Source organism: Zootoca vivipara, chromosome 7 (genome assembly GCF_965207765.1).
Source record: "Zootoca vivipara chromosome 7, rZooViv2.hap1.1, whole genome shotgun sequence".
Lineage (NCBI taxonomy): Eukaryota > Metazoa > Chordata > Lepidosauria > Squamata > Lacertidae > Zootoca > Zootoca vivipara.
Genome location: NC_142590.1, coordinates 33,834,708 through 34,123,065, shown reverse-complemented (window position 1 = coordinate 34,123,065; position 288,358 = coordinate 33,834,708). Strand labels below are relative to the sequence as shown.

General features: G+C 41.8%; 1 protein-coding gene across 4 annotated transcripts; it reads left to right on the top strand.

Moving 5' to 3' along the window:
• Positions 1-76,026: 76,026 nt before the first annotated feature.
• On the top strand, positions 76,027-265,970 carry PDE4B (phosphodiesterase 4B). 4 transcript variants are annotated; one of them, XM_035121992.3, is made up of 15 exons: positions 76,027-76,756; positions 209,038-209,232; positions 212,952-212,988; positions 213,590-213,660; positions 215,912-215,961; positions 241,204-241,316; positions 254,853-254,946; positions 255,757-255,932; positions 256,630-256,728; positions 256,853-257,017; positions 257,963-258,062; positions 258,283-258,437; positions 258,558-258,680; positions 262,125-262,307; positions 263,969-265,970. In XM_035121992.3, the coding sequence occupies exons 1-15, from the start codon at positions 76,521-76,523 to the stop codon at positions 264,332-264,334; spliced, it is 2,163 nt and encodes a 720-aa protein (XP_034977883.1). In that variant the 5' UTR covers positions 76,027-76,520; the 3' UTR covers positions 264,335-265,970. The 4 variants fall into 4 exon arrangements, with proteins under 4 accessions (XP_034977883.1, XP_088530058.1, XP_088530059.1 ...); XM_088673932.1 differs by lacking the exon at positions 76,027-76,756 and adding an exon at positions 164,637-164,698; XM_088673933.1 differs by lacking the exons at positions 76,027-76,756; positions 209,038-209,232; positions 212,952-212,988; positions 213,590-213,660; positions 215,912-215,961 and adding an exon at positions 221,940-222,121.
• Positions 265,971-288,358: the final 22,388 nt, after the last annotated feature.

The window sequence follows — 288,358 nt, the reverse complement described above, 5'->3', positions numbered from 1 at the left end:
CCTAATGCCTATTTACCAATATATAAGCACATTTCCCCCATAAACAACACTAATTGACACTAACCCAAATGAGCACAAAATGCTCTCTGTAGCATGACTTCCTGGATTGTAATGATGATTCAAGCTTGTTTGTTTATTCACTAATGTGCATAATCTGACAATCCACAGCAGGGTTCCTAATTAATATGGGAGAATTAGCAAGAGTCTGCTTTGTAGCTTCCAATTACACTTCTGCAGAGGCAGAATAGGTGTTTAGTTGCTTCTGTGGCATTGCCATCACCCTACCTGCTTTGTGTTTTTTTAATCTACGACAGTGCACATCAACATAATTGCTTCAGTCTTCATCAGAATATTTCATGTCACATTAATTGTGCATTTATTTATTTTTTAAATGAATGCAGGACCTGCTATTTTAATTATTTTTCAAGCATCAATGTCCTGGCCTGCCTACCATCTTCATTCCCCAATACTGAGCAGCACTTTCTTGTTGAGCATGCCCAGCCACCCAACCCTGGATGTAAATATTTTTTTAAAGAAAATAAGAGACCTTTTCCCACTGCCACCTGGTAAGCAGAGTGGGAGCAAAGTCACCAGTCTTGCAGTGGGGAAAGCAGCAGGAGGAACACAGCAGTATAGGGCAGGGGTGCAGAAGACACTTGGACCAGGGCTTGGTAGCATCATTTGTTGTTTTCAGAATGGTGTAGCCTGAGCAAACGTAGGATATGATGGATGTGCAAAAAGGATTGTAGCTTTTTGCTTTTGCTGGCAAGTGATTGCTCTGAGAGTATCCATAGGAGCGATGTTTTAAAATAATTTCCCAAAGAACATTTTATTTTCTTTATTCAGGATACTAGCAGCCTCAAACCCAGCTGTATTGTTTTAATTCTCGATTGGGAGCTGCCAAGAGTGACTGGGGAGACCCAGCCAAATGGGTGGGGTACAAATAATAATAATAATAATAATAATAATAATAATAATAACTCAGAATTCTAAGGTGGGAAAAATCAGTGGTTAAAGTCGGTGCAGTTTTTTAACGTTTCAGTCCAAATGGTGTCCAATTGTAACAAAACATAGACCAAACCCTGCTTCTTGACTTTAGGAATTGTTATGCATGATTTCATTATTAGGGGCTAAAAGAACTGTGCTCATAGTTCCTAGAAGCTTGACCATATATTGTAAAATAAATAGCAATTAATACTACTATGCTATAAAGTGCAAAACAACTTAAAGTGGCAAAAAAAATCCATAGCATGTTTCATAGCAGTTTGATTATATAAACTGCTAAAAACAACAACACCTCTTCATCAATCCTCGCTGGGAGGCACTCTTCTGTCAACAACAAACTGATGGCTTTGATCACCTTCGCTTAGGACTCTCACCACAGTTTCCCATTAAAGACATCAGATAATCCCCAATCCACCTCTCAGATGGAGAATTCTATATTTGTAATTATTCCTCTATATTCCATGGACAAGGCCCTTTAGGGTTATTTCTGTGAATATCACTTGAAAGTTGCAATCATATTGTCTTTCAGTGAAGTAGGTCCTTGTAGAATCCCGTGCCTTGCTTCACTGACATCACAGCATGCTCAGTCCACAGACCTAGCAACATCTTTTGCCACAGTGGTTTAACAATCAATCCCTCTTCCCAGGGAACCCTTGGAATTATAACTCTCTGAGAGGAATAGGGGTATCCAAACAACCCTCAGCACCCCTAACAAACAACAGTTCCTAGGAAGCCATGACTATTTAAAGTGAAATGGTACTGCTTCAAATGTATACTGAGGCTGGATTCTGAGACAATGGATGAGGAAGCTGACAAGCAGTTCCATTACCCGGACTTGCTGTAAGCCTGGAAGCTGGCTGAAGGTGGACTGAGGTTGGTAGGGCAGTACCCCTTTCCCCCCACTGAACCAGCCTGCTTACCCACCACTGTTGTTATCAGTGGCCACCAGCTCTTGCTCCCCCAGGCAGTGCTGCAGCCACAGAACTGCCAGTGATTTGCCCACTCACCCTGAATGGGCTTGCTTGATGGCACCAGAACTTTTGCGATGAGTGCCAAGGGCTCACTCAGCTCCAGTCTGCACCAGCCAGGTTTTGGGTGATATAACATGGCATATCCTGGCCTCCATCCTCAAAACACTACAAGGTACAAGGTAATCCCATCCAGGATGGGTTGAGTAACTGGCAACTGCAGCACTACTAAGGAGCAGAACTGGTGGTGGTAGTGTCTGATGGAGGCCCAGGTCAGCATGTGTGGTGGCCACCAGTTGCCGTATGCAGAGGGCCTGATCAAGCCTTGCCAGTTGTGCAAACAGCCCTCTTCCTCCCTTGCGGAAATGGTTTATAGAAGTAGCATTCTTGGAGGAGTGGAAGGAGATTGGACCTATCAGTTTTATGGTCAAATGCTACTTTGCCTTACCTCTTTTATTGCTAGCTGGAATACATGTTCATTCAGTTTCTGTCTCATATCAGTATAAATCCTGGGAACTGTAATCACACGAAGGGACAAAGAATATCCAGTTAAGAATTGTTGCATACTGTACAAAACTGCGGGGCTTCTGGGGCGAGCTAAGGAAATCAATCTGGTTTCAAACCTTTAGTGCAGGGGTGTCAGACTCAAATTCATCGGGGGCCACATCAGCAGTTTGGTCACCCTCAAAGGGCCCGTTGTGTCTGTAGGACTATGTGTCCACTCTTTATTATCATAAATTATTGTCACTGCATTCAATTATTACTGTTTTTTGTAATAATGTAAGCTCATTCCCGCCCCCACGCGGATCACATTCCTGCGTCGTGGCGCATGTGTGGGAGGGGATGTAAACGAGGGAAATTTGAACAAAAGGTGGGGATTGACGGCTTCGGGGGGGGGGCTCAACTAAACCTTCGGCAGGAAGGAGAAAGCCACTGCTGGGATTAAAAACCTGCAGATGGAAAGAGGGCTTCCCTCTCCCGCCCTGCGCACACCCAAACCCCGCTAGGCAGGATGCCACACGCTGCAACCCACCCCATGCTTTGGAGAGGGGCAGGAACATGCGGTGCAGCGCCAACTCCCTGCTTTGCTTTTGCATCCTCCCTCCTCAGTGCCAGAGTCCCTTCCCCTCGCGCTGAGGGAGGGCAGCGGATTTCCCGAGGAGGAAGGCGGCGGCAGCCCCAGCGGACGTGCATCTTCGCCTCAGAGCTGCTCTTCCCCCCACCCGCGCTGTTGTCGTCTTCGCCGCCGCCTCTCCCTACCGGGACTGCAGGCAGAGGAGGCTTGAAAACCTCCCCTCCCCCCCAAAAAATCCCCCTCCCACCTACTCAAACCGCGAGGCGACTCCATCTGGAGCCCTACATCACGAGGGGCTGAGAGGAGGCGGCGGCAGAGCGGGAAGAGCAGGAACCCGTGCCGTCGTCGTCGCCTCCCTCCCGGCCGCCCCCCCGGGGAGCAGCTCCGCCGGAACTGAGAAGCCAAAGGGCGGCTCGGGGGTGGGGGGCAGAGCAAAAGCCAGGCACCCTCCCGAGTGTCTATGAGGAGAAAACGGGGGAAGAGGGAAGAGAAACCTGGCTCCATCAAGAGAGCGGCTGTTGCGCTTCGCCTACTTCCCCCTCAGGCTCACTCCGTGTCCCTTTCGCCCGCTCGCTCGCCCACCTCCCAGATGCAGCTGAGGAGAGGAAGGGAAGCGGCGGGCGGCGGCTCCCCAGTGCCACCTCACTCGCTCTCGGAGACAACAGCAAAGCCCGCCAAAAAAAAATCCGGCGCTGCTCCGTCCCGGTACCAACTTTGCCGGCGGCGCCTGTAGGGCTTTCCTACCTCCTCGGTGGGCTTCCTCCTCCTCCTCCTCCTCCTGCATCTCACTTCCCCATCTGGCCGCTGTGCCACCGCCTCCCTCAGCCTCATTCCAAATTGAAATTCCCTGGCCAAGGCCGTCAGCGCGGCTCCAGTGCCCCAGCCTCCGCCTGCAGCCCTGCCCCCGGTTTTGACCCTCGGCCAATCGCAGGCTCCAGAACTACTGTCAGCGGGTATTGTCGGCGGCGGCTACGCGGGCCACATGACGAGGTCTGGCGGGCCGGATTAGGCCCCCGGGCCTTGTGTTTGACACCCGTGCTTTAGTGCATATGTGGATGTAAAACAATTTCTGTGTGGAAAGAAACGGCTGTGCAAATGTGTGCTATATAAAATACTACTGTACTGTACTATGTAAAGCAAATACAGGCTATTCCAGGTTTGGGCAAACAGAGAAACCTCCTCTCTTTCACAAGACCACCTCCTTGTAGGAAATTGCAGGTGGAAATGGGTAATGTTCAAATAATGACAGTGTGCAAATTTTATGAGAAAAACACAGGAATGCCATGTGCGGTGAGGTATCAGTTTGGGCAAATATGGCCACAGACAAGCACTTCTTATTTGAGAAACTTCTAAACAGCTTGTAAGGACGGGTATTGAAGTCTCACAAAGCGGTGCAGACTACATTGCGATATGCAACATAACATCCCGTGTAGGCCCCATTTTATAACTTCCCTTGCCTGCGGGCTAGTATGCCCCTTGCTCATTAAAAAAGGGGTGGAGGGTCATTTGTGCCCAGACGGATCTCTGAAGCTAATCTTTCAGCCTCCTGCCCGATATTTAATATTTCTCTCCCCCACCCCTTCCTACCAAAGCAACGCGAGCTCTCTGCCGTCCCCACTGACCAGGGCGCAACTGGTGTCTTCGTGTTTGGAGAGGGTCTGTCAGCGCCTGGAGCTGCCTGGGTGAGCAGAGCAGCATCGACAAGTGGTGTCCCGCCCTCTCCCCTCCTTCACACACACAACAACTGTGTTACGTTGCCGTTCAGCGCGCTGCTTTGGGCAGCCTGGCAGAGCTCTAAGGCAGCCTAGGTGCCGCTGTTGCCGCTGCTGCTCACGAAGAGGGGCCGAGGAGGAGAGACCGAGGCTGAGGCTGCTGCTGCTCGGCGCTGCTGGGGGAGCATCAGGTAGTCGGGAAGCGCAGAAAAGAAAGCGCTTTTTCACCTCTCCGGCGGAAGCAGCGAGGGAGCCTCGTTTCGGGGCGCGCGCGGGTCGGGCCAGGCGGAGAGGGAGCGCGCGCCGCCGCTGCTGCCGCCGCCTCCGCTAGGAAGGATAGCGGCAAAGGTAAGATACTCCGGGGTGGGGGGTGGGGGGAGGCGAGTAGCCAAGGGACGCCGAGGTGGTGCAGCAACGTTTTCGGCCCCTCAGCCCTTACAAAACAACAACCCGCGGGAACTGGCGTGGGTTGTTTACCTAGGCGAAGCGGGGTGCGGGGAGGTGCGGGGAGGAGCACACTCGCTTCCCCGGCAGAGGGGTACCAAAAGATGACTGGGGAGGCGGGCGGAGGAGGCATCAGGTTATTTTTTTAAAAAAATATATTTTTATTAAAGTGGTTGGCGAATTAGTTTAAACCACCCAAAGGGAGACCAAAACGCCTGCCTGCCGACGGTGTTCTGGCTTCTGGAACGTGCAGCACATATGCAAGGCTCTCTCTGGCTCGCGCTGGCGAGGACAAACTCCTCGCGCCTTTTCGCCAGAGCACGGGCAGGAACAACAGCGCCGGTGAACTTCGGGGTGCGAAGGTGGCTGTCGAGGAGACTTCTCGGGGGGGGGGGGGCGACAGGTGAAGACTAGCCTGCCTGTATCCTGTGTTGACAGTTGAGGCGGCGAAGCACCCGGCGGTTGGGGCGGGGGGGAGTGAACCTCTGAACTTGCACCAAACACTCTCTGGAACAAAAACTCTGCCCAAACCGTGAAGTGAGTGTGTGGTATCATAACTGAGGGTTAACTGTTCAGTGGGAAGCAGGGCAATTTGCACTGTTTTGCTTATAGCTGTGCTGTGATTATTTCCAATCCTTGCTTTTCTTTTTGACCTACTTTCTGGGGGGTGGCTGGGTGGGGGGGGATGGATAAATGGGTTGCAGAACTGTGGGAGATATTTGAACGGTTGTGACAACACTAGTTCATGCCTTCTAGTTACTGTTGTATCCCTTAGTCTGCTTTTGATCTTTAATATGATGCATCAAGGAGTATTGGTTTTACCTTAGCATACTTGTTCATTAGTGATATACATACCTTGGTGGATGTGTTCAGGTTACACTCGCATCTCTGGCCATAATTTTTACATATTATAATTAGGACTGCATCATTTCTGAATTTTACTGCAGCATTTATATAATATTGAGACATGTGAAAAAATGGGTATCCTCAATAGTAAGCAAAGTGTGTGTGTGTGCATGCTTCATCCATGCTTTTTCCTTTTGAAAAGTAATTTCAGTTATTAATCCTTAAGTTCTCAGCTCTTTCTAACCTGTTGCTATCGCATTCATAAGATTTGTAATGGAATGGCAGGACACTGGCCCACACATTTTGGTATTTTTGCCTTCTATCGTATTATGTTTAGAAAAACAAAATGAATCAGTCTAAGTTTATCTCTGTTCAAGGTTTTTTCATGTAATAACAATAATTGTGCGGTCCATTTTCTTTCCTTTATTTTACATCTTGTTAAAAAAGTTAATGTTTTCCTTTTATGTAGTGTGATGTGGAGGGACTTGTGGGTATAGGAAGACCTTGAGAACTGTCCCTCCATTTTTGATTTACATATTGTTTGGAAGACATATTTGTGTTTTTAGGTGGTTGGTTCATAGCGAGGGTAACAGGTGACATAGAATTGATGGAGCATTCTATGTATTTCCTGAAAAAGAAAAAGAGAGCAATCAATTCAGTTGCTGTGCAGGGACACCCATGGAGGTCCCATAAAGTAACTGCCTTGAAGATTAAGCATAAGATTTACAGAAAAAGCTAGTGAGTGCTGAATTAGAAGGTTGTATTATTTCACGTTCATTGTCAGCAGCTGTATACGGTATATTTCAAGGTGTCATTATCTACATGGAAGAAGAAAATCCTTTTACTGGAACTATACTATTTAGGAGCCAATATACCTAATATGTTGGTTGGATAACAGTGGTTTTTTAAATCATATACAGTATTAAGAAATCTTTTTTTAAAAAAAAAACAAAACACTTTTATTTTCCAAGATTTCCCCCCATTCATCTTAACATGAAATTCATCTTGTTTGACTTCCCGCCACCACACCCCACCATTTGCAATTTTTTTTCATTTCTTCCCCTTGCATATAATTACTTTTCCAATTAATTTTCGCTTCTTCATATTTAACTAAAATATCAAATTAGTTCATAAATGCTACACCAATCCTGCTAATACTTCGACATATTTAACATTGTTCTTTAACATAGTCTATAAATTTTTCCAATCTCTCTCGAATTTCTTCTCGTCTTGGTGTCTGATCTTCACGGTACGTTTTGCCATTTCGGCATAGTCCATCATCTAAATTATCCATTCTTCCTTCATTGGTACACCCTCCTCTTTCTACTTTTGGGAAAATAGCATTCCAGCAGCCGTTGTAGCATACATATATAGTCTCTTTACATTCTTTGTTATTTCTTCCCCCGTTATTCCAAGCAAAAGGGCTTCTGGTTTTTTTTATGAAAAGTTACTTTAAACATCTTTTTTAATTCATTATATATCATTTCCCAAAAGTCTTTTGCCTTCTTTACAGGTCCATCACATATGAAAGAAACGTACCTTCATTATCTTTACATTTCCAGCATATTTTAGAGGATTTTTTTTTACATTTTTGCAATCTTTACCGGGGTCACATATCTAAAGAAATCAATACTGTACTTCATATTTAAATAATGTTCTTAGTTTTGTCTTTAATTATACATGCAATTGAAAACAAAAATTATTTCCCTTCCTCCTTCATTTTGTTACCTGCAAGATTTGTGTTATGTATATTTAGTTTGAAAGGGTAGTTAAGTATGTAGAAGCAGAAAATTACCCATTCCATCTTAAGGCCAAATGTATTTGTTATTTCAAGAACATTAATAACTATACTTTGCTATTTACATCCAACTCCTGCAAACACACTCAAGAGTGGCGTCCAACAAAGGAAAGATAAACACAACCATCAGATAAAGTTAAAAATATTACAAATTAAAAAGTTATTGCAAGCCAGAACTTTTTTATCTGATGCCATATATTAATGTTTACTTTTGTGCACAATATATCTGCATTACAGACCAGGTACTGGGGACCAAGGTAATAATTCGAAGAACGCAAAGGAGAGAAAGAGTTCTTAGGGAGATCATGTTTTAGAAACAAAACAAAACACCATATACACTTGCCAAAGTTGTTCTTTAAATTAAGGCTATAGAATGTTAGGATGCTCTGACTTAAGGAGTTATGTCTTGCTTCTAGTGTGACCAGTGGGGTGTCATGACTGGATGATCTCTCCATTGGAAATACTTCTAAGTCTGAAAGGTAGTCTCTATCTACATTTAAAATGTTTTTCTATCAGTTATTCAGGTTCTTTTGTTGTGATGGCTGGCTTGCAATTTCTGAAATGGGTGCAAAATTATGTAGTCTTTCCAACACATTGCATGTGGCCTTCTATATAACATACAACGTTCTCTTGAATTTCTTGCCAGTCATTCTGCTTTTGAAAGCAACAATTTCTTCAAGATGAGCACAGGTATTTCAATGACTGGATTCACAGTGATATGACCCTGGGTTGATGGAAGACATTTGGAGACTTGTGGAATGAAAGAAGGCTTTCTGTTAGCTTTTTCAAGGTATTGTGAAGTGGCTAGCAAGGGGTTTACTTAGGAGATAGTAGATTAAAAGTATGCCGCCCAAGTCTTAGGGTGCTCCATCTTAGTATCTTCTTCATCTTTACAGTAGATTTATTGTTTGGATAGGCAGATGCTTTGTGGCTTTAATGGATAATGGCATATATAGAATAGCATCTTTTTAATATTTGTGAGCACTTGATTTGTTTTTGGATGGCAGGAATCCCAGTTTCAGCAGATATGAATATCAGTGTATACTTCCTCGGCTATCTTGTTTTGTTTGGTGAGGAGAACCCTGATGAAAGACATATGCGCATTTTTCAGTACAGTGGTACCTTGGTTTACAACCATAATCCGTTCCGGACGTCCGGTTGTAAACCAAAACAGGTTGTAAGCCAACGCATGCTTTCACCCATGGGGCCTCCCCCCCCAAAATTGGTTGTAATAAAAAAAATGGGTTGTAGTCCAAAAAAAAGGGACACGCACTTCCGGGTTTGACGTGGTTGTAATCCAAAACGGTTGCAAACCACTATTGCATAAAAAAATGATTCCTGTAGAATTGATACAGTTCCTGAATTGTCAAACACTTTCCACGCCACTGGTCCGTACTGCAAATATATACTTAGTGTATCATCATCGTTGGCAAGTTCTTTAAAGATGACTTGTTCCAGTTTGCCCATGGATGATATGGCGTTAAAAGGAAGCCAAGTGGGTAGCCTAGGTAGACCTTGTATGTCTAAGTGCTGCTTATCATTAAAAGTGAAGTTGTTGCTAAAGTGGTGACCCATTAGGAGGTTAATTAGAAGGTGTTCTGTTTAGAAGTGTACAATCATTTGTACACTTATGCATATTTTATTAAAATTTAAGTCAGATAATCTCAGGGTGAGCTCAGATATGTGTTTTTCATCCCTTTATTATTTGTATAATGTTAAACAGCCGTTTCAGGTCAAAGAACATGTGTTGAAGTTTCATATTTGCTGGTGTTACTTCAAACACAATACAGTACTCTTTCAATGAGACCATTCACATATTCACCTAACACACACTGAGTGATGATGAGTGATATATATTACTCAGATTTTTTAGCATGGTGAGGAAAAAAGCTATGATGGCTGTAGGTTGTCCTGTTCAAGAATATAATATGTTGGGTAAAATAAAACTTGTGCATAAAAATGGTAGCAGTCTGGCACACTGCTGCAATAATTGGTTATCTGGATGAAAATATTGTGGAAAATGCCTCTCAAAAGTCATTTCACTTGAAGATGAACTGAATTCTCAGGGTATATTGATTAGTACATTTTGTTATTTTAAATTTTTTTCTTAAGGATTATCCACTATACTGTGATCTAAAAAGCCCTTTACTTTTATTACTAGGGCTTTGAAGCAAACTCATATGAAGTTTTGGTGTGTTTTTTTTACAGAGGAAAAAAATTAATTCTGTTTTCCTCCTGATTTCTCCTTAGAAACTTGCGACTGAAAATAAAGCTGTTTTTTGATGTCAGGGGTACAAATTTTTGCAAGCAAATGGAGGCAAACATGGCACTGAAATGAAACAGTGTGCATTTATGCCCTTTTAAATTCCAGCCTAAGATTACAACCCATTTTTACTTGTCAATTAAAGCCCCGTTATTATAATGTTTATGAATGTGTATGCTTAGGGTTCAGGTAAAAGGCTTCATGGAAAGCTGCAATTAGCTGCAGTATATAATGCAGTCAGAACATCTAATTCTAAATCTCTTTACCTGAAAGAAATCCTCAGTGGAACATAGTATTATGTGTGTGTCCTCAAGGCTTCAACTTAGGAATTAATTCAGTCATTTGTATACCTTTTTACCCTTATTACACAGTCTTCTACCCAACTATCCCTCAAAATGTGTATGTGGGAAGCACTCATTGATAGCATCTTCAAGTCACCATCTCCCTGCATGTGAAAAAGTTGTTGCTGGCATACATCTGTCTCGAGAGACAATGGAATGTGCCTCTGGGGGTGAAGTCAAACCACTGCATTAGCAGCACTGAAATTACCTCCCCAAGGTGCAAACATGGGAAGTGTGTATGGAGATCCTGGGCTGCCCAGATGACAAGACCTCCGTCTCAGCTTTGCAGATATGGTCCAAAGGAAAGCAGAGCAATACTTTGGTACCAGCTGGGTGGCATGAGTTGCTGAAAGGAGGCGTACAAGGTGCCATCCAACTCTGGATTTGTGTAGGGTTTACTCCTTAGCCTTTTCTTTTCCTGTAGATATCCCGCAAGGCAGCAGAGGTTTTTTCCTCTCCTAGATGGATTATCTTTCTAGGTTGATGAGCCCCATCTGCCCCTCACATCCCTCTACAGCACCTGCAGAAACCATCTTTTTGACCATTGGACCCACTATTGGTCTCATCCCTCCATTCACCAGAGCTTGTCTTCACATGCCGGGGAAAGTCCCTAACAAACCAAGGGGTTGAGACCCATCAGCTATCCTCACCTGGCCAGTTGAAGCTGTTTCCCGGAATGTGACCACTGTCACATGCTGACAGCTTCTAGGAGCCACAGGTGAGAGCAGTAACGTCTTAAGGGTATCCAGCGCCGTGGTTCAAGAATCCTCCGGCGCCCTCCCCCACGGCAGCAGTAGCGCGTGGCTGAGGGTCAGAAACGGAGGATGGTGGAGCCTGGACGGCATGCACCACCTTGCAGGGGGCTGGCCTGGGCGCAGAGCTCACCTCCCGCAGAGGGGGCTGCTTGGCCTCCCACCCTGGACCGGCCCCTCCTTGGCACCTCCCTCCAGCAGCCGCTCCGGGACGCGGCGGTGGCGTGCAACCATTGAGCTTCCTCCATGAAGCAGAATCAGTGAGACCTGCCTAGAGTGGCAGCAGGCGCATGGTGCCACTCTAGGCAGGAGTCTTGCTGATTCTGCTTCATGGAGAAAGCTCAATTGCTGCGCGCTACTGCCGGCGTGGGGGGTGGGGCACCGGCAGCAGCTGCTCCCAGACACCAGCCGTTCGGTGCCCCTTCCCCGCCCCTGGTGGCCAGGCACCCTGGCGCCTTGCGCCACCCAGCCCGGGCCTAGAGACGGCCCTGGGTGAGAGCTGAGTGCAGGGTGGGGACTGAAGGTGGGCAAACTACCCCAAAAGGAGCATGACGTGTCCCCCCACCAGAGGTACTACCCTCACTTAACACCTGAGCAAAAAAGGCTCTGAGTTATGAAATCTTATGTATATTTAGGAAAGGAACTATTAGTACCTGTGCAACTGTTCTAAATCTGGCAATAGTCATGATGTGTAGGAGGGAGTGATATCATCCTACCATAGGGTCATTGTCGCCATATTTAGAACATCTACACAAGGCTGCTGCTTCCCCCCTGCCACTTCCTTTTTTGCAGTTAGACTGTCAGCACTGTTGCCCATTATCTATCTAATATTTGAAAAGTGTGCTTTGATTTTCATTCCAGCTTTTGCCATTAGTACCATAACACTTACACACCCTGTAACGTTTTAGCATTATAAATGCATAGTTCCAAAGTGGAATCAGTTCAGATGGGGCACAAGGCCAGCCCAAGGCATTCAGGTGCTTCAGCCACATTTCCATGTTCATAAGCTGATCAGACTGGTAGCTGAATCTCACTTCTACAGTAGCAGTGGAAAAGTGTTGAAGCTAGGGTTGAACACTAGCCATGCCCTTGAACACAGGGGGCTAGTTTATTGGTCAAAAGGCAGGTTGTGTGGCATACACAGCTCTGTCTTCCAATCTGTCCCTACCACTTTCTGCTCCCTGCATCTGCTACCTGAGATCAGTGGCAAAGCTGCATGCTCTGCTATTGGGGTCAGAGAGCAGGTGGGGGCGTGGCTGGTGCCCCCCGGGGCCATGGTATGCCGCTCGCGGGGACATGGCACACATCCTGGGGGGGGGGAGTGGTACGCTGCCCATGAGGGTATAGTGCGCTGCCTGCAGGGACGTGGCACATGTTCTGGGGGCGTGATGTGCCGACTGTAGGGGCATGGCGCCCGGTGCACGGAGGTGGGTGCAGCAGCTGTCCGGGGGGGGGCACGTTGATACCCTACCAGAATAGTGGTGCCGGGGGCCGTCTGCTCCCTCCGCACCCCCATTCCTCCGCCAGTGCCTGAGACGGCTGCTTCACCCTGCTGTTTCACTCTGTCTCTGATAGGGACAGCCCTGGGTATTGTTGAACAGGTCATTCGTTCCAGGTTCCACCACTACTGTGTCCCTGTACGTGTCTGTAGTATAGCCTGAAGCTGCAGTGTTGGGCTGCTATAGATCAGTTCATATATTTTGTGCTATATTTGGTGTTCAGTTCTGCGTTGAAGGACCTCCCAAGTGCTTTCTAGCTTCTGTTTTGTATTTAAAGCTTGAAATTACATTGTTTCTTATTTGCACAAACAAAATTAATGAGGCACTTTTCTCTGATGCCATCAGATCTGTGTGTTTTCAAGAGACTGTGTGTCTCTTTGAAGACAAGACGAATTTGACACGAGTTAAGCCATGCTATACTTTTCTGGCTAGAATACTGCAAACATCCAAATTAATTGGATATATCTCACAATTTGGATCCTATAGGTTCATGTAAGAAAATGAGCAAAAAAATAAATAAATCACTTTTCATGCAGTATAGACATGGACTTTTAGAGGCATAGAGCATTTTCCAGAAGCAATTCAGTTAACTTGATTCATATTGGAATGGATATTTTGATTTTGAAATTGGTCCTTTGCAGATAATGAACCAGTGGTAGCCAACATGCCTTCAAGTGTTTTTGGACTCCAACTTGTATCAGCTGTAGCCAGCATGGCCAATGGTAAAGGATAAAAGGAGTTGTAGTCCAGCAACATCTGAAGGAATGTTGACTATCTCTTTAATTAACAATACCGTCCGTAGAAAGACTAAGAATTGTTAGAAAACACAGGAGAGAGATGGATAACATATTTGTTTGCCTGTGTTGCAAATTTTTGCATGGTGATGAATACAGATAAATATGGCACCAAATGGGAGTGGATTTATAGTCTATTGTAAGGGCGCTTGTAGGCTTCTCACGAGTAAGAGGCTTCAAACTCCGTAGCTGGTTTTTACAGTCCATGACTTCTCTATTCCGAATCAGAATCCAGAAGTGGCGTGCATCTCGATTGGCGCCAACAGGAAAGGAACCTGGGAGCCTTCAGCTTCCGGCTTTGCTCCCTACATTTGCTCCCCCTCTCCCTGCGCTCCTGGGGTGAAGGGGCAGGAACGTAGCTTCCCCTCCCAGAACTGCTAAACTGTTGGGCAGGTTCTCTAGTTTCTGACACTTCTCCCTCTGTAGCGCTCACGTCTGACACTTCTGGTCTTCCCCACTGCTTCTGTGAACTGTCAGCATCCCCTGGGCTCTCCACCACTGTTGGAGCCTCTGCACCACCTTCCTGCCGATGCTCTGAGCCAGCAGCATCTCGAAGGCCCTCCACCGCTCCGTTGGGCTCCCTGCTGACCCCTGGTGGTCCCCTGACATCTATCCAGATCTTTCACTGCTGTTAAGCAAATATCTGATTCTGCTGCAGTAGCTAAAGTGACTTGCTTTCATAAGCAAGTCAAGAAAACTACACAACACAATGAAAGTAAGTTTGAAATAATGCACACTGGGGCAAAATAATTAAAAAGCCTAACGTTACAAATTCACTGATGGGACCTGAACTGATGGCGACTTACCTGGAAAGAGATCTTGGGTCTGTGGTGGAAAATTCAATGAAAATGTTGACCCAGCATACAACAGGTATGAAAAACTCAAATTCCATGCTGGGAATCATTAAGAAAGGCACAGAAAGGAAAAACTCTAAATACTGTAATTGTCAATGCCTTTATCTGTGGTGCAGTCACACATGGGATATTGCACACCATTCAGGCCTTCTTATCTCAAAAAGGATATTGTTGAGATCAAGAAGATGCAGAAAAGAACAGCCAACATGATCATTGGGCTGCAGCAACACCCATATGAGGAAACATCCCAACTTTGGGGACTTTATAGTTTGATGTCATGCCTCTGCTGGAGGAATCCTCTTTGCAGAGTGACCTGAATCTCTTAAAGACAAACATATTGGAGAAGCTGCCCATATCAAGGGACTGGTGCTCTCAAGGAACATGGCAGCTGAATCTTCTCCTCAAGGCATAGCCCCATCACAGTATCGGAGGTGGAAGCTGAGTGGACATGTGAGTCCTAGGGAGTGCAGGTTCCTGAAGGTGAAAGCTCAGTCAACCACTGGATGTTGGAGTGCCCACATAAGGAACAAGGACTCCTCAGAAGAAAATGAGATACTCATGAGTAAGGCAGTCCTCATGAGCAGACCAAATCCTCAGGTGACTCAGATGTCCTGCAGCTGTGCTCTGGGTGGAACTCTGAAGGCTCAGGCTTAAGAGCCTTAGGTTTCAAGCACAGAATGTAAGAATTACATGTGTGCAGCCCTGACAAGTGTTTGGGCCCCCATTTCTTGTGCTATCTCTGCTCTTTTGACTTTTGACTACCTTTGAACTTGGTTCTGGTACTGTTGACACTCATCTGCTCTTCCTGTGTGTCATCTGCAGCAGGACATTTAAGAAAAAGTGAGTAACAAGGTCATGGTAGATGTCCACAGAATTATTCATGGCAAAGTGAACTTTGACAGGAGGAGGTATTTGTCCCTTTCTCATAAAGACTAGAAATTGTTCAATGAAGCTGAAAGCTAGAAGATTCAGGGCATACTTCTCCACACAGTACAGAGTTAAACTGCGGACTTTAAAGGGGTTTGAATGATTTCATTAAGGATAAAACTATCAATGACTTTGTCATGAAGGCTATGTATTGCCACCAGAACAAGAGGCCACACGCCTTTGAATACTAGAAGAACAGCAGTAGAGGACTATTGCTCTTCCCTGCCTATGGGCTTCTCGTAGGCATCTACAGTAGTTGGAAACTTCAGGAAATGGGAAGCTGGGATTAGATAGGCTTTTGGTCTAATTCAGCAGGTCTCTTCTAAGTTTCTTGTAACTAACCCTATAAACAAGAAGGCAATGTCCTATTTTTATACCACCACCCCTGAAAATGCATGCACATAGAAACGAGGCTGAGGAAAAGCTGGGTAAGTCAGTTGCTTTAAGTGTTTTCGCATGGCCCTTTACTATCTGAATGTTCACTGTGGAACACACACAAGCACGGAGGAAGATGGTGATCAATAGTATTACTGCATATACAGTTAATGTATCCTATGACAGCAGAAAAGAAAATTATCTCCCCCTCACGTCAATTGAAAAGTAGAGCAAGAAGGTGAAGGCACATTTCTTGGTGTCACAATAATTGATGGTACATAGTAGTCCCTTTTTCCAGACATGAAATACATGCCTGTCTGAGGTTTGACCAGCAGCAGGTTTGGGTCCCTCTCTGGGGGGGAAATCTGCACATAAATTGTCTACAGCCTTAATGAGCAGTAGAACCATGCCTTTTTTTGTATTGTCATTTTAGTACAGTAATGAGAAAAGTTGTGTGGAAACAAGAACCTTTTTTATATCGGCTGAACTGGTAATAAGTTAAGGTTAAAGGTTAAAGTTCAAGTATTCAAAGGAGATGTCTCAAAAAGAACATCACAACATTTCCAAGTTTGTTTCCAAGCTGATTTAAAACAAATAAAAGTGATTAAATGAACTGTTAGGACTATATGGAGATGGGAGATGGAAAGGATCTGGTATAATAATGTACAGGAATTTGGAAAGAACTGTTATTGTTTAAGATAGCAAAATGTTTCTTCTTTTTTTAAAAAAGAAGAAAATCAGCTACTGAGAAAAATGCTAGAAGAAATAAAAAGTGAAATTGTGAAATTGCATGTTTGTCTTTGGTATGTGTGCATCTAAGGGCAGTGTCCCACAAGAATGTGTTGGGTGGTGAAATGAATGGATTTTAAACAGGTCACAACATTGTTGAATAATAAGCTACAGCTTGTGAAACCCAAGAAAAAACTTATTTTAAAATATTGCAATAACTAAATATTGCCAGTGATAGAGAGGAGCCATGACTGCCCTGCCATTTGATCCCAGAGGCCACCTTACTTCTGAGCTGTTCCAGATTAAGCTGTCCCAGTTTTTTGGTCAAAGGAGGGGGACCAGCTGGTCCACCTGTCACAGTACTTGTGCACCTGCCAGAGCGGGGCTTCTTTTTCTTGGCTTCCGCCCCCCCCCATCTCCAAACCAGAACTCAAAACACAGCAAGAACCCCAACATAGATCCTACAACGGCTCAATATAAACAATGAAAGAGGACAAGCCCTCAAATGATATTTGAGGAAAATGTCTCATCCCTAGTCAGAAAGATGGATTCGAAGGAAAGAACGAAAGGTGAATTTCATCAGACCAGTAAAGTTGTGGTTGTTCCTATGTAACTTCTCATTGTTGTTTGGACACCCATCACCACTAAGAAACTGCATTGGCAATTTCAGTATTTGATTTAAGTGAAGCTCTCTTCTTGGCCTTAGGATATCTTGCCCACATCCCTGGCGTACTCCCCATTGTCATGATCCTTGCTATGATCTCAAGACAAAGTCAAAGCTTCTGTATCTCAGTCATGCCCAATCACTTTTGAGTAAATCAATTGAGACTGAACCCAAGTCATTATTTCCCAAATTAATCACCAGTTACATAAGCAGGGGCTCAGGACTTCAACACACCCATCAACTTAGGGGACAAAGAAGCCATAGCATCTCTCAGGTTCTAAACCATTTGATACGAGTCATTCTGCTAAGGTTCCAAGATGTGCAGCAATATGCCTCGCTATCCAGTACAAGAAGCAGCTATGCTCAATGACCCACATCTTTTGGGGGAAGAAGGCTGCAAAAGAAGAGAGAAAGAAAAACCCAGACTTAGCAGCCAAAGCTACCTGCATTCCTAGCTTCCCAAGCCTCAGTCCAATATAGGACCAATATAGGACCAATATGTCCTTGAATGCCATCGCTACTAAGTCCTATTGATGCAGCCACCATGGCTGCCATTATGCAAAAAGAACAAAAAACATTACCACCACCACCACCAGCCTAGGAACAACCAAATAGCAATCACTATAATTGCATAGAAAAGTCATAGAAAGACTTAACCCTTCCACACTTCTTTTACCACTGAACATTTGAACTTGCTAGTTTTCTTAACGATGGTAAATAGCAGCTGTGAGTGGTGATTTTATTTTTTAAGAATGTGATAAGGGAAAGGATTATAAATATCTCCCAGTGTCATGGTGCCAATCCAGGCTGAGCTTTTCAGAAGGCTATTTGCTAAAACTGAAAGAGACAATCTATCTGATCATTGTTGCATTTAATTTGACCCCGTACTGATGTGGGGGGTGTCTTTCCAGTTGAAATATAGTTAATCGTTAGGCAGTTGATTAGTTTGGTCTGACTGCATTATAAATGTGCTTTATTGCTGTTTCGTCAGCATGGAAACCTCACATCTTAAAATGCATGGCATGCTACAAAAGAAACTGGAAGCAGCAGCATCCGTTCTCAACTGGATAACAATTTGCAAAGCACTTGTCAAGAATATAACAGACTGTACTGATAAAGAGCTATACGTGATGACCATGTTTCTAAGGGTCCCTATAAATAGCAAAGAGCTGTGGGATATAAGTGGCGAGGCTATCCATTTCTGAACAAAATGTTATAAGAGGCAATCTAACAAAGCAACTACGTAAAATGACACAGAAACCAAGCACAGGGTGCACTGTACCAAAGACAGGTAAAGTAATTTTGCCAATTGAGGCAGAAAATTCCACAAGTCTCTCCCTGCTTCAATCCTTGGCAATAAAAATATAACATTAAATTAAATACAATAACAGCTGATTGCTCTTTCTTGATACTCAAAATCAGCTGCATTACTCTGCCTTATTTATTTTTAAACCATTTCTAAATTGCCTACATTAAAAAAAAACTCTTTTAAGTGGTATACACTATGCATAATATAAAACAAAACAAAAGTGCAATTTAAAACAATATTTGACATCTATAAAAACGAGTAAAACAGATTTGGGGGATTCAGGCACATAGATTGGGGTCCAATCTTACGGCTCAGGGATAAATTGCTCAAAAAGATGAGCCTTTAGAAGATGATTGCTGTTTCACACATGGCAGAGGGAGGGACAGTGGACAACAGCAGAAAATTCCTGGTTTGGAGTCATTGACCTATGATATTCTGTGGGATGTGATGCCATGATTCGAAATGATCTTACAGGCCTATAGAGAGGCTGGCGTTCTTTTAGTTCTGATAGTAGGGCCAGTCTTCTAAAATCCAAATCAGTAAAGTGTTTCTATAACGCTTACTGTTAGATAATCCTTTAATCCTTTGGATGTCATCAACATGGCAAAAAGGCACAATTCAGGACAACCCCCCCCCCCCTGGTGAAGTCTCTGAGCATATCCCCCCCTCAATTCATTGTACCCTTAGGTGAGATGTAGTAAGGGTGGTTACCTCCCCCTACCCCCAATACTATTGAAGGAGGAATCTGGAAGAACAATGCTTTCTCTCATGACTTTATGTGCTTTTCAAAGCTCAGGTGGGCAGTCTGAGCTGTTGAACAGAAAGCAGTTGAAGGAAAGGGGAGCGATCTTGGGGGATGGGGAAGGGAAAAATGGGAGGGGAGAAAGTAAGGGGCTTCAGAGTCAGACGAGAGTGAGTGAAAGGAGAAGGCCCACCATCGACCATCAAGGTACGGGTCACATCTGTCTCCAGTGACCAAATCATAGAAATAATGGCTCTTGTGCAGGGGTCAGCAAACTTTTTCAGCAGGGGGCCAGTCCACTGCCCCTCAGACCTTGTGGGGTGCCGGACTATATTTCGAAAAATAATATGAACGAATTCCTATGCCCCACAAATAACCCAGAGATGCATTTTAAATAAAAGGACACATTCTACTCATGTAAAAACATGCTGATTCCTGGACTGTCCGTAGGCTGAATTTAGAAGGCGATTGGGCCGCATTCGGCCCTGGGGCCTTAGTTTGGGGTCCCTGCTTTTGTGCTTTCTCAGCAAAGATCCCCGTGCAAAAACAGGGATCTAAGGCACAGATCCTTATGGACCTTGATTTTGTTTGTTTGTTAAAGAGATCCCTGCAAAACCACCATCAAATCATAGGCCACCTGGATGTGCTCTATGATTTGTTGGTGGCTTTACTGACATCCTATGAAGATCTGTAAGGATCCATGCCTAGAAAAATGTGGGTTTTTTTACTGCACGGTCTACCAATGTGAATATTAATTGGATAGCTTTTTTAAAAAGCTGTGAAATTGTGCAAATTAAAGAGAATCAGTTTAAATCCTACTGGATCCATATTTGAGGCAGTGTCTAAACGTGCACACTCAGATGGTTTCTGCCTGAGGGAGAAGTGACGGGGGATTTCCATAACATCCTCTCAAAATTCCAAATGTGCTGATGGACCCAAATAGGTTGGTGACCCCTGCAGTTTATCCTATAGCTATATAAATATAATTATTTATGGGGTTTTTTTAAATCATGTGAACTGCCTTGGGGACCACTCCTATTCAGTTTGCATAACCGGAATATTTAAATTGTACTCTGCACAGTCTATGCTGGATTTGTTATTGAAAGCATCACTCAAAGTCTCTCTACATTTTCTCTCTCTTGCGGCTGTGAATGGCTCAATGGAAATGTCTTATGGCAGTTCTATATTTAAGAAAGTCTTTTAGATCATAGATGTGTGCTCACTTCTTTATAAACGACAGCATTTTCCCGTAAAATAAAAAGAAGGAAACAACCAATTCACAATAAACAGCAATCTAAATTCAACAGAGTAAAAACAGTGCTTTATGGCTCAGTGAATACTTAAGTATGTGATATTCTTCCTGTTTATGTCTACAGGAAAACAAATATGCAACTATGTAAATGCCTGATTTTTAAAGTATGGCCAAAAAAAGAAGCTTTTTAGATACCAAAGTGTAAGGATTTCATCCCCTTTATAGCAGGGATGGGGAACCTATGTTTTTATGGTGTTGGACCGTCCATAGCCCGAGATAGCACAATCAATGTTCAGGGATTATGAGAGTTGTTGTCAGGAGGGGTATAGGCTCCCCACCCCTTCTTTATCTTTTCCTTGAATTATAACTGATCTGTGGAGCACAATACTATACCGGTTGAAAACTTCATATAGCAGTGCACATGCTGAGAAGGGGAGACATCCTGCCAGGACTGAGAATCTGCCTCTTCTCTGGGGCCTTGCTAATACTTCACGGATTGCATGGCTCCTTCCCCGCCGTCTGTCTCACCATGTTACCTTTTCATTTCCGCAGCGATTGAGCTGCTGGGCGAGCATAGTGTTACATCACGGTTAGCTCTGGCACTGCATGTGCTGGAACAGGGGCACTGTATGGTTAGCCTGAGTTGTCAAACAGTAGGAATATATTATCTAAAGTTCATGGCAATTTATGTTAGTATCAGCTTGCAGCCATTAGAACTCTAAATGTGTTTGAAAGATTGTGAGACTGTATTCTTTAGAGGTTCCAAGAAAACAGTATGTGAGTTTGAAATTGAATGACTGACTAAAGACACCCCGCAGACAAATAATGCATTATGTTGATAGAAACTTGGGTATTTCAACTTTAAACCAACCTGGTTTACTAACCTAGTGGTTCTAAGGTATTAAAAACTGTTAGGTCAATCCCACCTCCTTGGAGCTTCTGAATATTTGCCTGCCATCAGGGAGGCCAGGCTAGGGGGGGAATGACCATCAGTTCTTGAAGTAATTCTCAATGGCCTGAAATAATTGTTGTAGCAACCCCATTGCTACCTTCCCTAAAGGGTAAAGGGACTCCTAACCGCTAGGTCCAGTCGCGGACGACTCTGGGGTTGCAGCGTTCATCTCGCTTTACTGGCCGAGGGAGCTGGCGTACAGCTTCCGGGTCATGTGGCCAGCATGACTAAGCTGCTTCTAGCGAACCAGAGCAGCACACGGAAACGCCGTTTACCTTCCCGCCAGAGCGGTACCTGTTTATCTACTTGCACTTTGATGTGCTTTCAAACTGCTAGGTTGGCAGGAGCAGGGACTGAGCAGCGGCAGCTCACCCCATGGCAGGGATTCGAACCGCCGACCTTCTGATCGGCAAGCCCTAGACTCTGTGGTTTAGACCACAGCGCCACCCATGTCCCTACCTTCCCTGGACCTACTTAAAAAAGGCTTGTGTGCCTCGACAGAAGGCAAAAGTGAGGCTAGGAACCTACTGCCATCCATTCCTGGTGGTTAAAATGTCATGTTCAAGTAGATGCTATCACCAGATCAACATGAAACTGAAAAGTAAAAGGAGGGTCCTGCAAGTATCTGTCCCCGACACTTGTCAACATTTTTATGAAAGCAGATAAACTGATGTTTGCTTCATTAAATATATTAATATCATGCTAATAATCAGGCTACATTGGACCAGGAGATGGTACAAGGTTGGTATCTGGAAAAGTCTTCATAGATACAGATTTCAATTTTGGAGGAAGTATTATCCATATGAAAAGGGAATAAATACACAAGTTTAAATGGGAAAATGATCAGAACCAAGAGAAAATTAATTCACATAAGATGGAAGTACTGTAGGCTGATGGTCCATCTGCATTGGGATAAGATGTGCAGCCCATTTCTGAATGGGGCTACCCTTCAATTGAAAGGTCAGGCTTATAGTGTATGGGTGCCGTTTCATTTGTTGCTACTTTTTGGAAGATCAGCAGATGGTAGTGACTACCTTTTAACATTCTATGCCCTTCCTAGAGAAGTCGGACGTGTCATGCTGTAGTCATATCAGTTGGTACAACATGAGACTCTTAATCTCAGGGTTGTGGGTTCTAGCCCCACGTTGGGCAAATGCAGGGGGTTGGACTAGATGACCCTTGTGGTCCCTTCCAACTCTACAAGTCTATGAGTTTGTGATTCTATCTCCAGGCTCAACCACTGCAACACACTGTAATGAAGCATATGGGCACTGGTACCATGCTACTGACATAATTAATTGGGGCATATCAGTACAATCGTTTTCAGTTTACTTGGGTCACCTGTTTTTCTCGAGTATCAATTTAAAGTGCTGGTTTTAATCTTAATATTGGAGGCCTTGTTCCAGGTGAGCAGCAGGGCATTTTCAGTTATGGTACCAACTTTGTGGAATACCCTCCTCAGAAAGGCCTACACCTACAGTATATGGTCACTAAACTGTTTCAGACATTCAGACAAATCCCAACTCTTTCAGAAAACCTCTGAGTTGAATTTTAAACTGTTTGATTGTTGTTGTTGTTTCAGTTCTGTTGGGTTGTTTGCTTGGATTATCATATATTGTTATTTGTGCTATTTTTTTAATTGCTGCTGTAGCTCTTGCTTTTCCTGTATATATTGTTTCCCTGTTGATTTATGTCTTTCATTGTTCCAGTGATTCTATAGTGTTAGCCGTTTTGGGTTGCCTTTTGACAAGATAAGGCAGGATATAATTTTTTGAAAAAAAAATAGTAAAGTGGCTAGGCTATTCAGAAGGACATGGAGATTTTAATGAAACACAAATTTATCACACGTCTTCAACGACTTGCTGTTGTATTAGGATAATTGTAGCCTAACAAAAAAATCGAAAACAATAATACAGATGTGCTTGCTTCTTTGGCAATAGGTCACGGTTTTTAATATACGGTAATTTTTAAAATTACTGAAAATGCAAGACATGTTGGAAGATGCTTGGAACACATTCTAAAGAAGAAAGTGTTATGGCAATGTGATTATGGGAGTTGAATAAGGAGGTAGGAGAACACATAATATTTGCTGCTGATGTTGAGATCAGAGGTGATGTGAAAGAGATACAAGCAAGGATACAATTCCTAACTTTTCAGGAACAAATTTTCTGGCAAACTGCAGAATTGGCTTCACTAGATATTTTGAAATGGAACTGGTTAAGAAACCACCTGAAATTATTTGGTAGCAGATCCTACCTCCTTTCTAGTACATTTAGTTTTTTCCTGCCCATTTTTTATTAAGTGCAGTTTATTGTTAAGTCCAAATCCAGACAAACCGTGGATAAGCTTAAGTATGATTTCGGGAAATGAGTCAGGCTTGAAAACCACAATTTTATGTTGCCTTGTTTCCTTAAACCAGGGATGAGAAACTTCCTTACCTTGACAGTTTTGTTGATCTCTAATTATCATCAGCGGTCATGGCCAGTGACCATGGGAGTTGTAGTACAACACTATCTGGAGGATCACAAGCTTTCTCATCCCTGCCTTATACCAGAGTTAACCAAAGTTGATTTAAAATGGAAGGGAAAGTCTCAGGTTTTCTCTTAGGGGCTGTGCCAGGGGAGATGCTAAATGTACAAAGGCACTTTGTACGAAGTCTTTAATATATTAAACTAAAGACCTATCTTCTATGCATCTGCACCTGGTACAAATATAGACCAGCTTGTTTTACATTCACTTTGGAATGCAAAAGAGTTACCAGTACTTTAAAATTCCTATGAAAGTGACGAGGCTGATTGCATAAGGCACAGCATGGTTAAGGTTTTCATGAGCTATCTAGCCTTGTTCACAAAAGTGTGCCTCCATCCTGCCTGCCTATGTTCCCCAGCTGTGCTTTCCAGAGCAGGGAATGGTGATGGTTATGCGATATTCTCACGGAGAATGTGGAGAATGTTCATTATGAAATATCTTACAATATATTATGAGGGTGCATCATTTATGAGCCACTTTTCACATCTGAACCTTTATCAGTAGAGATTAGTATACTAACATGTTACTTCTGGTAGAAAACAGACAGATTTATTGTAGTCACACACAGCAAAAATCCGCCCACAGGAATATGTGCATGAGTATGCAACATGCGTTAAAGGCCACATAGAGATTTCATTGAACATCTATTACTCATCCAAAATGAAATTCTTTTTTGATTGTGACTAATCTGTACTGCAGATGACAAGCGGAATTGAGGGAGATGCTAAATGTCCAAAAATGAAAAGAGTGCTTTATTTTATTTATTGCTGGTGATAAAACATGGGTTTGGGGCATAAAGAAAAATTACTGACTTAAAAAAAACTCCAACACCTCACTGAGTGGCCCTTTTGCACAACCTCCCAGTTGCACACTTTTCTCTAATACTGTACAGTAGGTCCACAACTTATGTGGGGGTTACGTTCTTTTACCTAATGCCAAAATTGTGTACAATCAAAACCCATTGGGTTCAATGTTGGATGGGACTCCCAAAGTCATTTCCCCTGGAACCCTGCTCTCTTTTTAAAAAAATTGTCGCATGTGCAAAAGCTTGTTGTTGTTTATTCGTTTAGTCATGTATAACACTTCGTGACCCCATGGACCAGAGCACGCCAGGTACTCCTGTCTTCCACTGCCTCCCGCAATTTGGCCAGACTCATGTTGGTAGCTTCGAGAACACTGTCCAACCATCTCATCCTCTGTCATCCTCTTCTCCTTCTGCCCTCAATCTTTTCCAACATCAGGGTATTTTCCAGGGAGTCTTCTCTTCTCATGAGGTGGCTAAAGTATTGGAGCCTCAGCTTCAGGATCTGTCCTTCCAGTGAGCACTCAGGGCTGATTTCCTTCAGAAAAGCTAAATGCAAAAGCTAAATGCACACAAATTGCAGGCTTACTGTACTAATAATTCAGACTTCCCTAACCTTCTGCCCTCCAGGTGTTTTGAACTACCATCATCCCCCAGGAAGTACAGCTGGTCCAATACATTTGGTGAGCACCAGGTTGGGTTGGGCTGTTATAATGTATTGGCTTACAAATCATGGTTATCTCTTTTTCTCAATGGTAATTTAGATATAATTTAAAATGATGTAAGCATATCATGGGCTCCTGCTGTGCAGAATATATATCTATTACACTTTTAACACATTCTTCCTCCAAATAGTGGTTATATATGCTCCCTAGTCAGTTGGTCATCATCCATGCAGCTTTCAGGATATGCTTAGTCTCATCCCTAGAAAAGTGTTGGCTTCCTTCAGACCATTTATTGGAAACAAGCAATTTGACATTTTTCCAGGATTAAAAATTGATAATGTGTTTCATGAACTCATGTTGTATATGAAGAGCAGAAGTAGTCAATAGCGTTTAAAAGAGAGTATCACTTAGAAGGTCAATATGCAGAACACTTAATTTGTGTGTTTCAGGATTGTGTCTCTAAGTAAGCAGAACTGCTATTTTTCTTGGAATGCTTCTGGCAGGAATACCTGGGCCAGCTTCTTCTGATGTGTGATTCCTTAATGAGTCCTACTGTGACTTATGGATTATTCAGCTGACACTGTTGCCTCACTGTAGGGTGCTGTGCATCTAAAGGTTTTTAATTCACCATAACAGAAATAATATGTAGTTTTAAAAAAGCTAACCTTTAAAATCCAGCAGTTTAAAGAAAATTGTTGTTCTGTTTGAGAAACAAAAGGTCTTGAGTTCCTATGTTTGTGTTGCAGCTATAATATAAGTTACTTTTAAATGTACTTTTCTTGTTTAAATGTATAACTGCATTCTGTAATATTTTTTAACAATTGCCTTGAAAGACTTCCAGAGGATATACAACCAAGGAATATCTGCAGTTCACACCAATATCTCAAAACATTTAAAATTAAAAAGCGGCTTCTATGTCTTAAAGCATTTTTGTTTTGTTTTGTTCCTAAGGACAGCTTAGTATGGCTGTCATTCAGCTTTGATTAAATTCTAAGTATTTTCCATACCATCTGGTCCATTGCTGTGATGTGAATAATGCATCTGATTTAACACAGGTTCTTAACAAAAGCAGTTTAGGAATATCCTAAACTGCCTCCATTATATCCTCATTGTGCTGTCTGGCAGAGTTTTTCAAGGTAGTGTGGAGCCTTTTATAGTTTGGCCCCAAGACTTACAAAGCCTTAATAGCTCAGGACCTCAAGGACTGTATTTACCCATATGAACCAACCCTGACCCTGCAATAATCACCTGAGGCCCTTCCTCATGTGCCTCCTATGGGAGAGTTCCAGGGTGTGGTGAACAGGCCTTTTCTGTGATGGCTCCCCGTTTGTGGAATGCTCTCCCCAGGAAGACTCACCTGGTGCCTTTATTGCATATCTTTAGGAGTCAGGCAAAACCATTTCTCTATAACCAAGCCTTTGGCCGTTTAAACATTCTAAGGCCTTTTAAATGTGTTTTTGTTTTATTATGTATTATGTACCCTTGTATTTTTATGTTGTGAGCTGCCCTGTAATCTTCGGACGAAGGGTATTATGCAAATTTAATAAACAGTAGAAATAATAAATATCCCTTGGCTCATTTTAATGAGGATTAACAATAGGGAAAGGTTATGCCAAACCTGGGTAGAGTGGAGCATAGCCATTTAGGTACAAGAGGGGGGAGGCGTAAGAGGAAGCACATTTATACTCACGTCTGGTTTCACTCTCTCTGTTCTGAGTAGCTTTATATTTTCACTGTGCTTTAGAGAATGGGATATAAATGGAGGTTCTTGATGATACAATACCAACCGATGCGATTTATTGTCTGAAAGGATTTTAATAAGAGTCTTTCATGATGTTACATTGAAAGTTCCTAGAATCCCAGTAGGAGTAGCTTACCTGGTCTGAATTATATAGCACACGTGACAGTCTTTATCCTGCCCTGCTATTCACATAACTTCATAGGGGAGATCAGAGAATTCTTTATTTCCCCTCCCACTCCCAGAGCTTAAGAAGCAAATAGGTTGGCAATGCAAGCTTGTCATATTTAATGCTGGTCCCTTTCTGAAGTATTTTGTGTGTTGGCTTGTGCACAATAGTTTCTGGATAACATTTCTTTACATCTGAAATATTCACTGAAGATTCTATACTGAGCTGCAATAGCTAGCTTTCTTGAGCAGTGTTTCATTCCTTGCAATTTGAAAAACAAGATAACATTGTATACCAATTGGTAGCAGGGGTAGAAAGAATGTATTCCTCCCTCCACCAAATAAGGAAACACCCTAGAGCAGGATTGGGAAATTCATGACGCTCTTGATCAGAGTTTCCCAAACTTGGGTCTCCAGTTGGTTTAGCATCATCTCTAACCCCTGGTCCTTCTAGCTAGGGATGATGGGAGTTGTAATCCAAAAACAGTTGGAGACCCAAGTTTGGGAAACCCTGCTCTAGATATGTTGAACTCCAACTCTATCCTGTCCCAGACATCTGGGATGATGGGAATTGCAGCCCAGCAACATCTGGAGGACCAGATGTTCCCCCATCACTGTTCTAGAGACCTCTAACATCCAGAGCACACATTCTCTCATAGTAATTTGAGCATGGCAAGCACACAGTTGGGGGCACAGGTGTTCTTATAACATTAAACTGCTTCTCAAGCCCTGCCTGCTACAAATGTAATTGCTGCTTAAAGTATTTATATGACAACTAAACATTTAAAAAGTTTTTAATGGGTTTGCAGATTATTTCTTTTTTTGCATGTATGTTACTGTATGCAGCTCCTCTCCTGTTGAAATCCATCAAAAACTCCTGTTGCTCTTTCTAGATGTTCAATAATAAGATCATGAGGGTCTGAATCTAGCTTTTGGGGAGATTGTTTACTATTTAGTTGTTGCCAATTAAAGAGTTGGGGATTTTTTGCAGGCTGTCAAGATGGTTTAGGGCTTATCTGAGATAAAAAGATGACCAAATTATAAGGTGAAAAAATATGCTATCTGGTACAGTGGCTAATTTTATAGTGGCTACATAATTACAGTATATATGGGGAATAGTTTATTGAAGTAGGACTTGGTGCATGCTATTGTACATGGAAGTGAAGGCAATTTGTTTGAAAAGGATTTTAGTAGAGAGTAAAATCCTCCACAACCTAAGTCTCAAAGTAATTCAAGGCTTGATCCTTGAGTGAGAGAAGATTATCTGCAAATACTAAAGAGTCTGTGATGGATTAATCTGGGACATAAACTAACTAACTTGTTGCCTGGAGCCCCTGTAAAATGTATTTGTTTATATATAGCACTTGTACACCATGCTATAAGTTCTCTGAGAGACTTAAAATCATAGCTGCCAAGTTATCCCTTTTTTAAAGGGATTTTCCCTTATGCTGAATAGGCTTCCTCGCGAGAAAAGGGAAAACTTGGCAGCTATGCTTAAAATAAGTAAAAAAAAACCCAATAATTTAATACAAAGTAAGACATAAAATCAATGCACATACAACAAAAACAAAACTCATGGCACCTCCTAAAGTCAAAACAAATATTTTTTTAAAAAGAAACTCAGACTACATAAATTGTTTAAAAGACCTGATTGAACCAGGTGCCAAAACCCCATAAAGATGGCATCGGTCGAGAATTCCTTTGAAGATTGTTCCATAACTGGGGTGCTACGACCAAAAAGGCCTTCTCTGTGATAGCTTACCCACCTGGAGTACGTCAAACTATTCTATTTTGTTTTTGAAAGTTGTAACCACACACGGGGTGTCCTTGTGCTTATTTGAATGATTGGTCTTTGGAAAATTATATTTTCTTTGCTTCCTTAAAAATGATATAAAGGTAGAGAAGGTTGAGAAATTTGCCTCTGCCATAAAAAAATGTCTTTATAGAGTAATTCAAATTCTTTTCATGCCTCCCTCCCTCTCTGTGTGTGTGTGTGTTGGTTTGAGGAGGGTATTCTACCACCTTGGCCCTCCCAGCCTCACATCTGTGGATCGATGCCAGTGTTGCCTCTCTCTCCTCTTGCCTGCGGAATGTGGGAGTGGATAGGACTGCCGGCCATGTGATTGCCACTGGAGGCAGTCACTGGGAAAACGCCAAATGGGACATTCCAACAATATGTTTGATTTGGCCCTGCTGCTTTCAAGTAACGACATCAGACTCAGTCAAGGCCCAGTCATTGCGTCAGCTTCAGGTTGGTGCAGCAGTCTGCCCCTCACCTTCTGCCTCATCACCATACACAACAGGCCTGTGGATGTGTTGGTGGCTCCATTCAGCCTCACTGCGAGGGGATCAGGGTTTCCCCACTCAAGTTCAGGAAAGGGCATTGTTATAATATTTTTGTTTTCTGTGGAGAAAGGCTTATAAGTCAGGTACTCTTAGTTAAGGGTGAGGGAAAGATGCTTAATGGCAGAGCACGCCGGAGTGTCGATGGAGATGTAGAGTAAGCACTGGAAAGGCAAAAGCCCTTATTTTTATCTGATGCTTCTAGAATTATTTGCCCAGTTCATTGTGTGCATATTCATCGGTGCACCCATTGCTGGACTTCCCATTCCTTGCTGCAGTGTGACCTTAAGTGTTTTCCTGTACAGCCCAATTCATATGCAAAGGTTTTTTTAAAAAAATTTAAGAATATTGAATGGAAGAATTGAAGCAGAGGTCTGCAAAAGCATATAAATAATACACCAACAAAAGAACAGTGTGAAGCAGCAAGACAAAACTGATAGTTTTGTAGACAAAGGTAACTTTAGAAATGTCCTATATTTATATCACTTAAGGATGTTGCTGATTATAAGCTACCATCTGGCTTGTTTCACACGGAGTACAAGAATAAAAGAGATGTCATGTCCAGAGTTTTATTGCTATGAAGGAGCATTTGTGAGAGATTGGGATGCTATTCCTGTGCCAAACCATTTTTGGGGGGAGGGGGAAAACGGTGTCCTTTGCAGATCAAACGCAATATACTGTATATCGTCTACGGATATGCATACAATTTTTGAAAACCAGAGAATTTTCAATTGCCCGCTCATAGACTGATCAGGACTGTTACACAAAATATTGCTCCCCGGGTGTTCTGAGAACATATGCCATGGGATGTTCTCAACATCTCCCTAATAAAATATTTTTTAAAATAGTGTTCACCCTTCTTTAAAAAACGAATATGAAGAAACCAGCTGTTCTGAACATGGTTTTAATATCTTCCGGTGAATATTGTGTATCTATCTAAGCAGATAGATAGATAGATAGATAGATAGATAGATAGATAGATAGATAGATAGATAGATAGATATGATTTCTGAATGCATTTTTATTTATTTTTTGGTAATAACATCATATTTATTTATTCTTTAATGAGCGTTTCTGAAGCCCGTATTGACAGTTTGATCTCTAAATAGTGCTTCACTGGCACAGTCCCCATTGGGGTTGCTTATGTGTGACCTTGGGTAAGTTCCTTAATCTCTTTCTGCCCTAATTCCCCTTATCTGTAAAATGTAGATCATTTGTGCTTTGAAATCCATTAGAAGCAATGTGAGATGGGGGTGCTTTTTTTTTTTTTTAATCTGCTTGTTAAATGCAACCAGGCGGCTTGTGTAACCAGTCTTTTGAACTGAGAGATCACACTGCAGCCGTACAAATACAAGAAGCTGTTTTATATTGATTCAAACCACTCATCCATCTAGTTAAGTGCTGTTTGTGGCTTTACAGGATATTGGGTTAAGGTCCTTCGTGGAGTCTACCTGAGATACTGGTTTTAGTGGAAATGCAAAAGATTGAACCTAGAACCTTCTGCTGCATGCAAAAAATATGCCCTGTTGGTGAGGTTCAGAGAGTGACAACATGACAACAGTTCTCATGACAACATGGGAACAGTGATCTCCTGCTTGTGGAATGCTCTCATCAAGGAGGCAACTTGATGCCATCTTTATCTAGTTTTAGGTCTGTCTCCCCTTCCGCCCCCTTTGCATGCTTTTGGTCTTCGGGTGCTAGATGAAAATGTTCACTTCGACCAGGCCTTTGAATCCGGTCGTCTTTTAAAGTTTGGGAAAGGGGATTATTGGTTTGTTCTTGTTCTTGTTTTTACTATGTATTTTGTGGTTTTTATATTGCAGTTTTATGTTCTGAACCACCCCGAGATCTATGGATTTAACAATTTAATAAACAGCAGCAGCAGCAGCAGCAACAACAATTAATAATAGTCAATACTTTCCCCTTCAGATTGCTACTGAGTGGAAAAAGAAGCAACAACTATGCCTGTCAACAATTGCAAAGGCTCCCAACTAAGTCCCATGACTTAAAGCTGCTACCGGTAATTGCTATATTTGGGAGAAGTTATATTTTGTAACGGTCACAGTTCATTTGCTGCCATCTTGTTTAAGTTGTGAACAGAAAGATGCAACTTGAGGCAGACCTACACAGTGAAGCTTTGCTGGAAAATGAGAGCTGCGTCCAGAGTGAGGCTTGAAGCTGTTCGCCAGGAAACAGCTCTCCCCACCCCTAGGAATATGGTGCCCTTTTCCATTCAATTAACGGTGTCACGCAGTCTGTAACTAGCCTGCCAAGACTCCCAGCAAGTCTATAGATCACTCGCAGGGAGGAATGGTGGGTTGTTGTTTTTTTTGCATAAGATACATCTGCAGGTTTTTATAGTTTTGTCATTCCCATCCATAGATTGCCACATGTTCTTTCTTTTCAGAAATAGCTTTGTAATTTGTTCTCATGAGTCACTTCAGTGCAGGAATATTTAGCGCTGAGGGATATCTGTATAAAAGAATAATTGACTTCCTCTTGGTGGATAGAAATAGCAGGTATGTGGTATGATGAATGGTAGCTATTTGCCACTGATTTTTTTTTGGGGGGGGTATTGCTTTATCTCTGTGATAGGCATTTTTTAAAAAGAGCTTCATCTTCGTTCCTGTCCTTCATGAAACCTGAAAGTTGGCATATGGGAGTCTACAATAACTCAATGCTATTTCAGCCATTTCCTTTACTTTGACAATTAAGTTACTCCTGCATCCTGAATTTAAAGATCCATGCCTCATGAAATTGCCAAGACACAGATATAGACACTATGAAGTTTTGCATAAAATATGCTCTGAAGCTCAACTTAAAAAAAACTAAGATCATGGCCACTGGTCCCATCACCTCCTGGCAAAAAGAAGGGGAAGAAATGAAGGCAGTGAGAGATTTTACTTTCTTGGGTTCCATGATCACTGCACAAGATAACAGCAGTCACAAAATTAAAAGACGCCTGCTTCTTGAGAGAAAAGCAATGGCAAACCTAGACAGCATCTTAAAAAGCAGGGGCATCACCTTGCCGACAAAGTTCTGTATAGTTAAAGCTATGGTTCTCCCAGTAGTGATGTATGGAAGTGAGAGCTGGACCATAAAGAAGGCTGATCACTGAATAATTTTTGCTTTTGAATTATGGTGCTGGAGGAGACTATTGAGAGTCCCATGGACTGCAAGAAGATCAAACCTATCCATTCTGAAGGAAATCAGCCCTGAGTGCTCACTGGAAGGACAGATCCTGAAGCTGAGGCTCCAATACTTTGGCCCACCTCCTGAGAAGAGAAGACCCCCTGGAAAAGACCCTGATGTTGGGAAAGATTGAGGGCACTAGGAGAAGGGGATGGCAGAGGACGAGATGGTTGGACAGTGTTCTTGAACCTACCAACATGAGTCTGACCAAACTGTGGGAAGCAGTGGAAGACAGGTGCGCCTGGCGTGCTCTGATCCATGCGGTCACGAAGAGTCGGACACGACTATCATATCTGTCGTATTTGGAACTGGGACAGAAATAGAAAACCTGAGAGTACCATGGTTTGATAAATAAGACAAAAAGTTGGTTGAGGAGACAGAGAGAAAACTAAGGGAACTTGAGTTGGCCAGGACTGGTAAGAAAAGTCATTGCAGCAAAGAGGGGGAGAGGAAACAGTAAACAGGCTTTACTTCCTCTCAGGAGAAGAGGGGGTGTGACCTAACTGGGCCTACTGTAGCACTTAAAACTCTGTGGTCCTTAATCCTTTCATATACTAACAAGCAAACATGATTTGTTATAAAAAAAATTCCTTCCAGTAGCACCTTAGAGAACAACTACGTTTGTCATTGGTATGAGCTTTCATGGGCATGCACACTTCTTCAGATAGCTTTCGTGCATGCCCACGAAAGCTCATATCAATGACAAACTTAGTTGGTCTCTAAGGTGCTACTGGAAGGAATTTTTTTCATTTTGTTTCGACTACATCAGACCAACACGGCTACCTACCTATGATTTGTTATGTTTTACTGTTGAAATCTCCCACAACGACATCCTATTTCCTCATGTGACGTTCAGTTAATTACACGGGCAGCACCCACAGCAGTGTACAATGAACCATCAGCTTGTTCTCAGCAAATTGCTTCTAGTCTTAGCATATTTGCTGCTGTCATTGGTGGGCAAACTGATGTAGGGAAGTGCCCTAAATAAACATTGGGAGGTGGGTGGGAGAAAAGCAACAAATCCTCCTAAAATAGATGCTATTTCATAATTTATCCTTATTGGCACAAATTGCTTTGTCTGTCATCATATCTGTAGCTACTAATAGGATTTGGTAACCAGAACATCTACATGCTCCTTCTGCAATTTATTAAATGGAGGCAGTGGAAGACAGGAGTGCCTGGTGTGCTCTGGTCCATGGGGTCACGAAGAGTCGGACACGACTAAACGACTAAACAACAACAACAAATGGCACTCCAGTTACTCTATACTCAACACCAGGCATCCCCAAACTTCGGCTCTCCAGATGTTTTGGACTACAATTCCCATCATCCCTGACCATTGGTCCTGTTAGCTAGGGATCATGGGAGTTGTAGGCCAAAACATCTGGAGGGCCGCAGTTTGGGGATGCCTGCTCAACACCCTCCACTGTAACTTGCATGTCAGAATGAGGAAAGGACATTCTGGAAATCGAAGGTGGTTTTTCTTATTTCTGTGTGATAATTGTAGAGATGTAAAATTTCCGAAAATTTTGAAGCTCGGAAAAAAAACCTGTTTTCCGGGTTTTTTTAGGGGGGAAACGAAAATTTTTGGAAAAATTGAAAAAAATGCTACATTCGCACTTCTTTTTTCTTTTCTTATGTTTCTTTAGAAACATAAAATATAACTATGGACAATTTTAATGGGCATAAAATTATCACAACTAGCATATTAAAAATATAGTGTATCCAAACAGGAACTGAAATTTAACTTGTCATTCATCACTGTTTGCTATGCAATATGCTTACTCCATCTCCCATGTTTTGCCCATGAGACCTTATGTATTTCCTCACACTGATGTGTGTGGTCTGTTAACCACTTTAGCTACTATTATATGCTTAAATTAGTTTATTTCACTTTTTAAAGACTGTTTTACAGCATTTAATGTTTAAAATATTTTCATTTCTTTTTTTCTTTCATAACACTTTTCTGATTGCCACAACAGCACATATACTTTCAGGCCCTTTTTGTTGCTCTTTATTTTCTTCCAGGGCTTTGAGGCCTATTGAAGAGTAACAGAAGCAATGCATAGCTACAGGGGTCAGCAACCTATTTCAGCCATGGGCCGGTCCACCGTCCCTCAGACCATGTGGTGGGCCAGACTTTTTTTTGGGGGGGGGAATATGAACAAATTCCTATGCCCCACAAATAACCCAGAGATGCATTTTAAATAAAAGCACACATTCTACCCATGTAAAAACACCAGGCAGGCCCCACAAATAACCCAGAGATGCATTTTACATAAAAGGACACAATCTAATCATGTAAAAACACGCTGATTCCTGGAGCATCCGCAGGCCGGATCGAGAAGGCGATTGGGCCGCATCCGGCCCCCGGGCCTTAGGTTGCCTACCCATGACATACCACATGCATGCAAAAACAAAACTGAAACCTTTTTCTTTTCTGGTGACAACAGCACCTCCTAAAGGAAGAAATGTATCTTGTTCTTGCATTGGAGAGTTCAGTTTGTAACCTAGGACTTGCTTGTCCTCACAGAAATTAGAATAGAATCGTAGAATCATAGAGTTGGAAGAGACCACAAGGGCCATCCAGTCCAACCCCCTGCCAAGCAGGAAACACCACCAAAGCATTCCTGACAGATGGCCATCAAGCCTCCGCTTAAAGACCTCCAGAGAAGGAGACTCCACCACACTCCTTGGCAGGAAATTTCACTGTCGAACAGCTCTTACTGTCAAGAAGTTCTTCCTAATGTTTAGGTGGAATCTTCTTTCTTGTAGCTTGAATCCATTGCTCCGTGTCCGCTTCTCTGGAGCAGCAGAAAACAACCTCTCTCCCTCCTCTATATGGCATCCTTTAATATATTTGAACATGGCTATCATATCACCCCTTAACCTTCTCTTCTCCAGGCTAATCTGATACCATACATATTTTTTTGAAATGATTTATAAAATATTTGAACCCCTTATCTTAAAATATTTTATTCATCATGATAAAATAAAACATCCCATAATCTATTTTTTATTTTTCCAATTTTTTGGGGAAAAAAACAAAAAAAGGCTTCAGGGGAAAAACGGTCCCCCCCCCCAATTTTTCTGGTTTTTTTCCAGGCCTTCACATCTCTAGATAATTGTGCAGTGTCCTGAAATGGTGCCTATTAATATGCATGCACTCATTGAGACTTACAGTCTTGGGGGCATGTCTGGGTATAGCAGGAAAAAGTAATGGTTTAAAAGCTGTGGAGAGGAAGCTCCAAATGTTTCATACCCAGCTTGATAGAAATTGCCAGTGCACCATGTTGGAATTTGCAATTCTTATTATTATAACCAGCAACTTTCCATTTACACATTCAGGTCCAAATGCATCAATGCTGCATTTCCCCTCCATTCCAAAGCTAGTTTCAGCAAACCATTCTTCCTTCCTTCCTATATACTGTACATGAAAATGTAAGGCTGTCATCATGCATCCCCACTGGAGGAATTATAGTCCTGCATCCCAGCCCTGGATTTGCATGAAATCAGGGCGAGGAGAAAAAGAGAAAGCAGGTTGCGCCACAGTAGAGGAAAACCGTGGTTCTAAACAACACAGAGGTTTGAATAAAGCAGAGATGGAACAAAACTGAGCAGAAAATGGGCAAGAATTTAGCAAATGAGAGAAATGCAAGAAGCAGAGGCTGTGGGGAAGGGGGGGGAGGGAAAGTTTTGACTTGACCGCCCAACAAAACAGCCTGCTGCATTGCGTCCAGTTTCAAAATGGCATATAATTTGGGGTTGGATTATTTTCCTAATTCAGATCATCTCATGAAATGGCACATTATAATTTACTGTTGAAAAGAAGTGAGGTGGGTGCTGATTGAGGTGAAGTCTGTGGATCAAGGCACATACGAGGAGCTTCTAATCCACAGTAATCAATGGGGTAAATGAGCCCTCAGTATCCCAACCTTCAAGAGTGGTTCTTTAAAGGCACCTTTTAAAGTCTTTTCCCTGCAGAATGAAAGAAAAAATACTCCCTTCATGGTTCTCTGGGTTGAAGCCACTGGCCTTTGGCATTCTTAGAATGGAGAGCATTTAAATCACTAATCATACACATTTCTAGTTCATAAATACCGGTAACACAATACTCAAAACCTACAAAGTTTGGGGGGAAATACCTTTTATCTCTTAGACATGCATTTTAACTCATTGACAAGTAAAATGTTTTTATTCCTTTAAAAAAATCTCATTGGTAGAGTTAGGTTTTCATTGTCAGAATACTTAAAGAATTACTTGCACTTTCAGTTTAGCTCTGCACAAAAATTTAAACCTTGTGTCAAGAAGCAATGTAACACGTTTAAATTAGTATAGATTTTCCCATCATGTTTGGAGAAAATGAAAACCAATGGCAGTATAATTGTACCTTCTCTGACAGATTGAAAGAGTTACTGGAATTTCTAAAGGAGACTAAATATGTTATACTCATTTTTAATGATTTGATGATAGCTGCCAAGTTTTCCCTTTTCTCGCGAGGAAGCCTATTCAGCATAAGGGAAAATCCCTTTAAAAAAGGGATAACTTGGCAGCTATGGATTTGATTCCAGCGGCAGGGGGGAGTTTTATCTTTACAATCCTCTAACCATTGTGACATCAAAGTAGGAGACTCCCTAATGAAAGCTGATTGTGTGTGTGTGAAAGAGAGAGAGAGAAGCCATATATATGAAGTTGTTGTTGTTGTTGTTGTTGTTACTGTTACTACTGTCCTTCATCCAAGGATCTCAGGGTGGTTTACAATCTAAAAACAAAAAATGCACAACATAGTAACAAACAAAAGCAATACCCCTCCCACTCCCACAGTTTAAAAGGCTATAGATGGTTTAATTAGCCAAAGGCCTGCAAGAAGAGGAACATTTTCACCTGACACTGGAGTAAGACCATTGTTTCCTGCGATAGCAATGCATAACATGACTTGCCTGCCATAAATGAAACGGGCCTGTCATACTATGTAGGCTTGTCAAAGGTGTAAGATCTTTGTTTCAAAATGTGTTGACCTGCCCTCTTAACAGTTGGGTCAGACTGAGGAAAATAAGCAAATCTGGGAGCTTTGTACCAAATTGCAACACCATATTGGTCGTCTAGCATAATGAAATTAGGATTATGTGCTGTTTTGAGACTGTGTCCTAACTGAAACTGCCTGCTATTGCCCCTCCACAATGAACAGCTACTATCCTGCAGGGAATCAATGTCTAATTCACAACCCTCCTTATTTGAGCTATTGAGCAAATTTATAATTGTTCAAACCTTTAAAACTATGAATAGGATTAAAGAAACAAGTGTTTGTTTATTTTAAAAAGTTTGAAATAACTCTGGACGTACTTTAGTTTTAAAATTTTCAGCAATTTTACATGAAGGACCAGTTTCTGAGAACCATTATGACTGCAGAACCTGCTTCTTCCATGTGTGCAAAGCAGGTGATTTTAGATCTTCAGTGAAAGTAAAACCTGGACTATACTACCCGTTTTCTTTGTTAAAATTTGCTAGCAGATCCTAAGGTGCTGCTGATCGCTAAGGAAATTGGATGGGTTCAGTGTGATCCCAGCTGACAAGTGATATAATTACATCTGTGTGACTGGATAATTTCTTTCATCCATTTGTTGCTTCCTAAAAGCTTTTTCCTCTTAATTCTTTTAGGACTCTGCTTTTTATCTCTGAATCATCTGTTTTGGTTTGTCTGTAAGAGTTTGTTGCAGTGTTCAGTATCATTTCCTTCTAAAAGCATATTTGTTTTTTCTCACCATTATTTATTTTTTAAAGTTGAATGCCCTCCAAAACCCCACAGAACTCTCTCTCTAACCTGTTGAATAGGCAGTAGTCTCTCTCCCCTCACCCCTGAAAAGATAGGAATCTTTATAGGATCAGAAATATAGTTTGGTCTCTGTAATTACAAACCTGTCGTCCGGTATCTGCTTCAAACAAAATCCAAACAAAACAATTATGGCTGCATTAAATTGGTCCTTCAGAACATGCTGCCCACAATTTATAGGTGATAATTATCTTACTTTAAAACTAGGTGTGGATAATAGTTTCTCTCTGTTGGAATTAATGAAATTTGGCATGTTGAAAAGGAGGTACAGTAGGTAACGAACATTGAGTCATCTTGTTCCAAGTACTGACCTCTAGCAACAGAAAACTATGATTATTTTCTTTTTTAACAAACACTAAAAATATAGTGTTGCACTCTTGTATTCATCAGCTGGTTATGTTGAGTTATCAAATTCCATAATTTCTGTTTTTAAGTGTAGACTGATCAGATTTTTTGATTTTTTTATAAAAAAAATAGTGCTGAAAGTAACTAATATGAACTGTCAAATATTTTGGAGTTTCTGGATAGCATGCAAGGACCCTTGTTTTATCTGAATGGCTTGAATACGTTTTCTTCAATAACTGATTTATATCCCTAAGTACACAAGATGTGGAGCATAAATTTGATGGTGATATCACATACCAAAGATGGTGCCTTAAACCTTGAGTGCTGCTCTCTATAAGTTGCTAGTAAGTAAGCCATGAAGAAATTATTTGGCATTCGATGTGGCTGCCAGACCTAAAAGTAGGTCAGTCTTGCAATGAGAGAAACGAAAAGGTTACTCTTGATCACATGATTAGGCAGCACAATAAGAATGGTCACTGCCCATGTGGGCCCAGTCATAGAAGTTGAATAATGTGATCAATTAAGCCAAATAGGCAAATATTACAGTTAAAATATCAGATAATTAATGGAATAATATGGAAGATTTGGAGAACTACTCATGCCATTAGAATATCTGGGCTTCATTGGTTCCTGGTGGAAACATAACGGTATGAACACAATCCCTTATGGTGACCCAGGTCCCTGACTTGATGTTCCAGGTTGCTCCAGCAGAAATAGAGACAGTACATCTCTCAAAAGCTAAATGGATCCAGAGTTGTCTTCATATGTGCTAACTTCCAGCTAATGGAGAAAAATGCCAAACTGCCGACGGTCAGTGTGTCCATTTGCCATTGATGAAGCTCACATCTTCATCAGTATTTCTAAGTTGTGATCTTAGATGTACTCAGGAATTTAAATGCTTCAAGCACAATCTTTGAGAAACTGGTGTGTAATGCAACTAGGGTTTTCTTTTGAAATTTATATTTCATAATCAAAGTCAAACTTGAACAGCCTCTAATCAACAAAAAGAGCACTCTTTACTTAGCTAGACCTCAAGGCTCCAAACGTTGGGTCATAGCCAACACTGTAGCTCCTTTGCTGTAAGGGAATTCTGTGTGCACAGAATTCAAATGTCCTCTTCCCCTCCAGCCCCCACATGCCCCCAGAGTCAGCTCCAGAGAGTTGGAACTCCACTGGTACAGCATTGGGTGCAACCCATAAATTCTAGTTCTCATCCACAGGAAAATGGCTGGACTATGAAAGAGACTGAAAATACAGGAAGTCACTTTCTTCTGTTAGTTAAAAGAACGGTCTCTTCTGGAGATGAAGTTTACTTGCATTTAATTGGATTGCTTCTGTTTTAATACATCGTTTAAAGTCAGGGTTTCATATGTGGGGGAAGAGCATGCGTGGCATTCTGCAGTATGCTGAGAAGTGACCGTTGTTTATTCTTTGACAAGAGGACTCGATGCAAGGCTATTGGTTGGTTGGTGTTCAAAATCTAATTTGTCACTGTGGTTTGTTGTTTAAAAAATTGCCCTGCAGCTTGGTTTTCCTCTTATTGTCTGTGGAGATTGAGGGTCAGTGTGTTTATCTTTTTTTGTTTTTGTTTACTGAACTCTGTGTCAGAGGTGTGTATGGGGGAATCCAAAGAATGTATATTCATATCTTGAAGGAATTATGTAAGCATTGAGCTACTCCATTGATTTGTTAGATCAAAGGGTCTCTGTGGAATGTTGCTGTTGGGCACTCATAGCCCACATTTGCCTCAGCACAGATATCCAATAATTGGATTCATATTCATTCCTTCAATCAGTTTTATATGTTATGTTTAGAGAGTCAAGAGGGACCACAGTGTTATATCACTGCACATTGCTTCTAGAATAAAGAGATGTTCTGCAGGGTATTTATGGAGAAATGTATGTTCCTGCTGCACTGGTTCTCATGAGAAATGGTGTTGCACACCACCACAATCTTCAAGTGGTATGATATTCTAGGAGTTCCAGCACTTGCCCAGGGTTCATGTTTTCTTTTGGGAATGAGGCACAGTGGAGACTGTGGTGTCACTGTGATATATGGTTTATTTACACATACATACAACCTGAGGCAATATTGCATAGGAACCTGGAATGTAAGAACCATGAATGGAGGTAAGCTGGATGTGGTCAAAAATGAGATGACAAGAATAAATATCGACATCCTGGGCATCAGTGAACTAAAATGGAAGGGAATGGGCGAATTCAGTTCGGATGACTATCATATCTACTACTGTGGGCAAGAATCCCGTAGTAGAAATGGAGTGGCCCTCATAGTCAACAAAAGAGTGGCAAAAGCTGTAATGGGATGCAATCTCAAAAATGACAGAATGATCTCGATACGAATCCAAGGCAGACCTTTTAACATCACAGTAATCCAAGTTTATGCACCAACTACCGGTGCTGAAGAAAGTGAAATTGACCAATTCTATGAAGACCTACAACACCTTCTAGAAATGACACCAAAGAAGGATGTTCTTCTCATTACAGGGGATTGGAATGCTAAAGTAGGGAATCAAGAGATAAAAGGAACAACTGGCAAGTTTGGCCTGGGAGTTCAAAATGAAGCAGGGCAAAGGCTAATAGAGTTCTGTCAAGAGAACAAGCTGGTTATCACAAACACTCTCTTCCAACAACACAAGAGACGACTCTACACATGGATATCACCAAATGGGCAGCATCGAAATCAGATTGATTATATTCTCTGCAGCCAAAGATGGAGAAGCACTATACAGTCAGCAAAAACAAGACCTGGAGCTGACTGTAACTCAGATCATCAGCTTCTTATAGCAAAATTCCAGCTTAAACTGAAGAAAGTAGGAAAAACCACTGGGCCAGTAAGATACAATCTGAATCAAATCCCTTATGAATACACAGTGGAAGTGAGGAACAGGTTTAAGGATTTAGATTTGGTGGACAGAGTGCCTGAAGAACTATGGATGGAGGCTCGTAACATTATACAGGAGGCAGCAACGAAAACCATCCCAAGGAAAAGGAAATGCAAGAAAGCAAAATGGCTGTCCAACGAGGCCTTACAAATAGCGGAGGAGAGGAGGCAAGCAAAATGCAAGGGAGATAGGGAAAGATACAGGAAACTGAATGCAGATTTCCAAAAAACAGCAAGGAGAGACAAGAGGGTCTTCTTAAATGAGCAATGCAAAGAAATAGAGGAAAACAATAGAATGGGGAAAACCAGAGATCTGTTCAAGAAAATTGGAGATATGAAAGGAACATTTCGTACAAAGATTACCATAATCAAGGACAAAAGTGGTAAGGACCTAACAGAAGCAGAAGACATCAAGAAGAGGTGGCAAGAATACACAGAGGAATTATACCAGAAAGATATGGAGGTCTCGTACACCCCAGGTAGTGTGGTTGCTGACCTTGAGCCAGCCATCTTGGAGAGTGAAGTCAAATGGGCCTTAGAAAGCACTGCTAATAACAAGGCCAGTGGAAGTGATGATATTCCAGCTGAACTATTTAAAATTTTAAAAGATGATGCTGTTAAGGTGCTACACCCAATATGCCAGCAAGTTTGGAAAACTCAGCAATGGCCAGAGGATTGGAGAAGATCAGTCTACATCCCAATTCCAAAGAAGGGCAGTGCCAAAGAATGCTCCAACTACCGCACAATTGCGCTCATTTCACACGCTAGCAAGGTTATGCTTAAAATTCTACAAGGCAGGCTTAGGCAGTATGTGGACCGAGAACTCCCAGAAGTGCAAGCTGGATTTCGAAAGGGCAGAGGAACCAGAGACCAAATAGCAAACATGCGCTGGATTATGGAGAAAGCTAGAGAGTTCCAGAAAAACGTCTACTTCTGCTTCATTGACTATGCAAAAGCCTTTGACTGTGTCGACCACAGCAAACTATGGCAAGTTCTTAAAGAAATGGGAGTGCCTGATCACCTCATCTGTCTCCTGAGAAATCTCTATGTGGGACAAGAAGCTACAGTTAGAACTGGATATGGAACAACTGAGTGGTTCAAAATTGGGAAAGGAGTACGACAAGGTTGTATATTGTCTCCCTGCTTATTTAACTTATATGCAGAATTCATCATGCGAAAGGCTGGACTAGATGAATCCCAAGCCGGAATTAAGATTGCCGGAAGAAATATCAACAACCTCAGATATGCAGATGACACAACCTTGATGGCAGAAAGCGAGGAGGAATTAAAGAACCTTTTAATGAGGGTGAAAGAGGAGAGCACAAAATATGGTCTGAAGCTCAACATCAAAAAAACCAAGATCATGGCCACTGGTCCCATCACCTCCTGGCAAATAGAAGGGGAAGAAATGGAGGCAGTGAGAGATTTTACTTTCTTGGGCTCCTTGATCACTGCAGATGGTGACAGCAGTCATGAAATTAAAAGACGCCTGCTTCTTGGGAGAAAAGCAATGACAAACCTAGACAGCATCTTAAAAAGCAGAGACATCACCTTGCCGACAAAGGTCCGTATAGTTAAAGCTATGGTTTTCCCAGTAGTGATGTATGGAAGTGAGAGCTGGACCATAAAGAAGGCTGATCGCCGAAGAATTGATGCTTTTGAATTATGGTGCTGGAGGAGACTCTTGAGAGTCCCATGGACTGCAAGAAGATCAAACCTATCCATTCTTAAGGAAATCAGCCCTGAGTGCTCCCTGGAAGGACAGATCGTGAAGCTGAGGCTCCAATACTTTGGCCACCTCATGAGAAGAGAAGAATCCTTGGAAAAGACCCTGATGTTGGGAAAGATTGAGGGCACTAGGAGAAGGGGACGACAGAGGACAAGATGGTTGGACAGTGTTCTCGAAGCTACAAACATGAGTTTGACCAAATTGCGGGAGGCAGTGCAAGACAGGAGTGCCTGGCGTGCTATGGTCCATGGGGTCACGAAGAGTCGGACACGACTAAACGACTAAACAACAACAACAACAACCTGAGGCTATGATGGAGGGGTTCACAGCATTAACACCCAAAGGGTATTGCTTCTTCCACAGCCACGGTCTTGGATTCAAACAGAAATCGAACATTGCTCTCAGATATTGCTCTGATTCTCTCTCCAGCTTGCTGCTTTACTTCTAGATCACATCACTGCCACTCAACTCTGATTCTGGCTTCGCCCTTTTAACTTAACATGTGCTGGGGCAGGGGACCCACTCATTTGCTGTCTCCCACAGAGCCCCTTTCCCTTGTTTTCCTTAATGGCCCATCACCCAGACAATCACTTCAACAGGAAGCTAGCCCAGCTTATATTTCAACACTTGCTGGATGCAGGGGACGGAGGGTTTCTGCCTACAGCCTACTTCCTCCCTGTCAAACTCATAACACTAGAAGGACTTGAGGTCTACAGATTTTCTATCTTTTAGAAAACTTTTTGACTTTCTGTTTCTTTGTACAGTTGCAAAATTCGGGAACACTCAAAATAGTCAACATTTTCAGTTACCAGTTTCCAAGTACTGTTGTTTCATAGTTCATCCCGTCGTGTGGATTCGAACTGCCGACCTTCCGATCAGCAAGCCCTTCTGCCTCCTTCGTGCCTGTCAGCTGTTGACCGGCTTCAGGCCGCTATCCCAAGGCGCGTGCGTGCCTCCGGAGAGCGGCCTGAAGCTGCTCAACAGCTGACAGGGGAGCGCGAGCCTGGGGCCACCTCGCCGCGCCTCTCAGCTGTTTTTTTCCTACTTTTTTTTCTATTTTCTATTTCCTATTTTTATTTATTTATTTTATTTTAATTCCACTTTTATTTTTTTCTAAAAAAGGTCAACAACTGTGGGAAATGGGGGGGGCAGAAGGTGATCTCGCCTAGGGCGCAAAAAACCCTAGCACCGGCCCTGTATGTATGAATGTACCTTCCCAAAACTGAAGTCAGTTATTATTTTGTGCGGTCAGGCAGATTCCCCCCAAACCCCAGGCAGCCCCCGAGCTGAATAACAACACCAGACAATTTTCTATGGGATTAAAATTTGCCACAACTTTATTAAGATTCAGATGTAGGGAGACCTTGGCTCAGGCATTGGGCGTTTATCCTTCCCAGTCCCCAGCTGGGGATCTGGGTAATTTCAGGGTTATCCAGCATATGTGGGGGTTGGACTAGCTCTGGAGAACATATGTTCAAGCAGATAGCCCACCCCCCTTTTTCGCCACCGCTGGAGGGGGAGGGCAGTGACGACCTCTGGGCGTATGGTCAATGCCTCCCCCCCATGACCCCTTTACGGGAACCCTGGTATTGCCGCCGCAATGGGGGAGGGGGTCACCTCCCCCACGCCCCCCCATTTTGGTAAATGACTAAAGGATTCCGCCCAGGGCCTGCAACTGCTAAAGTTGTGACGAATTGCTATGGGAAAGGCGAAACCTGCCAATGCAGGGAAATTCCTTTCCGGCCCTTCAACAGCGGCCTTGTTGTAGCAGCGCCTGCGTGCGTGTTCACCTGCGGAAGAAAAAAGGTTAACCTGCAATGTAAGCATTAATTTTTGGGAGTGGAGGGTGGGAAAGCTCTGGAGCCGTCGACTGCTTCCCAGGTATGTCTTGCCTTCTGCTGTGGGCAATGGACGGTTACCTCCTCCTACCTGGCCATTCCCCCTGGCAACACCTCCCCCAGCTAGATTGGACGGCTGGCTGTGTGGGCGGGATCCAGCACGGGAAGGTGGTGCCAGCCTCCGAACTGCTGTGTGTTGTCCTGGGAATCTCAGGGGGCTGTGCGCGACCACGCAAAATGTGCACCCCTTTTATATGGGGAACGGTCATTGCAAAATAATTAAATTTATGGAGTTCTACTGTGTCCAAGTATTTTGATGACAAATCCACATATGAAAGCAGAGTCAATTGTGGGAAAAATGTGTGATTGATCCTTCAGCACAGACCGATAATATGATTATCTTCTCTTTTGCTAGGTTTATCAGTCTGGCAGAAAAAAACACCACTGAGAAGAGCACTTGACATAATTGGGACAATTTTCGATCGCTATCATGAAGAAAAGCAGGAGTGTGATGACAGTCACCACAGATGGTGTAAGTGTGTGTTTTATATATGTACAGGGGGCTACCTTCACCTAGTTCATTCGCATTCCAGTTGGCACAGTTGTTTGTATATGCATACTTTATGGGTGGTGCTGTGGTATAAACCACAGAGCCTAAGGCTTGCCGATCAGAAGGTCGGCGGTTCAAATCCCCGCGCCGGGGTGAGCTCCCGTTGCTCGGTCCCAGCTCCTGCCCACTGCCCAGCAGTTTGAAAGCACGTCAGAGTGCAAGTAGATAAATAGGTACCGCTCTGGCGGGAAGGTAAACGGCATTTCCGTGCGCTGCTCTCGTTCGCCAGAAGCAGCTTAGTCATGCTGGCCACATGACCTGGAAGCTGTAAGCCGGCTCCCTCGGCCAGTAAAGCGAGATGAGCGCCGCAACCCCAGAGTCGTCCGTGACTGGACCTAACAGTCAGGTGTCCCTTTACCTTTACCTCATGCAGTATCTTTGGCCTCCATGCCCATTGCTGTGTTGGCACCTGTCCTGAGTCTCCTGTGCCAGGTGGCTTGTACCTACTGTTTTAATTTCCCCCAAAGCCTCTAAGGCAGGCATAGGCAAACTCAGCCCTCCAGATGTTTTGGGACTACAACTCCCATCATCCCTGACCACTGGTCCTGTTGGCTAGGGATGATGGGAGTTGTAGTCCCAAAACATCTGGAGGGCCGAGTTAGCCTATGCCTACTCCAAGGCTATCAATGGCTACTAGCCATGATAACTACATATTATATTCAGTATCACAGGGAGGGTGCCTATGAATACTAACTTATGGGAGACATGAGTGGAAGAGTACTACTGCACTCATGTTCCCTTTGTGGGTGTTGATCTGTTTCAGAAGTGTTGCTCCAGAGAAGTGTGGGAACTTCAAACCATATCTCAAAACTTTCTGGTGCTAATCGCGGTGCTGCTGCCACCACCAGAGGCTGGCAATGCCAGAGGGCCCCACCCAGGTCTCTTTGCTGAGTGCTGTCTTAAACCTCAAACATCGGGCATTTCATTACGAAAATAAGTTTTCCCTGGGAGCAAATGGGGGGTCACTGGAAGGTGAGATACCTCACCTTGCAAAAATCCTGTTTGAATCCCCTCCTTACATTTTTTAATGTTCAAAAGGTCCACTTGAATTTCTCATGCTCTGATGTACTCTTTTGTCCACATTTGTTCTGGACTAGTTTTAAAGTATGAGGGGGTGGAGAGAAAATTGTTTAACTAGGCTGCTAAATTCCCCTCTCCCCTGCTTTACTTTTGTGTAGATTGCAACCCTTTAAAAAAGGGAAGTAGCAAAGCTATATAAGGTTATTAGCTACAAGAATGTGCCATGTTAGTGACAAGAAGGAAGTTACTCCTCACTATCTTTAGTCTTAAATTGCTGCAGCAACTATTGACCTTTCCCCAATTGTTTAAACTATTGTGATGGAACTAAGACTGCTTTTAGAAACTCTTGTATTGCCATATTGGCCTGAATATAAGCCACAGGTTTCTTTTCCAAATTCTGACAGGGAAAAGTTCAAGTGCAGCTTATATTCGGGACCTTACGCCACCAGCAAAGTGGCATGGCTCCCCCCACCACCCTAGGAAGCATCCCAGGAGTGCAGGGCAACGACACGCAGCCCGCCTGCTGCTGCCAAGCCTCCATCTAGCCACCAGAAAGAAGGGGGTTTTGGGGAAGGCCACTGGCAAAGTGGAACTGCTCCTGCAGGAAGCAGCCCAGGGATTTTCTTTTTTTCCTCTCCCCCCCACCTTCAATTTTAAAGGTGCCACTTATTTGCAGGTGCAGGGACTCCACGCAAAACAAGTGCTTAAGTTATCTGTTTAGGCTGCTGGGTGAATTGCACCCAACACCATTTTGAACTGACTTTTTACTCATTTACAGCTACAGTGATACCTTGGGTTAAGTACTTAATTCATTCTGGAGATCCGTTCTTAACCTGAAACTGTTCTTAACCTGAGGTACCTCTTTAGCTAATGGGGCCTCCCGCTGCCGCTGCGGCACGATTTCTGTTCTCCATCCTGAAGCAAAGTTCTTAACCCGATGTACTATTTCTGGGTTAGCGGAGACTGTAACCTGAAGCGTCTGTAACCTGATGCGTCTGTAACCCGAGGTACCACTGTATTTTGTAATTTTACTGTTGTAGTCACCAGCTGGAAGCCAATCACACAGCTTGCCAAAATATATTAGTGCAGAATCGAATGTGTTTATTTATGTATATCTATACATGTTATCCACACACACACACACACACACACACACACACACACATAAATAAAATATCTATTATTATTATTATTATTATTATTATTATTATTATTATTATTATTATTATTACAGAATGTGAAAGATTACTTAGAATGCGGCCTGAGCAAGTCTTACAGCGCATCTAGTAACACCCTTGGCATAGATCTCTGGAGAGGAAGAAGATGCTGCTCTGGTAATTTGCAGTTGCCACCACTGTCCCAAAGGCAGAGTGAAAAAGCAAGAACACCAGATAACATTTCCAGACCCACAACTTTGCCCCTACTGAACCTTCCCAGCATTGCCATTACCACTTACCAGGATAGGTAAGTTTTTAGAAGAGAGATTACATCTGGGAAGTTTGATATGTATTATCTTGAGTTCTGGAGGCCATTCTTTTGTTAGAAAGACTGTTTCATAAAAAGAAATGCTTGTGTTTCAATGCAAAACTATCAGACAAAGAGCATTAAGGAAAATGTAATGAAAGTCTTTTCAAGTTTGTTTGTTTTTTCACTCAACTTGTCACCGGATTTCCATGGCATGTGCATTTTATAAAAACCATTAAGAGGTGAAGCAGTTTACCATGCACTCTTCTGGAATTTTAAACAAAGTTGCTATTTTATGAAACTTTATTCCTTGATCCTTTGACCATGTTAAGTGTACACCAAGAGCCATGGAATGCTGAAAAGATGAGGGAAAAGAGAATTGAAGAGTAAGGAGGGCTTGCTAGAACTTCTGACAGTTTACCTGTATCCCTGAACCGGAGCACTCCTGGGGGGTGGATATACTGCAATATTTTGCTGCAGGTCCTACTTGTTCAATTTCTAGTTCTGTTTTTATTGTGGCAAGGAGCAAGTTACATTCGTAAAATATTTTTCCAGTATAAATATGCAATATATGTGCTTGAAATTTCAATGCTAATTTAATTACTATATTACTGTATTTTGCCTTTTATAATATCTTCAAAAGTTTTTAAGTCCATATTCCCAAGGAAACTTTATCTGAAAACTTTCCAGAGACTATTGAGGGCATGAGCAGAATGTGTATCTTTCAGCAAGATCTACTTAATGAATTCTGCTGGGTGTTAGTGATGCCCTGTTCAGCAATAATTCATGGGGGGTGCGAAGTACTTTCTTTTCACAAATCCAAAATGAATAGCAAAGAAAAGGCATGTGTCATTTCTTAGGATACCTAATGGATTGTGTTTGAACAGCTTGTCTCCTTTTGCCTTTAATCTGTATAGCTTTCTATTACTTTAGAAAGATGAAACATTCTTTGATCTTATTGCCTTTGCATACATTTATTTAAAAAACTTAAAACTTTTCCAACCTCAATATGTTGCAAGATCTCAACACTATTAATGAACAAATTCAGTCTCCGTATGTTAGTTAAAGTCTTAAACAGCTCAGGAATTCAATACCTCAAGGACAGCCTCTCCCCATATGAACCAACCCAGACCCTGCGACAATCTTTTGAGGCCCTTATCCGTGTGCCTCCTTTATGAGAAGTTTGGAGGGTGGTGTCAGGGGGTTGTTGCAGCTACTCTTGAGTAAAGACGCGCCAGTCCGCTCTGTCTTTTAGAGCTTTATTGTGCATATTATTTACAGTGCAGAGATATCAGAAAACATGACTGCCTAGTCCGATTCAGAACCCAGCAATGGCTTCCGTCGTGCCTTGGACCAGCATAAAAGCCTGGGCACCCCAAAGCACCTCCCCCTAGCCCTGCGTGTGGGCGTGCACCTCAATTCGGGCGCCGGAAGGGGCTGCGTTCCTTCTCCCGTCCTTTGGCTGGAGCGTTGCAGAGGCTCTGACACTTTGCTGCGCTGTCCTTCCCCCTCTGGCCAGCTGAGTCGGTGCCGAGGCTCTGACACGTCTTGGAGCCCTCTGTCCACTCCGCTCCATTCCTCATTCCCTCCTCCTGACCCGCTGCTAGCGCTGTCACTAGGCAAAGTGCTGGTCAGGATGACTGGGGGTAGGTCCCTGTAGGGAGTCCCCCTGACAGGTGGCAACATAAGAATGGGCTTTTTCTGCCTTGGCTCTTTGCTTCTGGGATGTTCTTCCCAGGGAGGTTTGGCTGGCACCTTTAGATGCCAGGCAAAAAACACCTATCTTCTCCCAGGCCTTTGAATAATTAAACAACTTATAGCCTCACTTCATTCATGTGAGTAAGAAACATCCACCAGTTATCCTGTCACTCTGAACGATGATGTTATGGCTCTTCCTTGGGGGGAAAAAAGAGAGAGAGGTCTAGAGCTGGGTTTCCCCCATCAGCTATATGGTTCGCCAACAGACTGTGATCATTTCAACAGTTTGATAGTGCTGTCTACTCTCTTCCCAGCTGAAAAAACCTTTCCACAACCTCATATGTGCTAACAGACTCACACCCCGCCCACAAAAAAACACCTCTCACTTTTGAACAGTTGGTCATAAATATTCCATACAAACTGAGGAGCTGAGCCAAGGGTGTTTACTTCAGGTTTTTCCTTTGGTTGCATTTATTTGATTTGAAGGGAAAGTGTAGATTGGTAAGACCAATGTTGGTCTGCATATCTCGCTGATCTTTGCTTATATTTGATTTCTCATTCATCTCCTTACAATGATAGTAAAGGACTTTTAAATGATTATCCAAAGCTGGCTTTGGCAGCCTGAATAAGTGTATATAGATTGGCATGAATATATGTGGGATTGGGTGAAAGATAAAACGCAGGTGTTCCGCTCTTTCTGAATTTGTTACATGTTCTACTTAACTATTTCCATCCCTAAAATACCTATTTCCAGAAAGAGCAAGCCCCATACGGTTGTCCTTCTACACACTTATGATTATAGATTTGGCACAGTTTTAACACTTTCTCCTTTAAAAGATGTAATAAAGAACGTTCATGTGCATGTGTTTTAAAAACAGGTTCTCGTTTGGTTTAGCTAAATATAGCCAGAAATTACTGGTTCGTGATTAGTTTCTTTACAACACAAGAGGGCATTGCTGCACCTCTTTTCTGATACAGTATGCGTTTAATAAAATATCTTCAAACTGGTTACAGCCATCATGGATGAAATATCTCCTAATTTGTGTTTTAAAAGTATGATTGAATTAGCACTGGCTTGTTTTTTTTTGGGGGGGGGATTTTAAGTTTCTGATATGCGGCAGTATAGGTCACGTCTGATTTAATAGGCATTCTTCAGCAGAACCTTAAACCTAAGTGTCATTACAGAATGTCTGCTGTAGTGTCACAAATACCTTTCCCGGTAAAATACTGCACACCTTGGAGCCGTGACCCAAACCCTCTTCACTCTTCTCATTCCCAAGCATCAGCACCTATTTCTATGATGGGTGTTGGAGATGCAATGCTTTACCCCTTCATTTGACTGTGATTACATAAGTGCACACCCCAAGTGTTTTTTTAAGTTGTTTGTGCACTGGTTGGAATGACAGACTCCTGCAAAGGATGGATGTAGTGAAGGGAAACTGTGCACCTGAGGAAGAGTTTGGACATTTTGAGATATGTGTGAGATAACTTACACAATTTCTTTTCAACTCCCCTCGCAGATTCATAAACTCTATTTCTTGATGCCAATGCATTTTTAAAGGGAAGGCTCTTCTGCTTACCTATGCTTAATTCTGCTAAACAATGTGAAATAAAATAAAATTGGAATAGAGGCATGTGTGTACAGCTAGACAATTGTGGCGCCCTTTCCTCACAATAGACACCTCTTCATCCTGTGATGCAACCTACTTACTCCATAGCTAAAGTGAAAAATAAAATTGGACTGCCTATGCCTATCAAGACTCAAGTTGTTGTTGGCATCTGTCTGTCTGTCTCTCTTTTTTTAATTAAATTTTTATTCAATTTTCTTTTTCTATTGTTACATACATCACATATCCATAACATTCATATTACATTCCCTCTTCCCTCCCCTCCTGGGCTTCCCCCAACTTCCACTTCTGATTTATTTCCCCCTTATTTCATACTGCTGTTTCTAAAAGAAAATACACTATATCATTTATTTATCTTCTACATATTTTTGCTAATAAATGTGTGTGTTTATTTCAATCCTGCCATCAAGTCAATACTGTAGTCTTTCTTTGTTTCTGCAAATATACTATAAATGGTTCCCATTCTCTTTCAAAGTCACTGTTGTCTTTCCCCCCGAAGTCTGTCCATCAATTTTGCCAGTTCTGCATAGTTCATCAGTTTTTCTTGCCATTGTTCTCCAGTTGGTATTTCTCCAGTCTTCCAATTTTGTGCTATCAAAATTCTTGCCGCTGTAGTAGCATACATGAATAACGTCCTCTTCTCCTTCGGTATATCTTGGGCCTAAAATACCTAGCAAGAAAGCTTCTGGTTGTTTAACAAATGTTATTTTCAACATTTTCTTCGATTCATTATATATCATTTCCCAGTACAGTTTTACCTTTTTGCAATCCTACCACATGTGATAAAGCGTGCCTTTTGCCTCACATTTCCAACATTCTTTCTTTTCATTTTTATACATTTTTTCCAATTTGACTGGTGATATATACCATCTATACTATACACCATTTTCATGTAATTCTCTCTCAACAATATACAATCCGTAAATTTCAAATTAACTTTCCACAGTTTTATCCAATCTTCAAATTGTATATTGTGGCCTATATCTTGTGCTCATTTAATCATTACCGATTTTACTTCTTCATCTTTGGTTTCCCCACTCCAAAAGGATATTATATGCCTTTTAAAAATAATTTTGAGTTTTCTTCTATCACTTCCTTTTGGAATTTGGAAACCGAATATGAAAAACCTTTCTTAACATCTTCTTTGAATATATCCTTTAGCTGTCTTAAGGTGCAACCAACTTTGGAGATGTTCTTTTATTTCTTCATATTCTTTCAATTTTAGTTTCCCTTCTTGTTCAACCAGTAATTCTCTGTATGTTGGCCATTCTTCCCCTTTCCCCAATGTTTTAAGTGACAGTGCTGCAATAGGTGATACCCTGTTTCTCATATTTTAAGACATACCCATAAAATAAGCCATAGCAGGATTTTTAAGCATTCAAGGAATATAAGCCATACCCCAAAAATAAGACATAGTGATAGGCGCAGCAGCAATGCCGGCCGCGGCAGGAGGAGGAGGAGGAAAAAAATAAGACATCCCTTGAAAATAAGCCATAGTGTGTTTTTTTTGAGGAAAAAATAAATATAAGACGTGTCTTATAATATGAGAAACACGGTAACCACCAAGGTGTCTTAGGTTCTAGTAAGTCTTTATATTTCCCCCAAACTTTAAACAATGATTTCCTTATTATGTGATTGTGGAATCCTTTGTGGGCATCCATCTGTCTCAAGGGACAGTGGAGTGTTCCTCCAGGGGTGAAGCCAAACCGCTGGAGAATCACCGTACCTGCCGTGGCTGCAGAGACTGGTAACCCGTAGCTGCCGCCGCCTCTCACATTGTTTTTTGCTGTGTTAGCAGCACCAAAGTGACTTTTTCAGGGTACAAACCTGGGCAGTGTGTATGGAAGTCCTGGGCTGCCCAGATTAGAAGACTTCCTCTCTTGCCATGGTTGATGTGGTCCAAAGGAAAGCAGAGCAATACATTGGGCACTGGCTAAGCTGCAGGAGCTGCCAGAAGGAGGCAACTGTTTTAGGATTTGTGTAAGGTTTACACCTTAGCTTTTCCTTCTCCTGAATATGTCCCTCAAGGCAGTGGGTACAGATTTTTCCACAGGGCTTACTCCCAAAGCCTATCTCATGAAATGGGTATAGCCTCAAGGCAGCTTTTCTTCTCCTAGATGGGCTACCATCCCAGGTTGAAGAGCCCCATCTGCTCCTCATTTCCCTGTAATTATCTTCTTGACTGTTTGACCCATTGTTGGTCTGTTCCACTCAATCTGCCAGATGAGGGTTTGAGACCCATCGGCTACATTCACCTGGTTTAACAGGCTGGTAAAAGTCGTTTCCTGTGTGTGGCCGCTGTCACTTGCTGACAACTTCTAGGAGCCATAGGTGAGAGCTGACTATAGGGCGGGGGCCAATGTTGGATCAGCTACTCCAGAAGGAGCATGGCATGCCCCCCCCCCACAAGAGGTGCTACCCCTCCCTTAACACCCCCTCCCCAAATATTCAAGTATGTTGAAGGAAAGAAAGTGTGGAAAAGCTTTCTTGTGCATATTGTCTGCAACATTAGCATTTCTTGGAACTGGCATTCACATTTTATATTGATTGGGTTTTTAAAAAGTTACATCAAAGTGACTCATTAATCATTTACATCTTCAGAAAATCTCCTGGCAATTAGTCATGTTTTTAATCATTCTGGCAAGCTTTCTGGCATGTGACTTCTGATACTGCAGGTCAATTTTTATCCTGTTATGTATTGGTATTAAAATACCTTCTAGTCACTTGCATGAATTTATGTATTATCATTATCAAAACATTTTTTAAACAAATTGTGTGAAGCATATATACAGTACTTATTTCTCTCACGTAGACAAATTGGAGATAACAAAATATATTTCCCTATGCTTGAATTGGTAGTCTATGTACATTATATGCATTGGCTATGAAAGAAAACAGTGTGAAAGGAGCAACATCTCATTCTAGATGGTTAACTTAGTTGCAGTTACTTTAAATAAGAATGCATGCGCTGCTAGGTAACTGTCACTTTAGATGGTATATCAAACATAATACAGGGTCCCTGCCTCTTTAAGAAGATGCTGAAGTGAGCTTCGAAGTTTCTCACCTTAACAAAAGATAAGTCTATTACTCTATGAGGCTCCTCCCTCACTTTCACTCCCCCAGTTATCACTCATTAACTAGGCACCGTGGACCATACTTGCACTGCTCAATCCCATCCACAACCTCTTCCTTGTGGGTCTGTCAGCTTCTGCCAGAACCTCGGCTGCAGTTTCCCTCCCCACTGTTGTAGCAATGAAGGTTGCTTCAAAAGCTACCATGCTGAAACTTAACTACAACTCTCTTATCAACCATCAGATAGTCTCCAGTTGACCTACTGTATTTTCCCTCAAATGTAAAAGACAGTTTATATACAGTTTACCCTTTGCATTCAGCTTTGAATTCTGTTAACTTGTTGAAGGTGCTGGTGCTTACCTGTAAAGTCTTAAAGGGCTTGGGGCCCAATACCTGAAGGAGTACCTCTTCCTATACCAGCCTGGCAAGGTCTTAAGATCACCTGCAGAGGCCTGCTTTAGTTACCTCTTTTGTAGATGCACCATACATTGTTTTTTCATAATGGAGAGGGTTGTTTCACCACCACCACTCCGTGTTGAAGTCAAGACTTTGGGATTCCCTTTCCAAGGAGCACATCTGGCAATGACATCACAGGCTTTTAAACACAATGTGCTTAAAACATGTGCTTCCTGTTTGGAAGCTTAGATAAATTTTGGAATTCTGCCTTACTCTGCTGTCTGCTTGTTTCTTTCTGTTTTTCTTCTTCTTCTCTTACTGTATTAAGTTTATTTGGTGGCTTTAAATTGTCCTTCTATGCTGTGTGAATTAGTTTGATTCATAGTTTGGTACATCTCCCTGGAACCTTTTGATGAATGGCAGTAGGGTGTTTATTTATTTTTTAATATTTCTTACGTTATTAAAGAGTGAGATAATCTTCTATTGGGAAGTATGTAACTCTCTGCTAAAGGGAGTTTATAAGGGCCTAATCTGGGTCAATCCAAAATTGGATGAAGTTTGGTATTTGCAATATTTCTTTTAGCGTTGCTAAACCTAAAATATTTCATTTTTTAAAATGGCATTTGCATTTTTGTGGGTTCATTTATTGTCATACATTGTTGTTAGGCAATAATCTGCTTTTGTCATAATAAATAAGGACAAAGGACTAGGAGATAATTAATCCTGACTTTCAATAAAACAAGGAATCTGGTTTGGGTATATGGGGTTGCTTCAAAGAGAGGTCCAACAGGAATGAGTCCATGTGTAGGAGCTTCACCCATGCTGTTCAGTGGCCATACCTATCCTGTCTCCAGGACATTCAGACATGAATGATAGCATTTGGAGAGATGCTATGTGCCAGAACTCAAATGTTTTCTCCTAGTTTGTGTACTCATTCTTCATATTTTCAAGGGCCAATTATGACAGACCCAACAAGTATCAGGCTTCATAGACCCGCTGCTATGCAAAACTAACATCTAACACATGGTTGCCTGACATTGGCAGAGTGAACAGGGCCACACTTACCTGTATCTAGCATTATCTGAAGGAATCTCCAAGTTCCAAGGTCATTTTGTGTACTGTTTAGAATTGAAACTGATATGATTCCAGTAAAGAAGAGCTCACATATTTGGCTTTTTAAATTAACAGACGTGCAGTAGGGACCAAAAAGTATTGTGGTGGTAACCAATTAATTTAGTCACCCAGGGTGTAAAGGGTTAGGAGCCTCTCAGAGAGCCAGACAAAGGTTGTTTTGGCTTTCTAGAATTAGTTTGCAAGAAAGGTTACCTGTTGCTCCTGCCAGCAAGGTTCCTTGGTGGGCATTTTTTGTTAGGATTGAGCTTGTTATGATCCTTTCAGTTCAAGGATCTCTATTAAAGGTGCAGCAGTTGCCCATATGAAATCGAGGACTTCATGGGGCAGAAGTTGTTATTTTTATCCTTGCTTTTTTCTGATTAGCCTATGGAAGATGAGGGATGAGCAGCAACAAGCTTTGGTCAATTATCAAATGTGCAAGAATTGTAGTAAGCAAACACAAGAGTTCTGGATTTAAACAGTAGTTAGAGCTCCCTGCCTTACCCCAGTTCTTTGTAGAAATCTAAGAAGTTGGAACAGAATTCAGTGATGACAAAATGTTAGGGGTGGGTTAAAATGAGCAAAATGCTGGAGTATAAAGAACAAAATGGAGAGAGTATGTCAGCTGCCTACCAACATTTGAACTCCTAAGAAGGCTATTAGCATTATGCTATATAAGCCAGGGATGTTTGGATCTCATTTATATGCATGCCATATAAATATAGCATAGGTTTTTAAATACTGACAAATATTTTCCTAATATCAGTTCAGTGATATTGTCCATACAGATTATTTAATGTTTTAGTCTTGATCTATGCTTGTTTGGTAAGGTTTAGAGAAGCCTTCCACAACCCGGTGCCCTCCAGATGTTTGGGGCATATGGGGTGGGGAGAGCGCTGTTGTGCTCAGGTCCTACATTTGGGCTTCCCGTAGGCACCTGGTTTTGCTGGTGTGGGAACAGAATGCTGGATTAGATGAGCCACTCATCTGATCCAGCAAGCCCTTCTCATGTACATGCTAACAAGGGCTGATGGAAGTTATAGTACAAAATATCTGGAGGGAACCAGGTTAGAAAAGGCTGGTTTTGGATGACAGAGAAGCTTAGAAAGTTTCATTTTGTACACATCTGTGTGTGTGTGTGCGGACACACACACACCATTTTGTCCTTCAGTGCCTGCCATGTTTTTCTTTAGAACAAGGTGACATTTCTTAAAAAGGGGAAAAATAGATCATGTGCTGTTTGTAACATCTAATGTACTCTATAGGAAAATGGTTTTTAATTACAAGCTACTGTTTCTGGACAATATAAATGATAGTTTAGTTTGGAAAAGAGAATTACTATGATTATCACAAGTTTCCTTGACAACCAAGTAGATATCGTGAATGTTGAATTGTTTTAGAGCTGGATATAGACTTGAAGGCTTCATCTAGGAAAAAATATTTCGGTGTGCTTCTCTTAAAATGGAGATTCCCATGAAGCCTTGCCCAAAATGGTTAGGAATCTAATTGGTTTCAGCATAGACCTTGAGAGGTGTTGAACACAATTATTCTCTCTTGTCAATTATGCCTTCTTCTTTTTTAAAAAAAACTCAAAGGCATGTCCACTGAACTATGGAAATATGCCAACGAAATGGGAAAGTATTCCTTGCATATTGAAGTGAAAGGTTATATGCCTTTTGGTCATGTTTACTGCTATTTAGCTTGGCATAGTTCACCGTAATAACATATTTCTATTCTATGAAAGTTTTCAGAATAAATATATGTGATAAATTTCTTGCCATGACTGTGCTTTTTGTAAAGCCAACAGACCACAACAGGAATTATTTTCTTGGACGAGAGAGAACATGAATTTAATAATGCCAGGCAGGAAATAAATGAGTTAGATCTAGCATCTGTGGCTCAGCCAAATATTAGGACAGGCTATTGGACATAGTGCCTAGTGCTTGCTTGTAATATAAGTTTTATTCACATTATCCATGTTGTTTTCTCACAACTGTTGGTCTTTAACTGTGAGTACCCATGCAAAGTATGATCAAGAAAATTCAAAACCTTAAGCCAGCATTTGTGCCAAGGTAAGTTAAAACAAAGGTGGGAAGGTGGGAAATAAAGCTGAAAGGATGTAAAAGTCCTGCCCACAGTTGAGAGCCAATATGGTTAGTTTTCATCTGCACATTTTTGAGCACATTGCAGGTTGAAGTGGAAAAATCTGCCTGTCCACTCAGACTAGTGTCTTATTAAGTGTGATTCAAAACAATATAGAAGCTTTTATTATATCTATGATACATTTCATAGATATATCATAAACTGAATTTTGGATAGCCCATTTCTAAATTGTAAGGTTCAATAAAGTGTAGAGATGGGTGAAAAATTCAGTTCAGTTTGCACTTCAATGCAAAACTTTCTGACTTGCACTCCTGAATGAATATGTGCACCAAAGTGCAGTTATCCTTTAAAATTCTCATATTTCAAAATTTCCAGTGCAGTTCTCCAACCACATCATATGTAGCAAGATGTGCATAATAGGCGAAGGTATTCATAAAAATGCATATACTAGTGAAAATAACATACAAAACTCATTATGTTAGGGAAATTTGCTTGCGAAGATACGTATATCGAGAGCAATTCGCACAATGCTGATGAATTTTTCTGAAAATGTTTTTTAAAAAGTGCCGACTTTGTGGAGAACTAAGGATGGAACTGTGGAGAACTAAGGGTGGAATTAAGGGACCCAGGTGGCGCTGTGGGTTAAACCACTGAGCCTAGGGCTTGCTGATCAGAAGGTCGGTGGTTCGAATCCCTGTGACGGGGTGAGCTCCCGTTGCTTGGTCCCAGATCCTGCCAACCTAGCAGTTCGAAAGCACGTCAAAATGCAAGTAGATAAATAGGAACCGCTACAGTGGGAAGGTAAACGGCGTTTCCATGTGCTGCTCTGGTTTGCCAGAAGTGGCTTTCTCATGCTCGCCACATGACCTGGAAGCTATACGCCGGCTCCCTCGGCCAATAATGCGAGATGAGCGCGCAACCCCAGAGTCGATCACGACTGGACCTAATGGTCAGGGGTCCCTTTACCTTTAAGGATGGAAAAATGAGAAATTGAGAGAAACCAAAAGATCACAAGAGTATTTTAATGGCAATCAGAAGCAACTAAAGATCCAGGGAATGCTGTCCTTTACATGGTTCCATACCTAAGTCACATTGACTTAAGTGTTGGTTTTCAGCCATAGGAATTTCTTAGCTGTGCTTAAATCTAGTGCATGTTGCAGGTACTGTAGAGACAAGAGACAAATTGCCAAAGAGTTAATTTGTGCTGTCTGTGGCTATCAGTAAAGTAATTTTAACTGAAAATATACAGAGAAGTGTTTTGGCTGTCTATATTTAGCTTTCATCTGTTGCTATCACAGATGAATATCTTGGATCTTTCAGCTCAGCAGGAATATTCTCTGTTTAGGGTAGCTGCATGAGTATGGTATGATTATTATGGTTTAGTGTGACGGTAACCCCCTTATACAATCACATGAAAAACTTTTGGGATTATTTACTACAGGTTGTGGTTTAAAATGTGAATAGATGATTCTGCTTGTTTGGACAAAGGCAGCTATGTCTCCTTTGGCAATGAAATTTATTGTTTGGGTACGCATTAGGCTCGTTATTGCTGCAGAAAATCGTTCTAAGATGCAGTGCAGGTAACTGAAACTACAGAAAGCTCTGGATGCAGGTAGCTGCACAAGCAGAGGAAGAGAATATGTTTTAATGATTCTATTACAGTTATGTACTCTCAGCAAAAGTAAAGTGGGACAGCTCGAAGTGTATCTAAAACTGGGAGAGCTGTATCAGCAGGACCAATTAGCAAAAGAATTGGGCTGCTGTAAAAAAAAAAATCAGTGCTTAGATGCAGCCCACAAAATCCTAAAATAGTAATAACTATATTTAGGGGGGAATGCTTTAAAAAGAGAGAGAAAAGAATATGATAGAAATGAAATTTCTTGAGCTGAAATGAGGACAGTGGAAACATTTTATAACATTGCAAGTTTGAATCATGGGATAGTTTTCTAGGGAACGAACTGTTGCGAGCCTAGAACATCTGGTGCATATAACAATTTACAGAGAAGTCACTGACATGTATTTATTAACTTGTAGCCTCATCCAAAAACTGGTTGAAGTGGAACATTTAAATCAAGCCATTATAGTCAAATGCAAGAAAATAGGGTTATATCTGTGTGAACTAACATACTGTGGCTTGTTTGGGTTGGTCTTGTGTATTAGCCACTTTCATTGGCCTATACCATCAATTTGCAACGTGTCCATGAGAAACGATATTCTACATAATCATACCAAAGTGTATGTGGGAAATTATCTTTTATCTTGTCATAGCTACATGACAATCTTACGTTAATGATGAGAAACAACATTGATTCCCACTATTTTAGAATTGGATGCTAAATTGTATGAATATGCAGTAATGGTCATGTTAGCAAAATTACTATAAGTTTTATCACAATTGGAAAACTTTTTTTGTTTTGTTTTGTTTATTTTGTTTTGCAGAATAAGGCTAACACTCCTGAAATGTAAATAATTAGTGGTTGTGACTCAAAATATGTTTACATAGATATGAGATAGGCACACACTGTACCTTTTCTAATTTTAAGTTCTTAAAACAAAATTACACAGATACAGGGGTGTTGCTAGCCGCTTTGTCACCTGGGGCGTCAAATGCGGAGGCACCCCCTGGGGGCGGGGCGCTGCTCCGCAGCATCGTGACGTCACGACGCATCCGTCATGATGTCATTATGCACGGGTGTGACGCCCCTCGCTGGCCCGCCCCTTTGCTTCCGCTGTGGCTCCAAGGGAGAAGAAAAGTGTGCACTGGCCAAGAGGGAGCAAGCCGGTCCTTGCTAGGTGCTGCAGGGCTTGCTCAGCCAACGCACGCTCTCCCTTCCTGCTGCGGTGTGCGCTCTCCCTGGGTCTCAACTCCACCCAGGGAGAGCACACACCGCAGCAGGAAGGGCGGACCGACCCCCTGTAGCTACGCCCCTGCACAAATACAAAATACACATCAGTAGTTATCTACTCTTGAGATGTTCTGTTCCGTGGGTCCAAGTACAGACTGGGGAGAAGGATTGACTGATGCCCCTAAGAACCTAGTTGCAGGGATTCCAAAGAAAGATGCACAAAATTCTAGAGTGTTTAGTTCTAGAGCTTTATTATAGAGATCCATCAAGAGAATTACACATACAATGCAATGCAGGATTCCTGGCCACTACCTCAGGACAGGCACTGAAGCAGCAAGCACTATGACTTTGTGAGGGGCTAGTCATGTATGGGTTACTTATACAAAAGGCTGAAATGATAGCCCAATTAACCACTCCTGGTTTAGAGGCTTGTTGCCCACTGCCATTCCCTCTCCCAGCTTGCTAAACCAAAAGCTAAGGCTTGAAAACAAACAGATAAGCATATAGGATCTCCTTTTACAGCTTGCACCAATTATTCCCGAGGTTATCCTGACTATCAAGATGGTGTTTATAGGCCTTCCTGGACATTTGAACCATTTGGTTCTACTAATAAGGTCGCAAACATGTGGACAATCCTAGCATTCTGGGAGAAGTCAATTAATACTTAAAAAAACCAACAAACACCTTTTACACCTCATTTAAGATGTAATTATCTTCCGAGTCTAATTATAACCTCTGTTTGGCAATTTTTCATAATTAACCAATTACAAACATCTCCATTTAATTCTTGTAATAATACCTTATTTATATAAAAATTACTTATACCACATAACAAATTTCTTGTTGCTCTAATTATTCCCTTTAGCCTCTTAATTATTCACTAAAATTATTCTAACTTATACAATTAACATTCTAACATCTCACTTAACCACTGTTCTAAAATCCCCCCTCCTCCGCCCGGTGACCAGCCCCTGGAAATCCCAAACCAACTCCTGTATACAGTCCAGTTCCAAACTGTTTTATCGATCCCTTATTTGCACTACGTCTCAACCCACTCCATCTCTCACCCACTCCAGCCCAACTTCTTCCATCCAGCACCACCTCTGCCAACCCCCCTCTAGTTTCTTCTTTTTCTTATCCCCCCCATTTCACAAGTCCTTCGCCTGGATCTCGCCTCCCTTCTCTCACTAAGGAGGTTCGAATCCAGGCCACTTCTTTATTCTTTGACACAGCTCGGTTGTTGTTACCGGGAACCCGCTCTCCCTCTCTCACTGAGAGAAGCAGCTCCAGGAAATCTAAGTCCAACGCAGCTCTTTTATTATGGCACAGGTCCCGTGCAGCCTCTCCCACCGGTTACACTTTGTTCAAAATATAGAGCTCCTCTTGATCCTCTTCTTCTAATAAGTTTGAGTTTTGGTCCTCTAAGATTTCATGCTGTGTCTCAAAGCTGTCAGTTGGAGAGAGTTGGTGCTGGGGTTCAATCAGTAACTTTGTAAGTCTTTGGTATTCCTTTACTCCCATCCAAACTTCTTGAACTTTTTCCCAGACACTTTGTATCTCATTTTCACACATCTTGTCAAATTGTTTTGTCTATCTATATCCTTTGTCTTCTCAGGTTGCAATATGGCGAATAGGCTGTTGTGTCAGAGACGGGGTCCAAGCTAAGCTGGCCAGTGCCTCCAGGAGAGCTCGTTAATGGTCAATTCCAAATTTTGCAGAAATCCACACAATAAATCCTTCACCTCCCCTTGGTTCCGCTACCCCGGGGAGGGATTCAGTTTTTTTCTTTTAGCAAAGTTCAGAGTCCCGTTCCAGCACAATGGCTGCAGGCTCGGCAATTGCATGTTGGTTTCTCGGTAAGGGGGGGGGGAACGACCTCCGTTATCTTTAAATTCCCCTCCCAAGTCCAAATTCTTTTCCAAATTGTTGAAACGTCTTACTTGATAATCCAGATCGTTTCTTTTGAAGGTATCTAGCGCGTGGTGTCGCCGGCACGGAGCTTTGCACCTCAGAGTTAGTGAATGTCCCACGGCTCCGTCCCGCTCTGCCTGCGCACATCACCCCTAAAAAAAAGGGTTAATGGGCAGCGAATGGGGCTCAAAGGAGCACTGCTGGGTAGCCACGTCCCCGAAAAGCGCAATTCGGGGGGTTGTTTAGTCGTGTCCAACTCTTCATGACCCCATGGACCATAGCACGCCAGGCACTCCTGTCTTCCACTGCCTCCCACAGTTTGGTCAGACTCATGTTGGTGGCTTCGAGAACACTGTCCAACCATCTCGTCCTCTGTCGTCCCCTTCTCCTTGGGTCCTCAATCTTTCCCAACATCAGGGTCTTTTCCAGGGAGTCTTCTCTTCTCATGAGGTGGCCAAAGTAAAGTATTGGAGCCTCAGCTTCAGGATCTGTCCTTGCAGTGAGCATTCAGGGGTGATTTCCTTCAGAATTGATAGGTTTGATCTTCTTGCAGCCCATGGGACTCTCAAGAGTCTCCTCCAGCACCATAATTCAAAAGCATCAATTCTTCGGTGATCAGCCTTCTTTATGGTCCAGCTCTCACTTCCATACATCACTTCTGGGAAAACCATAGCTTTAACTATACGGAGCTTTGTCGGCAAGGTGATGTCTCTGCTTTTTCTGTCATTACAAGTTTGTAATTCTAGTTTGACACTTTATTTGAACCTTCTTACTGCAAACAGTCTCCAAGTGTCCCCATTCAGCAAGTCTATTTATGGTTCTAACATAATTTAAGGCTTGCAGAATTTAGGGATGTAAGGCTACGGAGATGGTGATGCCTAAAAGCACTGCTGCATTGCACTACTTATGCATTTGAACTATATATAGCAGAATTTGAACAGAAAATGAAGGAACCCTGATGTGCTTCTCTTTCCAGTACATTAGGAATAGAATACTTTTGAAACAGACAGATTTCCTAGCAGCCGTATTTGGCACAAACATTAGCCTTTCTTTCTACTTTTTAGCCCATTTCCCCAAATGAATCTGTAGGGTGCTTCTATGCCTTTGTGACATGTCTTATGTAATAGATGCCCGGAGGTACATAGCAGTTCTGTACTTCATCTGCTCTTCCTATAATCTGGAATTGTACAGCTGAAGATAATGCTAGACAACACTCTGTTGTACATGAAGAAGAGTGCTGCATAACTTGAGCTGCTATACCAGTAATATTTGGTCTCTCTCTCTCACTCACTCACTCACACACACACACACATATTGCAGTAGGTGCCCTTTCCTCATCTGTCTGCCTTACCTGAGCTGTCGGTAAAGACCCAAGTAACGTTTCTAAAAGCCCACTGCTGAACATTTATCCCAACAAATGCAACTATATTACAATAGACTGTATTGGGTATTTGTGGTTCAGCTTTTTCTAGGATGTTAGTTGAAACACACATTTGGTCATAGTGATCAAAAGCCACTAGCACTTGAGAGCTGTTTAGTGGCAGGAACTATTGCACTTTAGATACGTAATGGATATGTATCTGCCAAAGTTGCTGTTTCATTTGTTTCTCATTACTGGATGACAATCACAGGAGAGTTGCTTGGAATGGTCAAGTTAATGGATGGAAACAGCAGTCAAAATTGACACATCAATGTATGCAAACCTCTTTCTGCTTGCTCCCCAGTGAGCTGTATCAGAATATCCAATTATTGAAGTGTGTCTGCATGTATATATTTTTCTCTGTGGAAAGCTTGCTTGGATTTTGAATTCATTAGTAAAAAATACATCTGTGCACTTCAGAAGAGAATCCCCAAAGCAGCCCACATCACATCCTGCCAACTGTGATTACCCATTATGAATAATAGAGCAGACGGTTAAATATTCTTTGATAAATATTCTAAACCAACTAGATTCAAACTTGTTGAGGAAGCTCTCATTGAGAGAAAACCAGCTACAATTACATTAACTCCTGCCTGCTTTATACTTCAAATAGTAATTTACATACACACACAACACCACCACATGCATATACTTTTGCCATACAGAAGAATGTTCTTGGTGCAATAATAGCATTTAGAATTAGTTTCTGTTCCATGGCCCCAGGTTGCTTGTTGGGTGTGTTTGTGCATGTGTACTTTGTGGCACACCATGTCAGCATGCCAGACATATTTAAGCCCATTATCTTCTCCTCCCGTTTTTTTTAGGAAGTAAAATGAGAGGAAACCAGGGAGAAGCCTGGACTTCTTGAAATCACTAAGGAACCCCTCAAAGTGCAAGTGATGGGCAAGAACTACAGTGGTACCTCTACTTACGAATGTTTCTACTTACGAATGGAGCTCCGTCCACCATCTTGGATGCGGTTTAGATAAGATTTTTTCTACTTACGAATTTTTAGATAGGATTTTTTCTACTTGCGAATTTTTTCTCCCAATGCATTCCTATGGGATTCGACTTACAAATTTTTTCTACTTACAAATGTGCGTTCGGAACGCATTAAATTCGTAAGTAGAGGTACCACTGTACTGTGGATCCCTTTGGGTAGCTACCCAGAATTTATATATCACTTGATGAGATGTGTCTGGTTGTGACAATGGCTGGCATACACAACCATAGAAGTAAAGCTAGCTGTCTGAGATAACTGAGCAAGGAATATGAAACCATGTGAGAAGACTGACCGCAGGAACTAGGCCAGAGGAGGAAGGATCCAGTGTCCTTTGCTCAAGGTTTCCTGCAAGAGTTGCAAACTCCCCTCCTCTATTCTAAGGTTCCAAAGGGGGGGAAAGGATACCATCCTGGGTGCACTGATTGACTTCGGATCATTCCACAAATAGTGATCCACACATGAATAATTTTTATGTCAAACTAGCTGGCCTGGCCACGTGTTGCTGTGGATCATCCCTGTGATTCCCCCCACCCTGTCCCGATCCATGACGTATCCCACCCCTCCTCCCTCCAACCCCCTGGCTCATCCCTGTGTTTCGATAGGATACCCTTCCCTCTGTTTTCCCCGGGGAGTGTTGTCGCCTCCCCCCTGTATCTCCATACATTGGCCCCTGCGCATGCATCGTGAACATTTTTATATATTTAGATTTAAAAATTTTGAAATAAGAACATGAGAAGCAGAAGTTATTATTGTTTAATTTTATTTTTGGGGTTGTCATTTATTTTGGTGGGTATTGTATGATTTGGGCGTTGTGTGTTTCGGGGGTTTTTGTGTTTTTTTTTTTTTGTTATTTGGATTTTCTAATTTTTGAGTAGGTGACCCAGAGAACCCAGAGAACTACTTTAATAATGTCAACTGGGGTGGGGTGGGGGCAAATAGTGAAGACCCATAGCCCCGTAGCAACAGAAGGTGAGTTCTAAAGTGCCCAAGCTGTTCGGTTCCATAAAAAACCCAGGAAGTGGCAATGGGAAGGTAGGAGATTGTAAATGGGGGGGGGGGTTGGCCACTGCAAATATCTGAGTACTTAAACTGGGGGGAGACAGTGCATGGTTGTTGTTGTTTTTTAAAGATGCAGAGGCTGGCAATCAGTCATGGTATAAAGCCTAAGTTGAAAGGGGCACGACTGCCCTTACTTAAAATGGTCGCCGGAGCCTCGCATGTGACACAACGCCCGCTAAATTTTAAAGTAAAAACTCCTTGCCGTGCCCCCAAGTGTGTTGCTGTGGGTTATCCCCCCCCCCGGGCCTAGTGGGGGTCTGGCAGGGGCCTACATAAAACAAAGGCTGTGCTGCGGCCTGCGATCCGTGTGCTCGCCCTCTCCCCCCTGGGCCTAGTGGGGGCCTGGCAGCCTGGCAGGGACCTAGGGGCCTACATAAAACAAAGGCCATGCTGCGGCCTGTGATCCGGGTACTCCCCCCCCCCCCAGGTCTAGTTGGGGCCTAGCAGCCTGGCAGGGGCCTAGGGGCCTGGTAATGGCCGCCTTGGTGGTTTCAGTTGCTTGGTTGATGATGTCATTATTTGGCGCCACCCTTCAGAGCTTTTGCTGGTGACGGCATGCAATCTGCCTTTCTATTGGATGCTGCTGGAGTCTTCAGAGCTTTTGCTGGTGATGTCTAATTTGTGCACCACTTTTTTGCATTTAATCACTATTTAATGTATGAAAGCTGTGCTTTTTTGGAAAAATTCTTATGCCAGATCCCTCACTGATAGGCAAGGTATGCTTTGTCCTAATTTGATGCAATTTGGTTCAGCGGTTACGGAGAAAGGCTGTGACCTCTGCGCGCGCAATGCCTACATTTATAGATAGATAGATAGATAGATAGATAGATAGATAGATAGATAGATAACCATCTTAAATTGAACACAGTGAGCATAATTCACTGCAAACCTCTACCCTTCCCTGTTTTAACCAATGGAAATTATAGTACATGATCAAACTTCCATTCAAGTCAGAATGGGAGAAGTTCTGGTGGATGGTGGAAATTCAGATGAATTTTCTCCAGTTATCAGAAATGGCTGGGGTCAAGAAACAAGGTCTGTGTGCTGCTGCCCATATAGAATGGATCCTTTAGCGCAGTTGAGGCATTACTCTTCTGCAGCCATTTGGAAGTGTAGTTATAACTTGGTTCCATACAGCACTTAATATGCTGTCATTTTTACCATTACAGTCAATAAATTACATTCATATGTGCTGTTTAGCTATTTATTATTTGTACTTATAACCATGGGTTGGTTTTTTAAAAAATTAAAACCCCAAACAACTAATGCAAAATAACAAAACAGAAGCTCAGATCCATGCTTGTCAACAATGGGAATGATTGAAGCCATTTTTACTGAGTGAATCCCGACTTCCTAGAAAGTATATTTGGAACGATTTCCTTTATTCACCAATTGTCTCCCTGATGGTAGGAGTTTAACACTCCTTATATAACTAAAATTGCCTTTCCTTTCCTTTTTCTGAACTGGCTTTCTTTCAGCCCCTGCTCTCAGTTGTTTAAGGATTGTCAATCCCCACCATTTTTTCATCCTCATTTATTTATTTGCATACTTTTGTAAAACCAAGTAATAAAAATTATTGCCCTCCCACAGTTTGCTCACTACTGCCTCGAAGAAACTGGATCTAACATCTCCAACACATTGAGGCAAAAAACTGGCAAATGTGCCTTCCAGGGATGCAAGTCATGTGACCTGTGCAAGATTGTGGCCCTGAAAGACATGTTTTTTGGGCGGAGGAGGGCAAGATGGTGGTGACCAAAAGGTGTGTCGTCTCTTGTGCGACAAAACGGGATGCCCCTGTTAGCAGGACGGTTGAGGGGTATGGAACAGGCTGGAAGTGAGTAGGTGGGGTGAAATGACCTGATATGTAACACACTGAACTGTCCAAAAGTACTCCACTCTCCATTGTCCTTGCTTGTCCTTCCCAACATAAATTGCAGGGGGGGAATCTGTAGTTGTGGCACACACCCAGGCACAGAGTCTCTAGCCATTGTGCTCTGCTGTGCCCTTCCTCGGTAGCAGCAAATTTTAGCGGTTAAGGGGAGAAGGTGCCGACACTATTCATGCTTCTGGATGGCATGGTTCAGCCCCTAAGGATTCCCAGTTTTCCTCACGTGGAACCTTGTGTATAAATGAAACTGAACATTTTGGTTTCCTCCAGCAGCTAGCTGCGCAGTCCCTTTCTCTTCTACCCCTTCTTGCCCTGCTCTAAGCAATGGTATGTATGTCTGTCATTTTACCTGTCCACAGTGTACAGGCTGGTTTTGCAGTTGTCAGTTGTGTTGTAGATTCCAAAAAGTCAGCACAAAGTATTTGACAGTAATGTGGCCTGGGTATTCTGTAGAAAGAGAATCGATAAAGGATGGCAATTCCACAGAAAACAAAAGGGTAAATTAAATCCAGGATTGCGGGTCAGATGGTTTCTTGGGATGTGATGTGATATGTTTTTATGTCTTGGTCATTTTGTTCCCCCTGGCCTGGAAGGACTATCAAGCTTTCCAGGTCAAGCTTTACCACTCAGCTGTATCTGACTTGCTTCAAAACTTAATTTTTGACTTCAGTTTCCTGACTCTTCATACAGCAGCTGCCTAAGGGGCAGAGCACTGATCATTCTCATGATTCATGAAATCTAAAAGACTCATGCTTTAATTAAAAGTAACTTCAGTTTATCATAAGAAGGGAGTGGATAGAACAAATGGATTTTCTGGTTAACTACCTGATTTTGGCATGTATCTTTTCTGTAACAGCCTGTACTTAGAAGATGTCCACTAAAAGAGTGATGCATCTTCATGGTTGTTAAAATACACCTGAAGTTTTGTCCAGCTATCAGAGACACTTCAAAGACTTGAGTGGGATTAGTTTCGTGGGCTGTGTAATTTAATCAACTTGAAATCCCAGTTCTGTGGTGGGCTAATGTTTGCTGTGGGGAATAATAATTGGCGTTCTTATGGATTGATAATTTCTCCCTTTTGAGCAATCAAACCTTGTTTTCACTGAATCATACAGTTTATAACTATTCATGTACTGCAGTTTTTGGTTAGCCCACCATCTTGGAAATGTCAAGCAAAAAATAAGGAAGGTCCTCAAAATATGTTGCCTGTTTTTAAAAGAGCTTTTCAGAGGCTGGCTTCTGGAAGCATTCAGCTGTGAAGTAGCAGATGTTGCAAACAAGCTGTGGGATGAGGAGAGTGGGAGAATTCTTTCTCACAAAATACAAGAAAATGGGTTCTGCTTGTTCTACAAATAGTCCTCCTTCACCCAAAATCTATTTGCATTAGGATAATATTGCTCACAGTTCCTCAGCACCAACCCCTTTTTCTTACTCTGAATTAAACATTCTACAGGAAATATTTCAGGTGCACCCAAAATATTTTGTTGTACAACTTTTTGTCTAATTAACAAGGCTCTCTTAGTTATTTCTATCTTCCCTGGACCCAGAGCATTGTAGCAGAGCAGGGTTAACATCCTGCACATTTTAGAAAAGGGTCGATCATCATGTTTATGTGAGGTACTCATATATGACAGCGCAGACACTTACAAAGCTTTGTGAAATAATGTTCTGCCGATTACACTCTGCTGATTACAAAGAAATGAATGAGCTGCCAGCCACATGCTTCTGTGAAGGTTGTCTCCAAAGTGTGCAGTAAGCCTTTATAACCACAGAAGCATTTGTAGCTGCCTTACTCCTTATTCTCCTCCTGGAATTAGTACTGTTTCACTTCTGTAGTGTCAGCACACACAGTTCTGAAATTTAACTACGGCATATTTCTTTTCCTCTTGATTGCACATAATGATGCTCCAAGCTGAGAAAACCGTGTTTTTCTTCATTCACATGGTAAATATTTTTTATATGTCCTCAATGCCAAGCAAGCCATACCACAGTTCTAGATTGGTAATTTCCATCTACTAATACTGTATTCCCTCTGATTGATACTGGCATCCTATAAGGAATAATATTGTAGCTGATGGATACAGAGATTTCTTTGCATTTTCTTTGTTTTAAGTTTGCATTATCAGGTTTCCCCCCCCCCCCCAACTGCTAGATTGTCACAGGTATCTGCTTATCTTCCTTTTCATCAGAAATAATAAAAAACCTTCTATATATAATTGTCTACCATGGTACCCAAGACACTCCAGTTGTCATCCCAGTGTTTGAACAAGAAACTGATTGAAGTGCAGGGCAATTTTTTATGCTGCCTTAGAAGGGAGAGAATCTGATTCACTTAACCTTAATTGCAGTGGCTCTGCTGGGCTAGTGAAAGTAAACAGCAGCTAAATGTAATTTTGGCTATCTCCACAGGCAGATATTATTCCACATATACCCAGAAGAAATCTACTGAGCAGAGAGATGCTGTCGGTGGGTTCCTCCTGCCCACACAGATAGGTAGGTTCTCCACCTATAAACATAATTATAGGTAGCACCTATTCAGAACAGATAGTGTACAGTATAAGATGGCAGTAATGATAATCATAACTGCAAACTGCCTCGCAGTCTTTCTCATCTTCACCATAGACCTTTGAGAAGTGGAACAGCACTGGGTGTGAGCTGACTTGCTGAAGATACTGGACCCAATCCGTGCAAGTTGAATTCCAGCCATATTTTCTCTCAGCATTCATTGCAAGCAATTGCTTGTACTAAAAGCTGGCATTGCTTTGCAAAATAGAAACATCATTTGAATGGAATTTTCCAAAGTTTCCTTTTGGGTTTTGGGTAGGGTGGAGGAGCTAGTGTTATCTTATCTATAATTTGTTTGAAATCACCCCTTTTTTTAGTTGACAGGGTTAGCATTATCTTTTGGCTTTTAGATAACATTGTGCTATGAAGATTCCTAGCAGCTGTTCTATGAAGTTTTCCTTTCTTTTGGTTTGACTCATTGTTGCTAATCCCTTTTAGATGGTACAATGACCTAAGTGACAGAAAGAGGAGCCTTGTAACTAATTTTATCCAAATAATGTGCTTTCATGGAATGTACCTTCTGGGAGAAGCACCCAATTACTCTGCCATCAGTATTGTAAAGAGTCAATGAAACCTCCCATCTTTCCCCAGCAAGGCATGCAAAATGCTTCAATGTTGTGCTCTGCCACACCAATATAGCATGATACTTTTGACTTATAACTATGCAGATAGTGAGAGAGCTTTTAATGTTGAGAATCTTAAGTAGAATTCATAGTTGTTGTTGATAATTCTATGGAGATAATAACCAAAATATGAAACCAAAATAATAATAATCCTTCCAGTAGCACCTTAGAGACCAACTAAGTTTGTCATTGGTATGAGCTTTCGAGAAGTGTGCATGCACACAAAAGCTCATACCAATGACAAGCTATCCTTGTCGGAAAAAACCCACTGCAGTCATACTTCTGATATTTCACAGGATTCGCATCTTCAAAAGCAACCAGCAAATTTCGCAATAAAATTTGATCCAATTAGATTTTCATAGTTTGAGTTGCAGGTAGGTAGCCGTGTTGGTCTGACGTAGTTGAAACAACAACAACAACAAAAATCCTCCCAGTAGCACCTAAGAGACCAACTAAGTTTGTCATAGGTATGAGCTTTCATGTGCATGCACACTTCTTCAGATATCTGAGGTGCTACTCTAAGGTGCTATCTCTAAGGTGCTACTGGAAGGAATTTTTTTATTTTTTGGTGGTTTTAAATTGCTGATACCTGCACCATTTGGAGAAGTGGATAAGCCAGTCCTGATCCACCCTTTAATTTCGATCTATGTGTCCATGCTATTTATAAAGGAATTTGAGACTATCATATTCCTGAAACATCTCCAAAGAGGGTACCATTTTCCTGCCTCCATTATCTGAGTACTATTTAAAAACAAGTTTCTGAGCAAGAAGAAGCTATTCTGCTTTCATTGTGAAAAAAATGTCTTATGAGCTAGTTACTTGTTTTCTTTTCCTTATGAATTCTTTCATCAGTAAAATTAGGAGGTGGCATTATTAAGGCCTTGCCATGGAGCCTTTCTGGTGAATAGCATTAACAGTTGTAAACCTAATTAATTTGTTCCTTTTCAAGGCATGGCAATGCTTTCCTTATCTGCAAAACAGATAAGCCACCAACTCACAAATTATGACATAGGTGTTTGTTTTTTCTCTCAATACAAGCTTTAATGCCCATTTCTGAAAAAGTAACAAGCTGGGAATATAATAGCTTTTTCAACATGATCTGAACGACTGAGAGAACTAAAAACCGTGACAGCCACCACTATATAGAGAAGCTCCAGAAAGATATGCAAAATTAGGTGTTTGCTTATAAATTGAAACACAGCCCCGAAATGAGATTACAGAGTTAAATGGATAGATCAGAAACCTGGTGGGAATGGTATCCCTTCCTATCCTAGGACTCACTGCATGATCAATCTGCAGCCTTGGCGAATGATTTTTTTATTTTTTGAATTTAAGAAAGGGCTGGAAGGCGAGCAATGAGCATCTCTTGTGACTAAAAGATGGCTTCATTGTAGTGGCTGAAGAAGGTCTCGTTGTCACTTTCTCTGATTTCAAATACCACTAGTTGTGATTAGTGGTGGCATCTTTGCAAAATCCCCCATTGGAGGCAGCAGTGAGGAATTTGGGACACTGTTCCTTTGTGTCTAGACTGACCATAGGGCAGTCATACACAATTTGGCCACGCCTTAAGAATTTTATAGTACAGGATTTTGCCTTGGTTTGAAAATGCTATTCTTCTGTCAAATGTGTATTATGTGTAAAATGTTAGTATTACTCTCTCTAAGTGTAACATTGCAAAATATATTCAATATCCCCCCCCCCCCGCACTTTGTTCAAATTCAGTGCATTTGTCCTTCATTGGATTTCAGTGGGGGCAGAAGGAAGAGAATAATGTAAACGGTTGTCTATTGATCCATATATTGCATTTTCAACAAGCTAAAAAGCTACACATTTTCCATTGGTGTAAAAATGCATTGATAATGCAAAAGATACTCCCTGTCAGAAACCTTTTGCTGGTGTAAAGACGGAACAACAATAGTGGCAGCTCAGGAATGTTTATTCTGAATGTTTTCTGCTGCCTCCATATTTTTTCTTCTTCATTGAAGTCAAATTTAAATTATCTTCTGAAAAAAAGTTGATTTTTATTTTAAATTTTTTGTGGTTACTCCTTGACATGTAGCATTAATATAATATAATATAATATAATATAATATAATATAATATAATATACCGGTAATATAGGGTGAGAGGTATGGATCTCTCATTACAAAGTATGTCATAGCCTTTCACAGTGTAATGTTTGGGGAGGGGAACTAAATTAGATACAGATACAGAAAAAGATGGTGATACTCATCTTTGTCTTGGGTTGTCCCTTGTAGGAGGTATTTGGGAATAGAGGAGTAAAGAACCTGTAGCCATCCATCTGTGCTTAGACTCCAACTCTCATCAGCCCAAACCAACATGGCCAATGGGCAGGGTTGATGGGAATTGTAATGTGGGAGGCTAATCCTTTCATAGAGACCAACAGCAAGAGGAAAAGTTGCTGACACCATCGAACCGACCTCCAGTGACTGACTATGAGAGCTGCTCTATATTCTGCCAGGCTTATGGGTAGGCAGACTAAGGCCCGGGGGCCGGATCCAGCACAATCGCCTTCTAAATCCGGCCTGCAGACGGTCCGGGAATCAGCATGTTTTTACATGGGTAGAATGTGTCCTTTTATTTAAAATGCATCTCTGGGTTATTTGTGGGGCATAGGAATTCGTTCTTTTTTCCGCCCCAAAATATACTCCAGCCCCCCACAAGATCTGAGGGACAGTAGACTGGCCCCCTTCTGAAAAAGTTTGCTGACCCCTGCTCTAACTGTTGTAGCATCATTTGCAGCACTGCCTAGTTTGTTTTTATTGGGCTGTGCTTCAGGAATGAGTGAAGTCTGTATGAAGCAGTGTGAAGTTTGAGCAAAAGCTTCATACAGTTTTTGCTAGTAGCTGGCAACTACCAACACCTGGATGGCATGTTTGAAAGATAGGGTGTGTGTGTGTGTGTGTGTGTGTGTGTGTGTGTGTGTGTGTGTGTGTGTATTCCAGGCCTTTACAGATATGGTAATGTTCAGTAACATGTCTTGTTTCACAGTGTAGGGGGAGGGAAAACTTCCTGCAGTGTGATTAGAACACTGATTGTAATGTTGTTTTAATTAAAAAGAAGGTATACATCAGCCAAGGAAAGCATTTGATGGCAAGAACACAAACTGCATAGAAAGTACAAAACAATGAAATAACCTGTGTGAACAGCAACATCCTGCCAAACACTGTCTGCGCCCTACGGTGCTTCTTTTGCAAGAAAACATTGTGCTCGCTAATAGAATCAAAGGTACAATAAAAGGTAAATGGACCCCTGACCATTAGGTCCAGTCGTGACCGACTCTGGGGTTGTGGTGCTCATCTCGCGTTATTGGCCGAGGGAGCCGGCTTACAGCTTCCAGGTGTAATAGAATCAAAGGTACAATAGAATGGGCATAGATAAGGGTGTAAAGGGTCTAAAGAAGAGAATGAGGTTGACCAGGACCAGCTGCAGAATCAGCTGGGCACTCACCTTTCCATCACCTGTCTGAAGTTCTCCTTTAATAATTTTTAAAGCTATGTAGCCTTTTCAACTTACCTCTGCCAGATTTTATTTCGTTCTGTATTGCTGCATGCTTCCCCAATGTTTTATGAGAGGGCAGTATTTAAATACTTCTATAAATAGATAATTTAAGAAGCAGTGGCATTAGCGCCTTCTTCCTAAACAGTTCATAGTAACTATTTAACTCTCATTTTTGTTTGAGGGCTCAGGTGCGATTTCACCATAAAGCAACAATGAGTGTGATCTTACCTTGTTCTTCTTGCTTTCCACAATAGCAGTGAGTGCCACTTTCCAGAAGGCTCTTAAACTTTTATAGAAAATAAGATTGAGAAAAACCCTACCTATTTAGTTGCTTTTGCTTCCCCCACCCCCACCCCATTGCGGGTTTAAAAAATGTTTTTAATTTGCTGTCTATTGACTGCCGTCTATTGACTGCCTTTGGATGAAGGTCTTTATTTTTACAGTCTGCTAATAATATGGTTAGTTCTAGCCTTGCCTTTGTTTAGAAATCATGAACTGGAGGCTCTTGGCGTGTGTGCACAAGATCTCTTCTGAAGCAGTCCGACTGATAAAGTGCCATGGCACCCTTTATATATAGAATAAGGAAGGGCAAACCTGCGTCCACTTGTCAAAATAAGTTGAACCAATAAGCATATTGTAGGTGGAGCAACTGCCGTGTGGGCTGTGAGCAAATAATTCTGAATGAAAACCCTTTAAAATAAAACATGCTGGATTTCAAACAGCCACCCTGTAACAAACAGGAAAATAAACTGTGTCATTTTTCAGAAATGGGGGGAGGGAAGCAAAGTTTGTGTTGATCAGGTATTTTAAACCTAAGATAATGTGGGAAGGGACTGATGGGGAGTCCTTATGCATTTTTCATGAGCTGGTATATGCAGCTGAATGAATTCAGCGAGTGTCACACCATGCAGCTTGCAGACAAACCACATCCACAAGGAGGCTACTGACACAGAAAGCACTCTGGCGCATTTTCAGAGGGAAAGCCAGGACTGATCAAGCTCCTTTCTGAAGGGATTGACTTATCTGTTCTTCGATTATGCTGCTGTTGCTTTAGGCAGCCTTTTCATTCAGACCTCAGCTGGCTGAATGACTGGCACAGAGGTTCTCGATTTATCAGCATTTGAATCTGCAGCAATGTCTCTGGGCTGTGCTATTGTTGTGTTTTCTGAATGGTGAAAGCTAACACAACATCCAAGCTATGACAGCAAAAGATTCTTCTAAGGAACTTGCTGCTCCAGAGACGGAGATTTACATAAAGACTTTCAAAGAACAAATGCATTTGGAACTCGAGCTTCCCAGAGTGCCGGGGAACAGACCCACCTCTCCAAAAATCTCCCCCCGCAGCTCTCCAAGGAACTCTCCATGCTTTTTCAGAAAGTTGCTGGTGAATAAAAGCATCCGTCAACGGCGACGTTTTACAGTGGCACATACGTGGTAAGGCTACCTTGATATTAATATCTATTCAAAAGAGTGTTTGTGGCTTTGCTTTCTACACTTCTTCTTTTTTTAAAGAAAGCCTGTTATCTGTTTACAGTACCTGCTGCAATAGTCAATTTATGTATATTCACATTATTTCTGCAACTGTCCTTCACATCATGTTTTTTCAAAGTAAATAATACTGTATGTTGCTCATGATGATTCTAGTTAAGCTTTGCTAAATGTGACTTTCAAAATATATCTTTTCTAAGCAGTCTGCCCCAGTGTTGAGAATCTTACCCTGCAATGGATTGTTTTTTGGAACCCTATGCTCCAGTGTAAAAGACGGTGATGTGCTAGAATTTTGACATGACTGTCATTTGACTGTAGGGCAAAAAGCTCCCTCTCACAAAGCATCTTCAAGAAAGGTCTAGCTGGCAGCCAGGTTTCTTAAACTGACAGTTTTTCGTTTTGCAGCCTTTTGTGTGTTGATGTAGCTGACGCTCTGAGCTGGAATTTGTTATCACAGAAAATAAGTAGGAAATTGTTCTGTTGATCATGGTATAGAAAATAATAAAGGATTAGAAACCTGATTAGATTTGATTAATCTGTGCTGTGGCTTTTCTCTTCTCTTCCTGACATGAACTCTGGATATGTTTCATGGATATGCACCTAGTTCCCGCATTTTTAGGTATACGTCTGATTAACATTCCCAAGTATGTTGTAACTTGATTGTGTGATTTATTTATTTTTAAACCCTTTCTCATGTTTATAAACATATTTGTTGATATCTAATTTATAAATTAAGGCGGGATGAGGGCTAGGTGGTAACTAAAAATTGTATGTACTATGTAAGTATGTATACATCTATGAAATACCGGTAGACCTTTCCCCTTTGATAATTTCATCTACTTACAATGCAGGAAAAATCATTTAAAATATTTTAGTTTATATTTGTGTTAGGAAAATACTTACTGATACATTAAACCAATAACTTTCTAAAAAGAGCTTTCCTTCTCTTTTTTTGTATTTGTTTATAGCAAATGAACAGCTGTAGCAGCTGTTCTGAATATTGACCAATACAAGTACATTGGGAGAAGGAAGCCTAATGTCACATGACCACAGATTGAAGCCAAATATTCATAATAGAATATATCATAGGGAAAAGCAATGGGAGTACATTTCAGGCAGCATGTTATTATAAATCAAATTATTTTGGAATGTATCCTTCTATGGGGCTTACCATACCCAAAAGAAATGTCATAGAATTCAATTTTCTCATGGTTCGAAGTTAACCGCACAAGTCAGTTCTGTATATTTCACTGTCCTAATATCTTAGCTATCCGTTTGCCAGTGCTGCAACTGGAGTATGGTTTGTTTCACTTGGTCTGAAGACACTATCCGGCTTAGACACAGTACAAATGGGTTATTGGAAGGATGATGAGAAAGAGGTCAGTCAAATACATCAGCAGATATATGGGCAGCTGGGCATTTAATAGCACTGTAGATAGATTCTGGGGAAAGATTTCCACTTGTTTTCTCTTCAGATTGTTAAACAGCAACAGAGTGATAAAAATAAAGATGGTACACTCTTCATCTCTCTGTATCTGGCAGAAGTAGCAGAGCACCTGGGAGTGTTCCTTATTTTCATTACATCCGATATATTGGCCACAAAGAGGGCACAGTTGCATTGTAATGACAATGAGAAACAACGCTGCTTGACCAGTCTTGTTGTTGGAACCCCAGGTGACAGCTGTGCCAAGAGCACTTTCCATTGGTTCTGGTTGATTCACTGGCTATGCCTGGTGCTGGAAAATAGAGACCAGGCTGCTGTCATTAAAGTTTTGGTGGTTTCTAGGTGAGACAGTGGTAAGACGGTAGTAACCTACTTTATGTGAAAATGCCCTTGAAGACAGTTCTGAAACTTTAGCTAGTGCAAGATGTGCCGACACAGCTCTTGTATCCAGTATAGACCAAGACTCACAGCGCATAATTCATAGTGCTAGTCCTTAACTTTGAAGCCCTAAAGGCTCTAAAGTCTTGACTACCTCATGAGAGGTTTCCTTCCATATGAGCCCACGCAGCAGTTACTCTCTGACACAACTCTTTTGAGGATTTCATCTCATGAGGAATCAAAATGACCTTCCTTCAGGGAGTATGACCTGTTTTGCGGTAAGCAGCCCTACAGAACTCTATGCAGCCCTATGGCAGTTGTGGACCTCTCTCGTCTGAAGGATGTTTGTAAAGCCCCTGTCCTGCTGGCTTTGTACGAACAAATGCAAAGTGGGTTGCATTTTGCATTGGTCTTTTGCATTACTTATACTTGCATTGGTCTTTTGCATTACTTATACCTATGAACCAATCTTCATTTGCTATGGGAGGTTGTCATGATTAGGTTGTTGGGCGCTGGCAACTGCTGTGTTGTTGCTGTGTTGTTGCAAGACCTATGAAGCCATTTCAGGTTCCTCTCCAGTTTCTGTGGTGCAGCCTCCTAAGCAGAAGAACCTCAATAAAGGTGGAATACTTGCCTCTCTGCTGTTGCTGTGATCCCCCATGTGCAACCCTTTTTCTGTCCATATTCTTTGTGGGGTCCAAGCAGAGCAGCTTATGTATGCAGGCTAACAGAAGGCAAACATCTGGATGCTTTCCGGGTATGGCATGCCTTCTATGGAGTTCTGTGACTGGGGCAGCCATGGTATAGTTCAAGAGACTTGGTGCAGGTACAGGCTCCCACATACCAAGCCTCAGGTCTGGTTGTGTGCAGTGAGGCTTATGTGCACTGCCTTTTACACATGGGCCAGGGTAGGAAGCTGTGTTGAACCTAATATTTAATGATATGAGTTACTTTTCTTGCTCTTAAAATGTGGTCCTAAACTACTGGATGAATAGATTTGTTAATAAACTTATTTCTTATTCTGGACTGCCCAACTGTTTCCTGCTGCTTCTTTTGGCTACTTAAAGGGCTTTGGTTATAGTTGATGACATATTTTAATGTTGCATAAGCTGTAGCGCTGCAATAGCTTTCACAGAAACATTTCCATTAACCTCCTGATAATTACTCAGGAGTGTGCTTATGCAGGTTTGTAGCTGCTTTATAAAGAGATGGCAGTAACTTTAAACACTTAAATGCCTTTTTTGTTTTACATGTGTTTATATTGTGAGAGGAGAATGTAAACATGTGTAAATTGTGTACTTGCAAATTACATTATCCTTGTCCCTGCTTTCAGAGGCAGACATTCAGAACATAACATAATACCTTTTAAAATGGACAAATGCTTTGTTTTTGTCTTTCATTTTGGATGGGTCTGAGTGTCTTGCTTGATGGTTAATTAGTACGGTTGCTGTATTTTGATAGTATGAGCATTCATTGCAAGCCTAGTGAACACTGAATTTGTATGTACACAAATGATGACATTTATTAATCTGCCAAACAATCTGTAGTACTACTTGTATTGCAAATAAGAGAATTCTATCTACTCACCCACTAGAACAAATGGTTTGGAAGTTGTTTTGTGAAGCATGTAGAATCACAAGAATCCAGATTTTTGCATTAAATTACAGCCTCATGGCTGCATCAGCCTCTAACATGGCTTTCAGTGTTTTATTTTTACAATGTCTTTCAGCTCTAATGATCCGAGGACTGTACTGTATAAGAGCAGAAAAGTTTTAATATAAAGTATTGAAACAATAAATTCAAGTAATCACAACAATAGTAGCAGAAACAGTGGAAGCAAAACATTAAAAATTATAGCAGTAAAATAAAACAAAGCCAGATTCAGGTCCCCGAGGTTTTAAAAGTTCTGGCAAAATAAGGTTTTAAAATACATGAGGTGAGCTTCCCTGAGGAAGACATCCAACAGATGGGTTACCACAGTCAAGAAGAGCCTTTGCTTTATAGCCATTGTGAGCTTAAAGTATCTCATTTGAAGGGAACCTTAAAATATAGCAGGTTCGTTTGGGAGAAACTAAGTGATACATACTGATGTTGCCAAAGTTCGTCATTCCCTGGCTTAGACTACAGATTTGCCCAATCCATAATGCTTGAACGTATTACAAAACAAACCACTTTCCTGAGAAGTTTTTCTTTGCACAGAACTAGGATCTCCACACTAACTAAAGGGAAGCCAAGTGAAGGTGTGAATATTGTGAGCCAGCTTCCACTTCCACTCTCAGAAACAGCCCATACTGCCAATAGTAAAGGTAAAGGGACCCCTGACAGTTAGATCCAGTCGTGGACGACTCTAGGGTTCTGGCGCTCATCTAGCTTTACTGGCCGGCGGAGCCGACGTACAGTTTCCGGGTCATGTGGCCAGCATGACTAAGCCGCTTCTGGCGAACCAGAGCAGCGCACGGAAACGCCGTTTAGCTTCCTGCCAGAGTGGTACCTATTTATCTACTTGCACTTTGACGTGCTTTTGAACTGCTAGGTGGGCAGGAGCAGGGACCGAACAATGGGAACTCACCCCATCGTGGGGATTCGAACTGCTGACCTTCTGATAGGCAAGCCCTAGGCTCTGTGGTTTAACCCACAGCACCAACCATGTCCCATGACTGCCAATAGTACATTCAACTAAAAAGCAATAGATAATACTGAGTCATCTCAGGCTTTGTTATGTAACACGGCAAGAGATAGAAGAACATCAGATGAAATGATCTGCCTACAGTTGCTTGTCATTTATTGGAATGTTGGTTGCCTTTAACAGAATAACTGTCTCCCCCCTCCAAGGTTCCCCCGTGTTCCATTTTTTATTAACAATGTAAATAATTACTTATATTGAAATGCAGTGGACTCATGGCAATGCATTTATTATTTGAACCCCCTTTTTCTTTTTCTCTTTTTTGAAATCTGGAGAAATATGTCAGGACGTTAGTAGTAATGGGGTATGGTTGATGTGCCAATCATATATGTGCATATACCCATTAAAATATATCAATATACTGTATCAGTGTTGGGACAGCTGTGAGAATACGGTGCGAGGGGGATGAATATCTCTGTAGATCTGTATACCTATTCCACAAAGCATCAAAATCCTTTAAGCTAGGCTGTGTTCCTTCGGCTGCTCAAATTTATATCCAGGTGTGCTGCAACAATAATTGCTTTGCTTTGCTTTGCTTTACTTTATTGCTTGCTGTCATGAGGTTTATAGCAAGACAAAGTGGTCATTTTGTGTGGGTCGAAAACCCCCAAAAATCAAACTACTAGTGCTGCTAGAATGATAAGAAATTCATTGGAAAACAAAAAGAAGCAACTCCTGGCAGTGCTTGATTTATAACATAGAACACAACTACTTTATAATACGATCGGGGGACATCCAGAAAGTATGAAACGATGCAGATACATAAGAGCAGGAATCATTCCCAAAATATAGTGATAAATTAGCCTCTTCCATATGTACCTTAAATATGTATACAAGCTCAATGAGCAGTGTGAGCTTTTGCTGGGTAATCTCATATATATTAGGTCTAATTTGAGAAAAACAAACTCTCCTCTCATCTCATCTACACAAATAAGTCTTTCATTTTCTGAACTTTCATATTTGTAAGAGTTGACAGTGTTGCTTGGGCCTGTTGCTGGTCTCAAATTGAATAGTGTTCTCCAGCATTCTGAATAGTGTTCTCCAGCGTTTTCTGGATTGCAACTAGGGCTGTCCTCAGTATCACATGAAGCTCTTGCTCTCATCTTGAAAATTTATCTATCCAAATTCTGCAAATAATCATAATCATAATCATAAAATTGACACGACACTACACTACACTACACTACACTACACTACACTACACTGAGATGTTTAAATGTTTCTTTGATTACCTTGAATATTTCCACCACACTTGCTATCCTCTCCTGTCACACAAGTGTGGCACATCACACCCTTTGGAAACCATTGTGCTAGAAGTTAGATCAAACATTTCACTAGTAGCGCTTAAATCATTTGTGGACCTGGTTTGACCAGAGACCATGAATGCGTTCAGAGTGGGCAATGACAATTCCACTTCTCTGAAACTGATCATCTATGCAAAGCTGCTAAGAAAAGAGACTTCCAGACTGGTTGTTTTATCTTTATTCCTTACCCACCCCAGTAAAGTACAGTCTTCATTCAAAACTTCATGCTGCTTTGTTCTGAAGAGCAATTGTTGTTGTTTAGTCATTTAGTCGTGTCCGACTCTTCATGACCCCATGGACCAGAGCACTCCAGGCACTCCTCTCTTCCACTGCCTCCCGCAGTTTGGTCAGACTCATGTTGGTGGCTTCGAGAACACTGTCCAACCATCTCGTCCTCTGTCATCCCCTTCTCCTTGTGCCCTCAATCTTTCCCAACATCAGGGTCTTTTCCAGGGAGTCTTCTCTTCTCATGAGGTGGCCAAAGTAAAGTATTGGAGCCTCAGCTTCAGGATCTGTCCTTCCAGTGAGCACTCAGGGCTGATTTCCTTCAGAATGGATAGGTTTGATCTTCTTGCAGTCCATGGGACTCTCAAGAGTCTCCTCCAGCACCATAATTCAAAAGCATCAATTCTTTGGCGATCAGCTTTCTTTATGGTCCAGCTCTCACTTCCATACATCTCTACTGGGAAAACCATAGCTTCAACTATACGGACCTTTGTTGGCAACGTAATGTCTCTGCTTTTTAAGATGCTGTCTAGGTTTGTCATTGCTTTTCTCCCAAGAAGCAGGCGTCTTTTAATTTTGTGACTGCTGTCACCATCTGCAGTGATCATGGAACCCAAGAAAGAGCAATAGTCTAAGTCAAATTACAAACAGCCTATATGCTTTCATTAGTTGCTTATGCTCAAAGTATTTAAGAAATTACTAGGTTTAATGAAATATGGTTAGTCTTACGTTTTTCATTAGTTTTTCATTCAGCATATGACTCCCACTCAAATCTATTTCATTCAGCATATGACTCCCACTCAAATCTATTATTTTTCATGCCTGACCTCTCTTGAGACTTAAGACTTGAGACTGGGTCAGCTCTCTATACCTCAATGGGACTTAATGCTTGGTATCGATGTGCTTAGGATTGCAGCCTAAGGCAGAATTAAGTTGGATCTCCTGCTCGGATACCAGATCCTGTTGACATAAAGCCTATAAGGATAGTTTCTTTGCAAAGGGACATGTGCAAGGATAGCAGTATCCTGTTGGTTTTGGAAGCTGTGCTATACGATTTGTTTGCCTGCCTGTGACAGTTATTCCAGTTAAAACGTCTAAAGGAAGAGTTTTCTCCACTGTTCTGCTGTCACTGAGTATGAATGGAGCTGGACACTGGAAATACGAGCATTTTTCTGAACATTATGCCTTCCTGCTTAAAAGTGTTGCACAAAAAGTGAAGCACAAAAATAGAAGCTAGTTTTGATTTAAGAACTTAGGAGCAATCTCATGTTGTCAAAGCAAGGTCTGAAGGAGAGGGGCTCCTCATCTCTGGTGCCCCAGTCATGGAAGTCCATTCCCAAACAGCCTCACCTGTGCTTGCTCTGTTACCCTTTAGGTATCTGTCAGGTTAAGATATTTTCGTTCTCCCGGCCATTTTAATGGTTTTGTATTTTAAGTATTGGAAGTATGCTGTATTTTAAAGACCGGAAATGAAGTTTCCACTCCACTGCTTTAATGGACGTTTAATTGTGTTTGTCGATTTTAATTATTTTGTTTCGTATACCTTGCTGTTTGCTGCTGTTCTGCACTATGAAGGGTCCTGGGAGAAATATTAGTGAAGGGTTGTCTATAAATGCCTAAAATAAATAAATAATTCAAGCACCCTGTTTCCAACAGCTGAAAGGCAGAAGGGGCAGGGAACTATCCAAACAGGGAGTGGAGGTAATAACCCTGTTTGTATTGTTTGTATTCAGTGTTTGACATTCAGAGACTCATGCCTCCAAACATGGGTGCTCATAAACATGGATGCTTTCAATTTTCCTATTGCGGCTGAATTTTGCATAGCTGCGTATTTCTATAACTTGTCTATTGAAAGCTGTTGTATCACAGAGTAATTGTAGATGCAATTAAAGGTAAGCTTAGGGCTTCAGTAAAAAGGAATCAGTTTGAAAAGTAGGTGAAGGATGTTCAGGAATAAATAGAATGTGATAGTGCTTGTCTTGAAGAGGTCTTCAACACCTTTTCATTCAAGTATCCTTAGAATGCTGTTACCGTATAATATTCATTTCCTAAATTTCAAAATAAATGCTGCTAAAGTGCTGCTGATACAAAATCCATTTAATTCATCTCTAAATTAGTCGCTATTTATAAAAGAAATTCTTTGAAATTTAATGCTTGGATCAGTACTGTCTACAGAATGTGAATTTATAGACCATTTAGACAAGTCTCAAGCCTCCTTGACATGAGCCCTGTTCAGGCATTGTCCAGATGTAGAACCTATGCATGGAGAAGAAGGGAGAAGAACCATGCTGACAGTCCTGCCTTCAGCCTCTTGTGTGTGCCCTGCAAGAAGTCGGGAGAAAATCAACTGGCACAGTCCCAGTGTTTCCTTTTGCAGCTGTATGTTCTATGTATGGAAAATGCCTGAATAGGATTACTGTTATGAGATTCATTTTCTAACTGTGGATCTTTATCCAGCCAAAACGGAGCCATTTACGCACACACACGCAGTGCCGTCTTAACCATATCTGGCGCCCTGGTGCCAAGATCCCTTTGGCGCCCCACGTGAGTGAGGCGGGCAGGAGGGGCGCACGGGGAGCTGAGAGGCGCGGAGGAGGCAGCCCCAGGCTCGCGCTCCCTGCGTGCCTCCGGAGAGTGGCCTGAAGCCGCTCAAAAACTGAGAGGCGCAGAGGAGGAGGCCCCAGGATCCCGCTCCTTGTGCGAAGCTCCGGAGGCGTGCGGGGAGCGCGCGCCGTGCCTCCCAGCTGTTCAGAGGAGGTGGCCCCAGCCTCCCGCTCCCCGTGCGAAGCTCCGGAGCCACGTGGGGAGCGCGAACCTGGGGCCGTCGCGCTGCACCTCTCAGCTGTTCAGGCGGCTCCAGGCCAGCGCTCCCCACGCGCCTCTGGAGAGTGGCCTGAAGCCGCTCAACAGCTGAGACAGAGGCACGGCAGAGGCGGCCCCAGGGTCGCGCTCCCCGCATGCCTCCGGAGAGGTGCGCGGAGGCAGACACCAGCGTTCGGCGCCCCTTCTGCGCCCCTGATGGCCAGGCGCCCTTGCACCACCCAGCCCGGGCCTGGGGACGGCCCTGCACACACGAGGGAGATATCAGCAGTCTCGGAGTCCCAAGAAATTGTCAGGAGTATGGGCAGGAGTCAGGCTCTGGGGCCTGTAGTGCTTTGCAGGACTGGGGCATGCCTCAACTTGTGCTGGAGAAGCAAGGCGTGGCCACACAGGTGAAGTCCTCAGCTTGTGCTGGAGAGGCAAGGAGTAATCACCCAGGTGAGGCCACTTGAGATCTCACTGCACCTGGTGGCAGGAGCTGGGAGGGATAAAAGCCCAGCATTTCCCACAGCAACGCTATCCCTGCCTGGTTGCATCTGGCCTCCTGTTCCTTGGACCCTTGCCTTGTTGCTGCCGTGCTTCTTGGTCCCCTGCTTCGCCTTGCTCTTGCCCCGTGGACCTTCGCCTTGCTTCTTGTTCCTGGACCCTCGCTTTGCCTTCGCCTTGCTTCGTGCCCCGTGGACCTTCGCCTCTGCCTTCGACCCTGCTTCTTCACCACCATCTTGCCTCTGGTCCTGACGCCCGCCGACCGGACCGTGACAGAAATACATTTTTACAAAAACAAGATACACTGAACTCCAAACAACCTTATCTTGTTTGGTGGGCATAAGATGCTGTTTATTCGAGTGGGAGAAAAGTATGGAAATGGTCAATGAATGGAATAGCCTGAAAAGGAGCATGCCTTTCTGGAACCCTGAACAGGAGTGATCCACACTGCAACATTTTATTGCATACCCCACTTGTACTCCTTTTTATATCAACTGTGCACAATTGACAGCGAACAGACAGATGAATCAGAAAATCATTCTGATTCCAAAGCAAGACAATAAAGTGACAAAATAGGACATACCACCCCTGATCTCAGGATTCCAGAACTTACAGCTGTCAGTTCTGAGGGTAGGCAGGCAAGGACCCATAGCCCAGGTGGGGCTCGTTAGCTTGGAGAGGGTGTGTGTGATTCCTCAGCTGGAGAAAGCTCAGGACAGGTGAAGCTCACATGCCTCGTCAACCCCAGAAGGTATAATAGACCTGCATCCTGGCCAGGCCATAGCTCTCCTGATAGATTTGGTCTGGAGCCACAGTGTGGAAATTACGGATGAGATACCAAGCAATCTACTGTTCAGATTAGGCTCCAGTGTTTTCCTTACTCAATTATTGAGTGCAGTACAGAGTTCAGTTTGCTGTCACAGGAGCTAGCATGGAATCAGGAAGCCTTGATGGCTGTTCACTTTGCAGTGAAACCCTGCTGGATGAGTTGGCAAGAATGGACCCACCCAGTTCCCTGGAGGCGTTGATGCAACACCCTTATCCAAGAGACTGGGTTTTATTGAAATACAAAAGGACGGTAAGAAACTTATCCTTGTCTTTATACTTTCCTGGGCAACCAGCTGGGAGCTGCTGACAGCATCCTGACAAAGATCTATGCTGGGAACCAAAAGACTGTGTGCAGTCTATCATGGTTGCCTGAATGCATTTCAGTTCCTGCTTTCTACTGCCATCATCCTGATGTCCCTGAAAAGCTACTCACTAATGTTGAGGGACTCTTCAGACTGGCATTCTACGACGCCATGAAAATGCCACTGGAGGGGAAAACAATTAAATCCCAATGCATGCACAAAACCACAAATCATAGCATACAATTTTTAACACATTTAAAACAAAGAAAAGTACTATTTGAAAATGTGTTCCTAATAACCCTTGCATATTGCTACCCATTAATCTTAACTCCTTGAAATGAACTTTACATTGCCTTAGATTCGAAGATGGATGGGGAACATTTTTAAGCCTAAAGGCCATATTCCTTTTTTGGGCAGCCTTGGGGGGGGGGCAGTGATGGGTGGGATCAGAGGCAAAAGTGGGCAGAGAAATGAATGTAAATTTGACCTTTGTACTGTTGAGCGCGCAACCCCAGAGTCGGTCGCGACTGGACCTAATGGTCAGGGGTCCCTTTACCTTTACTGTAAAGTAGCTTCTACACAAACCCTTCCATATCCCCCATCCAGACAAGCAAGAGACATTATTAAGAGTTCAAGAGGCACATTCCATCTAGGCAAAAAACAAAAAGAAACACACCACAAAAGGAGGTTGTGAAGCAAGGCCAGGGAAGGTTGTGGGTGAGTCCCGTGGGACAGAGAGGCCTGAGGTTCCCCACCTCTGTTTTAGATTATGTATAAACTCTGATTTTGGAAAATTATGAGAGGAAGACTGTTCAGGGACGCAGGCCTTTCCTTTACATGCCCTTGTTCTCAAAACTGTTATACAGATTGTGTCCTTAAGAATAGAATATATTTGTTCAGTAAGTCGTTCAGTAAGCTAATAAATTCTGTGGAAGGTGTGCCATTGTGCTTCGGTTGAAAACCCTCCCATTGGTAGTTTGTTGGTAGTACCAAAGCTTCACAGAGTGCGGAAAAAATGAGCAAATTGTGACCTCTTAAAATTCAGTACAAGTTAAGTGTCAGATCCTTATTTAGGCATGTGGATAAATGGGTCAGACTTACATGCTGAGTACTAGACAGCACCTAGGGATACTTTGCTGGATAATAGTCAAAGCATCTTTATCAAACCATGCCTTGCATTCAGCTTTTCACTACAGCGTCTAAGCTCTGATGCTCATTAGTGCAGATATTTAATTGCTGTAGGTGGCTCTAAAATAGAGAATTTTGCTTGATATATTTTCAAAATTCAATCTTACAATTACTACATGACGGAAACCAATATTGCAAGAATAACCGCATAGTGGTAATTAACTTAAAAAATGTTTCTTGAGAAGGAATGCAGATTTGTGTGTGTGTTAACTCTAAGTCTTCTGTGATGTAAACTGATTTCCTTGTAATTGTAATCCATAAACAAGTGGTGGTGGATAATCCTCATGAACAAATTAAAATCTCGCTTTAGTCATCTTCCTGGACTTTGCTGATAGTGATGCAAAGTTAAAATGGCATTTCTGGCAGCAAATAATACACTGCATATATTATTTTTTATTTTGCAGAGATAATAAGCTTAGATATGTTCAGGATTTCAATAATGCTGTTCCTTCACATAGACATTCAATCTGAAATCCTCTGGAAGCTTTCTGAAAACAGGAAAAAACCTGTATACAGGTAACTCATAACTTACAAGCATTTAACTTACGTGCATTCAGCTTTATACGCTTGGCAATAATACGGTAATAAAAAAGCCCTGTTCAGGAGGTCCTTCAACCTTCTGGCGTAGACTTTGAGAGGATACACAGGCATATCCTCCAACATTTATCCGATGAATCTAGGGATGTCCTATTCCATAATGATGATTTTACTATTTATACCCCACACATCTTACTGGGTTGCCCCAACCATTCTGGGCAGCTTCCAACATATATAGAAACATAATAAAACATTAAACATTAAAAAAAACCTTCCCTATACAGGAGTACCTTCAGACACTGCACAGGAATCGGATAACTCCATACCCTTCAACATTTCTCCAATGAAAATTGGGACATCCTACCACACCCTCCAACATTTCTCCAATGAAAATAGGGACATTCTAAGGAAAAATGGGACATTCCGGGATCAAATCAGAAACCTGGAAAATAGGGACACTTGGAGGGGCTGCACAGGGAGAGGAGAGGGAAGGGAAGTTACCTCTGGGGAATCCTCGCTCTAAGAGAACTTCTTTGGAGACTGTTATTCTTAGGTGCCGGCATTGCTTTGTCTTGAGTCTCTTTGGGTTGTAAAACTGTGGCATTTTAGCCTAAAGCGGAGCTATGATCATATGAACCCAGGAAGAAGTACTAGACTTCTCTGTAGACATTTTTCAGGAGCAAATGTTCAGGAGTATGTTCCCATAAGAACTGTGCATAAACCTGGTTCAGAGGAAGATCAAACACTGTTTTGATATGCTCTTCCTACACACTGTGGGGAAATCTATGCAATGAGATAAGGCCAGTGTTTGTTTGTTTAAAAAATACAAACCTGAGATCTCTTAAAAGATTCTGAATTGTGTCTTATTATGAATCTCTGAATTTGTTAGGACTAGGAACACTAAGTTTAGCAAAATGTTCCCAAGATGTATCACTGGAGAATTGCACATTGCAATTCAGCTAAGTTTATTTTATTTAAAACATTAAGAACCCACTTAATCCTTTTTTTAAAAAAAACCTTTTATGCTGTTTTTGATAAGTAGTATATTTTCACTGTAGTATTTCCTCTGTAGTTTGTTTAAGCTGAAAAGACTAATGAATTGCAAATCTACTCTTACTTCACATTTTTATTAACACAGAACATTATAAAATATTGAATGAAGTGCTTGCTCCTTACACAGTTGCATCATGATTGTACCATAATTAAAACCATTCCACAGTTATGCTGGCATACAAAAGAGACCCATCAAAATTCCCTAAAGGTCAGTCACCACACTTAATCATGCAAGAAGATAATAAATGAGAATAGGAGTGACTAAGCTGAAAGAGAGTAACTGAGAATAAAACCACAGTTGTTTAGTAACTGAGGGTGATAAAATACATTTGATGTATGCTGCATGAGGGAGGGTTGTGATGTGGCACAGAACAGCCTCCCCCAACCTGGTGTTTTAGACTACAACTCCCATCAGCCTCTGCCAGTGGAAATGGTAGTCCAAAAGATCAGGGGGCAGAAGGCTGGAGGGTGAAGGAAAAGGGGACAGTATTGTCTTCCCTGGTTCTATCCCCCAGCCCAGCCTCTCACACTATGGCTGATTGGTTATCTCTGCCATGGCCCAACTATACAGTCATACCTCGGTTTAAGTACGCTTCGGTTTGAGTACTTTCAGTTTAAGTACTCCGCGGACTCATCTGGAATGGATTAATCCACTTTCCATTACTTTGAATGGGAAAGTTTGCTTCAGGTTAAGTACGCTTCAGGTTAAGTACAGACTTCCGGAACCAATTGTGTACTTAAACCGAGGTACCACTGTAAATGTTTCTAAGATCAGGCCTAGATATTTGCCTGGGTAACAGTGGTAGATGGAAGAATCTGTCCTTTTCCGTTCTCTCCATTTTTCATTGTTCCGATCTTAGATTCAGTTATACACACTTTGCAGCAATTTGCAATATATTTATTTATTTTCAAAAATCCTGGTGAGGAAACACATTTTAATATGCAGCTTTGACTAATGTGTACATTTCTGCAAGAAAATTTTCCCTGATAGAATGCATCTTTGTATGTTATTTGGATATGTGTGAATTTTGAATGGTTGCATCTTGGTTCACATTGTTTTGAAAAGTGTGAATTTGATAGAGTCGGCTTTAAATTTGTCTCTCACCCCTTCCCCTTTTTAGAAATGAATCTTTTCCCCCCTCATCCAACTCTAATAACAACTAGATTGTGTCCTTGGTGGTTCTGTTTTCTGGATCTTTGATTTCTTAGTCCAAGGATTTTTTATTTGTTTTTTTTTTTTTTTTTGCTTTCTGCTCCCCTCTCCCCTTTGGATTTTTATCTGGGCCTGGGATGGACTTGCTTCCTTTGGATTTACTCTTCTATGATAGTTCTACTGATAGTTACAGGAAGGTAGCTGTGTTGGTCTGCCATAGTCGAAACAAAACTAAAAAATTCCTTCCAGGAGCACCTTAGAGACCAACTAAGTTTGTCATTGGTATGAACTTTCGTGTGCATGCACACTTCTTCAGATACACTGAAACACGAAATGCACACGAAAGCTCATACCAATGACAAACTTAGTTGGTCTCTAAGGCGCTCCTGGAAGGAATTTTTTTATTTTGTTTCTTCTGTGATAAGTTCAGGTATTCTCACTTCCAGAATTCTGCCTAGGTGTCTTTGGGATCTGCCTCAGTATTCCATGGTTCTCAGGTCCCAACCCATGCTTCCAACTGCTTACAAGGAGCACTAACAGATAATGTAAACTGCATTTTTCTGTTAAAATATTGCAAATTGCTAATCTTGTTTTCAACTGCACATTATATACTGTACATTATTATTGCATGTTGATTTTGCCTGAAACCTCAGTTTTGCATGATTCAAAGCTGGCTCCCCCCCCCCCCCAATATAAGCAAGGTTGTTAGATCATGAGACTCTTAATCTCAGGGTCGTGGGTTTGAGCCCCACGTTGGACTAGATGACTCTCGTAGTCCCAACTCTACAGCTCTACAATTCTATGCATGTATAAGTTTCACATACCTCCCAAGATTTTTCATCTTGTTTTCCTTTATTATTGGCACATGTTTCCCTCCCTCCTTGAAAATATCTAATTAACCTTTTTGTATTTCTTGCAAGCTTGGTTTTTTTTTTTTAAAAAAACCCCATTATTTCAGGTAATCCTTTGCTAAACTGCTAGAACTGAGCTGGGCGGATGGATTTGCCATGTTTGGGCTCTGTGCTGCTATTCTCATAATCACTTTTTGTATACAGAGAGAGATAATCCCCTGGACATCACTGACTTTACCTCTTCTGAGGTTATACTAATGCAAGTTTTCTTGGCTGAATTTTGACTCTTTTCCACTATGTGTCTCTAAACACAATATCTCTAAACACAATATCCAAGTAGCTGGCTTTGGATTCCCTATTCTATTTTTTATTATTATTTCACAGTAGCCATTTGTGAGACTGTGCAAGAAAGAGGGTATCAAAAGTTGAATAAAACATCTCTCCCTGTCTGTCCAGGCTGCCATAGTTCCCCGTTCAACTTGACAGGTTTCTTACTTGTAGCCCAAGGTCATTGTTATGATGTTTGTGTCAGCCTTCTGCTTCAAGAAACCAGCACTGCAGGCAAGCAGCATTATTCACAGGAAACTCACACATGGGCTGTGCCTTAACTTGTATATATGAGCCCCATTCTATGCTAAGCTCCCATGGAGGAATGGTAAAACAGGCAGGGGGAGAGAGAGCATGGCATGGAATGGAATGAAAAGACGTGGCTGGCTGGAACACTAGGCAGGACCCATTCCTACGCTGCAATATTTTGTTCCAGGCCCCACTTTCTTAAAATCCTTGGCAAGTTTCAATTGTATACTTTAACTGTAGATACTATTTATGCCAATATTCACTGTGAATTCCTCTGTTTATTTTGTTCTGAGTTGATGGGAACAGATGTTCTTCATGACTTGAGAACCAACAGGCTGCTGGTTTTGGTTGGCTTTAGCTCTGGATTTCCCAAGTTTCTTAAGTTTTATTGGGGGGGGGTGAGGGACACCAAAGCATAATTATAGCAATATCATACCAGTATATCTGATGATAATATATAGGTAGCATATAACAGCACTAAAACTAAATATTACTTCTTGATAGAGTAAAGAGAAAGATGGGGAAGGAAGAGATGAATAATACTACTTTAAATAATTATATATGCACTAAACCATCTGTAATGAAAAAAGATGCTTCTAGTATGGCAAGGGATTTATTGCACCAAGAATGAAATAAGTCTAAATTTAAAAATAAATCTATTGCTTTCAATGTTATCTGACTTTTAATGTATATGTTAACTGACAGAGATAACTGGTGGGGTTCAGGGGTAATGACCGTCCAGTGCCGGCTTGTGCTGACCTGAGTGGGGTGGAGAAAACAATATTGTTTGTATTTTTTTTGCCAGGTAGCTTTCCTTTTTTCTAAAATCCCCCTCAATACTAGTAGGCTGGAATTGACTAACACAGGTACAAGCTTGCCATAGTTGGAAACTTGCTTTTGGTATTCCTGAGAAGAATGTAGGAGCTTTGGATTAAAGGTAAGTAGATTGCTATCAGACAGCTTTTTCTCACACACACACACACACACACACACACACACACACACACACACACCAGCAAGGGGTGTGTGTGTCATGATTTCCTTTTGGCAGCAACCTCACAAACCACATGGGATTCTACTTCGAAGCATTTGAGGGTACTGGGAAGGCTGTTTCTTTTTTTAAAAAAAATCCATGTAGAAACAGAATACCATGCTTGATAACTCAAAATTCAGCCATTATTATATCTTTAAGCCTTTTCCCACACTAAACATTTCTCAGTTTTCCTGTCCTTCACACACTGATTTGCTGTGAGACAAACTGAGATAGAATCCTACTAAAAAATCCTGCTGCATATTATTCACCTGTTATCTTCAATGCAATGCAAGCTATATATTTGTTAGATTTCACTCCTTTAGTGAAAGGCATTGAGGCATTATTTTTCCCCCTTTAAACTATTATCTTCATAGAAAAAGAAACAAATGCTAATTATATTAATTGTAAGATTTCTAATGCTTCTGAATGTGCCCAGAGGTGGGGAAACAAAAGCCACAGGTATCGTCAGTTAATCCCATAAAATCTGGGGAAAGCTTTCATTCATAAATAAATGCTATCTTTTCTATTCTAGCCAAAGAAATGCCTACTAACAGATCACAGACTAAAGATCTGGATAGATTTGGAAATTAATTATGTAGCATCTGGTTCTAATAAAATAAAGGATGTGGCTATGATAATTAGGGATAATTGTTACTTAGTTATAGAGGGGGAAACTGATAGAGAAGGAAGATTAATTTTTAACTGAGCATATGGTGTGAAGCCACAAGAGTGTACATAAAGGAAAAAATTGTTCTATTGAACAAAGAAATGCCAGAGGTCCATTTCAGAAGCAATTATTTTCAATTCCTCTCCTAAATGTATCTAATATGTTTGGATGTCAGAATTACATCTACTGGGTAGGATTGAGACAGGATAGATATAGAAAACCTTCCAAATGCCAGGTGTTTCATGGAAGGCCTGAAGAAAATCTATATAATATTTGCAAAATCCTGACCTTCTCAGTATGCTAATAAAACTTTGTTTTGGCCATTTTCTGATAAAGCTTTTAACATGCTTAACAATGTATATTTACATAGTCCTAGCATCCATTGGTGTTTGAGGCTCTATGTCAGGAGTGGCCAACTCCCAAGAGACTGCGATCTACTCACAGAATTAAAAACTGGCAGTGATCTACCCCCATTTTGGGGGTTCAGGTCAAAGTTATTGAGCTTTTTAGGGAGGAGGAGAGCCCCGTTTTTTGGGGGGGGTTCAGGTAGAAGTTGAAAGTTGTTAAGCTTCTTTGGGGGAGCCAGTGATCTACCTGTGATCTACCCCAGACATCCAGTGATCTACCTATAGATCACGATCTACCTGTTGGACATGCCTGCTCTATGTGATCAGGTCATGCTACATGATGAGGCCACAGCTATACTGGCAACAAACAAGAGCACCATACAGTTTTCACAACTTAGCACCTATATCATATTCCAAAGTAGAGCTGAGTTGATTACTGGTATCTACTTATGAATGGAGCTTTTAAAGAGTACAAACAAAATGGATCTGCATACCTGCTTTTGAAGTTTCCTATTAAATAGAAATCTCAGTCCAGATTTGCCTAGGTATGGTAAAGTAGAAGTTTGATAAAATGTCCAGGTGCTTCTGATACTGCCTAGAGATGGGAAAGCCTGGAAAAAACCAGAAAAATGGGGGGCAGTCCCCCCATTTTTCCCCCAAAGCTGTTTCCCCCCAGAAAAATGTGACAAAAAATAGTTTGCTATAGTTTGAATATTCCACATACTTCCCCCCCCCCAATTGTGGGTGGGTAGGCTTGCTGTTGGTCCTCAGTTTTACTGCTGGTAGGAGGTTCTTGACCAGATTATGCCAAAACATACATGGCATTTCACCTTGGCTCCGGTATTTGAATTTGGAATTAACTGCGTCAGGGAGTAGCTGCCTGCTTGAGGTGAGGGTTTCTCTTTGCTCCCTTTATACTACTCTTAGAATAAAATCAAATAACACAGATCAAGGTATGTGAAGAATCCCAACAGAACCAAGTTTCTTAGTTTACAGCAGGTTGTCAACAAATTCTGGAGTTTGGGCAAGGCAGAATTCACACTAAATATGAAGTGATTTACTGGAACTCACTATGACCTTCTTTTTCTCTCTCACCTTTATCAAAGTCTTAAAGAGATTAATACGTGCCCCCCAAATTATGCCCACAATGTGCCTGTCTAATGAGGTGGGTGAGCCTGCTAATCTCAATAATTCATACTATTTTGTTTCTAGCATGAAAAAAAGCATGCCCAAAGCAAGTCAGTAAACAAGGGTTCTTTTTTGTTTGCACATTCCTTCTGTAGATAAGTCTTGAATTCTTCTTCTTTGGCGATCACTTGTAGTCAAGTAAGATTGTCTTCCATAAACACAGTTTTAACAATGAGTCCGTCAGTGACTGTGGAGGCCAATTCTGGATCCACACGTCCTTCCACAGTGGGGACATTGGTTTCCGGGAGGCAGTTGATCACGATGTGGATTTGCCAAAAGGGCCTTCCTCTTAGCACGTTTCCCCCTTGTGTCCTGAGTTCAAGTGTCTTCAAAGCCCATGGCACCTTTGGTAAAGGTTGTTCTCCAGTTGGAGCGCTCGCAGGCAAGTGTTTCCCAATTGTTGGTGTTTATACTACATTTTTTAAGATTTGTCTTGAGAGAGTCTTTAAACCTCTTTTTTTGACCACCAGCATTAGGCTTTAAGTTCAGAATAGAGTAGTTGCTTTGGCAGATGATAATCAGGCATCTGAACAAGTCCAACAAAGTTGATGTTGAAGAATCATTGCTTTGACACTGGTACACCGGTATTAGTTTGCCTGTCTTCCCAAGTGATGTGTAAAAAAAAATAGAGACAACTATGGAATATTTCAAGGAGTTGGAGATGGCATTCATAAGCATACAGTAAGGTTGGTAGTACAATAGCTTTGTAAACAAGCATTTTGGTTTCCCTGCAAATGTCCTGGTCCTCAAACACTCTGCACTTCAATCGGGAGAAAGTCGCACTCACAGAGCTCAGGCGGTGCTGGATTTCGGCATCGATGTCAGCCCTTGTAGAAAGATAACTGCCCAGGTAGAAGAAGTGATCGACATTTTTCAACGTTACACCGTTGAGTTGGATTTGTGGCACTGCAGAGGGGTTATTTTGTAGTTGTCGGTGCAGCATTTTGCTTTTTTGGATGTTGAGCAATAGAACAAGCTTTTCATAAGCTTCTGCGAAGATTTTTAGGATGGTTTGGAGGTCATCCCATGAGTGTGTGCACACTATGTTGTCATCAGCATACTGAAGCCCTATGATGGAAGTTACGGTAACCTTACTCTTTGCTTTCAGCCTGCTCAGATTGAAGAGCTTTCCATCTGTTCGATATATGATTTCTACTCCAGTGGGAAGTTTCCCTTCGACAAAGTGTAGGATCATGGCAATGAAAAAATGAATAGAGTTGGGACAATAACACAAAGTCTTGAATTATGAAATGCTTATTCATATATCATACAAAGTAAATGTGTTCCAGGGTCATGTGGTAAAATATTTATATATCATATCTGCCCTATTCAGTGACGACATCATCAAATAAGCTGAAATTGGGGAGGAAGTGACTATAATGAGGTGAGCTTTCTATATGCAATTACTTGTAGGTCTGCTGTGTTCAAACATCATTGTACCTTTGCCCATTTCGCTAATCAACAGCCAGGAAAAGCGATAACCCATCTTTTTGTGTGTGTGCTAATGGGGTAATAAGTCAGTATGAAGTCTGGCTCCCTCTGCTTAAAATGGACTTATCAGTTGGTTGGTAATGGGCCTATGTTTTTGTTGGCTTATTAGAGGGTCTTTTTGCAATGTTCACAGTGAAAGATGGCTGTTGTTGTCGTTATACTCTAACAGGTTGTATAATGTACAGGATATCTTCCTTTCTTTTTCTTGGCCACTGACAAGGAATATATAAACATTAACAGATGTAGTCTTCATTGTAACATAGACTAGAAGTTCTACAAGCCGAGTCGCATAATTGACTTATTACTCAATTAAAGTTCTTAGAGATATTGCTTTCTTTTGAAGAGCCCAGCTGCTCAAACGATTCACTCTTGCTTTCAGTGTTAGCTGTGATAGTACTGAATGGATGATTGCAGTAACATGCATTAATTCTGAAACTTGTTTATATGAAACAATAATGCATAATACGAAATGTAATTAATCAATAGACTTTTACTCCCTCTCGAAATTCAGTGAAACTCTAAACCATTAACAAACATCATTGGAATCTTCTACATCTCAGTTTTGTGTATTGATATTAGCGTTTAGAGACAGAGCACTTCAGTAAAGAACAGATTTTGATGCAAGAGTTAGTTGCTTTAGTATTGAATTATTGATGTCCAACAGAATAGAGTGGATGCTTTTTGCCTGCAGCCCTGCTGGCATTTCTGTGTGTATGTTTACGCATCATTGTCCTCTCTCTTTTTAGGAGAATAGTTGATTGGCAATCTCATTCCCAGAAGCAGGTAGATTCTTGTCAGCAGTTAGATCCACTTTGAGGAAGTGGTGGCCATTGGCCCAGGTGATGTGGGCCTTGCATAGGCTCTCCTTTCTTTATCCTTCCTATTCCTTCTTCTAGGAGGGTGGGGCCTGGGGGAGTAAACTCATTGCCTAGCAATTTAATCCGTGGGCAGAATTTTGCCCCATAAAGGAGCCTAGAGCAAAAAGGAGCAGGTTGACAGCCATAATAGACAATGTACACTTTAGTGGCTGGAAATGCAGCAAGGTTGCACCCACTCCCCCCACCCCGGCTGTGTTTCAAGTTGCGTTTATATGTTTCTGTTCACACCAGGGGGGCGGGGTAGGGGTGTCTTCACCTAGTGTCCATTACCTGATTTGGTTCCTTGCACTGAACTCTAGTGCGCTGAAATGTGCACACCTGATTGCAGCTTCCATTTTCAAACGGAATGGAAGCTGTTTTGAGGGAAGGACAATCGAACAGGAGTATTACTCAAGAAGCGACAGGATACTTATCCCAACTGGAGAATTCAAACTTGTTTCTTTGTGTGTTCTGGTATCGTCATTTAAGGCACCTATCCCTTCCTTGGAATGAGCTGTTCCTGCCACTGATCATACTCCCAGGGGCTGTGTCCCAAATTCCTCCCAGTAACAAAGGGAGCCCTAGCAGACAAGCGGCTGGCAGCCATTCTTGAGGTGGTTCACTTGCGCAAGCCTCCCTAGCACTTCTTTTCTCCACATTGGCATTCCAGCTCTTCTCTTGTCTGCCTTACCAGCCTGCCTCACCTTTTAGAGGCTGTGACATGCAAGCGTGATAAGCTATTCTGGCCTTTCCAGCAGCAATATCTTCGCATGACAGCTTGCATCCTGCCAAGTTCCCTGAACTGATATTCCTGTTCCCTTATTCTTCTTCACCTCCATCCCGACCCACCACAACTGTCACTAAGCTCCCATCTACTGAGATAAAAGCTCCCTAGCTTTCATTCCACTCCTTTTATGGGAACATTGACAGAGTTGCACTTCCAGGCCTAAGGTCTGATTCATTGCATCATATTTGCTGATTCTCATCACTTTAATTAAATCTGTACTAGATGATGACCCTTGCTTCAGAGCATCCAGTTGAAGATTGCATTTAGAAGAAGCCCTATAAGAATCTGAACCTGAACCCTAACCCAATCAAATCTTGGGTTGTCTGTAGTTCCTGACTCAGTGCAGCTACACTTCTATGCTGCTACCTGGTGCTCAGTGCTTGAGTTGATATTATTTGCCCTAATTCATTTATGTATCCTTCTCATGAACTCCAGCTGTTCCTTTGAAATGGAAAGACAGTATAGGAAACTAAAGGTTGTCATCTCGTGTGAATTTCCTATCAAGTGACAATTTTCTGCCCTAATAACATCAAGATGAAGCCCATTATTACCAATAAAGATGGCTAGAAATCTTTCAGACTTACAAATTGTGTTAGAACAATTTTGTTTGCAGTATGGCTTTGTTGAATTTTTGGTTCCACTGAGTTCATAATCAAACACCAGTTTATGGAAATATATCAACAACCTTATCACTTACATGATTTTTTTTATCCGTCTGTATATTTGTAAAGGTATTTAATGGAATTCATATGAAAATGTATTAAGGCTAAACTATGCTTAAATAGTCACTGACTCATTCCCAAGCATGCTGGGATGTCCAGTTCTGTATGTTATACAATCTTTGTTGTAATTATTATTCCATTACAGCAAATGTAATTATCTAGTCAGGCTTTTAAGTCCCTGTGATGAGCCACTGGGACTTGAAGTCCTTTGCTAGCACCTTGTCCTTAAGTAGGCTCCAATCCCTATCACCAAATAACAACCAGGTAATGACTTCTGAGGAGACTAAATCTGGCCATTGCCTGGAGGTCCACATGTGCTAGGAGGAGCAGGGTGGGGTGCTCCTCATCTACCTGATGGAATGAAAGGAATACAGATGCATCAGCCAGAATGACAGGTGGGGAAACTTGGAGGCAGTAAAAAGCCCCACAGAAGGGGAAGCAGAGTAGTTGACATCCAGAGAATAGGCTAGATGAGAGCTCCCCACACAAAGTTGAGAGGCTTGGCCCTTACTCCTCCGGCAGGGTCCATTATTTAGGCACCTGAAATAAAGCCACCCTTGCAGTCCTGAAATAAAGCCACCCTTGCAGTCCTGAAATAAAGCCATCCTTGCAGCAAACCAGTTATCAAACTGGATTGTCTAAAGTGTTTCAAAAAAGTGGGGGGGGGAGGTTTGGGGGAAGTAAGCTAGTCTTGCAATGTATCATCCAGTAAAGGTAAAGGGACCCCTGACCATTAGGTCCAGTCGCGGACGACTCTGGGGTTGCGGCGCTCATCTCGCTTTACTAGCCGAGGGAGCCCGCATGACTAAGCCGCTTCTGGCGAACCAGAGCAGCGCACGGAAACACTGTTTACCTTCCCGCCAGAGCGGTACCTATTTATCTACTTGCACTTTGACGTGCTTTCAAACTGCTAGGTTGGCAGGAGCAGGGACCGAGCAACGGGAGCTCACCCCGTCGCAGGGATTTGAACCGCCGACCTTCTGATTGGCAAGCCCTAGGCTCTGTGGTTTAGACCACAGTGCCACCCGCGTCCCCTGCTGTATCATGCAGTAGGCCCCTTCAAGTACCTCAGTTGATGTGGGGAATTGTAGTCTTAATGCCTGTGAGGTTTTGAGTTTGAACCTTGAGACATTAGTTGAGCTATGAACTCACTGGATGACCCTAGGAAAGTCGCTGTCTTCCAGTCTCAGTTCTCAACTTACGTTTTCCAGCTTTACGGGAACATTGGCAAAATTAAACTTACCCCCTGCTAAACTGGCCTATCACATCCCCATTACATTATTTTACTATTGCTTTAGCCTAATGTGGGCTGCAAGCACTTCAGCTCTTTACTGCTGCATGCATCACATGATGGGACACCTGGGTCCACTCAGGACGGGGATGAGGCCACGCTGTAGCCCTTCCTAAATTAAACAAATTTTCAAGAGTTGATAGTGGTATACGAAAGAGGCACAACGTGGGCTCCTCATGCATTGGTATAAGACATCTGATGCTACACCAATGGTGTGAGGAGTAGCATTGCAATGGCTTTTTATTTTAAAACTGAGGCCCAGGAAAGTTGCTTAAAACTGCAATGGTATATCACTGTTACTTTAAAGTGGTCCAATGTGGCTGTCAAAATACATTTTTAGTACAATATACCAAGGTTTGGAAAATAAAGATAATCCCAACAGAACTGGAATTGCTGGAGAGATGTTGTGATGTGAATGGACCTAATAAAGACAACTTGTTTTCTTTTTGTGGCAATGTTTTCATGCATCCATAGATTGTGGTTTCAAATGTTTATCAAAATAGAAAGAGTTTTGTTACGTTCCTTTTGTAAGTAGTGTTGGCTTGTAGTTTCAGAAGCTTTCAGGAGCTCTCCATTACACTGACTTATATTTAAAAAAATGAATGCTGTATGTATTATATATGTGAATTTCTCTTTTTGAAAAAACATGTGTCGATCTGCCATCTGCAAGTGTATTCATTTATTTTGCTTTTCTTATGTTTCAAATTGCTAATTGTGGCTACAGGACTGTAACCATCAGGCTACATGAAATTCGTAAAAAAAACAATTCTTATGTTTGGCAGTGGATATTCCCTAAAAATGACACAGGCTATGGAAAAAGTAACTTTGCTAATCAGATACAGATAGAATATATTCGCAGGTGCATTGATTTAGACTGAATCCCTGTTTATGTAGAGCAGTAACAATAAGGCAAGAACTGGAACATGTTTCCTTAGCCTTCTTCATGGGAGAATATCAAATCCTGTATTCCTGCAAGGGAGGAATTAGCCTTATTTTACAGATTTGGAGAGGGAATCTGCAAACAGCTCTGCTCTTTGAAATGATCCATTATATCAGTGGCAAGAAGCATGACCAACGCTTTATGCAGCAATGTTGTAACCATGACACTAATGACGTCATTCAAACCATTTGTGAAACAAAGCTAGAGCTGCTCTATTCTCTGTGCAAGGGCCCGTTGCTAAATGGCTGCTGCAGGGAAACGTATACTTTTTAGATTTACATGGATTGCAAGCAGTTTTCTTGCCTTGGTCTTTCGTAGCTGTTTTGAATGAACTGGACGTTTTTTAGACTGCATTTTAAAAACCTTCCAAAATCCCAATGGTTGTTTTATTTTGGGAGAAAAGAGTTCCTTTTTAGAGAAAGAGGGTGAGATTTGGCAGAATGGGCATGGGGAGGTGTTTTTTGTTTGTTTTTTAATCGTTGCCATCTGGTTGTACGGTTGTCTTCAGCTAAGGCTCAAGTGCAGGAGGTTGGAAATAAAGAATCTTTCTTTTCAGCAGGTTTTCCTGAGAGGCAACTCTGCTGACTCATTCAGTTTTATTTATTCCTGACTCTTTAACTGCAGGTGGGGGGGGGGAGAGACCTAATGAAAAAATGGAGCTGACTGTGGTATAACATAACAGTAGTTAATGCATTAGAGAAGCCATTAAAGTGGTTTCCATTGTCACTGTAGCAGAAAGATGGAGAAGTTGTATATAAACATAGAGGAGGAGGAAGTGACAGCCACCATAAAGCAGGCAAAAGGATGAAGTGTTGGGTAAAAGTATATGCTGTTTAAAAGTCAATGAAGACGCATATATGATGGAAAGGGCTGAAGTAGGGAAGTCTGAAAAATAACTGGAGTCTTGACGGCCGCAGAGTCTATGTCGTAGATTTGTTCCACTATTCTTTACCTTCATGTTTCTAATCTTGCCCTTTTTAGATTGGATTCTCTCGTGCAGATCTTCCCTTAGTGTAGACAAAGTAATTTCAGCCAGCTTGCCAGGTGAGGTGTCCATTGTTGGTTTAAAGATAAGAAAGAGATCATGCTTTGATCTAATTCTCATTACTCATCAGCCTCATGCAGACCTCAAAATCTGGAGTTCTGTTATTTGCATTTGTATGAACCTCCATCATTTGGGGCTTATCGTGCTTACATGGGAACCATGTTGGCCATCTGATCCACGTGTTTCCTATAGACAGATGAATATATATCTGTCACCATCTGTGTGCATGGTGCTTTGCAAAGCAGAGGTATGACAGGTCCCTACCTCATTGCATTTGCATATACAGTCATACCTCGGTTTAAGTACGCCTCGGTTTGAGTATTTTCAGTTTAAGTACTCCGTGGACCTTTCTGGAACGGATTAATCCACTTCCCATTACTTTCAATAGGAAAGTTCGCTTCAGGTTAAGTACGCTTCAGTTTAAGTACTCCACAGACCGTCTGGAACAGATTAATCCATTTTTCATTACTTTTAATGGGAAAGTTCGCTTCAGGTTAAGTACAGACTTCCGGAACCAATTGTGTTTGTAAACCAAGGTTCTACTGTAAAATAGACAGCAGGGAAGGAGGAAAATTGATTATGGATAGGCTGGCAACAACATGCTATTTCAATTATACATACTTTGACTTAGTTACAACAAGGTATCGGGATTGGGGAAATGATACAAAGGCTTCTTGGAAAATGTGAGTTTTGAGGAGTGAATGTAAGGAAATAAGAGAACAATCTTGCCCCTACCTTGTATTGATTTGAGGGGGTTGGGGCATTAGGTTTGTGTATAGAAGAGCTGCCAGTTGGGGGTTCTCACCATATTGGAGGCTCCAGTTTTCCCCAGATCGATGGAAAGCTACTGCTAGCAGTTCTCACAAAAGCAGCGGCAAACAAAATGCCCTGACACAGGCCAACTCTGGAGGGGGACCACAGGCCATTCAAAACCATATCTAGCCCAAGGCACACGCATCAGTCACATTTGTTCTAGCAAGAACCTCCTGTGTAAGCACCTGTAGAGTAAAAAGGTAAAGGTAAAGGGACCCCTGACCATTAGGTTGAGTCGTGGACGACTCTGGGGTTGCGGTGCTCATCTTGCTTTATTGGCCGAGGGAGCCGATGTACAGCTTCCGGGTCATGTGGCCAGTATCACTAAGCCACTTTTGGTGAATCAGAGCAGTGCACGGAATCGCCGTTTATCTTCCCACTGGAGCGGTACCTATTTATCTACTTGCACTTTGACGTGCTTTCGAACTGCTAGGTTGGCAGGAGCTGGGACTGAGCAACGGGAGCTCACCCTGTTGCTGTAGAGTACTGGAAAGCTAATAGAAAGTTCATAGAATTGTAGAATTGGAAGGGATCCCACATGTCATCTAGTCCAACGCCTTGCAATCTCAACTGAAGCATCCAGGACAGGTCCATGTGATCTGTCTAGCCACGTGGTTGTGTTCTTTCTCATGCAGCCAGCAGAAGTTGCCAGGGGGACGGGGGCAGTGAGGCTTCCCTGGCTTCCCAATGCTCAGGTTGCTGCTGATAATTGGCTCTGCTGCTGCATCTTACCTTACAGGAAAATGGTTTTCTGTGTTTGGATGAATCTGAGCAGTTTTTGAAGTAAAAGTTTAAGGTGCTTCAGCTGACTCAGAGTGGTCAATCACAAAACAGGTTGGCAGTGAGTGCTAAGATTTGTTCAAGCCCCCAACTGAGTATTCAGCAATGTTGTGTTTTCTCTCTAGTCAACAACTATTTGCTATGCAAAAGAAAGGGAAATGTCCTATTCATTTCCTGCTTTAACTTCAGGAGATTGGCTGACATGGCGCTGTGTTTAGAAAGGGGTTCCAGAGACTGTAATTCCAGCTGTCATCTGAGTCAAATGCTGCTGCAGCTTGGCACAGAAAGCCCATTCCTTTCTTTCGAATTTGTTTGCTGTTTTTATTTAAAATGACAATGTTAACCCTGCAATTTGCTTCAAAATCTTCAAAATAGTATAATAAAGTAAGGATTAAAGCAGAATGCTGATAATACTTGCTATGCAAGCAAAATAAACACTTCTTTATTTGCAATAAAGTTTGGGATAGGAGGTCATGGGCAACAGAGCATGAAAATAGTAATGTAAATAGTATGCTATAAGTAAGGCTTTTGTATACTCTGACTTGACATGATGTCTCTTGGGATTTGCAAAAGGCTGTGTAACTCTCCTCTGCTGGGTATATATATATTTTCCTAGAGGGATATACAAATGCTAGAGATAATTATGAAATGGATGAACAGGGAGATTATTTGCTCTTTTGGACTTTTAAACTCCTGTTTAGAATAACAGTTTAAATTCATGGAAAATATTCATAGAAATGTTTCCTGTCTTTAATAAGATGTCAAATGGTGAAACGGATGTTAAGCATCTTTGTTTTTGATCTGCGTAAAATGAGACACAAATCTGGCTTCTGGAATACCATTCAGAAGGCGGGGAGGGGGTCGTTCCATGTACATCTTACAGATAAATGTGTACTGTATACAGTGGTACCTCGGGTTACAGGCGCTTCAGGTTACAGACCCTTCAGGTTACAGACTTCGCTAACCCAGAAATAGTACCTCGGGTTAAGAACTTTGCTTCAGGATGAGAACAGAAATTGCGTGGCGGTGGCAGCGCAGCGACCGCAGGAGGCCCCATTAGCTAAAGTGGTACCTCAAGTTAAGAACAGTTTCAGGTTAAGTTATTAACCCGAGGTATCACTGTATTTGGATTTTTAATTTATATCTTGCCCTTCATATGTGTTCTCAGGGTGGATCACAACCTTTTAAAGCACAATACAAAATGAAAACTGTGATTTAGTGTGTAATCTGTGATTGTAATAAAGATCGGATAACTTTAAAATGCAGCCATATTTTACAATAAAATTAGAAGACCTAAGGCATTTTTAAAAGGTGTTGAGCTTAAGGGACAATTTGGTGGTGGTTGGTTTTTAAAAAATAATAATATGAAAAGTATTGTAGCTGGGGAGAAATTAAGTATGGTACAGTTAATATTTTTCAGTTTTGACAGCAAGCAGTAGGAAGATGACGCAGAAGCCTAAATTGCATTAAGAACCTGGAAGTTGAGGACATGGAGCATGACGTATTGACTCAAATACACTTGGAGCACTGAAGCGCATGGGCTTATCAAAACTATGCCTCTTGTTCAACAGAAATAGGTTCCTATATGGCAGAATCTAGAAAAAGTAGATATTCTGATTGATATATACTGTTTATGTCACATGGCTAGCATTTTGTTGAGGGGTGAATATCCACAAAGGAAGGAAGAACAAGAGGAGAAACAGATCAATTTATGTACAGTATCACAACTATTACCTGTTATACAATGCTGCTATAATGTATTCATAACAGTAAAATCTCAATGCATTTAATATTGCAGCACAGTTCTTTCCCCTTTAGCAAAGCATGAGTCACCGACCTCTCCCTTCCCTTAAATCAACTTGTGCATTCTGTTTATTCATTCATGAAATCTGCTTGACTGCTTTTCTGAAATTTTATACTGTAAAGAATTTAAACCCATGATGCAGGTGTATTTTTACCTTTGACTGTTGTGATTTAGTATTGATTTAATATTTGAACTAGCTGACGTTGCAGTGTAAATGAAAACACAGATACCAAACTTGGGATTAGGGGCAACAGCTTTATTGAGGAACATGGGAACTCAAACTCAGTTTATGGAGGCGAGTTCTTTTGACACAGATCTTACAGGTCAACATGGGAGTTTTTGAGTTGAAACATTATAGGATGTAACTATAACAATAAATATTGTAATTCTGGGTCTGCTGAGGTGCCCTCTCTGTTTCATCCTACTTGTACAAAGACTTTCTTCTTTTTATATTCTCTTTACTCATTTACCCATTATGTTATAGGTCTGCACACTGGACATTTGTGTAGAAAGTTGGGACAATGAAGCAATGCCCAACTTGAGCACTACAATGCTAATAATATAACATCCAAACAGCCACATCAAGCTGAATAATCAGCCTTTTTGACCCTAGGCCACTGTAGGGAAAGTGGCCTGGCCTAAGCAATTAATATGTCAAAACTTCTTTCTATATCTTGTGATGGGCAGTCAGCAGTGTGTTGTGTAATATATGAAGATCAGTCACACTTGCCCAGCCAAAGCAGAGCCAGTCCTACCATTAGCCTAATTGATTCTGTACATTATGTGATTCTGTTTTCACACATCTTTTAAAATCATCCTTACTTGAATGTTGTACAGTCGTACTTCAGGTCTCGAACGCCTTGAGAGTTGAATGTTCCGCCTTCCGAACGATCGACAACTGGAAGTGATTGTTCTGGTTTTCGAATGTTCTTTTGGAAGCCAAATGTCCGACGGGTTTTCCAAATGGCTCCAGGAGCTTCCTGCAGCCAATCAGAAGCCGTGCTTTGAAAGTTGAATGGACTTCCGGAACGGATTCTGTTCAACTTCCGAGGTACAACTGTAATTTGAACCCTATGGTAGTACTAACTGATTCATTTTGTTCTCTCAGCAAAGTTTGTTGTCAATCTATAATTATTTAAATCTTATGGGTAAATTTATGCATCTTGTCTTTTGTAAAATGTCAGTTCCATAAACTACTTTCAAAAATTATACTCATCTGCTAGAATTAAATATAGTATGGTACCACATTTACAGAAAACTTTTCTTTGCCTGTATTTACTTCTAATTGAAAATCACAAAGTTAGATGTAAAATAAGTGTATTTTTTAAATTTTATCATTTTAGTAGATTCATCCACTATTGCTGTACTAATTCAGTTTTACTATTGAAAATAACAAAGTTTTGCAAGTTATAGTGCTTGACACATTTTTTGGAGGGGAGGGTGTGTGTGCTCTTTTTAACAGCAAGTTGAATAACCACTAACTTAATTGGTAAAATTGTGTGTTTCTCCCCCTTTATGGTGCGGGAATGGAACTTTTTTCTTTTTTTGTAGAAGCGTTTGGAAGGATTAATGATTGAACAGCTTAGTTAGCCACTATAGGCTGAAGGATCTATTCTATTCTATTTGACAGTTTCTTGCCATTAGAAATTATGTTTTAACTTTGTCTTAGACAAGGTAAAAAGTTATTAAATAAAAATGAGTGTTTTTATGTATCATAAGGTTCCCCTATATATATATATATATATATATATATATATATATATATATATATATATATATATATATATAAAACTTTTCTCCCTTTGGCTGCACTTACTCATGGGTTTTCTTCCTCTGGATCAAGATTTGTTAAGGAAGAAATGACAGAATCATGCAGCCAATATCAGGGTGGGTCTAAAACAAAAGGCTAGTTGAAGGATTGAGCGGGGGGCGGGGAGAGATTTGTAGTGGGAAAAGGTTCAACCTCCCCACCTCTGCCCTACTCTTGCATACCTGTGTTTGGTGAAGGTATCCTGGGGTCTTAAACCATAGTTTCCTGTGAAGTTCAAACCAACTTCCACTAAAGTCTGGATGAATATTCCCCTAACTAAAACATGGTAAGTTTTCTACTATTAAGTCTGTTTCACAGATCAGAACTTAATAATTCAATATATTCCAGGTGCAATGAAGCTCACCGTATACTGCTGTCCCTTTAATATTGGAAGTAGGAAAGCACATTGGGGTCCATATATAACAAAAACTAAAACTTACAATTCAACCTCTGACTTCCCAATTTTCCATGATAGATACCTTTCGATATCTTTTCTAAGCTTGACAATAGATGGCCACATACTGTCCATCAGGTCAAATCCAAGCCCTAAACTAACATAACATGGCTTCCGTGGTCATGCCAAATTTGAGTCTAGGTTGTACTGCTCTCTCTAGAAAGGGAAAAGGACTGACATGAATAGTTTTCTTGAATCCACAATTGATAAGCTCATGCCATTCAAATGCACATTCTTCAGACATGGGAAGCCCTTACTGCTGATACCAACTTTTCTACTTGTCTGTATGAGGCATGGAGGGGGCCAAAATGTTTAGCAACTGAGTTACTGTGTGTAGAAAAGGGTGGCCTCCAAGAATTTAGAGCAGAGCTTTCTGAAATTTCCATATTAGTGACAGCAGGGCTTTTTTTCAGCCAGAACTTGCCAGAACTCAGTTCCGGCACCTCTCAGGTGGGCTCCATTGCATTTATAAGAGAACAAGGGAGGCATTCATGGTGAGTTCCGGCACCTCTTTTTCTAGAAAAATAGCACTGGGTGACACACTTCTTAGACATGCATCATTTTGCGATACAGTGATTCAGCTTTACTAGCAAACCAGAGGTTAAACTAACCCCTTTCCAGCCCTGAGAGGAGTGCGGAGAGTGTTTGCGTGACACACCTACACACTGCAGTGACACACAGTTTGGAAAGTTCTGATTTAGAGCAGTGGTCCTCAACCTTGGGCCTCCAGATGTTTTTGGCCTACAACTCCCATGATCCCTAGCTAGCAGGACCAGTGGTCAGGGATGATGGGAATTGTAGTCTCAAAACATCTGGAGGCCCAAGGTTGAGGACCACTGATTTAGAGGATACTCCTAACATAGATGGTAATCCCATTCATAAAGTCTCCTCTTAGCAAATTTTCAAGCAGGTTTGTATCTTTTCTTTTCTTAACTGGAAAGGTACAGGTTATTTTCTGTTCTACCTACCTTCTTCTTTCATAGAATTGATTGCTTTTGTCTTCCTCTTGCTGCTCAGCTTTTGATTTGAGGTTTACCATATTGCAGCATGAACCCTATTAGGCTCCATTTTTCATTTGACACAACCTTTTAAGCTGTGCCAAAGCAGTGCATTAAACGTATGTTCAATCAAACTTCGTAGTTAACAATAATAAAGTTTAGCATGATTTATTACAAAATTAAAAATAAGAGCGTTATAATTAATTTCCGTTTAATTTTGTAGAAGTACGTTGCGTGAAGGATTTAAACGCTGTCTAGTATCAAGTTAATCACTAACATCTCCCACACATTAGTTCTTTCTTTTATTATAATCATTTATTAATGGATTATTATGATAACATGAGTTTGGACGAAATTATGAGAATTCTACATTCAAAGTAGACAATGGGAGAAGTAAATTGAATTAAATGTTTAACATAACAACCCCCCCCAAAAAAAAACCAGAGAAGTATGTGATACAGTGGTACAATGGTTAAGTACTTAATTGGTTCCGGAAGTCCATTCTTAACCTGAAGCGCACTTTCCCACTGGAAGTAATGGAAAGTGGATTGATCCAACCCCCCCCCCCCAAAACAGCAATTTAACATGGATTTTACTGTCTAACAAGACCATTGATCCTTAAAATGAAGCCAGAAATCAATGTACTGTACTATAAAATAAATAAGACAGTATTTTAGATGAAAAAAAATAACATTTATTTTTTTCCCTTCGTGCACTGATGATAGTCAGTTTGTATGTGGGGCTTTTATCCATCATTTCTGCAGTCACACAATCAACCAGTAGCCAAACTGGGTTCCACACGATCCCCAAAACAATGGCGGAAGGCAGAGTCCCCCAGAAGTCCCCCAAACGAAGGAGCAAAGCAGAAACAAAGGCACAGGGCAGACTCACATAAACAAATCCCAAAATCCCTTGCAGAATCCCAAAATTTTCCACTCCCCCCCACACAGGGTAGGTGGGCTTACCTGGCTAGCTGCCACCCATCTTGCTACAACTGGGGGTGGGGCAAGGGTTGGTAAAGGGCTTTTTGGCTCAGGCTCATCTTTGTTAACAGCTTCACTGCTCTTTGTCTTTGCTAGGTAAGTGTTCCTTACCTAACTTTGGTGCTGGGATGCGACCTCCTGGGGCATCCTGTGGTTGTCAAGGCTTGGCTCGGGGTAGTTGCAGAGGCCTCAGAGAGCTCCCACGGCTGGAGGCCGATTGTGGAGCCTCCGCAGGCCCTGCGGATGTCGGGGCTTGGCTGTGGGCAGCGGCGAGGTGTCCGAGAGCTCGGAAAACTCACTTCCGGGTTAAAATTGTTCGTAACCCAAAAAAAGACGCCTGCTTCTTGGGAGAAAAGCAATGACAAACCTAGACAGCATCTTAAAAAGCAGAGACATCACCTTGCCGACAAAGGTCCGTATAGTTAAAGCTATGGTTTTCCCAGTAGTGATGTATGGAAGTGAGAGCTGGACCATAAAGAAGGCTGATCGCCGAAGAATTGATGCTTTTGAATTATGGTGCTGGAGGAGACTCTTGAGAGTCCCATGGACTGCAGAAGATCAAACCTATCCATTCTTAAGGAAATCAGCCCTGAGTGCTCCCTGGAAGGACAGATCGTGAAGCTGAGGCTCAAATACTTTGGCCACCTCATGAGAAGAGAAGAATCCTTGGAAAAGACCCTGATGTTGGGAAAGATTGAGGGCACTAGGAGAAGGGGACGACAGAGGACAAGATGGTTGGACAGTGTTCTCGAAGCTACGAACATGAGTTTAACCAAACTGCGGGAGGCAGTGCAAGACAGGAGTGCCTGGCGTGCTATGGTCCATGGGGTCACGAAGAGTCGGACACGACTAAATGACTAAACGACGACGACGAACCCAAAAAAACATAAATTGAACCATTCGTAACTAGAGGTACCATTGTATATGGAACAGAGTGAAACTAGGCCTCAAAAGTTGCACTTATTAGCTATGTGATATTCCACCACTTACCTTCAGAAATGTTCAGTAATTGAGAATAAATGGCTCAGCACAGATTAACCTGGATGTTAAGAACACAGGAAGCTACCCTATAGTGAGTAAGGCCATTGATCTGTGGTCTAACTCAATATTGTTTTACACTAGGTATCCCCAGACTTCAGCCCTCCAGATGTTTTGGACTACAATTCCCATCTTCCCCGACCACTGGTCCTGTTAGCTAGGGATCATGGGAGTTGTAGGCCAAAACATCTGGAGGGCTGCAGTTTGGGGGTGCCTGTTTTACACCATTAGGCAGCAGGTCTCCAATCTTTCAAACGGGTGACATTCCTATCTCTACCTGAAGATGTGAAATATAGAGATCAGACTGGCTTCTATACCTATGTATTTAGTGGTTACTATTTTTGTCACTCAAGCTTGGATTCTACTGGTTCGCATTTCATAGCATTTGCATGGCCTTGGCCCAGTATGGCAAGTTGCGCAATTGTGATTGATTCCAACTCTCCTGTCCCAAATCTGCCTACTCAGAAGTAAGTTCCATTTAATTCAACACAGTTTATCCTTCAAGCATTTGTTAAAACAAACAGGTGTATTACTTTCACCATAGAGCTATCCAGAACCTTTAAAGCAGCCAGTTGATGGAAAAGGAGGGAAAGGTGATATTTTAAAAAGGATTTCTTTTCATTTCTGGGAACAAAAAAACATCCTCTGGGTTCAAGAGCAGTCAGAGGGGATTTATGTGTGAAAAAAAGTTTTTAAAAATCTGTACCAATTATGAGCTCACACAGGAGAAATGGCAGATTGCATTCACAACCCAGTGAACTGCAGTTCTTGCTCATTTCTTTATCAGCTTCGTTCCCACCCGTAGTCAAGAATTGAACTAATATATTCTGCATACAAAGCAGATGCTCTATCTCTGAACTGCAACCCAGCTTAACCTTGCTTCAGAATATTCCTGCCTGTTATCTGCTTCTCCTCCATTTCCCTTCTGTTTCTGCACCTTTAGAATTTATTGCTTGGTTTTCATTCCTGATATTGTTTACATATTTTTGACCTTGACATATATTTATCATCATCCAACTATTGGATTTTCTGAGTCTTTCCCTTGAAACTACTGGCTTGCTTCTGATTCTATCAGAGCTAGTACATACATAAGTTCTGCCAAGTCTTGCAAAATCTGATCCACGTTGGTTATTGCGCAGATGTCTTCTAGCATACAGGACTACTGCTTAGCAGCGAAGTTCCCGCTGACCTCTGTATGTTAAATTTTCACTCACCATATTTGATCCTTTGTTATTATATTTGACCTAGTGAAATCGTTACATCATTTGTTGCAATTTGTAATATTTTTGTATAGTTAGAACCTTATTTTGCAAGTTCATAAAATGAAATTATGTTGCAGAGAGCTGGTATTTTGCTGGATGCCACGAGACTGACTTTTTCCAAAAAGATAGCCCTCTGTTTTGATTGTCCCATGTTTCTGTTTGCCTTTCTTTGGGCCTATCTATCAAAAATTTAGTTACAGGTAGGTAGCCGTGTTGGTCTGCCATAGTCAAAACAAAACTAAAAAATTCCAGTAGCACCTGAGAGACCAACTAAGTTTGTCATTGGTATGAGCTTTTGTGTGCATGCACACTTCTTTTGTATCAAAAAGTTTGTATCAAAAATTTGAATGGGGATATATGGAAACAGATACTTTCTGTGATATATGCCAACTCAAGTGTTCCATATTTAGTATACATTTGCACCATTATTATTGGTGGCAGATGTAGTTGCTTCGTAGTTGTTGTTTATGTATATAGCCCCATTGATGTGCATGGTGCTTTACAGAATGACGACGAACACCCAGAGTCTCTGGCTGAGGAGCTTACTATCTGGAATTCACCACAGGGGACACAGGAAATAGAGGGAGGGGAGATAAATAGAGGCAAAGTAAACAGTAGGTGAATATGCTCACATACAGTTTGCCGGTACTTAGACGTGATTTTTGAGGAAGAATGTTAAGAATTAAGAGGTGACATCATGCAGATGTTATGGGACAGTTACAGGCATAGCATAATTCAATGATAAGGATTTGAGGTGGGGTGTCATGCATGGTTGAAAGTGGCACAGCTGGAGGAGTGGTTATATTGGGATGTAAGGGTAAAGGGAAAAGTGGGGAATGCCATGCTTTGAATGTTTGTGCTAAGCCTATAGTTGGACAGGAAACCACTGTAAGGATTTCTGGAGGGACATCATATCATCCAAGTATGAATGATTTGATGAGTTTGGAGGTTTTGTTTGTTTATATATTTGCACACCATACAATAATGCCCAATGAAGGCAGGGCAGGGACATTGTACAGATTTTCTAGATTGATACAAAGTCAGAACTAAGAGAAATATGAAATACTAGTGTCATTTCAGCCCGTTAAAAACGGGCGCTAGAACATATGTGGACGGCCTCTTGGTGGCGGCGGCGATGGGGCAGGCCCAGGTGGAGGTGCTACTCTTGCCGCCGCCGCCCGAAGAGCAGCCAGCGCAGCAGGCTGAGGGAAGTGGCCCCAGCAGCAGCTACACTCTATGGGGCGCGCTGCTGGGCAGGCCCGGCCTGGTGTCAGAGCCGGAGCACGGGGAGAAGCGGCCCCAGGAAGAGGGCGAGGAGAAGGTGGCAGCCTCGTCCTGGTGTGCGGCGGCCTCACGACAGGGCAGGCACTCGGTGTAGAGGGGCAGGCACTCGGCGGCAGCCACCACCGCCGGCAGCAAACCAGACTCCTACACTGGCATACGGTAAGTCACCTGAGGAAACTGGCTCAGCTCCCGGTACAGAGCGCGTCTCGGCAGCAGCAGCGGCAAGGCCAGATCGCAACCCCGGCGCTCGGCTATAGGAGAAGCCGGGGCCGCGGCGCCGCTTCCCCCGTCACGGAGCAAAGGAACTAAAGAGAGGCGCCTGGCGGGGCTCCGCCCCCACAAAGAGGCGCGGCGGCGGCAGCAACGGCCGCCCGAGCCCTCAGCCCAGGGGAAAGGCGGTAGAGATAAAGGGGCATGAGCGCCTCCCTCCACGTGCCCTCTCCCTCTCACACACAGGCACAAACCTCCCCCCATTCACCTCCTCCACCCTCGCTTCCCCAACGCGCCCTGCCTCCCTCAGCCGGCGCCGAGGGGGAGTGTAGGGGGGGGGAAGCAGCCTCCTCCTCCTCATGCTTTAACGCAAGTGCAGTGAGGCGCTGTCTGGAGAGCGGCGGTTGGAGGAGGCAGGGGGGTGGGGGGGAGAGAGCGCCCGTGTGTGTCCAGTCTCTGCTGTCCAATCCCTGTGTCCCTGGGGGACATGCGCAGTGACCCAGGGACACACGGGACAGCTTGGACGCAGGGACAACTTGGACATTATTATATAGGATTCACAAACCCCTAAGGGAGCCGTGTTTCACACTGTGGTAAAACCGTAGGCTATTTACTTCTAACCAACATTCCTGTACAGGTGGGCACTCCCAACATAAATGGAGGAACATTTATGTGCTCCATAGCCTCTCCAACAATTCTGATGGCAGAATTATTGATAAAGGTGAGAGAGCTAAAATGTGTGAATGGAAAGCCAGGGAGGAGGAAGTTACAGATAATTAAAGTGTGGATCATTTTGTCCAAAGACTATGGAAGAAGGGTCTTATTTATTGCAACATCATACAGGGAGAATTGCTATGATCAGGAGTACCGATGTGAGGAAGGATAAAGTCAAGTTTTCGTGATTAACAGGTGGTGTTGGTGAGTACAGAGAATATACAAGGAGAGAGAGAGAGATGGAAAGTCAAGTGACCCTTGAAGAATGTTAACTGGGCAGAGGAATGCAGATGAAGAACTTTCTTGTTTGGAAACAGTAAGACAAGTAAGATGAATTAGCTGAGGATATTCATGGAATATGCCCTAGTGCATGAAGGGGATTTGCACTGGAGAGGTTAAGGAGATTAGGACAGAGTCGACACCTGTTGATTTGGCAGTGGGGAGATCCATGGTTAGGTGATAAATACTTTGCAAAAGTCTGACGTATTGCAGAAATTTCCCCAGTGGATCAAGCATTGAGCTAAAGAATATTGATTTTTCAGATTCAATCTAATAATGCATCTCATAGTCAAGGTTATTAGTTTCAGCTAACATAATTTTACATTTATAATATAATGTTACATTTCTAACTTGCTTTCAAGGTTTGTTGTTTATTAATGCACAGACACTGCTTTTAGATATTATATTTTGCCAGTGTGCATTCTTATAAAATAGAGTAGACATTTTCACTGGAAACAATTACCATAAAGTATTGATTGAGCAGAATAGATTAGTAAACACAGAAGGATAGAGCTTGTTGCCATGGAAACATAGATATTTAGAGAAATGCAGTTTAAGAGAATGTCTGTTGTTTCTTTTCCTCTAGTTACACAACTCAAAATAACTTCATTCCTTTCACTTGTCTGAGGGTGTGTGTGTGTGTGTGTGTGTGTGTGTGTGTGTGTGTGTCACACTACAGAGAATTAGCTAATGCAATTCTTTCTTTACTGTTTTCAGAAAATATGGTTATCTTCAAAATTAATATGGAAATTATTTCAAAGTAACGATTTTGGTAGCAAAAGGGAAAAATGTGCCTATTTTTCAAATGGGTTTGCCTCAGAAATAGTGCAGCCTTGTAAATAATATGAAGATTGGCTATAGCCACCATACCAGAGTCCCATGTGTGCTGTGACAAGCACAGGGAGTTATTTCAAGCTCCCTCATTCATTTCAATGGTGGGCCTGGGGAGTTTAGGAATGTAAAATGATGTGTGCTCTGGCCTGCTCCCTCCATGGAGAGTACTGGGCATACCTTTGTGGGTTAGCAAAATTCAGTGAACCCACCAGGCAAGGAACTAATTTAGCCACACCCAGAAGTATGTTTACCTTCCCTTCTGTCCTCCATCTTTGAACATGAAATCCCCATGTTATGTCACAATATATCAGTTTTATATCAGGTAGGTAGCCGTGTTGGTCTGGATCGAAGTAAAATAAAAAAATTCCTTCAGTAGCACCTTAAAGACCAACTAAGTTTTTATTTTGGTATGAGCTTTCGTGTGCATGCACACTTCTTCAGGTATCTGAAGAAGTGTGCATGCACACGAAAGCTCATACCAAAATAAAAACTTAGTTGGTCTTTAAGGTGCTACTGAAGGAATTTTTTTATTTTAGTTTTATATCATGCGGCAACAGGATTGCTCTGTATACCACAGGCCCATCATACTACTTGAACACACCTGTTGCGCCTTCAGGTGCACTGTAGGATTCTATTCCATTGCCAGATTAAGATTCATCTCCCAGTTCAGTCAGCTTTTGTTGGCTGGAATGGCGCCATCTTGTCTTTTGCCCAGGTAGGAAAATGAGGTGTTCCTGTGTGGCATTAGAGGACGTGCTTTTTCAGAAAAGTAAGTCCAACGCTCCTTTTAGTGGATGAAATTCCTCATGCAGCTGTTTGGGCCCAGGTGGCAATCATGCATCTGGATCATACAGGATAGGGAAGCAAGTAGGTGATAATGAGCATGAGTTGCTGACAAGAAAAGGTTTCAGAACCTCTCAAAACTGCCCGCTCTTGAAATTGTCACCCCTCTTTCTTTCTTTCTTTCTTTCTTTTCTTTTCTTTTCTTTTCTTTTCTTTTCTTTTCTTTTCTTTTCTTTTCTTTTCTTCTTTCTTTCTTTCCTTCTTTCTTTCTTAAAAAGGCTGCTGGACCTTTGTTTTAATCATTTAGATGTAGCATATAGTCTGCTTCTAAGAAAAAGCTAAATGAAGGGGAAAGGGAGAGAGACCTTGTGCTCAGCACATAAATATTAAAAAACTGTTTACTTCGTAACTTCCCCAGCATTAAATATTAGGAGTATTCCGTGTTTCTGTCAAACTGTCTCTATCTTGAAATGAGAGATGTGCAAAACTACTCTGAGAAACGTTGTTAACCTGGCTCAAATTCTTTTTATTTTCCTCAGTGGTTATAAAGAAATTTTGCCTCAATCTTTCTCTTCACAACATGCACTCATTTTTCACCCACATTCACTTCAAATTGTTTTAGGTGACATTTGGAGGCAAGCCTAAAGTTGGTGAACACCAGCTTGAAAGGGAATATACTCTCTAACCCATTTCCTCCCATGAATCTAACCAGAACTGCAAAGATTTTAATAGCATGAGAGGAAAGGGTAAAACTTTCTTAAGGAAAATTGGCTGTTCCATAGATCTAGTTTATTTCCCTGCTCCATTAAATGCTACTCAACTTCCTGCTAAAATTGTCTCTAAATGTATTTTTAAACCTGTGGTGTTAGGTAATCCCAATTTTCTCAATGTATATTGCTTTTGTCTTTTAAAATAATTTTTATTTATATGTTATACAAAGATGAAAACAAATCAGAGCATGACTGACAAGATAAATAATCTATTATTTAATTGCAAGTTGCTGAATTAATCTTGAAATAAATTCTCTTGAGGTAGCCATTTGTGGGCCATTTGCAAGCCCAAGCACAGCAGTTTGGTGACCCGGGTGGGGTGATATGTAATAGTAGAAATGATGACAAGACAATAATCTGGGATAAAAATTGACCACAATTTTATTGAATACAGATGTGGTAGGTTTTGGTCTAGAAACTGGGTATGTCCTAAACCAACCCCTTCAGGGTCAATTCTGGGTTTAGAGATTTGCCCATGAAAAAGTTCAAAATGTGGTGATCCTGCCAGGATGCCATTAGGTGTTCTATGGCCCAATGGCTTCTGTCTGGACCATCGGACAGAGTCTTCCCCCTGGACCCCTTTACTGCCCTGAATTTGATCCTGATTAGGGGGGTATGGGTGACACCACTCCAGAACATACCGTGTTTCCCCCTTTTTAAGACACCGTCTTATAACTTTTTTTCCTCAAAAAAACACACGGTGTCTTATTTTCAGGGGATGTCTTATTGTTATTATGTTTTTATTATGTTCTTATTGTTATTATGTTTCTGTGGTTCCGGGCGGTGGGGCGGCAGGCCTCCTCGGCCGGGCCATGAAGACAGGCCACCCACGCGCCTTCCGAGCTTGGCCAGCCGGGGAATGTGGGGCCCGGGCAAGGCGGCACTGAGAGCCCCCACGGCCGCGCAGCCATCGCCCTCGTTGCCGCGTCCCTTTCAAGCCTCTCGCTCAAGCTTGGAAGGAGCCGCGCACCCACGGCTCATGCAGCAAGGGCCCTCCCGACTCCTTCCCAGGCGCCCCTTTCCCCTCCTTGCCGGTTCTGGGCAGCAGGCGGCAGGCAGGAAGAGGCCAGGTCGCTGGCTCGGCGCTCTGCCTGATCGGCGCTGCGGAGCGCTCCGAGGGATCGGCGCTGCGGAGCGCTCCAAGCGATCGGCGTTGCGGAGCGATCGGTGCTGTGGAGCGCTCCGCTCTGCCGCCGCCGGTTCTGGGCACCGGGGCGGCAGGCCTCCTCGCCGGGTGCTCTGGCGGCGCAGAAGGGGCCAGCAGCGCTCCCGCCGTGTGTTGCCCCGGTGGTGCGGAAGGGCCGTCACTCCAGCGGTGCGGAAGCGCCCGTGGGCCTCCCGCCGTCGCTCAGCCTTGGGCCATGCAGCCCTCCTAGGGATCGGCGCTGCGGAGCGCTCCGAGGGATCGGCGCTGTGGAGCGCTCCGAGCGATCGGGGCTGCAGAGCGATCAGCGCTGTGGAGTGCTCCGCTCTGCCGCCGCCGGTTCTGGGCACCGGGGCGGCAGGCCTCCTCGCCGGGTGCTCTGGCGGCGCAGAAGGGGCCAGCAGCGCTCCCGCCGTGTGTTGCCCCGGTGGTGCGGAAGGGCCGTCACTCCAGCGGTGCGGAAGCGGTGCGGAAGCGCCCGTGGGCCTCCCGCCGCCGCTCAGCCTTGGGCCATGCAGCCCTCCGAGGGATCGGCGCTGCGGAGCGCTCCGAGGGATCGGCGCTGCGGAGCGCTCCGAGGGATCGGCGCTGTGGAGCGCTCCGAGCGATCGGGGCTGCGGAGCGATCAGCGCTGTGGAGCGCTCCGCTCTGCCGCCGTCGGTTCTGGGCGCCGGGGTGGCAGGCCTCCTCGCCGGGCGCTCTGGCGGCGCAGAAGGGGCCAGCAGTGCTCCCGCCGTGTGTTGCCCCGGTGGTGCGGAAGGGCCTGCGGGCCTCCCGTCACCACTCTTCCTTGGGCCATGCAGCCCACGACACTCCGGCGTCGTGGAAGGGGCCAGCAGCGCTCCCGCTGCCGCCCGTCACTCCAGTGGTGCGGAAGCGCCCGCGGGCCTCCCGCCGCCGCTCAGCCTTAGGCCTTGGGCCATGCAGCCCCCAGGGGTTGCTACGACCACATAACACCCAGCAGCAGCAGCAGCAACAGCAGCAGCGGGAGGACAAGGACGGCGCTGCTGCTGGGTCCCGCTGCCTCGAGGCGAGCGGCGCTGCTGCTGGGAGGTATGGCTTATTTTCAGGGGGTGTTTAATATTGCACAAATGCTTTAAAAGCCTGCTATGGCTTACTTTCTGACTACGTATTAAAAAGGGGGAAACACGGTAGACTATGGATGCAACTCAATTCATTTTTCTGCTGGGTAGTCTGGTTGCTGACTGCACTGCCTGCTCAAACATAGCTAGCATTTAAACTGGCTTTGTCCCTAGACCCCCCCCCCAACCCCACACCCACCATGATTGGCCATTTTGAGCAGGGCATCCTGTGAGCCCCCTATGGCCAACTGGGGCCACTGGTGGCTGTGTGGATGATGGGCCCCCTTACTTTGCCCTCTCCCTGAGGCTATGCTGAGCCGCAGCTGCTGCTGTCCCCACAAAGGTAAGCTGAATTTATATTTTACAAGGTTGTACTGTAAGGACTGTTTCGCTTTTAGGTAACTGTGATCTTGTGTTGCTGGACTTCAAGGATAGAACATTTCCCATACCCCTCTGCAAAGACAGTGTTATGAGTTTGTGGGCGCTGTAAGTGTAAGACTGTAATTGTTAGAATTTAATCAAGACTCAGGGTGTTAAATCTCTGGGTGCAAGGTTCGTGTGTATTAAGTTGTGTGTATTAGGTTCCTTGAAGTGGAAATGTATATTTAACCTCACAGGACTTGCAAATGTTATTTCTTAATTTTCATTTCTGTTAATTTCTCCTGTCTTAACACACAAGCATAAGTCAGTTATTCATTATCTGAGCCACAAAATATCTCTGTATGCTTGTAATTATTCTGTAATTAGTATTCTTAGTTTATTTTACTGCATTTGACCCTCATGGGTACTTAAGCATATGTCTGAAAAAGTTTTCTATAGAAGCATAAGAATAATAAAATTGAGAAACAACATCAAGGTCCCCTGGAGCATAGAGTAGGGAGCCAAAATTCAAACAGTTATCCCAACATGGGATTTATATTATTAACTCATAAAACAGTATGACACCCTTGCTATTGTTTCGTGATTCTACATAAAAATATGTCTTAAAATGCTATTGCACATAAGGTCTTGGAATATAAAGAGCGAGGAAGAGGGATGCAGAAAGTGGGATAAAGCAGCCGTACCGTGTAATAAAATTTAAGATAAAAAGGCCTTGAAACTGAGACCTGAAAGTGAACGTATCTACTTTTGAATACCTACACCATTTTTGTGGTTGGGGTTTGGGCTGGTAATTATTTTTCTTTCTTTCTGGTTAATGTCTATCTTTTCTCCCAGGTCTCAATACTTTGATGATTCTTTGTGGCTGGATCTCTGTCCAACCCTTGAATGGTTAGGAAATAGTTATGCAAATGTCGTTATTATGCTGGTTGGAGATTTAACGCTTGAACAGAGATGAGGACCAGTTAATTGCTTCTATTCTGGGCCTTCACATGAATGACTACATTTTTTTCTCTTTAAAACATCCTAAGGATGTTTCTGCAGGAAAACAGCTGAAAACAGCTTTTGCATAACTTCGTTAAATTGTAAAAGGTAGGGGCCACCTGGATTAGAAAATAGGATTTTACCTGATTTTCAATTCCTTGTTCCAGTGTAGGTTCTGATAGTTACATGCAGTCATAGATGAAGATGTTGAAGGCCTTTCATACAAATCATGGCCAAGGTTAATACTTAAATGGTGAACACTAAGCTTCTAAATGATATTCCACCTATGCTACTTAATTATAATTATGATATTTATAATTGGGAATTGATAATAATTATTATTATGATTACATTACAGTCAGAACCTTTAGTAAGCAGAATATTTTTAAAAAATAATAATATAATATCCCCTCATATTGTATTGTCTGATTAGTTAATTGACAGTTTAATAAACTCTTGTAGTGACGTCTGCATTACCTACAATTAAACCTAAAATGGCATCCTGTTTTGAACACAAATGTTATGAAGCCAGAAATTGTCGATCAAGCTGTTAGAAAAATCAAAATAGAAGATTCACATTTGGCTATTAAATCTGGAGGTGGTTGGCAGATGGATGGCGGCTAACAGATTGAGGTTGAATCCTGACAAGTCAGTTCTCGGGGGACAGGGGGCGGGCTTCTGAATGGGGTAACCATACCCCTGAAAGACCAGGTGCACAGCCTGGGAGTCATTTTGGACTCACAGCTGTCCATGGAGGCACAGGTCAATTCTGTGACCAGGGCAGCTGTTTACCAGCTCCATCTGGTATGCAGGCTGAGACCCTACCTGCCTGCAGACTGTCTCACCATGCTCTGGTTATCTCCCACTTGGAGTACTACTATGTGCTCTACATGGGGCTACTTTTGAAGGTGACCCGGAAACTACAATTATTCCAGAATGTGGCAGCTAGACTGGTGACTGGGAGTGGCTGCCAGGGCCGTATAACACAGGTCCTAAAGGATCTTCACTGGCTCCCAGTACGTTTCTGACCTTTAAAGCCCTAAACGACCTTGGCCCAGAATACCTGAAGGAGTGCTACCACCCTCATCGCTCAGCCCAGACACTGATGTTCTCCTCTGAGGGTCTTCTGCTGGTTCCCTCACTGTGAGAGGTGAAGTAACAGGGAACAAGGCAGAGGGGATTTTCAGTAGTGGCGCTCTTCTTGTGGAATGCCCTCCCTTCAGATGTCAAGGAAATAAACAACTATCTGACTTTTAGAAGACATATGAAGGCAGCCCTGTTTAGAGAAAGTTTTTAAGGACTTATATTTTTATTATGTTTTTAGATACATCGTAAGCTTCCCAGAATGGCAGGAAACATAGCCAGATGGGCGGAGTATAAATGAGAAAATTATTACTGTTCTTATTAAAAGAAAAGGGATTCTAGAACACAAATAAAGGGGAAAAAGTTATATACACAAATACCTTTTTGATCCTGTTCAAACATTTCTGTTCAATACATCCCTTTCTTGTAGATGTTGGCAACAATTGCTAGGTTTGGAGCTGGTTGTTTCATATTAATATCTCAAATATGGCTTAGAAACAACATCTGTTTGCTTTTTTTGCTGCTATATTAAAGTTGCCCAAGGTTTAGAAATTTGCTGGACCAGTACTGATTATTTGTAAGTCTAATAGCTGTTTTAGAGGCAGATAAATTAATTGCTTATCTTTCCAGCCATCAGGTATCAAAGGAAAACAAGATTCCCAATGAGATGTAAAAAACAAACAAACAAACAAACAAACAAACACTGGCCTTGTGAGTGGCTGTCATTTGTAAGCTCTTTGATTTCATGAATTAATTTCATTACTTCATTTGGGCTGGAATTTGAGCTTGGTAGTATCTCATTTACTCATAACATTATACAGGAGGCAGTAACGAAAACCATCCTAATGAAAAGGAAATCCAAGAAAGCAAAGTGGCTATCTAATGAGGCCTTACAAATAGCAGGGGAGAGAAGGCAAGCAAAATGTGAGGGAGATAGTGAAAGATACAGGAAATGGAATGCAGATTTCCAAAAAATAGCAAGGAGAGACAAGAGGGCCTTCTTAAATGAGCAATGCAAAGAAATAGAAGATAAAAACAGAATGGGAGAAACCAGAGATTTGTTCAAGAAAATAGGAGATATGAAAGGAACAATTCATACAAAGATTACCATAATAAAGGACAAAAGTGGAAAGGACCTAACAGAAGCAGAAGACATCAAGAAGAGGTGGCAAGAATACACAGAGGAATTATACCAGAAATATATGGAGGTATCATACACCCCAGGTAGTGTGGTTGCTGACCTTGAGCCAGACATCCTGGAGAGTGAAGTCAAATGGGCCTTAGAAAGCACTGCAAATAACAAGGCCAGTGGAAGTGATGATATTTCAGCTGAACTATTTAAAATTCTAAAAGATGATGCTGTCAAGGTGCTACACTCAATATGCATAGCTGCCAAGTTTTCCCTTTTCTCGCGAGGAAGCCTATTCAGCATAAGGGAAAATCCCTTTAAAAAAGGGATAACTTGGCAGCTATGAATATGCCAACAAGTTTGGAAAACTCAGCAGTGGCCAGAGGATTGGAGATCAGTCCACATCCCAATCCTAAAGAAGGGTAGTGCAAAGGAATGCTCCAACTACAGCAAAATTGCTCTCATTTCACACATTAGCAAGGTTATGCTTAAAATTCTACAAGGCAGGCTTAAGCAATATGTGGAGCGAGAACTCCCAGAAGAGCAAGCTGGATTTCGAAGGGGCAGAGGAACCAGAGACCAAATTGCAAACATGTGCTGGATTATGGAGAAAGCTAGAGAGTTTCAGAAAAACATCTACTACTGCTTCATTGACTACGCAAAAGCATTTGACTGTGTTGACCACAGCAAACTATGGCAAGTTCTTAAAGAAATGGGAGAGCCTGATCACCTCATCTGTCTCCTGAGAAATCTATGTGGGACAAGAAGGTACAGTTAGAACTGGATATGGTACAACTGATTGGTTCAAAATTGGGAAAGGTGAATGACAAGGCTGTATATTGTCTCCCTGCTTATTTAACTTATATGCAGAATTCATCATGCGAAAGGCTGGACTGGATGAACCCCAAGCCGGAATTAAGATTGCCAGAAGAAATATCAACAACCTCAGATATGCTGATGACACAACCTTGACGGCAGAAAGTGAGGAGGATTTAAAGAACCTTTTAATGAGGGTGAAAGAGGAGAGCGCAAAATATGGTCTTAAGCTCAACATCAAAAAAAACCAAGATCATGGCCACTGGTCTCGTCACCTCCTGGCAAATAGAAGGGGAAGAAATGGAGGCAGTGAGAGATTTTACTTTCTTGGGGTCCATGATCACTGCAGATGGTGACAGCAGTCACGAAATTAAAAGACTCCTGCTTCTTGGGAGAAAAGCAATGACAAACCTAGACAGCATCTTAAAAAGCAGAGACATCACCTTGCCAACAAAGGTCCACATAGTTGAAGCTATGGTTTTCCCAGTAGAGATGTATGGAAGTGAGAGCTGGACCATAAAGAAGGCTGATCGCCGAAGAATTGATGCTTTTGAATTATGGTGCTAGAGGAGACTCTTGAGAGTCCCATGGACTGCAAGAAGATCAAACCTATCCATTCTGAAGGAAATCAGCCCTGAGTGCTCACTGGAAGGACAGATCGTGAAGCTGAGGCTCCAATACTTTGGCCACCTCATGAGAACTCCCTGGAAAAGATGCTGGGAAAGATTGAGGGCAGAAGGAGAAGGGGACGACAGAAGGACGAGATGGTTGGACAGTGTTCTTGAAGTTTGACCAAACTGCGGGAGGCAGGCAGTGGAAGACAGGAGTGCCTGGCGTGCTCTGGTCCATGGGGTCACGAAGAGTCGGACACGACTAAATGATTAAACAACAACAACAGTATCTCATTTATTTTTTTTAAAAAAGGAGATTGCTTCCCACCAATCACTTCCCTTTACATTTAGTTGACATGGTTTACAAGTTATTACCTATTATTACCTTCTTAAAGAATGTAATGGGCTGCTGTGGGCAGATTTCATCACTGGATACTGAACCACTGACAGTAAGTTTTGTCTTCTTCCTTGTTGTTTTCAAATATGTGACTGTTTATAAGGAATCTCTTTTTGCTGTCATGCTGTCATCATCAATCTAAATGCCACTTTAGCCCAGTGCAACTTCTTTTCAGTGATGTCAACCACTGAAAAAGGTCTGCTTTGAACTAATTACTGAACACCAGTTTGATTGCCATCTGTTGTTTTTACTAAAAAGTCTATTACACATTTACATCTTCCCCCAAATAACCTTTAACAAAGAACTTCAGCACAAAACAAGGTTGTATCCTGGTCCCATTTTCATTCAATTATTTGAAAACCAGAGCTATGATGGGAAAGCTTAGGGGCAAGAGCTAATTTAGAAATAGAGGGGCAATAACATTTTTCAACATAGAGCTCATTGTCCACATAGGTATAGGTTTGCATGCAGGAAATGTTTGACAAAATAATTTTAAATCAATTATTTTTTTCCTTTCACTAATTTTAAGCTTTTCCTTTATTTGTAAAAATAAAAATAGATTGATAGTAGAAATGGAGAATAATTTTGATTAAGATTTTGATTGCAGAAACTTAGTTTTGAGGGGAGGGAAGATATATTGTCCATTTGGGAAATATAAAACAGTTGGAAAGAACAGAGGCGTTTTGTAATTAATTTATGTTCTTATTGTTACAGTCTTGGGCCTCTGCAGAGGTAATGGAAAATCTAATCTTGCGTGTTCAGTCAAATAAATGGGAGAATAAGATGGGAGGATAAATGGGAAAATAAAAGCGAAATGAGAGGTGGGAACGAAGAGATGGGGTACTTTTTGTTTGTTAGCTGGGCAGAGAGAACAGTTGCTCTTTTGGTAAACTTGTTGTAATCAAAGCACTCAAACGAAAGGCATGAATTATGGTGAGGTGTAAGGAGAACAAAGAAAAGGGCTCTGTGGGAGGTGGCAAATGGATGGGGACCTTCCCTCAATTTGTAGATAGTGAGAACGACAAAAGCCAGAGTTGAGAACAGAGAATTTAGCAGTGATATGACTGAGAAGCAGAGCAGCAAGCAGAGAGGGAGATGGCGCCATGCTGCATCTCTGCTTGAATCCAAGGCTGCAGCTGTGGGAAAAACAAGATCCTTTGGGTGAGTTAATTCTGTGAACACCTCCATGGAATGCTCAGGTTTTATATATGTGTAAAGAAGAATTGATGCTTTTGAATTATGGTGCTGGAGGACACTCTTGAGAGCTCCACGGACTGCAAGAAGATCAAACCTATCCAATCTTAAGGAAATCAGCCCTGAGTGCTCACTGGAAGGACAGATCCTGAAGCTGAGGCTCCAATACTTTGGCCACCTCATGAGAAGAGAAGACTCCCTAGAAAGGACCGTGATGTTGGGAAAGATTGAGGGCACAAGGAGAAGGGGACGACAGAGGATGAGATGGTTGGACAGTGTTCTTGATGCTACCAACACAAGTCTGACCAAACTGTGGGAGGCAGTGGAAGACAGGAGTGCCTGGCATGCTTTGGTCCATGGGGTCACGAAGAGTCAGACACGACTAAACGACTAAACAACAACAAAAGAAGCCATATATCATAAAGACACCACAGTCTCTGCTGTGCCTCATTCCCAAAAGAAAACATGAACCCCTGGATAAGGACCTGGAACACCTGGAATCTCACGCCACTCAGAGATTGGAGTGGCGTGCAACAATGCCACGTGGAGAGTAGGGTTTTTTAACCTGTAAAACTGACCACTTAGATTCAACATGCTGCCTTAGTTGCTATCTATTACTAAAGATAAAACTGAAGTGGATATGCCCATAAACCAACTTTTTGGTCTTGAGAATCCTACAAGTGGCACTGCTTCTATAGCGACATGTTTCATGACAGAGGAGGAGAAAATGAAAAAAATGTTCTATGACGCCTCTCTGGAGCCTTCTTCCACTCTTTTGTATAGCATTTGAGGGCTGTGGTGCATGACTGGATGTTAGACCCAAACCTGAACATTGTATAGCTATATAATGCTGGGAAAGGGTGTATAGAGAGTGGAACCATCTTGTAGAGTTCAGGGAGGACCTCACAACTCAAGTTCCCCCAAGCCTAATTTATCCTTCCACGATATTTATATTTATATATGAAATGCATCGATTTATTTTTTTTCTGTTTACATATCACAGTAGACAGTGTATATTTGTAGTAATACAGTAAGGTTAAATGAAACAATAAGGATAAAATCAGTTAAAATGAACCATAAAATTGGACAACTTTCTTAAACTGCCTCCTGAAATAAAGAGGTTTTTACTAGTCATTGGAAGTTTGACATGGGGTGGTGATGGAGGCACAGTAGTAAATGTGTGGCTTCCCAAAGACCTCAGTGGCTAGGCAGCAATTAAAGGAATCAGGTGGTACTTAAGGTACCCTGAACCAACGTTGTTGAGGGCATTGTAAAGCAAACACCATGTGAAAGGGAGGGGGTGTACCATGTGTTGGGATGACTTCCTAGCGCTGAATGTTAGAATAAAATATCTGAGGGATAAGAGAAGGAATAAGAAGTTGGTACCGTAAGAATAACATAAAGACTTACCGAACAGAGTATTTTCACACAGGAAATGGAGGCAGAATGACAAATTTAAAACTACAGTACTTAACTGATCTAGATTACTTTAGCAGCAGATTTTGTTTGTATGCTTTTCATGTTGGACAGTAGTTGTACATCAGCATGTGAAAGCCGAACATATTGCAACATTACAGTAAACCTCACCAAATGCTTTTTAAAGGGGTTGTTTGGTCGTGGTGAAATGAATAGCAACAGAATGTCCTGGTTTTCTAATTAATTTCACTCAGAAAAGATGTAGTCATGATTTTAATCAAGTATGAGACAATACTGAGACATTGATGAAATAAGGAAAGAAGGTCAAAAAATACCTTTCTTTGGATAGATTAGCTAATAGTCGGGATCATGTTTTAGTCCTGGGGTTAGAAAGCAATATAAATCCTACGGATAGTTTGTCATGGAGCTGTAATTACCTCAGCCCCCATGTCTGCTTCCTAGTTTATCTAGTTGTCTTCTCAGCATAAAAGATGCCGGTACCAGAAGAAAGAGCAGAAGAGCAGTCAGACAATTGCAGTTCACCATAAAAGGAAACCTCTGTATACAACTGTATGTAACCTATAACTGAGTGCCCTCTAAAATAGTCCCTCTCCACTTAGGACACTTGAAGTTCAGTGGTCTCTGTGCCATGAGTGACTTTAGGGGCGTAGGAAGATAGGGGCGGTGGGGGCGGTGCGCCCCGAGTGATGTGATCCCAGGGGCACCATCGCCACTGCCCGCCCCGCCCCCAAAACGCGTGCCCCGCCCCTATGTGCGGCGCGTCCCACCCCAAAACACACATCACGTCACTGTGCATGGCGCGCCCCACCCCAAAATGTGCCCCGCCCCCAGAACACGCATCACGTCACTGGGGGCATCGCGCCTGCTCTCCGCCCCCAGTGGCGGAGCATGAAGCTCTGCCGCTGAGTGACTTAAATATCCTTTTATTCTTAAATATCCATTCTGACACATGTCTCCAGTGGCTTACTTTCAAAGAGTGTAGGATCATCTTTGTGATATGCTCAGTCCCTAAAGTGAAAGTGCAAATGGGAGAATTTCATGAGAACTAATGTGCTTCTGTAACTAATGACTACGCTGGTCTTTTTGCATGGCGAGGCCCTGAGCACCACCCATTTCTTAGATAATGAAACACACGGACACCAATATTTTGGGATAATGGGATAAATAAGGCCACAACTTTATTGGTTACAGATGTAAGTGGTATTGGCTTAGGCATTGCAACTGAACCAACTATATCTGACTCCTGCCCATCAGGCAGGTAGTCTCATAAGGGTCAACCACCAGTAGGGGGAGCCCTGTTGATGTACAACAGGCATGTCAAACCTGCGGTCCTCCAGATGTTTTGGACTACAATTCCCATCTTCCCCAACCACTGGTCCTGCTAGCTAGGGATCATGGGAGTTGTAGGCCAAAACATCTGGAGGGCCGCAGGTTTGACATGCCTGATGTACATCAACTGCGAGCTTCCCCAGGGTCTCATAATCTGAGGTCCATAACCCATACAGTGGAACCTCGGTTTATGAACACCTCGGTTTACGAATTTTCGGTTTACGAATGCCGCGGACCCACCTGGAACAGATTAATTCACTTTCCATTACTTTCAATTGGAAAGTTCGCTTCAGTTTATGAACGCTTCAGTTTATGAACAGACTTCCGGAACCAATTGTGTTCATAAACCGAGGTACCACTGTACTTTGTGCATAAATCTGGCACTGAGAACACCATGTTTTTTTCATGCATTCCTGACCTTTTATTCTCCCTCCTTCTGCTTCCTTCTTTGTGCCTAGGGCTTCACAACCTGTCCCCCCTGCTCACCAATTCATGCAGCTGTTTCTTCCTAGCTACTTGCTAGACTTGATATTGTTCCCATTCACAAATTAGTGACCATAATTGCCGTCCCTGAAGATGGCTTGCATATGATTGGGTCAGCTTTGTCTTGTAATAAATAGAGTGCCTTTTCTTCTTCTTACAGCTCTATGTAAAAATCACCCTTAAATCATAATTATGGTTTATACATCTATAGAGTTTTCTGTTCAGTTTGGTAAGATTTTTAAGAACAGAGTGTGTCCACTGTTTCAAGGCAAGTTCAAGCCCCACTTTTCTATAGTCAGCCATGGATATCAAGTGTGACGGTGGGGTTGGGAGAGGAAAAGCATGCAGACAGTTCCAGGTTCAGTCGCTGGCATCTCCTGTTAGGGCTGGCAAATACCTATGTCTGAAACCCTGGAAAGCCACTGCCATTCAATGTAGGCTGTACTGATCTAAATGGACCAGTACTTGGGACTCAGCATAAGGCAGCTTCTTCTTTTCCCCTTGACTTCTTATCCAGGCAGGCAAACAACCATTGTAATTTAGTTTTTTCCTTCACAGGAAATGTTGAATATGTCTGCCCGTTGCAAGTGCAAGCCTCTACAGAGAGCAATTCACAGGTGCCTGGAGTTCTTACTTGATTTGTGCTATGCTCCCCATGGTCAGGATCCTGACTTAGGATGTGTGCTATTTGTTTATGCTAATTTAATTCCACTATTTCTGTACACAGAACCATCAGGTTTCAGGTTTTTGTAATTTTGTTGAAACAAAAGTATTGGCCATAACCTGCATATGTCTGCAACAAACAAGGAATCAAATGCACAAATGAAATGCATCAATCAGGTAGAAGAGATTGTTTAATTCTTTCTCTGCCTACCACTTGTCTGCTTCTGATCATGCTCTCAAAGTGGCTCTTCCATTAGCTGCCTTTTTGCAAGGGCAAACGTGTATTTGAAATTCTGTGGCATAAAAGCAACAGCTGAAGGGGTGCAATTTGGAGTCATTAAATTGCAGGAGAGGATTCCGTGCCCCTCCTCCATAGTAGCTTTTCAGTGGGGTGAGGACTGTTGAGTTTCCATTACATAAGTTAGTATATAACTGTAGTGTTGCTCTCAGTGGGTCAAAATAAAGTTCTGCTTCCATGATGTAAAGTTTCTGATGAACGATTTCTGTTTCCTGTTGCAGACTAAACTGTATTTTGCAAAACAATAAGCAACTTTCTTATAATTCTAAAGGAGTGCAAACCTTCTGCCACTTGAGTGGAGAATGTTATGATATAAAACTGTCGAAAGAAACCAGATGAAACACATAGAAAAACTGATCGTTTAGACCCATTAATGTATGTTCAATAACCTGTATGCACAATTAATGCCAATCCCTTAATAGCAAAAGTAAGTATTTTTTGTAGTTCCACCAGATTTCTGGGGATTTGAGCAGGAAGCACCCACTCACATTTGGTGCCACATACACGAATGCATGTATAATGAACACATGATGAGGCAGGAAGTGAACAACCTGCCTCGCTTCCAGACGTTCAGACATTGAACAGATATGGGCACTTATTCTAGGGTTGCCATATTTCAAAAAGTGAAAATCTGGACAGAAAATTTGAGCTTTTTTGGGGGGGGGCAAAGTTGTTTAGGTTGGTTTCCCCCCCCCCGCCTGCCACTGGAATAAAAACTGCATATTTCTGATGTATGCATGTTGGACATATACCGTGTTTTTCCGTGTATAAGATGCCCCCATGTATAAGACAACTCCTATTTTTTAACCAAAAATTAAGAAATTAAGTTGTTTAACATTTGGGGGGGGCACTTCCACCAATCTCTCACCCGCCTGCCCACCACTGCCGATTGTTTTCCACAGTCACTGCCGATCACACATCTTGCCGCAGCCACCAATTGTCTGCCCACTTGCCATCAGCAACAGCCCACCCGCCCACTTCCCACACAGCCACCAATTGCCTCCCCGCCTCGTCACAGCCACCAATCACCCGCCCAATCATCGCTGCCATTCTTCTGCTTGCTGCTGCCATTAATCGCACATCCCCCCTCTGCATTTACTGTCCGTGTATAAGACAACACCCAATTTTTGCCTTTTTTTTATAGCAAAAAGCATTGTCTTATACACGGAAAAATATGGTATATATCATATTTATGTAGAATTTCACTAAGTGGAGGTGAGAGACATCAGCAGAACATATACTGCATAGGAGAGGCTATCACATACCATAGGATGTTGATTATCAGTAAGAGGCTAACTAGCTTGCAATATACTGTGTGCTGGTCCAGCAACAGCAGGAAGATACAGTTAAGAGTATTTAACTCAACTTGGAACAGCTCTTAGCAGGTGTCTGCTTTAATGCTTTAAGTCAGGTAGCTGTGTGGAGGTTATGACCTTCTATTAAGCATTCAGAAAACGTTTTCTACTTCACATTTTGTGGCTTTTCTTACGGTCTTGGAACTCTCTGCAGCTGTTTGCCTCTCTAAACGCACTCTGGAATTCAGCTCTTTTAAACTCAGTTGAGACTTTCCTTTCAATCTCCATGTTTGCTGAAATAACTGGAACTGGATTGATTATTTATTTCTCTTCCATTGTGTGGCGTTGAGCAACTCATGCTGGGCCATTACTCTAGAAAAATAGACCTCCATTGCTTATGAGTAGGTTTCTTCTAAAGAGCTGACTCATTACATTACTAGCACAGACCATGAATAGATGTGAGAATCATTCATGATTCTGGTTTCCCATTTGCAATAAAATCTGAGATGATTTGATTTACAGTTGGATCAGTACACTGAAAAGCGCTCTAGAGGATATGGGTCCTTCCCAAACTGTCATGCTTAGGGTACGTTTAGTCTCCTAAACCCATGTATTGAAATGAAGTGACCCTACTCCCACTTCCAATGTTTGCAATGTACTTGGTGAAGACTGGTCCATTAGGGCAAAAACAGCAGTGTCCCATCAACCTCAGTCTACCCTCAGCCTGCCCATACCTTCCGGTTTTCTTACGTACAGTCCAGGGGGTGATGACACTGCTTCTTGGCTTCCTCATCTTAACTCTCTGTGTTGCCGTTCTACAACTCAGTGGGGGGGGGGGAGGATAGAACTAGTGGACTCCACCTGCCATTGACTTTGGCTCTGCCTACTGTTGCGTTCCCTATCTTCTGCCCTACCTCTCCCATGAGCAACAGCTACTGGCACCAGCCAAATAGTTGCCTAAGCCTGCTATAAATATTAGAACTCAATCCAAAGTCATCTAATCTTGATGACTGCATTCATTTTAATGGATTTATGATTGATCCGTTGGTTTCTTATGGGATACCGTAAGTTTACACTTGTAGTTGAGCAAACTCAAAAAAATGAGCAAGGATTTCACATCCCATTTTCCTAAGTTTTCAAGAATCCTATTTAGTTCAGTTTTATCATTGTTGCCAAAAGTATACTTTCCAACTTTAATGGGTGGCATCATCTGAATTGGGGGGGGGGGATATATGCATGTGGTTTTATCTGAGAAATGTTTTTAATACAGATCTGGAAGTCGCTGCTGTGGAGTCTATTTTTGTCTCTTAAGTCCATAACTCTTGAAGGCAATAGGGTGCAATTCACATGTCATTTTGAAAATGGAGTCCCACAGAACTTCTCATATCTCTGCCTGCCAAAAAATTCGTACCTCAGCGGTGTGCCTTTTATCTGTTTAAGGAACTCTTTAGGAAACTTTTTATTTATCCATTATGATCCAAGGATAGAAGCCGTTTTAATCCAAAGGGATGGCTCATTCTGTCTTTTATAGCAAAATCAACAGGGTTCCATGTTGTCAGATGTATGGATTTGTGCCCTAAGTTGACAGTGGAGGGGAAATGGTACAAGCAGTGGCCCTGTGTAATGCAAACAACAGCAGTAGACCCATCACATTTCGATGTAGCTCCAACTATATACAAAAATGTATTTCTCACTCCACCACGGTTTTCAAACTTGTTTCTCTTCATCCCAATGAGTAAACATGCCTGCCAACTGACAAAATGAGCTCTAGTCCACAAAAGGTTATGACGAAATGAATGTGTTAGGCTTCAATGCGCCATGGGAATTTTTGTTGTTTAAGCCATTCTTTGTTACCTGGTGAATACTGCACACATTTGTACTTCTTGTATTGGCATATTATTTGCTCCATGGGTTGCAATGACCCAATTGCAGCCACTTGTCTCTTTTTAGAAAATATGTGATTAATTTTAAGTCACACTGGTAGTAAGTGAAAGAGAGGCTTGCTGTGCAATATCACATTTAATGTTACATTACTATTTATCATGGTTTTAATAACAGTAATGCTTAAACTAAAATATAGCCTTTGTGTTTCTGCTTTAGTTTTCACATGACAAGCTCTGAGCCTTCAAAAAAAACGCTGCATAAAATAATTCTCTGGTTCACTGGCTTGCATGGTTTCTATTTTCTATGGACATGTACATCCATAAGATTGTCATTATTCTTGGTATTGTGATATATTGTAGATGCTTAATGAAAGGGCAACTAATTGGATGGTCCTTTCAGGTCTTGTTCAGGTGACTGGGGTTATTTCAGAGACAACAAATGTATGGCTATCAACAAATGTAGGTCTTTTATGCTGAAGTAATGATCCCTGACTTAGGTGGCAAGAGCGGATCCCCCATAGGACAAATAGCACATGACCTTAGTGTCAATACTGAGAAGGAATTTAGCAGCTATCTGCTGGCTTCCCTGCCAGTCACAGAGTGGTATTTATTGCAGTCCTTTCCCCTTTCTTGGCAAGCTCTGGTGCTTGCCCTAAAACTCCTACCGAATTGTTTTACTGAGGATAGAGGAGAGGACAACAAACAAGGGACAGCACGAAGCTCTAGGGTTTAACTACAGAGCTGCTGTACTTCTGGTGGGACAATTTGGATACTTCGAGAGGGCAAATAAATTTGAAATCCTGTGGCACTGGGACCACTGGAATCTCCGTGATTAGGAATTGGGAAATAGTGAGAAAAGAAGAAGCTGAATGTTAGATCTCTTCTGCCCCTTACAAAGTGGCTGTGTCACATACAGTTTGACCTAAGGAGTTAAAAGGCTTTTTGTGGTGGCTTCCTGTAGTAGATTAATACAGATACTCTCTTGTTAGTTATATTATTTGCTTAAAACATTGTTGTTTCGTTCTTAAACCAAAAAAGACTCCCAGGGCAGCTTACAAAAATCAGTACTAGCCCAACTCTTAAAGTTAACATTCTTACCACAACCACATGGGATGGGAATATTTCAAGCAGCCTTATGCAATGGCTGCTTTTAGGTGACTGTTGAGGGATGACCAAAGACAACGGGTCTCTCAGAAGAGGCAATGAAATTCTATAGTACACCATAGAGTTGGTAACACAATGCAAAATAATATTTGGAATATGCCTTTCCCCTGCAAATGGGAATAAATGAAGGGGTGGATACAGGAAATTCTGTCATCTAGAAGTTGCTTCCCGTGTAATTGAGCCGATGTTCATAACAAATACCAATTGTGCTGGGGTATTTATTGTTGCTTTTACATTGTAGTTGGTATTGGAGTGTGTGTTTTCATCTAAAAAATTTTTTCTAAAAAAATCTGATGCAATTCTGATTTTGTCTGAGAGATTGTCTCAGTCACTGCTAGCATCCCCATTTCAGCCTTTTTCGGGTGCAGTATCTGGACTTGAACAGGTTGCTGAAGCAATTGTATTGCTAATTGCTTGCATAAACTGTGGTTGAACTCCAGGTTGTGGGGGGAAAGGGAAGGAGAACAATAATAAAAAGTGGATAACTAGGAAATAGGGTTTAACAATTTTATTTTCATTCAAAACTCAAATGGGTTGTTGTATACTGAAGGTCGCAGCACTGCCAGGAAATATTTCAAGCCCATCTTTTGCATTACTCTTTGGCTATGACTGAGGCTGAACAGCAGCAGTGCAAAGGTGATTTCAAGATAGGCTTGTTCGCTTCTTGATCCTGTGCCATCTAGCTTGATGCACGCACAAATGTAGCCAGAGGCTGCATACCAGCTTTGTTCTGCTGTTACTTTATTTAGCGAGATTACAAGAGGTGGAAAGTGTGTGAGTCATTGTTTTTCTTTTTTCTCCTTGAAAACCCACTGTCTCTGTAAAATTGTTTGAAGCATTATTTTTTTAACACTTGCCATAGAAAAGTGGCATATTTAACTAAAAACAACAAATAGCCTTGTGGCACCTTAAAGATTTGCACATGTATTATGGATGTAGTCCACTTCATCAGATATATGAAGTTTTATCCTGAATTTTAGGTGTATACACACACACACACACACACACACACACTCTTTGTGGGCTGTGTGTGTGTGTGAAAAATGAGTTTGTAAATAATAGAAATGCAGAAAAAGACAGACAGACTGTGATAATAATTTCATTAACAGTAAACATCTCCCGGCATTGACATGTGATTCAGTCCACAAGTGACAGCACTGTATTCCCTTGATGATTTCATCAGCTTCATTTTGCAGACTCCCTTTGAAGTTCTTTGTCCCAGTGTATAGCCACCTTAAGGTCACTTGCAGAGTGTGTTGGGAGGCTGAAATGTTTCCCCACTGTGTTATTGATATTGCCATTTCTGATGGAAGATTTGTGTCCCTTCTTTTGTATATACAGAATGGCCTGCTTGCCCTGTGTAGAATGCAGAAGGGCATTGCTGGCAGATGATGGCTTGTTGTCACATTGGGGGGTGAGCAGGTGAATGGACCCTAATGTTGTGGATGGCCTTATTAAGTCCTATAATTGCACTTGCAAAGTAAACTTGGGGACAGAATCGGCACCTGTGTCTGCCACAGGTCCCTGTGCTTTTATATGGCCTCTTTTTGCTGGTGAGTAGTTAACAAAAGAGCCTCTTCAGAACCTTACCAGCATTGTGCCACTGAATGTTCAACTTAAGTGCACTGTTTTGCTTTGTTTTTTTCAAATGTGGCATTAACTATAGTCAAGAAAAACAGGAATGACAGCAAGAAAATCAGGTCTGAATATTAAATCTTCCCCACTTTAGCATGCGGCTCTATCCTGATATGCAGCAAGGTGGGGGCGGGACACATCATAGAAGTTTGCTTACACTGTCAAGAAGTCATGAATATTCTATTCACTTCCAGTGACACAGTCAAGATGGCATGAGATGCTGCCAGATTTTTCCATGAATTATTTTAAACCAAGAAGCACTGTTTCTCAGCCACTAGTGTTGTGCCTGAATTTCCCCAGTGCATTTATCATAACTTGATTTTCTAGCTCTGATAGCAGAAGGTGAATGTTTTTCTTACAGCGCATATTCTAAAGCTGCGCTGACTTTCTTTCGGTCGTTTTATTTTCTCCCAGAAACTAATTCAAACTGGAAAATTCTGAAATAATTAATTTAGTGGTTATTTCCTCAGCAATGCCCTTATTTGTGTTTTATGTTTTCAGCAATTTAAATTCTGTTCTGCCCCTAGTTTCTGTAAGCCTTGGGTGCCTAACAAATGTTCATTAGCTATAGGCAGTGTGACTTCCAAGGGAGTATCTGTACAGTATCAATAAATATCACTTTGGGAATGGCTATACCAAACTAATAGTTGGGACCTTAATCTTTTTGGAAGCTCCAACTCTCTCTTGTAAGCAAAATGTCTCATAACAGCAACAGCACAGCATGTGTCAGAATGTCGTTTGTTCTTAGACTAAATAGGCCCAGGGCTGCAGCTTTAGATACCAATCCTCAAAACACTTTATTGGTGGAGGCTTGGAAGGATAAGCTCTATTTATTTCAGTGATGGTTGTACCAAAGAAGCAGTATAAAAGCCTCAGCAGCTTCTCTATGACGAGTAGAGGTTAGTAACACAGAAGCAGTAACAACAAATAAAATAATAATAATAATAATAATAATAATAACAACAACAATAACAATAATGATAATGATGATAATGATAATGATAATGATAATAATTCCCAATCAGGGAAAGCTTCCAGACTGTCACTGTTTTGCAGGCATGATTCTTCAGCATATTTAGGTTGCTCAGTTGAAGTGGATTAGGTGTTCTTATGCAACAAACCCACTTCCGAAACAAGCAAACAAAAAGCCAGACAAACAAATCAGGGTGAATGCTCAATGTGCAGGTCATCTGGAAGAGCGGAATCAGACTGAACTTACGACATGATCTTGAAAATTAGCTCACAGAGTGCACAGTGAGTGGTGTCCCCTGCACCTAAAATTTTCAGCCTAAGGACCTTATCGACCAGAATTTATCTCAAACATGCAGGGTGTGTGTGTGTGGGTGTGTGTGTGTGTGTAAACTTAATGTGACAAAAAATATCCATATTAAGCTTTATAGAACCCGAGGGGATCCAGTGTTAGTGACTGATAAAGGTAAGGCTGCAGCTATCTGGTCTCAAATTCAAAACCTCAGAAGGGCCACTGGTAACAGGGTTGAGTTAGACCTCTAGCCACACAACCCAGGCAGCACAACGTCAGGCAGAAGAAAGGAGAGGAATCAACTCTAGGTCAGGGGTGTGGAACTTCAGGCCCAGGTGCTGAATGTGGCCCTTCAGGCCTCACTATCTTGCCCATGGGGCAACACCCACCTCCTCAGCCCTGTTCTGCACGTTCCTCAAGTGTTTCTGCCTCGTTGGAATGTGTCTTTGAATTCTAATAATGCCTCTTGCTTGCTTGGATAGAGAACAAAGGGGGGCCCTCAGCCAGAAAAGAATCCTCATCTCTGCTTCAGGTGCTACAAAACAGCATAGCTGCCAAGTTCTCCCTTTTTTTAAGGGAAATTCCCTTATGCTGAATAGGCTTCCTCGTGAGAAAAGGGAAAACTTGGCAGCTATGCAAAACAGTACTGTAGAACCTGAAGAGTCTTCCTCTTTTTGCCTGTGAGAGACCTCCGCCTGATTCCCTCGACTCATGTCTCACCCTGTTTTGACAAATAATGTGGTTGATGGTCCACTGGAACCTCATTTCTCATATCTGATTGTCCCATTCACTGCTTCTACCTACAGCCACACATACTTGAATTAGAAGACAAAAGTTACAGCCATGATTATATGTTTTCATTATACAGAGGTATGCATAACTCCTCTCTCTGCCAGTAATTGTCTACACCACCCTTCGTCCCCTAATTATTTTGTCATCGCCCCTGTTTAAATCTGTGGGCAGCAGTAGATACTTAATGCTTCCATGTAGCCTGCTGCAGCTAATTTAAAATGCAAGGCAACAAATTGTTCATTTTGTCACTTACTTGAAGGTAAACAGCATTGTTTTGCAGCAGTGGAAAAGTAACGGTTACAAAAATAGATTCTAAACAAGGAAGGCTGCATGGGTTTTTTTTTACTTCTCTTCTGCTGTGATATTTCATATTTGTGTGTTGTGGGAATATTGAGAAATTGGAAACAAAAATTGCCATAGTAAATGTAAACAGTGCGAAGTACAGTAGACACTTTCTTAAAATACAGTCTTCTGCTCAGCAAATAAGGTTCGGCTCTGCTCTGCTCTAAATTGACGTGCAATTGTATGTTAATTGTGAAACACTTTATAAGCTCTTAAGTCTTTGAAGAAGTTTCTAAGAGATCAGTGATCACTTATAGGAAAGTTTCCTAGGTAGCTTATGTCAGTTTCCTAGGTAGTTTATTTCTGTTATTTTTCTTCCTTCCAGTCTCTTTCTCTGTTAATTCTTATTTTCTGTTCCCTCTTCCATGTTTTTGGGGGGTTACAAGAAGTTTGGGGGTGGGCAATGTGCTTGGCTGCTTGTGCAGTAGGGCAGGGGGAGTTTAGAATATAGCTTGCCCTGAACAGTGAGCTTCTAGTTTTCCTGCAATTGGGATCCCGTTTGAATAATAATTTATGCATTGGCCTGGCTTGAGTTCACTGCTCCCTTAAAAACACTTCCAAGATGTATGAAGAACTGGGGAACAGAGAATAAAAGGAAGGAACTTGCTGACTGGGGAGGAAAAAAACAAAGTCAGCCATTATGGAGCTTCAAGTGGAATTGTCAAGGGTTGGGAACAGAGGGCTTGAAGAGACTGTTTAGCAATTCTGAGCTGGTTTCTTTGCAAAATCTCAGCTCTCTATTTCTGGAAACTGACTATCTTGGGAAACCACCCACAGGTTGCTTTCCTCTATTGATCATGTTGCTGGCTGGGTGGTCTCCATCTCTGCAGTGGTTGCAAGCCTCTTATAGAGAGCCTGTAAGATTATCATAGCTGTCAAGTTCTCCCCCCCTTTTTTTAAGGGAAATTCCCTTATGCTGAATAGGCTTCCTTGCGAGAAAAGGGAAAAATTGACAGCTATGAAGATTATTATAAATTGAAAAGGGAGAAACAATGAAGCTCATCACAGGGTAATGCTTAGCAGGTAGGCAGCCACCTAGTTTGCAGTGTTTGCAAAGTGATTTAAGAGGGGCCTAATTTCAAGTAATTGGGCTTAGGTATTTTTGGAGCATTGCAACACAATCCTATTCGAAGTTAAACATGCCAGAATCCTTGCTAATTTAAATGATTAGGCTCTGAATAGAATTGGGTTGATATAGTTAAGGTGCTACACCCAATATGCCAGCAAGTTTGGAAAACTCAGCAATGGCCAGAGGATTGGAGAAGATCAGTCTACGTCCCAATTCCAAAGAAGGGCAGTGCCAAAGAATGCTCCAACTACCGCACAATTGCGCTCATTTCACACGCTAGCAAGGTTATGCTTAAAATTCTACAAGGCAGGCTTAGGCAGTATGTGGACCGAGAACTCCCAGAAGTGCAAGCTGGATTTCGAAAGGGCAGAGGAACCAGAGACCAAATAGCAAACATGCGCTGGATTATGGAGAAAGCTAGAGAGTTCCAGAAAAACGTCTACTTCTGCTTCATTGACTATGCAAAAGCCTTTGACTGTGTCGACCACAGCAAACTATGGCAAGTTCTTAAAGAAATGGGAGTGCCTGATCACCTCATCTGTCTCCTGAGAAATCTCTATGTGGGACAAGAAGCTACAGTTAGAACTGGATATGGAACAACTGATTGGTTCAAAATTGGGAAAGGAGTACGACAAGGTTGTATATTGTCTCCCTGCTTATTTAACTTATATGCAGAATTCATCATGCGAAAGGCTGGACTAGATGAATCCCAAGCAGGAATTAAGATTGCCGGAAGAAATATCAACAACCTCAGATATGCAGATGACACAACCTTGATGGCAGAAAGTGAGGAGGAATTAAAGAACCTTTTAATGAGGGTGAAAGAGGAGAGCGCAAAATATGGTCTGAAGCTCAACATCAAAAAAACCAAGATCATGGCCACTGGTCCCATCACCTCCTGGCAAATAGAAGGGGAAGAAATGGAGGCAGTGAGAGATTTTACTTTCTTGGGCTCCTTGATCACTGCAGATGGTGACAGCAGTCACGAAATTAAAAGACGCCTGCTTCCTGGGAGAAAAGCAATGACAAACCTAGACAGCATCTTAAAAAGCAGAGACATCACCTTGCCGACAAAGGTCCGTATAGTTAAAGCTATGGTTTTCCCAGTAGTGATGTATGGAAGTGAGAGCTGGACCATAAAGAAGGCTGATCGCCGAAGAATTGATGCTTTTGAATTATGGTGCTGGAGGAGACTCTTGAGAGTCCCATGGACTGCTAGAAGATGAAACCTATCAATTCTTAAGGAAATCAGCCCTGAGTGCTCCCTGGAAGGACAGATCGTGAAGCTGAGGCTCCAATACTTTGGCCACCTCATGAGAAGAGAAGAATCCTTGGAAAAGACCCTGATGTTGGGAAAGATTGAGGGCACTAGGAGAAGGGGACGACAGAGGACAAGATGGTCGGACAGTGTTCTCGAAGCTACGAACATGAGTTTGACCAAACTACGGGAGGCAGTGCAAGACAGGAGTGCCTGGCGTGCTATGGTCCATGGGGTCACGAAGAGTCGGACACGACTAAACGACTAAACAACAACAACAGTTAAAATGAAAACAGACAAACCCTGTAAGGTATTTCTCCCAAATTCTCAGCTACAAAGGTTGTTGCTCAGACCTCTTTCCTTTTGCTCTCCATGATATTCCCACATTCTGGAACTTCCAGTGCCTCAGCCACTGGTATATGTTGAAGATATGTTGTGTACATACAGTTAAATTGCCTTGCTACAAAGAGACAGACTCCTCTGCAAGTTTGAACACTGGGGAAAGGAGGACTCCCAGGGTCCCAGATCATATAGTTCACTCCTCTGCAGGTTGCAAATGAAAATTGGAGCAAGCAAGAGTAAATCACTTGCATTAAGTAATCTTGGATATCAACCTTAGGGCTGAAGAGGGATTATAACAAGCAGGATTGACTTGCAGAATATGGACACTGGAGGTGTTTGGATTATTTAATGTGGGATACAAGGGTGTGTTCTTGTCTGTGTTATTACACTGTATAATTTGCTGCCGTCTTAAGATCAGCTGTATTGAGTTAATTTTTTCTAAAGGCATCTACAGCCATACCTTGGAAGTCAAATGGAATCCGTTCTGGAAATCCGTTCGACTTCCAAAATGTTCGGAAACCAAAGTGTGGCTTATGATTGGCTTCAGGAAGCCTTGTCGGATGTTTGGCTTCCAAAAATAGTTCGCAAACCAGAACAGTCACTTCCAGGTTTGCGGCGTTCAGGAGCCAAAACGTTCAAGAACTAAGCTGTTCGAAAACCAAGGTACACTACTCTTTTATTCTTACCATCAGCATAGTAACAGTGAGCTTTGATAGCTTGTGAAGTTTTAGTTTGCTTAATCTAATCCAATGTTAGAGCTAGTATCTTTCCTTTACTCCCCATATCATTCTCACTAGCCGGTTAAAGGATGCCTGTGTGATAAGGTTTTAGCAATGTATAAATCTAGCTTCTACTTTTTTTGCTGTACGCAGGCCATATATTTAAAGCACATGTCTTCCCCCCCCCCCCAAGAATCCTGGGAAGTGTAGCTTTCCCCCCACAGAGCTACAGTTCCTAGCACCCTTAACAAACTAAACTTTCCATAATTTGTATGCAGCCTTTAGTGTGAAACCATTCGTGTTAAAATGTAGTGAAATACTTGCAGTTAATAGTATTGGATTTCTCCCACCAACAGTGAGCCCATTTCTATATTATTTATTTATTTATTTATTTATTAGGGTTATGTTTGTAACTATAAGCCTAGTAAGAACTTGTAAAATGTTATCTGAGGTGCATTATATTTTTGTGGTTTGTTACTTATACTTGCATGCAAAATTCTAAGCACGAAGTGGTAGTGTAACAGTTAAGTCTGTAGCTGTTTCATTTTATCTGCAATTTTACAGCTCAGCTAAGTAGTGAATATGTAGTGGATAGCTGTATAGAATGTCTCTGGACACTGTATTTAGTAGGTAATAGTCTGATACAGAAAAGTATTCATCTGGAATGAAGCTGCTTTTTGAAGTGCATATAAATCTGCCCTAGCTATTACTGTAATGATCACTTTAGGAAATATATTATTCCACACTATTACCAAATTGTTATTTCCTTAAGTTTGGCAGTCTACTAGCTTTTCAAAGATGAACTATATATTTGGCCTCCTTGTGGCTGGCATTGCTTATTGAAGAGTACAAGATAGAGGGAGTTAAAGGTGCCCGTGACATTTAAGTTATAAGACTATTATTAATCTTTAAGTCGAAGTTAAAAGTTGGCACAGGGATCAGGAACTGCTACTGAAAGCCAGAAGAAATCATTTTGAGCCAGTACCACAGGAATGGCAGAAAAAAACAAGGCTATCGAGAGGATGAGACCAGAGGTTCCTTTTGTTTTAGAAGGGTTTATTGTTCCAGAAAACAATATCTTCATGTAGAGTGTCCTGCTTTTCTCTCTCCCTATTTTTTACCCTGCTTACTTGCTTTTCTTTTCCTTACCCAAGCAACTATGTGTTTTGAAGACACTAGTAAAATCTAGCATGTTTATCTGCTCCTCTTCCTATCCTGGAGCTTCAGCATGCACCTGTATGTCAGTCATTTGTGGCAAAGGGAGTGTTTGACTCGTGTGCCTCACTATGAGCAGAAGCACCAGGGATCTGATGAATCCTTTTCTGAAGATTAACCCCTTTAACAGGTTCAAACTCTTTAAAACTATCTTAAGCCTAGGTTTGGAAGTCCTTTCACAGAAACGTCAAAAGAATGTACAGTAATTTAATTATAGAGTTTATGTGCAGGCAGTGTTTGGAATACTCCATACGTGTTTTTTTTTTCCTGATTACCTGTCACATCAGGACATCTTGACATCTGTGGTTCGCTTGTCACCTCCAGCAGTGAAGGTTGTGTCTCTTGTGTACTGTACTGCCTTAGGCACTTCATTAGCATTCATCAACAGACGTAGTTCAGTTCTGAAGATACAACTAACCAGCATGGTTGCCCAAAATTTAAAATAAATTGATGCACTTCACATGACAGGCAGCTCTCCTTCATTCATTCGTCTAAGAGCAAGCAAGGCATTGGTATATTCCCTTCTATTTGAAATTATTTCATTTGTTAAACATTGCTGTTACATGGTGCATTAATACACATAAATATTTACGTGTAGATTCCCAAAAATATATTTTTATGGAAAATATTGACAACAAACTACTGAAAGAGTTAAAGTAAACAAACAAAAATTCATTTGTTTTAAATCTGCAAATTTAACAGGGAAAATGAAAAAGAGAAGGGGGAAATAAAATTAAAGTGGAGAAAACAAAAGAGAAAAAATATACAGATAAAAACAGTAAACCACTATAAGTTTACATCTCAAATACATAGGTACATAGTGTACAGAAATATAATATAAATCATAAAGTAGTGTTGAGACATAAAAGCCAACAAGAATTAAAAACTTCAGAAATAAAATAGACTAATGTGGGATGGCTTGGGAGAGAATAAAAGTTTTCCACAAACTTAAAAAACACTGCAAAATTGGGGCTGTGTTATTTTAAAAAATATGTATATTTTGTTCTATTGCATAAAATTTGCAAATTCTACTTTATATGTATGTTTGCAGATTTAGACTTTAAATGTCCCAGGGGGCAAACCAACTAATTTCCCGTCCAAGCCATCCCAGATAATTACCTCAATTAATTGGTACTCCACTCCAGATCATCCCAAATTAGTTCCCATTTAATTCATTTTTTTCAACAAATCTTGCTCCAAATCAGTTATATTCTCTTTAATTACCCCTGATTAAATTGCCCTCAATAATATCTACATAGTTATCTTAAATTAATTGATTCTCTCAGATTAATATTCTACAAAATAAGCAATATCGCCTCCCTTCAGTTCAATTTCCCCTGAATTCATTACCCACTCAGAAAAACTCAAGACCTGCTGCAGAAAGGATCCCTAGCAACACACATGGGTACTGAAAGTCTTGGAAGCAGCACAAACTACAAACCTGTCTGTTTCTGCTAAGCTCTTCAGTGCATAGATTTGAGTGACACATTGGCAGTACTAGAATTAAAGGCACAACAGGTGAAATGCAAGGCTAAGCAGGATCTGAGACATTGATCCAACAACCTGCATTCTCTGTGCCTTCTTGGTTTGAAGAGTGGGCAGGCGCAAGCCTGAATGCGGCAAATGCTCTGGTAAGGCAAATGGGCACTTCTGTGAGTGGCATGGAACGTGTGAGTTTTATTCATGCTGGTGCTGGAATTCTCATGCTCTTGGCAGTGGACTCAGTATCCAACTTGCTCTCAGACAACTCCCCTGGGGGAGGCTCCTTAACAGACATGAGTGACCGGATGGACTGGGGATGGCCTGACTAAGGGTGTCTGAAATCACAGGGGTGGAACAGCTCTCTGACAACCCACTTGATCCCTCCCTGGGATCCAGTTCCTGCTCCCTCCTCCATCCGCCAGCACTGGCATTTCCTGAGGCACCAATACCACCTCCCTCATCCTACTCAGGCTCTCCTCCAGGTCATTTAGCTCCAATTAATTATCTTTGCCTCCACCTCTTCAGGATCCTCACTCTCTGATGATAGCTCCACAGGGTTCATAGAATAATTCACTTTCCCCACAGCTAAATATGACCTCTGTTATTAGTGAAGATTAGGGGGGGGGGACACCAAGGTGTTTAATCATGATTGAATGTGTATCCCACTGCTCTATCATTTCACCGTGTGTATTTCAACAGAACACTAAAATGCAAATAAACTATAGTCATTCAGACAAATAATATATTTGTGCTTAATTTAATGGTTTAATTTCTTTAGATTATGTGAATATTTTGTTCATTCGATCAGCTGGGTTAAGTGACCCTTTTGAAGTTCTAATGATAAAAATACAGCTTTGTGTTATCATTTTTCTGGCTTAAAATAACTAAACCTTGGCCCTCATTAACGAGTTCTTTGGGTTAAGGTTCTGTGGAGGAAGGTGAAAGGCTTTGTTTCCAAGGAAACAAATATACTTCAGTTTTCATTGCGGAAAATGCTGTAACAGTGTTCTAAAGCAAGGCTTGAAAAAAGTTAATGAGATTTTTCAAACATTTTCTAAGTATAATTAATTTTGTATTTTCATAAAATAAGGAGTGTTTCTTAAAAAGAGCCACTTGAACATTTTAAAGCATGTTTCATCATACAAAATATAGTCCTTGTTGAAATACAGAGAGGTTTTTTTGTATAAAAACCTGCTGTTCAATATTCTTTAGCTCTGTTAAAATTTGTCTTCGTTAATCCGTAAAAAAACAAAATCCTATATGAAAATCAGTTTGGTTATTGTGAAATAGAGAAAAGAAGTGACACTATATTATTGACAAAAATACTAAATATTTCCTAAGACTTGCCGGGCTAGATATAGAGCTCTTTGGGACACCTGAGGGGCACATGGAACTAACAGGTAAAGCTCTTCAGTTTGCTTAACTGTTAAACACACAGAGATCTTCCTGACAGTGAAGTAAATCTCTTGAAGACTTGCTAAGGTCCAAGTGTTTGTCGAAAACTGTGGATGTGCAGTTATATGGATGCTTAGGATGAAAGGTGTTGGAGTCGGACTCTCCTTCCTTGGAGGTTTTTAAGCAGAGATTGGATGGCCACCTGTCATGTATGATCTAGCTGAGATTCCTGAATTGCTGGGGGTTGAACTTGATGACCCTCAGGATCCCCTTTCAGTTCTATGAGTTTATGAAATCAGACTTTTGAAACTGGGGATTAAGTGTTTGAGAACAAGCTAAGTTTATTATTTAAGGGTCCTAGCGCTTAGATGGATAGGATAGTTTTAATGTTCCCTACACTCATACATTTTGTTTCTAATCTGCCTGTTTTTTCCCTTTCTTCTCATGCAATTCTTCCTCTACTTGCTTTTTGTTTTCCTATTTCATTTTTATCTTCTGTGTATCATAATACCGTGTTTCCCCCTTTTTAATACGTAGTCATAAAGTAAGCCAGGGCAGCAATTTTAAGCATTTGCGAAAGATAAGCCATACCCCGAAAATAAGACATAGTGTATCTCCATGCCTGCAGCAGCGCGGGCGGAGAGCTGAGCCAGCGGCCGGGCCTCTGTTGCTTCTAGCCCAGTTTCTAGTTTCTAGCCCAGCAGCTTGGAGCACCCAGGAGCACCGGAGCCAGCGGCCCTGCCTCTGCCTGGCCGAGGAGGCCTGCTGTTCCGCCGCCCGGAACCGGCTGCTGGAGCGCGCGGAGCGCCCAGCAGCCCCGGAGCCGAGCGCCAGAGCAAGCGGCCTCAGCTCCATCCAGCCGCCGCCGTCCCGCCGCGCGGAAACGGCTGCTGGAGCGCACGGAGCGCCCAGCAGCCCCGGAGCCGAGCGCCAGAGCAAGCGGCCTCAGCTCCATCCAGCCGCCGCCGTCCCGCCGCGCGGAAACGGCTGCTGGAGCGCACGGAGCGCCCAGCAGCCCCGGAGCCGAGCGCCAGAGCAAGCGGCCTCAGCTCCATCCAGCCGCCGCCGTCCCGCCGCCCGGAAATGGCTGCTGGAGCGCGCGGAGCGCCCAGCAGCCCCGGAGCTGAGGGCCAGAGCCAGCGGCCTCGCCTCCACCCGGCCGCCGCCGCTCCGCCGCCCCGCCGCCCGGAAACGGCTGCTGGAGCGCGCGGAGCGCCGAGCAGCCCCGGAGCTCAGCGCCAGAGCCAGCGGCCTCGCCGTCGCCGTCCCGCCGCCTGGAAACGGCTGCTGGAGTGCGCGGAGCGCCCAGCTGCTCAAAGCGCCCAGCAGCGCTCAGACAGCCCAGCAGCATGGCGCGCAGTGCCCAGCAGTGCCCCGAGCCAGCAGCCTGGCCCGGCCAAGAAGACCTTAAGGTGCTGTAAAAACTGTAATAACGTAAAAAAAATTAGACATGCCACCAAAAATAAGCCACCCTGTGGTTTTTTGAGGGAAAAAAGCAATAAGACGGTGTCTTAAAATGTGGGAAACACGGTAATAGCCTGTATCTCCATAGGGAGGCCCACTCACACTTGGAGAGCCATGACCCTAGGATGCTAGGATGAATTGTAGGCAATGCACAGCCAAAGCTCTGAATGAAAGTGATTCAAAGAACCAGTGGAAGCAGCCATGTGGGATTTATATGTTTCTGTTTAGCAGTATAATTGAAGTTGAACACTAACTTCTAAGCTGTTTTCCTTGCTGAATGTTGTCAGGGACCAAAATTACCTGGCCTGTTATGATTATGCCATAGATTGATTTACCATTCTGCTTCCTATATTACATATAACATGTTACGGCGGCTGATAATTTATATCCCTTTATGCTGCGTGCAATACAGATTTAATTCGGGTACATTCCTATTGGGGCAAATTATGCAAGATACATGACATCTAGCAAACGAGACATACCGATCTGTACAGCAAATTGTGTTGTTTTGACTGATACATTTCCAGATAGGATGCCACAATTATTAATATGCTACAAGACTGCTTTAAAAGTCACCATTTATGAGTATAAGCAGTCAATCCTGGACAGTTTTATTTTTCTCATGGCCTCCTCGTTTCAGTTAATGTGACTGAGAGGAGGAAAAGAAAGCAGGGGCAAAAAGTTCTGATTTTGTATGTGTAGATATGTCTGAAGTCAACATAAATTAAAAGTCAAATGGGATAGAGAAAAGAAGCAATGTGGTACCCATATATGTTTACTTTCCCTTATGGCTTCTCAGTAAATTGCTCCTTAAATAAGCATTCAGAATAACTGCCTTCTCTTGCTGTTAGTTCAAACAGCCAGTGCTGTGGTCAGATAGATGTAAAAGCTGAATCTCCTGGGGACGTTAAATTCAAAATGTGCATGGGTACGCTGTTCATGAATGACTGGATTCTCTACTTCATTCTCCATCATTTTAGCATCATAAGACCCATCACTCCATCTAACAGCAAACTCAGCTGGTGAATGCTGACAGGACTGGAACTAAAATGGGAGAACTGAGAAACAGCAGGGGTGACCTGCTTGCTAAGGAGAAACTCGAGATTTGCAAAGCACAAATGCAGTTGTATCTTTAAAAACAACCACCACCACCCTCGCCACCAAGGGGGCAAAGCACAATCCAGCGTGGACCGAGTATGCTCAGTAGCAATGGAGTGTTGTGTGTCAGAAAATAAAAATGCAGACAAAGGTGGGGATGGAATAGTCTCCTGGAGGGAGGGCATGGCTGGCTGGAATCTTGGAGTATGCTTATTGGGATGTTGAGAATGCTGTGCAATATTTTTTATGGGTCCCACTTGTAAAATCTGACGTTAAGCTTCCAGGATTCACCCAAACCTTGCCTGTTTTAACAGTGCTGTTTTCTAATTGATTCTTTTAAAAAGTCATAGATGAGATGAACTGGTTATTCTTGCATGTATTTTAATTCTCAGAAATGCAAGATCTCTGATAAAAAAAAATCCTTCCAGCAGCACCTTAGAGACCAACTAAGTTTGTCATTGGTATGAGCTTTCGTGTGCATGCACACTTCTTCAGATACTGTACACTGAAACAGAAGTCACCAGATGCTTATATATAGTGAGAGGGTGGGGTGAGGAGAGGTTTTACTCCCTTCTTGTGGTGGGAGTTGGTGATTGACTGACTGATAGCTGTTGACAACTGTTGATCTCTGGTGTTATTGTGCACACTAGAGACTTGTCCTTCCTTCCTTCCTTCCTTCCTTCCTTCCTTCCTTCCTTCCTTCCTTCCTTCCTTTCCTTCCTTCCTTCCTTCCAGGAATCTTGCTCGCCATTTGGCCCATCAGGCTCTGCTGTTAGTGAATGTTGCAGCTTTTCCAGGGAAGGGCACTGGTGAGCCTCACAACACTTAGCATGTACAAACACGTAATGTTGCCATGGAGGAGCACCTAGTACTGGACTGCTTTAAGCCCCTCTGCCGCCTTCTCTGGCACTATCTACTGTCTCTCCACCACCACCCCCTCCCGCTCCAAATATCCTTTGGGTTGGATGCCTGTAAAAATAGGTTGATTTGGTCACATTTTGCTGGGTATGTGCGGGAATTCAACAGGTAGGATAGGGTTTGGTGAGCATCCTAAGGCACCTTTTTGAAATGGGCTAATGGAATGGACAGTGTCTCCTTTTTTCACATTGCAGGTTGGGTTTGCCTGATTGGTTATCACTTAGCACCCTGCAGATCTTTTTGTAGGTTTGTTCAATAAATGTGTTCCAGGTTTAACCAATTTAATTTCACCCTGCATCATGCCTCCTTATTTCCTGGTTGCAGTTGCAAACAATTGAACCTGTAGTTCTGTTACAGAACTTTAGAGGATTCTGTAGGGGGAATCCAGCGGGTTTTGAACTCTGAGAATTCTTATGTTCCAATAAGCTGTTGCTTGCTATTTTGAGACACAAACGATGGCTCTGCTGCTGCTGCTGCTTTGTCTTTTGTCCATTGTTACTTACAAGCCACTTTTCAGCAAAAGTCTCCAGAGAGATATCTGCTTGCCAGCGTTCGAAACTCCCGTTGCTCTAGGCGTGTTTTGCGATAAGGAATTTCATAAGCACGAGTGGTTTCTGGGCTCTGGGCGCAGTACTGTGCCTTAAAATTTCAGATTAAAACTGCAGAGTGAAAGGAAAGGAGGACCTTTTTCTGCCTCCCCACTTCCAGCCACTCTCTGAAGACTGGAGAAGAGACCCTCTTGAGAATATTAGGGGGGCAGGCAGGGGGAAGCATGGCTTTGTTTTTTGCAATCTTCAGATGAGGACTAGACCATGTTAAAACGAATATAAGATTTTATCTGCAGTTCATTCATTTTCAGCTTTGTATTCTTGTTACCTGCATCCATAACCCAGGTTTAAGGTGCCATTCAGCTCCTAGCTTTCATCTTTCAGTTTCTAACACTGCTTCTTGTTGCCTGTTGTGGGATGAAGGGGGCAACTACAGTACAGTGCACGTGGAATAACACTGCTAGGCAGTATCCATAGGTCAGAAAAATAGTGGCAATGTTTTGCAGCCAGGAAAGGCCATTATAGTTTGGCATCGACTTATTCTGAAGTAGGACGTATAATGTATGCACGGGAAAGTTCACTACTGGATATTATTTGTAGTATATCATAATAATTGTTTTCCATTAATAACTAATCTCCAAATAGCCCTGAAATGGAAGTATACGAATGCTAGATTTATTTTAAATTAGAATTGGAAGAAAATCATTTGCCATCATTTCTTGGTAAATGTTAAAGGCAACCAGTTCTTTTCATACAGACATGTATGCAGGGTTGATAAATGTCATTTCATGTAGAAGGCATATGTGGTGTGTGTGTGTGTGTGTGTGTGTGTGTGTGCGTGTGCATGTTTTCCTTTTGATTACATTTACTCATAATTTTAGTCTCTTTAAGGTATATCTCTTGAGTTACAGATCTCTGGTGGAACATCTTATATATAAACTGTTGTGAATTTTTTTAAAAGCTTCAGATGTATACAAAGGGAAATAAGTAATGAACTCTCCCTCAAGGTATTTTTTTAAAATACAAAATGTAATCCGGATGGAGATGTGTTTTAATGTGCATTTATCAGAACACATTATTGCATTCGGTTTTTAAAAAATTGTATTTTTTCTGACATATAGCTGTATATATAATGGAGATGTGTAAAAGATAAATGCCATTTTGTAATATACCTGCCATTCAATGATTATTTGTGATTCATTATTTAGGGTTTTATTATTAAAAACTGCTCAATATTATTCAGTTAGAGAATACAGCTTCAGCTAGAACGTTCCCATGATAGTTTAATACAGCACCAAGTGTGGTTTGGTGTTTTACTCTTTGCCTCTTTCCAATACTTTAAAAGCAGGCGTGGCTAGTGGCTATTGGGACTTTTGTGACGGGAGGCGGGAAAGCCAACAGGTGAGGGAGCCAGAGCCAGAAACAACTATTTCTACCTTTGTAGTCCTCGTTCACCCTGCTGAGTTCTGCAAGGTGAAAACAATGACCGAGGTTACATGCACACCATACAGTGAATCTTGGGGACGATGGTTTGTTAAGGTGCTGGGAATTGTTGCACTGTGAGGGGTAAACTACAGTTCCCCGGATTTCTTTGCCGGGGGAGGGGCTCTTTTAAAAGTATGGCATTTAAGCAGCCAAAGGAAGAGGAAGAAGCAGACAGTGAGGGCCACCCCTGCATTTGATATAAGTAAAAAGGTGGGCAGGTTGGCTTGGAGGAATGAAGATTGCGGTGGGTGAGGCATGCCCCATTTGCCCCAACCTCCACCGTTTAACAGTGTTGTTCCAATATGCCACATTAAATGCATTCCACTTGTTCAGACATGTAGCACTGGGGATTTCCCTAGATAAATTTTGCTTCTGATTTCTATTTCATCTTGCTTTTCCTGGTTAGGTGAGAGCATAAATGACTTTCTGACACATTAATTGGCATCATGACATCTGTAACAGCAACCCAACGACTTCCTACAACTGGATAATTTCTCGGTGTTTTTAAAAATTAGTACCAAAAAAAATGCTGCGATCAACGATCTGCCTTACATGTATTTTTTCAACCAGGGACTTTCCAGATGCTTGCTGCGGATTTTGTAGTCCAAAACATAAAGAGAGCACCAGGTTGGGGAAAGGTGCCCTACAGTATCTTGCATGCCATTTTTAACTCCTCTCATCCTTTGAAATGATATTCTGTATAAAACAATGCTCTTAGTTTCAGAAGTGGTTTCTTATGCAGCATTTATGGGGTGGGGGGTAGGAAGACTGCATGAGAAACAAAAGCCCAAAGCAACCTTGGGCACACAGAACTACTTGAGACTAATATATTCTGTTCCACGTACAGCAATCTCTTAACACCAGTTCTTTGCGATAGGGATGTGATGAGCATTTGGGCTGGCCCTCGTGTAAATGAGCAGCCCTGATCAAACACTTGCAAGCAGAATTGAGGCAGGCCACAGCTCTGCTTGCCACACTATGCTGGTCTTGATCTGCGATATTTTTTTGCATGTTCCCCATGTTCCAAGGACCAGAAACTCAACTGCGGGCAGGGAAAGATGGGTAGAAGCAGTGGCAGTAGATACTTCGTGGGAGCTGAGCATTTACTTTCCCCATCTAGAACGAGGACTTCAAGCCCCATAACCCCCAGTGTGAAACAGCCATTGCACATATTATTATTAGCATTGATATATTTCTAGGACGTAATCGCAGGCCGTGGTGGGAAAAGAAGCTTCACCTGGGGCCCTCGTAGAACCCCCACACACCACCACTGTAATTCTCTGCCATGGGGCAGGTTTGTGGGTCTTGGCAATGAAGAAATGGAAGGTGGCAGAGGTGGATGCTCAAGTCTTTGTATTTTGCATTGAAAACTCTTAAAGCCCTTGATTATCCCCCCCCCAAAAAAAACCCCACACAACAACTTTTGAATGGAATGCTTGCAAAAGCTCGGTCTCCTATGTATCAAGCAGTGGGGTATTTCTGCATTCCTGATCAGCATGTTTAGACTGTGTGTAGCAGTTCTGACACTGACAACATATCACATTATAATGAAATGTAGAACAATATACTTATAGAACTAGCGCTAGCCACAAAGATTAAACATTTGGCTCTTTGAGTTCATTTTCTCCAGTAAACTTTACTTTTATTTACTACTACTTGCACGGGGATTTGCTTAACAGGGCAGCGTGTCATCCCAGTTTACCACTTTACAGGGTGCAGATCACACTTACAGACAAGCTATCTGTTAAAGACATAGAAATTTGAATTGCAAATTAGAGTTTCTGCAGTATTAAGCAGTATAGTCAGTAATAATGACTGAGTTGAATGGATTTGGTCTAGCTGAGTAATTTGTTGGAAGCCACAAGCAATTTCATCCTTTTAAAAATCAATCAGCGCTATTTTGCTGCATAAATTAGCGTCTGAGGGTTTGTAAATAAAAAAAGTTAAAATGAAACTTCTGAAGAGGGGGAGATATTTTTTTCAAGGGTGAATTCCCCCCCCCCCCAAAAGCATAGGCATAACATTGTGTAAATCTCCTCACCATATAGTGACAAGGAAAAGGACTGAGGCTGAGAAAGAGTAGAGCTTGCATAAAACCACGTGGCAATTTCATGGCAGTTGTGAGATTCAAACTGGGTACTTTCTGATTCCCTTCTCAGCTCTGCCTCTGAGCCACTGTGCTAAATCAGATTACTTTTTGGTATATATGAACAACTCTAGAGTGTGTACACACCTAATGATAATGTGCATTCACTGCCTGATGCCTGGGGGCGCTGTACACAGAGAATCATCCCCATGTCATCCCTGTCGCATCTAAAGCATGTTCTGCTGGGGTGGGCTGCCATGCGCACAAAGAGAAGATTTTCTTAAGTCACCACCTATTGGGGTGGACCTAGAAAAGCACCTTCTAGCTGTGCTACTGATTTTGCCTTTCTTCTTTTGCTGTCCAACTTGAATTCAAACCAAAATAGCATATCTAAGCCAATACTTGTGGGCTTCAGTTAAACTAGGACACTTAGGTGTTGGGAGCTATGGGTTATATACCACAGGCTGCTTTGTTTTTGGGAAATTGTGAATTTCCGCATTCTTTGGCATTCCTGCGTATCTTTGGGCAGCAGACAAACTTGGTTGCCGAACTGAATTTGCGTGGTAAAAGTTTTATCACAGGAGGTGCCTGCCAGCCAGCCATGCATTGCTTCCAAAGCTGTTCTTTCCTATTCCAATTTGGTTATGATGATCATGCCAGTAAATTGGTGCCTGTGGCATCTCAGAATGAAACAAAGAAGTGGACATGTTTTTTTAAAATACCTATGAGAAGTCACTTTTTTGTGGGGAAGGATACTAGAACTATTTTCAGTGAATTAAACATGCCCCCGAAACTTCCTGTTCCCATGGGACAGCTGTCAGTCTATTCTCATTAACAAGAGCATACCTGGGGAAAGGGGAGACATATGTTATGTCACCCAAGGCATAATAGTTACCCGATTCAGCATACAAATTCTACCCCACATATTGCTTGGATATATTTCCATAAAAACTTCTCTGGCTGTCAGAGACTAGACTGAGGAGGAATGGTGGGGACCACCACCCCCTCTTCCTGAACCTTCCTGAGAAGAGGAGGACGGTATAGATTTAGAACAGAAGGTCATAGTTCAGAGGCTGCAGGGAGGAGAAGTTGGGAAATATTGGGAGAGCAGCAGGGAAAAACAGCACCAGGGGAGAGACAGCTGACAGACTTAGTGCAGGGGTTCCCAACAAAATTTTCTCGAGGACCCCTCATCGAGCCGCTATTGTGACAAGGACCCCCATTAATTCCTAATCCTAAAATTAAAAAGTGGTTTTATTTATTTTTCAGTTGTTTTCCTCTTTTCTTTATCCTTCTTGGGGGGGCGTTGGTGTGGTGGTGGCTGTGGTGGCGGCGGTGTGATGGCCGTCTGGGGGTCGGGGGGTTTCCCTTTGGAGGGGGGGAGGTTTCTACCCTTTCACCTGGGTTGAGGGTGGTGGTGGTGCCCTCTCTTCCCTGTCGTCCCCTCTTCTTTTCTCCTCCTCTGGGGGTGGCTGTATTTGTGGCGGTAGCAGCGCCAGCAGGTTCGGTGCAGCCTTTGTTCTTCAGGTCCCCACGAGGCTCCCCGTGTGGCGCGCAGGAGCTGCGGGATCGGGGGCCTTCGCTTGGGGGGGCTCCTTCCCCCTCTTGGGCAGCTAGGGGTGATGGCGACTGCAGTTGCGAGGCAGGCCCCCCAGGATTGTTGCGCGGTGGGAGGTCTCGGGCTACGGAGCTCCGCTCGGCCGTCGGCCTGCGGGGGGCCTCAGCAGCTCCTCGCTTGCTCCGCCGGACGTTTCCGACGCCCACGCGGTCGCCGCGGGGTCCGTGGCCTGGAAGCCGGTTTCAGGCCTCTAGGCCCAGGGGTTCCGCCGAGTCTCCGGCCGGGCGCACTCAGCCTCGGTCTGGGGCGGTCGCCGGGGGGCCTTCAGCGGCTCCCCGGTTGATCCACTGGGCTCACTTGGCGCCCGCGCACCGGCGGCGGCAGTTCCGCCGGTTCCGGTGGGCCAGAGGCTTGGCATCTAATAGCATCTTGAGGACCCCTCTGGCATAGCTCGCGGACCCCTGGGGGTCCCCGGACCACCTGTTGGGAACCACTGACTTAGTGTATTTGGAAAACATTCCTAACCCTCCCTCTCCCAGCATTGAGAGTACAGTCGTACCTTGGAAGTTGAAAAGAATCTGTTCCAGAAGTCCAATCAACTTCCAAAACATTTGGAAATCAAAGCGTAGCTTCTAATTGGCTGCAGGAAGCTCCTGCAGCCATTCGGAAGCCACAGAAGCCCCGTCAGACATTCGGCTTCCAAAAATAGTTCGCAAACCAGAATAGTCACTGGCGACGTTCAGGAGCCAAAACGTTCAAGAACTAAGCGGTTTGAAAACCAAGGTATGACTGTAGTAGAACAGAAAGCTCAAAGGCAGAAAGCACAGACCAGCCAGCACAGGGATGATGTAGAGTAGGAGAAACGGAGCAACGCCATTATCTGACATTCAGCACCATCCATCTCTCTGTGAATAGTGAATAGTGAATAAAATACCATGGTATTACCATGGCATGGTAAGAACTTCTTGTTTTCCCATTTCTGGCTGCCAGCCGTGAGGGAGGGGGACCGGATTCCTTGAAGCCTGACACTGGCTCACAGTGTAAAATGAAGTTCTGCACATTAGCTTCTAGGTGGGCACCCGTGCAAGTGCTCTTCACTAAGCTTACTCTCAGTGAAACTCTCCTCAGTTTCTGTGAACTAGCTGACCAGACCATTCAGTCAAGCAAGTTTTTGTTTGGTGTGCCCTCTCTCTTCAGGTCAATTATCTTGATTTTGTAAACATTTTAAGCAGTGATGTTCCCATCTAGCTCTAAAACATTTCCTAGTTTTTAGGGTGTGTTTGTTTTCACAGGGTTATGTGCATTTAAGTTCCACACACTTTTTTTTTTAACCTTTTCCAGGGCCATTACAATAGGCACATACACAGAAGAGCATCAGCATTCATTACAAGCTAGGAGAGAACTTGCCAACATAGATGAGCTGTTTTTGGAATGCTTTCAGAGATAGCTCATAAATATTGAGCTGATTTTGAATGAAGCCAAGTATGTTTACTGAACATTGTGTGCAATAGGAAGTTAATTTAATGGGCAGAACCATTCGGTGGCCTGCCTTTCTATTAACAGGTTCTTTCACCTAAAGGACTTGCCGGTTTTATAGTTTAGTGTTTCAATATTTGTTATTAAATTAGATTGTAATGTTTTGATTGTAGTCCTACAGCTATCACTGACTGGGGGCAGGCAGCCTTTCAAAAGTTGGGCTCCCGTACCTTTCACAGTTAATTAGAAAGGACCACGAGGGCCATCTAGTCCAACCCCCTGCAATTCAGGCATCTTTTGCCCAGCGTGGGGCTCGAACACACAGCCCTGAGTTTAAGAGTCTCATGTTCAAATAACTGAGCTATCAGAGGCAGTAGACTTGTCAGTGTGTATTACATAGCAGGGATGGGAAACGTGGCCCTGCAGGTTTCGTGGCACACCAGCCCCCAACTGTTTTAGCTGTTATATCCTCCTGTGAAGAGGCTAGGCTTCCAAAAATGTTCCACTTTACTCTGCCTCATCCAGGTGATAATCCTGGAATAGAAGAGACTCCATGGAGAAAATTCTGTCTTTTGCTAAAGTTGTACAATTCTGTGTTCATCTGATTTAGAGCCCCTGTTCGCTTCCTACCTGCCCTTTTACTTTTGAAAACCAACCTTTATTAATACTTACCAGTCTATGGCTTGCTTAGAGCCACTCAGCATCTGTATGCTGAAGAAGCTTTCCCAGATAATAATAATAATAATAATAATAATTTTATTATTATTATTATTGAGTTTCTATAACCTTTTGGCTTTTCCTTACTTTTTTAAACATGTAGCAAGCTCTATTAATAGTCTTACAATACATTACATATGTATAGTACATCTCTTAAAGGAAGTTGAAATTTCAATCATGTACCCAAAAAATGAAAAAACCCATATACTTATCTTTTCTTACATAATTATGAACCTTAAGCTTCAGCTGTATTTATGCTACGTTTTATGTGATTATTAACAAAAATTATTAGCAAAGATTATTAACAAAAAATATCATAAAGACTTTGGACTTCCTGTCAATTCCCGTTGTATGATTTTATTCTAATAGTGAATGTACCTACCATTATTAATCTATTCTTTATATATTCTCTAATACATTCTTACAGCAATTTGTACCGTTGCTCTTATTTCTCATATATTTCTTTATCCAAGGTCAATCAAATGCTGCCATAGACAAAAAACCACTGGTATATTTTTGTACATATTTCTTATATTTATCCCATTTTTGTGCAAATTCTTGTCTTGAACTGCCCCTTAGGCTGTTGGTCAATTGTGCAATTTCCACATATTCTTGTAACTTACTCTTTTGAAAACCCACCTCTATTAATACTTACCAGTCTATGGCTTGCTTACAGCCACTCAGCTTATGTACTGTATGCTGAAGAAGCATTCCCAGACAATCATTAAGTGATCTTTGATGTTGACTCAGATGTGTCCCAGGTCACTTCAAGCAAGTCAAATATCCATTACATCTGTAATTCAGATTCATTTGGAAATTAATAAAGCTTTGTTTAATGCAGGGCTCATTTTTAAAAAATTGGAACTATTAATATATTCTTAGTTTTGTGTAGTTTAACAGGAAGGCTAAGGGCTAATTTTGGTTGTGCCATCCAGATGGTTTGCCCAGTTGATTAGTTGCATCATCGAAAAATCTTTGGTGTGAGATCTTTTGTCCTCTGTGACATACTATAATTTAGGTGGTATGGTTAGGGGGTGAATGGTCGCTGAATTTCATGTACGCAGTGGGGCATGATATTATACATGGGTTCCTTTCAGTCCTGTGATTCTACAGTTATCCTCATTGTCAGTATTTTATTGGATTAATAAATTAGCTGCCATGTCCATAAATATGTATTATGTATCAGGAGGAAATAGCAAATAATAATAATAATAATAATAATAATAATAATAATAATAATAATGTACCCAGTATCTAGCTGGGGTGTATGGGAGTTTCTTTCTCATGCACCTTTTTCAGACTTCTTCTTATCTGACAGATTGCTTGAGCATAAAATATACATGCAATTTCTGGACAACAGTTATGTGTCAATACAAAGCGTATTAATATGGTCCTTTTATGCTGTGGGCTAACAGCCTCTGTAATTCTTAGAGCATGAAAATGGGCCAAAACTCCATTTCACTTCTAGTAGAAAAAGTAATTGAATTTTGAAAGTGATAAATTGCATCCAGAATTCTGCTGCTGTTGCATGTGTGTGGGTGCATAGATTGTATCCAACATTGTTTATCATTCACTTCCTCTATGCATCCTCAAAAACTTCTCAAGGAAGTCAGGGAGCTACTGAACACCAAGGACTCTGTCTTATGATGTTGTACTCCGGGGGACATCACGTAAAAAATGGGAACCTTGCATGAGCAGTGCACAATTCATATGTTATGACCATCATAACAAAAAAGCACGGTGAATAACCATAGAACTCTGCAGTCAGCTAATACAGCCCCTGGTAAGCTGCCTGTCACCACGTGCATTGAGGAGATATCAGAAACAAAAGAAATCATGAGATAGGGCTCCAAGCTCTTTGTCCATAGGCAGAGAGATCTCTATAGCTCTCCAAATAAGTCCTCTGCCCATGAACAGAAACAGCTCAGCTGAAGACAAGAGTAAGCAGGAACTTTAGACAAGCAAAAGGCCACAACAAAAGAAATCCACTAACATCCTCTTCATTGAAATAGCTACACCTATAAGTGAACAGCCATTTGAGGAGTGGATCAAATGAGCACATTGTGGAGAAGGGATGAGAAGAGTATATGGGCTAGAGCAGTGGTCCTCAACCCCCGGGCCACGGACCGGTACCGGTCTGTGGATCAATTGGTACTGGGCCGCCCAAGGAACATTTAAATACAATTTAATTAAAATTATTAATTCAAAACAATCTAAATAAAATATAAACAATCAATGTACCCCCTCAGCGGGCCGCGGTAAAATGATCAAACGTTGACTGGTCCGCAGCGATAAAAAGGTTGGGGAGCACTGGGCTAGAGGACAAGAGAGGGAAACAAGCACACCACATAGATGGTCCTACTGAGAGGCCGCATGCACAGGGACTATCCATTCCAACTGAAACCAGCAGAAGCCACCATTAACATGCTCTATTTCTATCTTTCCAAGTTCCAGGATGCACTTCAGCCCATCTTCCTGGAGCCAAGTAGACAGTTTAGGTTTGCTGTAGGAACACTGGGCTGAGTATCAAAGAGCATCAGAAGATCCTGTGTGATGCTGAACAACAACTCAGTCTTTTTTTTATAACTTTTGATAAAAGCTTTAGCTGATGCCGTTGGTGCTATCCATAGTGACTGGAAATTCAAGAAACACCAATTCATCCATGCTGCTGTATTTACAGAGTTCTCTTTTGATCTGCTCACAACTCATTGGTATAAGCGGATCGCAGTGCTCTGTAGCTTAAGCTCCTAGTACTGTAGCATTGACATAGGCAAACCCACTGAGGAGGGACAAGCAGGCTTCAATAGGCATGTTGGTGGAAACCTATACAGTGTGCGAGAGAATGGGGTATATAAAAAGGGAATGGGTACACAGAAGATATTAGAAATACAAAGCGCGACCACAACTTTCTGTTGTTGTTGTTGTTTAGTCGTTTAGTCGTGTCCGACTCTTTGGGACCCCATGGACCATAGCACGCCAGGCACTCCTGTCTTGCACTGCCTCCCACAGTTTGGTCAAACTCATGTTCGTAGCTTCGAGAACACTGTCCAACCATCTTGTCCTCTGTCGTCCCCTTCTCCTAGTGCCCTCAATCTTTCCCAACATCAGGGTCTTTTCCAAGGATTCTTCTCTTCTCATGAGGTGGCCAAAGTATTGGAGCCTCAGCTTCACGATCTGTCCTTTCTACGAGTCCTCTTATATGAGCACTAATTATACCATCAGTACCGTCACATGGGTAAAGTGGTTAATTTTAAATGTCAGTCAGGGCAATGAAATAAAGCTTTCTACTTCTTCCTAGGGTGAGAAGTCCACTGTAAAGGGCACGTGATGTTTCTGGCCAGCATTTTATTTTCTTTGATCCATTGAAACTTGTTTTAGTGTTTCGTATGCAGCAGTGTTTCCTTTTTAAAATGAGGTTTAAACTTTCTAGCTGAAAACCACAATTAAGAAAATGGCTTATTTTTCTTTATGCCCATCACTTGAATGCACTGGCATTATTGTCCAACACTGGTTTCAGAAGCCAGGCCAATAATAATATTCTTCCAGCAGTAATGTGTGACTCATTGTTAAATGCTGCTGGCAGCTAGCGGCTAGCTGTTCAGCTGATAGCTGAGGTTGTTTCAGTGGCATTCATGCTGTTAGCCTGCTGCTAGGCTGCCTACGTTTCTTTTGTATGGTGTGATAACACATCTTTTAGAATTACCTTTGAATCTGATGAAAGCCTCCTTGTAATCAGGGGCTCCCTGCAAAAATTGTGCTTCTTTGTACCACCTCCCCCCCCCCTACTATTTTTAAAAACAATTAAGTACACGGAAATCCTGTACCCATTTGTATGGGGCTTTCCCCGAAAACAGCCTTTTAAAAAATGCTATACTGTATATATATTCAGTAATTAGCAAAGCTGTCAGTGGTGTGTGACTCCTTTCACACCTTTTATGTGTGCTTTTTCCCACCTAGTTTCTTAACGTGCACTGACACACTCCACTTATCCACATGTGCCACCAGCCTGGTGCTTGCTGTTTAGCACTTTAAAAGGACCTGGATATTCCCTGCATGAACCTGGCAACCAGCTGCAGACATCAGGACATGCCCTGTTATATGCCACTTCACTCACATGAGGTTTGGAGAACTAGGACAGAAGATTCAGCCACCTTTTCAATGCGGGTGGCAAATTGGTATAAACCACTGAGCCTCTTGGCCTTGCCAACCAGAAGGTCGGCGATTTGAATCCCCACAGCGGAGTGAGCTCCTGTTGCTCTGTCCCAGCTCCTGCCAACCTAGCAGTTCGGAAGCACACCAATGCAAGTAGATAAATAGGTACCGCTGTGGTGGGAAGGTAAACGGCATTTCCAAGCACTCTGGCTTACATCACAGTGTTCTGTTGTGTCAGAAGCGGTTTAGTCAGGCTGGCCACATAACCTGGAAAGCTGTCTGGACAAACACCGGCTCCCTCGGCCTGAAAGCGAGATGCCCGCTGCACCCCATAGTCGCCTTTGACTGGACATAACTGCCCAGGGGTCCTTTACCTTTACTTTATTACATATATGCCACTTCACTCACTCGAGGTTTGGAGAACAAGGACAGAAGATTCAGCCACCTTTTTGTCAGCATCTGTAGTATGGAATCCAGAAAGTGCCCCAGAAGAGTTTTCACCAACCTGGTATCCTTCATTTGTTTCAGACAATAATCCCTGTAGCCTTGGTTGGGCTGATGAGACTTGTAGTTCAAGCCAGGTTGCAGAAAGCTGACTCAGGCAATGCACCTACTCAACTCAATGGGTGTATTGAGACATCAAGTCAAAATATGCACTTTATGGCACTATCTGCTGTTTTTGATGTATTTTTCTGTTGGTTTTGTGCTGATGTGGGATTGTTTGTTAATTTACCTTTTGATACTGTATTTTTATTTTATTTTTACTGTTTTATGCCATGAGGCATCCTATTTGGATGGAAGATACAGGATACAAATGTTATCTATAAGTAATTAAAAATAACACCCTGAAGTATTGACTAACTTGGCCCACAGCACTCAATTTAATTATTCTCTTCTAGTAATTCCAGACCATAACTTACATTTTCAGAAGCCCTGGGAACCAGCACACCCCCACCCCCACCCCATCTTAAATTGCAACAGCTTCCCAATATGAAACATGGGATTGTTTTCCATATAGCTGCATTTTTTGAAAGGCTTGCAACAATAACAAAAAGTGAACCATGGCAGGAAAACTGCTTGCTGCATGGAGGCAGCTACCATGGAAACAGGCCCGTCCTAGCCATAGAGGCTAGTGGTGCGGAGAACCACGACGCCGGGCGCTGGAAGGGCGCCAAGTGAGCGCAGGGTTCCGGCGATCTGGCCAGGACTGCGCTCAATGAGATGAGAGGCTGTGCCGCGTCTCTCTCCTTCTCCGAGGACTCCATGCTGCGCCTCCTTCTCGTTTCCCCAGCGCTGGGTTCTGCTCAGTCGAGCTTCGCCACCAGCGCACACACAGCACCCAAGCAGCTCTTGCTGGTCCCGCGGTGCGTGCGCTGGTGGCGAAGCTTGACTGAGCGGAACCCAGCGCTGGGGAAATGAGAAGGAGGCGCAGCGTGGAGTCCTTGGAGGTGGCCTCCCGCTGCTGCTGCGGTCCGCTTGGCACTCCCGGGTCCTTGGAGGGGCTCTGGAGGGGGGCGCTGGGGGAACCTTAGCGCCAAGGCGCTGGATGGGCTTAAGACGGCCCTGCATGGAAAGCTGTTAAAAGTAGACTCTTCTTGCTTGGCTATTACTGACTGGACTGTTGATTTGAAAGTTAACAAGTTAATAGACAAAATTCATTGTGCCTCTGTTTGCGCATGTGCACACACACACACAGAGGCTACAGACTTTAAAATCTTGTAAAATTGTCACTTAGTATCTTTAGCTGTAAGTGCTGATGCTGTAATTAGCACTTTCTTTTTTACTTTCCTTGTAATGGCTAAGGATGAGAAATATATTTTCTAAACAATTTCACCCTTTGTTGCTTTACCAGTGTATTATGCCACTGACGAAATTCAGTCTTCTGTGTTAGGACTGCTTCCAGCACGCTCAGAAATGCTAAGCAGTGGTGAGCTAGTCAAATGAGAGGTACTGCAGCTGCAGGAGTAATGTGAAGTTCAAGAACTTGATGACGAGTAAGTGAAGTTTAAAAACATATTCACAAATGTTGGATTTCACTGTGGACTTCACTTTGAAGCTGAGGGTTAGACAGTGAATAAACTTCCTGCTTATCCTTCTCATTTTTGGATTTCGTTATCGTTGGGGGAGGATTATATAAATGAAAACAGGAAACTGCAGTCAAGATATTTTTTGCCAAGAATAGATGTTTCTCTCTGATATAAGCAGGGAACTATGGAAGGCCACGGAAGATGTTCTGATTGCACCCTTGAATTTTGAATGGCAAATCATTTGCATTCATACATATATATATATGTATATGTATGACATCCAAACTGAAATGCAAGCTGATCCTCAATTACAAAGTATAAAAAACCTTTTGGAGCGCTCTATGTGCAAGTTAAGCAAATTATGGAGAAATTAGAAAACCAGCTTCTGATTAAATTTAAGAACGCAACAAAAATTGGAAGATGTTAAATATTAATAATTTCTGTAGTCGCCGTCATTCATGGATATGGTAAGTTTGTTTTACCAATGAATTTACTTATGTTTGTGAAAGATAGCTATAAATATACTGAACCTACAATTGTGTTATATAAACATGCCTTAGAATATACAGCAGGACAAGAAGATAAGAAAATTTTGTGATTATGTTCATTGTTACTGGTGTTTTGTGGTTCATTGCATCAGCAGTCCTCAATTTTTGTACAATACTCTCTTTGTGGTGTAATAGCAAAATTTGCCTTAAATGTTGTTGACAGGATTGCACGTCATGGCTGTAAATAGACATGAGCTACCAATCCTATGGATAAAGTTCTAGTTGAGTGGAAGTGTCTTGTTTACAAGGACTGCACAACAAATGAAACAACTTGAGTTGATGATATAGATTGTGAACGTGTTGTAGCTTTTAGTTTCAGTTTAACATTTTAAGTGTTGCATTTTCAACACAGTTTTATTAATACAGTTTCCTTTGCCAATTTTAAAATACAAATTGCTTTTGTTGATGCAGCTGTTTATTAATGCTGTTTGAATTCAGCCATTGCAATGTGATTGGAGGTAGAATGGTATTTCCAAAAAGTATATCCTCTTAGATATAATACATTTGTGAATTCTTGAATTAAAGGGTGGGTTTTTTAAAAAATAAATGTTGATATAGAGATAGCAGTCTTCTTCTTCTTCTTCTTCTTCTTCTTCTTCTTCTTCTTCTTCTTCTTCTTCTTCTTCTTCTTCTTGTTTAGTTGTTTAGTCGTGTCCGACTCTTCGTGACCCCATGGACCAGAGCACGCCAGGCACTCCTGTCTTCCATTGCCTCCTGCAGTTTGGTCAGACTCATGTTTGTAGCTTCGAGAACACTGTCCAACCATCTTGTCCTCTGTCATCCCCTTCTCCTAGTGCCCTCAATCTTTCCCGACATCAGGGTCTTTCCCAGGGAGTCTTCTCTTCTCATGAGGTGGCCAAAGTATTGGAGCCTCAGCTTCAGGATCTGTCCTTCCAGTGAGCACTCAGGGCTGATTTCCCTAAGAATGGATAGGTTTGATCTTCTTGCAGTCCATGGGACTCTCAAGAGTCTCCTCCAGCACCATATTTCAAAAGCATCAATTCTTCGGCGATCAGCCTTCTTTATGGTCCAGCTCTCACTTCCATACATCACTTCTGGGAAAAACCATAGCTTTAACTATACGGACTTTTGTTGGCAAGGTGATGTCTCTGCTTTTTAAGATGCTGTCCAGGTTTGTCATTGCTTTTCTCCCAAGAAGGGTTTTTCCCAGGGAGTCTTCTCTTCTCATGAGGTGGCCAAAGTATTGGAGCCTCAGCTTCAGGATCTGTCCTTCCAGTGAGCACTCAGGGCTGATTTCCCTAAGAATGGATAGGTTTGATCTTCTTGCAGTCCATGGGACTCTCAAGAGTCTCCTCCAGCACCATATTTCAAAAGCATCAATTCTTCGGCGATCAGCCTTCTTTATGGTCCAGCTCTCACTTCCATACATCACTTCTGGGAAAACCATAGCTTTAACTATACGGACTTTTGTTGGCAAGGTGATGTCTCTGCTTTTTAAGATGCTGTCCAGGTTTGTCATTGCTTTTCTCCCAAGAAGGGTCTTTCTCAGGGAGTCTGTTCTTCTCATGAGGTGGCCAAAGTATTGGAGCCTCAGCTTCAGGATTTGTCCTTCCAGTGAGCACTCGGGACTGATTTCCTTCAGAATGGATAGGTTTGATCTTCTTACAGTCCATGGGACTCTCAAGAGTCTCCTCCAGCACCATAATTCAAAAGCATCAATTGTCATTGCTTTTCTCCCAAGAAGCAGGCGTCTTTTAATTTCGTGACTGCTGTCACCATCTGCAGTGATCGTAGAACCCAAGAAAGTAAAATCTCTCACTGCCTCCATTTCTTCCCCTTCTATTTGCCAGGAGGTGATGGGACCAGTGGCCATGATCTTAGTTTTTTTGATGTTGAGCTTCAGACCATATTTTGCGCTGTCCTCTTTCATCCTCATTAAAAGGTTATTTAATTCCTCCCCACTTTCTGCCATCCAGGTTGTGTCATCAGCATATCTGAGGTTGTTGATATTTCTTCCGGTTTGGGATTCATCCAGTCCAGCCTTTCGCATGACGAATTCTGCATATACTGTAAGTTAAATAAGCAGAGAAACAATATACAGCCTTGTCGTACTCCTTTCCCAATTTTGAACCAATTAATTGTTTCATATCCAGTTCTAACTGTACCTTCTTGTCCCACATAGAGATTTCTCAGGAGACAGATGAGGGTGATCAGGCACTCTCATTTCTTTAAGAACTTGCCATAGTTTGCTGTGGTTGACACAGTCAAAGGCTTTTGCATAGTCAATGAAGCAGATGTTTTTCTGGAACTCACTAGCTTTCTCCATAATCCAGCGCATGTTTGCAAATTGGTCTTTGGTTCCTTTGCCCCTTCGAAATGCAGCTTGCACTTCTGGGAGTTCTCGGTCCACATACTGCTTAAGGCTGTCTTGTAGAATTTTAAGTATAACCTTGCTAGGGTGTGAAATGAGCACAATTGTGCGGTAGTTGGAGCATTCTTTGGTACTGCCCTTCTTTGGGTTCGGGATGTAGACTGATCTTCTCCAATCCTCTGACCACTGCTGAGTTTTCCAAACTTGCTGGCATATTGAGTGTAGCACCTTAACAGCATCATCTTTTAAAATTTTAAATAGTTCAGCTGGAATATCATCACTTCCACTGGCCTTGTAATTAGCAGTGCTTTCCAAGGCCCATTTGACTTCACTCTCCAGGATGTCTGGCTCAAGGTCAGCAACCACACTACCTGGGCTGTACGAGACCTCCATATCTTTCTGGTATAATTCCTCTGTGTATTCTTGCCACCTAATTTTGTTTATTGGGCTGCTCCGTAGGTTGTATCTATTGCTAGTCCTACTCAGAATAGACCCAGTGAAATCAGTGGACCTAATTTTGTTATGTCCATTAATTTCAATGGGTCTACTCTGACAAAGATGAGCATTGGATACAGCCCTGTCCTTTCCTAAAATAGGATATTGGTGAATTGAGAGACAACATGCGAACATACGCATGAGAGGATTACAGGAGATGTTGTAGATTCCTTTGACTTTTCACACAGTGCAAACACATTGGGGTTAAGTTAAAAGGTTTGCTTTAGATTGCTCAGAATGAATCCTCTTGAGCCATAGAAGCTTAAATGTTCAGGAAATGCTCCAGCCTACTTTAGCATAAAGGAGGCACTGGGCAGTGGGAGCATTTGCACACAATAGTGTTTATCTAATTCTTTACTACAGAGTACCCTGGTAATATTTACAACAGTTTATAAGGCAGTGTGGTGTGATTATTACATATCTCCTCACTCACATGCTGCTTCCAGATTATTCAAAGACTGTATCTACGATAGAAGTAACACATATCACACACCACAGAGGCTGCTAAATTGCAAATTTCACCTAATTCTGTCAAATTAAAAAAGTTATATTTATTTCTTGATTTCTCCATAATAGTTAATGAGTAGATGCAAAGCTTCAGACTTTCAGATTTTGATCCAAATCAGGCAGTCTCTTGTAGTCAGTACTCACCCCAATAGTTTTAACTTTGTGTCCAACAATATAATCAGTCTACTATGAGTGTAACTGGAAGACCAGCAGGTTTCAGACCCTGAAATTGCAATATATAATCACATACAGTATTATAGTTTACTAGCTGGCCCGGCCACACGTTGCTGTGACTCAGTCTGTTAAATGGACCCTCAGAGTCCCCCTTCAGACTCCCCTCACCTTCAGAGTCCCCCTTCATTTTGTTGAAATGTTTTACGCGTGTTCTGTTTACACAGGCTCATCCCTGTGACTCCCCCCACCCTGCCCCGACCCATGAGCTATCCCATTCCCTCTTCCCCCACCCCCGGCTCATCCCTATGCTTGTCCCCACTCTGTCCCGACCCATGAACTATGCCGCCCCTCCCCCCACCCCTGGCTTATCCCTGTGGCTGGGCATACCCTGTCCTGACCCATTACCTATCCCGCCCCCTCCTCCCCCCACCCAGGCGAGCCCCCACCTCCACTCGGCCCAGTCTGTAAAGCCAAGCTGAGATGCTATGGAGAGGGAAGTAGGTGCAGTACCAGTGTAGCCGTCGCTAGAGGGCACTGTTTTGCAACCTCTCCTGTGTTCCCAGCATGCACTTTCATCTGAGTTGTGAGTTCTGGAACTTGTGGTTTTTGGGGTTTTACATGGCCCAGGTGTGACATCTGTCTAAGCAAACAGTATGGGGTCACTCGCATATTTGCTTAGGATGTTGTGTCAAAATTTGAACGCAATCGGTCAAGCCATTTCAGAGAAAAGTGGAGACACACCCACATGGCCAGTTTACATTTTTATATATATAGATGTTGCGTTTGAGCAGAAGGAATGCCACTACATAAAGCCCTATGCTTTTTTCCTGCTTGAGACATGTGCACATGTGCACTTTTTAAATTAGGCTCAAAATATTTCAACCATCAGTTTCTGAAATGATTGGATGTTTTAAATATTTCCAAAAGCTGTCATTTTCTCTTGAAAGTTTATTAAGCTCTTGTTGTTGTTGTTGTTTAAATAACTGAAACACTGTCTTTTGGATTTATGAACTTTTAAATAGGAATTTTACTTTAAGTGTTAATGTTATGTTTTGTCTTGTTAGATTCTGCAAATCATATGAATAATTGGCCCCTAAACTAAATCTGGGTTTAGATAGCTAAAATTTAATCTGGATTCAAATTAGTAATGGGGTGAACCCTCCCCTTGCCCCCAAGATAAACTTTTTAATTGGGCTTTGAAAACCAAACAGAAAATACAGCTCACGCAGCACAATTCTTACAATTTCTATTCAAGAAGGCTGATATAGTGAATTTTGGCAATATCACAAGTTCAAATTCCATTCATCAGCTATCCACTCATCAAGCGGCCCTGAGTAAACTGATGGGTCTTTGTTCAGTTCCCAATGTGCAATATGGAAATAATGCAAACCAGGAATTGTTTTGAGGATTAATTAAATGTGGATATGCTGTTGTCAGTTGCTTTGAACTTTCAAGACAGCGTAGGTGTAAAGGTAATAAATAATATTAATGGAATACCTATGCAGGCAAAGTTGAAGGCTTAATCTATTTCCTCCTCCACCCTAAATCATAGCTGGTTCTTAAAACTTCAGGCTGTGCTACTGATGCCGGGAAGCAGCCATATTAATTGCTTTGAATAACTTCCAATCTGTTACGTATTACAGTGAGGCTGTTGGCCAGAATGCATGTCCAAGTAGCAGTGCTTTTCTTTTCTTTTTTTAAGCAATCATTCAAGAACTGTGCCTTTATGGAACCAAATGCAAAGAACCTCATAAAGTGACATTTTATATTTTCCCAGAAGAGGTGAAGTATGGTCCAAATGTTTGTGTACTTGAAAAAATTAGGGAGGAGCCTCCTCTACCTAGTTATTCAACCTAGCCTGAGTACTAGTATGGCTTTACAAAGTCCTGTATTTGAAAAGCTGTCAGAGGGCAGTTCTCTATTTGAACATGGCCTTGATTTCAAGGGCTGTCCAGTCCAAGTGTGGTTTCAAGCTAAAGAACCAGAAGAACATAAAAATAGGGGTCTTGAAGTTCCCCACCAGCAGTTAGCACCTGAATCAGGAGGCTGCATACATGCTACCTGGTCAGTATTCTCCCCTGTGGTGAGACTGATTGTATTTCTATTTAAATTATAATTACTATTTCTGTATTCGCATTTATACATCTAAATTAACATGCTATGCTGTGCCCTCTTTAGATGATGCATGCCCTCTTCATTAATGGTACGCTACTTAGTACAGCCATCCAGAACAAGATGGTGACATGGCCCCCATCCACATACACAGTAGAAGGTGACCAGACTAGCATTTGAATCTTAATTTAACATTGGTGATGGGACTTGTTCTCTGCTACACCCGCACCTGGAGGCAGGAAGCTACCTTAAGGAGCATAGGGCAGGTAAGGTTTCCACCTTTGGCTGGGCAAAATAAAGGACAGGTCAGGGGAGAATTGGGGGCCTGAAAATTACTTTACCTGGTGCAGAAATGACTTCAAAGCTCTCCACCAAACAGGAGGGAACCGGAATCCCCTCTCTCCGGCTCACCTGCCTCTGCCTGTGCAAAAACTCTTATTTCCCAGTTCCTGCCTCCATTCTCCACTAGGTCTATGAAAACCCTCATTCTCTGACTCCAAGTTTCTGTCTCTGACCCACCTCTGCCCCCACAAAAACTCCCCCTCCCCATCTCCATCAGGGCCCTCTTCCCCACAGTTCTATTTCTAAACCTCTGTCTTCCTAACAGATAACCAGTACTTTTTGCACAACCTTCAAGCTCCCAGCACTTTGCACCGTTGACTCATAGCTGTAATTACATGAGGGGAGGAGAAGGAGGAGAAATGAAGGTAATGATGGAGCTGAGTCTAGCCAGAGCTACGGTATGCTGTGGATGTCCTAAAACTGGGTAGCTCTCAGTTGCATTATCTCACTATAAATTTCCGATCTGCGCAAACACTATCACTTTGCCCTGCCTGCCCACAAGCTTTGTTTATGTGATTTGTTTGCAGAGGAGCTTTTGTGTGTTCATATATTCTGATATGGTTTCTGTGGTTGACTAATTTTTAAAAGGAAGCATATTTTGAACTGCACTGAGAGGCTAAGTAAAGACAAATGCAGTATGCAGAACATTTCCAAAAAATAATGTTAAACTAATTGCCCTGTATCAGCAATACATAATGCAACTCTGTTTATTTTGTTTTCTGTTGTTGTGTTTTTGGAAATAATACTTAAAAAACCTGAACACAGACTGAAGGGGCAGTAGCACTGGCACAGCCCACTTTCTCGCAGGCAAATAGCCCCTTCCTCATCAGTGTAAAATGCAACGCAGCCTCTCTAATAATTCCTTTCTCATGCTCTTAGGTATTTTTCTCTAGTCTTGGCTGGTAAGGGCGAGGGTATGAGCATAGCTGTTCAGGTTCATAAAGGAGAACTCCATCAAGCCTATGTTTTTTTGGACTGGGGGAGTATGGATTAAAGAGCCATTTGCTTGTATCTTGGGGTGAGTGGCTGAGGAGTGTACAGATTGTATTACATCCAATATATGTGGATGGGTAATAAATAGAAGGTTGTGCCAACAACCTGCCAGTGTTCGCACTGGATGGTTAGATTGCTTTGCCTGTGTCTTCAGTTCCACAGGAGTAAGGTCTGCAGTGAAGACTGAGCCTCTTGTGATGCTAGAAACCTGCCCCTAGCATATTCAGTGGATGGGATGTTTCAGCAGGCGTAAAAAGAATTTCAGTAACTCCAATCTCTTTCCCATTAATGAACATTACAAATCCAAAGGATACTACAGGCAAAAATGGATGGTCACATTAGCTTTATTGTATATACCCATATCAGGAAGTGAAGTGGGGGTGTTTGGCAATGGAAGCTGTGGTTTAATAGGAAATTTGTGGCAGACCAGGAGCAGGAGATCTCAGGGTCCCTAATGCAGACTTCCACATTGCAGTCATTCTGACTTCTCATTAATAAAATTCAGCTATTAACGCTGGAGTTAAATCAGATTTTTAAAAGCATAATACAGTACTCCATCTCCGAATGTGCTGGAACCAGCACATTATTAATTCTTAAAAGTAGGCATTAAAGGAAGCTATAATTGGTCTCCTACTCTCTCAAATTTCCTATTTAGGAGAGAGATAGCAGGAGACTGTAAGCACAATGGAAAATGGAAAAGACAAATATGTTCACATACTCAAGAAACTGCAGTCAAATAAAGACAAAGAATGCATTGTTTAAACATAGTTTTGATTAAGAAAATTCCATGAAATGAAGCAATTGGGGGGGGGGGGTTGTGGTAATAAAGCATTGTACCTCAGTGCTTCTTCCTCCTGCTCACAGAACTCTTTTTAAATATAGGGATTGTTATATATTTTTTACCATCCTAATAAGATATTGGCTACATTACCCTTTCTATTGTCTTCATAGAATCATAGAATTGTGAAGTTGGAAGGGACCCCGAGGGTCATCTAGTTTAACCCCCTGCAATGCAGGAACTCAACTGAAGCATCCATGACGATGGTAGAAAGAATATTAAAGGTAAAGGTAAAGGGACCCCTGACCATTAGGTCCAGTCGTGACCGACTCTGGGGTTGCGCGCTCATCTCGCATTATTGGCCAAGGGAGCCGGCGTATAGCTTCTAGGTCATGTGGCCAGCATGACAAAGCCGCTTCTGGCAAACCAGAGCAGCACATGGAAACGCCGTTTACCTTCCCGCTGTAGCGGTTCCTATTTATCTACTTGCATTTTGACGTGCTTTTGAACTGCTAGGTTGGCAGGAAGAAAGAATATTGGTTTGTTTTAAAACTAGACATTTTGGGAATGCAGTATACGTGAAGCGTTGGATCATGAGGTTTATCCTATATATACAATTATTGCTTCCATTTTGATTAATTCTGCAGATTTCATTAACATGCTTCTATTTTTATCCCACTCATCACTGCTAAAAAAGTCTGACATTGAGACATTAGTGTGTGCCCCCCCCCCCAATCTTGTAAGTTTTCCTTTTTTTATCTAACACATTTTAAATTTCTGGTCCATCTCATGGTATATTCATTGATGTCACATTTTCCTAGTTAAATAATGTCTTATATGGGACTGTATTAAATATGGACCTTGTTTGCAAATGTGCGAGATTTAGAACATAAATACAGGCATGTTTATATTCAAATAATTGTGAATGTGTGTGTATTCTATATATAATCGATTCAGGAATCTGTTTACAAAAAAAGGTTATTTGGCAAACGTCACTTGATTACTTGTCTCTTCCTCTTTTGTATCCCAGTATTCCTTCAGCAGAAATTCCTACTGATTTCTAATGAGTGCTGGGTTTAATGAGTTAAGAATGGGACTTACGATGCCTGGCTTTGTGCTATAATGATTGTGAAGCCTATTTCACTGTGACTGAACTGGAAAACACATCAGATCACCACAGCTTTACTGCTAGCACAGTAACCTTCAGCAGTCTTTCCCTGTGGCCATCAATAGCTTATATGCAATTACTCACTGTGAACTGTAGGATCAGCTTCCAGCTGCAAGCTTAACAGAACATAGCCCACAAGCAGCAGATGAAATATGGATTGATAATTTAATCCATAAAGAAAATCTGAGTATGTGTGCACATGCTTGAATCTAAAAGCATACTTCACGGGGCGTTCCTGATGTGATGTGGTTTAAAGTCTTCATGATCATGAGTCCCATGTGCCAGATTCCTGAAAGTATATATAAAACTGCATCTGTGATGTTAGCAACTATACCCTCTGATTACTAGGAAGAGGCAATTGAAGGCAATGTCTTAAACAGCAGTCCATCTGCTTCCACCTATGATCAGCACTTTAAAATTTCGTAAAACTATCAGCCACTTAAGGGCTGGATTTAGGTTTGATGAGGCCCTAAGCTACTCAAGGTAATGGGGCCCTTTATATGTCCAGCTGTCCTTTGTCAACAACAAAATGTCTCCGTTTTTTGTATTGACTATATGCTATATGGTAATTTATGGACCTAATAGGGCTCTAAGGCCATTTCCACATATTGCCATGCAACCAGTCCATGCAGAATGTAGGCACCCTATATATCACGGGTGTCAAACACAAGGCCCGGGGGCCTAATCCGGCCCGCCAGACCTCTTCATGTGGCCCGCGTAGCCGCCGCCGCCATTAACCGCTGACAGTAGTTCTGGAGCCTGCGATTGGCCGAGGGTCAAAACCGGGGGCGGGGCTGCAGGCGGAGGCCGGGGCGCTGGAGCCGCGCTGACGGCCTTGGCCAGGGAATTTAAATTTCGAATGAGGCTGAGGGAGGCGGTGGCACAGCGGCCAGATGCGGAAGTAAGATGCAGGAGGAGGAGGAGGAAGCCCGCCGAGGAGGTAGGAAAGCCCTACAGGCGCCGCCGACAAAGTTGGTGCCGGGACGGAGCAGCGCTGGATTTTTTTTGGGCGGGCTTTGCTGTTGTCTCCGGGAGCGAGTGAGGCGGCACTGGGGAGCCGCCGCCCGCCGCTTCCCTTCCTCTCCTCGGCTGCATCCGGGAGGTGGGCAAGCGAGCGGGCGAAAGGGACGCGGAGTAAGCCTGAGGGGGAAGTAGGTGAAGCGCAACAGCGGCTCTCTTGATGGAGCCGGGTTTCTCTTCCCTCTTCCCCCGTTTTCTCCTCATAGACACTTGGGAGGGTGCCTGGCTTTTGCTCTGCCCCCCACCCCTGAGCCGCCCTTTGGCTTCTCAGTTCCGGCGGAGCAAAGCAGGGAGTCGGCGCTGCACCGCATGTTCCTGCCGCTCTCCAAAGCATGGGGTGGGTTGCAGCGTGTGGCATCCTGCCTAGCGGGGTTTGGGTGTGCGCAGGGCGGGAGAGGGAAGCCCTCTTTCCATCTGCAGGTTTTTAATCCCAGCAGTGGCTTTCTCTTTCCTGCCGAAGGTTTAGTTGACCCCCCCCCCCCCGGAAGCCGCCGATCCCAACCTTTTGTTCAAATTTCCCTCGTTTACATCCCCTCCCACACACACGCGCCACGACGCAGGAATGTGATCCGCGTGGGGGCGGGAATGAGCTTACATTATTACAAAAAACAGTAATAATTGAATGCAGTGACAATAATTTATGATAATAAAGAGTGGACACATAGTCCTACAGACACAACCGGCCCTTTGAGGGTGACCAAACTGCTGATGCGGCCCCCGATGAATTTGAGTTTGACACCCCTGCTATATATAGAAATGAGCAGACCATTGATATTTTAGGAAGCAGGCGGGGCCCATTACTTAAATCATACTGTTGCTGTATCTAGGTTTTATTTCATTTGTTTTTTATCTTATATTTTGGAAATGTACATCCAGGTGTTTTTTTCCTTTAATTTTTTTGGGGCCCCCCATAAGAGGGGCCCAAAGCTATAGCTTGTTTAGCTTAAACATAAATTTGGCACTGAGCCACTGGCAAATGCCAAGTCTGCCCATAGACCTGTTGGAAGCTTTGTTCAATAGTTCCACTTCCTGGAGGCCAGGCATCCCCAAACTGCGGCCCTCCAGTTGTTTTGGCCTACAACTCCCATGATCCTTAGCTAACAGGACCAGTGGTCGGGGAAGATGGGAATTGTAGTCCAAAACATCTGGAGGGCCGAAGTTTGGGGATGCCTGCTGGAGGCCGTACTTCTGTATTTCTAGCATTTGTGATTATCAAAACTGAGCACAGTTCCGTGGCATGCATAATGCTCTATCTGCAAAACTCTCCTTTCTGTCCTGCCTTTCTGCAACTGGCACACAAAGCACAATGCAGATTAAATGAAGAGTGCCTGACCCAAAGCTGATTAGATGACTCTTTATCAGCTGTCTCCACGCTCATTTCCTTAGTTTAGGAAAGCGGTAGAATTAGGAAGGTAGGTGAACGTTCTCATCATAGTTGCTCCTCACAGATTATCTTTGTAACTCATCACATGTGGCCACAATTGTAAGATGTGCAAGAGAGAACATATATTTTCCCCTAGTACCAAATCCAATCTGCAGTTGAAAGGTTTTGGAGTAGAAAATGAACCTGGGGTGAGGTTCAGGGACAAACAGCATGTTACACTTACCTATATGTACCTTTTATCTTAGCTTTTTTTTTTCTTTTTGTCACCACACTTTGAAGCTGGCATTTTCTGCAAACAAACTCAGGAGGGGAGGGGGGGTGCAATTTAACACTTTGCCTGCTGGCCATTTTTTTTCTTTCAACTGAAAAGAGATACAGATGGCCATATTTTTCCCTCCATACAAAAAGCCTGGTTGGGAAGAATTATGGTAAGAACTGGCCAACAGGGAAGAGGTTTAAACATACTCTTCCATGCCACTTTGCCTTGAAATTTAAAGCCTAATGTAATCCTAATAAGTTACTGTTTATCACTCCCTTTTTAATGCACTTTTCCTGCTTCTGTCTCATTTTCTAGTTCTTGAAAACTCTAGGTTTCCCTTCCCTATTTTCATCTTTCATGTGGTGGGTAGGGCTGAAATCCGGTACCTAGATGGTATTTTCTGCAACACATTAGGTGCAGAGAGGGAATCCCATTCCCTCAATTGGCAAGTGTGCAAACTTTGCAAATAGGCATGTCTCTTGCTGTGCAGGAGCTAAATACCAAGCATCCATTAATAATTCACTGTATAGTTAACTTAAGGCAAACAGTATAAATTAAGTCAGAATTAAGTCTCTTTGTTTTTAATGGGTCTTACTCCCAGTAAGTTGGTACAGCCTAGGCTTTGGTTTAGAGTTGGTGTGGGGGACATAGCTGCCAAGTTATCCCTTATTTTAAGGGATTTTCCCTTATGCTGAATAGGCTTCCTCACGAGAAAAGGGAAAACTTGGCAGCTATGGTGGGGGACAGCCAAGTTTTTTGTGCCTTTAACAGCTGTGTCAAAGGCAAAAATTCAACAGGTTAAGCCTTTTCTAGTATGAAAATGCAATTATGCGGGAAATTTCATCTGTTCCTATTCTGTCTCTCGTGCTTTTTAATATGGGGTTTATTTTTACGTTCTCCACTCAACTGGCAAAAGGGAACACACATTTTACAAATGATACAAAGCATATGCAAATTGCTTTTTTTGTGAGGGCCCAGTCTACATAGTGTCAACACCTCTGCCAAGCGATTGCCAAGGTGCCTTCTAGGCACCCTGGAGAGAGGACCAGAAAAGGAATGGTGCCCAAATGACCATTTATTCTTTCCCCATAATGGCATGCCTAGTCTTCACTACCATGCATGCCTGTGTCCATTACAGTCTGAATGGAAGTGCCCTACCCAGTTCTAGCCTTTTATGCCTTTCAGAAACATACTTGGCCAGCCTACTTAACCCAGAACCAATAATAAGAAAACAAGAAGAGCGTGCAAATTAATAATAAACAAACCACAATCCGGGAAGGGTTATACACTGAAAATGTGTACAGGTATACATGTATTTAACTGTAGCATCAGAACAAGAACAGAAAAGGACAAAACATGGCTTACACTTACTACAGTTCCAGTGAATGAGATAACCTGCTCTGCAACCATCGAACCACCTATGGCTGCCCTCTCACTGTAGGCTCACCAGGGCTGTCTTACCCATAGGTGCTAGGGGTGCGAGGCACCCGGGCGCTGGGCTCTCAGGGGCGTCAGGCTGAGAGTCCGGGGCCCGAGCGTTGAGTCTGGGGAAGAGGCCGTCTGTCAGTCGGAGCGCCATGACGGGCTCTTCTACTGTGGGCGGCTCTGCGCCGTGAGTTCGGGGGCTACTGAGCCAGTGAGACACTGAAGTGGCCAGCCGGCTCCACCCTCCTGTGCACCTGGGACTGGGCAACCAGGGGGGCACCGGGCGGATCTGTGCACCCCGGTGCCGCATATGCTTCCCTCCAAAGGGAACCCCCCTACGCCCCTGACCAGGGGCAATCCGAGGCGGGAGGTGGGAAGCTTGGCACTCTCAGAGCACTCCAAAAAGAGCAAACACAAAGGAATAATCCCTTTTCTCTTTGGAGGTGGCCTACCACTGTGGGGCACCTTGGGGGTTAAATTCCTTCTACCCTGTCAATGGCTGTAGACAGGTGTCAATTTCCCCACTGAAACACGAGGTTTTCCTCACCAAGGCAGCGAAGGTCTCCACGCCTCCATTGCTGACTCTTTTTAGGCAGTGCAGCATTTGTTGGAAAGAAAATTGTACTAAAGCTGAGAATATTGTAAAATCAATATAAGTTAGAGTAGGCCATAAAGAAATAACCGAAGCGTTCTGGAGGGGAAAATATTTGTCTCTATATATAGGTCTATTGGTTATATTGAATAGTTAGGGGAGACTAGAATAATTGCTATGTATTACTGAACCAGAGAGGGGGGGGGGAGAGAAATCAGGTTACTTTAGATTATGAAAGAGGTGTTACTGCTTCATCTGCTGTGCTGGTTTTATAATTCCTCACTGCAGAAAAGAGAAAACTTTCAAGGGAAGTAAATTAAAACCTTTTTATGTGATTTCCAAGTTTTTGCTACTGGGATTTCCCCCCTTAAAGGATGTTACAGATCAGTAAGCAGATTTCATACTTAATGGCGCTGCAGTTATATATGAAACCTTATGTTTTATTTGGATTATTAATAATCATGCTGGGCAATAATATTTCTAAGATGTTCTGTGCTATTCTAATTGCTGCAATTGCAAGGTTCAGAATGCTGAAACACTGCTGCTTTGGTGTTGAGCCAGGAGCGCCTGATTGATAATATCTGTCTCGGGTGTCACCATGAGAGAAAAGAATAAAGTCTCAGTAGATTCAGTGCAGTGCAGCTGTCTAGCTTAGCTCTAATTTCTCTGGCCCATTGACGTCATTGGGAGGTTTCAAACCAGTCCAAGACGCCTAGTAAACTTGCACATAAATGGAACAAAAATGCACTGATTCCATAATCCACTGCTCAGGAAAACTTAGGGATTGTCTCTTCTCATTCTAGCTTGTTTCATTTCCCACATTAATTCTTTTCACTTTTAAAAACAAAACATTTAGTTAGCTGGGATGTGGAGAAATGCCTTTTGAAAAGGCAAGTGCAGAATGCAGATGTAGAAAGATGTGAAATGACAGAGCTTTGCTTATCTGCATCTTTCAGCCTTGAAAGATGATGAATTTGTGGATGTGTATAAGGATTTAAACAAGTAAGATGCTTCAATTGTAGGAGGGTTTTAAAAAAATGAAAATGCCACCTTTGCCTCCCAAGGACCCATTGTGTTCAGTATTGATCTGCTTATGTCATATTTATAGTTTTTTTGGGGGGGGGTTAAAAACAAGAAAGAATAATCTAGTTTAACTGTAATTAATTCATTTAAAGCTGCAGAAGTTTTTTTTAAAAAAAGAATGAGTATAATAAGCACCTGAAATAGATGCTTTTGTTTGCTAATATACATACTGTACTAGGGAATTTTCTCTACATGAAAAGGATTTTGTTGTTGTTAGCATTATTTGCACTACACTAATATCTTTACAGATTAGATGTAGCTTTTTACTGATTTAAAGTACTGAAATTACCTGCATTAATTAGTAATGATACAAAAGGCATTAGTGTGTTAGGAGTGTGCATTATTAAAATGGAGCAACGTTCCCCAAATAAACCATTTAGAGCTTTGCAGGCAGCTGAATGTCTGCATTGAAAGGGGGGAAAGTAACGCAAACCTTAATTCCTCTTATATTTCTTAAAGTTTGCAGTTTGTACAGCAGACCTTCCAAGTGTCCCTATTTTCCAGGGACAGTCCCAGATTTACAAAAGCCATCCCAGTTTCTGTTTAGATCCCAGAATGTACCACTTTTCCTGAGGACACCCCAATTTCCATTGAATAAATATTGGAGGGTATGGTAGGATGTCCCTATTTTCATCAGACAAATTTTGGAAGGTATGGAGTTATCCAGCCTCCAAGCCAACTGAAGGCAGCCCTGTATAGGGAAGTTTTTTTAATGTTTAATGTTTTATTGTGTCAGAAGCCACCCAGAGTGGCTGGGGCAACCCAGTCAGAAGGGCGGTGTATAAATAATAAAAAACATTATTATTATTATTATTATTATTATTATTATTATTATTTTATGGAATAGGACATCTTTTTTCATCGGAGAAATGTTGCAGGGCATGTGTACATTATGATGAAAAACAACAACAACAACAACAACAACAACAACAACAACAACAACAACAACAACGTATTGGTTATAGCATAATTTGATTCTATGAGAATCATCACAGTCTGCACGGGTATGGTATTATGCCTTAAGGTATCGAATTCTTCCCCTGTACATTTTTGCCTCCTGCCCTTGTTCCTGTTTTGTGAAGGTTAAGAGAGGCGCTGTAACACCAAGTAAAACTCCTGTGTTGCGCTTCAGAAGGTGTGGACCTTGCTCTGCTCCTCACTTTTGAGTCACTGGAGCACTTTCCGTGGTACCAGCACATACTCATGTCTTGCAAATGCATGTAGCTCTTCTGTTCCCTCACACTGCCGTGCCCTTCAGAGGCTTTCTTTTTCCTTCCCATCATTCATGCTCCCAGAATACAGAAACAGAGGCAGGACAAACAGCCACTATGGATGCTGCACTGTGTCTCCACAAAGGTGCCCATTTCTGTTAGGATTGCCATATTTCAAAAAGTAAAAACCAGGACACCCCAAAATTTGTTGAGCTTTTTTTTGGGGGGGGGGGACACACCACAAAATGGAGCTTCTTTTGAGGAGACCACCAAAACTGAGCCAAGAACTGTGATTTTTCAATTTACTTGCCTAAGATCCAGGACAAAACTCTGCCTTTCAGAATTTCCCCTGGGACATAAATTCTGCATTTAAAATCCCAGACATTACTGGGGAAATTAAATAGACCTGCCTGCTAGAGGACCCTGTAAAGGGGCTTTCTCCTTCAAGTTCTTAACTTTAGTTTTCAAATATGAAAAAGGCCAGTCTTACAGCATTTTGTATGAGGCTTGCCCAATCTTGAGGCTTCATTTGGCCTGCCAGTTGCATGGGCTGATGTTACACATCCTTATCTTGATTCATTGCAATTTTTCTACAAAAATAGGAGTTGGAACTCATCATGAACGCCTCCCTCTTTCTCTTAGAATGGCAATGGCACCTGCCTGAGAGGTGCCGGAACTCAACTGAGGGGTTCCAGACCCATCTGAGAGGTGCTAGAACTGAGTCAGTTCCCCCTGAAAAAAAGCCCTGCCTGTTTTGCTCATGCACATTCCATACAGTAGTCTATGTTGGCAGCTCACTGGACTAAGTTCCACTCTCTGACCCTGAGATTCTGTTGAAAAGTGGATATACAGTGGGACCTCGACTTACGAATTTAATCCGTTCCGAATGCACACTCGTAGGTCAAAAACTTCATTAAGTCGAGTTTCCCATAGGAAAAGCAGTTTCCCATAGGAATGCATTGGAAACGGAAAAATTTGTAAGTCGAGGAAACCGCATCTAAAAACTCGTAAGTCGAGGAAACCGCATCTAGCCGCGAACGGGTTTTCCGTTCGGATGTCGAGAAAATCGTAAGTGCGTCACCACTTTTTCCGCTCGTAACTCAAAAACGTCAGATGTCAAGGAGCTCGTAAGTCAGGGTCCCACTGTATCACATTTAAACTGATACCAATAATATGTAGTTCTCATCCCATTTGCTATCTAAATCCCTGTCTCTCACATAAAGATGGGTCACAGTGTTGTATCCATACAGAATACCTGGTACACAACCTTAATGTTCCTCTTGTGATGATATGTCACAGGAAGTCTTTGTTGCCAGGACTGCTGCAGCACAGCGGGAAAATCACTGGCGTTTGGATTGTGGTTTGTGCAGGTGCAAAGGAAACAAGTGCTCTTATTCTGCTGATAGGACATGTCTGTGTTGGTGCAGAAATCCTGTGGGATCAAGAGGTTTATTGGCTTCCAGAGCCAATAAGTCTCACATGGATTACTACTCTAGACAAGAAACGCTTAATTTTTCACTGAGCAAATATACTTGCAAATACAGATAAAAGCACTCTCTGAAGAAAGCTGAACCATTTTGCAACAAACCTCATAGATTATCAAGCAGAGAATGTGAGATGGCCTTCCTGAAGAAATAAAGATGCCTGTGTACCCTAAACTGGAATTTCTGCAGAAATACTTTGTGCATGTTAATTTCACATCTCTCTTTTAAAAATATGATGTAGTTGACATCAGCCACATAAAGTAGCTCTTTAGGAGTACTGGGCAAAGGAAATAAGCCTGGGGCCCAATGTCAGTTTGATTGTGCTGTCTGGTGGATCTCTGAGCAAAGGTCTATGGCAGCAGGGAAACTCATATTTTTCCAGCAGTTCAAAGGCAATTATCTTCACCTTCAAGGCTACCAACAGTGCATTTTTTAGATAACTTAATTGTATGTAGATTCTTTTATTATTTTCAAACATATCCTAACTTTCTAACAACCACAACAACAACAGTACTGAAGTTGGCCCAAAAATACATTTGGAACAACAACAAACCCATTATAAAATGCAGTATTGTCTATGATTTACTTAGTCACATTGTATAATTTTAAATGATAGGTTAAAAGATCAAGAATCACAAGCAATACATTTAAAAGCCTGCTTAATAAGAAAAGGCTGGGCTGCTTGCCATCAGTGGCTGGGCAAACATCCTTTGGCTGCATGTGCCAGTCTCTTGGCACCGGTAGAGGAAAGGACCCTGCCTCTCATGGGCGAAACGTGGAGTAGAAGCAAAGCAAATGGGATTAGGCACACAGGTAAAGTCAGCTCTTGAAACATTCTGGGTTGTTTCCATTAATTTCAGTTGGTTTACTCTAAGTTGAATAAAATTTGCATGTGTTAATCTTGTAAGTCAGATGTGTGGGAATTTGGGGATATTCCTGAATGCCTTTCAGCAGAGGGGTGGAATCAGGCTTGTTAGAAGGTCACTAAAGCTCATCATGAAGGATCTACTGTCATATCAGATTTATTGTCAATCTTATACTCATGCCATGGTCTACAGAGGTGGACTGTATCATAAGTTCAGATTCACACACACCTTTCCACACTCTGGGCTTCCAATACGTCAAGCAATCTCCTAACTACTGGTTTCCTGCTGCCACAATATATAGATATAGATATGCCGTATTTTTCAGTGTATAAGACTAGGGTTTTTTAAACAAAAAATTAGGTTTAAAGATGGGGCTCGTCTTATACACGGGTAGTACTGAGGGGTGTTTTCTTAATTTGGAGTCCCCGAAAATAGGGGGCATCTTATATATGGGGGCGTCTTATACACAGAAAAATATGGTAGATATAGATATAGACGATATATGGAACAACTGATTGGTTCAAAATTGGGAAAGGAGTACGACAATGCTGTATATTGTCTCCCTGCTTATTTAACTTATATGCAGAATTCATGAGAAAGGCTGGACTGGATGAATCCCAAGCCGGAATTAAGATTGCCGGAAGAAATATATCAACAACCTCAGATATGTTGATGACACAACCTTGATGGCAGAAAGTGAGGAGGAATTAAAGAACCTTTTAATGAGGGTAAAAGAGGAGAGCGCAAAATATGGTCTGAAGCTCAGCATAAAAAAACCTAAGGTCATGGCCACTGGTCCCTTCACCTCCTGGCAAATAGAAGGGGAATGGAGGCAGTGAGAGATTTTACTTTCTTGGGTTCTACGATCACTGCAGATGGTGACAGCAGCCACAAAATTAAAAGACGCCTGCTTCTTGGGAGAAAAGCAATGAAAAACCTAGACAGCATCTTAAAAAGCAGAGACATCACCTTGCCGACAAAGATCCTTATAGTTAAAGCTATGGTTTTCCCAGAAGTGATGTATGGAAGTGAGAGCTGGACCATAAAGAAGGCTGATCGTCGAAGAATTGATGCTTTTGAAATATGGTGCTGGAGGAGACTCTTGAGAGTCCAATGGACTGCAAGAAGATCAAACCTATTCATTCTTAGGGAAATCAGCCCTGAGTGCTCACTGGAAGGACAGATCGTGAAGCTGAGGCTCCAATACTTTGGCCACCTCATGAGAAGAGAAGACTCCCTGGAAAAGACGCTGATGTTGGGAAAGATTGAGGGCACAAGGAGAAGGGGATGACAGAGGACGAGGTGGTTGGACAGTGTTCTCGAAGCTACCACTGCGGGAGGCAGTGGAAAACAGGAGTGTCTGGCGTGCTCTGGTCCATGGGGTCACAAAGAGTCAGACACGACTAAACAAAGAGTCAGACACAACAACTAAACAACAACAAACAACCATTTCTGGCTGACTTTTTCACAGCCTTGATAGCTTGGCCAAATATGAGACGTAGTTTGAATGAACGAGTCTTTATTATTGTAGCAACAGCTGAATATAGCATGTGCTTATACAGTTTGTTTTCAATAACTGTGCTTGGGTACAGTGTTTGTGCTTCGTAACTAACATGCGGTTACAACTCTATTCCTAATGTAAGTCCTAACCCTACCCTATTCCCCTATTCTTCAGCAGCCACACCAGCCACCCTTCTCCTTCTCGCTCTGGAATCCAACTCCCTCCTTCCCTCACGTGCACGCCACACCCTCAGCCAATCAGCATGGCACACCCCAACTACAACGCCTCCCTCCCTCCCTCTCCTTACCTCTGTAAGACACATAACATTTTACCAAATATCTCTTAATATACAAACTTGTACAAGTTGGATACATTGACAAGCACCACTGGAGCACCCTAAATTGGGAACCTGACTTTTAAAGGATGTGCAGGCCTGTCAACGGGCCGAATATTTCCTGGAATGGAACAACTCTCAATTAATAGTACCTCTGCCTCGTCTAGAGCAAGGCTTCCAGCGGTTCATATTCCAAAAGTGGCTCCCGGCACCACTTCAAAACTTCCACAGCTTCTCTGAGTGAGATCGTTATTGTCTGAGCCTCAGACAATTCTTTGTTGGCAAATTTGCTATAATTGCTCTCCACTGACTGTAGCTTTCCAATCGAGAGGAAAATTTGTTTGGGTAAAATTTTGCTTCCAAGTTTTACTTAGCGTGCATATAAAAATTGTCCAGGAAGAAACAAATGGAAATATATCAGATGTTCTACTGAAATTCTGAAGATGTGTGGGTTGATTAAAGTAGTTTTCCTGTTTGCTTTAATTTAGCTTGTTTATTAATGATGTGAACGATGAGGAGAAGCAGCCTGTTAATTAATACAATAGATGATGCTAATTTGGGAAGTGTTGAAAAAGGCAATGAGGATGGAGAATTAACATGTGGGCAGCTCCTCTCCAAATAGATTATTAGCGGTGGGAGAAGAAAGAACAGGAATATATCCCTTTTCCAAAGCTGCTTCGTGACAGGCAGTAATGTTGAAAAACAATAGAGTAAAAAGTGTTAGATTTAATTTCACATACCAGTATTTTAGAATGATAAGGTCCATTTTTATCTGTAAATACAGACCTTCTAAATATACTTTATGTTGTAACTAGTCTATGGAAAACATCAATTTCCCATTGGTTGCAATTGCCCACTATAAAGATTCATAAATTTGCTCTTGAGTAGGAAGAAGGCAAGTAAAGCAGCCAGAGTTTATGGTGGTTTGTTTTGTTTTTTTAAAATAAATTTTTATTAGTTTTGTATAACAACACAAAAAGACAAGACATAAAGAAAAACATTTCTGCCCACCTCCCACCTCCCCCCACAAGTCCCCATCTGCCACAAGTGGATCCTGCGGGTGTTGAGAGTCGAAGGTGGGTTTGTCCTCACCCCCCTCTCCCCAGCTCCTGAGCCCCCCCTGCCACCAGGAGGCCCCGAGACATAAGGAGAGATTGGGATAGGGAACCCCCCAACCATTTATATCTTCCAGCATAATAGACAAACAAACAATTATAAATTTCAAATTCTTACTTTGTTAAACATTGTATTTGTGACTTCCTCAGATCTCTTCTTCCTGATTTTCATAATTCTTAGTATAGTTATGGCGGGTTTCTTATTCTTAATTCCCATTCTAATTCTTAAAAATCAACATTATTTCCCTCCTTCTTCGTGCCGCCTCCCCACAGGCCCCACAAGAGGCACCCATGAGGTGTGACCATCCAAGGGAGGTCTAATTTGTAATTGGGTTTCCTTCCACCCCTCCCTCCCCCTCCCAAAGCCCCCCCCCCCGCCACCAGAGGCTTCAGGTCGATAGGGAGGGAAATAGGTGGCTATCCACCCAACTACCTGTCTAAACATAGCATTGCTACTCCACAAATCTAAAATTTCTTCCCCCAGCCCTTCCTCCACCCCCCACAAGAAATGTCAATTATTATATATTGTTAATATCTCTAACCAAACACCTTAACATTATTCTCTTAAACACCCCCCCCCCCGAGTCTTCCCCCATTTGGTCCAGCATTTCCTTCATCCAGCCAAGATTTCAGAACTGTTTTTCAGCCAACCTAATTACCAATTTACCAGTTTTTTCATCCCACACCAAGTCTTTCCCAGATCAAAATTCCAGTCTCTGTCCTCCCCTCCCTCTGCTTTTCCCACCCCTCAATCTCACTTCTCTCTTTTCCATTTTCTCCAGTCTCCCCATTTTCAAAGATCATTATCCATTGGGGGTGATGCTTCTCCACAAGGATTGCTTTCTCACTTAAGTTCCAAGAACTGCTAGTGTTGGTACTCTTCTCTTCATCTTCTTCTTTTTCCACCTTTTGTTGAGCATCATCCTCTTCTTGATTTTTGAGATCTCTTTCCTTTTCCGAAATGTCATCTTGGTCCTGACCATAATTCACTGTACTCGTCAACGGTGAACTAAATTGTTCCTGTCCCTTTAATAGATCTCTCATTTCTCCGAGAATTCCCAAGTAGTATAATACAGTCTGCCGGAAGGCTGCTGAATAGGGTGTTGACATTCTTTCTTAACCACAAGCAGAGTGAAGATTAGAAGACAGTAAACACTGGAAATTTCCTTCCTTAGAAACGGTAACCTCCATCTTGGCTATCCATTTTTCAAAGTCTTTTACATCTTCTTATATCAAATAACGTCCTTAACGAAAATTTCTCCTTCTTTCCCTTTTTGACAGCTGTCAAATTTATTCCTTAATAACCTTGCTGAGCCTCGTGGGGTGCCAGCTCCAGGGCCAAGAAGGGGTTAAAAAAGGCTTCTTTCTTTGGAGTTATAAGGCAGTCAATTTCCCTTTCGGCTTTGGGATATTTTCGCGCCTCTAAAATCCACAGTAGGAAGAGATCAACTTCCGATTTTTTGGAATCTCTTCCTAGAGTTCCAATTGGATTTCCAAAGTTCGAATTAAAGATTTCACTTACTTTGTCCAAATCTTTTGTTTCTTGGGAAGGATCTGCCGCTTGCTGGTAGAAGACTCGGGGCTTCGCTTCTTGGAGGTGACGGTGGTGCCCAAAATGGCTCCTGCGATTCCACTCCACTGGCTCTCGGCTGACTCTACTGAGTCTCCCGGGCAGCGGAGGAATCGCTGATTAGAGCTCCGCTGGGCTCTAAGCCCCCAGGACACTCTTCCCGGGGGTTTTGTGGGGAATCCGCGTGCCCTGCGGATTCCCCCCCCCCCCACGATGCCAGAGACCTCGGAGCTCGAGGTCTCTGCGTCCTCTTGCCAGCGCGGCAGACCGGAAGTCCTATGGTGGTTTGTGTATGAAGTGTAGAGGGACTATGCTGTATCTAAGAGCCAGGGAGAGACAAGGCAGAAACATGGGGGAATAAGACCCAGGCAGAGGGCCTTCTCGGTAGTGGCGCCCATCCTGTGGAATGCTCTCTCAGCAGGTGCCAAGGAAATAAACAACTCTCAGACTTTTAGAAGTTATCTGAAGGCAGCCCTGTTTAGGGAAGTTTTTAATGTTTGATGTTTCATTGTGTTTTAATATTCTGTTGGGAGCCACCCAGAGTGGCTGGGGAAACCCAGCCAGATAGGCAGGGTATAAATACTATCTATCGATCATCTATCTATCTATCGATCCATCTGATCATGTCTGTGTATACTTCTTCCCAGTTTAAGTTTTAGCATTGCTTGCTTCTAGATGTTTGGTTTTTTAAAACTTTATTAGTACTTTATTAGTACAAATATTGTTTGTACTATCAATCTGCCTTGGTAGGCAATGGAGTACCCCTCCAGAGGTGAAGTCAAACTGCTCTAGAATCACAGTGCCTGCTGTGGCTGCAGAGACTGGGAACTGCTGTCTATTGTATTAGCAGCACTGAAGTGACCTCTCCAGGGCGCAAGTCTGGGCAGCATGTATGGAGTTCCTGGGCTGTCCAGACGACAATATCCTCCCTCCACCTCACTGATGTGGTCCAAAGTAAAGCAGGGCAATATGTTTGGCACCAAGAGTTGCTGGAATGAGGTGTACAAGGCACCATCCAACCATCTTAGGGGGGCTGCACTCTGGATTTGTGAAGAGTTTACTCCTTAGATTTATCTTCTCTCAAAAATGTCCCTTAAGGCAGTGGGTACAGCTTGTTCATCGGGGTTTACTTCCAAAGCCTTTCTAATGAATGAGTCTAGCCGCAAGGCAGAAGAGGGATAGGATCAGAGCTCTTTCCCCCCCTCCTAGATGGGCAACTTCACAGGTTGACGAGCCCCACCTGCCCCTCACTTCCCTTTACAGCATATGCAGAAACCGCGTTCTTTAGGGTTGCCATATTCTGAAGAGCAAAAAAGAGAACACATTTGCCGACTTCTACTTTTAACTATGGGATGTGGGTGGTGCTGTGGGTTAAACCACAGAGCCTAGGGCTTGCCGATCAGAAGGTCAGCAGTTTGAATCCCTGTGATGGGTTGAGCTCCCGTTGCTCGGTCCCAGCTCCTGCCAACCTAGCAGTTCAAAAGCATGTCAAAGTGCAAGTAGATAAATAGGTACAGTGGGAAGGTATCAAAGTGCAAGTAGATAAATAGGTACCGCTACAGCGGGAAGGTTAACGGCGTTTCCGTGTGCTGCTCTGGTTCAACAGAAGTGGCTTTGTCATGCTGGCCACATGACCTGGAAGCTGTATGCCGGCTCCCTCAGCCAATAACACGAGATGAGTGCTGCAACCCCAGAGTCGGTCACGACTGGACCTAATGGTCAGGGGTCCCTTTACCTTTACTTTTAACTATGGATTGTTATGACTACTATCATTTTACATATGCATGAAAAAGAGAGCGTATCCTGGAAAAAGAGGACATGTGGCAACCCAACAATTGGACCTACTATTGGTCTTGTTCACTAAAATCCACTGGAGGCTGTCTTAATATGCAGGGGAAGTCCCTAACTCACCAAGGGTTTGAGACCCATCAGCTATCCTAACCTGGTTTAGCTGGCCAGTCAAAGCTGGGATGTGGGTGCTGCTGCATGCGGACAGCTTCTAGGAGCCACAGGTGGGAGCTGAGTGCAGGATTGGGACCAAAGGTAGACAAGCTGTCCCAGAAGGAACACAAGGTGTCCCCCACCAGAGGTACTACCCCTCCCCTCACGCTCCATACACTCTAGTAGAAATATACATACATAATTATATATATATGCATCATGCTGAATAGTCTGTCCAGCACTCAAGTTGCATTGTCCATTTGTTCTCCATCTTCTTCAGTGGTTTCCTACCAAACTGAAAAGCATATTGTTTCTGTGGATGATGTGCCTCATATGAAAATCTGTTCCCATGGAGCTGGCAGGCAATTTTTCTCCGCTAAGAAGTGATGATGATATAGAAATGTAATGAAAGCTACTGCTATAGTCCAACTCTGTGGTAAAATGCTTTATGGAGCTGTGGAAAGAAAACTGTGTTCAAAGCGTCCTCTCCATCCAATATAGAATTGTGTAGCTCAGGAAATGTGATTTTCCCAACACCAATCCTTAATATAAGACATGGCATTTTTCGAGAAGTTGGGTGTTCCTTCTGAAGATTTACTGCTAATGTCTACAAAAGTTGGTGAAAATTTTTAGTCTGACAAAAATTTCTGGGCAGTATCTGTCACCTAGCTGTTTCTGGACTCGATGTATTCCCTGTGCTGTGACAGAATCATTTCCACACAAACACACACACAAAGATTAATACATATCCAGGTAAGACATTTTTAGATAAAATATTTCTTTTGACAGTTGTATGACAAGTCCCTGTGGAGCCTGCTTTCTCAGATAATAGACAAGAGAACACAAATACTGTATAGGAAATGGCCCTCAAATGATAAAACATAGCTAGGTCTATGTTGGCTTTAAAAATATTAATCTATACTCATGAAGAAAAAATACTAAAGCTTGAACTACACATTTTTTGTTGTTGTTTAGTCATGTCCAACTCTTCGTGACCCCATGGACCATAGCACGCCAGGCACTCCTGTCTTGCACTGCTTCCCGCAGTTTGGTCAAACTCATGTTCGTAGCACATTTTAGTTGGGTACAATTTAAGGGGGAGAATCAGTGAGTTAGAAGGAAGCATCTGCAAGGGTAAATCCTATCTCACCAACTGTTTATAGAGTTTTCTGAGAGCATCAGGAAGCATACTGGCTGAAGACTCTTGCATAAGCTTAGCAATCATGGAATAAGAAGTGAGGTCCTCTTGTAGATCAGTAATGATTAAGAAACAGGAAGCAGAGTAGGAAAAAATGGATAGTTCTGCCATTGGAGAGATATGGGAACTGGAGCCACACAAGTATCAGAAAGGAGAGTTGTAGTATTTTTTATAAATGATCTATAATTAGGGATGAGCAGTAAAGTAGCTAGGTTTGCTTTTGATGTCAAATTATTAAGGGTGGATTGCAAAGAGGTCCCAAGAGGCCTCTCCAAACTGAGTGAATGGGCAGTAAAATGGGAAATCCAATTCAGCTTAAGGAAGTATAAAGTGATGCACATGGGGGGGGGGATCACAAATGTTCTCCTGATGTCTGAACTGGCAGTGGCTGAGCAGGAGCATAGAGGTGTTAATGCATAGCCAAATGAAGATGTTGATCAGTGAAAAAGGTGGATGTCGTGCCAGTGATCACAGGGAGACTGGCAGTTTTATTTTCAGTGTCATAATGCCACTGTACAAATCTATATTGCCTTGCCTCAAAAGGGATATCGCAGATCTGGAAAAGATTCAAAAAGGGCAGTCAAAAATGATGAAGGGGATGGAGCAGCTCCACTTTGAGGAAAGATTGCAACATATATGTATTCTGTTCTGTAAGATGCTTTGAGACATGCAGTAAAGAAACTAGTTAAATTTAAAAATACTAATTTTGAAACAATTAACGGGTGACTTAATTCAATCCTTTAAACTATGTTATGTGCTTAATAGAAACATACAAAAATAGCCCCTCCGTCTATTAAAACAGGGTCCTTCCTGTCAATTCATACAAAAAATGAGTTTGCTGAAAAGTCCAGCATAGTTAATTTCTTATTTGGTGCAAAAAGAAGCATGACTATTCTGGGATATAATGCCAGTAGCAGTGTTGAGTCATCGACTGCAGCAGAGGTAATGATAAGAGAATCTATTTATTACTCTTCTTTTACAGGCACTGTGTGGTTAGCTCATCAAGAAATTTTTATTATTCCTTCTGAATGATTTTTATTTATTAGTTTGTAATTATGAAAATATTATTAGGGCATGGTTATATCTAGAAATTAAGTCATTACAGTTAAATGGAGAACTGCAAGATTAAATCTTACTGTTTTTTTAAAAAAAGTAATAATGTGGCTTCCTTGATATTGATGCATCATTCCTCGTTTCTGCAGACTCTCCAGCATGTGATACCGGTACTCTATTTAAATTCCCTTCATTGGAGTGTATAAACCACTACCTGGGTTAAGACTCACTGGAGAAATAGCTCCCCCAGGGGAAAAAATCCTGCAGTATATTGCAAGAAGACAGTATTGTGAGTTCCCTATCTGAAAACTAATAAAAGAAACATATCATTTTCAGTTCCAGGTCTCCTAATATCTTTTTCTCCCTACCAGATTTTGAAGCAAGTCAGAGGTTGCATAACCCTTTCTGCTTTCTTTCTTCCACATGGTAGAAAGCAGGAGAATAACTTCCCTAACTGGAGCTACAGAACTGATTGCATTCCGCCCCCCGCCCCCCACAGCTGAGGACATAAGAGTCCTTCTGGGTCAGACCAAAGGCCTGTCCCATTCAGCATCCTGCTCTCTCAGTGACCATCCAGGGCCTTTTTTAGTAGCTTTCAGGAGTTAGCTGCCTTGGAACCAAACTAAACATTCAGAAAAACCAAGTTGTACAGTCCCCTTGGGAAAACAAGGTTTCTTCTTTTGTGAGAATGGCCATGATGGTATGGAGACCCCACTTAGGGTGTCATACCTGGTTGCCCCTCAAACCTGGCAGTGCTCCTGACATTCAGTTTGGGCATAATGTGAAACCATGGCACTGAATTAGGTGAATGAGCTTTGGTGTCGGGGACTGGGCAGAGGAGAAATGGTGGAGACCGCCTCTCCATCCTGACCCTTCCAGGGAGGAGGAAGAGGAAGACAGTATAGATTTACAACAGGTGTATGAGGGAGGTTGCAGCTCAGAGGCAGATGAGGGAGAAAGCTGGGAAATCATGGGAGATCCAGAGCAACATCTGGCTGACACGTTGCCATTTGAAAGCATTCCAGACCCTCCATCTCCCAGAACCCGGTGAGCCTTAAAAGTAGGAGAACAAAGAGCTCAAAGACAGAGGGCACTTAGCAGCACCCATAGAGGAGGTGATGAGGACGACAAATGAGGAAGTGGGAGAGATGAAGGGTGGAGATTCACTGGGCCAACGCCACTATCCAAGAGGCTGGGTTCTATAGTCTCTCTCTTTAAAGATTGAAATCAAAAAGGACTGTAAGAAACTTTCCCTTGTCTTTATACTTTCCTGGGCAACCAGCTGGGAGCCGCTGGGAGCACCCTGATATTTGGGCTCATGCTGTCCTTCCTTCCCTTTCCTCCTCCAACAAGGCTGCAAGGAAGAGATCGGAAGCACCTGCTTCGTATTTTTTTTAGTGAACTAGAGTTTGTCACTAGATCTGAGAAGGACAAACTCCAGTTAGTTGAAACCTAATAGTGTATAATGTACTTCCGCTCTCCTCTCAGCCAGGCCAGACAGGCTGGCACCGGGTTTGAGGGGGGCCTGGCCAAAGTGCCCTTTCTGGTGGGTTACCCAAATACATGTGGCTCAGAGGTGGAGCATCGGCTTCCAAGCCTCTCCAGGTAGCATTGGGAATTTCCCCTGTCTGAAACCCTGAAGAACCACTGCTATTTGGGTAGAAAATATTGAGCTGGGTACTAAAATGGTGTGACTTAATGTAAAGCAGCTGCCTACATTCCTTCCCTAATGTTAACACATGCTTACAAGGGAGTGAAGGTGACAGACAGCAGTGGGCAGCAGAGTGGACAGCTCCAGCTGAAAGCTACACGGCTCCAGCTTGCTTGGCACTACTTCAGCCTGAATCTGTGAAGAGAAGCATTGACCAAAGCAGCTGAAGCCACTGCTGCCACCCTCATTGCGTCCGGTGTCTGTGGGCTCTCCCCCCAACATAGTGCATGTTAGTACTTCTAGTCGTAGTGCCAGGCTATAATTATGTTTGCGTTTTTCTTTCATTAAAAGGAAGCCAGCATCAGCTGCAGTGAGCTCTCTGGGCTCATGTGCTCCTCCAGAATTCGCCTGGCCATGCCAGGTGCTGACACCAGGCCTGGCACCAAACATCAGGGGATGAGAGGGAAGGGAGTGCTTGTTCCTGCTTAACCACAGCTGAATGTTGCATCTGAACTGAGCCATCATAATAATAATCTGTATAGTAAGAAGTATGATCAATATCCAAATAAGGGAATAATATTTATATGTGGAGTGGCATGCAATTTATTTCCTGGTTTCACAGCTGCATTTTTTCAACACTGCACAGAGAAGCCGTGGGAACTGCTGTAGTAAAGACCCAACACTCTAGATACATAGGCAGATTTTGTTCCTTATGTTTACACCCCATCTTTGGGTCCCTATCTAAGCCTTTCTGCCTTGGCATGCCATATTCAGAATATAACATGCTCCAAAGCCCAGATTTTGCTGCAGTAGAGAGACCTGAGGCCCATATTTGTCTTCTGTGGTTAAGTGCAGTAGCCCCTAAACTCTCCATAGAAGTTAAACGTGATTAAGCTCTACAAACGCACAGCCTGTCTAGTCCATGTTGCTTTCTTCCCCGAAAGGTTGAACTTCAGCCGGTAACTTTGAATTCTTGTTTTTAATATATATATATAATTCCCAAGGGGAGACGTTTTTGAAAGGCCAGTCTGGCGCATGCTGTAGTTACACAAAGTAGCACTCAGCTGGTTGGAGCTAATGCTTCTCTATCACAATGCACCACCAGCAGATAATGGCATGCAGTTATCCTTTCTTGGAGTTGTCATTTTGAAGTATTATTTGGAGCTACCTAGAGTGCTCCACTCTAGCCTTTCGCACTTCATTATTTATATTTAAAAAAGCACCCTTTTGTTACGTATAATGCAGAAAATGAATAAAAAAATTATTAGGAGAGCAACTTTTATGAGTGTGTGAAATAGTTTTGTGCGCAAAAGGCTATGCCTTTATATGCTTGTCATAAATTTATGAAAGATTAACTGGATTTTGGTGTATTTAGACAGTACATTTTTCCTGGGAAGGAAGTGGCTGTTTCTTTTATTGCTCACTCCATCACTGTTGTTATCTCAGTTGAGCAATCTTTTGCTGCAATCTTGCAGCCTACTTGAGTGAGACTGAAGTGCCTAGCAGTGGGTGTGTGGTTCCTGCCTATTGCAGTACTGTGTTCTCATATAAACAGTAAAGTTGGGTTGATCTAGAACAGAAGTCAATAGCCTCAATGTGTGTTTGCTTATTGGTTTATAATTAGATGTATAGACTGCTTTTCTGCCCAAAAGGGCAACAGAAGCAGCGTAAAGTATACTAGCAGGCAGATTCCCGTGAGGAAAGATGCTGGTCCTATAAATACCTGATCCAAAGTAAAGTTTTTGCTAACTTACGAACCATACATTTACTTTACATACATACATTACTTCCCCCTACCAAAGGATCCTGTGAACTGTAGTGTGTTAAGGGTGCCGGGAATAGTGGCTCTGTAAGCTACAGTTCACAGGATTCTTTGTGGGGAGTAGTGGGGGTTTAAATGTATGGTGTACGTAACTTAAATAACAATCTGTCCTTAAAGTAAATGTTTTTAAAATAGCTGAAAGCATAGAAAATATTGCAAACACATTCAGAAAGAAGAATATGAATTAATATAGCTTGGAACATACAGCTATAAATATAATGTTCTCAAGTAAGTAACAGAAAACCTGTGTTATAAATAATGCTCAAATGTGACAGAACTTTGGTTTTTCTAATTACATATTGTGCATTGCTCTGTGGATGATGTTCTATCAAGAAGAGGAGGTGTCTCACAAAGGTTAAGCTCTATTTTGAGCTGTGTTGAGAGCAAGTTAAAAGCCTAGTCAGAACAGCCTGGAGCTTTGATAAAGGGAGTAGCTATTGGTAAATCCAGTTTGTTGACAATGTTTTAGTCAGATTTGGACATTTCTCCTGGGCAAATAGCAATGCTGGGATGCTCCACTACTAACAATTGCAGCTTGGGTTCTGAATCTTTATGGAGAATAGATTGGCACAGATCCTTTTAGATAGAGTCGAAGAGGAGTTTCTTCCCCCCTGCAATTCACTTTATCCTTCAAAGCTGGATAGTATGTCCAAGCTGAAGCTGGCACAATTTATTATACAAGATCAGCTTTACCAAAGAACCCACTGGCCTGACAGGAAGACAATAAGCGGCTATGAATATCTCTGAAGATGATCTAAGGAGCCTAGGGCATGGCAGTATAGTTCCCCCCCTCCCTCATCAACTCACCCATGTCCAATTCTACTCCACTTTTCAGTTAGTAAGTTGTATTAAAATAGTGTTGCTTCACAACATGTGGAACTCCGTAGTAAGATTTCAGAGCAATGGCTTTCTGCATGCTCACATAATAGGGTGAACGTAAGGACACAGGGTGAACTGTGTGAAATGCTAATCTGCTTGCCAGCATAAATTTGTCAAAAAAAATGAATTAAACTTGCAGATATTTTACACAGTTTAATATCCTTGTGATTTCTGTCTCCAGGTACTTACAAGCTCAAAGGTGCTCTTAAGAGAATGAATAGCTGTGTCAATGCTGTTTTGCCCTATCTTTTGAATATATATTTAATTAATGTTTACAATATCTAACATTGATTGTACAATTTTTGAAAAAAAATGGGTTAAGAGAAGAATTAAGGCTCTCCTAAATTCTCCCATGCTCCAAAAAGTGTGGGAAATTATATCTTAAAGCTTCCCCACTTAATTTAGTAAGCCCTAAAAATGTTGAATGGTCTTGCATATTGGGCCTACGTACAGGCTGGGATCCATACACACAAATTTTGCATTTCTGTCCCCATGGTCATCTTCTGCAGGTTGGGGGCAACACTGACACTAGGCCCAGATTCAAATCTTCATTCAGCCATGAAACTTCACTGGTTGGCTTTTGACTAATCATCACCTCTCAGTTTAAACTTATAAAGCGAAGCAACAGAAAAAAGTGCCAAACAGAGAAACCTCCAAATTGAAGTTCCTAAGAAAGAACTGGGAGCACACTCTCCTTCCTTGCAGCTGCAACTTGAACTTTCCCATGCCTGACATATCCGAATTCATTTGGAACCACTAACCCACACTTTCCCCAAAGTTCAAGTCACTACTGACTTGTGCCACAGGCCTTTGCTCACGCCACCTTGTTCAAGCATGCGCCCACTCCCACACTACCCCTGTTTTGCATTCAGTCACAGGATTTGGTGCTTGCTTTCCTAATTTCGTGATGAAAAAAGTTTGATCCTTCATCAAAACAAGTGTCTTCATTGGCAGAAAGGGAACAGTCAAGGTGGACAGAGGAAAGGGTTTTTGGCTTCTAGTTGAGCTTCTAAAAGTGCTTACTGATTATTATCATGGCGTACAGGTAGACTCGTTTCCTGTGGTAAAATAAAAAAATTCCTTCAGTGGCACCTTATAGACCAACTAAGTCTTTATTTTGGTATGAGCTTTCGTGTGCATGCACACTTCTTCAGATACACTGAAATAGGAGTCCCCAGGCGCTTATGTGGAGAAGGGGTGGGGAGGGGGTGGGGTGGGGAGGGGAGGTATCACTCAGAAGGGTGGTGGAAGTGGGTGATTGACTGACTGATAGCTGTTGATGACTGAAAACGACTGCATGAAAAAGCAAGGGTTGAGATGGCTGAAGATCGCTTTATCATGTATAATGAGATAAGAATCCTATGTCTCTGTTCAAACCAGGTCCCTGTGGGTTTGGGGTGTTTCTCTATTGAGAGCTAAAAAGGAAATGTTTGGTAGCTTCAAGAATGTTGGTGATTACTGATAGGGGACTTCTTTCCAGGTTGGGATATCCTATGGTGAGGGCATTCTTTTGAGGCAGGTTTATGCCAGGAAAGTTGATGAATTGCAAAATTGTGCCCTGTGCTGGGTTACCCCACCCCACCCCAAAGACTCAGATATTTTTCCAGGAATTCGCTCTATCCAAAAGTGGGTGGGGAGTTACAAAACAGCAAAAAGCAACTTTCTGAGCAGAGCAGTACAAGGAAAAGGTTAAAGAGCTTCTTGACTTGAGAAAATGCCAGGTGTTCCTTTGAGGGGGGAAGGCAGGGGGTGCTGGTATGGCGCTGCTGCGGCTACTGCGGCTGCGATCAGCCAAACAGTTTGATGGAGATCTCAACTCTTTCATACAGGCAGCCAGTGGAGAGGGGTCTGGTGATGCCAGGTCAGGGCACTGCAAAATTACTTAGGATATTGGCAGGCAGTGAAGAGGAAGTAGAGAGAAAGCAAGCCAAGCCTTCAGTAAACAGGCCATGGTTTGTTTGAATATCACACAGCTTAAACAAACCATGGCTTTGCATGAAATGTGAATGAGACTAGGCATTGCTGGAGGAATAGGAGGGAATGTGTAAACATCAAATGACATATAACATACACACATCGGTTCCTTGCACATGAATCTGTGTAATTCTGATCACTCAGTAAACCATATTCAGAGAACAGAAGTAAATAAAGTGAAGCAAATAGAGAAAAAAAGCTCCAGAAGAATCAGGTTACTGTGAAATACCTGAGTTACCTGTATTTAGATGACAGCATCTGAAAAATAAAACATTGTCTTGTGGAATAGTATGTTTTTTTCAATAAATTTGCAGAATGCGGCCTTACTATAATCATGTGTGAAATTTGAACATATTTCATGTCCAACCTGAGCTGGCCATCCTTTCTCTTCAGCTGTGTAAATAGTCAGCGACTCTCTAATATTGGCCATTTTTGTTTTGTTTACCTTGCTCAAATAGTCTTTTTGGTTGATGTGGCTGATTAATAGAGTATGTCGCATGTAACCTTCATGGTGTTGCATAAAGGCAATGCCCACTAGATTTCTCTTGCTTTTTTGATCTTGCTCTTTACCAGACTTTCCCTGGGGCTGGTAGACAGATAATTCTCTTAGTCTCATGATTGATTGGTGTTTTGGACATCATCCAGCCTTAAGTGCTAAAGCACTTTTCAGAAAGGTCTTTCAGGACTGAAAATTGCTCTGTGGAGCACATGTGTGAATACCTTTATGCATACATGTAAAAATGTACAGATGCACAGTCCTCAGTATTTGACCAATTTTATATTCAATGAGAAGCTGGTATTTTGATACATGTTAGAATGGTTGATGATCCATGGGGGTTGTTTGTAAAGTATATTACAATATGTGGCATAGTTCACCTGTGTGAGCAACTGGCTGCAACTGTCTAGTACCTATCTAGTACCTATCTACCTATCTAGTACTGTCTAGGAAGGATGCATCTTGCTTCCTCTGTTAGAGGTGTCTAATAACTGGATAATATAGGAACACGGGTGGCGCTGTGGTCTGCTTGCCAAGTGGAAGGTTGATGGTTTGATTCCCCACAACAGGGTGAGATCCCATTGCTCTGTCCCAGCTCCTGCCAAATTAGCAGTTCAAAAGCATGGCAGTGCAAGTAGATAAATAGGTACCGCTGCGGCAGGAAGGTAAATGGCGTTTTCATGCATTCTGGTTTCCGTCATGGTGTTCCGTTGTGCCAGAAGAGGTTTAGTCATGCTGGCCACATGACCCGGAAAGCTGTTTGTGGATAAATGCCAGTTCCTTCGGCCTGAAAGCGAGATGAGCACTGCAACCCCATAGTTTCTTTTGACTGGACTTAACCGTCCAGGGGTCCTTTACCTTTACCTTTTTACCTAATATCTGGATGGATTGTGGAATATGAAAATCAAAGGATTGTGTATCTGGGCTTGTGCCTTTAAAAGATTGCCAATGCCAGGCAACTTTCCCTGAAGGACAGCTTGCCCAGCACTTTTAGCCTTGCAGAATATAGCTACAAGGGAGCCTTGTATATAGTTTTGCATGAGCATTCCGTTCATGTGCGAAATATTGAAGCCCAGGAGACCTCTTTAGAGGACTAAATGGGTCCTTTTTGTCCTGTGATTATGTTTATCTCTCCCCCATAACAGGTGTTTGCAGGAGGGGAAGTTAAATATAGATGTAAGTGTGTGTTTTAAATCCATTTCAGGTTGTGTTGTGTAGGTGTGTGTTTTAAATCCACTTCAGGTTGTGTTGTGTAAAATGTATCAGCAGCAACAAGAATTTCTTCCTTTCTTGAGTTTGTCACCTTGGACACTTTCTAACATCTCTGCGTGTGCTTTGGCTTATCCAATAAAGACAACATCCAAACAGGGTGTTTGCCTTAGGGCATTCAGAATACTACTGAATCAAGTTCTTGGGCTTGATACAACTTGACCATCAGTTTATCTTGATCATGGTTGACTTTATAGTATTGTTACATGGTTGTGGTTGGGTTGGATGACTTCTCAAGATCCCTCCGTGCCACATTCTCCAGCATCACTGGACCTAGGCAGCTGTCTCATTCTGCCAAATGGCAGGGTCATTGCTGTTGATATGTTGCCTGCTTGGGCTCCGTATTGGCTCAATAAACTAGGAAATTTGAAAGGCATGGAGTCATGTCATACTAGTTGCGCCACAGCCAGTGACTGAAGGAGGAGTATGCCTACAAAGCAGAGTAGCTGCACAGGATACATTTCTGAATGTTTCTGAGATAATGTAGAACTAGGCCATGAGGCAGGACAGTAGCATATTGTTTTAACACCCATTTGATAATCCCTTGAGATCCAGAGAAAACCAGGCTGTTGACTAGCATATTATTCTGATAATTTCCCCCTTCATCTGTGAAACTAATTTGCAGAGCCTGGGACCTATTTTCAACCATTTCTGCTTCCCTGAGGCCTTGTGCCGTGATTCACTTTAATTTTAAATGAAACCTGAGGTTTTAAATCTTATGGCTATCTCAGATTTGGGATTTAGAAAAGAGGCCAACTGCAATGATATTTATTGAACTGAAGATGGCTTTTTCAACTAATGCCGCTAAGGCTTAGGGGATGGGGATGGAAACATATTTGCATTTCTTTCTTTCTTTCTTTCTTTCTTTCTTTCTTTCTTTCTTTTTCTTTCTTTTTTAATATCTTTTTTATTTGATTCATGTATGTATGTATGTGTGTGTGTATGTATGTATGTATGTATATACATACACAAACATATATATACATACAGCAAACAACAATTCGAAATCCAAATATTGAGATTACTCTGAATCTCCTGACTTCCCCCCCATCCCTTCCATGGGTCCTAATGAAAATAATTACAACTACATTTCAATATTTGCATTTCTGAACTGATATTTGGTCAAACGACCTCAGTTCCTAGTTATCTGACCTCCTTGCTGGATCAAAATGTTTGTGACCAAAAAGTATGTGTGAAGAGCCTGGCAATCATAATTTATACCTGCTCAGCAGTCTTCCTTAGAGGAAACGGTCAGAGCTACTTACTTCCTACTGGTAAGTTGTAAGCAAGTGTCCAAGCTCTTGAATTGCACAGCTTGTTCATGGTGGGGCGTATTGTAACTCAAGGTTTTATGAATATAGCCATATTTTATTTACCATACTTTTGCGTCTATAAGACGCCCCCTTGTATAAAACCTCCCCACTTTTGAGGACTCAAATTTAAGAAAATGGGACAGGGGAGATGGCTCAGAGTTGTTGAGCTTTTTGGGGGGGATTGACCTGAGTTTTACAGCTTTAGAGGGAGAAATTGCCAAAAATCGCTCACACGCAGCATTGATGCTAACAATCGCCCACTTGCCACAGCGATAGCCAATCGCAAACAGACCCTTCCCCAGCAAAAGATCTCTTACCCGACTGAGAAAAGCTGTCCGCTGGCAATCACACGCGTCCCAGAACAGCAGCGGCCAATCGCAGCAGCGGCAGCCAATCCACAGCAGTGTTTGCTGCAGAACCAATCACCAACCCAATTAGAGAAGCAGCAACCAATCCAAAGCAGCCCTTCTAGCAGCCAACAATTGTCACTGACAAGCTCCTGCTCGCAGCTGCAGCCAATCACCCGTCCACCCCATTCACTTTCCATGTATAAGATGAGGCACATTTTTGAACATAATTTTAGAGTAAAAAAACCTCGTCTTATACATGGGAAAGTACGGTATATACCATATTTTCCACAGGTTTGTGCTTTCTAAAGCTGCTGACAGTAATACCGGTAAGTAGTCACAAGCAATACGTCCCCACCCCAACTTTTCTACCCATACTCAAAAGACTAGAAAGTCCTGTCAGCTCTTAGGGCAAGGAGGGTGGTTTATGGAAGGCGGAAGCAGCCTTCACTAACGACAAACTTAGTCTGCCTCTCTCCACTCCCTTTCAATTAATATCGAATTGATCTTCTCTTGGGAAAATAACGCTTGAAGTTTTCTTCTAGCATCTCTATAGTTAAACCTCTGCACTTTTAGCTGAGGCAAAAAATAATGTCTAGGTCTTATGTAACAGTCTAGAAAATGTGGTTTCGGGGTGGGTGGGTGTGTTTAATCCACAGCATTTTTCACAGAATCATACATCCGAGTTCTTTTGCACTTAATATTGGAGCAAATCAATGTGTATCTTTATCTTGTGCAGTGTGTCGTGCTTTGGTATTTCCTAAAATGCATATTTCAGTCAATTAATACAGTAACGCAGATCTGTAATATTTTGCTTGCATGCCTCCCCCCTTCTTAGAATACTTGGTGCTGACAAGTAATGCTACAGAGCCACCTACTGCCCTGCCTTCGGTTAACATCTAGAAGAATACATTAGGAGAATACATTAGAAGACAGTAGGAGGTGGGGAGGGAAACTTTCCTTTATTTTTTATCATGTTTTTGCTGATTTTATAACTTCTGCTTTAGCAATAAGGAATGCAATTTGTTCTTCTTGGATTTTTTTGACTCCTTATTCCGCTAGCAGTGCCTCAAATAAATGTGCTAGCTTTCTGAATAGTTCCATTACACATTATGCAACTAGATCCCCTCCCCATCAGTTCCCAGAAGTTTAGCAAACTAAGGTGCAGAGCAAGGGGAGAGGGAACTATTTTCACTGTGCCATTTTGCTGATTAAGTCACTTCCCTCATTAAAAAAAAACCCCAAAGCCGCCTTTTTTTGTTTTTGTTTTTACTCAACATGGCAAAGCATCAGGTACAATATGGGGCAAATAGCAACTATGGGGAAGGGTTCTATTTGGGAAAATGGCAAGGTCCCAGTCAGACACCACCTCCATTCCCCAGCCACTCTGAGCGGCTTACAGCATATCTAAAAATATATCAAAAACATAATAGAAACATTTATATATATGGAATAGTATGTATGTACGTTTATCATTGTAAGCAGTCTTTGGACTGTTTGAATGGTGTTCATAAATAGTATTCTGCAGTAGTAATTTCTTGTACCTGAGATCTGAGCTATCTTTCCATTCTGTCTGATGAAGATTAATATGGATCTCCAAAGACTATAGAAAGATTATCTTATTTTCTTTTAAGAATGTATTCTTATATTTCAAGTTAAATAAGGTGGTTAAAGATAGGATTGCCACTAAACCTCCTAATCTGGCTAAAATGCAAGTTACTATGGCATAACAGTTACAATGCGGTACTGGTGTGATTTATAGAATAATCTACATTAATTATAAATCTAAATTAATTAAAGGTAATGTGATAAAGAGATCGAATATCAAATGATGATGTGTTGGAAATGGCATTTCCTAGTGGGCATCATGAACTGAAAATCTGACAAGTTGGTGGTAAGAGCTAGTGGCATATAGGCAGCTGATAGCCAGCAATATTGGGGACCCAGGTGGCGCTGTGGTTAAACCACTGAGCCTAGGGCTTGCTGATCAGAAGGTCAGCGGTTCGAATCCCTGTGACGGGGTGAGCTCCCGTTGCTCGGTCCCAGCTCCTGCCAACCTAGCAGTTCGAAAGCACGTCAAAATGCAAGTAGATAAACAGGAACCGCTACAGCGGGAAGGTAAACGGCGTTTCCATGTGCTGCTCTGGTTTGCCAGAAGCGGCTTTGTCATGCTGGCCACATGACCTGGAAGCTATACGCTGGCTCCCTCGGCCAATAATGCGAGATGAGCGCGCAACCCAAGAGTCGGTCATGACTGGACCTAATGGTCAGGGGTCCCTTTACCTTTACCTAGCCAGCAATATTAACAAAGGCAAGAGTCACAATCTAGTCTGATCAGTACATCTCTTTCTCCATTATCTAAACATGTTTTCTCTAGACAGTTCTACAAATTATTACCAACTGCATCCAGTTGCCCACCTCTGCCTTCAGATGGGGTGGATTTTTTGAGTAATTATGATGGCAATGACTAGAACTACAGCTGGGATGCAGTATTCCAGTATATGGCACTCACTGAATAGCAGCTGCTTGCTATGATTCATAATACAGTATGGGACTCATTAATAGTATTCACTATTGACACCTCTACAGTATTTAGAGTTTAAACCATGGTGGCATGAGTTGATGTCTGGGACTGGCTGGATGTTGAGGAATGGTGGGAGGCTCTAGCCAGAAAACTCCCTAGGGAAGCCCTAGAGGCTCAGAGCCAGGGAAGTGGTGGTGGGACCCTGAGGACAGGTCTGAGGATGAAGAGGGACAGAATGGTTGGATGCTGAAGAAACAACAGGCCTGATTGAGAGAGAAGAGCCAGATGCCGGAAGCCATGCAGACTCAGGACATGAAGCAGAGAGGGATAGGCCTGAGGCTGCAGAAGCATCCACGGAGCTTGTGATCATCTCATCTTTGAGTGGTTAACTTTGAGTAGGGTTGCCAGACTCAATAGAGGACAGGACTTCTGTGCCTTTAATTGCCCTGCTCTCTTTTGAGTCTGGAAACCTTAAAGAGAAACCAGCACTCTTTGCTTGGAAATTAAACAAAGGGTCTGCTGGTTTCTCTTTAAGGTTTCTGATAAACAGGTCAAAGACAAATACACATGAAATAAGTTATTACTGAAGCTTATAAGATACCTTGATTTTCCCACAAAGGAAAGAGATATCATTATGAAGTTCTCCCAAATTGTCCTGGTACTTTCATAATATCATAAATTGCAATGGAGTAACTTTCCTGACATGAAACGATTACAAAATGAGATCTTTTGTAGATCATTAATGGTATTTGCTATTGTAAATAGGGATAATAAATATATGAGATGAAAATATTTTAAAAATTGCTGACCTTGTAAAGGCTAGGGATATGAATTCTAAGAGAACTTGGGAGACATTTAAGTTAGAATTCTGAGTTCCATGAAAAGAATTTCTTAAATGACAGAGGTGTTGCCTACATGCCATGGGCTTCTAAATGGCACCTTATTGATCTGGTGCAAATCAGGTGAATGGTTCCTGATCATTATAGTGTGTACATGTTTAAGCCAGAGACAGTCACAATCTTGCTGACAATATACATGATAATGGCATGTATACTAGCTTTCTTTCCTTAGTATATGTTGATTCTGAACGTCTAAAAATCACAATATTTGGAAGCTAGAATTTGTGTCACAGAGGGTGCCGGTCTTTGTTTTGTCTGTCTGCAGTTAATGGCAGCTTGGAAGGGGGAATGTATTGCAGCATAGAATTGAAACGAGGAGAAAAAATTAGGTTCCCCACTGCTCTATTTTTCAGCCCCAATCCAAATCAGGCCTCCCACAGCTGCTTTTTGGAAAATAAAATTATGTGAGAAGATCCAGTTATGGATATACAAGTTCTTTGTTCTGAGTCACAAGAGCACTAGTGCAGTCCTGCTAAACTGTTTATATATCTCTAGCTATCTAAAAAAGACACACACACAGAGCTCCACAAAGCTTTGCTTGGCATACTACCAGCACTAATTGGCAGTCAACATTGATCCCCCTCCCTGAGGTTCTCTGCATGTGCCAGAGAACTTGTGGGAGGAAAGTTTCTCATGTATTGCTGAATGGGGAGGAGGCCTGAAAATGTTCCTGCAGTGTGGAAAGCCACTTCCGTGAAAGGCAAAATAGATGGGACTGAAAAAACTTATCAACTTCAGAGTAAATGTAAAGCAAATGAGATAGCTGTAGCTAGAAGTTCTGCAGAGTTTATTAGGAAACTATAGCGGCTATACTAACTCATTATTTTATTTTATTTTATTATTTATTAGACTTATTTATTAGACTTGTATCATAAGATATCAGGGCGGTTCACAAAAAAAAAAACTCACGAGCTTTCAGAAAGTGATGTTGGCAGTGCAGTGTCGTTTGCCAGGAGATTTTTAGACCAATTTTGAGTTTGTCCACGCATGTTTAATACCCCAGTACAGTACAGTAAACTCGTCTCCCACCCTTTCGCTTAAGAGATAATAAAGAGAAAGTCTTAGTGGATGAGTTAGGAGTTCTTCTGGGTTCAAAGATTTTGCAGCTGTGAAAACATTCTCTGCTGGGCTCACATCGGAGTTTCAGATCTCATCCCACACGCTCCTTAAGCAAATTAGACCCAGATGCTTGTTGTTGGTCTGTCAGGTTAGCAGTGGAATTCCTGGGGATTGATATGAAACATAGCTGAGGGTTTTAAAAACATTAGAATTGTAGTAATTAAACATGAGTGATTGTTTGGCATTAGTCAACATTTCACACTATCAAAGCTGCAGTGTGATTTGATGTTATAAAGGGAAAGCAAAAGGAAGCAAACAGTTCAGTCTGGGGCAGGAAAAGCACATAATGTGGACATACATCATACCTTACAGCTTCTTAATATACATCTGAAAATAATGTGACTTGTTATCAGGGAGTCGAATCATTAAAAACTGAGTGATCAGCATTTTGAACTTTCGGGTTTGGTTTTAATTCAGACGTTACTTTAAAAAAAGGTTAGTACTAAGTTTTCAGATGCCATGCTGATTAATATCAGATTTATTATTTTTACAATGGCAGTGTAATCCTATGGAATTAATTCAGGGATAAATATTTTGTTTGAGAAGGAGATATTTTTCAAAGCATAGTATTTGCATGTGCTGCTAGCATTTTCTGCCAATCATATTCAACTACTGGGGAGACAGAATGAATTACAGTCACCAGAAATTCTGTGTACATTGATTTGCATAGTAGGAACATTTGTCATTTCCTCTCTCTCAACAGCAAGCATAATCTCAGATGAATACATGGTGCAACTGCATCTGGAACACGGAGCACAGTTCTGGTCATCCAGTCTCAAAGAGAATCTGGCTGAACACATACAGGCAGTTCTTCTTTGGCGATCACTCATAGCCGAGTGAGATTGTCTTCCAATTCTGGATCCACACGTCCTTCCACAGTGGGGGTATTGGTTTCCGGGCGGGAGTTGATCACGGTGTGGATTTGCCAGGCGTGCCTTGTGTAACATGTGCCATGTAAGCAAGTCTACTTGCTTCTTAAATGCATGCTGAAAGCAGCAATTGTGACAAAAGTGGCAGTTTTTGAAGTTTTCCATGGTTACCAGTGCTGTGGAAGGTGGAAGGCAGGGAGCAACTAAAAGTAGATAGAGCCAGAATTAATTAAAGCCATTCTGCTAGACTTAAGTTGTAAGAAAGAAAGCAGGGGGGCTGGCTGAAGTTGGTGGAGCAGTGCCCTATTTGACCTTATTGACCACCCTCCGCTGGTGGCTGCTGTTGCTCCATCCCCAGTTATTGACAAGTTTTATGGTGTTAAGGTGTTCATTCTACCTGTACTTTCATAGATTGCTAAAGGGCTTTACCACTACTTTCTGAGTTCTTTACCTGGAACTGTATAATCTAAAAACCATGCAGAAAAAGAAGGTACTAGCCAGGAAACTGTATGGTACAGGAGAATACTTTCCCCATTCAATATCACCATCCACTAATATAGCACCTGTAAGTGCATCTGTTCCTACAGAGGTGTTCTTTAGTGCTGACATCTCCCCATTGAAGTTAGGCATGAAAGAAGCCTTCTTTAGCTGAAAGAACACTCTTCTCAAGATTAATCATGGTGCAAAGGCAATTTCAGGGGGTTACAGCTGGGGAGGGGAGAGTTCTGCAACACATGGTACCCACAGCAGTTTCTCTGGTTTGCAAAGGTGCCCATGGCAAACAACCAACTACATGACTAAGCAAAGAAAATTAGATGTTTTCCAACTTTCTCGTGTTCAGCTTGCTTGCTTTTAGCCATCACAAGACACAGAACATGTAAACAGCTTAAGGCACTAATTGCATCTCATACTGCATGACTTTTATCTGTTCAGCAGTAATTAGGGTAGGAGTATCTTGATATTGAGAAGAAAATAGGAGGATGCAATCCTTATCAGTTCCAAAATAGGGACTTCAGAACAGCAATGTTAGACACAGTGTTTTGAAAACAAAAATTATTAACTCCCCACCCCCACACACTAATGAATCAACTAAGTTATATAGTCAACTAAGTTACTATAGTTCAAGCTGTTTATCTCCCCTATTAAGTAATGAGCCAAAATAAGTTTCACGGCCTATGAAAAAGACATCGCAAGAGTTCCACAGTATAAATTCAAAGTATGACATAGGCCACAAACAGCTTACTGCCACATGATGTGTTTATGCCTACTGTTCTGGAAGAACTGCTGTATAAGGAAGCATTGTACAGTGGTACCTTGATTCTCAAATGGCTTGACTCCCAAACAAATCCGCTCCCAAATGCTGCAAACCCAGAAGTGAGTGTTCTGGTTTGCGAACGTTTTTCGGAAGCCGAACATCCGATGTGGCTTCCACAGCTTCCGATTGAGTGCAGGAAGTTCCTGCAGCCAATCGGAAGCCATGCCTTGGTTTTTGAATGGTTCTGGGAGTTGAACTGACTCCCAGAATGGATTAACTTTGACAACCAAGGTACTGCTCTACCACTGAATGCCTGGTGCTAGGAATAACCAATTCTTACAGACAAATCTGAAATCATCTTTGTTTGGTTGATTTTGGCTTTGTTGCTGTTGGTTGATTTGGGCTTTGTTGTTGTTGTTTATCTCATCTGGGAAATAAATTTACAGAATTGCTATTTTACTGCAAATCTTGCATGTTCTGCATTTTGACATCTTACTTGCTTTTCTCTGTGACCACAGTGAGTGCTCTCAAAGGTTATTCAAAGGTGGCTTTAGGCTCACATAATGGATCTATAGATTTCTCAGAGAGCTTTAAGGGAGATGATGCATGAAGGGAACGTTTGGGAAAGGCAGAGGATGGTGTGCAATACATGGCGGGGCAATTTTAACAAGAGATGCTGTTAACAAAATGAAAACTAAATGGTAGTAAAATGACAAAGAGAAGTACAACGGCAGCCGCCCATGGAAAATATTGTTCCGATGGCTTTGCATTTCTGCATCTCCATTTCCCTGTTGCAATATGGGGGAGTGAATGATATTGTTTGTATTTGAACACATTAAATAAAGTAATGATCTAAGGTGAAGAATTTGCTATCCTGTAACAGCCATGCTTGCTTTATTCACAGCTTTGATGTGGAAAATGGCCCATCACCAGGTCGCAGCCCACTGGACCCTCAGGCTGGCTCTTCTTCAGGACTTGTGCTCCATACCACTTTCCCAGGGCACAGCCAGCGCAGAGAGTCATTTCTTTATAGATCAGATAGTGACTATGACCTGTCACCAAAGACCATGTCCAGGAATTCCTCTCTACCAAGTGAACAGTAAGTACACGTATCACAATATACTCTAGTAGGACCATGTGCTGTACCAATGCATATTAACAAATTGATGGCCTAGGTTAAGCAGTAAATTCTGATTGCCCTTGACTACTAGTTTTTATTGAGCATGTCTTATATTAGCTATATGTGGTTGTACAGTCCTGCAGCAATGTTATTAAAACTACTCGGTGTTGTAGATTTAGGGGTGAATAGGTGAAGATAAGTTTGGCTTTAGTTGGCTTTCAACAAAAACTTACCTCCTTATTCTAGTATTATCAAATGGTTCTCCTCCTCTACCTTTTCCATCCTCTTTCCTTATGCATTTAAGGTTGCAATCTTATGCATACTTGCTTGGGAGTAAGTCTCAAAGAATTCAGTGTCATTTACTTCTGAGTATAGAGTTTCATTTTAAGTCTTTAAAAGCATAAAGCTGATGGTAGGGCATTATGTCTTTAGTGTGATTTATTTATAATGCTTAGTTATGATAGGGACTGTTGAAAAAATGTTTTTGTGAGATTTTTTTGAGATTTTACTTTTACTTTGAGATGCAAGTAAAAGTAAATATACAAGTAATGCACAAAAAGTAAAGACTATAATCTCTAATTGTGTACAGTATATATAAACAAAATATCCAGAGCAATATAAACACATCAGCACAGGTTGTAATACAGTGGAATCTTGGTTTAAGTACACAATTGGTTCCGGAAGTCTGTACTTAACTTGAAGCGTACTTAAGCTGAAGCGAACTTTCCCATTGAAAGTAATGGAAAGTGGATTAATGCGTTCCAGACGGTCCGCGGAGTACTTAAACTGAAGCGTACTTAACCTGAAGCGAACTTTCCCATTGAAAGTAATGGATAGTGGATTAATCCGTTCCAGACGGGTCCATTAAGTACTCAACCTGAAGTGTACTTAACCTGAAGTATGAGTGTAATTGGTTCTGGAAGTCCGTACTTAACCTGAAGCGTACTTAACCTGAAGCGAACTTTCCCATTGAAAGTAATGGAAAGTGGATTAATCCGTTCCAGACAGGTCCACAGAGTACTTAAACTGAAAGTACTCAAACCGAAGCGTACTTAAACCGAGGTATGACTGTATGCCATTTCTAAGTCAAAAGGATAAAGTTTTTGAAAAATTAGTAAAAGATTTAGTGTGTATATGGTTGATTATAAATGAGAACATATATTTAATGAAAAACCCAAAGATTTTAATGCCCTTTCTACCATGCATTGTATCTATCATGCTGAAAATCCACTGCAAATCCCTGCAAATAGCTTTAAAACCAATGAAACAAGTCAACAAAAGCCAGAATATTTAAAGTTGACCTTTACTCAGGTGGCTTTGCTCTTTTTCCAGCTGAGAGGGAGTATACAGCCCTAACTTTGAATTTCCTGGCTCTTATTGCTGTGAATTGCAAGAACCAAGTGGTAGCTCCCTCTTGGATTATTTTCTTCTTATGAATATACACTATGATGGAGAACATTAGAAGCAGCCTTGTATGGATGTAGAAAACAGAGGTATAGTATAGGTGGTAAAGAGTTTCTTACTGAATATATGTTATCATAAGCAGATAATCCTTTCATAGCATCTTTCCAGCTTATAAATAAGTTGAGGTTGGCATAAATATATAGATATAAGCAATGGTATTACAGTAAGCCCACAATGTATTTGCATTTAACTTGCGTGCATTCAGCTTTATGTATTTGGCAATTATTTAAAAAATGGGATCAGACCCTAGAAAAAAAGAACCCAATGTCTTTGCACCCCAGCGTCCTTTGGCTATATGTGATTGGGCTTTAGGTGCGATTTCCAAAACATAATCCCTGATTTACAGATTTACTGTATATATGTTAATAGGAATGTAAGTTGAGTGGTTAGGTTAATGTGCATTAAAAACTGGCCATTGTGCAAATTCATCAGGCCTCATGGAGAACGTACATTTATTCCTTCCATGAAGAGGAATTTGCACACATTTTCAGTTCAGTATACACAATCTTCAACAGGCCCTGGAGAATGTGCAAATCTTGGATGAATTTTGTACGGTCTTGAGCTATTATGCATAATCCCCAACAAGAAAGGGAACTTTTACTTCTTCTCTCCCCTTCCCACATTTCTGGTGGACATTCCCCTCCTTCGGTGCTGCTATTAAGCTAATGGTGTTTTTTTAAAATAGTAGCTGGGGCCAATCTTAATAGGAATCACAGGGGAGAGAAGATGTAACCACCTGAAGAAGGGTTACCCAGCAGGTAAAAGAAAGCTGGGAGATAAAGTGTAAAGTACATCTGATCTTACATGCCGCCACCCTACACACTGGAAGGAGGATGGAAGGTGCTACTCAGCTGTCTAGGAAACAGCTGAGAGTGGTTAAAAGGGGTGCTGGCTTGCAGGAAAAAGGGCTCCTTTAGAGGAAAGGTGGGATAAAAAATGCAATCAATCAATTAATTAATAAGCTTTCAAGCCACCCATTCCTAATTCTTGGGCAATCAGTGTGTGGGTATCTTGTGGACCACGTAACATTACATTGGGGAGTACAGATTGCAGGCTTCCGAACAAAAAATAAAGAAGAGCATTTGTTTCTTGGAGACTGCACATACTGATTTGATAATGTGCATGTGTCCAAAGAACATATAAAATACATGGAAGGAATGTACATACCGTAAAGCCTGTTGGAGATTATGCAATGTACTATATGCCCATCCCCCCAATGCCCATTGGGTATTATGTATTTTGGCTGGGAAATCTGCACAGTTCCCTCCTCATAAGGATTCCGTGCACATTCTCCATGAGGCCTGGTGAATATGCACAATGGCTAGCTATTATGCACATTAACCATTCAAGTTACATTCCCCTTACCATATACATGCTCATCTGGCACTGTTTGCATGTACCACTAAGCCAAAACATGCAAATCTAAGCTTAATGCAAAAGAACAAAATTCAGGTTCCCATACAGAATATCACTGCTTCTTTGCTCTTCCTCTGGTCCTCCTGTGAATAAAGCCATGGTTTGGCTTAGCATTGCATCTGAAGCCAGATAAACCATGAGTAGTAAGTCATAGAACAGAACTTGGCTACAGTTTGTGCTTTCTCTGCAGCAAGATAAAGATAGGCCTCAGATGTAAAGCTTAGTCCAGCCATAGTTTATCCCTGGGTAGCAGCAGGATCAGAAGAGGACCAAAGTAACCACCATCTTCTCTCCAGGAACCCACAGATTGGCTGACCAGTTCTCAACAGGTTTGGCTTTGTGATGTGTGCAGATGGTGTCAAAATATGATTTACAGCCTAAACGTGGTCTGCAACCAACCAAAAAGGTATCTGCAACCTACCCACTGTTTCATAATCACTTACCTCATTTAGTGAGGTACACTAAGGAGGTAGGAAAGAGATGTGGAAAACGTCATACGTGACGAAGAGATGCAAAGATGGATGTGCATCACAGTGACGGGAGTTAAAATGCAAGGGAGCAAGGGCCAAATCGGATGCAACACTAGGAAGGTTGTGTGTAGCAGTGAAGAAACAGAATTTCCATAGTGATTCAAAGTTGCTACATGTGTGTTGCAGTGTACATCTCTACAATCTTAATCTGTATGTACAGCATGAGTATGCAACTGTAACACGGGATGTTGCCCAAAGATTTCAAACAATATGAGAATGCATCATGTTTCCTGACTATGTGGCTGTTTATTAAAATATGGGATTCTTTTTCTTTTCATTTCTTACTAGACATGGAGATGACCTGATAGTTACACCTTTTGCTCAGGTATGTTCCAAATATTGTGACACTGATTCTAGTGCTGATGGTGGCCTATCTAAGGCATTTGAGAGCCCAGAGTGAACTTATGAGTATTGCACCTTTGCTTCATAAGGATCCTGGCCCATGTGATTCCTCCTTCGTCACTGCTTCTGGACTTCTGATTTGTCAGGCTTCACAGGTCTTACTGTCAACCATAATGTGTTGATCACAACCTCCCCATTCTGGCCCCACCCTACCCCAGGCATCCTGTTCCAAATCATGGCATTACTAGATTGTGATAGTTGCATTATAGTTATCACTTCTTTTTCATCAGCTTCATGTGCCAGTTGTTTCCTACAAATTGCTGTCCTGATTAAGGATGTATGAGATCAGCTGTGTATATTGTATAATGAAGTTGAATATTTAGCAGCTTCTTTGCTTGTTAGGCACATAAATTCAATACTGTGAAATCCCATTGTTTTAATGGGAAAGTGTCGATCATGTTCTTAGTTCTCTCCCACTAATTAAATCAATGAAGTTTTAGAGTATTTAACTGTCTAAATGTTTATATGTACATTCTGAATGCTTGCATTTGTTTAAATATTCAATGTGGCCTTATTTTTTGTAGGTCTTGGCTAGTTTGAGAAGTGTAAGGAATAACTTCACATTATTGACAAATCTGCAAGGAGCAGCAAACAAGTAAGTTGCCTCCTTTTTTAAAAAAGTGCTACAAAATTCACTTAGCTTCCATCCTCTTACTAAAGAGGAAGAACACTGGAATGAGTGGAATCTAGGTTTGACAAAATATGCACATAATTGCACCATAAAGGCATATCTTCAATCTCAGACTGATTTTTTACCAATGCTAGCCCCTGATTAACACTTTGTTCAGGGAGGGACCTATAGTGAAAAACATGAGGCCCAATGTACGTAGCTGTCAAGTTTTCCCTTTTCTCATGAGGAAGCCTATTCAGCATAAAGGAATTTCCCTTTTAAAAAGGGAGAACTTGACAGCTATGCCAATGTAATGCATGCAGCCTATCTCATATTGAACTCATGACCAAATCCAACTGATTTTTAATGAAACTGGATTTTGGTCCCTATTTACACTTGAGAATAATTGGGGGTAAAACTTTAGAAACCGATGGGGGTTCTGTAATAGTTTCAAATGTGTCCAGGAATTTTACCTAGCCTGTTGAACTATTTGTGAATGCAAAGCACTATGCTATAAATTGGGCACTCCTAAGCATGGCTAATGGCAAAACTGCTTATCTATTGAGGTTTGTATGACAGCAGTAATAAGCAGTAATAAGCAGTAAGCAGTAATAAGACAGACAGGATGTTGCTGGACTCCAGCTCCCATCAGCCCCAATCAGTATGGCCCATTGTTAAAGACAATAGTATTATTACACTAATGTTGGAAAGAGGACATGGCTGAGACAAATAGTGGCTTGTGTCAAGCCACCTAAATAGGGTTGCCAGACTCAATAGAGGACAGGACTTATTGGAAATTAAAACAAAGGGTCTGCTGGTTTCTCTTTAAGGTTTCCAGACTCAAAAGAGAGCAGGGCAATTAAAGGCACAGAAGTCCTTTCCTCTATTGAGTCTGGCAACCCTACACCTAAAGGGCTCATGCCCAGGTGAAAGTTAAAGTAAGAATTTCCAACTTGCAGTTTACTTTCTTAGCCCTCTAAATTACAGGGGAAAGACTGCAAACCTAACCAGTCAGTAAGCCTGACTGAATTCAGTAAGACTGACTTCTGAGTAGACATTGTTAGGATTCTGCTATACGCTAAGAAGTGTTGAATTCAATAAAGATTGAAGTCAGACATTACATTCCCCTTCTGCATTATATGATATGAAACAGTGTCACATCAGATCGCTATTTCTCATGTGGCTATGTTTGAAGAAAATGAAGCATTTCTTCTATATCTTCAAAACCTCCACCATCTCTTTACTGTCATGGAGGCACTTGTAACAGAATTCATTATATTTTATTCTCATTTTGCTCCAGCATTTGAGATCAATTGAAACTGGTTAAAACTGATGACTATTTGAGAGAATTAGCTTTTTCACAGGATGTCTTTTTTTGTTGGTCTTGGAGAGGCGTTAAGTGGTATTAAAGCAAGCTAGAATGTCACATATAACTACCGGTAGTACACACGCACTCTCTGTCTCTTTAGACTTGTAAAGGCATCCCAATGCAATAAGTATGCATGTGTTGATCTATCCATATCAAAAGCACTTCTTCTTTCAGCTCATGATTTCATAGAGTGCAACCTCACTTTACTTAGACTTGCCCTCGTGTGGAAGTTGCTTGCAAATGAATCTATGTGGTGGTTGCGCCACGTGGCAAGTGCTGCATTGATCAGGCAATATGTGCAGGGCCGGCGCGTCCATTTAGGCGAAGTAGGCCGCTGCCTTGGGTGCCAAAATGGAGGGGGCGCTGGCCAGCCTGCCTGAAGCCGCTCAACAGGCACAGCTGACAGGTGCAGTGGGGGCGGCGGGGGGGGGAGGCAGAGGCGCATGGGGAGCGCGAGCCTGGGGCCACCTCGCCACGCCTCTCAGCTGTTTTTTATTTTATTTTAATTTATTTATTTCTATTTTTATTTTTTCCTATTTCCTATTTTCTATTTTTTATTATTTATTGATTTATTTTTAATTATTATTTGGGGGGGCAGAAGGTGATCTCGCCTAGGGCGCAATAAACCCTAGCACCGGCCTTGAATATGTGGTATCCTCTATGCAAAACATTCCAGTTTGCTGCTTATGGATACATGGAGAGAAGAAAAAACATTGCTATAAGCTGATCCATATGAAAAGATTCTACATTCACACAATTCACATAACCATCAATTGTTCATGTGAAATGGGCAAAATGAATGTATTAACAGGTACCTACCAGCCCTGGCAATATGAATCTTACGATGCATTATTTATACCTATACAGGAGGTCACCGGCAGCAAATCAACCACCAGTCTCCAGGGTTAACATTCAGGGTATGTATTCTGTTGAACGAACAATGTTTAAGTGGCAATTACAGGTAAAACTTGTAAAATTAGAATATTGTCAAAAAGTGCATTTATCTCAGTAACGCAACTCAAAAGGTGAAACCAATATATGAGATAGATGCATGGCATGCAAAGCAAGACATGGCAAGCCTTTATTTGTTGTAATTGTAATTATTTATCATTAGGCGGGTCAATTATAAATGGAATGTAATTAATGAAATGTAACAGCAATGTTTATTTTTGTATTATTGTAACTATTTGTTTTATTACTGTAGAATTTCCAAAAGAAAGCATTTGTAAAAAATTAAAAGAAAAAAAATTATAAATTGCATTACGTACTGAAATAAATGCAATTTTCGACGATATTCTAATTTTCTTAGTTTCACCTGTATTTTTTATTTTAATAAACAGTTAACAATACTATTGATTCCATTAAAACCCATTAGAGATATAATATTTCAATCATCAGGGCTAAGTACACTTACAGCATAGAGCAAATCTGTGTAATAATTGTACAGAATATAATCAGAACTGCAGTGCTTCCCCCTTGTTTCTTTGTATTTGTTCTGGTCATTCATGAGAGGTGGATAGAAAACTCTTTGACAATTATAACCCGAGTGGGTAATCCAGGAAAAGCACTTTTTAAAACATGTGCAATGGTTTGTGACTAAGAAGATTGTTATTGTGGAAAGGTTAGTGGCTGTCCATTGAGAAAACTGGATATACTGTAGAGAATCCAGCAGATGGCAAGATATGTATGCAACACATTAGCTAGAAGAAGGGGGAAACAGTGATAGAAAAGAAGAGATATAGCAAAAGATTCAGTGATGTAATGTGGGGTGGCTTTACACTTGGTTTGTGACCAACCCGGTTATACAAGTTTTACATAGAGACTTCTGCAGCAGAGTGATGCATTTCACTATCTTAAATTCTTTGTGCAGATACAGCAGGGGTCACTAACTTTTGGGGGCACATTTGCAAACAGAAGAAACTCACGGGCAGCACACACATCCTGCAACTAAATATGCAGAGCAACCCATTCCATTGGCTCCAATGCTTCTTTCAAGCCTAATTTCAGCATGTGGACAACAGGGAAGGCTTCTGCAGCCATAGGTGCACCACCAGGCAACAAGTTGGCGACCCCATGTTGGCTGTACCTAACTGATGGCAGTGTGTTCATAAGCTGAAATACTGTGTTGCATTTCATTAATCATTCATAAGTTGCCTTGGACTATGAAAAAGCCTTTTCAAAGTTCATGCAGCAGGCCTACTCATAACAGTACAGTATGTGCCTTCTTGGGCCATGCAAGAGCCCTAAGCATAAGCCTTCATTTAAGAAACCCTTAGTGAGTTAAGGACTTTCCCTACGTGCGAAGACGGAGTGGATTGAGTGGACAAGACCAAGAAGTCAAGAAGGCAGTTTTCTGCATGTGCTGTAGGGGGAAGTGAAGGGCAGATGGGTCTCATCAATCTGGGAACGTAGCCCATCTAGGAGAAGGAAAACTCTGATCCTAAACCTCTGCTGCCTTGTGGGATATCTTTGGGAGTGGAGTTCCTAAGATGATTGGATGGACCTTGTATGTATTCCTTCCCAGTGGCAAACCTTGCCGCTTGGCTGCCCGGGGCGGCAAAGGCGGAGGCGCCCCCTGGGGGCGTGGCATCGCGACGCATGCATGGTCCGTCCAGGCTGGCGCTGCTGCTCCCGCGTAAGGTTGCAACAAGAGCAGCAGCACCAGCCCGGCTGCCACTCGCACACAGCGGCCCTGACGCGTGCACACTCCATATGCGCCGAGATGCTGCACATGCGCAGTCAGTACGTGCTGCTGCTGGCACACAGCGACCCGTAATGGGCTGCCGCTCGCGGGGCTGCCAGGACGGACCGCGTACGGCGTGCGCAGGCGGAGGCGAGGGACGGGGAGGGGCGCCCTGAGTGGAGCCTCCCCCCAGAGTGGAGCCCAGGGCGGGCCCCCCCACCGCCCCCACCTTGCTACGCTACTGCTCCTTCCAGCAACTCTTGCAGCCAAGCTGGTGCCAAACATATTGCTCTGCTTTCCTTTGGACCACATCAGTGAGTCGTGTCATCTGGGCAGCCCAGAACCTCCATACACACTGCCCAGGCTTGTGCCCTGGAGAATTCACTGCACTGCTGCTAACACAGCGGTTTGACTTCAGCTCTGGAGGCACTCTCCATTGTCTCTTGAGATAGGCGGATGCCAACAAGAACAACAAAAACCCTTTACTGATGACAAGTGCTGGGATACTGATGCAAGTGCAATGCCTTGCTGTTCTCTTGCGCAGAGGCATCAGCTGGAACCAAGGATACTACTACCAAGCTCAAAGATAGCTTCTCTTAACAATTCTAGAAATTACTCGTTTTTGTCGCTCATCCTTTTGTTCCTTCCAACTTCTATCATAGGACACATTGACATAGGTCACCATCATCTCAACCCTTTATACATCCCAGTACTCACTTCATGCTTCCAGGACACAAGACTGCCAGTCCTGGCCCCAGTTCTGTTGGCTGTACAACTTTACCACTATGCTTCTAAAGCCAACACTTTGTTCAGCAATTCCTCTGCATGATAGGGCTCCCATCAATACCATGGCTTGATATTTGGATAACGCATCTAATAACAACCAATGTATGTTCTTATGTTCCAATGGTACATAAGCAAATCCATATTTTTTTCAAATGTTTAGTTTACTCTAAAAGGAGGGGAGAGGAAATGATGCCTGAATTTAGGAAGTGTGATTAATTTGGAAACAGATGGCCATTTAGAATCCCAGAAAGCAACCATTAAACTTGGTGAGAGAGTTTCTGTTCGTTTGGATAAATGTGACGTGTTTCTTGCCAGCTTTCAGAAAAAAGAAAGACTAGAGATCAAGAAGTTAAATACTTTTTTCAGTAGGGTCAGCAATATATATCATTCTTCTGGCTTCCGTTTCATGCTACAGCAGAGTAAATGATTTTACCCAACAAAAGACTATCATCTCTGTAGGGGTTCTTTTGACACTTTTAGGTTGTTTGAGAAACAATGAGCACTGTTGTTTCCCATTTTCTGTTGTGATTCTGTTGTGTTGCAGGGGGGGGGGGGGTATTGCATCATCCTCAAACTGAAACAGCAATCTTTTACCATTGAAAAATGCAATTCAATCCTCAGATCATCATCCATGCCTTAGCAATGGTTGTATGGCCTTTGACTGCTCAGGTATAACAATACTGAATATTGCTTGTGTAATCATGAGTGAAGAAGCTCCCAGTTCTTCCACACACCCCAAATGCCAACAGAATGTTACTTTTTATCATTTCACAAGTATTCCTTTATTCTTCTGAAAGACAATAATTTCACATATGGTCTTTTTTGCTTCTTCTTTCTTTTAAAGTGGAAATATCAATCAAAGGATCACCTTAAAGATCCCTGTTGCAGATATCTGGTCAAAATGTTGATATTTAGTCACAGGGAGAAGAAAAAAAATACAAATAATAGATTGTTGCCTGGTGAAAACAATACACACCAAGTTATAATTCCCTGGTGTGTCAACCCATGTGGCTTGTGACTTTAAAAATTCAGGCTGGGATAATCATGAAAACATTCTTGGACTCTTCAAAATATTTTCCCAATTATAAGTCCTAAGATTTAATCCTAGTCAGTACTGTAGTTTAAAGAGATAATATTGATCTTTGCATACCTTTTTTCCTGAATGCTGCCCACTGTGTTCATAGCAATTTCAGAATTTCGCGTGTCCTTAACCACTAGTTCAATATATGCATCATCTACTGTGGGCGTGTTTCTAACAAGGTCACCCCATTTGTGCAAGCACTTCCACTCTTCCCCTGTGTGCCTCCACAATCTGTTCTGGGAGTTCTTCCGATCCCCAGAGCACATCTGGAATGGGTATGGAGCATGAACAGAAGAGGAAGAGGAATTTGCATTGTGCAAGCAAAAAATCCGTGTGCAAAAAGGACATCTTGGTTGGATACAACCATGTCTCTTTATATTACTTGCACTAATTTGGTTCTCTCATTTTTTAAAAAAAGTGCAAACTACACTATATATTACTTTGCTTTTAAGTTTTATGTTTTAGTGGAGTTACATGTTTACCTTGCCCATTATTTGAAACAATATACTTATAGAGTAGGGGTGGGAAATTCCCATCAGCCTGAGAACATGGCTAGTGGTCAGGAATCATGTAGTCCAGCAACATCTGCAGGGTCACAGTTTCCCCATGCCTGTAACAAACTAGGTGCGAATTTATTTTTATTTTGTCCAAGTGTCTAAGAAAGATGCACAGATATTTAAAGTATACGAGTGATGCTTCCTAGTAGATCAGTGTTATTTTCCATCACAGGTTGCTTCATAGCTGCCAAGTTTCCCTTTTCTCACGAGGAAGCCTATTCAGCATAAGGGAAAATCCCTGTAAAAAAGGGATAACTTGGCAGCTATGGGTTGCTTCTCTTGTTAACAAGGCTAGGTACTCCCTTTACAATCATCATAGAATACACACAATCAACTGACATCAGTTGAATCAGAGGAGATTGTTCTCTTTGCTTTAGAAGTGTGACTTGTATCCTGTTATGAGAAGCACAAAATGCTTAAAGCCAGCTGACAAGTGTAATGTTCCTTGGTGAAGGAGGCAGACCTCATTCAGCATTTGCACTGGAAATGAACACAACACATTACTTGGCACTAAATAGAATTTCCAGAACTTGGCAAGCAAATGGCAATTCTTCACTCATTATGTTTTTTTAAAAGATTGTACAAGGAGTTTCTTTGCCCCACAGAGGAGTATAGAATCGTAGAATCATGGAATTGTAGAATTTGAAGGGAGCACAAAGATAAATCTAGCCCAACGCCCTGCAATGCAGGAACCTTTCTCCCGATGTGAGGCTTGAACCCACGACCCTGAGAGGAAGGGTCACACGCTCTACCGACTGAGCCATCCCTCGGACAGGACAGTAATATTCAACACAGATATAATGTTTAGTGGATTTTTAATATTGAAAATGCTTCATACATATCATGACAGAAAACTTTACGGCAACCCTGTAAGGTAGGCCTTTGTTAATATCTCCATTTTGCCAGTGGGGAGCTGAGGGAGAAAACATACTGGCTTGCTTATGCCTACTCAGTGAGCTTGTGGCTAGGGCAGGATTTGAACTGGAGTTTTCCCAGCTCACATTCTGTTACTACACTATACTATCATGAATTATTACTAATTTAATGTTCTTTTAAACAGCTGTCCAGTCTTGTCATGAGATGTTTTCCTTAGTCTTAAAGCCACAGAGAGGACGAATAACGTGGACCCTGTGTTTTGTCCTAAAATCCAGCCAGATTCCCCCGCCCTTTCATTTTGTTGTAATTACAGACCACAGGAACACACAGAACTGTTTTCACAAATTAAAAAGACTCTTAAGGGGTCAAAAAGGCAAGTATTTGACAAATAAATAAATCTAGTTTGTGGGAACATCTGTTCTGCAACTGCGTGAAAAACTTTTATTTCAAGGAAACAGTAATATAATAGATATTGTTACTGATCCAAGTTGCTGTACCACAACCCTTGGCAGCAAAAATATATATGCAAAAATGTACCACTGCGTTCATCCAGTTACATACTGCTTCCATGCTGTTAATGCTTCTGAGAAGTTGCAGTTCCACTATCAGCTGGAAGCAGTCTCATGCTATTCCCAGGCATATGGGAATAGATGCATGGGGTTTATTATTTATAGCTGAGTGGTAGTAACATGATGTAGGATTTCTCCCATATGTTTTTTTCAGCCATTCTCCAGCAGCTAGTGAGAAAAGAAATTGTATTCAAAAAACTATCAAAGGCAAAAATAAGCTTTCAATGAAATTATCGTGGATGAGTTGTGGGTTTTTGCTTTGTTTTTGTCATGCTTGCCTTACTTTTGCGGTGGCCAAGAAGGAATTGTGAGTGACCTTTCATTCTTCAAATCATCTCACTAGTGGTCTGACTTTGCTGCCTCCTGGGTGCCTGCACTTAATCAAAGCCCAGGAGAAGACTTCCTTCCAGAGGGCTTTTTCGGCTCAGGAAGTACAGCAGCCAGAGACGGGCTGCAGAGTGCTGGAGAAATGTTTACTGGAAAGACAAACAGATATACTATTCTTGGCCACCTTACAGGAATAAGGTAAGCTCAAAACCCACAGAAATTCTAAGCTGCCTGGACAATGAGTTAGAAAAAATGGAAGCCTCTTTTGCATATGAAGAACGATTTCGGGAAATTGAACAGGACAGATTTCAACGCAGTACTGCTGAGCATTTTGGAATCTCTCTTTGCCTTGAAATGACCTGTTCTACACATCATTGCCTGCCAAGAACGCTGGAACTTATAGTCAAGCTCCTTGCGTTATTTGCTGCTATGGTGCCTTTAGCTCTCCTGCCCTCCACCAGGCAAATACATTTGTTTCCCCTCAAGTGTTTGGCCTGGCAAGGAAGCATGGGGAAGAACCATAGGTCAGTGGTTGAGCAAATGCTTTACATGCAAAAGATTGCAGGTTTCATCCATGACACCACCTTGTATGGCTAGGAAAGTCCTGTATCTCAGATACCGGGAGATGCTGGACGTCACTGTAGACAATAATGAACTAGGTAAACCAAGGTATAAGGCACTTTCCTATGTTATAGCTGAACAGTTTGTGATTTTAAGACACACACACACACACACACAATCCATCAATGTATTCCAAATGTTTGAAACTTAAACCATGCCATGAGTCTGGAGGTATGGTGGAGCTCAGGTGAAACAGACAAGGAGTGGGGAAAAGACTTAGCATCCATGCTTTTTTTTTTAAAAAAAAAAGGGGGGTATATTTACCTGTGAAAATACTATAGAAAATAAAATCTATTTCAACATTTCATACAAATGGACAAGCAAACTCTTTAATCACCAACATTGCTGTTGAAAGAAAAATGAAAATTTAGGATAGTTCTAAATCCTCAATCCTGCATCACTGTTTTGTGAGTATTGGAGTGATCGTTCTGTGATATTTTGGCAGTAGAAAAGCTGTAATGTAACTTTTGAATAAATGTTTATTTAAAGAAGGGGATAGTTCTAAATAAACAAATTAGGTATAAATGTTTTACTTGAACTGAAAGCTAAATTATCTTCAAGACCACCCCGAGATGAATTATTTTACAGATTAAATCGGCATCTCCGGTATGATTTCCTGTCAGTTAGCCTCACTGAACACAGTGGAGTTCTTACTTCTGAGTAGACATATATAATATTAGACTGTGCAGGTATTACTTGAGTCTTATGGGGCTGTAGCATAATTTTTAAAGGATGAAATCATTTTTTTATGACGGTGAATTGTTGCAGAAACAGATTGAGGGTGAGGAGGAAGAGAGACAAAAAGAGAAAGCTCCTCAAGTGTTTTCAAAAGAAAACAAATGCAGCATGATAATTTATTACATGCCCAACAGTACAAAATCTGGCTTGTATGCTTTGCAACATTAGCTTGTGGATGCGTGCAACAAAGTGCATAGTTTCCCAAGGCTCATGGGATTTAACTATAGTAAAAGCTCTGCTGTAACGAGCAAGTGTGAAATGGTGTTTTTTTCTTTATTACTGCATCAACTGGCCTTTTCTTAAACTCCTTACATGCCTTTACATGAACAATCAAATGTACTTTTTTAATATGGATGTCTTCTTGTGCATGAAAGTCCAAAGAAAAAAAATAAATGGCTAGGTTGTAAATTATCTAAAATAGGCATTGTAACCAAATTGTACAACTATTTTGAGAACTTTTTTTTTTAATCCATAGAGATTATGGATGTGCATATAGTAAATGAGCTGTGGGAATTTGCTATCATAGCCCCAAATCTCATGACAATCTCTGAGGATTTTCTCACCCAGCTCAGGGTATGCATACTGATGCTTTGGGATATAGATGCTAATTCATGCACCCACCCAGTTATGCAGGATAAAATACTATAAGTGTTTATCATATATCGCTTGCAGAGTACTTCATAGTCTTCATTGTGGTTTTCTTGCACAATAACCTTATGAGGTAGGTGCAAAGGAATCATGGTAGAGCAGTGATTTCCTTAAGGTCACAGAAGAGTCTGTGTAGGATTTGAACCCAAATCTCTCAGACTCATATACTACTCACTGTCTCCTGGTAGGTCCAAACTGAAGCAATTTAAGTTGACCTTTAGTAATAGGACAGCTCTATACTAGAAATACAGGGATATAAAACTACTGCCTTTGTGACAGCAAAGGACTTTAAAGATCAGAAGTTATGTTACTTCTATGAAAACCAGTTCAGATGCAAAAAAATAAAAACGTTAATATAGCATTTATAGTGGGGTGTGATACTTGAAAATATCTAGTATCACCATCACAGAAGTAAGGAGGGATAGAAGCAAGCCAAGATTAACCATGTAAGTATCACAGACTTCAACAGGAAAGTTAAGCATGTGCCACTGAAATGTGTGGGCTTGCACAACAATCCTAAACATGACTACTCAGAGCTGAGTCTGTCTGATAAAGTTCAGAGGGGCTCACTTTCCAATAAATAGGTGGCAAAGATAGGGAACTGCCTTATACCAACTTAAACTATTAGTCCATCTTGCTCACTAAAGGTAAAGGGACCCCTGACCATTAGGTCCAGTCGTGACCGACTCTGGGGTTGCGCGCTCATCTCGCATTATTGGCCGAGGGAGCCAGCGTATAGCTTCCAGGTCATGTGGCCAGCATGACAAAGCCGCTTCTGGCAAACCAGAGCAGCACATGGAAACGCCGTTTACCTTCCCGCTATAGCGGTTCCTATTTATCTACTTGCATTTTGACGTGCTTTCGAACTGCTAGGTTGGCAGGAGCTGGGACTGAGCAACGGGAGCTCACCCCGTCACAGGGATTCGAACCGCCGACCTTCTGATCAGCAAGCCCTAGGCTCAGTGGTTTAACCACAGCGCCACCTGGGTCCCAATCTTGCTCACTATTGTATACTAACTGGCAGCAGCTGTTCAAGGTTCCAGGCAAGTCTCTGCTATTTCTTTGTGAAAATGCCAGGGATTGAACCCAGGATGGGTTCAGGATGGCCTCTTCCATTGAGCTATGGTCCTTCCTCTGGCTTTAAAAGAATTTAGACTGGCTAGATTACACTGTGTGTTTTTGACTGGTAGAAATCTAAATTAGGAAACTCAGCGGTGCCTCTCAATTGTTTTGTTTCTAATATAAAAGCTTTTTTAAAAAAATAGAAAGCAAATTTCTAATGAAGCTTGATGTTGTTGCAGATAGCTGGAAACAGCCAATAAGATAAGCTGTCATTTTGCGTTGTAAATGAAAATATTGCAATCTTTAAAATATACATAAAGTCTGCTGGAGAAAATGAAGAATAGTTCTTTTGTCAGATAATTCTTAAACTCACCCCACCCCACCCCAAATTAACTGGCTAATGTCCAATGATCCTGGCTACAACAGTGGCTTCTTTTCCTGCATTGCGAGGCTAGTTCATTCCCACAGAGAATCCACTTCTCATTTTCCCATTGCTTAGAAATACACACCCCCTGAAAGTTGGAATCATGCATCTTACTAAGTATTTCAGTTATGCTATTGACGTCAATGCAGTCATTAAATAGATTGCTGGCCCTCCCAACAGTAAGCTTGTGCCAAAGACCTAGAGGCAGACACGTTTTAAAAGAAGAACATCAGGTTTTCTTTTTAGAAGTTCAGAAAAATAAGAGGCAGCATTTCTCCCTTCACGTCTCTGTGCTTCACAAACCCCTCTTCCATCTTTTAGAAAATTCAGTTGCTTTTCATTGTTGGTAGATTAGCTCAGGAGTTGCCATTCTGTTACTATGTACATAAACAACCTTAAATGAGTGACTTAAAGAGTAGTTTCTTGTGATCAGCTCCGACTGAAAAGCAATGCTAATTTTACGTTCTTGTAGATGGACTTGCTTACATATATCATGTAACATTAAGTCAGCCAAACCTTTTTAGCCTTTGACTCCAGACGTTCTTCAAGGATTGATTTCATGGAGTCTATTAAAAAATCGCTGCCGTTTCTCCTCAGCGAGCCTCCCGTGGGCTCTGAAGATGTGTAAGCCAATCACGGTTCCATAGCAACCGATGTAAACTGTTCCCTGTCACCCACACCTGTGGACTCTCATGTTAGGCATTCCACACGTGCTACACCCATCATGCCCTCAGCCATTCCACCCAGTCCAACTGCCATCTATGGCAGCTGAGCAAGCAACAGTGATGTCAGTGGGACTCCCCGAGCGTAGCCAAGGAACCCTTCTGAGGTTCCAGAGGGGAGGAGGGGAGGCAAGCGCTCTTCCAAGACGAGAGTGACTGACAGATTCATTCATTATGTTAACCAGGGCAATACATACATCCTAGAGCTGCCTGCCCCATCCTCTTTAGATACACAGTGAAGGATATGCAGCTGTCCCAGACAGAATGGATCTGACAGGCAAGAGTTTTCTTTAAAAGGCCTTTTAGAGCTCCACAACGAGGATTATATGGCACCCTTAAACATGTGGTGGACGACCTTACCTTTTGATGGAACAATCAGGTATGTTTTACAACGCAAGCACTAGAATTGTTTTCTAGCGATTTGTAGGTAATCGAGCCTCTGCTTAATTGCCATTTGCCCTTCCTTATTGCTCCCTGCTTTTTTCAGTCTGTTAGGAAGATTCCTCCATCTAGCAAAGCCAAGTTCCTTTCATAATGTGCTCCAATGTAAACAGGAGGGCTCCAGCATCACTTCATACTACATTTCTTTTAAAAAAAAACAACCACTGAGCTGAATTCTGAGTTTTGTATACCATATGCAAACAGACTCAACCTTGAATAAAAGAGTCTGTCTGAAAGTGAAAGCCTGGGTTGATTAAATGTGCTTCATTGAGAGTGGTGATAGCTTTTCTACAGTGACATGTTCCCTCCCCCACAAAGCTGACATTTCTTGTCTCGAGGTGATTTCAGGCCTCCAATTTACTTACTTACTAACTTGCATCTATACATTTCCATGTCCAAATGAGAACTTCATTGGACTCTTGTCACCTGGGGCTGATTCAGAGCAGTGATCCTTTGAGCCATCCCAGCAACCTATCATCCTGGCCTCACAGATTGCCAGCTAGGAATGGGAAGGGTGAAATTTAGGAGCCTCAAAATAAAAGAAGGGGTCCATATGAACAGTGTGTCCGTAAGGAAGGATTTGCACATGCCAAATATTTAATAAAGCAAACTTTTAAGTTGTGTGAAATCAAATTCAAAATAAACTTCTGAAGCTGAGTTTTAGAGAATGAGAACTACTGCTGATGACTCATTCAAGCACTGAGAAAGTAGGTGGCAATGATTAGTCAAAGTTCTTCCTTTAACTCTTGCTGTTATGGGCAATATCCCATGCCTTCAGCTTTCCTAGCTCCTTCTGATATCAGCACCAGTCAGGAAAATCTGGCTAGAATCTACGGTATTATAGCTAGACATGGCTAGAATCTATTATTGCATGATATGATTATGAGAGCATGAAAAGTTTACTTCTGATGCTACCATTCGCTACAGAAGAAGAGTAAAAGAACTGCCTACATGTACTACTTGAGTTGAATTTTTATTTTAATTTGTTTTCAATTTTATATTTAAATTTAAATTCCATAAGGACTCCTGAGCCACTTTACACAGTAAGTTACATTAAAACCCTATCTTGCTAACACCCAGAAACTATAGATTAGGATTTTTTAGTGTCTCTTGGATGACAATTCACCTTCTTTTTTCAAACTTTAATTTGAAAGGCAGACTTGCTGTTTTTGCTTTACCCTGTGGAAAATATGTTCATGCCGTTATCTATGCGGTTATTAATCCCTGTGAACTAAACAAATAATACAGTGGTTTAGCGGGGTAATTTGAGATGAGGGGGCTTTAGTTGGTCATGTAAAATTTTTCTCTCTCCCACTGCTATTCCATATTTTAAAAACATCTAGATTCTTGGTTATCTGTGTGGGTGGGTATTTGAGAGAGTGAGAGAGATTTCCAATCTTGTTTTTTTAACAACTCGGAACATGTACAGTTTAGCATTTTAAACTCACTTAAGTGTCATTGTATAATCATGACTGCTTTGTTGATTCCAAACACATTCACTTTGGAAGAAGGACAATTTTGTTGTAGAAACAGATAATGGATTCCAAAAGTAAAAATAATAAAATGAGCATCTTTAACCATGTGCATACACACACACACACACACACACACACACACACACACACACACCATACACATGGTTAAAGATGCTCATGAGAAAAAAGAAGAGCCCCTCTAGATTGGTGTTTTATTGTGGACATCTTCCGCAACATGTTCTTGACATAATAATAGTAGTGGATTTATTCTGCTTTAGAAGTTGTTCTATGATGCTCCTCCAATGTTACCACATTATTGATGTCTGGAGGAGCTATTGCACAAGGAAAGCAGGACAAAAATAAGTAAAATGACTGTGGTATGAAAAAAATAGCAGGATATGCAGTGGCTGAAAGTGAAGCAGTGTGACCACCTCAGAACTTATGTAGGTGCTAACCGTATCAAAAGCAGGACTGCACCTGACCTTCCCAATAGCATCATGAGCACAAGTCATCATGGATGCACAACACAGAGGATGTTTGTGAAACAATAAACATGCAATAAGACAACCCCAGCATGACCATGCTGGCCCAGGTGCTGATGTGGGGTGCTTTGCCAGTGCCCTCATCACCTGCCATTCTCAGAATTGTCACAGTGGAACTGTGAGGCCCTGGACCTCAGCCTCTTGTTTGAGCCCTAACTTCACCATTGATGTAATGTATGAAATACTGCACCCAGTTTATTCCTCACTAGTTAGCAAATCTTAGAAGGAGAAACCTCTGCTTAAGAATGACTCACTCAGGCTCCCGTAGTTACCAGTAACAGTGCTGCCCAGCACAGTCTTGGGCAGATTTACTCAGGAGCAACTTCTGCTGTATCCTGTGGGGTTTATTCTAAAGCATGTTTAGAATTGCAGGCTTACAGAGCAATCCTAGCAGTTGTGTGTGTGTGTGTGTGTGTGTGTGTTTATTTAAAAAATGATCTTTAAATTGCATTATATGGCTGACATGTTGTGACTCTTAAGTAGCAAATTGTCACCAAGGGTCAAGATTCCAGGGTGGGCATAAAGTTCTCATGGGCTGTTTGCTATGCAAAGAAAATAAAGAAGTCTTGGGTAACTGGAGATGTTAAAATAACTTTAAATAAGCAATGAGAAACAAGATCCAGTATCTTTGTCAGAAGACCCTTTAAAAAAACCCCCACTATATTACAGCACATTACTTAACATTTATATGAAACTACTGGATGAGTTGCCTGGGGATTTTGAGGTACTGTATACACATCCATTTCTCCACTATGTGAAGGTGATTATTGGATGGGTTGAGTGTATGTACCAGCCTTAACTTGTAGAGTTTTCTGGGTTGCCACTAAGCCCAATAAGAAAGAAAGAAAAGTTAAATAACCCAGTTAAACTAACTAAAAATTAAATAACTAAAGGAGGGTTCTTCTAGTTCCCCTTCATCCCTCTTCCTCTCTGTGATTTACTTAGCAATAGATTATTTTTAAAACTGATTTCACCACGAGAGAAAATGAATTTCATTAAAAATGCATCAAAACCACAGTCATTAAACCACAGTTTTGTTAATCAAGGATGGTTAAATTGCTAAAAAGTGTTTTTTAGAAACACTCTTAGGTCTATTAGCAGACTTTTATTTTTAAGGATTTTTTCCCTGAGCTGCTGATTATGGATTATTCCATTGTGTACAGAATTACAGTGTTTCAGCAAGCTATCGTGCATGTAGCAAACAATAATGATGAGAGAAAACTCATTATTGCCGTTCTTTTATCACGTGTGCGCCAGAAAATGCTGTTGTTTAACATGCAAGAAATAGATTTTCTCATACGCACTCAGAAGCTTATTTTCATGCATGAAATAAATGCTTGAGGTTTCATTCTTCAGTTAATCCACGTACAACCTATGAGTGGACTTAAATAAAGATGTGGATTATCAATACATATTTTCATAAAAATAGAGGCCAGTGGATAAGTAGCAAGTTATTGGCAACATCTCATGAACATTCTTATGTGCTAATTGCCTCCAACCTGGGACAGGGACTCAAAGTAGCTTACAGCTAAAAAAGAAACAGCTAAAAACAAAGGGAAAAAGCAATCATTAAAGAAAATAAAAATACATATTATTACAATAAAAACATCACAGTACCAGCCCTTTCCTTAAAAGCAGTCAGTTCCCAAAGCTTGTTGGAACAAGAAAGTCCACTCCTACTAGTGGAAGGACAACAAGGAGGGAGCCAGTCTAATTTTGGCTGAGAGCCCAGGAAGACCTGTTCCCTGCCTTGCTGGCCTTCTACCTGGCCTGGGAGGAAAGGAGACTGCCTGCCTGTCTTCAGCTACGAAAGCTGCTGAACAGGCTCTTCGGCTGTGGTATTGTTTAGAGCTTTTGGTTGGGGTTTATTGTTGCTGTTATTGATATTACGGTATTTTTGGTACCTTTTTTTTTAGATCCTTCATATGATTTATGTGGATATTGTTTCAATTTGGTTGTGTACTTTTTGATGTGTTTTATTTATTATGACTTTTGTTACGTTTGTAATGATGTTAATCTTGTTGTAAGCCACTTGAGCATGGTTATAGCTATGGAAAGGCGACATACAAATAAAATGATGGCGTTGATGGTTGGTGGTAATTTCTCTAGGAAAGGAGTTCCAAAATCTGGGAGCACCTACCAAGAAGGCCTCCTCCTGCATCACTATCAAGTGTGCCAGTAAGGGGGTCAGGACTGAGAGATTAATAAAAATGAAATCAGATTCGTAGACATTTGTGGACTTTTTAACATAATTAAAATATATTTTCCCCTATTTGCTTTGTTGATATACTGCCTTAGTCAGGGACTTCAGAGAGTGTTATTTCATCTTTCCATAAGCAAATCTAAATAGATTAATAATAATAATAATAATAATAATAATAATAATAATAATTTATTTTTATACCCCGCCCATCTGGCTGGGTTTCCCCAGCCACTCTGGGCGGCTTCCAACAGAAAAATAAAATAAAATAATTAATTAAACATTAAAAGCATCCCTAAACAGGGCTGCCTTCAGATTGACAAAGGGACATGAAACATTGTGATAAGAAAGTAAGGACGTTTTGAATTTTGCCCACAAAGTATTAATGCCTCAGCCTAGTTCTTTATCCTGGCAATGAGTTCTGCCAAGAGCCAACCAAATGCAGGAAACAATGTACTGAGGCTCTGCCACAAATCAGAAAGAAAAGTGACAGCACTTGTATGGTGCCAAATGGAAGTAGCAAAATGCAGGAAACATTTTGTCAAATGTCACTTAGCAGTGATATCATAAGGGGAATCAAGGAATGGGATTTGCCTGCATACTAGAAATACCACAGTCAATGGATATGTAGAAGCAGAAATAGCCAAGAGTACAGAGAGACTTATCTTCGGACATTGAATGAAAACGAAAGATTACACAGATGTCTCCTCCAGAGCAAATGGATGATTCATCACATTATCATTTTACTGCTGTGGCTTCAGCACCCAGCTGAATTCTTGTGTATGTTCATGAATCATGGAGGAAATGATGAATGGCTTTTCTGTCAATTCTAACAATAAGTTAGAACATTGAGGAATAACCCTGCAGGTTAACAAGTGCATCTTTCGGGATAACATTTCAAAATGAAGTAAATCTCTTTAAAATATATAAAGAGAACAGAATTAGTGGAAGAGAGAGTAAATGGTTATTAAAGTAAAACAATATATTCGAACCAGGCTAAATATTAATTTATTGGAACTCAAAGCTAACAGCATGGATGTTGCAACATCAGACAATTGAAATAGTTGATTCCCAAGACCTCAGAGCTCTGCTGGCTCCTATTGATTCTATAAGGCTTTCATCCTGCCTCCAGCTGTAGGTGTAGTTCTTACATCAAATTGTGATGGCTGATAGTGTAACTTCTTTTTGCTTGGTGGTATCAGGTTGTTTTGCAAAGACATTGCTCTGCAGTTGGATTTTCTCATAGACTTCCACTGAAGTGCCATGTACATCAACTGAGTTATGGTCTTCCTAGATTTTCAGAATTGTGTCATCTTCTTTGGAAGAAGCTCAGAAGCATTTGTAATCCCAGGTGGCAAGATTTCAAAGAATATTTGGTTTATCCAAGGGGCTTGTCAAAAAACCACTTGGAGCACTGAGGCACAGCCTTGCCTGTCTCAGATTTCATAGAAAAATAGAGCTGGGTGTTGTCAACATACTGATGACATTGCGCACCAGATTTCCTAGTGATGGTTCCTAGTGATTTTGTAAAGATGGTAAAAGTAAAGGGACCCCTGAACATTAGGTCCAGTCGCGGATGACTCTGGGGGTTGAGGCGCTCATCTTGCTTTATTGGCCGAGGGAGCCGGCGTACAGCTTCCAGGTCATGTGGCCAGCATGACTAAGCCACTTCTGGCGAACCAGAGCAGCGCACGGAAACACCGTTTACCTTCCTGCCAGAGTGGTACCTATTTATCTACTTGCACTTTGTCATGCTTTCAAACTGCTAGGTTGGCAGGAGCAGGGACCGAGCAACGGGAGCTCACCCTGTCGCGGGGATTCAAACCGCCGACCTTCTGATCAGTAAGCCCTAGGCTCTGTGGTTTAACCCACAGCGACGCCCATGTCCTGTGAATAGATGGTAAATGGGGACAAAATACTGCCCTGCATGATGAACACAAGCTGCTCCTCATTCTAACTTGTTCGTATGGTAAAGCAGAATAGATTTTATAGGCAACCCACTAGGCTGTGTAAAAACAGTTTTAGCTTACGCTGGTTGAGGAGTTTTGGAATCCCTCGTAAACCTCCTCATAAATAACTATTACATCAGCTTCTGCATCTATTTTGAAATTAAGGATTGTCCCACGAATAGCTAAGTTTACTCTCCAGGGTAGGATGGTGTCTTTACAAAATATGGAGCCTAAGGGAAACTAACTGCCCGCTACCATTAGATATGCTATACATTTTGGCGACTAATTAGGCGTGAACTTTCATACATATCAATTACACATATTCATTACTGCAGGTAAATTCCCCTGCAAGGCAATTATTATGCGGAAGTATATTTGGCAGGAACCGCAGGGACTTCCTCTATTGGGAGTATCCTCAGCTTGAACCTCTGTAGCTTCCTCTATTTCCTTGCAGTGTCACCATGCTTGTTCAGAACAAAACCAAAATGAAATAATGTACACAATCCCAGGATTCATGCAGAGTTCCAGTTGAACCAAGCTCCTTGCTACCTCTGGGCAAACCCCTTGTAATGTTGAGCTGATGGTAGAATATTGAGAAATGGTAGCTCCCCCCCCCCTTTATTTTCTTTTCTCTTTTTTTGCTGCAGAGTGCTTTTTAAAGTAGCTGGGTTGTTTTGGGGGACTTTCCCTTGACATGATTTTGCAGACACGAGTTTACCCTTTTCAGAATGGCTGCTGTAACTACCCCGTAGTGTTTGTGAAGCAGAGGTTACTTTTTCAAAGTCATTCCCAATTTTTCTTTGCTCCTTATTCCGGGGTTTGCACAGCTGGTTACTTTGCCATCTTTATGGCTTTGTGAAAGGTTGAGCCCCCTATTAGCTCCGTGCTTTCAGGAAGCCCTTTGCTTCGAATTCCAAGCGCCAATCACTCTCTAAGGTGCCCTTCCTTTTTATTAGTAAACTCAGCCTGTTCATACAAGGCACTGACAAATGATTGCACTGGTTCTCAAGGCTTCTGCACTCTTCGATAGAACCGGAGCCGTCTCAAAATCCAAATTCCTATTGGAAATGAAATGGGCATCCAACCTGGCCAGAACACTCTCCCAAAAGTAAATGATTTATATACATTGCTGGCTTCTTCCCCTATAGCATAATGGTTTTCCTTTCTCCGTGGAACTTTATAGCAAGGCAAAGCAAGCAAATATTGCAATTGTGGTCATGCTGCAGGATTGTCGTAGCCGAAAGCTTCTGGTGCCCTGGGATGTTTTACAGATGAAGAGCGGTATATATAAAAAAGCAAATGTTCACATTGGAACCTGCAAATCACAAGTACTTTATCTCTAAATTTATTCTGTTGGCTAAATGTGGTCATAAATAGAATTTACCATATTTTATTCTCACAAGCTGCTCTCACCTCAGTTCATGATGCCATCCGAATACGAGAAGATTCGGTAACATAAACCAGAGCAAGACAACCTTTGGGTTTCTTAGCTCATAGACTCAAGCTACCAAGTGCCATCACTCTCCTTAGTCCTGTGAAAGTGTCAGGACCATTGTTTGTCTCAAAAGCAAGAGTATGAAATGTGCAGGCATATAGCTGTCATAAAAGTTTTTATGTGTTCCCTGCGCTCCTTTGCCAGGAATGGTCTCTTCCTTAATTTTGGTGGTGAAGTTGATTTTCACACACAGTTCATTTGTCAGCTCCATGCAATGAAATAAAAGGCAGGGTGTGTGCATGTAGTGTTTACCAAAATATCTGGATTGTGTTGCCTATTTACAACCTTTGCTGCACGCTAAAGCGTTATGCATATTGCAATACCTCTTTTCTAGAATAAGAATTGCTCATGCAGTTGGCCTCATCCACATGATTTTGCTATTAATAAGCATACCACAGCAGCCTCATATCTTGTCACAAGGAAGCTTCTCCCTCCCACAATTTATAGACTTGTCTGGTTGGAGCAGAGTGTTTGGAACATTGAACACACAAATCAGTATTTATTCGGAATCAAGCCATAAAATAAAATATTCAGCAAAGTATTTGTTAAATCGGTTTGAAAAATATCCAAGTAAAAGAAGCAATGGAATCCTAATTAGGCATTCCAGGCAAGGACTAAGCTAGGATGCTTAGCACTTGGATTCATTCCCAACAATGTGCATTTTAGAGCTGTGGTTTATGAAGCTTTATTTTCCCCCCAAATAAGAATTATTAAATCAGTGCTATCTAATGTAAATGTGCATACATAAAGACACAGCCTCACATATGTATTACCTGTGGAAGACCAAAAAATTTTGTTTGGCTATCTACTTTCTGTTAAGTTTTGACATGCCTGGATGAAATGCTACTCTTTTAACTTTGAAAGTTAAACAAAGGGTGTTCCTTGCGTTCATGTTTAATTTGGGATTAATTAACAATCAGCTGAACCCTGCCCAGATGTATGTGCAGTCAGTTAGGTCACTATTTCTCTTTCTCAACCACATTTCTAATCTCCAACGTGACTTTCAAGCACATGGTTGTTGCTTAGTCAAATCATGCTCGGAAGTAAATAACACTGTAGAATGTTTTCTTCTGTGACCTCCTGGTAGGATTTTTGTGAAACTGAATATTTTGCTACAAGTCAATGCCTCTGGGTCCTGAACCACTACAGAAATATAAGCTAGATTGTTTTAATAGCTGCCTGTTAGTTTTTATTTAAAAAGTATTAACTTTAGCAACTAATTAGAAGCAGTGACATTAACAAAGTTTGCAAACGATGGGTTCATAATATGAATTTTCACTGTTTTTAATGCTAAGACATCCTATTTGTGTTGGATATTCTCATCCTTAAGCTTTTACTCCAGTCATAGTTAATAACAAAACGTATTTCAAGTTAATGTTCCATTTCTGCCTGTTTGCAAACAGCATTTAGCAGACCAGGCTAGCAAATCCTATAGCAGCTGTTGGTTCATGTCTAGAACTCAATTACTGTATATTCTGGCGTATAAGCCGACTGGGCGTATAAGACGACCCCCAACTTTCTCAGTAAAAAAATAGAGTTTGGGATATACTCACCCTATACGAAATACAACCCGGCGTATAAGACGACCCCCGACTTTTGAGAAGATTTTCCTGGGTTAAAAAGTAGTCTTTTGTGCAGGAATATACAGTACTTTAACTCTTTACTCAGTCATTATTATGTGAAGCCATCCTTTCTATTTGATCACTGCATTATTGTCCAGTCTTAATTGTGAGTATATGTTGGGGGTGATCTCCCACTACAAACCCTGCCTGCTTCCCCTATGAACATTCGGTCTAGTTCAACATGGGGAGGAGTTCTGGGTGATATGCAATGCACAACTGAAATGTGTGCCAGTTCCCTACTGCCAATGCTGCTGCTACTAAAGCTGTGAATGTATCTTCCTCCACATTCCTGCCTGCTTTCATCCCACACTACAGTTTCCAAGTGACAAAACAAAAACTCACACATGCCAAACCATTGTGAGCCCATTTAGCACTTTCCCCCATTGCTCATAGAAAAAGCTGATAGGGGCCCAGGTATTATTCAAGGTAAATGGTGTTTCTGCATCACTACTTAAAATTAAAATCAAACTGTTACTAGAGTGCATGGATACAAAGCTGTTTACAAAATAGGTGCAAGTATTGAGATCCCCTTTCACTGTTGCCTGGTATTTGGGCCTCAAATGTGTTGCCATTACTGGAACTGCTACCATAAAGAAGCGTATGTAGAGGCTTCTCAGATAAGCAGCTATTTTGTAAGAACAGGTTCTCAGTCACAGACAAGCCAACTCCACTTCCTCTTGCTCAGTGAATTATAAGAAATTGTGACACTGATGTGAAAGATAATACTTCCAAATAACTTCCTCTCTTTCAAGTAACTTCTTAACATGAAATGTGGCCTTCCTTAAATTATTGACCCTCTTGTATGTACATCATTTCTCCCCTTACCCAGTTGTCCTTTTTCAGGAAGACTTGAGAAAACTGCTTATGCCAAACTGTATATTTCCCCCTCTGCAGACATCTGCCGGGGGGGGGGGGTTGCTCCATTTGGGGATAGTGGCTTCAAACTCCACTGCTTCCTCCAAAGGAAGAAAGCAAATCACCTTGACTGCAATGTTACATGTGGTGCAGGAGACCATGTTTTACATTACATGACCTTGCAGCACAGATTAAATCCATTGATTTCAGTGGGTCTACTCTGAGTATGACTAATATTGGATATCACCCAGAGAAAATAACTCTCCTGTTGTAGCCCTTCACAGCACTCGGAATAGAACTTTATGTGAAAACATGTGGTTCCTTTTCATAGCCTTGAGTTGGAAGGGAGGGCGAGTACTCTCTGCTGGAAGGAATTTTTTTATTTTGTTTCGACTACGTCAGACCAACACGGCTACCCACCTGTAACTACTCTCTACTGCTTAGAGATTTAAAGCTGCACAGATACAGTGTTACCTCAGGTTACAAACACCTTTGGTTACAAACACTTCAGGTTACAGTCTCAGCTAACCCAAAAGTAGTAGGCCTACCTCGGGTTAAGAACTTTACCTCAGGATGAGAATAGAAATCGTGCGGCGGCAGTGGGAGGCCCCATTAGCTAAAGTGGTACCTCAGGTGAAGAACGGTTTCAGGTTAACAACGGACCTCCGGAACGAATTAAGCTCGTAACCAGAGGTACCACTGGCTGTGGCTGATAGGAGTTGTAGTCCAAACCATTTGGAAGGCATCATCCTTGTTTATTTCTGAGTTGGCACTATTTTGGAAGACAAGAGAAATAGTTGTACCTAGGGGAGGAGGAGGAGGAAGAGGAGGAGGAGGAGGAGGAGGAGGAGGAGGAGGAGGAGGAGGAGGAGGAGGAGGAGGAATATTATTATTATTATTATTATTATTATTATTATTATTATTATTAATACCTCACCCATCTGGCTGGGTTTTCCCAGCCACTCTGGGTGGCTTATATCACATAAAAAATTGTAAAATGTGCATCGCTGTCATACACAGGTAATCTCAGTTAGATATATATAACTGAGATACTGCAGTGACACCCTGAATGAAGATAGATATAAATTTATTGAAAAGGTGCTGAGCAGTCGTGGCAGCTGCTCTTTTTCTTTTCTTTTTTCCATCTTCAGACTAATGATGCGTTGTTTTGCTTTGGACTTCCTGTACCATTTCCAGCAACAATATCATGGCATTTCTTGGCAGCCGGCAGCCATCATTCTACACTCTCTCTCTCCCCCCCCCCTCTCTCTCCCTCCTGGAATTATGCTATGTGTCAAAGCATTGTGTGTCGAGGCTTACCAGAAATTTACCTTAAATAACTCACAACTGACACCAGAATTATGGTTTGGTTTTTGGCAAATAATTTAGGGCCACAACTTTATTTAATACACCAATTTTAATCCGAGTGTTGGCTTAGGCTTTTGGTTATGCACTCATCCTTCCTTAAGAAGGACTATCCCCATCTGTCCATTTAGGACAGGACTCAATCAGCTGTCCCCTTTGGACAGGACTCACCTCATCTGCCCAGTTGGGGCAGGACTCACATCAGCTGTCACCATGGGACAGGACTCACCACTGTCCGCTTGGACAGTACCTGCTCCGACTTCCTGAAGGGAAGTCAAGTAAACATACCTGGGAGAGAGGAGGTGGCTGAGCCCAGTCATTCCCTCCTCTCTTTACCCAAGAATGTTCCCCAAGGCTCTTACTCTTATAATTGGGCCCACCATCCCCGCCAATGGCGGGATGGTAAGGACAAGAGCGTAAGCCCCGAGATTCCTTTAACGGAATACTTCTATATGGAGCAAACGGAGGTGGGGGTAGGCATCTGTGCCACACCCCTCTGCCAACCGATTAACCAACCAAAAGCCTAACCACCAACCTAACAAGTTGTGACAATTTGCTAGCGCAGTAGGCGAAAACCAAGAGGCAAAGCCAATCAGCCAATTGGAAAAATTCCTACCGGCCCCTGAATACAGGCGGCCCCGAAGGCAATAGCAATGTCGTGCTAACCTGCAAGAAAAAAGGGCAGGTGGGAGGGGATTCAAACGCCAGGCAAAATGTGACTGTAAAATGGAGTGCAAGACTTTAAAAGGGGGGCCCACCAACCAATTAAAACGCCCCCATTACTCAGCATGACCTGTGGCCTGTACACTACCAAACCCTGAACTAAATTTCCTAGCAGCCCTACCACAATCCGCTTTATATTGTATGATATAAAGCGCTTTATACCAAGGGCATTCAAGGGAAGGGCGGAATGGTAGCCACAAGTGGCAGCCACTGAGAAAGGTTCCACTGGGGCCACAGGCAGTGGCAGAAATATACATCACTTATATTGCTTAAAGTGAAAAAGAGAAAAGCATGCCACGTGAACCAAAAGGATTTGACCCATCTCCCAAAATCAATAAAACAGCCCCTCCCTAAATTTGCAACCTGCAAATGAGGTAGCGGATTTAGCAGGGGGCCTTCTTTCAACCCTAAATATAATTAGAGCTTCCACAATCAAACAGGTTTATGTTGGTGCATAACTTTTGAGTCAATGACTATCGTGGGATTTTAGAAGTAATTTTTATGACCAAATCTGAGGTGCTTGCTCCCTGTAGTCCAGACAGGTAAAGGTAAAGGGACCCCTGACCATTAGGTCCAGTCATGACCGACTCTGGAGTTTCGGCGCTCATCTTGCTTTATTGGCTGAGGGAGCCGGTGTACAGCTTCCAGGTCATGTGGCCAGCATGACTAAGCCGCTTCTGTCGAACCAGAGCAGCACACGGAAACACCATTTACCTTCCTGCCGGAGCGGTACCTATTTATCTACTTGCACTTGGACGTGCTTTTGAACTGCTAGGTTGGCAGGAGCTGGGACTGAACAATGGGAGCTCACCCTGTCATGGGGATTCGAACCGCTGACCTTCTGATCGGCAAGCCCTGGGCGCTGTGGTTTAACCCACAGCGCCACCCACATACTATAGTCCAGACAGGTACCAAGTACTTAATGGTCACAAGCCTGTGTTCAAATTTACATAAACTTTGCATATACTAATGTGCTTGTATTGGTGTTTCTTGGCAAATTAAGATAGCAGGTCACTAGAGCCCCAACCTCTTATAAGAAAGTTTGTTTGTTTATTATTTTGTGAAAGGAAAAGGAGATCCAGGCCCCTCCAGGCCCTCCCTGGCCCACACCTAACTATTCCCCTGCCTGTGGTTCTTTGTGCGTCCCTTCAGCAGAATCCTTTATTTGTTTACTCAGAAGTAAATCTTAGTAAGTTCAACGGGACAAATTTAGCCCCATAAGTTCATTTAAGGTTGTAGCTTTAGAAAATATTTTAAATAAATGTTTGTTCCCCAGATAAAATGTGGAAAGGCAGGACACGGGTGGCGCTGTGGTCTAAACCATTGAATCTAGGGCTTGCCAATCGGAAGGTCGGCGGTTCGAATCCCCATGACGGGGTGAGCTCCCATTGTTCAGTCTCAGCTCCTGCCAACTTAGCAGTTTGAAAGCACGTCAAAGTGCAAGTAGATAAATTGGACCCGGAAAAACTGTCTGCAGACAAATGTCGGCTCCCTCGGCCAGTAAAGTGAGATGAGCACCGCAACCCCAGAGTCCTTCGCGACTGGACTTGACTGTCAGGGGTCCTTTACCTTTACCTTACCAGTCAAATTTTAAATTCCTCTGGAAATCCAGTTCAGAATTTCCTTGTGACTTTGGCATGAACTATAGGGGAGTTTAAAGTTGGTTAAAAGAAGCAGGATTTCCATTTTGCCAGTTTAAATAAAAATCCAGTATTTCTGTGGTTTCCTGTGAAGAGACATTTCATTGAACACCTAATTTAATAGATACGGATTTAACAACAAGAAAAATCCCTCCCCTTTTAATGCAAACGATCTTTCTGAGGAGAGGATTATCACAGCTGCAGAAGTTCAGGGAGTTTACTTCCAGTTATTTTTTCCTGCCCATTTGTTTTTATCTGAAGTTAGTTTTTTTTTAAGGGAAAACTGAGAGATGCAGATTGATTGCCCAATCTCACTCGATGACACTTTAAAAGTCTTATTTAAAAAATATCACCACATGATTAATGCTTGGCGGGAAAACCCTTTGCTTACGAAGAACTTGCTTTTCCTCATCTGTCCTGTGAGTGCATAATATACATGCAGATGAGCCTGACAGAGGTCCCTCCCCTTACATCCCCTACGAGAGGAAGTTTGTTGATGTAGTACTGACATTGCTTCTTCAAAGCCAGCAAGAACAAAAAGAGAAGAAAGTCCATGAAACCACAACAGCCACTCAAAGGCGAGACGTGCATTGATTTGTTCTGCTGGAGACTGGAACAGGAGCTAGCAGAACTCATGATGAAAGAGCACAGCAGCAGCAGCACCTACAGCAGCGTCGGTCCGAGCCGTGTCAGCGATTCCACCATGGAAAGCCTGCAATCACTCAAGCCTAACTACATGCCTGTGTGTTTATTTGCAGAGGAATCTTATCAAAAATTAGCAATGGAAACTTTGGAGGAATTGGACTGGTGTTTAGACCAACTTGAAACCATTCAGACCTACCGATCTGTTAGCGAAATGGCATCGAATAAGGTAAGAGGAAAAGATTTATCCCCCCCCCCCAAAAAAAAAGGTTTTGAAAAATGGAATTTAGTTGCATAGGGATTTAAACTCCACACACACATATACAGCTGTATCTGGAAGCAGACCTGCTACTGATTTTACCAAGAACAAAGTTAAAGAAAATGGGTGAACTCTTACACACCGCCTCTGCTTCTTATTAAAGCTGTTAAATATTGGTAGTTCCTATCATTACACTATGGAGGTTGAGCAGTAGACATGTGTGGTATCAAACTTTGCAAGCGCTCAAGCAGAGCACAGTTGTATCCATAAATCCAGTTGTGCTCTTTGATTTTGTTAAATAGGTGTTGGGTACCTAGGTGATCTGTAAATCGGGGGTGGGGTGGATTATTGTGTATATTTACATACTCTGAACAATTCCTGATTTTGTATTAATTATCCCTTAGATACCTAGGAATAGCAACACTCATATCAAGTTAATGGAGTGTTTGTAGGAATAGAACTTAAAATCCTGATGGGATTGGGACAACCAATAACTTCGGAAATAATTGTTTTTAGTAAATTGTCTGTGCTGCTGATAATTACAGTACAGTTATCTTCACAGTTACCGTGCAGTAAATATAGTACGTATTGCTTTGATTTCAGTTAGTGCATTGTACATTGTAAAAGAAAGGTGTTCTGTTTTTGTATATTAGTAGTTGCATGTGTAATGACAAGTCTCATAAAATGTTGCTCTGTTAGGAGGCACATTTCTAAAAGGGGGTAAAATGTGTTGTAGAAGCTTGGCTTGCGTGTCAGCCAAACCACCTGGAGAGCCATGCTGATTGTATGGGTTTAATTTAGTAACTAATTGTGAAATTTCCCCATTATATCTCTGACACCTTATCCTTTTATAGTTAAAACCTGTCGCTTGGATTGTATTTACACCAGAGTCGCTCTTTCATTGGCTACTAGCCTGAATATTGATTGATTAAACAAAAGGCACACCCACTTCCCTGAGGCCGTGGACACCTTATCTGCTGTGACCCCAGGCGCTGTTCAGCAGAACAGTCTTTTGCACTGTTAGTGCAGATACCTAATACTCTGCCATCTAGTCAGTTGAGCTACAGCATACTGTACATGATTCCAGAATCAGCATATATAACTTTCTCCAGGTGCACTTATTAACACTGGTACGTGGCATTTTATGATAAGCAAGCTATGGGGCCTAATATCTTATTCTGTTTCCGACTGCAAAGGTATCAGTTTTCACATGCTGCTTTCAACATTATTTTTTACAAAACCCTCCTTTTAATATCCAGCCTTCATAGACCCAGCCACAAGCTACCTACTTAACCTTGTTCAGACCACCATCATGCACTTTGCTGCTTAATAATAATAATAATAATAATAATAATGATTTATTTGTACCCTGCCCAGCTGACTGTTACCCTAATTTGTATTTAAATTAGGGCAGTGTTTCTCAACCTTTTTTGGGCAAAGGCACACTTGTTTCATGAAAAAAAATCACGAGGCACACCACCATTAGAAAATGTTAAAAAAATTAACTCTGTGCCTATATTGACTATATATAAAGTAATTCTCCCACGGCACACCAGGCAACATCTCGCGGCACACTAGTGTGCCGCGGAACAGTGGTTGAGAAACACTGAATTAGGGATTAACAACCAGCTTCACAACCCTGTTGTGAGCAATAATGAGTTATGGACATTTTACACAAAAAAAGGGCTACGTAGCAATTAAATAGGAGGCAATAAAGATGGAATAAGATTTCAGGCAAAGGACTCCCAACGCTGCTCTTATTTTTAATTTGCATTTTTTTACTAGATTGTCTAAAAGTTAGTTAGAGCATGGTGCTGATAATGCCAAGGTTGCAGGTTCGATCCCCATATTTCTGCATTGCAGGAGGTTGGACTAGATGATCCTCGGCGTCCCTTCCAATTCTACGATTCTTACGATTTCACGTAAATGTATCCTTATGTGCTTTTTAAGGATTTGGATATTGGATGTGTGTCATGCAGCTGGGACTACAGCGTGATTGTAGCTTTTCGAAAGCTCTTAAGAAGCCTCTTAAAATATGTCAATTAATTGTCACGTTTTCCACATCTGTGAAGTATCTGAATGATCTGCCTCTCTTCCGTGGTCTGCACAAAGATATGGCAGTAGCAAAACAGTCTGAGGCTTTGAAAACAGGATGCTTCTGCCTCCCCCTTAGTAAAGAATAACGGAAAGAGCAACAGTAGAGAAAGGAAGAAAGCATATAGACCCAGCATGATCCCAAGTGCAAGAGCTGTATAAACAGTGACCTATCTTCCTGACCTCTGCTATTGCTAAGTTCCTGGCCCTATGCCACTGAAGCCAATCTACGTCATTTGAGAATGATAGTGGGCATGGCACAGCTGTTGTAAGTGTGACTCGAATTTCCTGTCTCCTTCCTGACAGACGTAGTTTTGAAGTACAGCGTTGCAAAAACAGTAGACAAAGAGGGGGGGGGGGTGACTGGTTTCTAGTGAAGTGCACTTATTCAAAAATGTTACCAAAATACGTTTCTTGATCATTTTGGTGATGGGGAAGAGAACCTTGGGTGAATGTATCCTGTTTGTAAAATACTTGTAGTAAAAAAAAGAAGAAGCAAATGTTGCTGAAATGAATAATTACATTACTCAGGAATATGAGGAACTCAATCTCTGGTGTTCAACAGCGTGTGGATCTGACATTCAGATGAAGAAGCGTACCGTAGAAAACAGTTCAGAAGGTCCCTGTAGGAGCAAACAGCAAAAATTAGCAAAACATTCACAGTGGTTGGGCATGTTCCCATTTCATTAAAATGATACACAAATGTTGTGTTAATCCCATTCAGCTATGAAATACAAATTAGCATACTTCCTGCTGCTGTTGGCTGTGTTTCTTGTGCAGCTTTTTGTTTTGATGAAGTTTTAAATCCTATTTTTATTGGCATTACTTATGTGCATTTTAGAATCCTTTCCACACAAAAATCTTGGTGGCTGATTATTATTATTATTAGGCGCATCGTATATGAAGTGGTGGTTTTTAGAAATCTCATAAGGTAGCATGGCATATATTCCAGGTATACAAGTGTACTTTATCGTTTTAACTAAAGTCACTCAGTGTGTAGAACTAGTGCTTCTGATGAATAAGAGTAATAATTTGAGATCTGAACGCTTGTGGAGGCAACCTACAAATTATGACCTGCCCAATACACTCAACCTGCTTTTCATTATTAGAACAGACATCACTTTGTGTTTTTTCCATGGCCAGTATAAAGCTGAGATAGAAATAAGTTGCACAGTATATTAAAAAAAACTCAGGTATCCTGGGCATGCTTATATAGCCAATTTGCATAGCTTGTTGAAGAAATTTAGCTTTTACCTAGATTTTGTATATCGTGTTTTGCTCATAGGCATGGAGAAAATGCATGTCTTCTTTCTACATTTATAGAATCATAATGTTTGAAGGTACTTCAGTAATAGGGAGTAATCAGGAGTGGGGACCTCCAGCCTGGGGCCTAGATGCGGCCCTTCAGACCTCTCTATCTGGCTCCCAGAACTCACCCCAGGCCACACCTCTCACTGGTTCTGCTTTGCAACCCAAGTGCTTTTGTGTCGTTGGAATGTGTCCTTCAATTCTGATAGTGCCTCTTGCTTCTCCGGATGGAGAATGGAGGTGTCTGTATGAGTGTGTGTGAAAACTACCCTTCTGTACAAAAGTAAAAAAAAAAAATGATTTTGTTCCTCCACCATCTGTGGAGGTTGCTTAGAGGGCTGCAAAAGGTTCCCCATGCCACACCTGATCTAATCCAAACCGCTTCTGATACAGGAACTATCCCTGATAGGAAGCCATAGCTATCCCTGGGAAAAGAACTTCTAATGAAGGAGAGTCTGCTCCCTTCTAAAACCACTGTCAAACTTGTCAACTTCCCCAGAAAAACTGGGACATCCCATTTTTTTCCCCCTTTGAGATCATGGTGGCCATTTTGGGCGCCTTGCTCTCTTGTGATTTCAGGTCAAGATTTCACCCTGAAAAAGCTTTTTTTTTCCAAGTCCGTGATCTTACAGGCACCCCAAAACACACATCTTTGGGCATCATGCCCCTAAAATGCTGCTCCCTTATCCATGATTATCTAAACAGCTCATACCATCAAGAAGCTATTCCTAATTTTTAACAGAAATCCCCATGCTTGTAATTTGAACCCACTGGTTCAGGTTCTAACTTCTGGAATAGCAGAGACAAGAGTCATCTATGTGACACCCTTTCAAATGGTTAGAGATGGTAACCATGTTACTCCTAACAGTAGCTTTTCAAGGCTAAACATATGCAACTCCTTCAACCTTTCCTAATAGGACTTGGGTCTCCAGCCCCCCAGCCCCACCTTATGACTTCGTTGCCTTTATTTATGGGCATGTGACTTGACTGAAGTGAGCCATGACCTTCACAAAGCACACCAGGATATGATCTTTCAGAATTGCCTAAATAACTCCAAGGGGTATGTGTCCCTACATCACGTAGGCGCTTGCTGAAATGTTCCATTATGGCTCTATTCTGTCTTTTGTTAGCAATTTACATACTAGACTATTGTCTGTTATCTGTAAATGAAAATCTATTGGTGTAAACAAAACATTCACTGCACTATTTCAAAAGGGGTTTCAGTCACATAAGACACGCAGGGTCACGCCTCAGTTTTAGGAGGCTAAATAAACTAAACATGAGGACACTAATGTAAACTCTGGAGGTAACTCCTGGCTGCCTTCCAGCTGTCTATGTGCCTCATTGCACAATGTCCATATTGGGAAAGAAGGGGGTGTCTTATTATAAGTTTGCAAGCTCTAGATTTTGCTCACTTGGTACGTGATGGTTCCCTAAAGGTGTGTCAAACTGTTCCTACTTTCAGTTTACTGTAACTTCCTTTGTTTAATATACATTGCAAAATAGCCACAAGCCTCCCAAAGACTGTCTAGATTAGCTGTTGGGCAGTCAGCTATCAAACCTACTCCTTCCATTCCCTTTACTTTTTTAAAGTAGAGTTTAATAGCTGTGCACCAGGGGATTTTGCCTAGATTTGGTTTGGTTTGGCATTCCCTTCTCCTGATGGGCTACAGCTATTTTTCCTTGCTGCGGCAGAGGCTTATGCCTAAGCAAATGGGGAAAGTTGCTACAGAAAAGAATGTTTAGACTAATCAGTTATTAGAGGTGTTCCATTATTATCAATAAATGCATCATAACCTTATAATAAATCTCAGGTAAACATACCCTGGAGCAATTTAGTGATTGTAAGTGTTAAATAGACCATTCTTTCTCTAGTAGCTTAAGTTATTATTACTAAACTCTTTGTAAGAGTTTATGGAGGTACTAAGGAACATTCCACCTGAAAATAACTGAACTGACTTTGTTTTCAGTCAGGTTCTTCTAGCACAGATGAAAGCAAACAGATTATTTTCTATAGCAAGGGGTGAGCTGTGCAAATATTAGTTTTTTGAGCCCATTTAGGATGCACAGCCAAATTAGGGAGTTGCTGTTGGCATTGCTACACATTTGTATAGCGCTAAAATAGACTAAATACTTCAAAAACTTACGTAAAATAAAGAAATATAAATAATAGGGCATAATAAGCTTTGTGTCCAAAGCTAGTCCTACTCAGTGTAGACCCTTTGGAATTAATGAACAGAAGTTGGCCATGACCATTAGCTTTCATGGGCAAACTTCAATAACTCACTGGGGTTTATTTACCTTTAATATCCTACCTAGAACTTGAGAGATTGCAGAATACCCAACTCTGATTTAGGAAAATGTACTTTTTTTTTGATATTTTTGTTCTTCAGCCAAGATTCAAAACTAAATCTCTCTGTGATGTGCAGACATGTATTCTCTCACCTTTTCTAAATTGATGTTGATATCCTGTTTGGAACTGTATACAACTCATGTCCTTTGTTTGAGTTTGAACATGGTACCAAATAAAGAATTTAGTGGGATTAGCAAGAGCAGGCATCCCCAAACTGCAGCCCTCCAGATGTTTTGGCCTACAACTCCCATGATCCCTAGCTAACAGGACCAGTGGTTGGGGAAGATGGGAATTGTAGTCCAAAACATCTGGTGGGCCGAAGTTTGGGGTTACCTGAGTCTCTTTCCCCAAACATGGCACCAGACAATGCCAACTTCTCCCATGTTATCTCTGATTGTGTTTCTTCTTCACGTGGACCTTCTGCACCAGATTTGTTTTTAAAAAGCAGGACATGCATTTAAAGGCAGTTGCTAAAATGTGTGAGGATGTGTGTTGTTTTACTTACTATGAAAGAAGAAGAGGGGAAAATACTCTGACAAGATTCCTGATATACCCTTATAATGTGAAATAATCTAAAACACTGCTTAAAGGTTCCATCTGAATGCATTGCAAGTGACATCTATACCAGGGAGGGAAGAATACAGTTTACAAGGAGGACTACAGGAACATATTAAACAAAGTCTTAAGTTTGCCAATCCATCTGTCAGACTCATCTCCTAACTCTTTCTGCTGCCTTATCCCTTAATGCTTAATATATTCAGAATAAGGAAATTTGTGCCTCCATCTTTGCTGAATACAGATTTCACTTTTGATTACGTCTGAATACCTTACAACTTGAAATTAATCTAAAAATCCTATGCAGTTCTTTCCTAGTCAAGCACTTCCATGCTTTCCCATGGAAAGCAGTATTAAGAAATGTAAAAAAGGTTGTAATTTATCATGAAATTGACCGAAAGGGGTTAATTGAACATTCCATCATTCCATGTGTCCAGCATTGGTCCAGCATGCTGAAAATCCTCATTCTTGGCACTGGCACTTATTTTAGAAAACAGGACTAGAAAGTGTGAGGGGAAACCATCAAGTCCATCTACTGCCTTGAGACAGGTAGATTATGCCCAGTGTACTCTATATTAAATAGACAAGAACTAGTTGCTGAGATAATTATGTGGGATGTGAGCTCAGTAGCAAGAACTAATAGTCAGTTCTAATAGTAAGTTCATGCAGTTGATGTGAGAGACATTGATAAACAAATTTACCCAGGATCACACACACACACACACACACACACCACCCATCTGGCTGGGTTTCCTCCAGCTGCTCTGGACGGCTTCCAACAGAGTTAAAAGCACAATAGAACATCAAATATTAAAAACAGATAGTTGTTTATTTCCTTGACGTCTGGTGGGAGGGCGTTCCACAGGGTGGGCGCCACCACCAAGAAGGCCCTCTGCCTGGTTCCCTGCAGCTTCACTTCTCTCAGGGAGGGAACTGCCAGAAGGCCCTCGGAGCTGGACCTAAGTCTTTGAAGGGATAGTCAGTGGATATAGTTGGCTCACTGGTCAAATTGCCATCTGTCTTTTGAGTAAAGAGAAGGAGATGACTAATTTATTACTGTAAATGTAAAACATCAACATTAATGCAAATCTGAAGTAGTACTTCCCAAAGCCTTTTAAAGAATTGCAAGTGCAGTGTTTTTAAAAACAACAAGAAAAGCAGGGACACCACCATACTTAGCAATTCTTACAATAGGAAAACCTATTAACTGAAGAATGACTCAATGTCTGGCAGTTAATTAGCTGATAATTGTTTTTACAGTAGCTTGAAAACATGCATAACAGGAAAACTTCACAATTGGGATCTATTTTTCACAGCTTTACATTTGCATTGACCATTGTTAAAAGATAATGATAGAATGGGTTTTAAGCGTAATCATCTACAGTATTCAGATGTTCACAAAGTGTGATCTTGTAACTGATTATGTGTATGCAGTACCTTTATTTCACTGTCTTAATTAAAATAATACAATTTAATCTCACTCTACATGTGGGGGAAAATTATGAATGCAAAATAAGTTGTGAAAGCTCACTGAGATATACAAACTGCTGCATTCATTCAACTTACCTAACCCAAAGTAGTTATAATTTTCTCTTGCTTATATGCAATAGGTATTTTACATGTCACTGTTAGTAATTTAGATTTTAAAAAAATATTTACAGAGGACTACACTAGTATTCATGGATTTATTCAGGGAGATCAGTATTTGCTTACCCTGCAGGCACAATTGTGTTTCTATGCAGCATCTGACATCAGTCAGTGCTCCATATAAAATGTTATAAAGGCTTGTTTGTATGGTGCATACTCAATGTTGCTGAAGTTGCTGACCAAGCAAGCAATTTATCTATATACCAGTTGCTTCAAAATGTCACTGGATTACATTTTGTTAAGCAGAGTCATAACTTATCAGTGCCCTCTATGTTCCTCCCCGCCTTTATCGCAGAAATTCCACTGAGTGGCACAACACTTGGGCATGGCAAAAACCAAGAGAAAGTTAAGCAGCATATCTGAATGCAACTGACATCAATGGACCCCTGTTCTGAATTCAGCACTTGCTCAATTGATCCAAATTAGGTTCAGGCATGCCTAACTTCCAGTAGCATCCAATTAGACTGGTGCTTCTTCAGATTGCCATTTAGGCTTGTGGGCTTCCTATAAGCATTTGGTTGTCCATTCTGAGGGCTTTTCCACACTTGCCTTTTGTTGGTGGCGGGGTTTTGTTTTGTTTTTGTCCCCCTGAGCTTTAAAGAGCAAAAACCCACTCTTTAAAGCTAAATCAGAGCAAACGTCAATTTGGGTTTGCTGCAAAGGGACGTTTGCTCCAATTGAGCTTTAAATCACAGGTCATGCCTGAAAAAAGCAGAGGAAAGTTAAGGGAGCATAAACCCTGAAAACAGAATGCTGGGCTAGATTGGTCTAGGTTCTTGTCATGTTCATGATGACGGTTGTTGTCATGTTATATGCACACACACCTCCCATTGAACCTAATAGAGCTTACCTTTGAATAGACATGCAAAGGATTTCACTGTTATTTGTACACATCCATCTGAAAGGAAGTGTATTGTGAGCAAAGGAATTTTGGGCAATGAGTTTGAGAGGAACTTTTTCTGAGACCTATGCAGTCTTCTGGAAGGTGACTATTCAGCCTGCTCTCATAGAGGCCTTATTTAATTTATAGATGGCTGGGCTCTTCAAACATGAGCAGAAAGGCAATTCTCCCCTGTAGACTGCTGGTCGGTTTATATATATTATTTCCCCAACTGTAAGCAAATTTAAGAAAACCACTTCCTGTTCAAACTTCCTTATTAATATTGCAGAGCCATACATTTGTGTTCAATATAAAATTAAATGTCTTAGATTATATTGATTTGGTTCTCAGAATAAAATCTTCCTTAATTGAAAGCCTGACGTTCTTTCACTTTTGACTAGGTTGTTGGCGCACTAGTCCATTGATCTGAGTCCTAAATGAGATTCATGAGCTTGAAAGCCATTCCCCTGCGCCTACGTGGCTGGGATTCCTGACCTTCACAGGGAGCATCATTCACACCTTCTCTTGCCCATATCTTATGACATATTCCTGAGCAAACCCATCATGAGCCGGTCGGAGAGTGACGCACACCAGAAGCTGCCTCTTGTCCATGTGATGCTTCTCCCAGAGCACCCACTTGGAAGCACACAATGCTGGCAGTCAATTTAAAAGACTTCTTTTCACAGTCTGTAAAGGAAATGGTTCAGATACGTTGTAGCTTATATTTATATTTCAGAACTCTTTGTGGTTTGTTCATAAACACCAGGATTGTGTGTTTTCTCTTCTAGCATTTCAGATTTTGGCTCCAAAATCCAAAGTATTCAATCACATATTTCCCATTCAAACCCAAACTGTAGAAAGTGCGGGCAGCTGAGTACTGTAGGAGTAGTAATGAGGCGGAGTAGCTAAAAGCTCTTAACATTTTTGACAGCCGATTCTCAGATTTGTTTTTTACTTGGACAAAACATGTATAGCTATTATTGGCTGTGTGTTCTTCATGCAGTCTTAAAGACACAACATAGGCTGCTGTTAGCAAGGTTCGTGTTGCCATTGAACTGGTTATACAACTTGTTCAGTTTTCCTGTCACTGCGTATATAGCCCACTTGGGAAAATAAACTAAGCAGTCGCATAGAGGACTGAAGAGTATGTGTCTAACAGATCTTGTTCTGCTGCCACTAGTTTTCAGTCTTGAGTATTTTGTTCTGGAGTCAAAATTATTCATGGCTTCTGAACGAATCCCTTACTGCTTCCCATCACAACTTGGAGCTATTTCATTTTCACAGCAATCACTTCAGATCTGTGAACATCATAGGGTATTCTGGTGTGTGGAGGGATGGGGGAATTCTGTTATGGTTATGGTTTATCGATCAGCTGATGTGTGGTGAGTTCAAACCTGTAGGACCAGCTGTGCAACTGATTTCCCATGGGGAAGCCGATTGCATAGCCGATCCTTGGAGAAATCCACTTTGCTGTCCCAACGCTTGGTAAGCACTAAAAACAGGGCTGAGAAGAAAGGACATTGTGCAGTGCTTCCAGAATGCCCCAAAGCCAGCTGGCTCTCGGGCATTTGGGAAGCCCTGCACAATGTATTTTGCAAGCCCTGCGCTTAGCACTTCCCAAGCATCAGCCACAGGGCTGACTAAGCCCCTTGTGCTCCAGTTCCCAAGCACCCAACAACCAGCTGGCTGTGTAAAGCATTTTGGGAAGTGGTGCGTGAAGCAATTAGCAAGCCCACAATGATGTCAAATGATTGACATGTGGGATGTCCCATCTACCAGTCAAAGGTGGCTCTCAAGGTGGAGGCAGATAAGAATAAGGTTCATAAATGGTTTATTGGAAACCAATCTTGTTTCTACCTGTTAGGATGGAGAAATTCCCGTGCAACTTCTGTTTAGCGGTGGTGATTGGTCAGTCAATTCCAATGGAACGTCTTCAGGTCAAGCTTTTTTAGTCCTGCAGAGTAGAGTTAGCAGAGGACTCTACTTCTTAACAGCACGTTTATGTAGCTTGAATTTCAACATTTAGCTTATCTTGTTGCAAGCAAACAAGGAGTCTAAGAAATTATTTACATAATATCTGGGCATGGGGTACAATTTAAATTTCTGGGCAGGCTGGTTCTTCATATGCGGTAAAGACCAAACAAGGAATTTAGCTAAACAATAGCTAAACATACCTGTATACTATTTTAAGCATTTGATTTTTTAAAAAAATCAAAACATGATCTATTGCCTGAAAGGAGAGTAAATAAAATGTTTCTCTACCCAATTAGGTAAAAGAAACAAATGTTACTGTTTTCTGTTGTTAAAGGTCATATTGAATAAATCACTTTGTGACTGAAGAAAGAATAAAACTTCTAATGCAACTTACATATAAAAGACTATTCTTTATAGCTCATATGTATTCTATCATGATATAGATCATGACGTCATGATTCTGGTACCAAAAATGCTTAACAGCTTTTAAGAAGTAGATAAAAATATTTTTCTGGTCGAAGCTTTTGTAGCTGAGGTTTGAACCAATAAATAGCAGGAATTTATTTGTCCTAAGAGACGAAGATTCTATAATATTACTAGACTTGCTTTACATCTCCCCACCCCCCCACTTTAGATCTCAGGAATTAGCTTCCAATTTGCTTAAAGCACTCTTGGAATTCCTGTAGCAGGTGATTAGGGCTGCATGACAGTAATCTGAAGGGAAGCCTTTCTGTAAAGGAGGGTGGTTGTCATGTGGTGCTGTTGCCATAGTACTGTGGTATTCTTTTGACCAGCTGTATATGAACTCTTGAAGAAGGGAATGAGATATGTGGTGGGGGTTTGGGGTGGGGGTGGGGAAGAAAGCAGCTTTACATTATAAACCTATGCTGGCTGCTAATTAAAAACAGAAATAATATTAAGCTCACCTTAATTTTTAGAATATCACTGACTCCTAAAGTGGTTGGGGGGGGGAGAGACAAAAGCGGTGCAAATGTGCTTTAAATGACAACAATCATTCAGTCTGATTTATTTCACTTTATTGAGTGCTTTTAGTGTAGATTCATATACTGACATAAGAAGAGGCAGCGTTTGCATGCAGTAGTTCCTTTGCAGCCTGGGCTTGCAAATGAAAACATGCAGCAGCCTACACCAAATTGGGCTTCTGAACAACTTATTTTAGGGAACAGGCTATGGAAATCATCTTACATTTTGCTCTGCAGATATAACATAGCTTTCTATGTTTGCTAAGAATTTCAGAAGTGAAAGCTGTCTGGTTTTCTTTGCATTGAAACATTAAAATACTTCTTAGCCAGATGTGAGCATATGTGTCTTCTCTGTATATGTAAAGAAATACAAAATCATATTGGAATGGGTAGGGAGAAAACAATTATAATTTTAAATCAGTGTCCTAAAGCTGTGTTTAAAAATCTCTGTGAGTGAAAGGGGATTTCCCATCATGGCAACGCAGTGATCTGGAGGAGGAGGAGGAGGGGGACTGCTCGCCTTATTTTGCCTTGTTTAGATATGCACAGGGCTTCCTCCATTTTAATCTTTCTTTTGAAAACATGGCTGTATAGCTAAATCCAGCAATGCCTACAAAAGCAGCCGTCAATTCTTTTCGCTCAGTTCAGCAAAGGAACACTAATCTAGAGACCCCCTTCAGACAACTAAGCAACCAGGATTATTCATAATATTCATAAGTGCTTTAAGGCAGCTTGCTGGAAACAGTTGGAATAGCTCTCACTCCTCTCCGCAGCCCTTTTATATCATTTTTGTGTGCGTGTTTTGCTGACAAAGCCTCCAACAATACATTCTTTTCTGCAAAACTGGAATACAAACCTTGGTGTTGTCTTGGAGTAGCAAGTAGCCATTATTACAGGAATTGTTGACTTTTACCAATATTAATCTCACTGACTGGGAAATCCTTCTTCCTGAGGAGTTCCCCCCTCTGATCTGCAAATTCTTCATAAGAGATTTCTCACTTTTGGCGTGCAAAATCTTCCAAAAATGCCTGAGGCAAACTATTTGTTATCTGTATCTTGGGGTTATATCAAGGTGGGTTTAAAATAAAGAAAAGCAAATAATAATATCCAGTTGTGTTATTTATATGTAAAGTATATATCAGAATCATATTTATTGCTATATAGCCTTAAACATGTTAGATACTTTTACAGTGAGGTGTAATATTGCCATACAAACAGAATGTCATGAAAAATAGGAGCATCATTTTATGATCATTTACACAAAGTATATTTAAGTTGTATGCAACTTGATAATCCAGCCAAATGTCATATTAACATTTCATTTTTCCCCTGGCAAAAAAATTCTATAAATTGATGTTGCTTTTGTATTGTATGTGGGAAATTGCTAAATCGTTCATGATCAAGATTTAGGACAGGTTTATAACTTGTGAGACCAAAAACTGCTCTAAAATCGACATAGTTTTCCAGAATTAGGTAAAATGTATCTGCCTTTTTAAAATGATATTTTTAAAAACTGACAGCACCATAACCTTAAATCGCACCATGTGGTCTAAAAATATTTCTTATATGTTTATAGTTTATCTATAAAGGCATTGCTGAATGATGTCATCTTTAAGTTAGTTACTGTAATAATGTCCCATTTTATTTACTGTGCATGCATCACTCAAAAAAACCTGATGATTTGTGTTTTCTTTTCTTCTAATTACCAATAGTTCAAGAGAATGTTGAACCGAGAACTGACACACCTTTCAGAAATGAGCCGATCGGGAAACCAAGTGTCTGAATATATTTCAAACACTTTCCTAGGTAAGTTATTTAGCACCAGACCCATTCCATTCTGTGTGTAAGTTTAGATTTTAACAAGCATGGTCAGGCTCTGATGGGCAGGCAGGGTTGTTCTTAGAGGCACAATGATGCTTCAGTGATGTAGCTGCACTTAGTTAAAACTAAGGAGTAGTAACACTAACCAGCATGATTATTCTAAATAATCCAACACAGGAACAGCGGTATTAATCATAGTGTTAACCTATGTTTTTTTCCCCCAAAGTAATGTTGGTAAATAGGCATTTTGACACACAGAGAATTAATCGGAAAGTCCACATTTCACTTAGGATTGTGAACACACACACACACAGTGACATTTTTAATGTTTTTACTCTTGTTTTACCACCAAGTAAAAATAACTCGTTTGTCTTCAGTGGATATTCTTAAGTGAGTTGAACACTTTGACCCACAAAGTAAACACTTTGATCCACAATCTTTATCCAAGCACTGATCAAGTACACAAAATATCTATTGAACAAATAGTGATGATATCACTGTATTATAATTGTCAGTGATATTGGTCCCTTTTGCCATAAATGGCTCCCGTTGACTTCATCCTTCACATAGCTCCACCTTTGGTTATTAATCATTAAAAGTAACCTTGGCAATAGTAGTAGTTTTTGTCTTTATTTGTAACAGTATCCAAACATTAGATTTATAAATCCATTAAATTGTATAAACTATTTTGAATAAGCAACCGGTATAATACAAACATTGTACACAAGTGATATTAAAACAATGATACTTTGTTTCATAAACTTTGTAATTCATTTCTCTATATGTTCTTCACAGACAAACAGAATGATGTGGAGATTCCCTCTCCCACACAGAAGGATAGAGAGAAAAAGAAGAAGCAGCTCATGACACAGATCAGTGGTGTGAAAAAGCTAATGCATAGTTCAAGCTTGAATAATACTAGCATTTCAAGATTTGGTGTGAAAACAGAAAAGGAAGACCATCTAGCCAAAGTGAGTGCAATTAACTTATCGTTATTTTAGTCTTTTGGTGTAAGATACCACTTGCTACCAATGGAGAGAGACATTTTGATCAGCTGCTTAATATAGTATATAACACCAGTATTCAAAAGTGTATTCTGATTATATCAGAAAAGTATTCTCTTATGTAGTTTAAGAATTCACCATCACTGTACAGGGTCTAGTTTTGACTCACTACTCCCTAGCATATAATTGGTGCTGGCATGGTAGCAAAAAATTGATAAATACAGTCGTACTTTGGAAGTCAAACGGAACCCGTTCCGGAAGTCCGTTCAACTTCCAAAACGTTCGGAAACCAAAGCACGGCTTCTGATTGGAAACCTGCGGAAACCCCGTCGGATGTTCAACTTCCAAAAATAGTTCACAAACTGGAACAATCACTTCCGGGTTTGTGGCGTTCGGGAGCCAAAACGTTCAAGAACTAAGCTCGAAACCAAGGTACGACTGTATGTTCAAATACGTAGCTGCAGTTTAGGAAGAGATGTTCTTCCTTGTTCCTTTTACATGATATATAATGTTCTTTTGATAACTATCTTATTAGTGTTCGAGAGAGAGAGAGTTTTGAGTTTATAAATATAGCTAGAGACTACTTATGGACTTGGCTTCATTGCATTAGTGTTGTATATCCATTATTTTTTGGTTTAATATTGAGTATTTTCTTCCCCTCTAGGAGCTGGAGGATCTGAATAAATGGGGTCTGAACATATTTAACGTTGCAAGATATTCACACAGTAGACCTCTCACCTGCATTATGTATGCTATTTTTCAGGTTCGTAATTTCACTGGTTATATATTGCTTCAGATGGTTGCATTTAAAGGCAGCAACAACAAAGAGTCCCATCCCATCCTGCATCACCTTATAACCTTCTGCAATTTAAATTACCTTGAAACAGGAGAGAGATCTGCTAAAGACATTCAAGATCTCATCAGATACCTTCATAGCTTACATGATGACTTTGGAAGACCACTACCATTCCGATGTGGCCTACCACAACAGTCTCCATGCGGCTGATGTAGCCCAGTCAACACATGTTCTCCTGTCCACCCCAGCCTTGGATGTGAGTAGCTCCCCACCTGCAGTGAGAAATACTCATGTTGTAATAGTGAATATGTTTTGCTGGTTAATTATTTATTTACAACAGTTCTTTGTTTTATTTTAATTCCTGTTTCTTTGTAGTTGCTTTCACCCTTCTGGGATTCTACAGCTGTTCCCATATGCTCTTGCATTCTTGGTAGTTGCACAATTAAGCAGATTTCCATACTACTAATGGAGAACCTGTGGCACTCCAGATGTTGGGCTTCACCTTCCATCACCCCAGTCAGCATGACCACTGGCCAGTGATGGTTGGGAATTGTAGTCCAGCAACATCTGGAGGGCTTGGGTTAGTAAGATTAATTTAGACCAGGCTTCCTCAACCTCGGCCCTCCAGATGTTTTTTGGCTTACAGCTCCCATGATCCCTAGCTAGCAGGACCAGTGGTCAGGGATGATGGGAATTGTAGTCTCAAAACATCTGAAGGGCTGAGGTTGACGAAGCCTGATTTAGAACTTGCTTTCTAAGATGGAACTTCTCAGCAATACTCTGATATCAAAATTTAAATTTTTACATGGAGCAACTTAATATTGAATGCAGTAGATTTATATTTGTGCAGTTACATTACCTGTAGTGGGTATAAAGCAAGCACCCCCAAACTTGGCCCTCCAGCTAACAGGACCAGTGATCAGAGATGATGCAAATTGTAGTCCCAAAACATCTGGAGAGCCAAGTTTGGGGATGCCTGGTATACAGGGTCTACTGCACCCCAGAAGAATGTGTCAGAATGGATGGAAAGTGGCCAGTAGTTTTAAAGTGTTTGTGTCATTTTAATAATGTGTGACTAAAACAGTTTTGTTAACTCTAGTCCTACTTTAAGAAATGCCTATGACTTGGTTTCTGTTGATGTCTGTGTGCATGGTTAATGAGTTCAAAATTATGATCTATCTATTGCTCATTTTTGCCTTAGGCTGTCTTCACTGATCTGGAAATTCTTGCAGCCATTTTTGCAGCAGCAATTCATGATGTGGATCACCCTGGTGTCTCTAACCAGTTTCTTATTAATACAAGTGAGTCCTATGTTTATGCACACACACAAAAAATTATCACCAATTTGGGCATTTATACTTCATGAAACTTATTTACTAATTAGATTTTTTTTTAAAAAAACTATCATGTAATAAATATAATACATTCATTTTAAATCACGAAGCCTTGAATATACTGAAATTGAATTTCCTTAGGAAATAATGAGTTACATTATCTGTTCTTTGTGGGTTTTTTGGTCAGATTCTGAGCTTGCTCTGATGTACAATGATGAGTCAGTCTTGGAAAATCACCACCTTGCTGTGGGTTTTAAGCTGCTACAAGAAGAGCATTGCGACATCTTCCAGAACTTGACCAAGAAGCAACGTCAAACTCTCAGGAAAATGGTGATAGACATGGTAAGGATTTGGTATCCTACCCCCTGAAAACTTCTTACGGCTCATTTTTCTAATGTATGCAACAGAAATTCAGGTTTCTACTTCCTTTCATTTACAGCAATTATTTTTCTTTTCATATAGGTCTTGGCCACAGATATGTCCAAACACATGTCCCTACTGGCAGACCTAAAGACTATGGTGGAAACTAAAAAAGTGACAAGTTCCGGAGTTCTGCTTCTAGATAACTACACAGACAGAATACAGGTGTGTACAGGAGCTTCTGGTTTTTTGTGATGCTACTTTTCTTTTAAAAAGGCATACTGCTTACTGTGACTTCCTTTAGGGCTCAAAACAGAAAACATAACAAGTTATACTCTTGGGTTATTGTGGAGAAGGTGTGCCCAGAACCTGATAGTTTGCTCTGCTGTGCATCAAAGGACTTCTAGCACAAGGCATTGCATTGTTCTTCTGGTGGAAAAAGCCAGCCTATTTTCTGCTAGTTGGGTGGGGCGGGGGGTAGCTTTCTATGGCGAGGACACAAGACCACCTGCAACTTTAGCATGGCATAGTAATGGCTGTGGAAGTGACTTGCACCAGTAAAAAGGGGGTAGTAAGAGGAAACTGGGTGGGACAAACGTTGACTATATGCTATTGTAGATGTTGCAACGCAAAATTTCCCCTGTGCTTGCAACTGCAGTTGGAAACATGACTGAGCTGATAAGCACACTGACATTTGTGCACGTAAATTATATAATCATATAAACCTCTCCACAAGATAGGAATTTGGTGGTTTGTGGTTTCCTACATTCTTCAAACCCACTTGGAGAAGACAGGATCCCAGAGTCATATGGAATATAATCAGTTCAGTGATCATTTGGATTTGCAGTACAGCCAAGTGTTGTGCAATCTGAAAGTTTCTTCTTCACATGCTTATGACTTCCAAGGATTAAGAATTGTCATGGGTGGCTAAGAATATCGCAAGAAGAAGTTTATTCCTTAAAGACAGGGACTCTATTCCAATAGCTGACCTGCTTTTTCCACTTTGATGATACACCTAGAAACATTCATTTCAGAATATTCCTAGAAATTTCTGTGACTTGAAAAAAATATTTTTTAATGAGGGTACTTATTTTACCCTTATCTCGATGAAATATTTGTCCAACAGTTCCTCAGTGCTTCAGACAGATTATCTGTCACAACAGATATGCCAGAAGGGTAACTAGCTTTGTGGCAATGCACAGTCCCCCATGACAAACCCATTGTTCTTCAGTTCTAGGTTTGTCCCAGTTGGCACAGAATTCCCATTTCTAAATAAGCATTACATAAATATGAAAGGAAAATATCCCTTCACAGAATCTCCTACATTAAACCTGTGGCCATCCTGATTCCCAATCACCATCACCCCCCGCTATTGGTCATGCTAACCAGGACTGATGGGAGTTGGACTCTGACAGCATTGTGGGAGGGGGACAGGTTCCCCATTCCTTCTGTAAAAATTCCCTTCCATGTGGACTAGAGCTCAGCCTCCATAGCTCAAAGCATTACATTTAAGAATTTTGCACCAGCATGGGTGATCAACCTGTGCTAAGTTGTCCTCCATTGCTGCTAAGTTCTTTTCACACTACCAAATTAGAGCTACAACAGATAAAGAACATATTCCAGCTTCTAGGAAGTAAGTAGGGTGGAAGACACTTGACTAGACAGACATTCAGATATCTATAATGCTTGGAAAAACAAAGGGCCAGCTAGATGCCAGTCTTGGCAGGCACTGTCTGTGATCCTGCATAAATCAGGGTCACAAACTCTGAATCAGACTCAGGAGTTTGACAGCTCAGGTGCTACAAAACCACTTTTCATTTGATTTATTTCCTCCAAGGAGCTCAAGCTGGTAAATGTAGTTTTGTCTTCCGTTTTATCCTCACAGCAACTATGTGAGGTAGATTATATGGCATGCCATATTACGTCTTCTATAAAGGCCAGCAAAAAAAATTGAAGTGACACATTTTAGACTAACTGAGGGAGGTTTGGGTGAGAGATAGTTCATCCCATGGCTTAGACAGAATTTGAAATTGGGTACCTCAGTCTTACTACCATACTAATACTGTGTACCATACTAATACTCTGTAGGATATGCCAGGGATGAACCAGGGACCTTTAGATCTTCAGTCTAACACTCTCCCAACTGATCTTGCATCAGATTCAAGACACGAAAGTCTGGACACTTTTCTTTCTTCCACACTTGTATCTTTAAGGCACAAGCAGCATAAAGTAATGTTGAATGCAACTCTAAGCTAAAGGGTAGGATAGAGGTTTCCTGTGAAGTAACACATAATAATAAAATTTATTTGTATCCCGCCCTCCCCTGCCGGAGCTGGGCTCAGATCGGCTAACATCATATAAAACACAATATACATAAAAACAAACAAACACCCCAAAATTAATTCAAATAAATTAAAATTAAAATTAGACTGGACAAATGGCCACCCTCAAGTTAAAAGTGAAAGCGGTTAATACTCGCAAGGACCAGCTCTTTTCACTGATATTATAAGGACCTGTGAGTGGGCTGGGAAACCTCCTTCATACTTGTTCATACAAAGAGGAAATGAGTCAGACTGAACACTGGCCAAAGGCCTGGCAGAACAGTTCTCTCTTGCAGGCCCTCCGAAAAGATGTCAAATCTCGCAGGGCCCTGGTCTCTTGTGAGAGAGCGTTCCACCTGGCCGGGGCCACAACCGAAAAGGCCCTGGCTCTGGTTGAGGTCCGTCTAATCTCCCTGGGGCTCGGGATCTTCAGGGTGTTGTTATTTGTAGACCGTAGGGTCCTCCGTGGGGCATACCAGGAGAGGCGGTCCTGTAGGTATGATGGTCCTAGGCCGTGTAGTGCTTTAAAGGTTAAAACCAACACCTTAAACCTGATCCTGTACTCCACCGGGAGCACGTACAGCTGGTATAAGCAGATGTTTGTCCTGCTCTGTGGTGATGTTCAGGCAAGGCCCAACCAGGATCTAAGAAAAGGAGAGGTTCAGGCAAGACACAAGGCAGAGCTCTGAAGTCACTCCAGCAAGGAATAAACTGAGCCCTTATATAGCAGCAACAACTAAAGCCTTAATGGTAACTCTGCCTGCACTGCAGGGGGCTGCTTTACTTAAAAGAACCAAGCCTTCCCCAATAATCTTCTACTGCAATGGAGCAGAGGAGCCTCAGGTCATCTGCTGTAAAGTCTTCCAAGTCCAAGAATGGCAGTGCTGCATCCTTGGATTGGAGAGGCAATGGTCCCACAGCACTTTTGGGGCTGGTCCTGCATCCTCCATCCCTTCAGGTTTGGAATCCTTGCCTCCATGACCCATGAAACAGGACTCTTGACTCCTAGTCCCTGATTTAATCCCACTTCTGGGGTTTAGTTTTAGTTTTAGTTTAGTTTTGCACTTGAGTATTCAGTAGAGTGTTAGTTCAGCTTGCACAGACCCAAATTATTGCTCATCATGCATGTCCACAGTTAATTAGGGTGACTTGACTTAGTAAAAATGTGTTTTAATGTTCTCTTTTTATAAAATACTCCAAAATAAGGGTATTTTTTGTGATCAAAATGTTCTTCTTTTAATGTGAAATTTTACAGGATGTGCCAGCAAGTAGAGAATGAAATGTGTGTTTTTTCCTATTCTGCCTGATTATGTGAGCCTTCATATTAATGCAGGTTATGCAATTACAGGTTCTCCGAAATATGGTCCATTGTGCTGATTTAAGTAATCCCACGAAATCCCTTGAACTCTATCGACAGTGGACAGACAGAATCATGGATGAATTTTTCCACCAGGGGGACAAAGAACGGGAGAGAGGAATGGAAATCAGCCCAATGTGTGACAAGCACACAGCTTCTGTAGAGAAGTCACAGGTATTTTACTTTACTTTACCCCCCCCCCCACACACACACACCATATTCAGTTGGGGTTTTGCCATGAGTGTGAGTTTTTTTAAGGTGGGGTAGATGTCCCCCCCCCCCCCAAATTTCATGTTACTTGCATTTACTGGTAATTCCCGAAGGTTTATTTTTGTATCTGGTGCTGAACACAGATTGATTCCAAATATCTAGATGTCTCTGAAACCTTTGCGGACTTAGCAGAAAATCCTCCACTGTCAGCTGTGAACATCTCCATTGTGTGAGGGATATAATCACTTTTTTTTCATATTCCCAATTCTAGTTGCAAATGCTTGAGAACCATTTTGCGGTAATGACTATATTAGGAGTAGCCAATACAGTGTTCTCCAGATGTTGTTAGGCTGAAATTCCCATCAGTCCCAGCTCACATTACCAATGGTCAGAAAAGATGGGAGTGGTAATTAAACAACATCTGAAGGACACCACATTGGCTATGCCTGGGCTTGAGCAGTGGAACTTATTAAACTGTAGGGACCGAGTACTCACTAGGTTATCTTTGGCTGGTCTATCTCACACTGGCTAACCTACTTCACAGGGTAAAAATAGCAAAAATTGTGAGGATAAAATGCCTGCTACCCTTAATTCATTGGGGGAAAGTCAAGTTGGAAAAAAACATTAATAATAATAATGGAAAAGATAGCACAAAAAGATTAAACAATGTCCTTTACAATCCCAAAACAGGTAAAGCAAAGTCTATGCATTTTCCTGGTTCAAGTTGTCTGCTAAGAGAATAAACTTTCAACTTAGTGTTTAAAATGTTGAAACATTTCCAGTTGCGTTTCTTTATGACTATAAAATGCCGAAGAACCCCACCTTCTAATAACCAGGCAAAGCTATTTAACTTAAAGGTCTCTCCTGAGCATACTCTGCAGGAAGTTTTCGTCACCTTTTGGCTTAAGCTGTCTCAGTGGTTACAATGGAATTATAATGGCTCATTTAACATCCTGTTGTGTCTGAAGAAGGCAAATGTGATTTCCAAACCAAACATCCTAGGACTGCGATGGGCTCCTTGGAGAGCTGTTTTCCTGCTCTGTAAAGTTGCCGTCCAGCAGCTTTTGGAATTAAGTGACAAACTTTGGCCAGGCGGAAGGCGATAGCTTTTATGGCCATTCAGTTTTCTCTCTTCCACACTTCCTGCTGTCAAGCAACTTAGAACTAACTCAGCTCAGAGCTTACTCATCAGACTAAACGTGAAGGCATCATTCTTTCCCCACAATGACACACCATTTCCACAGAACATTACTGTATCCCCACACTGAGTGCAAGGGGCTGGGTGTAAGAGCAGTTGCCTCCTTTCTCTTTCCTGGTAGACGAGATTATAAATACTAAAGGGAAAGATCATCCACCCCTCTGCTTCTGTCCAAAGATACAGTGCATTGTGCAAAGTCTGTTAACAGTTATAAACAATTACAAAACTTCACATCAGAGGTACTGTAGGGATGGAAGGACTTGTCAATTTTAGCTCTGCGTTTCTCTATTATTATTTTTTCAAGCTTAAATGCAGTTCACCACATTTTACACCCATTATAGCAGCGGCTTTTCATGTTGTGTATTTTCTTACAATTCTTTCTTTTGTTCTTAACAAATTTAGACTCGTGCTTTCTATTGCTTTGCAGGTTGGCTTCATTGATTACATTGTCCACCCGCTTTGGGAGACGTGGGCAGACCTAGTACAGCCGGACGCCCAAGATATCCTGGACACTCTAGAAGATAACAGGAATTGGTACCAGAGCATGATCCCTCAGAGCCCTTCTCCTCCCCTTGATGAACGCAACAGAGACTGCCAGGGCCTGATGGAGAAGTTCCAGTTTGAGCTTACGCTTGAAGAAGAGGACTCTGATGGGCCTGAGAAAGAAAGTGATGGTATCAGCTACTTCAGCAGTACAAAGACACTCTGTGTGATTGACCCAGGAAGAAGGGGTTCCCAAAGTGAAGCTAATATAGAAATTGTGACAGAAGATACATCACCTATCGATACCTAATATATTGTATCTGTAAGGGTGAATTTAAATACTTCATGCACATGCAGGTTGTCTTGCTAACTAGCCTGAAATCGAGGTCTTAGGCCAGCACCTACCATTGGCTAAAAGACCTTTCCAGCTACTTGAGATTGGAGTCAGGGTTAAAGAGCATGTAGTGATTGCTCAGGAAATCAACAGGTGATTTATATTGCAGCTTAAGCTTTGTCAGCCAAAAACACAAAATCTGGAACCAGTACGAGTTGTAACTGAACAAGCCTGATCGTGAACAACACTCGACTGAAATATTTTCTATTCTTGAGAGATTTTGAAATCTAGACAGGTCTGGCATCTAGAACTACTGATTTGTAACTCTGCATTTAAAACTTGTCCACCTGTCTGCAGACCCGTGTGCCTTTTTTATAAAAAAACTTCCACGTCTTTTCAAGAATCCTACTAAGTACACAACAAAGTATGTTTGATATTGATGTATAATTTTTTAAAAAAATATTCCTGTTTTAATGAAATAGGTCTTCCTTTGTAGGGGCAATACTTGTTTCTTTATTGCAATTTAATCACATTGACTTGCTAAATAAAGCAGGGTGCCCTCTTTGCATTACTGCACCATTGGTCACTTTATCAACCCTGCAAAACCTGTGTTGTTAGCTACTGAAACATGCCCCCCCCCTTAATTGTTTTTGACCTTTCTTGTGCACAGGATAAAGTGTAGCTTTCTGTTCCATAGCACAATACAGCACATGTAAAAGTCAACATACTGAGGTAATGTGATGTACATTCTCCTCCCCTTATTTTATTTTTAAAAAACTCGGTGGAAGTTGCACGCTTGGTCCTTTGTGTTTTCTCTTCCCCACTGTTCATGTCCCCTTCTCTCTCTTGCACTTGCCTTGAGCTCTAACATGTCCAGTACTGTTTATAACAGTGTATTTATTACTTAATGTATATAATGTAATGTTTTGTAAGTATTAATTTATATAAATTAACATTGCCTGTCAGTGGTGATGTTACTTGTGTAGAATACTCTGCATAAGAGTTGCCTTTCTTGTAACCTTTTGTATTGCATAAAGTAGAAAAACCTGAACATAGCTTAAAAGAGACATATTGAACCCAGAGAGGGCATTCAGGTAGCATTGGCTCACGGGGGTTTCATTTTCATTGGCATTTGGGAAATCATCACAGTTGGTGGGTGATGGAGAAATATTTAGAATCATCTGTTCAGATGATGTGAAACTACTGAAACTTTGAAAAAGAAACCTACAGTAAAATGCCACAAAATGTTAAGTGTCAGTTTCCAATTAATGAACAACCCAATGTGAATTTCTATGACAAAATGTGAACTGGTGTTATAATTGTGCTGTGAAACTTCTTCCAACAAAGCTTGTTAGGCATGTATACAGTGCCAATCTCAGTTTGTAAAACTATGTTCCAAGCTTTCAGTCCAACTTGTGACTAACTAGTTGATGAAATAGCACAGTTGTGCATGATCAATGGGTTTGTATGTCTATTGAACACTGCATTGTTCCAGGTGGTTATTTTGTTTCAAAGTTTCACACAATGTATGTTGTTATAGTATTATATATTGTGTTCAGATGCATTCTTAAGAGATTTTTATATGAAGTGAATAAATTAAAGCATGACTTAGGTTGGGCCTTCCTAGATGTTCTTTTTAGTTATCTACTGTGCTTCAGTTGCATGTTTAATGCAGAATTTTTAAACGTCACCATTGGTGGTAGTGAACAAGGTATGAATCACTCAACAACAAACACACATACTAGTCACTGGTAGAGACATGATACTGAATTACCGGTAGGTAAATCTCTTACTGATTAATAAATACATAAGAACGCAGAGGGTGAAACAGATTTTCTACCTTAAGAACAGTCTCATTCCCTGCAGCAAATTATGGCAGTGTTGTGCCCCATTAATTTCTATAAAACTCAGCAGGTTTTTAAAAACTTACAAGTTGCCCCATGGAAAATATTTCTGAAAAGCAGGGTATAAACGTAATAAATAGGAAACAAACACATTTATTTGACGGGCTTCATAATTTTCCTTAGCCTCCATCTCAACACCAATTGGTATTAAATGACAAACCAACATACACCAATATCTTAAACCAGTTCCCCACAAATGAAATGCCCATTTTATCAGCATTGCAGAGAGCAGTAAAATGTAAGCAAAACTGTTTGGGTACCTGAAAATTAATACAGAAGAGCCATTTGCCTCCTGGTGGTGGCTGGAAAGCAGAAGTTACTGTTGTAAAACGTCTATGCAGTAGTGGTCTTAATTCTATATTTTATCTTATAAACACATACCGTAGTTTTTCATGCGTTGGAAAACTTCCCAAGAGTGGCTGCACAAATCACTAAAAACAAAATGTGATGTTACTGAAGCCTTTCACTACAAGTAAGTCATTCTCAGTTCCTAATCCCAACTCTTCTTTGTGCCGGTGATACAGGAACAAACATCATAGGTAAATAAGGTTATTTTGGATAACTTCTTAAATAATCTTTTTGTCTGCTAATCTATGAATAGGTCAGTTGGAGCACATTCAAATCCCACTTCCTATTGTTGTCAACTTTTGGATTTGAAAACAAGGGAACAGCAGCCTCACCTGTCCCAGGGAAAGTCTACAGTATATCTAACAATCCAGGATAGCAGCTGGAAACGGCGCTGGAATAAGGGAATTTCCAGCAAAAAAAGGGAAGGTTGACAGCTGTGGCTTGGAATAAGGGATTTTCCCACCAAAAAAAAGGAGGGTTCCTTCCCCTGGTTTGTCACCTAGATTGCAACGGGTATGATGTGAAAGTATCTGCAGTTCTAAATTTTGGATTGACAAGGAAATATGATTAAATTATTAAATTACGTCATTCTTTATTGCAGAATATTTGCATGAAGTGGTTAAACATAGAAGAAGCTGGAGAGGTAATGAAAACAGATTTCTTGCTGTCAAACACACACACACACACAAAATAAAAAAATATGACACTCTTTAGGGGAGTGGGTGGCGCTGTGGTCAAACCACCATGCCTCTTGGGCTTGCTGATCAGAAGGTCAGTGATTCAAATCCCCCCACAACGGGGTGAGCTCCTATTGTTCTGTCCCAGATCCTGCCAACCTAGCAGCTCGAAAGCATGCCAGTGCAAGCAGATAAATAGGTACCACTGCGAGAAGGATTAAAGCTAGTTGTTCAGGACAACTTACCACATTTCACGGTAAGAGGGAATGAACTCAGCCAAATACTGAACAATATCCAAGAACTGTTGCCAAGCCTTTTTATAACCCAGTGGAGGCATTTCATTAATGGCATCCACTTTGCTGTCACCTAGCATCAGTCCACAGCTTAATAATAATAATAATTTATTACTTACATCCCACCCATCTGGCTGGGTCTCCTATCCATTGCCAGTAGTCATATTTTCCATTGAGGATGACGAAGGGTTTCTTCCTTGCCAAGTTTCTCTGGACATCGATATCTGTGTGAATGTAAAATGGTCTCCTGACAGCCTTCTTGAAGTTCTAGGGTCAGGACACAGCCTAAGTGACCCATTCTTCTTTTGTATACTTCAGCTACTCACCTATCCTATAGGCTGTCATGAACTGGCAGGATGATGGGGAGGAGAAAGAGGGTCCAGCGAGGGGTGTAGCCAGGACTCGGACACACTGGGGCAAGCAGGGGATGGGGAAGGATGTACTCACAAGGTGACAGGGGATTGATGCACGGAAACCAGAGCAGCATGACCCATCACCAGAGCCAGAGTTCATGTGTCCCCATGAACACTGTGGGCTCTGAGATGTAGGGAGCAGAGGGAGGGGCGTTCTAGGAGGCTGGGGCAGACAATAGCCCACAGCCCAGCTCCCAGCTGGCCAGGTGGGGCTCATTAGCTCCAGGAGAAGGCATGTGATTCCTCATCTGGAGTAGGCTCAGAACAGGTGAGGGTCACAAGCCTCATCAAGCCCAGATGCTGCAATCAGCAAGCAAAGAGGGAAGCAGAGCTGAGGTGCTATGTCTGCTCAACTGCCCCTGTTGATAGACTTTGGCTTGAATGCTCCTGGACTCTATGGGACTCTGCTTTGGGTTTGACTCTGGACTGTATTCTGACTGCTGCACTTCAGATTTGGCTACTTGGATTGACTGTGGACTGCATTTCCCGAGCTTTGGACTTTGGTTGTGTGGCTTGACCCCGACCTTTGGATTTGCTGCCAGGTAAGCCAGTGGTTCAGGACATAGACTTGGTCACTTTAGAGATGACCCAAGGAACTTGAGGTACTGTGGGGCTGGTTGCAGTTGGTCCCCTGTGGTGTTGGAGATATTCCTGCATCCATAAACAACTAGGGGCACAACTTAGTCCACATAAATGTGATGCACACCTGGAAAGTGTCTTAGACCAGCAAAAACAGAGTGTGCTGTAAGGAGCTATGTCTTTAGCAGTGGCCAAGTGGCATGATCTTCATTCACACACCTGATGAGTTGCATAGCCTCACATGCTGCATGGTCCACCTCAAAACACCTTTCTTGCAAAAGGCTACGAATGATCCTCTTGGTGTAATTCTTGTCCCTCCAAATGCAGTCAGGGTGACACTTGCTGGGATTGATTTCACCTTCTTGTGCAATAATTTGGCCACATCCTCTGCACCAGTGTCCAGTTAGAAATAAATAGGCTTGCCAGCAACAGTAACTGGAACACAGGGAGCAGTGGATACCTTTTGCACAGCATCCGCAAAGGATTATGGTCCTTGTCCAGGAGTTGATTAATTCAAATGTCTACAGCACAAGATAGGATTTAAATAAAGGATTCTTAGAAACCTAGCCCTCAGCCTGCCTGAGCATGCTCTACAAACAGCATGGTTATTTAATGAGGAAGACAAGCAATTATCTAAACTCACAAGTTTGTGCAAGAATCTTTAAATCAGTGACATAGTGATTAGTGCTTTCCCCTTCCATCTGAATTCATGTGAAGAACTTGTTTCTGTCAAGTCATTCTTTTTAGGAGTGTGGTAGGCCTCAGATTTGCTGGTAACAAATGATGTATTTTGCTTATCTGACTATTTGGTGAACTGAAAGATATTGAAAACCTTCCTAGCCTCTTCCCCAGGCACATGCAGAAATAGGGCAGTTTAGATTCACCATCCTTTATAACTGCATCGCAAACAATGCTGTATACTTCAAATTCCTGCTTCCACTTTCTCCCGTTGCTGGCCACATTGCCCTGAAGTACCAGCTTCCCTGGAAACTCATTTTCGTGCCATAACCACTGTGCTGAGATGTCTATGGGGAACAGGCACAGCTCTGACACCATGCAATATGGTTCGGTGGATCCTTTGTGTATCTACTCACATGGTTGCACACCTTCCTGTTAACCCTACACCACAGCATAAACCAAAAAAAGCAGTTGCTGAACTACAGAGGAAAAACAAATAGCTCTGATTCTGGCTTGCACCAAACTAAATTGGTAGAGGACTGATCCACACAAGCACACCATAAATCCCACCCGCTAAGGAGCAATTGTGTAACAGTCAATCTCATTTTAACCCTTTACATGCCATATATCACAGGGCTCATCTTTTCCACAGATTTTTGCATTCAGCGTTATATGATGTTACCTCATTTTCGATTTTGAGTTATATCTTCCTATATAAATAACAATGTAAGGCTGTCATCGTGCAGTCCCACTAGAGGATATGTAAGTGCCCCATCACAATCCTGGATTTGTGTAAACTCAGGGCTTGGCAGGAGAGCAAAAGAAAATGCAGTTGTTGTTGTTTTTAAAAAGGCAGTTTTAAATAAGAGAAGAAGTTTGACTAGAGCAGGGAACAGAAGAGTTGTGAGGATATGATGGGGTTTTACTCATCTATTTATTTATTAAATTTATATACCACCCTTCATCAAATTATCTCAGGGCAGTTCGCAAAATAAGGGGTTTAAAGAGCTATGAGGATATGGGAGTGGCTTGAAAAAGCTAGAGAATATGCACCTCCTTCCCAAAGCCTACTTAGCACTTTCCCAGCTTTCGGAAGGGGGGGGGGCTCCTGGACCCTGACAGAGCCTTGTGCCTCCTTCCCATAGCCCAGCACCTTGCTTAGCCAGCTTTGTGAAGAGAATGGGAGGGCTGGGGGAGGGGGTCGTCCAATTTTGGCCTTGCTTCCCCCATCCTGCATGACAAGGCTATGTGTGGCCCATGGGTATCTGCATCAAAGTACTATTGCAGCCCACTTGATATAAATTGGGTTGCCCTGATCTAAGAGGTTATTGTGAAGGTGGCAGGGGAGATGACAATTGGAATGATCAGGGGCACAGCCCCATTCAAGTGTTAAATACATTACTCTGTTATAATCCTCACAGCATCCTTGTAAAGCACACAGAATTACCCACATGGGGAAGGAACTAAATGAGGGGTGGGGCTTACCTAACTGAATTCATCGTTGAGTTAATGATAGTGCCGATTCATAGCTAAGCTTCTTAGTCATTCCAGGCATCCCCAAACTTTGGCCCTCCAGATGTTTTGGACCACAATTCCCATCATCCCTGACCACTGGTCCTGTTAGCTAGGGAATCATGGGAGTTGTAGGCCAAGACATCTGGAGGGCCACAGTTTGAGGATGCCTGTGCTAAACTATACCAGATTTCAAGTTATTTGGCCACTGATAATTCTTGTGTTATATTCTGAATTTTGAATCAGTGATGTTGCTCAAGCATGGTTTTCTAAACAGGACCAACCTTTGCTCATCCTTCCCTAACATGGACTGGAAAAGACTACTGGTAACTTCTGATATTTGTGCATTCCATCATAAATCAAGAGCACCATCTGGTGGAGAAAGGGATAATAAAATTTTTCCTTGTGTATACTGTATTTGATTTTTGCTTTTTTGCACAAAGGGCTCTATAGTTAGGCCATAAAGTATTATCTGATAAAGTCATTAAAATATATTCCTTATAAAATATAGATTAAGAGGGGTTTGGTGATGAGAAGTAGAAGCTGTCCAAATTTCAATAAATGAGGTTTAAATTTGCTGTCAAAACTTGAAATTCCACACCAAAGCTTTATTTGAAAGCTTATCCAGGGTTGCTCAGTGAGAAAGATATGCAGTGGGAGAGATTAGGTTTCCAGATGACAATATGCTAAGCACCATTTATTCACTTGAGAATTTATATCTCACTTTTCTAATGGATATGTATTATTCAGTGTGCCTTACAGAAGTTAGCAACAGTCTGCAAGTGCCCTGTGTTATTTGGGAGCAAGATTCATTCAAACAGTGGCAAATTCAGGCTGCCAATTGTTTTGGAGTTCTTGTTCAAGAAACCAGCTTCCTCAATAGTTCAGACATTTGCAATAAGGAAAGTAATGTGAAAATACACTAGAAAGCATGGGTTAACACTTGTTTTACATAATATCATCAAACTTCCCTGTAAACAAATTAGAATTTATGTTAAATAAATAGCCAAAATCACCTAACTTCCCTGCAAGCAAATTAAGACGAATGCTCAATAAATAGCTCACCTGGAAGAGACCACAATCTCATAATAAACCATCAATTTAAAAAGACAATAAAAATAACACAGACTCCATTGTAAGATTTGTAGTCCCACATCAAAATCCTGGATTTGCATTAAGTCAGGATGAGGTGCAGAAGAAGGCAGGTTGCACAGCAAAAATAGTCATGGTATGGGAATAAGAAGGGGGGGAGACAATGAAATGGGGGAAAGTAGTGGTTTAACAATGACAAGTGTGATTAGAGCAGGGATGTAGGGAACTGAGAGGGAAATTGCAGTTTTAAACAATGGCGGAGATTTGAGTAAAGTGCCTTCATATAATAGAGCATCTGAGGGCTCCTAATCCTTTACATTTGGCATGAGGCAGCTGAAGAAGGGGAGAGGATAATTTTTAGTATGGTGGGTGTCACTGAAGGGCTGTTGTCAAAGGGGAAAAGGTTGAGTAAAGTGAGGACCAACTCTCACTGGAAGAACATGCATTCAGTATGCAATTTCTGCCCAAATCTTTAATGTTCAAACCAATATGGTACATGAGTAAGGCATGGGTTAAAAAGTACAGCACATGAACTGCATGGTTAGGCAAACTGCAACATTGATTCATGCACTGACCGCCATGTGATCTGTGGCATTCTGTCTTTTTTCTTACAAAATTATTACAGTATATAGTAAGTATATATTTGCTCATGTCAAAAGCACTCTATGTTTAAACGAGTACAGTAATACCTCGGGTTACGAACGCGATCCGTTCCGGATCGCAGTTTGTAACCCGAATAGTTCGCAAACCGAGCGCTATGGGCGCCGCCATTTTGCGCATGCGCAAATCGCACGATCGCGCACGCGCGACTTATGCGCGCGCGCGGGCGGCGAAAACACTTCCGGGTTTGCGCAGTTCGTAACCCGAACTGTTCGCAAACCGAGGTGGTCGTAACCCGAGGTACGACTGTATACACTTTGTTAAGCTGTTGCTGCCATATAACGTTGTTGTTTAGTCGTTTAGTCGTGTACGACTCTTCGTGACCCCATGGACCATAGCACGCCAGGCACTCCTGTCTTGCACTGCCTCCCGCAGTTTGGTCAAACTCATGTTCGTAGCTTCGAGAACACTGTCCAACCATCTCGTCCTCTGTCGTCCCCCGAGGCAGATTTAAGGAAGCAGCCAGTTTCCCTATTAAAACCCTTCAGCCAAATTGCTGTTATTCTCCCTGCCTCAGTTAAGGCTCACCAATGGTATAACTGAGGGCTCTGCTGGAAGCCACGTTTCCCAACCCTCTACTGTACAGTACACTGAAGTTCGTTTATCTTGTTAGACTGCCCTACAAGTTTTCCCTCTGGTACTCCTACCAGTCCCAGAGGCCAACATCCCAAGCTGCTCCTCATTTCTCTCCTCAGCACTGCAGGCAGGTTCTTCCGGTTGTCTCTTCAAGCCTAACCCAAGCGATTCAGCTACCAAACATCAAGTCGTCATGCACCTCTTCCTCCTCCTGTTCCTGTTCCTTCTCCTTTCTCACTCCACCAACCACTCCAACTCTCAATTAGCCCTCTTTTCAAAAAGCACCTGGCTATATATATGTGGACTTATTCTGGGCCTTCTAGTCCTGCGCCAGCCAATCACACAGTCCAACCGAAAATTCAAAACTTCAACGCACCAATCAAAACGAGCATATCCTTGTGCATAACGAGAATTCTAACACCAAGCAAGATTTCACTGGGCCGGACAAAAAACTCCCCACAGTGAATCCACTACAATGTAACATTACCCTTCACAGAAGCACAGCCCAGTTCGTCTGGCACCTTCATTATACACCTTTAGGTGCTAGGCAAAAACATTTCTCTTCAGCCAGGCCTTTGGCTAACACCCTATATCAGGCATCCCCAAACTTCGGCCCTCCAGATGTTTTGGACTACAATTCCCATCTTCCCCGACCACTGGTCCTGTTAGCTAAGGATCATGGGAGATGGGAGTTGTAGGCCAAAACATCTGGAGGGCTGCAGTTTGGGGGTGCCTGCCCTATATCCTTTTATATCCTAAACGGCCTCGGTCCTGTATACCTGAAGGAGCGCCTCCACCATCGTTTAGCCCGGACACTGAAATCCAGCCCCAAGGGCCTTCTGGCGGTTCCCTCACTACGAGAAGCAAAGCTACAGGGAACCAGGCAGAGGGCCTTTTCGGTAGTGGCGCCTGCCCTGTGGAACGCCCTTCCATCGGAGGTCAAGGAGATAAACAACTACCTGACATTTAGAAAACACCTAAAGGCAGCCCTGTTTAGGGAAGTTTTTAAACTGTGATATTTTAATGTATTTTAATCTTTGTTGGAAGCTGCCCAGAGTGGTGGGTGAAACCCAGCCAGATGGGCAGGGCATAAATAATAATAATGATAATGATAATTTTAAACGTCTCCATGGGAGGGTGGGTGGGTGGAGGAAGCGGGTTTATTGTTTTGTTCCTGTTATGTATTTTGTGTTCTTATTTGTGGAATGCAAATTTAATAACAAATAAATAAAAAGCTGCCTTATGCTCATGCTATTTTTTCTAGAAAAAGAGGCGTCCGAACTCAGTTCCGGATGAAAAAAAAGCCCTGCTTTTACAGAGTGAGACCATTGGTCCACCTAGTTTACTAGCTGGCAGCAGCAGCTCTACCACATGCTCCGCTCCCATTCCCAGTTGTAAGATGGAGGGTGGGTCGGGAGAGGGTAAAATACCCGCCCCCACCATACACCCCATCATAATTTCCCTGCCCCTCTGCAATTTGTGTCTGTGAGAGGGGATGGGGAATGATATACTTCAGCAATGGAAGAGTTAAAGTAATAGAGTTGTTTCCTAGAGAGGAGAGACAGACTGCACTGAAGAAAATGGCTGAACAATGTATACAGGCCTTAACCCGACCATAAGAGCAACACAATGCATTATCTACATCTAGGGAAATTGAGCAACTATTACAGTATGTTAAATACAGGCTTTTCTGAGCTACAGAAACAAAACAGAATCTTGACAGGAAAAACTTGGGAGGGAGAGATGTTCATGACACTTTGCAGAAGCGCAGTAAAAAGTAAGTAAACAAGAAGTGGCTATTCCACAGTAATTACCCTCATGCACACCCCACAACCTGTGATATAGGGAGGGGTGTTTTCCCCCTCTCCCCCCAGGGAGAACTCACAGGAACTCAGTTCCAGCACCTCTCTGGTGGGCACCATTAAACAATAACAACAACAAAATGGGGGAAGTGTTCATGGTGAGTTTCAGCACCTAGAAAAATAGCACTGGATATGGGGATAACTTGGCATGGCAATGGCCTGATAGCAGGTGAGAAGGTACAAGCACTATAATAGAGATATTGCGATCTCAGGAAGTTTTATGAGGATAAGTACCAATTAACCTAATGGGGCTTATTTCTAATATGATTTAGGCCTCTGGTTTTTAGTAGACTGCATATAACAACTGGCATTGGATCCCAAAACATGGAACAGAATCTAAGTATTTGTCCCTTGTGAATAATTACTGTACATACCTGCTATATTGTTTCGTCTGGCTATAAACATGCATTTGATGGACAGAAACAGAAGCTTAAAGAACTGTACTGGAACAATTGTTTTAGATTTAAGCCATGTTGCAATCTCTGTAGATGGTTCAGAGAAGTTTATATGGAAATACTGTGGATGGGAAAACCACACAATTATACTAATTGTGGGGTTTTGTTTTGTTTCATGGTGCAAGGCGTAGTTTCTAAGATAAAATTTATGCAACTACTATTAAAAAGATGTGGGGTGGGGGAAGAGTAAGAGTAAGGTTACAATCCGATACCCACCTAGCTGGAAATAAGCTTCACTTAAGTCAGTGGGTCCTACTTCTGAATTTACATGTATAGGTTTGTGGTGTAAATTGTTTTGCAAGGTCTTCACACAAACTAGATAATTGCAGATTTATAGCAGCATAAGGAGAAGTCTATTCTGTCTGGAATAGACAGAAATAACTGCTGCATAATGCTGTATATACTTAAGTGTGGTGTGTTTCGTAATGGACCATATCCTTTTAGTATTTGTTTTTGATTTGCTAGAGGCAGCTTTTGCTTGGTGTCTATAAACTGTATTCCTCAGAAACCACAGCAATATCAGCTGTAGGGGAAATTTCACTTTCCTTTTTAAAAAGAAGCTGTCATGTAACAACTGTTTCCTTCAGCAAAATAAAGCTTTGAAGTAACCAAAAGCAACTAACGTTCCATTTCCATTGGAAACTAAAATGCTTTTCTCCCTGAAACAATTTTAGATGCTATAAAATTGAACATGATGAACTAGGACAGAGAATAAGAACAATTGAAGTGCTCAGACGATTGATGCACACAAAGCTGTCCTTAACATTTAAAGTATACAGCAGGGGAGGAATCAGCATCCCAAATCATATACAGAGACTTGCGTACAACATAACTCTTAATCCAGACTTGTAAAGAAACCTTGCACATTTTGTGTTGGTCTGCTATGAGGCTAGCAGCTTGCATTTCCATGCTTGCCATGGCGGGAGGGCACAGCCAGCATGGAAATGTTGGCTTTTAGCTTCTTAGCAAAGTGCTAAATAACTGCATTGTACCAAGAGGACAGGTGGAAGCAGAATGGAGTGGTGATATGTTCATCCTCTGCCAGCTCTCTGTGTTTCCATACTGGTTGTGCAAGAATAAACTGTGCTTCCTTTGCAGCTGGTGCAGAAATCTAGTAGGCTGGATGGAGCAATCCACCAGTCCTCTGCCAACTGGAATTGATGGCTGGTCCACTTAAGAATTCAACCTAACAGTGCTGGGCAATTTTTAATTCACAAGGACACAGGCCAATGGCACTCAAGGGCCTTTAAGGGTTACTTCTGCTCATCATAGCAGCTACCACTGGTAATTTTTGAATATGTTGTAGGATGGAAGTGTGTATGGATCCTCAGGCACAGCATTGTGCACTGGGAAGGAAAACATGTGAGGTTGACACAGTGGTCAAGTCAACTACATCCATGGGTGCTTGTTTCCTGGATCTCCAGGTAGGGATAAAGTGGTGGAGAAGAAGCAAATCCAGCACCAAGGCCCTCCTAATCTGTTGATTATTTGCCTGGGTGAGAATTATCTAAGCTCACACAGGGACATAGACTTGATATGTCCATTGCCTAGGCCTTACAGCTGCAGTGCTATCACTGGAGTGGTGCTCGGGAACCCCACAAAGTAGATGTTACTCAGTGGTGAGTTAAAAATATGGCATGCTTGATGCTTTCCTGGAGTATCTTGGTGATCCATCGCCTCCTGATCAGGTACGACTGTGTGCACCTGTGTAGGGAGCAGTGATATTTGGCTTGGTGACTTATGCTTGGGCTTCTTAGTTTGTTTGTAGAGATAGGTGGGGTTGGTAGGATTCAAACTGCTTTGCATCCCTCTCTTGTCAAGGATAGGCTCAAGGCATGCTCCTAGCTCAAGAGCTCCTAGCCTTGCTTAAACCCCTCCCTGGATGCCCAGTGGGATCCTGGTTGCTTGGCTTGTGCCACACCAGGATCCTGCATGTGGGAGGTTGCAGTCAAATACAACTAACAATCATAGGGCTAGTTAGTGCATGAAGTACCACAGAGTTGTATTGCTAGATAGACTCAGCTAGGACACGCCCCTTCTCCTCTGGAGAGGGAGAAAGTGAAGATTTCCTTCCTTCTTCTCTCTCTTCCCCCCCCCCCAACATGTAAGGAGATGGAGGTGTGTAAACTTGCTTCAGAGCTTACAGCATGTGTTTGGAACTATATTCTGTACTTTCTACTCGATATTTTGCCTATACATACCTTTCCTGCTGCATGGAACAAGCATGACTGAGACCTTGAATGTGTAAGTAAAGTATTTTAAACTTATTTAACAGTGTGTGGTCTGCTCATTACAATAGGGGCAGAAAGAGGTCAACTGTTGTGCACTGAAAAGGTTTAACAACTTACCCTGTTTCTCCTAAAATAAGACATACCTATAAAATAAGCCATAGCAGGATATCTAAGCATTTGCGCAATATAAGTCATATCCCGAAAATAAGACATAGTGATAGGCGCAGTTCTAGAGGGCCCCAAGGAAGAGGCAAGGCTGGACATGTAATAAAAAATAAGACATCCCCTGAAAATAAACCACTGTGGGTTTTTTAAGGAAAAATAAATATAAGACGGTGTCTTGTTTTTGGAGAAACTCGGTATATCTCCAAGACTATATTGCTGCTTATTTTTGTGAGTTTAATATTCTGCTTCTGGAGCTCGCTGTGTGCTAGCCCCATATTTTGAATCTAGGCACCCAACCATTTCCCTTTTGTTGTTTACCTACACATGTTGGTCCATATATTAATTCTTTATACAACAATAGTCAGCTCACAAGGTTGCAATGGGTGCATCACAACCATAGTGCTGAATACTATTCCAGTAACAAGGACTGCTTGGAATGATGACCTAATGCTTTCCCTACTTCTCTGCCAACCCCACCCATAGTTTTAATCAAATCAGCCAGTTTTAGGAGATGTTCAATTGTATTTTGAAATATGGTGCATGGAAAAAGCCACAAAGAATGACATTGGTTTTCCCCTAAATTAATACAAATCCTTTAAAATAAACAGTATTTGGCCAGCCTTCTGCATCTTTCATATAACTATTGTAGCAAAAAAAGGTATAGTTATGATATGTACCGCCAAAAGCAAAAATAAACAAAACAAAATCTAGATTTGTATTTTGCATCAGTTAAAATATTAGCTCAGGCTGACATATGCGTTTACATGCAGCAGCAAGCCTAACCATTAGATGTCAGTAGTGTGCACAAGACTGATTTCATGTTTAGCAGCCAAATCACCAGCTCAGATAGTCACCATGATAAACACTTATTCAGTGTTTATTTCCAGTTCCAAGAGGCAGTCATTAACCCTTTAATGATGTAAAATGTTCAAGGGCATGGGGTTTTTGAGCTCTTAAACTTTCAGCAGTAGCAAAATAAAAAAATTCCTTCAGTAGCACCTTAAAGACCAACTAAGTTTATATTTTGGTATGAGCTTTCATGTGCATGCACACTTCTTCAGAAGTGTATCTGAAGAAGTGTGCATGCACACGAAAGCTCATACCAAAATATAAACTTAGTTGGTCTTTAAGGTGCTACTGAAGGAATTTTTTTATTTTGCTTCGACTCAGACCAACACGGCTACCTACCTGTAACTTTCAGCAGTAGGTTACTGTAATGTTAAGGGAATCGTTTTATATGTTCCAGTTCACCAGAGTCTGGGGTAGTTCCAGTCCAGGTAAGGTTACCCCTTTCCACATGACAAACTACTTCTGAAAGTCCTCTCCATTTCAAAAGGGCTGTGTTGCATTTTGAATGGGAAGCTGGTTCAAGAGACATGGCCTAAAAAGCCCTCCAGCTACATGGAGCACGTTGTACAATTATTTGGATTCTAGCCAATGTCTGCATCCATACAAGGAGAGAGAGAAAGGAATTTACTACCCTGTAAATTCACTCTTCTGTCTAGACTGCAGGGGTCAGCAAACTTTTTCAGCAGGGGGCCGGTCCACTGTCTCTCAGACCTTGTGGGGGGCCGGACTATTTTTTTTAAAAAAAGAATGAATTCCTATGCCCCACAAATAACCCAGAGGTGCATTTTAAATAAAAGGACACATTCTACTCATGTAAAAACCTGCTGATTCCCGGACCATCCGCGGGCCGGATTTAGAAGGTGATTGGGCCGCATCTGGCCCCCGGGCCTTAGTTTGGGGACCCTGGTCTAGAGTGTAGCCTTTATATCTGAAATAGCACCACCTCTTGGTCCTCTAAATCAGGAGAGGTTATGAAAGCTCTGGATTGGTGTTTGAATGCAGTGGTGGCCAATAAACTGAATCCTGGGAAGATTGGAGGCTCTTTGCGTCATTCCCATGTTTGGGAAATTAGCAAGTTGCCAACTATGGCTATTCCTGGATAGGGATAGCCTGATCACTGTAGTCCACGCGTTGGTAACCTCGAGGCTGGATTACTGTAATGTGCTCTACATGGGGCTGCCCTTAGTCTGGTTTGGAAACTCCTGCTGGTGGGGGCATCTGGTCAAGAACATGTGATGCCAAGGTTAAAACAGCTGTATTGGCTGACCATCTACAGATGTGTCAGGTCCAAGGTTCTTGCATTAATTTACAAACTCCTGAACAACTTAGGTCCAGGGTACCTTGGGGATTGCCTAAACCCTTATATTCCAACTAGATCACTGAGGTAATCTACTGGAGTGTCACTGGCCAATCTGAGTTGGTGAGGGTCATTTGACAACCACTTTAGTATCATTGGCCCAGTCCTTATGGAATACTCTGTGAATAGACATTCGTCTATTGGCTTCAGTGCCAACTTTTAAATGCCTGCTGACACCTTTTCTATTCCACCAGGCCTGAGCAGGCAAATAAGAATAAATCTTTTCTCAATGGTTAATTGATTCTGTTTTTAACCTTTTTTATATGTTTTTAATTGGCATGCTTTAGATCAATGTTTCCCAACCTTGGGTCTCCAGGTGTTTTTGGACCACAATTCCCATCATCTCTGACCACTGATCTTGTTAGTTAGGGATGATGGGAGTTGTAGTTCAAAAATAGTTGGAGACCCAAAGTTGGGAAACACTGCTTTAGATTTTGTAGTGTGCCCATTTGGTTAAATCAATATTACTAGATTAAGCATTTTAAAGAGAGCAACCACATTTTATGTTTACTGCATATTCAGGGAGTTGTTTTTTTAGCTAACCATCTGTGTTTCTGTCAGTCAATGGCTGAGAAAAATTGGATGGGGTCCCAGTCCTTCTGGGTCATAGTCTTTTGCAGTGGCATAGTTTCCTAGACCACATGGGAACCTGATGCCCTTCAGATGTTGCTGGATTTCAGCTCCCATCAGCCATATCCAAAACGGCTGATGGCCAAGGAAGATGGGCATTGTAGTCCAAAATCTGAAGGACATCAGGTTGGGGAAAGCTGCACTAGAATGTGCCTTATAATGTATAGAACAGTAGTTTAAAATGTCTTAGCAAATGAATGAAGACATGTTTTCAATGCCTCTTTTGAGGGTATTTTGCATTTTTGTAATCAAATTTTGATGGGACAGGGCAATTCATAAAAGTTTCAGATATATTATTTGAAGGAAGTGTTGTTTTTAAGCATGCCAAGCAATGCCTAAATATAAAAAGAAAATATAAATAAAGTTTCCAATGTGTCCTTAAGAATACGTGCTGACTTATTTAATAAAGCAAAATATGAGTGTGCCTAAGAAGACCTGCTGCAGGCAAGAACAGAGCTCATATGCCTTTAATTTGTGCAACAAGGGAATCCCACCAGGTGCAGCTGGTTATTAAATAGAGTGGTAAGACAGAGTAGAGCTGCACCTTCAGCCACACAACTGTTCAAAGATTCAGGGAGCCGTGTCCTTGTGTCTAGTGGTATGTCTGAGTTTTAAAGGAGTTCCTTCAAACAGTGTAAAGAAAGCATCATTACAGATAATGCCTGCCCTTCATAAAAACAAACAGCTATGTCCCATCTCAATTGGTGTGCTTTAGTTGAATGATCTTTGATAGTGTGTAATATATTTCAGAAGGTTTTGCATTAGCACTATCTATATTAGTCATCCTGCTACTTTTTTTGTACATATCAGTTAATTAAATCTGGATGCCTGAGAATCACAGATAGTGATACTGTGTTTAGTGGAAAGAAACTAGCTCTCATGACTTCAGTTGCATTAGCTGATTCCTGTCCTTGTTTATTCAGGAGTAAAAGGATTACAGTGGAATGGACTTACTCCCAAATGAGTACCAAGGATTGCAGCCTAATTTTCAGGTAAGCTTTATTAGTAGGGTTTGCTTATAGGTAAATTTGGTGACAGTAGCATTGGAAGTATTTATGCAACTTCCGCGAAATATGTAGGGAATGATTTGTGTGTAAGTTCTTTCAATATTTGGGATGTGAAATTCCCGTACATTGAAGCTAGGCTTACAAATTTCCCTGGTTTGGGCTTCAAACGAGTCCAAGCAGCTGGTCTCTAACTTTATTATCCTTGTAAGTAGACTTATTTTATTTATTTATTTATTTATTTATTTATTTATTTACTGATACAGTGCAAAAGTTGGGAAGTGCAGAAAATATTGGTGAGCTTAGGTTTCTTACATTGAAAAATGGAGACGCTATATGTACTAAGGAGGTGATGCCTCTCTTATCAGACTGTAGCAGACTGTTCTGTCAAAAATGATCTGCCTCTTGACAGTTACCCATTAAAAAGCTCTGGATAAGGGGAAATATTAGCTGTCAGGTGAGTCCTAAGGATTCCTGGAGAGTGCTGCTGGACAGTAATTCCTGCATGTGACTGGGAGAGAAGATGCTTCCCCACCTGTGTGTTTAACTATATTAAGATGGCTTTGCAGACTGGATAAGCTTTGCAAGGCAGGAAAGTGGAAAATGATGTAACAGAGGGACAGAGATGTTATCCTCTGGGTTTGTTTGTTTTTTTTTAAATTGTAGCTCTGTAGCTTTGAGTGGGGTTTTATTTCCTGTTTTGCCTTTGTTCTATCTCCATGGAATTATGGAAGTGTCTTTTCCCTGAGATAAATAAAATAATGTTTGTAGAAGTGCTTCCTTGCATAGAGGAGGAAAAGGCTGAATGAACATTGCATGTCACTTTAGTATGTCCAAAGATGGGAAGTCTGAAATGGCTGTGGAAAGGAATAATTTTGGTAAATCTACCCGTGGCTGACTTATGAAAAGCAAAGGAAAAGGGCTTGAATTTGGGGTTTTGTTTTGCCAGCCCATATAGTTAGATAAAAGACCACTAGGGGTACCCTAAATGATGTAATGAAACACTTACCTCCTAAATTTATTTAAAGTGAATCAATTGTTTTAAGTATAAACTTGTTTTATATGGATTGAGCAGGAGTTGCTGGTTAAAGTATGCAAAAGAAAACAGGTAGGTAGCCGTGTTGGTCTGGATCGAAGTAAAATAAAAAAATTCCTTCAGTAGCACCTTAAAGACCAACTAAGTTTTTATTTTGGTATGAGCTTTCGTGTGCATGCACACTTCTTCAGATACCTTCAGAAGTTATCTGAAGAAGTGTGCATGCACACGAAAGCTCATACCAAAATAAAAACTTAGTTGGTCTTTAAGGTGCTACTGAAGGAATTTTTTTATTTCAAAAGAAAACAGTTATTGCTAAAGCCTGCTTCTTACTGAAATGATAAACCTACGTTTGGCTGCCCACACATCCGGTGTGTCACATCTGAAACTAAGTTCCTAAGTAATGAAAACTAGGCATTTGGGAGTAAAGTTATAACTTTACTACTCTCCCTGACATGCTAGTTTTCTGTGTGAAGGAATTTTGTACTATATGACTTTTGTATAGAGAGGAACCTTCAGTTCCATGAAGCCTCCACCTGCAATTTATAGTGGCACAGTTCAGGCATATGTTTTCTACTTCTCTCAGAACTAGGCCCGTAAGAGTCCATCTTAACAAATGCCATGGCTTTTTTTTGTTTATGGGTTTTTAGTAGTTTAAAATAAACTTAAAATAAAATAAAATTGGAAATACTGTATTGAGCTGTGTGTTTAAAAAGGAGACCCGGGAGGTAAAATGCCGCCTTTGAATCCCCATGTATGACCTGAACTGCTCTGTTTACCCAAAGGCATAGGTTAATTGTCTCTACTTACACAGCAGGGAGGGGTTTTTTAAGTGAGGCAGGTTGTGCTGTAGCTGATTAAATTTCTCCTTGAGTGTACACTGTACACCACTCTTACAAAACTTATAAATTTTGTATTGACAGACTGACTGTGAATTTATCTGTAGATCTCTAGTTTCTGGGCAACAAATGAAGAGGCAGCCAAAAGTTTCCTAGTTATTTATAGATGCACCAAACTCAACACGAGTTACCAGGTAGATACTAATTGGATTGAGATCCTGTACTTCTAGTTATGTAGAGTTCTTTTGGCAGGATTCTTATGAATAGGAATGAAAATATACACCTCCTGAAATTCCCCCTTCTACAACACTATTAAAGGTACCAGAATCATGTCCTTCCATTATTTGCTATTACCTTTTGCTGAACTGAGTTTTGTGTAGGAGTCTCATGTAAAAGACTGGGTTTAAAGTTTCATAGTGTAGCCAATGACTTCAGAATGTGTTCTTAAATAAATGCTCTCTTTTCCTTACCAGATTATAAGGAGTGGCATGTACAATGCCGAAAAGAATAAAGCTCTCTATTGCACAGGAATTCACTTTGCATGTTTAGATCAGACTGGCTAGACTCAGCAATGAGATTATCACTGAAGGAGGAAGAAGAGAGGATGACAGCACAAGTGGTAATAAGATTATGTATGTAATTACACAGGCCACTAATAACTGCCAAAAGAGTATCCTGGGTTTTTAAAGGTTCCCCCCCCCCCCCAGTTTGCAGCATCTATTCTTTCACAATATTTTCAGTAGAAAAAGAATCTCTTGCATTCAGGCTGCAATCTTATACTCTTACGTGTGAGTAAGACTCATTGAACTCAATGGTACTTCTGAGCATCTACTGAACAGGAAGCAATAAAACAGAGGTTGCCAATCTTTTTAAAATCAATGGACACCTTGAATTTTCAGTGCTGTAGGTGCCAGCAACAACACGGTTGTTAAGTGGGCAGGACATAGCACAAAACCAGACAGTACAGTTATGGTGAAGATAAGTTCCATTGAATTCAAGAAGACTGACTCCTAGGTTAATACATACAGTATAGGACTCCAGCCTAAGGATCACATAGAGGCCGAAGGCAGATGGATCAGAACTAGAGCACACAATTCACTCAGAAGTGTCCCTGCACAAGGCCCACTGAAATGAATAAGAGCTGTGCTAAGCCATATTTCCTACTCATTCTGCTTAGGCTTCTAAAAATAATTTCCTAGTGGATTGTGCCACTGGGTTTTCTATGTACTGTAGGGAGCCAAAAATATCTTGCACAACCCTAATTTGATAGCAGATTTTGGCTGCAATTTAGATCCATGGTGTCTTACTGTGATTGAGTCAAAATATTGTAGAAAACCTCAGATGAGCTGCAGGGGTGTTTGTTTTTTTAAAAAACCAAAATATAAGAGAGCCTTGCGATCGTATATTCCTACCCCACACATGCACTCCACTTTATAAAATCAGGAGTGGTTTTAGCCTTCAATCAGATTTGCAGGTGTTAATGCTCAGAGTGTGAGTTGGTACTTTGATTTCACTTCACAATTGATTTTATAGCAGGTTACTTCTTCAGAAGAAAAATATGGCATGTAACTTAAATTAGAATCTAATATCCATGTGGTCTGTGTGGAAGTCAATTAGTCTGCACTAATTGCTATATAGGGATGAACCACAAGCATTGTCAACTGGTATCTGTCAGATTTGATTTTCATAGGCTCTTAAAAGAAAGCCCAGCATCCAACTTCTGTGTGCATATATGAGAGCAATTAAAATGTACACACAATGAAATATGAACTCTGTTTCAGACCCAGAATGCTTGAAAAGGTCAACCCCATCAAATACAACACAAGTTAAATGGGCTTGCTCAGATAACTAGATTGAAGTTTTATTACCTTTCTTGTGTTCTATTGAAACACGTTTTAAATAGACCGTACATATTTTATTGCAAAGAAAAATGATGTGTTTCGTTCTTTGACTAATCAACTGCTGTTGAGCTGTCAAGTCTGAATATTCATATATGTTGATAGTTTTAAAGAGTACAGTAGTAAAGTTATTAGTAATATTTCTATCACCTTTAGAGACTTGCTATTGCCCCTTCTCAGCAGCTGCTACTGAGACTAGTCTGGCACTTCGCGGCCATTTATTTAGCTGACACGAGCTAGGGACTGAAAGTCTCGCCCATCATCGCCACCACCCTTGTCTGGGATCAGTTGAAAGTATGGAGTTCAAGGATGGGAGGAAACTGATTAGTACATAACTCCTCTCTTATCTCAGCAGAACATGTGGAGCAGTGAATTGTCCACTTGGTAAGATGCTCCAATACTGATCCCTTTATTGTGGCAAATTCCATTTGTAAACTACTTTTTCACATCCCAAGCAGCCTCAAAGTCAACCAAGACAAGATATTCAGTTCTCCCTATTTATTTTTAAAAAGCGAAATACAGTCATGGGGGAGTAGTAGATTTGGTTGGAGCAGCTGTGTGTAAGAGGGCCTCATCCTTTCCTCCTGGACAATTTTTCTGATCACACTCCCCAGCCGCTTTCCTATTCGTGGTGTGGGAGTTATGGGGAAGCAAGGGCTAAGGCCAAGGAAGTGATTTGCCCAAGGCCAGCCAATGAAATCTGCACTGTGCTCGCCGGAGTTCTCAGTGGCGCTCTGCATGTACTAATACAGCTTTCTATTATTTGCTCTTTTGAGATGGCAGGAGACAGTTGTTTACAGTGGAAGAAAGGTTGACATTCGCTATGGATCAGTTAAGTGGCCATAAAGCCATGCAGGCCAATATGTGAAACAAAAATGTGTGGCTATCGTGTATTATTTCGATTTATGCTTTGTTATTTACTGTCACGGTATTCCATCTAGGGATGAAGCTGGCGGATTTAAGCTTTATTTAGCAAATCCCTTGCCATCAGAACCTAAAGCTCCTTGCGCTCGGCAAGCACTGTCCAGAAGGCACCTTGTCCAGCAATGCATATGGGGCATGTTACTTGGAGCTAATAGCTAGGAACCAAGGAATACAGCTGCTCCAGCAGGACCTTGTCTCGTGTAATAAAGCATGACTTCTCTTTTGGCTATGACTAATTCAGCTTACTTTTAATGTTTCTGCATGGAAACTGAGACTGTTCTTAATTTCTGAATGTAGGTTGCAAAAACAAAACCTTCCTTAAAGGTTCAGATTAAAATCCAAGGGATTTCACTAAGCTGCCTCTTCACATGTCAGGACTGTTTAAATTGCTGTGAAAATCCTGATTTGTTCATGACAGTTGGTAGCCGTAAGAATTGCCATTGCTCAGTGGTTGAGCACATCCAAGATTTTTTGTCCTGCTTTTTTCTAGATAGAGTAGTAATCAGTGTGATTCACCAAAGTCCAAAAGGGGGACAACAGATAAAAATGGGAGTTGAAATATTCTAAAGTAAATGAAGCAGTATCTAAAAGCAGCAGTTCTCAGTAAAAGCCACTTAAGCAGCACAATACCCTGGAAATCCATGCAAGAATAGTTTTCACTGCCCTTTTGAAAGTGAGCCATGTTGGTAGGGTCACCAGTTATATATTGCCAAAAAAGAGGAGATGCAGCACTGAACAAGGTAACACAGATCCGGATAAAAATTCCATGTGCTAATATATACTTAAGTATATAATACATGCTATAGATCAGGCACCCCCAAACTTTGGCCCTCCAGATATTTTGGACTACAATTCCCATCTTCCCCGACCACTGGTCCTGTTAGCTAGGGATCGTGGGAGTTGTAGGCCAAAACATCTGGACGGCCACAGTTTGGGGATGCCTGCTATAGATAGATGCACATTTAGAAATGATTACTATAATTTAAATAGAAATACAATACTTTAAACAGAAATACAATTCCCTTTTTGTTTATTTACGTAGTGAGTCATAACATGCCCATCATTGCAGTGTATCTCAACATGGGGTACAATACATGACTGTGACCAGGTGAACCGTTTGCCTGATATCTATATGCTGTTTCAATTCACAGAATAAGTGCCAAATACTTTTCATCCATCCCACCACAGCACCAGAAATGCACACACACTTACTATTTTTTATGAAACAGTTTAATCAATGGAATAGTGCCAATATCTTTTTCAGACTTTATTGGAAAATAAAAAGAGCATGCTAGGGGGCTGGAAAACTTTTCTTTAAAAGTTGCTATCTGAACCCATTAACGGTACAAAACTGAAATGGGCCACTGTGAGACCTTGAATCTTCTCTGACTACCTTGGATTGTCTCAGAAAAGGTAAAGGTAAAGGTACCCCTAACCATTAGGTCCAGTTGTGGACGACTCTAGGGTTGCAGCACTCATCTCGCTCTATAGGCCGAGGGAGCCGGCCTTTGTCCGCAGACAGCTTCCAAGTCATGTGGCCAGCATGACTAAGCCGCTTCTGGCGAACCAGAGCAGTGCCTATTTATCTACTTGCACTTTGACGTGCTTTTGAACTGCTAGGTGGGCAGGAGCTGGGACCAAGCAACGAGAACTCACCCTGTCGTGGGGATTCGAACTGCCGGCCTTTCGATTGGCGAGCTCTGTGGTTTAGACCACAGTGCCACCCGCGTCCCAGGATTGTCTCTGACTAATGGTCAAACTAGACTAGACGCTATTCACACAGGTAACAATTGTGTGAATAGTGTCTAGAGATAGGAGTGTGGTGGAGTCTCCTTCTTTGGAGGTCTTTAAGCAGAGACTTGACAGGCATATGTCAAGAATGCTTTGGTGGTGTTTCCTGCTCGGCAGGGGGTTGGACTGGATGGCCCTTGTGGTGTCTTCCAACTCTACGATTCTATGATTCTATGATAGGAATGAGGTAGAATGCAGATAAGGATTCTGGAATGAGATGGGTCTAA

Coding starts and splice junctions, on each gene's coding strand:
- PDE4B (XM_035121992.3), top strand. CDS start 76,521: ATGACAGCAAAAGATTCTTCTAAGGAACTTGCTGCTCCAGAGACGGAG. Junction 212,989..213,589: donor TAGTTACACCTTTTGCTCAG/GTATGTTCCAAA, acceptor TATTTTTTGTAG/GTCTTGGCTAGTTTGAGAAG. Junction 262,308..263,968: donor CTTCTGTAGAGAAGTCACAG/GTATTTTACTTT, acceptor ATTGCTTTGCAG/GTTGGCTTCATTGATTACAT.